The sequence below is a fragment of the Triturus cristatus genome, chromosome 4_2 (genome assembly GCF_964204655.1).
Source record: "Triturus cristatus chromosome 4_2, aTriCri1.1, whole genome shotgun sequence".
NCBI lineage: Eukaryota > Metazoa > Chordata > Amphibia > Caudata > Salamandridae > Triturus > Triturus cristatus.
The window spans coordinates 310,819,453-311,107,810 of NC_140586.1; the positions used below are offsets into that span (position 1 = coordinate 310,819,453).

A 288,358-nucleotide genomic window follows, 5' to 3' on the forward strand; every position below is an offset into this window, starting at 1 on the left:
GATGTCGGTCAGGTGTGGGATGTGGTCCCATGGCAGGGTCGCGCTGAATGAGAGAGTTTATGGCCCGTGTATGAGAGAGCGGGGGCGGCCGGCGCGCGGGGGGATGCTCGCAGCGCCAGGGGAAAGCGCTGGCGATCGAGAATGAGCGGGGAGAGAGTGGGGTGCCTAAAATGGCGGCCGTGCATTCGCTGTGCGTGGCGCTGGGGAGTGGCAAGATGGCGCAGATAATGTTCAGTTTGCAAGCTAAATTTCCACATAAGTGGCCTGTATTAATATGCTATTTAAATTTCATGAGGTACCAGAAGGGATGCACACCAAACCCCTCTTACTTGCCCTGGCATTAGAGCCAATGGTCGCCAGCCTGCTACAATTCCACTCAGTTCTATATTATTTGTGCTCCAAAGTGACAGTAGTGTATGCCCCCACCATGCACAGTCTTGTCATCAATGATGTAATTTCAGATTTTTGCAGTCATGTTAACAGTGATGTCATAGAACATGTCATGAGTGATGTAATATTGAAAGTAAATAGGAGTGCATGATCAGGGCGTGAGTTATAGTTGCTTGGGATAACTATAACAGGTGACATTTAGTGGTTTTGTTTGTTTAAAAGGGTATGTTTTAACTTACATTTTTACTTAACTATAATGTCCCTTTAATCTTTGGTTTTTGAAGTGAATTTCTAAGGTTTTTTTAATGAAAAGTAATATATTATTACCATACCTAACTATAACTTCACTTTAACCTTTGATTTTTACAGTGAATTTTTTTTATCATAAAGTAATATTTTACTACCATATGTAATGCCAATCCAATGCTGTGCATGGGGTTTGGCCATAGGCAGCATAGGGTTGGCGACGTCCAAAGCGTATCAGGCAAGCAACCTCACATCTCACACGGCCGTCTGGCATGAGCAGCCTGCAGTTGGTCTTGCAGGTCCTGGTGGCACTCAGGCAGACTTACTAACTTTGTCAAAGAGTCACAACACCAAAATATAAAAAGTGGGCCTATTGGCTTTATCAGTGGGTGAGCATATCAATATATATAAAGCAGATCTCTCTTCTTTCTCCAAAAATCACCAATATTTTGTAATCAAATGTATATTTCAGTAATTCACACATTGCAATGTTTGATAATAGTGATTGTTATAAAAAATACAAAAGTTTTAATTAAAAAAATAACATCAACATGTCTGTGAGTCTTTCTTTTAACATAGTTTTTATGATTACATTTTGTGGGCTGAAAAATGTTAAAAGAAAGACTCTGATTCATGTTTTTATTAAAATTAATTTAACTTGTCTCTGAGGGGCCGATTACGATGCTAGCCTGGTGGTGATCGGGACCGTCTGCAATACATGCGGCGGTCCCGCACACCGAATTATGATGCGACTGCCACCATGGCGGTCGCATTTTGCACTTTATCATTGCGGCAGTTGCTGCTGCCATCGTAATGAGTCTTTAAACATTTTTCAGCCCACCAGACACAATCATAAAAACAACCACAAGAATGCTTACCACTCCAACTAAAGAGTTAAGGGTGTTTTTTAAAAATAAGGAAAGTCCTCCGGTGGTCATAGATTTAATGATCCAGGAGACACATGGTCTGATTATGAGTCTAGCGGTCTGTGGGGCACAGTGGTGGCAGTCTAATGACCGCCCTATTATGATTTGGGTGGTCGGACTTTCACAGCCTGCCGCCAGGAACCACTGTTATTACAAGTTCCCACCACACCGGCAGTGTCATGGAGGCTCTTATTCCATGAACACCGTGGTGGAGAGGAGACAAAAGGGGCCCTGCAGGTCCCCTTGTGCCTCCTCCGCAGGTGGAGGCACACTGGGGGGCACATGTGCCCCCCATGTGTGCATGTACACCAGTTCTTGCATGGCATGAACTTTTCAGTACATTTCATGCAGGAGCTGTTTTTGACGTTCCTCTTGGGGTGCCCATTTTCAGGGCACTGCCATGGGAAAGGGGAAAAAAAAAGCCCTCCAGTCAGGAGGAAACTCCTAATCTTGCAGGCGGTCTGACCATGGCTTTGGCGGTGGGGTGGCAGAGCAGCAGAGCAGACCCCACGTTGCACTGCCAAAGTCGTAATCAGGCCCTTACTGGGGCTCCTGCATTTCCCTCAGCCCCCTCATAACATTAAAAAAAAGTGTTTGATGGCGTCTCTGCCTCTTCTAGAGACATCAGCTAGCTCTCTAAAAAAGTATAAAGAGACCTTGCAGGGCAATATTGGGTGCTTCTTCAAGGGGCAGTGAATAATAAAGGAGCAGCTCTTGCTGCTCATTTATTATTTACTTTTCTTCTTTAAAAAAAATATTTTTGTAGGTGTCCTGGTGTCCACCCAGGACACCTACAGTTTCAATTTTGTGTGGGGACTGCTAGCAGAGCCCAGGGTCCCGGCCACTCTCCAGCCAGCACCCATAGTGGGTACTGGCAGGAAGTGTTTTCTTAAGTGGGTGCACCAGGGTAAACCTGCAGCACCCACAGCTTGTGAGTGGGGGCTGCCCCAGGCCCCCACAGCCTTAGGAGGCTCCCCAGCTGGCACCCATAGTTGGTACAGGTGGGAGCCTATAGTTTTTTTTATGAGTGGGTGCCCCGGAGCCCACCCAGGTCACCGACCGCCCAACTTTTTTAGGGTATTCAGGGCGACCCCAACAGCTCCAACCTGCTCCAAGGTGTGAGTTTTCCCTTTTTTTACATTTCTTGTGGGTACCCCTATGCCCGCCTGGGTCACCCACACTCCTGGGACTTTTGGGGCTGTGGGTGGAGCCCCAAGACCCCCAGGGCTCCAGTCTGCTCCTCCGCCAGCAGCACACTGGGTGCTGGCGGGAGCTGGCACCTTTCCGTTGCTCCCACCCAGGCAGAAGCAGCATCTTCTTACTGCTCCCACCGGATGGCAGCAAAGTTATTTTCTCAGCCCGGAAGAATGCGGGCAGAGTATGCCCGCATTCTACCGGGCAGGGAACAACAGTGTCCTGGATGTGGGCTTCCTGGGACACTCAATTGTTAGGCACTGGAGAATCGCTTCCTTGGGGCCAATACTGGTGCCACACTATTGCCTCCTCCTCATAAGTAAAACAAAATAATGTGGTTTGACCCCCAGGTCCTGGCCCACCACATTTATTTAAAAAAACACAATAAACAGTTGACATGTTTTTGATCTCGTTCCCTTGGGAGAATTGCAAAAAACATTTACCAAAGGCTGGGGGAGCAAGGTATCCCTATCTTGTATCCTTATATTCTATTATTTAAACTTTTTCAGAACAGGGGACTATTGCATTTAGCCTGACCTCCACCGCTCTTAATCGTGGCCCACCCATCAACCTGAACTGGCACAGCTATAAGGAGAAATTCTTATCACACTATGCACTGTAAATATGTTGTACGAAGGAAGAAAACAACAGAAATACAACATACTGGAAAAAGAAAATACTGTTAGGGAATGCAAGAGTATATAAAATGTGAAGTGTAAGCAGGAACAACATTGCTGTTCCCATGCTCAGAGGGCAGTGTCTGTTTTTAAGTCTTGCCTGCACAGTGTATGCGCTATTGCTGCTTGTCTCTTGTAAACAAAAACAAAAAAACTTAAAAAGGGCTTACTGCCTGCCCAATACTTACCATTGGTTGGGTTCCAGGACACTCCCAATTTCTTGCTTCTGATTGGCCATCACCTCTGGACGTTTTCCAGTTTCACCTTCTTTTCTGCTTTCAGTGGGGCATTGACTAAGTACAGCTTCCTGTCCAGGCCAGTGTACATCCACTGGCAGAGCACTTCCGTAAGTACTTTGGGGTCCATTACGATAGTCTGCCTGCCACCGTAACGGTACATGGGACCGACCGCCAGGGTTGCGGCGGTCCCGCTGTGGCAATTAGGATGCGACCGCCACCCTGTGAGCAGCACCAGCCGCAATGCAATATATGCATGTTGTGCTTTGGCAAGCACAACGTGACAGGCACCGCGTGGTGCCTGCCACCTTGTGTATGCCAAAAAAGGGGGGTTCCATAGGTACCCCCCAGTGCAACCACCCACCCCCCTGGGGGCCTGCAACAGACCCCCAATGCCCATCTCTTCATGCCTTTCCATGGCAGTGTCGCCGCCATGGAAAGGCACGCATCATAATATGGATGGCAGTGCCTGCAAGGCACCGCCACCATATTGTGTCCCTTTTCCGCCAGGTCGGCAATCCGACCGGCGGAAAAGCGGCGGACGGTCTTTCCGTCCGCCGGGGTGCCCTTTGCCATACTAGTATGGCGGGAGGTGAACCGGGGACATTTGGCGGTGGCGATCCGCCCGTCATAGTAATGGACCCCTTTGTTTTCATTTTTCTTGTTGCACTCCATAAAAGTACATGTGTTTGTAATCAATCTCCTCTGGTCTGCATCCCTGCTTTCCCCATCCCACGCCCACTCTCCTCCTACTGTCTCTTGCTCCCTCCAGCGCCCCTGTCGGAGGTTGCCCCATCCCTATTACACCATTCCTGATGCATGGCATACTTTTTCTGGCTCTCTCGGTGCCTGTACTGCCAATAGCTGAAGCATGTGCGCATTGTCTTGAACAGGTCCATCAGCTCCAGTGGCGTCTCGCAGAGGTAATGCTGTGGGCGGTGAGGCAGGGTAGGGGCAGGGCTGGGTGGGGGTAGTGGAGTCCGACATACAACGGCAAAGGGGAACGTAAATAACTAAATAAATATCTGCCATCGTATGTCGGGCTCCAGTACCCCCCCCCCCAGACCCACCCCGGCTGCCCCACGGCATTACCTCTGCGAGCCACCACTGATCAGCTCGTATGTTGGAATGTTGACATTGCACGCCCAGTCCCCGACCCCCAGCCCGACTTGTCTTTTCTCCCGCTAACAATTGGCGTCCCTGTCCAGTTGCCTTCTGATACTCCTCTTCTGCTATCACTAACAAGGAGGCTCATCGGGGACATAGGGCAGGCAGGGAGAGGGGGCTTTAAGAATAGGGGCTCCTTGAAATCCTTTCAGTGCCTAAATAACACCCCTCTGTATTGTCAGTCCCTGTACATTAACCTAAACATGGCTTTTTTTTAGGTTGGGGGAAGGAATAAACCGATGAACGTTTCACATCCATGAAAACAATCAGTGGCGGCTGCCTCGGAACGGGGTTGGTGAGGTTGAAAAAATAAGAAAAGTAAACGTACCTTTCCCGCTGCACGCCTCTCCTCCGTCCTCTTTTCTCAGCACCAGAAACACCCAGGCTCCCGGACTCTCCCAGCCAATCATGAAGCTACTTGAGCCTGTATGGCCGCTCAGGCAGTGCCTGGGAGCCTGGGCATGTTCTCCACCGGGCTGTACAGCACGGGCAGGTGGAGAACATGCTAAGTGTGCATGACTGTTTGGCCGGCCACACAGTGATTTGGACTTAGGGAGTGCAAACCACTCCTCACTCTGCTCTGGCCCGCCCCGATCTGGCTCCGAGTCCCGCATAGAAAAATAAAACGATAGTAATGTCTTTTTATTATCATTTTATTTTGTATTCTTTGCACTGCTCAAACAGCAGTGAGGTGACGTTCCTCCACCTTAGTGGAGTAGCTGCCACTGAAAACAATTTGCAAGTTTTAAACCATAACAAAATTCATTTCATGGTCTTTCTCATCCTCTCCCACAAAACTCGATATTCATAGTCCTCCTACGAACAATGTTGATTTATTTGTTGGGGTTTTTGGTTAATTATTCATCCCCTCTTTTAAGGCTAAGAATGGTATGTAGATTTGCCACATTTGCCACGTAATCCATCGTCTGCGCATATTTTAACAAAACAAAATGTTGTTTCTACCACAAATGGTTCAAAAGTTAGCAAAAACACAGCGACACATGCTGCTGTGCAGTGGAAGACCCTTTGCAAAGTATGACTGGTCACTTTTTTGTAGCTAATTGATATGTTTGGGTGTTAAACTGGTACTAATGAGGGCCAACAAATGCCCAGACTGTGTTAACAAGCTTTAAAATGACAAAACAATTAAGTAATACTATCACCACATTTGCTGCATAATGATGCATAATATGCCTCTTATTGCTGAATAATTTACTCAACCCTGCTGCATAATTTTACCCTCCTTTGCCGCATAATTCCAGTGGTCTTATGTGTCTTTCTGCAGGCAGAATTACGTGCACCATGGGCAGTGTGCATCACCATCCTCCATTGATGTCCCCAAACTGAGAGACAGTCTGAAACAGAGGTGTCCAACTAAGGTCCAAGTAGGCCAAGATCCAGGACATCTTTTGGGGATAGTAAAGATTATGTTAAAACAGCTATGTTTAGGTTTGTTGTATCTATATTAATGTTATGTGGATATCCTTAATGTTTGGCCCTCTTGGGCTTACATTGAACACACCTCGTCCAATACCAACCACTATGTTTTTTTTGGCAAACCACACTCTTAGTGAAAACAGGGATTGACAAAGCCAATAGCCCTTGCATAAGCAAGAGCTATTGGCTTTGTTAATGTTTTGCTTAGCCATGTTCTACAGCAGCGCAGCTGCTGTGCAGCATAGCTTGAAAGTAAAGAGAAAAAGCACATAGGGCCCGATTCACAGAACTAACTTAAGACAAAATCATAAACTTACTACCATTTTGGTATCCACAGAAGGCACTTACTCATTTTGGTATTCACAGAAGGCACTTACTCAGTTTGGTATTCACAGAAGTTAGGAGTCCTAACTTTAGGACTCCTAAATGCCTTCTGTGAATACCGAAAGTCTTAAAACTTGGATTTTTCTCAGTTTAGTAGTAGTAAAGTTAGGACTCCTAACTTTACTACTCCTAAACTGAGAAAAATCCTAACTTTACGACTTTAGGTATTCACAGAAGGCATTTAGCAGGCCTAAAGTTAAGACTCCTAACTTCTGTGAATATCGAAATGAGTAAGTGCCTTCTGTGAATATCAAAATGAGTAAGTGCCTTCTGTGAATACCAAAATGGTAGTAAGTTTAGGATTTTGTCTTAAGTTAGTTCTATGAATCGGGCCCTAAATGCGGACCGCGTCATAGGACTTTTTAGGTCACAGCCTACCAGACAGCGCAGCTGTCTGGTTTTCTAATGACATCTTGGGGACATTCAGAAAGCAAGCCTAGGAATGCATTCCACCATTTGCTTACCATTGGCTTTGTGGTTTGTAACTCACATTTTCTGGCTTTCTATTTGCTTGCTTTATTTGCTTCAGGCTGTCCAGCTTGAGTTCATGCCTCCTGTTGCCCAAACCTTGTTTACTGTATTCTTCCAGGAAATCGCTTTCTGTAAATAATGTTCAGGTCTTTAAATCTTGTACTAATCTTGTCACATTTGCTGTGCATTCAAAGACAGAGGTCAGATGTCAAGTTCTCTCTTCAGAGGGAGCTTGGTGTTTTTTTTATTTTTCTGACTTCAAAGTGAGAGAATGTATATGATAATCCTGCTGAGCATCCATGTTAGAGAAGATGGCGTAGGATCAGTAGGTTTCAGGGGAGGCGGGGGCCTGTGTTACGCCCCTGAATATATCAGAGTTTGTACAAATGAAGTATTTTTTGTTGTAATACTGAAGAGTGGTAGAAACAAATATTAGAATATGATCAAAACACATCAATGCATTGGGTGATGACATTTGCACACTGTAGCATAGTGGCAATATTATGTGGTATGGCTGGGAGGCCTTACCATGTAATATTAACACAGTACCAAAACGTGGGTCTCAGATTCACACTAGTAATCCTTCTCTAAGTCCTACCATAGTGGCAAAGATCAGATAGGCTTACTTAGAGGAACATGTGTTAAGCATGTTACAGAACCAATATGGACGATAAGTAATTGACAAGACTCGAAAGAAATATGACAGCAATTTATAAAAATAGAGCTTATTTTCATAAAAATTTAGACACCAAAATGAAATCAATACAAGTTGTATAACCGAAGTTGTTGATTTTAAAGTGTTCAATAAATTAGTACTTGGCAGAGCTGTCAAACTTCACCATTGTGATCAATGGGGAAACTCTCAGGTGATACTCGGTCACCTGCGGGGTGAGTTCAACGGAACCCACGTAAAGTTAAGGTCTTGCTGGTCAACCGACCAAGCTTCGGCAGTCAGAACAATTTTACCTTGCCCAGGGAGTCCGGGGGCAGCAGTGATTTGGCTGTCTTTAGTGCTGAACGGGAGCTGCAGGAGCTGTTAAAAACAGTACTTCACAAAACGATACTTGCAGTTTGAGTTCAGAGGAGCCCCTTTGGAGGAAAAGCTTGGAGGGGCACTTGGACCAGAAATCATCAGGTAGAACTTTTCTACCTAGCTAGGTGTTCACGTGTGCAGAGGTGTGCCTGGCTATCCGTGGTGCTGAACAGGACTGCAGGTGCTGACTTTACCAGGAAGGCCAACAAAGCTGTCTTTGTGATTCAAGAACTCAACAACTGTGTCACAGGAGTGGAGGGGGTGGAGCAATATAAAAAGTTGGGGCCTCGAGAGAAGCTGTTAGTAGCCAGTCAGACCACCAACAAGCCTTGGTCCTGGCAAATGTCACAACTGGCTCAATCTTCTTCCAGAGGTCGTGGGCACGCTGTAGAGAACTGAGACTCACTGTAGGTCATAACTATGCTTCCCAGAAGGCACCTGGCTGGTTACTTTTGGACTGGTCCACGACGGAGTCCGGTGGTCAGTCCATCTTTGGATTGTGGAAGTGTGGTTTTTGCCTGCCGACTGCAGGGCACTAGATCCTCGAGCCCAAGGGAGTCCTGGTTAAGTATTTAGGTTGCAGAGGGGTTCACCTTTCTTTTGGAACCAATCTCTTGTCCTGGACGAGTTGTAGCCCAGCAGGTGCAGGCAGGGCTGCCACAGGTGTAGTTCTTTATGCATCTTCTTTGTGGAGTCCTGCCTTGTGCTGACACAAGTCTCTTCTTTGTCCTTCTTCTTCAGAGCAAATCTGGAGTTCTGGTGTCAGTGGTGCCCCTTAAATCCTAGTTTTAGTTGGGTTTTAGGGGTGTGAGTGTTAGAAGCCAATGGGCTACAGATCCTGCGGCAAATCTGCCCCTGAGATGACCACATCCGGGTGTGTGTGTCACCAAACTACCCAGAACCCACTATTCCAAGAACTTTTCAAGATGGCACAGGCCATCCTCGGTGTACAGACCAGCTAGCCCACCCTAGGGGTGTGGTTATCCTTTCGGCGATTGTACGCCTCCTGAATACCTAATTTCCTACCTGCTCACAAACATGAGTGCCTGGAGATAACAGGGCCTTTGTCACCACTGGGAGACAAGTCACTTACATATCAGAGGTGGCTTGGCCTTTGCGGTTCACTGCTCTGATGTGTCATTGTAGAAATGGAGGTCTCTCGTTGGCAGTGGTTTGCATCCTGTCCAAGTAGGGACCCACACTCAAGTCAGGGTAAGAGAATTACACAGCTAAGATAACCCCTGCTCACTCTTTGGCACGTGCAAGTCAGGTCTTTCTCAGAGTCAATGTGAAAATAATTTGTACATACACACAGTATTACAGTGAAACAATACAAAAGAACACCACACCAGTTTAGAAAAATAAACACAATATTTATCTGAATAAAACAAAACTAAAACAACATAAATCCAACATATACAAGTAACTATGTGACTTTAAAATGGTTCAAAATAGTTCAGTCTCAGGAAACTATGAATGCATCATGTTTAGCACAAAGTACCGGGAATATGTCAAAATCAAAGACGAGAACAGGTGCAGGGGAGGTGAGGCGCCAGAAAAGCATAGTGATATGTCGGTTCCTTACTTCCAGGGGAGGTGATGTGTCGGTCTCTTACTGCCAGTGGAGGTGTTGCGTCGGTTCCTTACTGCAGCGCTGGGGAGGTGATGCATCGGCTCCTTACTGTCAGGGAAGGTGATGCGTCGGTCTCTTACTGTGAGGGGAGGTGATGCATCACTCTCCAGACACGTGGCTTCAGTTCCTTACTGCTGGGCATGTCGATGAAGAACTTGGCGCCCAGGGATGATGCGTTGAAAATTCAGACACGCTGTGTCGATGCGGCAGAGCAGGCACTGCGTCGATTTCACAGTCACAAAGCAGGTGAGGCACCAATCCTTCCACTGCACAGCAGGCCCTGTATAGGTGTCAGAGTAGAATGACATGGGCTCGTGACTTGGGTTGCGGTGATCTTTCAGCCTTGTGGCAGGCGCTGAGAGCTTAAGTGTGGATTTTCTTCTCAGTATTTACCAAATTCCGCTTCCAAGGGCCCAGGAACTGGATTTGGCACCACTTGGAAAGTCAGGGCTCTCAGCAGAAGAGCTCAAGCACTGGTAGGTGAAGTCTTTGATGGCCATGAGACTTCATGACAGGAGGCAACCATGCACAAGCCCTTGGAGAATCTTGGAAAGCTGGACGTAGAAAGCAAAGTCCAGTTGTTTCACTCCCAGGACAGAAGAAGCACACAGCAGGCCTGGACAACAAAACAATCAGCAGAGTGATAGTCCTTCCTACAACATCCAGCTCTTCCTAGTAGAATGTCCTCTAATGCAGAAGTGTTCTCGAGTTATGGTGTCACAGCTCCAGTACGTATAACAGTTTCTGCCTTTGAAATAGGCAAACTTCAAAGGAAAGTCTTTTTAGTGCACAAGACCCTGCCTTTCCCTGACCTGGCTCCAGACACACTACAGAGGGCTGAGACAGCTTTGTGTGAGGACAGGCACAGCCCTATCCAGGTGCCAATGACAACTCCTCCCACAACTCTAGCTCAGGAAGACCCCTTAGCCTGGTGATGGTGTCATCAGGATATGCAGGGCACACCTTAGCTCCCTTTGTGTGACTGTCTAGAGTGAATGCTCAACAGCCCAACTGTCACCCTCCCACAGACGTGGATTCCACAGGCAGAGGCACAGAATGGTAAAGCAAAAAAATGCCTACTTTCGGAAAGTGGCATTTTCAAACGCAATTTAAAAAACAACTTCACTAAAAGGTGTATTTTTAAATTGTGAGTTCAGGGACTCCAAACTCCATATCTCTATCTCTTCCTAATTGGAGTTTGCACTTGTAAGAAGTTGCAAGGCAGCCCCAAAGATAACCTATGGGAGAGATAGCCCTTGCTATAGTGAAAAACTAAATTAGCAGTATTTCACAATCAGGAAGTGTAAAACACAACAGTACATGTCCTACCTTTTAATTATACTGTACCCTGCCCATAGGGCTACCTGGGTCCTACCTTAGGGGTGCCTTACATGTAGTAAAAAGGAATGGTTTGGGCCTGGCAGGAGGTTGCACTTGCAAGGTCGACATGACAATTTAAAACTGTATACACAGACACTGCATTGACCGGCCTGAGACATGGTTGCAGGGCTACTCATGTGGATGGCACAATCAGTACTGTAGGCCCACTGGTAGCATTTGAAAAACAGGCCCTGGGCACATGTAGTGTAGTTTACTAGGGACTTACCAGTAAATCGAATATACGAAACATGGATAAACCAATCACCAATACAATTTACAACGGGAGCACTTGCACTTTAGCACTGGACAGCAGTGGTAAAGTGCCCAGAGTCCTAAAACCAGTAAAAATGAAATGAAGCACACTATCAGAAACAGGAGGTCAGAAGCAAAAAGACAGGGGGAAAACATGCCAAAGATGCCAGATCTAACAGTCATCCACTAGCCATCCTGGGAGGGCAGAGGTGTGACCTCCTCCCGGCCAGGGCATTTGTCTCAGTCCTCTGGGAGTGATAGCAATACCCAGCAGAAGGGCAGACTTTTATCTTGGCGGCAACCAGTTCAGAAAGCCCACCAAACCACAGGGAGACTATGGTAACTTGGGGCCAACCACTAAGGATGCCACCCGGGTACATGCCAGCTCACCCTCGATGCAAAAATCATGTCGGGGTGAAAAATCATGGCGTTTGATGCCAAACATTACTAAATTCAGTGGCACCTTCGTGGAGCTGGTTATCTCGATTTTGTCCGGTAGCCAGTCTGTGTTAACCTATGGACCTCCGTTTATTTACACTAAACTTTAATGGCAAGGTTACTGTAGAGGTATAGAAGTCTGTACATATATGCCTGCACCATGAATACAATGCACCCTTCCTCCTGGGCTTTAGGAGGTCTACCTTAGGATGAGCTTACATATATTAAGGCAGTTGTGAACCTGTCACACATGATGTGTGCAGGGCCGATCTCGAGCATGGATGCTGCTCATGCAGGCTACGGTAGCAGCCCTGCAGACATTACATTTACTCAGGCCACTTAGCTTGGCACAAACAGTGCTGCAGCCCTGGTAACCCCTTTAACACCCTTGCCCTGGGCACCACTGGTACCATATACTAGGGACTTATAAGGGGGGGGGGCGGGTAAACGATCATGCCAATTGGATGTATCAATTCACATTACCTTTTGAGGGAAAGAGGACTGGCACTGGGGCCTGGGTAGCAGGATCCAGTACACTTTCTGATCAATTACCATAGCATCTTGAGCAAAAAGTGGGGAGGGTGCCCATCCAAAAAGGCCAGTCCACTCTACTCCCCTCCACTTCACATCACTTATCCCACTCCACTCTACCCCAAGCCAATCTAGCCTACTCCCCTCCAATCTATCCCACTCCACTCCAAAGCACTCCACTTTGCTACAATCTACCCCAGTGCTTTCCAAACTTTTCATGTTGGTGACACACTTTTTAGACATGCATCAGTTTGTGACACAGTTATTCAGTTTTACTAACAAACCGGAGGTCAACTTAGCTGCCTATAAGAGATAAGGACAAATACATGCCATAGGAATTGTAAATAACAAAATGTATGGGACGCAACATATCTCACGAAAAGATTACTAATACCTCCCATACAAGCAATTCTTATAGCTTTGGGGCCTTGAATAGTTTGAATTGTCACACCTATAGGCGTGTGATGGTTTGTAGTTGTAAAGGTAGTATCATTGGCAGCTCTGACAAAACAAAAAACATAACAGAACACATGTATTTGTAAAGTGCACTTATCAACCGTGTGTCTCAAGGAGTTGAATAACAGATGTTTAATGTTACCCAACGGTACTCATTTTATCGACCTCAGATGGATGAATGGCTGAGTGTACCAGCCAGGGGTTTGAACCTGTGACCATGAGGTCGAACACAGAGCCCTGCAGTGGATGCACTAGTCCAGTAAGCCACCAGACCCAGCTTAGCAGGTGCAATGGGTGGATCAGGCTGCTTTAGCCTCCTGACGAGGGCCTGGCGCGTTTTTTTTCTTTTTCTTTTTTACAAATTAAGCACTGGAGGAGAGCAGATGGCGCGTTCATAATAACACTGGATGTCTCGAACATGGTTGACTGTGCGCTCTCAGCTGGTGTCTGTTGGTGTGTGCTTGTGTGTTTGTATATCGGAGTATGGGTCTGATTGTGTGTATGCAAACGAGTGTGCCTTCTGATGTGTGTTTTTGTAAATATGAACGTTTTGTATATGCAAGTGAAATTTGTGCTTTTGTGTGTCTGTGTCATTGTGTGATATGTGAACGCATCTCCAATTGTTTGACTTTGTGTTCAGTTGTGAATGCCGGCACGTGTCAGTATGTGTGTGTGTGACTGCGTTTTTGAAAGTTTGTGTGTTTTTTACAAGAACGCAGCAACTAAAACTCAGTTTCAGCATGAATGACAACTGCGAAGAATCCTTTTTCTGGCAACTCCCCCAAAAAATCAGAAAGGTCTGAAGATACACTCAATGGTTTTCTGTTAATACGTTTAAAACTACCCTAAGGAACCTACATGATGTGACTCCACCAGAGCATTTGTGAATGAACTGGGCAAATAATTAAATAATATTCAATTCATTACTGTGGTGCACAATAAAGAGAATCTTGGTCACATTTACAACTGTTGCAAAACTTAGCAGTTGCATCTTTAAATATTTGTAAGATTCACTGCTCTGAACTCTGGATTTTTATATATTCAGCATGAATGCCACTCATGGCCACAGTACTCTGAAAGTTTACTATTAAGGACATCCCTGCAGTAAATGCACAAGAGTTCCTTCCTCGACAGCAGTGGCTTCTCAAAGTGTGAAGCCACCCTTTGTGGTTTTGTCATGGATTGCGATGTCTAAGAGCACCTTCTTCTAAGGAACAACTACAAATGCCTCTTCCTTCACTTTCCCAAAGGTGAAGTTTGCTAGTGGGAATCCATTTGTCCAAACAGGGGAAATATCGTTTTTTGGCACATACTCCCTTACAGTCTGAACTATGGAATGAAATCTAATCGCTTGATGGAAAGCAATCCTCAGACGAGAATGTAGCCACGGACCACCAGGAATGCGCACCCCTAGGGGGGCGCGCCCCACAGTTTGAACACCTCTGCCCTAGAGTCTGTTGGCACTTAAGTAAAATGTTTGTTATGTACTGAAAAGGACGAAAGACTTCGTGAACCTGCCAGGATTCAGACAAGTTATCATGTATATATGGTATGCTCATGTGAAGAGATATTTGACAAGTCCCCTAGGAGTACAGTTTGCAGGCAACTTCGCGAGAGCAGTGTTTTTATCCCCAAACAGTGTGGCTATAAACGCTAACTGGTTATCGAGCCCGCGCCTCTGCGGATTCTACTCGGATTGTAAACTTCATGGCGGTGTTTGCAGGAGAGCCATATTGTACTTCCTGGATTATTCATTTAGCAACATGCTTGAATTCTTTTTCCGAACGAGGTCCTGAGTGACCCCAGGATTTTTTGGTCTTCGGGCTCTGCACGCTCCTATTTCTAATTGGCTAAAATGCCACAAGGATTGGATGTCCAATTGTTAGAACTGATTCTCTTGAGCAGTTTTGTGGATAGTAGTGTGTTTTGCTTTGAACCTAGCAAGATCCGTGTTTTTGTGCTCCAATTTTGTTTGTCCTGACAAATTAATTATGCATAGCAAGAACGCGTGTGGGAACGCATTTGTGTATCTGTGTGCATGTAACAAGAGTGTCTAACAAAATTCCCTGAACTCACCTGTATCCTGTCTTCCGGAAGTCGTTTTCATAGCCAGCATTTCCCTCGCAAACGCATCAGGGTAATGAGCGTCACTGAAATCCTTTTCTAATTCTTCGATCTAGCAGCTCCATCACCGGACATTCATGCCGCAATATTATACTCACCGCCGGGCCCGCAGTAGAACGGCAGTGTGATGCTCATCCTTTCCGCCTTCTGCAGGAACAGGTACTGCGTCACTGACATGAACAGTACCGTCCTGCATGATGAGTAGACAGCGTCTATGCGTCGTCTTGCGACACACCCACACATGGCAGGCGACACAGTAATGTGTCGCGACACAGAGTTTGGAAAGCTCTGATCTACCCCAATCTACTCCACTCTATTCTACCTCACTCCACTCCAATCTACCCCAACCCAATTTACCCACCCCAATCTACCCCATCCCACTCCAATCTACCCCAATCCACTCCACTACAATCCAGTCTACCCCACTCCACTACAGTCTACTCCACTCTACCCCACTCTACCCCACTCTACCCCACTCCACTCCAAACTAACCCACTCCACTCAATCTAACCTAATCAACCCCACCCAACTACAATCTACCCAACTCAACGCCAATCTACCACACTCCACTGAAATCTACCACACTCTGCTCCAATCTGTTCCAGTCTATCCCACCCCAATCCAATCTACCCCACTCCAATGTATCCCAATCAAGTCCACTCCACTCCAACCTACCCAACTCCACTCCAAACTACCCCACTCCACTATACTCCACTCCAATCTAACCCAGTTCAATTTACCCCACTCCATTCCAATTTACCCCTCTTCACTCCAAACTACATTGCAATCTATCCAACTCCTCTCCACTCTAATCTATCACACTCCATTCCAATCTACACCACTCCACCACAATTTGCCCCACTCCAATCCACCACACTTTACTACAGTCTTCCCCACTCTCCAATCCACCCCACTCTAATCTAACCCCAGTCCCCTCTACCACACTCCACTCAGCCCAAATATACCATACTCCACTCCATTCAAATATACCCCACTCCAATCCAATCTACCCCAACCCACCCCACTCTACCCCACTCAAATCTAACCCCTCCTAGTCTACCTCATCTCAATGTACCCAATCAAGTCCACTGCACTTTGATCTTCCCAACTCCACTCGAATCTACCCCACTCCACTATACTCCACTCCTATCTAACACAGTTTAATTTACCCCACTCCATTCCAAGTTACCCCTCTCCACTCCAAACTCCACTGCATTCTATCCAACTCCTCTCCACTCTAATATATCACACTCCATTCCAGTCTACCACAATCTGCCCCACTCCAATCTACCACACTTTACTACAGTCTACCCCACCCCACCACACTCTACCCCACTCAAATCTACCCCTCCCTAGTCTACCCCACCTCAATGTATCCAATTAAGTCCACTGCACTCCAATCTACCCGACTCCCCTTGAATCTACCCCACTACACTATACTCCACTCCTATCTTACACAGTTCAATTTACCCCACTCCATTCCAATTTACCCCTCTCCACTCCAAACTCCACTGCAATCTATCCAACTCCTCTCCACTCTAATATATCACACTCCATTCCAGTCTACCCCACTGCACCACAATCTGCCCCACTCCAATCTACCACACTTTACTACAGTCTACCCCACTCCAATCCACCCACTCCACTCTAATCTACCCCACTCCCCTCTACCACACACCACTCCACCCAAATATATCATACTGCACTCCATTCAAATGTACCCCACTCCAATCCAATCTACCTGACCCACTCCACTCAAATCTACCCCTCCCTGGTCTACCCCACCCCAATCTACCCCACTGAGCCCCAAACCACCCTAACACACTTTAGTCTACATCACCCCACTCCAATCTACCCCACTCCACTCCAATGCACCCAACTCCACTCTAATCTACCACACACCAAACTACCCACTCAATCATCCCTCTTAAATCTACCCCACTCCAATCTCCCCCACTCTAATCTACCTCAATCCATTCCAATTCAGCCTACTCTAATCTACCCAATCTACCCCACTCAACTCCACCCTAATCTACCCCACTCCACTCCAATATCCCCCACTCCACTCTTCCTCAATGCATCTCACTCCACTTCAATCTTGACTCCACTCCAATCTATCCCGCTCCACTCCACCCCACTCCAATCTACCCCACTCTACTCTACCTCAATCTGCCCCACTTCAATCTACCCAGTCTACCCCGCTCCACTTTACCCAATCTACCACACTCCATTCCACTCTACCAAATCTGCCCCACTCCACTTCACTCCAGTCTAGCACATGCCACCTAACACTACCATACTCCAGTCCAATCTAACCCACTCCACCCCAATCCACCCCACTCCATCTCACTTCAATCTACCCTACACCACTCCACCCCAAATGACCCTACTCCAATCTACCCCATACAATCGCCCAACTCCAATCTACCCAAATCTACTGCACTCTAATCTTCCCCACCATAACCCAATCGACCCTATCCCAATCTACCCCACACCACTTTACCCAACTCCACACCAATCTACACTACTCCATTCTACCCCACTCCACTCCACTCTACCCCAACCTACCCCACTCCACACTATCCCACTTCTATCTCACTCGTCGACACCACCCCACTCAACCCCACTTCACTCCAATCTATCCCACTCCACTCTACCCCACACCATCCTAATCTACCCCACGCCACTTTAGTGTACTCCTCTTCGCTCCTATCTACCCCACTCCAATCTACGCCACTCCACTGCAATTCACTCTTCCCCAATCTACCCCACTCCTCTCTAATTTACCCCAATATATCCCACCCCACTCCAATCTACTCCTCTCCACTCCTATCTACTCCACTTCACCCCTATCTACCACACTTCAATCTACCCCACTCCAACCTACCCCAATTTACTTCACTCCAATCGACTCCATTCTACCCCAATCTACCCCACTCCAGTCTACCACACTCAACTCAAATCCACCCCAATCCACCGTCCACTCTTCCCAATCTACCCCACTCCACTCTAATCTATCCCAATATATCCACCTCACTCCAATCTACTCCACTCCAATCCAATCTACCCCACTTCACCCCTATCTACTACACTTCACTCCAATCTACCACAATTCAATCGAACCCACTCTCCGCTCCAACCAACCCCAATATATCCCATTCCACTCTAACCTACTTAGATTACTCTACCCAACTCCAATCTATCCTCTTATCTACCCCAATCTCCTGCACTCCAATCTACCCCACTCCACCCCAATTCAATCTACCCCACTCCAATCTACCACGCTAATCTACCCAACCTCCCCACTCTAATCCACCTCAGTCCAAAATGCATCAATCCACCGCACTCCATTCTACCCTACTCTTACCCACTCCATTCTATAACAATCTACCGCACTCCACTCTATCCCATTCCACTCTATCCCAATCTACCCAACTCATGCCACTAACTTTTTGCCATTCTGAGCAGCAGCCATACAGGTGTCATAATTGCTATAAACACATTGGCAAAGCCAATAGCTCTCAAAAATGCAAGACCTATTGGTTTTGAGAATGCTTGTTTTCTTTATTTTCATCTGCACAGCAGTCTCACAGCAGTCTCTCAGCACATTTGTGTCAGTTATATATTGTTTTTGGAAGGCGCATTTGTGTTAGTTGTGTTTTGAAGGCACATTTGTGTTAGTTATGTATTGTGTTTTGAAGCCGCATTTGTGTTAGTTATGTATTGTGTTTTGAAGGCGCATTTGTGTTAGTTATGTATTGTGTTTTGAAGGCGCATTTTTGTTAGTTATGTAGTGTTTTGAAATATGTTGTGTCATTTGTAATGGTATTTTTAGTTTGAGTCTATTATAATATTGTGTGTTTTTGTAACTTTGTTAAATTTTTCAGTATATGTTTGTATGTTTTCTCTTTTTCCTGTTGATGTTGTCTGTGGAGACATGTACCAAAATGATGGCTTTTTCACTAGTAGTTGGGGGCTCTTTGGTTCCATATGAATTATAAAGAATACTGTACAGGTTGAATTGATTGTATGTGACTTATTATATATATATAATTATTTAAAAATAAGAACAACAAAAAATATATATTTTATCATTTGATAATAAAAGAAATTAACTGTTTCTCTGTGGGACATTCTCAATTATTTATTAATGTATGATGTTGTTTATCTGATAAGTGGATTTGTGTTGTAGTTGCCGTCTCACAGCTGTACAACACGGCTAAAACACATTGACAAAGCCAATACCTATTGACGTTGCCAATGCTGGTTGTTGTCTGCGACTGTCACCGGTTGTGGGGAATTGGGTGTGGGACATTTACAGTTAGGACACTGGTCCCACAAGCCCCTACCACGCTATTATCTGCCAAGTTCCTGAAAATAGGATATCATTGTTGTGATACAGTATAAAATATAACTAACAAAATAATACACATTATTTAAAATTGTGAACCCGTGACAATATCAAAATAAAACAAAATAGAAAGTGAGAAAGAACTCAATAGTTAAACATGAGATTGTCGCATACAATCCGCTTTTTCAGTGTTATTCAATGGAGAAAATTAATTTCTCTTGTTTTTCCTTATTATTCTGTTTCGAAATGTTGGCCTATATGTTGTTGTAACGCCGAAATAAAGATGAGAAAAACGTATACTACGTTTAAAATAGTTTATAAATAAAATATTTGTATTGCGAAGTAAATATTTGCAACTTTCAGCGTTCTTCATTCAATGTGCAAGGCAAACACAGCTTAAAATTTCACTTCTCCTGAGAGAACGTGTGTGTGACTGTCTGAGAAGGTAGTGACACTCTTCCCGCGCATGCGTGTTATAATTAAACCATTTTTTGAAACACGTTTTGAGGCGAGCGGGCGCACTTTGGTTTGTTTTTCGGCGGTGTTTTTCTGTTTTCAGTCTTTCTCTCTGCGAGAAGTCGTGCGGGTGGGCTCAAAGATGGCGACTTTCGTGAGCGAGCTGGAAGCAGCCAAGAAGAGTCTGAGCGAAGCGTTAGGGGAGAACGTGAAACAGTGAGTACGACTATGGTATTCTGTAACTTAGGAGGGTCCTTACCTGGCCCATACCTCTGTGGGGTTGGAGGAGCTCCTGAGGCCCCGCATAGAAGATGCGGCCTACGGTTCACGCGTAAACCTCGGGCTAGATTTGTGAGTTGTGCCCGCCAGCGAAGTAAGGGGTGGTTAGGATGTTACTGGAAAAGGATTCTGCGGAGAATTAGGCAAACTGCCCTCTGTGATCTACGATAGCGATGTCTGAATGTTTGCAAATGTTTCATTTGTTTTATTCCTTTGATGTGTTTATTGATTTATGTAGTCCACATTAACGAGACTTGTAATTTTCAAATACAGTTTATTTAGATGAGGTGTGTGTGTGTGTGAATTAATTATGATTAAGCGTTGGGGTGAGGTTATGGTTGCTGACCTAATCTGCATGTTACGCCACATAATAGATTTAGCCTTGCTGCTACCCGAACTGAGAGTTACATGTAGCTTTATTTGTTTTTATAAAGTATAGATTGCTGTCATTCAAACACATCGACCTGTCAGATCCTTTCTATTTTTAGTCACAGAATGCTCCGTAGTTCATGCATTACTGGCAGGGAGATATCTTGTTAGGGTTTATTTATACATGTGGCATTCAGGTGAGACACAGCTCACCCAGGTCAAACAGAATGACTTTAGAAGCCATCCCAGAGTCATTAGATGATCATCCAACTACATTAGAAGTCGTTTTCACGTCATCAGACATCATCAAGCTTGATATATCTCACTTTGATTTAAATCTGTGACCAATGTCCCAGATGCTGGACTCTGCAAAAGATGTGTTAACCTACTGAACTTTCTCATAAGGACCAGAATCTCTTGACTGCAGGAAACACACACATATATCTGTAGTAGGTGCATTTATCCTTCGGCATTTTTTTCCCTAGGATTCAAATCTGTGACCAGCAGGTAACACATGAGTCTTTGTAGATCAGTCTCTTGACCCATTTAACCAGCATTTCTTAACCTTTTGATTTCTGTTGACCCCTACTGAATGATTACTGGAAGATGGGAACCCCCATCTAAACAGTTTCTAAGATTTGAACCTCAAAACGATTCAGAAAGAGGTGTACTTCAAATTAATACATAAATTATGATATATTTTATTTATTTCACGAAAAATATGCAGAAATCAAAAGTTACATTTTAAGCTGAAGGTTGGACATTTTCATATTTCTTCACATATACAGAACATTAAAAAACTTTCAACATTCAATTTTGCTTTATTATGTGTATATAAGTATCCAATTAAAATTTAAATTTTGATTTCTGCATATTTTTTGTGAAATAAATTAAAATATCTGTTGATATTATTTAATTTTACAAATTGTTGTGAACCCCCTGAGTAGGCATTTACAGACCCCTAGGGGCTCGTGAACCGTAGGCTAGAAGAATTGCACTAAACTATCCCATAAGAACTGTATCAGTTGACCTGCAGATTACACATATAATGGAAACCTGCATTACCGGCCTGTTTTCCCATCATCCCCCTCAATAAACAATCAGGTATATAATTTAAAATTCAATGCTGAAAGCTTTCCTTACACACAGAACAATGCAGGAAGCCACAGTGAAAGATGCAATCACATTAGCCACAGGTGTGCTTCAACTCATCCTCATACTTAAAACCGAGACAACGCACCAGCACTAACCCTTTGACAAAGCAACAATCCAAGAGTACTCTAACCCAGCCTCTCCGTTCCTTCCAATATATCTCACACAATAAATTTATGGACCTGGTCAAAGCAAGCAGGCCTGCCAGCAGCCCTTCTGACCCATGTCCACCACAAACTATCAAGACAATTATTTTAACAACCTCTGCTGCCACTCCAGTAAGAAGAAGAATCAACGATTCCTTAACTACCGGAATATTTCCAGAAGAACTCAAAAAGTCATACATACGCACTTTACTGAAGAAAACAAGCTTTGACCCGCTGAACCCTGACAACAACAGACCCATTACAAATGGACCTTTCCTGGGCAAATTGATAGAAAGAGCAGCGTTCGCCCAGATGTCACAATTCATTGAAGAGAATGACATACTTTCAGACTTCCAAACAGGTTTTCGTCCAGGAAGAGGCACAGACTCTGCCCTCCTTGCCATCTGGGATGACCTGAAGGACACAGTAGACCGCAACGGGGTTGCTGCGCTTCTCCTCTTGGACCTCTCGGCTGCCTTTGACACGGTTGACCATGACACTCTGAAACAAAGACTCTATGAAGCTGGCATAGAGGGGACTGCACTAGACTGGATCGCGCCCTACCTTCGAAACATGACTCATGTCATCCATACCCCACCTTTCTCAACCAAACCATACTCCTCAAAAGCAGGGCTCCCTCAAGGCTCTATCTCACCCATGCTTTTCAACAGCTACATGAAGCCATTACCGGTACTGATCAATCAATTTCACCTCATGTGCTATAACTATGCAGTTGACACACAAATACTCCTTCAACTGGAATGCCCCAAAGACATTGGAAACTCCAATTTTCAGTTGTCTCAGAGCCGTGGATCAGTGGATGACTTGGAGTCACCTCAAATTGAATGCTTCCAAAACGGAAATGCTCACGTGTGGCGATTGGAAACATTATGACCTGCTTGTCGCCTGGCCTGATGAACCGGGATCACCACCTAAAGTATCAAAGGAAGTAAGAAACCTCGGAATGACCATGGACTCTGAGCTATCGATGAATGCCCAAGTGGACAAACTAGCAAGATCAAGCTTTGTCACTATAAAAATGCTGCAACAAATTTTCTTTCATTTGGGATTTCCACACAAGGTCCCAAGCTACCATCTCCATTGTTCTGTCCAAACTCGATTACGCCAATAGCCTCTACCACGGATCACCTTTAACGACCATGAAAAGACTACAACGGATTCTTAATTTAGCTGCCAGACTCCTCTTGCGTATCAAACTGCGAGACCACATCTCACCTGCCTTGAAAGCCCTGCATTGGTTACCGATTGCCAGAAGATCCACGTTCAAGCTGCTTTGTATCACCCACAAAGCAATACATGGAATGGGACCGCCCTTCATTAGGAATAAAATCGCCAAACACATTCAACAAAGGAACTTCCGCTCTAAAATGGCACCTCAAATTCCCAAGATACAAGAAAAAAAACATGGGTGGCACATCGTTCTCTGTTCAAGCTGCCAAACTATGGAACTCTTTACCCCCCAACTTAAGATCCACAGACCGCCACCTTATCTTCAGAAAACTACTCAAGAATTCCCCACATAAGCACCATACGCAAACAGAAATTTACAGCATATCCCTCTGTATATAATCATTTAGTTTTACTATAGATATGTACCTATCTTTGTTTATTGCTTTGTATAAACATGTAGAATAATTATGTTTAAAAAAAAAAAAAGTACAATAACACTTGAAAACCAGAGTTTATCTGGTGCCTCTTTGGTCTACATGTACTTCTTCCATTGTCCATCTATGTACCTTGCATGTACTTGGATCTGTGTGCTTGTTACTTTCCTCCTGAAAAGCATATCCAATGCACTACCCTATTTCTCATCCTGTACCTCTATCAATATCTTTAATCTACATATACCTACCTCCTTTATGCATCTATATACTTTCAATGTCGTTATATTTATCACTTTCTTCTAATTCAGCATATCTAATGCTCTACCCTATCTCTCACCCTATACTTTTCTCAATATATCTTCTAACCCAACTTTTTGACTCCTCTCAAACTTCTTTCTACTACTCTTTCCAATGCACTACCCTATTTCTCACCCTATACATCTATCAATATAGCCTCTACACCCACTCTCATTTATCCCAAACCCCATACCACTACTATGATCCCCAAAATAACCCTTTCTAGACTCTACCCCTCCTTGCAACATGTGACACCTCTTTTACTATACCGATCCCCAAAACAACCCCTTTTTACTCATCCAAAAGCCTCCTCCTACTGCTATGACCTCTAAAAAAATAAAACCTTCACTCTCCTATCCCTCCACGATCCTTTTCTATCAAAATAACAGACTGACATGTTCATTTCTAAAATTTCATATTCCTCTTTACTAATTCACCTCTAATCCTTTATGGGTCATAGAGTAGGGTGCTACTCGCCAAAAAAGCACTTCAACACCTCATCAGAGGTAAGCAAGCATTATATAAATGCAAACCTTTTTCCCTCTTCTATCCCTCCTCTACTTTCCCCTATCCAACTGAATAACACATCCACCACTCGAACTACTTTCATATTTCACTATACTAATTTTCAACAATAATCCTTTATGGGTTCCAGAGTAGCGTGCTACTCGCCAATAAAGTGCTTCAACACCCCATCAGGGAAAACGCTATATAAATGAAAACCTTTTCCCTTTTCTACCCCTCCCCAACGCCTTCTCAATCCAAATAACTGACTAACATATCCCCCACTCAAATTACTTTCATATTTCACTATACTAATTTAACACTAATCCTTATGGGTTCCAGAGTAGCGTGCTACTGCCCCTCCCACCCCCCCAAAAAAGGCGCTTAAACACCCCATCAGGGGTAACAAGCGCTATATAAATACAACCCTTTTTTAGGTCGAGGACCGTCCGGTCTGCCAAAGGCAGAACTCGAAGTCGGAGATTTAATGTTTCTGAGAGTGGCTCTTTAGCCCGCCTCTCTTTTTGCCTCTCCACCATTGGCTGGCTTCCTAAACGGAGGCCAGCCATTGGAGGAGAGAGCCGTCCCTCCAAATAGGCTCCGTCTTTTTCAGATTCGGGGGCGTGTTCCGTGCTGTTCTTTCCACTTTTTAGCCACGCCCTTTTAGAACAGCAGGAACACGCCTCCGAATCCGAAAAAGTTTCGAAGCTTCCATCCGCCATTTTTTCGCTATCCTCTGGCCGTGAGGATCTTCTTGGCTGACCCAACGGGGAGTACGGCGATGCCTGGCGAGGTCCAGCGGAAGGAGCTGAACATCGCAATCCGACCCCGATTGGAAAAAGGAGGCGCAGCCTACGTAGGCATCTGCCTGCGCCACGACCAGAGGAGCCCACCGGACCGCTCCTAGCAGCGGAGAACGTGACTCACTGCCTTGTTTCAACATCTTGTGCGGTGACTCACTGCCTTGTTTCAACATCTTGTGCGGTGAGTGTATCGGGTGCGTATCCTTTGCGGCGCGTTCCCTCACCCCCCTTCCCACCTATCCAGCACGGCGTAGCCTCGGCCAGCACCGCCGGAGCTGCATCACCAGAGCTTGCTTCCATCGGCGGCCCCGTGGGGACAGGGTCCGTGGGTGAGCCGGGGGGGTCGATCGGACGTTTACTGGAGTGCTGGTGGGAGAGGTGAGATTCTCGCGCAGCATGGACCGTGCCTGATTGCCCCCGCCAACGCCGGCCTCCTCCTGTCTTGCTATAGAGACAATGGAGATGATCTTGGGTGGACCTTCAGGGGTAGTGTAGAGAGACCATGAGGCGCAGTTTAATGTGGTATTAAGGGTTAATAAACTCAATTTGGGGTACGTTGTAAGATAACATGAAGGACCAGTGGAGAAAGATGGGTGCCAAATATGTTAATGTGAGCGGGCCCTGCAGAAGAATGAGGCACAGTATCAGTGTGGGTTTTTTTGGGGGGTCCACTGCAGGTTGTGTGGGGTTCAATGAATGCAGTTAGCAGTACCTTCTATTAGAGGATGTAGTTGTGCTGTGTCAGCCAAACTGGGACCTTATCGCAGTGTGAGACAAGCACGCATACTTTCTTTACAATTGAGCATGATAAAAGTGACCACAGGATATATATTAGTGCAGAATCCTGCTGCCCTGGTTAAATTGCTCTGGAAATCGCATCTACGAAATTTCCCGTACAGCCTCTCCCCTGAGTATTTTGGAAGAGTAATCGAGGATGGCTTACAGTCCAGTGCACATCTGATGGACAGGCCTGACTCCCAGATGACTGGAGTCACGTCTGGACAGGTCTGAGTCACTCCTGAACAGGATCTCTTAAGCACATCATGGGTCAGCTGGTCAATCATGGAAGGCATTTTATATGGCTCCTCGCTAGCCCCCACCCCAAGCTCAGTCTCATAGAAACCATCACTTTAAATGTATTTTTTGCAGTTAAAAGTCGATTCTGATACTATTCTCTCGGTCACAGGATCTTCTTTTTTTTATTCCTAAACATTATGGTATTTCTGCCTATGTGCTGGGACCGCGAGCACATTTACACTTCAAATGTACCTTTAAAACTCAGTTTAAGGAGAAAACACGCACACACACACACACACACACACACACACACACACACACACACACACACACACACACACCTCCCCCCCCCCCAAATGCCTTTTATGCGGCAAAATCGCATTTTTGTCGCTTTTTGAAGATTAAAAGATCTTCAGAAAATGCTGTAAGTAGGTGGCGAATACTGTCATAAGCAAGAATTTGACACTGCCGCTTTAAGGTTCCAAAGAGCTCCACTGCTCCTGGAAGCCGAGCAGCGGCAGTTAAGGCAGTTTATTTTTCCACTCTTTCACTACCTCACTCTCTCTATCTCACTACCTCACTCTCTATCTCACTACCTCACTCTCTATCTACCTCACTCTCTCTCTACCTCACTCTCTCTCACTACCTCACTCTCTATTTCAGTACCTCACTCTCTCTCTCTCTCTATCTCACTACCTCACTCTCTCTCTGCTAATGCAATAGGTATCACATATGCAAAAAAAAAAACTAATGCCAATAGAAATGACAATGCCATTTATTTAGGGATACAAAAATGATAAAAAAAATAATGAGCAATACCAATAGCTCTACCTAGAATATTGCCGAGACCATTGCATTGTAAATGCTTGTTCCTCTTCTATCCTTCCGAATCCAAATAACAGACTAACCTATCCACCAATTACTTTCATATTTCACTATACTAATTCAACACTAATCCTTTATGGGTCCGGGAGTAGTGTGCTACTCGCCGAAAAAGCGCTTCGACGCCTCGTCAGGGGTAGTAAGCGCTATATAAATGCAATTACAACTACAATCCTTAGTGGGATAGACCAAAAAAAGAGAGCAACGCTGGGGATCGGGAGTAACACTGAGCATGAGGGCAGTGAAGAAGCACAGGTGAAAGAGTAGCTCACGAGGGAGGGGTCAACAAGGAATGCGGGGCAGGTGGGAACAAGGACACTTACTCTCATGGAGTGGTTAACCAAAAAAAAAAAAAGTTGCCTAAAAATGAGCAGTGGAAGGATACTGGTCAGGCAATTGAAAGGATGATTAAGAGGCTATGCTCGGGGAAAGAGACGAGAAACATTGGAAGGCAAGCCAACAAATAAGAAGGCGGCAAATGAGTATGAGAGTAAAGCCAACAAGTGGTAAGCAATGTGCAGGCTCTAAGCCCATTTAAAAGTTTTGGTAAGCACACAATCAATCAGTTAGATTCTTGTGAATCTCGACTGCTCACCCGTGAGTCTCTCAAGGCGCTGCGGTTCAGTTGAAGAGCCAGGTCTTGAGGTCAGTCCTGAATTGCGGCAGTGATGGTGATTGCCTTATGTGCAGAGGCAGGGAGTTCCAGGTCTTTGAAGCTAGGTGGAAGAAAGATCTTCCTCTAGCCGTGGTTTTGGGGATCTGTGGTACGGTGGCCTGGGCCAGTTGGAAGGAATGGAGACGTCTGGTTGGAGTGTAGAAAGAGAGGCGGTGGTTGAGGTATGCAAGTTCAGCATTGTGCAGGGCTTTGTAGGCATTAATGAGAAGCATGAAGGTGATTCTCTTGTTGACAGGTAGTCAGTGCAGGTCTCTCAGGTGTTTGGTGATGTGGGTGCGGCGTGGGATGTTCAGGATGAGTCTGGCATAGGCATTTTGGACGGTCTGCTGTGTTTTTTGGGAGTTTCTGGGTGGTGCCGGCATAGAATGTGTTGCCGTAGTCGAATCTGCTGCTAAAGAGCCCATGGTTGACCGTTTTCCTGGACTCGGTGGAGATCCACTTGAATGTCTTACTGAGGAGGCTGAGCGTGTGGAAGCAGGACAACGAGACAGGGTTGATTTGGCGGTTCATTGAGAGCGAGGAGTTCAGGATGATGTTGAGGTTTCATTCATGGTCCGTGTGTGTGGGGGTATTCCAAGCGCTGTGGGCCACCAAGAGTCGTTGACTGCCGAGACGTGGGTAGGACCCACGCTCTGGAGGATCTCTAAACGAGTGCTTCCTCTCTCGTTAAACTTGTGAGGACCTTGGACGTCACTGCTAGGGCTATCTGACCCCTCACTTCTAGGTGTTTTCCAGAAGGTATATTCATCTTTACCACGCTTTTTACTTTCCCACTTCCACACATGACTACCACATGAGTCCAGACTAGAGGGGAAGGAACAACTGCTATACGTACCACAACCGCCCCCTCTAGAGTAGATGTGGCTCTCCCGGTCCTGAAGAAATGCCAAGATCCAACTGGATGATTTAGGGCATGAAACATGTCGACCACTTCCTTTCCACACACATCATCCTGAGCTCGAGAGGGTATAATTTCCCCTCTTCAGCCACAACTTCTCAGTCGGTTGTTTTTACTCATAGCATAGGAATCCAGTGAATAAATTTGTACTTTGAGAATCGTATAGCTATTTTTAATTCACACTTTTTTCCCCCACCTCTACTCTTTCACACGCACGCCCCACCACCTTCATTGAGCTTCGCAGAGGCCACCAGAGAAGACCTCTGGCAAAGAACCCACTCCCTGGGCCCGTTGGGCATTGCAGCGCCTGCCCAAGGAGGAGCTGCCCAATGATGAAGCATGACACCCTCTTGGGTGTGTGAGGGCCCTTGCTCCTAATTGGAGCTACTCCACCTTCGGTTATCCTTCGCTCGAAGGAACACCTGTATCCCTTGCCCCTTTTCCCTTCCCTCCCCACCTCCTAGGAACAGCATAGCCTTACTGATTTCCACGAAGAGTCGTTCGGGGTGGAGGGGGAGGTGCCAAGGATGAGGACTTCGGTCTTGTCTGAGTTAAGCTTGAGACAGCTGTCCTTCATCCATGTGGCGGCTGCCTTCATCCCGTCGTGGATGTTGCTCTTGATGGCTGTGGGTTTGTCTGTGAGGTAGAGAATCAGCTGGGTGTCATCAGCATAGGAGACAATGTTAAATCCGTGGCTTCTGACGATGGCTGCAAGCTGGGCCATGTAGATGTTGAAGAGGGTTGTGCTGTCTGGTATGCGAGACCTAAAAGGGTCTCTGCGGCGCCTTGACTCATACGTGGTGACGCGTGTGTCCGCATACTCCATCATTCTGGTGCTGGCCTTTTTAAATGTTTTTTTTTTTCCTGATGCGGTTCTGCATCAAGAACAAGCATTGGCAAAATCAAAAGGTGGACTCCTTCAAAGGCGAGACCTACTGGTTTTACCAAGTCTTGCTTTCTTTAGCTACCAGCTGGCCATTCTTTTTTTCTTTCTTCTTCATACTACACACAGCATGAGTATTTTCCTCTATCTCCAGCAGATCAAGTGTGTGTGTGTGTGTGTGTGTATGGAAGTATTAGTCGCCAAGTGTGTGTGTGTGTGTGTGTGTCTGGAAGTATTAGTCGCCAATATTAACCAATGTAATGGCACTCAGTTTATTGACCTCTGTAAGATGGCAGATGGAATTTTCTTGCTCAGATTCAAATTCAAACTTGTGACCTGCATATTACCACAAATAGTGGTGAGCCATGTTGCTGTCCATATGATAGCTGTTGTTAGTGTTGGCTGTGTAGATGAAATTGCATATGATATCCTATTGCATTACAGTGTACTTCACAGCAAACATTGATGTGAACATGCCATACTGGTCCACATTTATGCAAATCGATTCTCTGCAGAATGACGTGTACCTGTCATGTTGGAAGAAGAAGCACTTGGTGCAAATAGAAGTAGACAGAGCAATTGTGTTCCCCTTTCTAACTTGTAGACTATGGAAGACTACTGGTGGCTACTCTGTCCACCCATATTCCTGTTGCTAAAACCAACCGCCTTGAGACCTAGCTGCTGGTAAATCTGACGATTTTCCACCCACAACCCAGCTGATCCTGTCCTTGTTGCTTTCACTCACCACTTGTGTCCATGTTACTTAATCCTCCTTTTATAAAGTGAAGTAGTGTTTGCGAGGGTTTGTTTGCGTGTTATCACCATCAAGGACTCAACTAGGGGATTATTGCACATTCTTGCAAACTGAAGGTATTGTTGGACTTGGTGTAGCTGCTGTCAGGACCGGGAAACTGTACTGTATGGTAGGAATCTTTGTATGACTCATGGTGGCTCCATCTAGCATGCTCTCTGTGTCTGGTCTAGTAGTGATCAGGTAAAATCATCTGCAACCAGGTAGAAGATACCCATGCTTTAAGCAACTAAAGAAAGCAATGAACGAGTAACTCCTTGAGTGCCTGTATATATATTGGCCTTAAATATAGAATAACGAAACTGCTGGGCTAAAGTTCTTGTGGGATATGAAGTAAAAGACAGGCTGAGATGTTGAGCTGCAGTTGATTCTTTTGGCAAAGGCACTGGTGGTTCCCCTGCCAGATCTGCCTGCAGGTAGACCAGTGGGCATGGTGATCTATAGTTTGTGTGTTCTCCAACCCTTTTGTTTTGGGCATCAATATGAAAGGTTGGTCTTGAGGACACTGTGAAGCAAGGTGTTGCTGTCCAAGTTCGAGGAGGCCTTGTGTTGGACATCATTGCCAAGAGTCTTGGTGAATTCTGCAAACATGACTGGCGCTTGAGGCAAAGATTCTGATATGCTGAAGTTCGTATAGAGCTGTTTGCTTTCAAGGAGACATTGTGAGTCTCCGTGAACAATATTTTCATCATAAGAAGTTTCTGCTGTTATGGAGTTTGATGTGTGGTACTTTCTGTAGTGCAAGATGACATTTTGTTTGAGTGTACTTGCATTGTATCTTACTAATCTCTTGGTCCCACCTAGTTAGATGGCAGTGGTTAGACTGTTTCTCATTTTCAGGTGCAGAAGTGATGCTTTCTTTTTTACATACTACAAAGAAAGCTCTAGAATTGAAACTACCAAAGGTACACATGTTGTGGTGTCGAGTGTGTTAATTTCAAAAGATTCTACATTGTGATGTTGTGATATTATGTGGTGCGTATGCATGGTGAGGCAATTCAGAGCGGGTTGAAGCTTCTGATTGTCTAAATTTACGTGTGCTTGTGAAGAAAGCATGGTATGGGTGGTAGTTCTAAGTGACTGTATGTCATCTGGTTTCTGTATAGCGCAGTTTTTGCCAATGCATTGACTTCTTGGCGCTCTAGGTTCTTGTTGCCTGATTGATATCTGTGTTCCTGGAATTACACAATAGTGTCTCTGTGGAAATGGAGCATTTAAGCTTTCCCTGCCGGTGACAAGTGTGGGTGATCTAGTTTGTGGGGAGGATTTTTTTTTTTTAACTGTAGTAGTGATTCGAAGGAAATTCAGGGGCCTTGCAGTCTTTCATCTTGAGTGAGAATTATGTCATGGCTTACCTTTTCCTGATAATCTGTAGGCCTTTGGTGGAGGGTTGTCTAGTGGCTGGCCTTCCACATAATCCATATCAGCTGTGGAAGTGTTGTCTTGTATGTGGAGGAAATTTGTACCCGTCAAATCTACCTAATTAATTGCGTGTCGTTAGTTTCTATAGTGCAATGTTGTTGACCTGATTGTGTAAGTATTGGCAGCAGGAACATTTTCTGACTAACAGCCATTTTTTTAACACACTCCAACCAGATTAACTTGCTGAGGTGGCAGTGATTTGTGTAATATGCCTGTAATTATTTCGGGCACAGGTGTTCTTTGTATGGCAATACCATTACAACAATGCCACCCCCCTAACCCTGCCTTTAGCAGACCAACTTGCCTTTTGGCACTTCTAGGAAATGCAGCGTTGTAATTGACTAGATGTCTTCTGCCAAGCATCACTATCCAGCCGTAATAGTTCATATGTCCTCAGTAAATCAACTTGTTGTTTTTTTCTTGAGCCACCTTAAGGACAGCCACCAAACTGTTGGCGGGCAGCGCATTAATTAATCTTTCCTCTTTCTGTTGTATGTGCAGGTACTGGGCCAATCTAAAGTTGTGGTTCAAGCAGAAGATCAGCAAGGAGGAATTTGACTTGGAGGCTCGTAGGCTGCTGACTCAAGATAATGGTGAGCAAAGGTTTCCATTCTCAGCCTTAAAATGTTCTTACCATAAGGAAAAATATATATATTTAATACTCTTTCTAAGTGCTCTCGATTTTAGCTGGAAAGGGAGCTGAGGAACATATAGAAAAGTGGATTTACCAGAGTTCATTCAGTTTTGGCGAAGTGGGAAAAAATGGATTCAGACTAAGGGCCAGATGTACGTCAGCCGAATATACTAACCCTATTTTGAGAGTCGCTAATCAATTAGCCACTCGTGAAATAGGGTTAGCGACTCGCTAGTAGGAAGGGGCGAGCCATGGGTATCCCTTCCTGATAGCGAGTCCATAACCTATGTATGAATGTTTTGCAATTGCGGTCGCAAAACACTTGCAGTTTACCATCCTTCTCAGATGGGTGGTAAAGCACTCGCAAACGGGAAGGGGTCCCAGGGGACCCCTTTCCCTTTGGGAATGGATACGCAAATATTTTTTAACAGCAGGCAGTGGTCCCATGGACCACTGCCTGCCCTTAAAAAATGAAACTGAAATGTTTCATTTTTATTGTTTAAATGCATCCCATTTCCCTTTCAGAAAAACTGGCTGCATTAAAAAAAAAAATGCTTTATTGATAAAGCAGTCCCAGACATGGTGGTCTACTGACCCAGGCAGGCCACCATCCCTGGGAGAGCCATCCGTTCCCAATGGGGTCGCAAATTGCGACAGCCTAATTAATATTCATGAGGCATGCAATTTGCGACCCTATTGGGAATCGCAAATAGTGTCTGAGACACTGTTGTACATTGGAGTTTGCGACTCGCAAATTGCGACTCACTATTTATCGCAATTTGCGAGCTGCAAAATCCAATGGGCATACATCTGGCCCTAAATTTCTTAGTCACACAAATCTGAACTGAACCACCGACCGATATCTACTCCCTTTCCCATTGCTACTGGTGGATTTCTTTCCATATTTTAGCCATTCAGTGGTGAAGATGAAGTAAAGTGCCCTTCCTGGCTTGAAGTTGGCAACTTTGTGTGGCGGGCTGAGTTGGCATTCTGTGATCTTCAGTGTGCATATTTTATCAATTAGTTTCAAGTGGCATGGAGCCCAGGGCAGTGATGAAGGCTGTCAAAAAGAACAGGACTTTCCCTGCTGACCACTAAGATAATAAAAACACAGCTTGTGGTGCAAAGCATGGTCACATGAGCCCATGTACGTAATGAAAAACAGACGCCAGTGCACTGCTTTATAGCTGGTACCATTCCATGAAGAATATGCTTATTGTGTGGTGCAAGATTACAGAGACCCAACACGAAGGCAGGCAGAGCATTGTGCCTACGGTTATCCATGCACACTCAAACCCACCTGTAGATCTGCAGGCAAACTGACACTAACACACACACTCGTGTTCATAGGCCAGCTACTCATGTTCATAGACCAGCTGCCTTGCAGTCACGTAGACTCAGGAAGCAAGAGACATACCATGTTGGTTTCTTTCATAGTGTTAATTCTGTTGTAAGGTCATGTCAAAACAATAGTTCTACTAGAAAAGAAAAGCTGACAGTGAATAAAGACGGATCCTTTGAGTTGAATAATCTTACCCAAAAGTGAGTGGGAGTCAGTAGCAGACGTTGCATCTGCTTGGCAAAGAGGAAGCTGGATAGGGAAGGAGGAAGCAAGAGGGAGAACACAGGAAGAAGCATAAACCACCGGGACATGACAGAGAATTAGGAAACGTACTAGAAAATTGCCAAGGCAAGTCATTAAAAAAAATGGCAAGGCAGGCTATATAGAGCTAGTCAGTCACATACATAAACCACCACACAGTGGCTGACACCCTAAGGCAATAAATATATGGAGTACTGCATTTCAGTGCCATAATTTCTTTAATACTTATATATGACATATTTACGCTCGTCAAATCAACTGTCTTCACCAAGTGCATCGTAACCATACCTTGCATTTCCCCTTCACAGATCACTGTCGGTGCATTCCTTAAATGAAGCAAATAAAGACTAAATTTATGAAAATGCCCTTATTTGTTAAATGAAAGCCAAGTACCAAAAAACATGGTATACACTGTACATGAATGAAGCTAGCCGGTGGTGGACCTGGTGGTGGACATGGTGGTGGATGTGGTGCACATGGACGTGGTGGTGGACTTGGACGTGGTGATGGTGAACGTGGTGGAGGAAGTGGTTGTGGTGGACATGGTGGTGGACGTGGTGTTGGCGGTGGACGTGGTGGGGGCGGAGGACATGGTGGTGGTGGAGGACATGGTGGTGGTTGACGTGGTGGTAGTGGAGGACATGGTGGTGGACGTGGTGCTGGACATGGTGGTGCTGGACATGGTGGCTGTGGTGGTGAATGTGGTGGTGGTTGATGTCGTGGTGGTGGACGTGGTGATGGTAGTAGACGTGGTGATGGAGGTGGACGTGGTGGTGGTGGACGTGGTGGTGGACGTGGTTGTGGGCGTGGCGGTGGTGGGTGTAGACGTGGTGGTGGTGGATGTGGTGGACATGGTGGTGGATGTGGTGATGGATGTGGTGGTGGACGTTTTGGTTGACATGGTGGTGGTAGTGGTAGTGGTGGACCTGGTGGTGGACGTGGTGGTGGTGGTGGTGGTGTTGGTGGTGGACATGGTGTTGGTGGTGAACGTGGTGGACGTGGTGGTGGTGGCCGTGGTGGTGGTGGCCGTGGTGGTGGTGGCCGTGGTGGTGGCTGACGTGGTGGTGGTTGACGTGGTGGTGTACATGGACTTGGTGGTGGATGTGGTGGTGGTGGACATGGTGGTGGACATGGTGGTGGATGGGGTGGTGGTGGTGGATATATGGTGGTGGATGTGGTGGTGGTTGTGGATGTGATGGTGGTGGAGGTGATGTTGGTGGTGGACGTGGTGGATGTGGTGGACGTGGTGGTGGTGCACGTGGTGGTGGTGCACGTGGTGGTGGTTGATGTGGTGGTGGTTGACGTGGTGGTGTACATGGACGTGGTGGTGGAGGTGGTGGAGGTGGTGGAGGTGGTGTTGGTGGTGGACGTGATGGTGGACGTGGTGGTGGTGGACGTGGTGGTGGTGGGCGTGGTAGTGGTGGGCGTGGTAGTGGTGGGCGTGGTAGTGGTGGGCATGATAGTGGTGGGTGTGGTGGACGTGGTGGTGGTGGACGTGGTGGTTGTGGATGTGGTGGTGGTGGTGGTGGACGTGGTGGTGGTGGACGTGGTGGTGGTGGATGTGGTGTACATGGTGGTAGATGTGGTGGTGGACGTTTTGGTTGACGTGGTGGTGGTGGACCTGGTGGTAGTGGTGGACCTGGTGGTGTACATGGACGTGGTGGTGGTGGCGGACGTGGTGGTGGTGGACGTGGTGGTGGACGTGGTGGAGGAGGATGTGGTGGACATGGTGGTGGATGTGGTGGTGGACCTTTTGGTTGACGTGGTGGACGTGGTGGTGGTGGTGGTGGTGGACGTGGTGGAGGTGGTGTTGGTGGTGGAGGTGGTGTTGGTGGTGGACATGGTGTTGGTGGTGGACATGGTGTTGGTGGGGGACATGGTGTTGGTGGGGGACATGGTGTTGGTGGGGGACATGGTGTTGGTGGTGGACATGGTGGTGGTGGACATGGTGGTGGTGGACATGGTGGTGGACGGAATGGTGGTGGTGGACGTGGTGGTGGTGGTGGACGTGGTGGTGGTGGTGGACGTGGTGGATGTGGTGGCGGCCGTGGTGGTGGTGGCGGCCGTGGTGGTGGCGGCCGTGGTGGTGGCGGCCGTGGTGGTGGCGGACGTGGTGGTGGCGGACGTGGTGGTGGCGGACATGGTGGTGGCGGACATGGACGTGGTGGTGGACATGGACGTGATGGACATGGTGGTGGACGTGATGGACATGGTGGTGGACGTGATGGACATGGTGGTGGACGTGGTGGTGGTGCTGGACGTGGTGGTGGTGCTGGACATGGTGGTGGTGCTGGACGTGGTGGTGGTGCTGGACATGGTAGTGGTGGACGGAATGGTGGTGGAGGACGTGGTTGTGGATGTGGTGGACGTGGTGGTGGCTGTGGACGTGGTGGTGGCTGTGGACGTGGTGGTGGCGGTGGACGTGGTGGCGGTGGACGTGGTGGCGGTGGACGTGGTGGCGGTGGACGTGGTGGTGGACGTGGTGGTGGACGTGGTGGTGGTGGTGGACGTGGTGGTGGATGTGGTGGTGGTAGTGGATGTGCTGGTGGTGGTGGGCGTGGTGGTAGACAGTGTGGTCGTGGACATGGTGGTGGAGGACGTGATGGTGGTGGGCATGGTGGTGGACAGTGGTCGTGGACATGGTGGTGGACAGTGTGGTGGTGGATGTGGTGGAGGACATGGTGGATGTGGTGGTGGACATGGTGGTAGTGGTGGTGGACATGGTGGTGGACTAGTGGTGGATGTGGTGGTGTACTTGGTGGTGTTGGACGTGGTGGTGGTGGAGGAGGACGTGGTGAATGTCGTGGTGGATGTGGTGGACGTGTTGGTGGGCGTGGTGGTGGAGGTGGTGGGCATGGTGGTGGTGGTAGTGGATGTGGTGGTGGTAGTGGACATGGTGGTGGTGGTGGACGTGGTGGTGGTGCTTGTCACAATAAAAGCAAAACACACTGCTGGCGCTGCATTTGTGTGTTTGCTGGCCTGGGAGTGGTGCGTGCGCGCGCAGTCGGCTCATTTTGGATGCACATGCTTGTGCTTGTGGGCGCGCCCCTGCTCGCTCCCGCAAGGTGGATGCCGCCACAAGCACGAGTATGTGCTTCCATAAAGAGCAGAGCGACGGCTAAAGGTCCTCCTCTCAGCGCATGCGTGCTGCGTAGGCGAGACCTAATACAAACCAGTCACGGAATTGCCTGGTATATTTACTTACAGTACATGATTTTTTACCTACACTACTCAAGATGTTATTATTTATTTTAAGAAATTGCTGTTTATCAGTATTAAAAATAAGCTTGCAGGTTGTGCCGTGCTTCCAAAAAGGTACAATTTTAGGGTATTACTATATTTTACAGCTCTGCTGCTTAAACCAGTTCTATTGAGTTGGTTAACCAATAGACGTCTGTTATTCCGCGCCAAGATGCCCCTTTGCGGGTGACAGTGCGCTTTCCAAATACATGTTATGTTACTATGATGAACTGCCCCCACCTAACACTAAAAACTATAACAAAAAAGCATTAAAACGGGCAGGGAAAAATTGACAGCATTGTATAAACAAAAAAACTAAAACACATTTTTAGTGTTTATTCTGGTTTTTATTAGGGTACTTCAGTTGTTTATAATGTTTTCTAGGTTATATATAAGGTGACAAAAATGGTTATAACACTTTTTTTATTATAACTTTTAAACATGCTGCACAACATTCACAATGCTCTACAATACATATTAAAAACGTTAACAAAGCCAAAAGCACTGTCTAAAGGTGAGACCCGTTGGCTATGCCAATGCTTTTTTTTTTTAATTCTTTTTTATTGAGTTCATAAAAACAAAATCATCAATACAGAACACATTTGTAGTAAGATTAATACGGTACAAGGCACATAGGTGAAAAAACATTTTCCAAATTCATCAGTTCAAAACTTGATTATAAAATGCAAAGTGTAAAACCAAAAAAAACCAGACCGCATCAAACAAGAAATTAAAAAGAGGTAACACCGACATTCGTATTAATGCTGCTCGCCCCATCAAGGACAGGGGTAATAAGTTCCAACGATCTAAGAGACCCCACCTTTTTTAACAATGGTGAGAAATTCAATGAAAACAGATCTTCCAGATTATCCGATATAAATATGCCTAAATTCCTCTTTGGGGATAGATTATATATTTGCCTGAATTCTGGTATTAAAGTGTCTACAGTGCAGTTTACTAGAATAATTTCTGTCTTGTTAACATTAATTTTATAACCCCCTAGATTTTGGAAATCTGAGAATATTTTTAGAATCTTCAATTGACCAGAGGGTTTGGAATCTAAGAAAAGAGCAATATCATCAGCGTATAATTTTATATTAGTCATACCAACTACTGGGACTGTGTCGGTCCGTATATTCCTAATCGCAATCGCCAAAGGTTCAATAAATAGCGCAAATAAAATTGGCGACAAAGGGCATCCTTGGCGCGTGCCTCTAGTGACCAGACATGTCCCAATATTAGAATTGTTAATGATAATCTGTGCCTTAGAATCCATATATAGATGTTTTAAAAGAATGATAAAAGCATCCGGGAAATTGAAACTGTGCAAAATAGCAAAAAGGCAGTCCCATGACACTAGGTCGAAGGCCTTCTCCGCGTCCAAAAACCAGACTTGAGCCTTCACTTTATTAGCTATAAAAAAATCTAGTGCCTCCAATACAAACTCTGTGTTTGAGTGGAGATGCCTGCCTGCAATAAAACCGCACTGATCGTTAGCTACGAGGTATCCCACTATTTTATTCAATCGGTTTGCTAAAAGTTTTGTAAAAATGTTATAATCTGTATTTAGGAGACTTATAGGTCTATATGAATTTATATTCTCCTTGTCCTTTCCTTTTTTTAAAATGCTAACCACCACAGCTGAATGGAAGGAGTCTGGCGCGGAACCTCCTTGGAGTAGGTCGTTCAATAAAAGTAAAAGTTCTTTATATAGGCTTCCTCCAAATTGTTTTTTAAAATTCAATAGGAAAACCATCATCACCGTTTGCCTTACCGTTGGGAAAAGAGCTGATTACGTCATCTAATTCTGACATTGAGAAGTCCTCTGTGAGGCATTTCTTGCCGTCATCGTCTAATTTCGGTATTGCCAGATGCTCTAAGAACTCCCCAATGGAATCAGATGAGGCCCCTTCGGTTGCTTGATAGACTCCCTCATAGTGTTTTAAAAACAACTCACCAATAGAGCCTGTAGTCTTAGCATATGATTTGGTGATGAGATTAATTAATTGATCTATTCTATTGCGAGCCTGCTTTTCTTTGGCTTGCCAGGCCAAAAGCCTGCCTGTGTATTCGCTCTCCTCATAGATCTTCTGGGCATAGAGATTGCTATTAGTTTCACCTAGGATGTAATAAAAGTCCCTCATCCTGCCCTTAGCCACATAGAGTTTTTGCCCTGAGTGCGCTGATTTAATCTTGTAGTGTTCTTGAGTTGCTTCCGTGAGATCAGTTTGAAGTTTTATTTTCTCCTCCTTTCTTGCCTTCTGCTTTGGTATTTCTTTAGATGTTATGAACCCACGGAGTGTAGCATTGAAAGCATCCCAAATCATATTTAATGGGGCAGTACCTCTGTTCTGTGTGAAAAACTGCTCAATAAATTCTTCAATGTCTGTACACCATTTAGGATCAAGGAGGTTGAGATTGTTAAAACACCATCTTCTAGTAGGGCTTATATCTTGTAGTCCCAATTTTACCTCCATGCAGACTGTCACATGATCAGAGAAAGCATTGGACAGATGTAGATAATTATATAACTCTAAATCATGAGAAATTAAAAAAAAATCTAATCTGGATGCAGAGTTATATTTTGCTGAGTGGCATGAATATTCTCGTTTAAGAGGATTAGAGAATCGCCAATGATCCATGATATCAAGATCTAATTTACAAGAGTGAATAGCCAAAGCAGTTTGGGGTTTATTTTGACGGCGATCTTTTTTGGAGGAGTCCAACTGGGGGATCTGAAGAAAATTAAATTCTCCCCCCCCCCATAATATTAACCCAGGGAGCCCTGTTATGGCGTTCTTTAACTGTAAAATTGGCAAAGAGTTATCTAAAATTGGTGCATATATTGTAGCGAGGATTATGTCAATATTATTTAATTTACCATGTGCAATTGCCCATCTACCTCTATGATCTATGGCTGTGCCAGCCAGAGTGAAACCTACATGTTTTCCTATTAATATGCATACTCCTCTCTGTGCCAACCCAGCTGAAGAGGATATCCTATGGCCGGCCCAATTCTTCAGAATTTTATCTGAATCCTCCTGATCTTTATAATGGGTCTCTTGTAAATAGATGATGTCTGGGTTTAAATTCTTTAACCAACATTCAATAGCATTTTTTTTTTCGAACATTGTTAAGACCATTTGTATTAAAAGAAATAAACTTCACCATATTATTAATTCTTAAAGAAGAGGAGGATGGAACATGCGACAAGGCAGCCGAAGTAAATAAATATGGCTAAGGGAATTTTAAATTTCAGCCTGTGGAAATAAGCATTAATCAACATCCAGCAATAAATAATCATTCAAAAATTACCGATAATAAACTCTTTGTGCAAATAGGCAGATAAGGAGTACAGTTGTGTAATGAAAATGGCGAAACCTCACTTTGTGCAAATACGCAACTAAAGAACAGGAATGTCTCTATAAGCAAATAGGCAAATAAGCAAAAATGGTTGTGCAATAGCAACAGAACCTTTAGCAGTGAAGTTATATGAAAACACCGCAGCCTCTCTTTATGCAAAAATGGGTAATACGGTTGTTCAATAATTTTGCAAATAAGCAGCAAAAAACCTCTCTGTGCAAATGAGCAAATAAACAGTGCAGTTATATAATAGCAGCAGAGACCTCTCTTTTGTGCAAAAAAGGCAGAACAGCAATGTGATCACATAGTAGCAGCAAACCCTTTCTTTGTGCAAATAAGCTGACCATAAGAGAACTTATCAGTCCAGATAATAAGGCAAGGCCTTGTCCGTACCAAAACTATGTTGAATTTAGAATTAGAACAGAAGATTCTTCAATAAATGAACTCTCTATTTTTCCCCTGCAACACCCCCCTTCACCTCTCCTCCCACCCCAACCCCCCCCTTAGAGCGGACGGTACCCCCCGTGTCCCACTTCCGTCCTTCTCTTGAATTTCTTCTTTTTGGATGCCATGTCGTTGCATCCTTGTGTGCTTCCTGGCCCTGTCGTGGGCTCGCCCATTAAATAGAAAAAGAATAAGCCGTGAGCTATGGCCCTAGACCTTCAAGGAGTGCCTGAGCTTTGTATAAGTTCGTAAAAATAAAAAACTTCCCTTTGGCCAGTACTTTAAGTTTTGATTGCTGCACAATCGTAGCCTGGGCTCCCTTGCTTTTAAAAGAGTCAATCAGTTTTACAAAGTCCCTGCGTCTATGAGCAGAAGCTGCCGACATATCTGTGTTTTTTTTCGCTGCACCAGATAATCCCCACACAGCAATGGCGACAAAAGCAAAGCGCAGACAGGCCAAGATGGAATTGGTCAGGGAGCTCCCGAAGTCGACGATTAAGATCTCGCCAGTGCCTAATGGAGGGAGGAGAAATAAAAGGAAAACTCAAAAAACTGCTCCGAGGCAAAAGACTGCTGAGTTACACGCTGAGTTACATGCTGGTAAAAACAAATATAACGTTCTGAGAGAGCAAAGTGACGAAGATGAAGATGACGAGGATAATGAAGATGATCCGGTGGAGAGCAATGGGGGCGAAGATGCAGATATTCGGTCCCCGCTTGAACATTCAACAGAATTAAGCTTATTAACTGCCGCTAACGGTGAGAAAGGCGAAGAAGACGCGAGAGGCGAAGTGAATGGGAAGAACAAAGGAACAAAGACGTGCCGGGTAGACAATGTGGTCATGGATCTATCCCCAGCTAAGGAGATTGGAAGTCAGTCAGCCCCTAAGCAATACCCTCTCTTTTCTAAACCCCTTCTAAAACAGGGGCAACTTTCGAGCGCTCCTATACAAGAAGGGGCGAATCAAAGGGGGGGAAGCGATAAGTCAGAGCAAGGAGCTTTTAACGCTTTTAACGCCAGAGGGGTTTCAACCAGCCTCACAACAGCCGAGATAGCAGGAGTAGGAGTAGCGCAGAGGGAGGCGCTAGGTCAGGGAGGCCTTGAAGACTCCGAAGAAGGTTCTGAAGAAGCAACTCCTACAGCACTAACTTCAAAAAATAGAAATTCTTCCCACACTGCACTGCCCCAGATCCCCTCTCCCCCTCCGGCTCAGTTGTTCACAAGTCCTTGCCTTATTCGCATTACGAAAACTCCAAGCCAAGAGCTAAGCCCACAGGCTTCTCAGGCCTCTCAAGAGGATGGACTGTTTCCCCTCCCGAATGCAACAAAAGCAAACTCCATTGAAATTCTGCTCAGGACTATCCTTCAGGAATTAAGGGATTTCAAAAATTCCCAGGCTCAGGAAATTTCTCAGCTGCACAGCAGGCTCACAAAAATGGAAGAACATTTTGGAAATTTTCCCTTAAGAGTCACTGAAGCTGAAACACGGATTTCATCCTTAGAGGACTCCCTATCGGCAATACAGAAAGACCTCTTGGTGGCCAATAGAGAGAGAATTCAGCTAGCGGAAAAAATGCAGGACCTTGAAAATTATAATAGGAGGTCGAATCTACGCTTGGTAGGCATACCAGAGGGTTTGGAAGATAAGGACGCAGTTAAGTGGTCTGAGTCCCTTTTGAAAAAAGCCATACCTGAGCTCCAAGGAGATTTAACGATCACAAGAGCGCACAGAGTCCCTGCGCATAAACCAAACAATCTGAAATATCCGCTTACAATTTTGCTTAATTTCTCTGATTTTAGGGGGAAGGAGAAAATTTTAAGCCCTGCTTATTCTAAGAAATTATTCAATGCTGACGGCGCGAATAATTTTCGGCTATGCCAATGCTTGTTGTATGTTACATGGAGTAATGTGCCATGAGCAATGTAGACAGCATTAACTCAAATTCAAAAAGGGCCTTCTTTCTCAGAGCCTTGTTCTCTTCAATACAGCTGTCCCTGTTTACTTTGTTTAGAATACACCACTTCATTCAAACATTAGAAAATAAATACATTTAAGTAGTTCAGGGATCGCAACCATGATTCTTTTCTATAACCACTGTTCTAGATTATATACATAAAAATGGCTTTTGAGTAGATTGAAATACAGAATCAGCTGTAGTAACGTAGCGTACAGAATAAAAGCTGACAACCCGTCGTCACTCAAAAGCCAGTGTTGATTTTTGAGGATCTCTTTGTTAACCCTATGTCCTTTAGCTACTAAAGTTAATCAGTTCTTTGTACTTCTGATAGATGTGTGTTTATACAAGAGCGTTCTTATTCCTATATGGAAAAAGTGCCATCCCCTTGCATCCTAGGTATAATTTGTCAGTGTTTACTGCAGTGGCAGGATATGAACAGATTTGTACAGCCAGATCACATATTTGGCTGCCTGTAGCTGAAATATCCGAAACAATCGTTTGAACCCTTTGCATACTTTACTGCTCTTCACCCAAATTATGCCTGTTACCAAATCGCACATGTCCTCAATCTACATCTGTTATGCTTTTCCCCCATAGTATCTTTTGTGTCAAACACTTAATGCACTTGCAGATGTGGCCGCACTTGCAGATGTGGCCGCCTCATTTAGTAAGTTTACTGTGAAAAAGAGTGGAAGGTGGTGTTTACTGTCTTGCTCAAGAGTTACGCCTGAAAAAAATAATTTTTTGATTTTCTTGGTTTTCCACAGTTCATTCACACAATGATTTTCTGCTGGCCATCCTCACTCGCTGCCAAATCTTGGTTTCTGCTCCAGGTAAGCTGGTAGTGTGCACTGTGTTGTTTTACACTGACTGAAAATGGTTCTGACTTTTAGCAGTGTGTGCTGCAGAAGCTTCTACAAATTACACCCTATTGTTTCTTAATAGTATAAGAAAGTCCGCTTAGTCCTCAAAAGGCAGAGCATCTATTTATTTATTTTATTATTTATTAAGAAGTTTTATATAGCGCTGGCCAGACCCGAAGGTATCGGAGCGCTTTACAACAGATTTAAAGCAGAAATCACACAAAAAGGCATAGGTAAACATAAATGTTCAGAAGACTCAGTGTGCTGTGCGTCATTGAGGTAGAGAAGTCCTGAGATAACCTCGATGAGTGCACAATGTCTTGGGCTAAACCACATTCCGGGAGGAGAGAACGAGGAGGGGGTTGGGGAGCGGGGAAGAGGTACGTTGTGGTGGAACATTGTCAAGGGGCTGCAGAGTGCAGGAAGAGGTAGGTTGTGGTGGAACATTGTCAAGGGACTGCAGAGTGCATGCTTTTGCATTTCGGTGGCGGTTCTCGGTTCGGGAAGGCACGGTTGAGGTAAAGGTCTTTTGAATTTTATAAAGGAAGGCATAGTCCTGATATCGGCTGGGATGGAGTTCCAGATTTTGGGTGCGTTTTTAGTGAAGGATCGTGCAGCAGTTTTTTGTTTGCGTGTTTTCATAGGGATGAGTAGCAGGCTGTTCCGGTTTTCCTGTGTGCAAGGCTTTGTGCATGAGGCAGGCAGTTCTAAAGCTGGCACACATTTCGACTGGGAGCCATTTTAGATCTCTGAGTGCGGGTGATAAGTGGTCACATTTCTTAACGCTGGTGACCTTCTGGCAGCTGCATTGAGAGTTGTTTTGAGGGAAGCTAGGTGGGATCGAGCTGTACCGGTGAGAACTGCGTTCCCATAGTCAAGTCTTTATAGCACCAGTGATTGGGTGGCTTGTTTGAGGTCCTTGGGCGGGATGAAGGGCTTAATTTTATTGAGAAGCTTCAGATTGAGGAAGGCACTCTTCGCGGAGATCTTAATGTGTTTGGTCATGTTCAGTTTTGGGTCTAGGGTGATTCCTAGAGATTTTACTGAGTTAGCCAGGGTGAGATTACCGTTGAGGGCATCGATTGCTTTTGGCCATTCTACGATTTGATGTTTTTTTTCTTTGTTGGAGATGAGGAGGATTTCAGTTTTGTCTTTGATTGAGTTTAAGGTGGTTTGTTGATAGACAGTGTTGTACTTCTCTAAGAGTGTTGTTGAGTCTTAGAATGTCATTAATGGAGGAGGTTTCCAAGTACATCTGGGTGTCATCTGCATATAGCTGGAAGGGGATGTTGGCTTTTTTGAGTAGGGTGGTGAGGGGTTCCATGTATATGTTGAACAATTGAGGGGAGAGCACTGAGACTTGGGGGACACCTCTGCTGACGGGGTGTAGGTCGGACGTAAAGGTTTTGATTTTTATCCTTTGGGAGCGGTTTTGTAAGAAGGAGGAGACCCATTGTAAGACCACCTCATCCGCACCTACTCTGTCTTGGATAGCCTTGATGAGTAGATTGTGATCAACCGTGTCAAAGGCTGCTGATAGGTCCAGGAGGATGAGTAGGCAGCATTGGTCAGTATCTAGAGACTTGTGGATGTCATCCACAATGTTAGGGATTGCCGTTTTGGTGCTACAGCCTTTTCTGAAGCCCGATTGGTGGGGATCTAGCAGGTTGATGTTGTCCATGTGCTGAGTCAGTTGTAGGAGAACACACTTTTTAAGGATCTTGGATAGGAAGGGGAGATAGAAACAGGTCTGAAGTTGTTCAGATCGTTGGTGTCTAGGCCTGGCTTTTTCAATAGTGGCGTGACTTGGCCGACTTTGAGGCAGTCTGGTATGATGCCGGTTTTCAAGGAGCTGTTTATGATTTCGCACCAGAGTGGGGCAAGGGAGAGTTTCAGCTTTTTGGTCAATTGGGTGGGTACAGGATCGAGGACGTGGGTTGCGGGCTTGGAGGAGGAGATCAGTTTAAGAATCTCAGCTTCAAGTACGGGGTCGTAGGATTTCTAGGCTTTCGTGGGGAGCTTGCGTGTGTGTGTTGGTTTCGATTGTTTGGGTTGGGTTTTTGCAGGAGGGATTGAGGTTGATGTCTAGTGATAGCTCAATCTTGGTGATTTTGTTGTTGAAGAAGTTGGCGAAGTTGTCACACAGGTCTTTGGAGGCCTGGACTGGGCTTGCAGAGGTCCTCTATGTTTGTTGCCTGATGATGTTAAAGAGTTCTTTGGGCCTGTTTTTCGCTTTGTCTAGAGCGGTGCAGAAAAAGGTGGTTTTTGCGTTGTTGATGTGTTTTTTGAATTTCCTTCGAGCTGCTTTAAGTTGCTCGAGAAGGCTTGTAGACTGATTGTTCCTCCATAGACTTTCTGTAGCTCTAAGTTGTCTCCTTTCAGCATTAATGTCCATGTTGAACCAGGATCTGGAAGGAATGTTTCTGGGTTTTTTTAGTTTCAGGGGGGCTAGTTGGTCTAGGATGGCCGTCATAGTTGTGTTGTAGTGAGACGCGAGTTCTGTTGTGGAGAGACCTTCTGGGGAGATGGGCAGGAGCGTGCTTATCTTTTCTTATAGGTTGACCATGTTGATCTGTGTTAGGTTTCTCGTCCATGTGGGGGGGTCTTGGATGGGAGGTTGGTACGTGATCGGTTGCGTGATGTGGAATAGGATTAAGTGGTGGTCTGACCAGTCAACCGGTAAGATGTGGTCTATTGTGATTGTGTCACGTTGGGCGATGATGGCATCCAGGATTGCTCCTTTGTTATGGGTTTCTTCTGAGCAGTGCTGGGTAAGGTTGTTGCTATGTAATAGCTCATTCAGGTTTTGTATTAGTGAGCTGTTTTTTTCGTTCCAGTGTAAGTTGAGGCCGCCCCAGAATTAGGTTGTTGGTGTCTTGGAGTGAGCAGTGAGCAACCAGGTCTGACAGGTGTTCAGTGAATGTGGTGGTGTTGCCTGGGGGATGGTATAGGAGATGGCAGTGTAGTGTCTTGTTGTCGCCTGTGTTAATTTTGGCGGTTAGGCATTCAAAGGTGTTATAGTTGAAGGTATCTATTTCGGTCACGGACATGTTGTTGTGAATGATTGCTAAACCCCCGCCTCTTTGGTCTTTTCGGTCTTTGTTAATGATTGTAAAGCCTGAGGGTACAAGAGTATCCATGATTGGAGGCGAGCAGTCATTTAGCCAAGTCTCGGTGATGAAGGCTATGTCTATGCCATGGGTGAGGATGGATCCTGCTAGCTCTGTGGCATGTTTGGTGGCTGATCTGCAGTTTATGAGCATGCAGATGGTAGGGGGTGTCTCTTTTTTTGGTTTCTTTCTTAGGGGTGCCATGGGGATGTTGGTGAGGGAGGCTGGGGGTCTAGGGGGTTTCAGAGTGGCGTGATCTCTTCTGAATCCGGAGATCACCTGAATCATGGATTGAGGGATGACAGTAGAGGGGGTGTTGTACGAGTAGGCCAGCTCTGCCGCTTCATCCGAGGACATAGCCTCCATAGTTCTTTTGGGTCTCAGTGTATGACTCGAGAGGTGGGATGAGATCCAACTGGGTCGTGCAGCCTTGGGGAGCCTTTGGTGTGTGGGGTTGGTGACGGTGGGAGTACAATGGGAATTTTTGGAGGGTTTGCGAAGTGTAGCGAGGTTGGTTAGAATTTCGTTAAAGCCCTGTATTATAGTAGCTAATTGTCTTTCAAGCAGGGAGAGACGCTGCCCCGTCTCTTTCTGGTTGGGGGTGGGTTCTGGGCGGGCTCCTACCGGGGGGAAGAAGGCCTGACGATGTTGTGTTGCCGTCTAGTAGTTATTTTGTTGTCCGTGAGGGCTTTGAGATCGGGTGTGGGGTGAAGGGGGTCATGTTGTGTCAGCTGCGTTCTTTTGCAAGTGGGTATAGGAAGGCGGTTGGAAGTCTTAGACTGCGTATTGAGGTAAATTGGTGTAATTTGGAGGAGGTTATGAGCGGGGGGCTGTTCGAGGGGACGATCAGACGGGGGAGGGGGAGCCATGTTCTTGGTGCCAGAGGTGCGGGTGGTGTCTCGTGGTGTAAGCAGGAGTTTTTGATAGAGGGCGCAGGAATGGTGTGTGAGTTCAGCTTGGGGGGGGGGGGGGGGGGGTCTGGTTGTCCGGGTAGAAGGGGTGGGTTGGGTGGGGGAGATGTGTGTGAGAGGAGGCAGTCCGAAGTGAGGTGAAGAGGGAGTCAAATGCCTCAAGGTTGTCGTTCGCTTGGATCAGGACTGTGCCGTTGGAGTAGATGGTCACAGAGGTGTTACCGCTCTGCTTCATGCAGTTAGGGATAGAGAATGATAGTTTTCAGCTATGGGGAGTATTGGTAGTTTTGGTAATGTGAAGTTGTGATCTGAGGATGGAATTCCACTTTTCGGGTCTTTCCATGTGAAAAATGAGATCCATTTTTACTTGGCCTTTGGAGGAGCAGTGATATATGTCAGCAAATATTGATTCTGGGTATTGTCTGATCAGTTTATGTTTGAGTTTTTTTTCGCTTTGGGTGAGAGGTTGCGGGGGGGAAACAAATCGAGAAGGTGTTCGGGCCGTGCGGTCTTAAGTAGTTCGGTGTGAGGGGGTTGGCGTAGGTTGGCATGATAGAAGGCATTTTGTCTAAGTTGGAAGTGGAGCTAGTTCCTTTATGGCTAGGTGTGTTACGCTACCACAGGGGTCGGGATGGGTTGTAGTGGTGGACAAGACTGGCAGAGTGGTCAAGCTGCTTCTTTAGGGGTTGGTTGATTGGCTGCCAACATGCTGTCAGGCCCTGGGGGCAGAAAGTGTGTAAGAGCAGTGGGAGCGTTGAAGTAAGGCCTGTGTCACTTCGTTTCTGATATGGGGCGGGTTGTTGCTGTTGTCTTGCCGTTGATTTGGTGTTCAGTAACCCACTAGACTTCTTTTAGGGTGGCCAATGGGTGGTCAGACAGTATGTGTCTGGCAGTGTGTAGATAGGTACAGCAACACAGGGATGTGGCGGGCCAACGTCACTGCCTTTTAGTGACCGGTAAGTCCAGACACGGAGTTGGGTGGTCCAGCCCCTTTTTTGAGAGTTGGTTGGTGACTCGCCGGTGGGGTGTGCCTGGGGTTAAGTAGATAGTAGTAGAGCTGAGGCGGGCTAGCGTCGCATTAAGTGCTTTGCGAGTCAGGGTGCGGAGTTGCGGTGGTCAGGCCCCTTTTAGTGTGGTGGTCGGTACTTGCCAGTGAGGTATACCAGGAGTTAGCCCTGGGCATCCATTTTGGGATCAGTTAATGAGGGCGGAGGGGTGCAACATCTTGGGGTCAGTAGTGAGGCCGGTGGAGAGCAACATAGGTGGGCCTAGATGATTGGGTCAGGATTGTTTTATTACTGGGACCAGCGAGGCAAGGCGAGTTGTAGCGTGCCCCGTCCACTTCTTTAGGGTTGGTCAAACCCTCCCCTGTGCGAATTCCCAGGGGTTATTTCTTGCTGGCCATCATTGGTTTCGGCCCTGAGGATATAAGGTTTGCGAAGGCGGCGGTCATTATGGAGCAGGGGTCCTTGCAGTCTCCATGATGCAAGAGCCTTCTTGGCGGCCATCTTAGGGCCAGGCCCCGTGTGCATTTGATGTGAGGAGGTGGCAGGCTCTGTGATGCAGGGGCCTTCGTCACTTTTTCTTGTTGAGACCGGCAGGTACAGGGTGTATAAGGAGCATTTAGGGTGGAGGGGTCTCACCGGTGCAGTCTGTTCGTCGGTGAAAAGTCCTACTTCCGTGCGGCCATCTAGAGGTCAGGCGTTGCGGAGCCCATCAATAACTCACAAACTGAGTGCCCAGTGGCTATTTGTTTGATTTCCCAGTGGCTATTTGTTTCATGCTTCAGTCCTGGTGCGATCAACATAGCCGCAACTTCCGTGGAGAACGTCGCATAGGCATCTAGGGATGCGACGGGTTACCTATGCCAGTTCAGTGTTGTGGCGGCCATCTTGGGGACAGGTGCTGCGGAGCTCTGCAGTGGCTCGCAATCAGTTTTCCGAAGTTCCCCCAGTGCCAGTTTGATGATCGCTACGGGCTGGGACTGTCGGGACTCTCGTGGGTCCACTGTGGGGTGTTTTTGTGTTGCGTGCAGTCCGCTGACCGTGCCAGGTTTCCTTTACTGCTTCCGCATCTGGGCCACCATTTTGCGGTCAGGCGCTGCGGAGCTCAACAGTAGCTTGTGCTCCGCTTTCTTATGATTCTTTCAGTGCCAGCTTGGTAGAAGTTTCGGTCCGGGTCTGTCGGGACTCTCGCGGGTCCGAAGTAGGGTGTCCTTGGATTGAGTTAGGTCCACTGACCGCCGATCACCTTCGAGGCATCAGTTTCAATCCAGGAGATGTCGGGGCGCAGATCCTCATATCTTCGTTTCCTGATGTTGATGGAAGCTCGATTCAGGCTTGTCCGACTTGGGTTTATTCCGGTGAGTCCTCGTTCTCGTGGGGAGGAGATGTGGGGGGGGAGGGGGGGGGGGGCCAGCATGGATTCTCACTGCAACAGTGATCCCAGAGCCCGGGAGCTCGATTTCAGTGCTCACTCCCTGCAGCAATCTTCGTAAACATTCCATGACAGCAGCCACATCACAGACTTGTATCAGTAGGACTATGTGTCCTTTAAAAGCGGTCAAGCATGTTGTGCTAAAGTGGTTAATTTTCTGATTTACAACTGGGGAACATATTTGAGTGGAACTATCTTCAGTGCTACAATATTTTTAAATGCTTCTTTTTCCCAATTGTTCATACATTAGAACAGCAGCTTTTCATAAAAGGCACAAAAAAGCCTTTCTAATAGTTTATTAGTGACTATAAACTATCTTGCATTCAGAAGCTCCTCGCCTTTTCTCCAATGGCTCTACTTACTCAGATTAGGAGCAAAGGTGACGGCCCAAAATAATAACCACCCTCCCCATTGAACTACCAGATATCCACATTCTCCCTTTAGTTTCTTTCTTGCATGCTATCTATCCATTTTTACTGTCAGCAAGTGCAGACTTTTAAATGGTGAGAAGATAAGAATGTTCCTGATAGACTGAGTTGGAAAATATAACATTTGCCAAATTATCAATTTTAAATCTCGGTTCCCATCCTTGAGGTACAGGTTTGGGTGCGCATCCATTGATATATTCCAAATCTTGGTGTCTGTGAGATTTTGCTCCCGCTTATTACAGTGTCTTATCACTGATATAATTGTTCATGTTGAAACAGATCCTCCCCATCCAATCCTCAACCTCCAAAAGACATTGCCTAAAAAAAAAAAAAAGAGTCAGGTCTCGAAGATTTCTGAGACAATCACACCTGAGCGTCATTGGCTTTAGTAGAAAACTGAGGTCATAGAAAGACCAAAGGCTTGAGATAGTTGTTGGAAAATATTCATGGAGAGGAACCCTTGAGACCAGCACAGCTGAAATGGGAATCATTTAATGCGAAAAGATGAAAACAAAGTCTGAGCTTTTCCAATATGATCCGGGCCAAGCAATGCGCGGCCCAAAACTCTCGCCCACTCCAAGCTCTGATTAAAAAAAAAAAAAAAAAAATGTTTTTCTTGATTTCCCTGTGCATCCGGGTTTTGACATGGTATTTCTTCTGGTAATTTAATCTTTGGGCTTCTCCGAGGGGGATTAGGTCTACTGCTGACGTAGTCCGTGTTATTACCAGGGTCTGTAGTTTCCTCATTCAGCACGTTTCGTTCTCTTTTGTGTTTTGACCTTTTTTTTCCCCTCCCCACTTTTTTTTTTCCTGATGTTGATTTCGCTAGATACTCTTGAATCGTTGGGACCGGAGATCTCCAGAGATACGGCTCCCCTTCGTGCACTTGGGCTTGATTCTCTTGAATTACTTATTTGACTAGAACCGTTAGAGATAGACATCCCTGTTTCGTATAGTTCTGAGTCAGAGTCTTCATCCAAGGGAGAGTGTACTTCTTCGCCCGCTGGAGGATTTTGTAGATTAGGAGAGTTGGAGAAGGGGATCAATTTCTTCATTTCCTGGTTTATTTTTTTTTGGTCCCATTGCTCAATTTTCTGTCTTTGCTTTAATGTTACCACGTCTATCTCTATAGACGTCCTTGTTTCTTCCTGGATTATATTTGAGTCAGCATTCATAGTGGTATCGCTCTGGCAATCCTTATGCAAAGGGCTAAATATATTAGAGATTCTTGGTTGTGAAAGTTCAATTAAGCCAGTGTTTTTTTGCTGTTGCTTTTAGGTTTTTTATCGTTTGGAACTAATGGCTAAAAAAGCGCAGAGATTGCAATTTGACATCTTCCACTGTTTCAACCCCTTTCACCTTCGTGTTGGCAGCCTCTTTCTCGTTTTCTTTCTCCTTCTCTCTCTCCTTTCGTTTGGTCTTTTCTCTTTCTTTTTCCAGTTTTTTTTTCCATATTTTTATCTTTAATTTTACTTTTCTCCTGGACCTCATTTCTTGCCGGGTCATTAACTGAGTCCTTTGCCAGTTCTTTCTCCTTTGCTTTAATTCCTCTGGTTTCAGGACCCCTATGTCTGTTAGTTGTATGTTGAGCTGATGCCAGCTCAATTACTGTGTTCTCAAAATCTTGTCGGTTCGATGAGCACGATGACTCTCCCTGTAAGGGTTCACCTGTTTCGTCCCCTTTTTCCTTGTAAAGAGTGGCATTGTTTGCTATTTGTTCTTTTTCCAGGGTGAGTCCTTCCCCTCCGTCTCTACTAAGTTCACTGCCCTTCAAGTTCTCTCCAGTGTTTTTTTTCCCCCATTTCTGAGGCTTTATGGACTTTATAAACTTTAGAGGGCTTAAGAATCCGTGCCTGATATATTGCAGGCGTCAGTACACCCCACCGATCTCCCCTCTGAAGCTTTCCTTGATTCAATATGCCAGGTAAAGATATAGACACCCACACCAATAGCGAACAGTATTAATCGCTGTTCCAATCCCCGATAATGACAATGAAGCATATGGGACGGGCAAAACTGATGGAGAGTCCCGAGTGCCAGCTCCAGCTCTGGTCTCAACTGTGCAGAGCAGTCGAAAGAAATACTGCCTCTCCTTCGTTTTTTAATTGTGTCTGCTGCTGCCACTACGCCTAGGTGTAGGAAGGTGGATATCGGACTATGGTTACCCCCAACTTTTTGCCTAGTGTCTAGCTGGTTTTTCGACTTAGTTGGCCTGAGATCCTGCCATTCAGGGTCTCAGGCTGTCTGCTCTCTCTTTAAAATGGACTCCATGTACCCTAGGTACATTCCCAATTGGTAAGGATCACCTTATTGGACCCTGTACAGTGTACCCTAGGTACCCAGGGCATAGGTGTACCCTAGGCCTCCCAGGGGCTGCAGCATGTATTATGCCACCCCTGGTCTGGCCTTCCAATCAGACACAACTGGCTGATCACTCAGCTGGGGCAAGGTTGTGTAATCACTCCTTGCTTAAGTGTAGTATTCCTATACGTAACTTACATATAGACACATGTGTACCTATCAGCCACTCCTATGGCAGGCCTTAACAATCCTGGAGGCAGAGTGCTTGGTAACATGTGAGATGGTGCTCTAGCATGAGCTGAGCCTGTCTGCAGCTTTCGGAACCATGTCCTTATAGCTGTTCTATGATATAGCCTACCATATACTCTTAAAGTGCCTTATAATCTTAAACGGTTATGGTAACTATGGTTTGGCTTTATCAAAACATGTCGTGTAAGGTGTCTAACACTTTGGAATAATACCCCCATACCATTTCTGGTGATGAGGATATTATTCCTCCCTTCTAGAGGGAGAGACATGTTAAAATCCTACTTTGCTGTTTAACTCTAACCAAAGCCTCAGCATCACAAAATGGATGCTGCCGCCACAGACACAAGTCTGACCTCCTGCTGCTGGGAGTGATCCCGGCAAGGGAGGCTTGGACAATAGGTTTCCTGCTTGGGGAGGTGCTAGCACCTCCCCAGACAGACTTTAGTGTATTGGGGCAGGGAGGGATGAATAGAATGAGACATGCCTGGGGCACACAAGGTGTCCCGTGCATAGTCCAGTTCAAACCGGTGCTGGGGCTCTCCAGCCCCAGTCCTGGCGCGAAACTGGACAAAGGGAAGGGGGTGTAACCACCCCCCTCCCAGGTCCCACCCATAAGGCGTGACCTAGCAGGTAACCCAGCCCCCCAGATTTGGATAAGAGTGGTAGCTGGGCCCCAGGAGATTAGATTATCCTGAACCTGCAACTTGAACAGAAACTCTGGACCTTCGACATTCGACGAAAGAAGAAGACTGAAGAATCTCCCTTGTGGCCAAGGAGTGGCTACCCTGTGCAAACAGGCACCATCAAGAGACTACCCTTTGCTTTGCTAAAGTTCTACGAGGGACTGACTGCAGAGCCTGACCAGAGCCTTGACTTCCAGACTTCTCTGACCCTGATCCACATCCACAGCCGAGCTGAGATCCGTGGAGGCGATGAGAGACGTGGGACCGGCTACCTGGGAAAAGTGGCGAGTATCTTCCAGCGCAGCTTCTGAGGCACCCTCGAAGTTGTGCACCAGGGTTTGAGAAGCCCCAACCCCAAGCACCATCTGCACCGAAGATCAGCCCCCCACACTCCACGAGTCCTGCGTGGGGCCCTTCTGCATTTTCCTGCTTGCCGCGCCTGTCCGGTTGCTTGCCCGTTGGCTAGTGGCCTTTGTGACGACGCATCCAGAAATCTTCACTGCTGGTTTGGCTCCTCCAGACTGGCTCCCGCTTCCTTGCAAAAGAGAAGCACCCCAGACCTTCCTGGTCTGCACCAGAAGCAAGTCCTCCGTTCTTCGTGGGTTCCGCTTGCCAAGGCTTGGTGAGTCCTAGTCCAACTTCGCCACCGACAGCAAGAGCCTTCGTGGGACAGCTCGCCTCCTGGTCCTGGTCGTCCTCGACGTTCCCTGGTCCTCGTGGCTGCAGCGACAAGCTTCACCTTCACCTGCAATCTTCACGACATCGCCTGGTTCCTTCCTGGTTCCACGTGGTCACTGGCTAGTGACCTTGACTCTGTCCCTTCTGCTTGCAGGTCTCCTCTCTTCTTGATCCCAGCCTTGGGATCCACCGGACAATCTTCACTGACTGCCTGTCAGCAATTTTCCTTCAGGCATCCATAGAAGTCCACGACGAAACCCGACGCAAGTTCACACCTATGCACCCGCAGCCTGTGGGCTAGGTAACTTGGGTACTTTGGTGCTCACAAGGGTATTGACTATCCTAGGGTCTAGTTTCCGAGTCTTGACTTTCTAGCTATACCAGAAGTGTCCTTAAACTGTTAATTTCTAACTGCTAGTAATTCTATTGACTTTTACGCATTACGTGTGAGTGTTTCCACTCTGCACCTGAATCCCGTGGGCCTCCCACTTCCTAACTGTTGCTAGTATAGTGTAGCCCCAGCGATTCCCTAGGCCTAGGCCTATCCTATTTCCGTGACAGTGGTCCTTATACCACTTACTTAGTATATGGTTTGCGTGGCCCCTAGGGCCTAACTGTATTACTTACCTGTGTGACTTAATGTATGCTTAAATAAGACTGTGTTGTACTTACCTCTAATCTCATAAAGAGTGCTGAGGGTTTGACTAGAATAAATACACTTTATTTTATATATATATCTGTTGTGGTGTCCTTTCATTCGGTATTCAAGGGATTATATATGGTATCACAGCTGGCTTCACATGCCATTCAGAGTTTAGCCTAAGACTGCTCTTGTCCATGCTACCACTAGGATAGCTGGTCTATAAGGTTGACTTTACAACCAATCACCATAAGGGTTGTTTGGACTGATATAAGGTGTACACTAGAACTAGTGACATCATACATCAGGCCAACTTCTCACATTGGTGAGCAGCGGTTGGGATCTGAGCTTGCTGTTGTAATACCATTGTAATCTTGAGATACTAAATTGAAAGATCACACAGATATTGTTTAGGTACATATAACATAGATTATAATACTTAAGTCCTACTGGACTTAGTGGTTGTAGGTTGAAGGGAGTAACACACCCTGACTACAACTACTAGAGAGGTTTAGTAGATACAACTAGTGTAGGTAGGTGCACACACCACACCCTCACTAGAATCATGTCCCTGAATGGAGATCACACTGATACTCCCTCAGGAGAGGAGAATCCTGGACAGATTCCCTCTAGATATGATGCATTCACTTTCCAGGAGATGAGACAACTGTGTACCTCCAGGAGAATAAAACAGGGTTCCAACCCTACCCTTAGACAGCTAGTGGAGCTTCTGGAGGCCTATGATGCTGAAAGAGCTGCCAAGTATGGTGCCATAGCTGTAGATAAGGGTCTACCCACCACAGATGAGTCAGATGGGACTTCAGATGAAGAGGTAGACAGCCAGGGCCAAGTAGGAAGACTTAGCCAGGCTAACCTAAGCTTACATGGGAGTTTGCATGGGGTCCCCCCATACAGACCCCCAAGTGGGCTTAGCCAGAGAAGCAGGAGAGACCGATCCCCTTCAAGGGAATCCATCCACTCCCATGTCTCTAGCATCTCTAATGCTTCCTCTCATAGGGGAATGACTTCCCCTGAGAGAAAGGAGCATGAAGCCAGAATGAGGGAAGCTAATCTGAGGATTCAGAGGGAAGAACTTGCCCTTGCCAAGGAGAAGCTTGCTCTGGCTAGAGAGCAAAAATTGTGTGGGTCAGAACCCACTGGTGGCAGCAACATTCCTAGAGATAGGGATAGGTCTTATGACCATAGAAACCTAAGCAAGATAGTCCCCCCATATCCGAATGGGGATGACATCCACAAGTGGATGACTGCTTTGGAGAGGGCCTGCAAAGTACAGCAGGTACCCCAGAGTCAGTGGGCAGCTATCTTGTGGCTCTCCTTCTCTGAGAAAGGTAGAGACAAGCTCCTCACAGTTAGTGATGAGGATGCTAACAATTACAAAGTCCTGAAGAGTGCTCTGATAGATGGGGTTGGCTTAACCACTGAGCAATATAGGTTGTTGTTCAGAGACACCCAGAAGACACAGACACAGGACTGGTCTGATTTTTGTGGATTGTGCCACTAAGGCTTTGGAAGGTTGGTTAACTGGCAGCAAGGTGCAGGACTATACAGGATTGTACAACTTGATTATGAGGGAGCAGATCCTTAGTAATTGTCAGAACCAGCTTCTCCATCAACACCTGGTAGACTCAGATTTGACCTCTCCCCAAGAATTGGGAAAGAGGGCAGATAAATGGGTCAGGACCAGGATTAGGCCTAAAAATCAGGGTGGTGACCAAAAGAAAGATACCACCAAGCCTCAAGAGAAGGGTGGGGATAAAACAAAAGAGAAATCTTCCTCAGGGCCCCAAAATTCCACACAGGGTGGTGGGTCCCAAGCTCCCTCCTCTACCACAGTTAAAAAGCCTTACTGCCATGAGTGTAAAACTCCTGGGCATTGGAAAACTGACAGCAGTTGCCCAAAGGCTAAAAACAAAACTGTTCCTACTACTCCTGTCACACCACCTATTACTGTCAGCAGTAATCCCCCAGGTGGTGGGAGTGCCCCCAAATATTTGGTTGGGTTTTCTTGGGGAACACAGGGGGACTCTGGCTTAGCCAATTCCCCTACAGCAGCTACTCTTGTCTGTGATGGTGGCATGGGGTTTGCCAACTTCACTGCCTGTCCCAACACTTTGGGTAGGTACAGACAGGAGCCCTACATCAATGGTAGAAAAGCTGAGGCCTACAGAGACACTGGAGCTAGCATCACTATGGTGGCCCATAGGCTAGTTCCCTCTGAGCAGCTTTTGCCTGGTTTCTCATACCAGGTAACTAACATTGATGGCAAACAGAACAGTCATCCCATGGCAGAGGTATGTCTCAGCTGGGGAGGTGTCACTGGCCCTAAAAGGGTGGCAGTGTCTCCAACCTTGCCTGTGGACTGCTTACTGGGGAATGACTTAGAACTCTCAGCTTGGGCTGGAGTTGAACAAGACACCCATTCTAAAATGGTAGGCCTTTCACAAAAGGGTAGTGGGGTTGTGCCAGCCACAACCCCTGTCCAAGTAGATTTCCTCCCTGAAAAGGTTGGAAGGGCAGTGGTAGCCACAGCCCAGGCAAAGACAGACTTCCCTGTAGGGATTGGCAGAGCTGTGACAGTCACAGCTCAAACCCAAACTGAGTGCCTCCCTGAAAAGGTTGGCAAGGCTGTAATGGTCTCAGCCCATACTCAGACTGACATAGGTGTAGTGAAGCCTGAAACTATGGATCACTCCACACAAACAGAGAGTAGTGGGGAGGAAGAAAAGTCTCCCTCTCCCTAGACATTAGGAAAAGGTCAGCCTCCTCAGGGATCTGACCTCACCCCTTGTGAAGGAACTGCCCCAGAGGTAGCCAGGCCTGGCCTGGCAGAGCCTCTGATGTCAGTGGCCCCTTCCAAGGTGGGACCCAGTCTGGTGCAGGTAGCCTGCCTCTCTCTTCCCTGCCTCAGTCAGCCCAGGGCTGCAGAGGTCAGGGAGGCCAGTGGACCCCAAGAGGGCCCCTGTCCACAAGAACCCCCCCCATCAAAAGAATGAGGATTGCCTGGCTAGTAGCCCTAGCCAGGTGATGGGTAAAAACATTCCTGAGGGATCCCCTTTACAGGCAGTTAGGGACCTCCCCCAGAGGGATTCTGTTGGGCACAGGCAAACGTGGGACCTTAGGGCCCCAAACCTGACCTGCCCCTCCAGTAAGCCCACAAAAGGGACCCAGCCTCCAGCTTTAGGTAGCCAGAGGCTGACCCTGAGAGCACAGTGCAACTCAGTGAAAGAAAGAAAGGCATCCATGGTGGAGGATGATTGGAGGAAGCTGAGGCCTCACTTTGAGGACACTCACTTCAGTACTCCATCTCAACACCAGCCTTTTACTTTGCAAAGACACCCCAAAGGCAGAGATTCCCTATGGTGAAGACCCTATGATACCTTTAGGATGAGGGATTGCTTAGTGGACCATGAGACAGGGGGTAACCATGCCAGTGCTGGTTCTTCCTTATATGGCCACTTAGGCATTAGAGGCTTACCTTGTCAAGGCCAGCCTTATCTCCTTTCGTTTGGGGGGGGGGGGGGGGTTGTGTAGGAATGTGGATATCTGACTATGGTTACCCCCAACTTTTTGCCTAGTGTCTAGCTGGTTTTTCGACTTAGTTGGCCTGAGATCCTGCCATTCAGGGTCTCCGGCTGTCTGCTCTCTCTTTAAAATGGACTCCATGTACCCTAGGTACATTCCCAATTGGTAAGGATCACCTTATTGGACCCTGTACAGTGTACCCTAGGTACCCAGGGCATAGGTGTACCCTAGGCCTCCCAGGGGCTGCAGCATGTATTATGCCACCCCTGGTCTGGCCTTCCAATCAGACACAACTGGCTGATCACTCAGCTGGGGCAAGGTCGTGTAATCACTCCTTGCTTAGGTGTAGTATTCCTATACCTAACTTACATATAGACACATGTGTACCTATCAGCCACTCCTATGGCAGGCCTTAACAATCCTGGAGGCAGAGTGCTTGGTAACATGTGAGATGGTGCTCTAGCATGAGCTGAGCCTGTCTGCAGCTTTCGGAACCATGTCCTTATAGCTGTTCTATGATATAGCCTACCATATACTCTTAAAGTGCCTTATAATCTTAAACGGTTATGGTAACTATGGTTTGGCTTTATCAAAACATGTCGTGTAAGGTGTCTAACACTTTGGAATAATACCCCCATACCATTTCTGGTGATGAGGATATTATTCCTCCCTTCTAGAGGGAGAGACATGTTAAAATCCTACTTTGCTGTTTAACTCTAACCAAAGCCTCAGCATCACAAAATGGATGCTGCTGCCACAGACACAAGTCTGACCTCCTGCTGCTGGGAGTGATCCCGGCAAGGGAGGCTTGGACAATAGGTTTCCTGCTTGGGGAGGTGCTAGCACCTCCCCAGACAGACTTTAGTGTATTGGGGCAGGGAGGGATGAATAGAATGAGACATGCCTGGGGCACACAAGGTGTCCCGTGCATAGTCCAGTTCAAACTGGTGCTGGGGCTCTCCAGCCCCAGTCCTGGCACGAAACTGGACAAAGGGAAGGGGGTGTAACCACCCCCCTCCCAGTTCCCACCCATAAGGCGTGACCTAGCAGGTAACCCAGCCCCCCAGATTTGGATAAGAGTGGTAGCTGGGCCCCAGGAGATTAGATTATCCTGAACCTGCAACTTGAACAGAAACTCTGGACCTTCGACATTCGACGAAAGAAGAAGACTGAAGAATCTCCCTTGTGGCCAAGGAGTGGCTACCCTGTGCAAACAGGCACCATCAAGAGACTACCCTTTACTTTGCTAAAGTTCTACGAGGGACCGACTGCAGAGCCTGACCAGAGCCTTGACTTCCAGACTTCTCCGACCCTGATCCACATCCACAGCCGAGCTGAGATCCGTGGAGGCGACGAGAGACGTGGGACCAGCTACCTGGGAAAAGTGGCGAGTATCTTCCAGCGCAGCTTTTGAGGCACCCTCGAAGTTGTGCTCCGGGGATTGAGAAGCCCCAACCCCAAGCACCATCTGCACCGAAGATCAGCCCCCCACACTCCACGAGTCCTGCGTGGGGCCCTTCTGCATTTTCCTGCTTGCCGCGCCTGTCCGGTTGCTTGCCCGTTGGCTAGTGGCCTTTGTGACGACGCATCCAGAAATCTTCACTGCTGGTTTGGCTCCTCCAGACTGGCTCCCGCTTCCTTGCAAAAGAGAAGCACCCCAGACCTTCCTGGTCTGCACCAGAAGCAAGTCCTCCGTTCTTCGTGGGTTCCGCTTGCCAAGGCTTGGTGAGTCCTAGTCCAACTTCGACGCCGCCGACAGCAAGAGCCTTCGTGGGACAGATCGCCTCCTGGTCCTGGTCGTCCTCGACGTTCCCTGGTCCTCGAGGCTGCAGCGACAAGCTTCACCTTCACCTGCAATCTTCACGACATCGCCTGGTTCCTTCCTGGTTCCACGTGGTCACTGGCTAGTGGCCTTGACTCTGTCCCTTCTGCTTGCAGGTCTCCTCTCTTCTTGATCCCAGCCTTGGGATCCACCGCACACTCTTCACTGACTGCCTGTCAGCAACTTTCCTTCAGGCATCCATAGAAGTCCACGACGAAACCCGACGCAAGTTCACACCTATGCACCCGCAGCCTGTGGGCTAGGTAACTTGGGTACTTCGGTGCTCACAAGGGTATTGACTATCCTAGGGTCTAGTTTCCGAGTCTCGACTTTCTAGCTATACAAGAAGTGTCCTTAAACTGTTAATTTCTAACTGCTAGTAATTCTATTGACTTTTACGCATTACGCGTGAGTGTTTCCACTCTGCACCTGAATCCCGTGGGCCTCCCACTTCCTAACTGTTGCTAGTATAGTGTAGCCCCAGCGATTCCCTAGGCCTAGGCCTATCCTATTTCCGTGACAGTGGTCCTTATACCACTTACTTAGTATATGGTTTGCGTGGCCCCTAGGGCCTAACTGTATTACTTACCTGTGTGACTTAATGTATGCTTAAATAAGACTGTGTTGTACTTACCTCTAATCTCATAAAGAGTGCTGAGGGTTTGACTAGAATAAATACACTTTATTTTATATATATATCTGTTGTGGTGTCCTTTCATTTGGTATTCAAGGGATTATATATGGTATCACAGCTGGCTTCACATGCCATTCAGAGTTTAGCCTAAGACTGCTCTTGTCCATGCTACCACTAGGATAGCTGGTCTATAAGGTTGACTTTACAACCAATCACCATAAGGGTTGTTTGGACTGATATAAGGTGTACACTAGAACTAGTGACATCATACATCAGGCCAACTTCTCACACTAGGCATCATCTGCATTTAACTTTTCCTTTCCAGTTCCCTTTTCTTCTTTTTTTTTTGCCCCTGATCACCCAGCTGAAAAAGAAAAAATCACCGAACCCTCGTTGTTCCAGGTGCTTTCCTCAATAAAAGAGTTCCACGAGGATGTGAAAAAAGAGAGCCATAAGAACCGCATGGCCATTGAAAAATTACAAGGTGCGGTGAAGAAAGTGGGCAGTATCTGCTCCGAGATTTCAGAAAGAATGGCCAGCGTAGAAACTCGTACTGAGAACCTTGAAACCGATGTTGCGACGCTTCAAAAAAAAGAAACAGAACAAGCTGGAATAATAAGGGATCTCATGGCCAAAGTGGAGGATCATGAAAACAGATCCAGAAGAAATAATTTAAGGTTTCTTGGAATCCCGGAGAATTTTGAGGGAAGTGATGCCCGGGGTGCAATGATCAACATACTCAAAACATCATTTCCGGAACTGGATGCTTGGGACATGGAAAGGGAAGTCCAGCGGGCCCATCGTTTTCCCCTAATACCATCAAAAAACTTTAACAAGAAAAATCAATATCCAAGGGCAATGTTGGTCTGTTTTGGGAACTTTTTCTCCTCCGTGAAAAAATGTATGATCTAGCTAGACCCACCACCCAAAGAGAGCACAAGGGTTTTAAATTTTTCGCCAGGCCAGATTTCGATCATGCCACTGTGGACCGAAGATGGAAAATGTGGCAGCTAATTGAACCATTTGAAAAAACCGGAGCAAGCTCACTAATCAAGAACTCTCAAACTGTCAAACTGCCCCGGGTACTATCTGACCACAACCCTCTATCTGAAAGAAACACGTTAGTTAGATTCCTCACCTTAGATTCCTCACCTTAGAATATCCTCAGGCGTCAGACTGGATCCGGAAGATTTTTCGTCAGCAATACCCCTTGTGCGTCGCTAGGCGTCGTCTGCGGCTCCGCGTCCGTCGTCGGCGTCATGCGCCGGAATGACGTCGTCGGAGTACTTAGACGCCGCCCTCGCGCGCTGACGTCAGTTCTTCTTTTTTCCGGGCCAGTAAGCGCAGATCCGGGAGAGCTACCCCTTTAGTCAATTTTTGACTAACTTTTTTGATCCTTTTTGATCTTGTCTCGACTCCGGTGCCGGTAGGATGCCTGGTTTTAAAGCCTGTGGTGACTGTAGCCGCTTGATGTCGGTTACGGACCATCACCGCCGGTGCCTTTACTGCTTGGGCCTCAACCACGACGCGGAGTCGTGCTCGGACTGCAAGGCCCTGACCTCGAAGGCTAGACGGGAGCGGTCCCGTAAGCTTCTCGAGATTCGCCACTCGGCTCCGCGCGCCTCTCGATCCCGGTCCATGAGGAGGTCCAAGGATCGGTCGCGGAGCCGCAGCCGACGTCACCATCGGTCGTCGGGATCCAAGTCTTCGGGTAAGTCGAAGCATTCCAAGAAGTCCAAGAGGCGACACCGCTCTTCGGACTCCCCTCGCCGGTCGCGCGACTTGGCCGAGGGTCAGGGTGGTTCCACCCCCGCGGCTCCGGCGGAGCCGCAGGCGCCGCGCACGTCCCCATACCCTCTGGTCCCTGGGACTGACGCGACGCCGGCGGAAGTCAGTGCCTTCCTCTCGGCCATGAGGAACCTGGCTCCGCCGTCGACGCCCGCTGGCGCGCCTTCGGGCCCCGTGGACCCGACTGGGCTGCCTTGCCTGCCGGTGGCTCCGACGCCGTTGACGGCTCCGGCCTCGACGCCGCAAGCGCCCGAGGGACCCGTTCCCGAGTCCCCGCCGACGCCGGTCGACCTCGTCGCGCCTCCTCCGCCGGCGTCGACACCGGTACCACCCCTGACGCCGACGTCGACACCGCTCGACGTCGAGCCCCAGTTCAGCCCCACTCCGGGCCCGGCGCCGGTACGGCGTCGATGGACGCCGCGTTCGGCGCCGCTAGAGACACATTATGTCTATCGCCCGGCTCCATTCCTTCCTCCTGTATACCAGGAATCGGATGATGGGGACAACTGGAAGGAATCAGAGGATCCTATGGCCGTTCAGGCTCAAATGTCACAGGACTGGGCAGATGAACTGGGGGAGGCCAGTGGCCTGGATACCTCTCCAGACACTGGATTTGTCTCTCCTCCGACTGTGGCTTCGGAGGAGGGCGCTGCTTTCTCTGTGGTGCTGCGCAAGGCGGCCGCAGCCCTTGGGCTCGAGCTGCCTGCCGTGGCTGTGAGGACTAACGTCCTTACTGAGGTGCTTCAGTCTGCGGCAAGCTCCACTGAGCCTCTGCTGCAATTCAATGAGGCCCTCATTGACGTTCTGCAGGGCACCTGGTCCAAGCCCTCCACGGTTCCTCCTGTGGACAGGAACGTCGCCAGGCGCCACCACCCTGCTCCGGGCGACCCCAGTTTTCTGTCCCAACACCCTACCCCTGAGAGCCTGGTTATCCAGGCCTCTACCTCCCAATCCTCCTTCCCGACCGCCCCGCCGGACCGGGATTCCAAGAGACTAGAACAGTTTGGCAAGAAGCTGTTCTCCTCCCTTAGTTTGGGCCTGCGGTCTTTGAACACCGCCTGTCTCTTGGACCGTTATTCCCACTCTCTGTGGGATGCGGTGGAGGACGTGCTGCCCCTGTGTCCGGAGGAGGTCCGGACACGACTTACCCAGGCTCTGGCCGATGGGAGGGATGCAGCGCGACATGCTATCCGATGTGGGCTTGACACTACGGACCCGCTGGGTAGGGCCATTTCTACCACAGTGGCGCTTCGACGTCACGCCTGGCTGCGGTCCACGTCATTTTCGGGCGATGTCCAGAGCACTCTCATGGACATGCCCTTTGATGGCACTCGCCTCTTTGGCGAGAAAGCGGACAGTGTGCTGAATCGCTTTAAGGACTCCCGGGCTACGGCCAAGTCCTTGGGCCTCTCGGCCCCGCGGTCGCAAACTTCCGCCTCTTTCGTGGCCAAGGAAGGGGTGCCTCCTCACGTGTGCCTAGCCACCAGCCGCAGAACCAACCTGCGCGCGGACGTGGTTTCCGCCGAGGCGGTTCTGGAGGACGACGAGGTCAGCCCACATCCACCCCGGCAGCATCCGCCTCAAAGCCTTCCTAGTCCGAGCTTTCAGGCCCATTCCACGCCAGTGGGCGGCAGAGTTCGCCATCACCTGCTCCACTGGCGGTCCATCACATCGGACAGGTGGGTGCTGCAAATCGTCTGAAGGGGCTACTCCCTCCCCTTCGAGACGACCCCTCCAGCCATGCCACCGCAGCACCACCGTATCTCGGGGGATCATTTGAATCTTCTCCACGAGGAAGTTTCGGCCCTCTTGGCCAAGGGGGCTGTTGAGAGCGTTCCGAGTCCAGAAGTAGGTCGTGGTTGTTATTCCCACTACTTTCTGGTTCCCAAGAAGGGCAAAGGGGGCCTACGCCCTATCTTGGACCTCCGGAACGTCAATGCCTTCCTCCGGAAGGAAAGGTTCAAGATGTTAACTTTGGCTCAGGTTCTAGCTGCCCTAGACCCCGGAGACTGGATGGTAGCGTTGGACTTGCAGGACGCATATTTCCACATCCCCGTCCTGCCGGCCCACCGGCGTTACCTGCGGTTCACGTGGGCCTACCGTGCTCCCCTTCGGCCTCACCAGTGCCCCTCGGGTGTTCACGAAAGTGATGGCGGTGGTCGCAGGTTATCTGCGCAGATCAGGGGTTCCAGTCTTCCCCTATCTCGACGACTGGTTGTTGAAGGCGGGCTCGCCCCAGACAGTCGTCTCCCACCTCCAGACTACGGCGGATCTCCTGCATTTGCTGGGATTTTCCATCAACGTGCCGAAGTCACACCTGAGTCCCTCTCAGAAGCTCCTCTTCATCGGAGCGGTTCTCGATTCGGCGCAGTTCCGGGTCCATCCACCGGAACAGCGGGTCCGGGATATACAGGCCCTGATTCCCATCTTTCGGCCTCTATCCTGGGTTTCGGTCAGGCTAGTGTTGCGGCTTCTGGGGCTGATGGCCTCCTGCATCCTACTAGTGCATCACGCCAGGCGGCGCATGCGGGCTCTGCAGTGGGACCTGAAGTTTCAGTGGGCCCAGCATCACGGCAACCTGTCCGACCATGTCTTGATCTCGGAGGACACTGCACAGCAGTTGCAGTGGTGGCTCACGGACCGCGATTGGGTCAAGGGCAAGAGCCTCTCCCTTCCCCAACCGGAGCATGTCGTAGTGACGGATGCGTCCCTCCTGGGATGGGGTGGCCATATGGGAGAGGTGGAGATCAGAGGCCTCTGGTCTCCGGCGGAGTCTCGTCTCCACATCAACCTGTTGGAGTTGAGAGCGATCCGACTTGCACTGAAAGCCTTCCTTCCCTCTGTCAGGGGAAGTGTCGTGCAGGTGTTCACGGACAACACCACCGCCATGTGGTATTGCAACAAACAGGGCGGGGTGGGGTCGTGGACCCTTTGTCAGGAGGCTCTGCGCCTCTGGACGTGGCTGGAACACCAGGGCGTCACCCTAGTGGTTCAACATCTGGCGGGCTCTCTGAACGCCAGAGCGGACGAACTCAGCCGCCTGTGCATGATGGATCACGAATGGCGTCTGAACTCCGAAGTGGCGCAAGGTCTCTTTCAGCAATGGGGAGAGCCTTGGTTAGATCTATTCGCCACCGAAGAGAACGCGCAATGTCAGCAGTTCTGCGCGTTGGAATTTCCAAGGCGGCACTCGCTCGGCGACGCTTTTCGTCACGAGTGGAGTTGCGGTCTGTTGTACGCCTTTCCGCCTATACCACTTCTGCCCAAAGTGCTGAAGAAGATCAGGCACGACCGGGCCCAAGTCATCTTGGTGGCTCCGGATTGGGCACGAAGTTACTGGTATCCCGAGCTACTCAGTATGTTGACCGATCCTCCGATACGTCTGCCCCTTCGGGAGGATCTTCTGTCGCAGCAGCAGGGGACGGTCCTCCACCCGAACCTGTCCAGCCTCCACCTCCATGCGTGGAGATTGAGCGGCGGCAGTTGATGCCATTTGACTTGCCTCCTGAAGTCTGTGATATCATTCTGGCAGCCAGGCGTCCCTCCACAAAGACGGTATACGCCTGCCGGTGGAACAAATTTGTGGCATGGTGCACAGCAAAGGCTGTGGATCCCCTTTCCGCCCCTCTTTCTGAGGTTCTACTGTTTCTTCTTTCTTTGGCCCGGCAGGGCTCTGCCCTGGGCACCCTGAAAGGTTACCTTGCTGCCATCTCTGCCTTCTTGCGGCTTCCTGATCAGCCTTCTCTTTTCAAGTCCCCTGTAGTTACACGCTTTCTAAAAGGCATTACTCACACGTTCCCTCCTGTCCCTTTTGTAATGCCTCAGTGGGACTTGAATCTTGTTCTCACATTTCTAATGTGCGCTTCCTTTGAGCCTCTTCATAATTGTCCTCTTCGTCTGCTGACGCTTAAGACTGCTTTTCTGGTAGCCATCACCTCGGCTAGATGGGTGAGTGAGCTCCAGGCTTTATCTTCAAAGCCTCCTTTTCTCTCTGTTCATCCGGACAAGGTTGTCCTTCGGCCTCGTCCCTCCTTTCTTCCGAAAGTGGTGACTCCTTTTCATCTTGGGCAGTCTGTCACCTTGCCCACCTTCTTTCCGCCTCCGCATCCTTCCAAAGAGGAAGAGAGGCTTCACCGTCTGGACCCAAAACGTGCGCTCTCCTTTTATTTGGACCGCACAAAGCAGTTCCGAGTGGACGACCAACTTTTCGTTGGATACGTGGGTGCTAAGAAGGGGAAAGCTGTGCACAAACGGACCATCTCTCGGTGGGTCGTTTTGTGCATCAAAATTTGTTATTCCTTGGCAAAAAAAGGACCCTCCTGTTGGGCTGCTCGCCCATTCTACTCGGGCCACAGCGGCTACTACTGCTTTGGGACGGGGTGTCCCTTTGCAGGACATCTGTCAGGCGGCGACGTGGGCTTCGCTACACACGTTTGCCAGACATTATTGCCTTGACAGCCAAGTCCGGAGGGATGGCTTCTTTGGCCGTTCTGTCCTCCAGGACTTTCTGGTGTGATCTTGGTTCGCAGACCCACCACCGGGGATGGTATTGCTTGGGTATCTATTCTAAGGTGAGGAATCTAACTAACGTGTTTCTTTCAGATGAACAAGTTACTTACCTTCGGTAACGATGTATCTGCAAGAAACATTAGTTAGTTAGATTCCTCACCGACCCACCCATCCTCCCCGTTCTGCGAACTGACATCTAGGGTTAAGGTTATCCTTTTCAGGCCCCTAGATTTTATTTTTGGCACCAGTGTCGGTCTTTGCATGGCTCTGCGTTCCTGGCGCGGAAAGCTATGTACAAGAACTGACGTCAGCGCGCGAGGGCGGCGTCTAAGTACTCCGACGTCATTCCGGCGCACGACGCCGACGACGGACGCGGAGCCGCAGACGACGCCTAGCGACGCGCAAGGGGTATTGCTGACGAAAAATCTTCCGGATCCAGTCTGACGCCTGGGGATATTCTAAGGTGAGGAATCTAAGGTGAGGAATCTAACTAACTAATGTTTCTTACAGATACATCGTTACCGAAGGTAAGTAACTTGTTCTTTTTGCACATTGACTATTAGCTTAGCTAAATCAGAGCCTACTTTGTGGTCATTTGAAAAAGCATTACTGAATGACCCTCAGTATCGTATCCATATGAAAGATTGGATACCCAAGTTTTTAGCAGAAAACATTAATAGCACATCAATAGAGGTTGTTTGGGATACGTTGAAAGCAGGGGTCCGGGGTGAAACTATCTCATATTCATTCAGAGTAAACAGACGAGAGAAAGAGGAGCTACGGAGGCTACAGGATGAACTTATGTTAGCAGAAGTAGGACTGATTAGCGCTACTAGCAATATAGACATATCTGGGGATATTTCTAGTACTTTAGCTCAAGTAGCAGTCGCCAAGGCAGCAATTACTAATATATTTTCAGATAAGGCAATTCGGAAAGCCACGGCTCGAAAAGAATTAATTTATGAAGTTAATGAGCAAGTGGGACATCAATTGGCAATGCGATTACGACAACAGGCCAATGTTAATCTAATAAGGGAGATTTTAGATCCAGTAGAAGGCCAGCTAAAAGACTCAGAACAGATTAAACAAGCATTTTGGCGGTTCTATAAAGAACTATATATGGATAATGGTAATGGAGACATCATAGAAATAGAGAGATACCTAGAGAATTGTAAAACCGTAAAGCTTGAGGTAAATACACAGCTGGCCCTAGAGGAAACTCCAAACATGGAAGAGGTTTTGATTGCAGTCAAGAGTCTTCCTAAAGGAAAGGCAACAGGACTAGACTGTATTCCATCAGAATTCTATAGCATATTTATAGAAGAAATTAAACATATATTTAGGGACTTAATTATACACATCTTCTCTGGAGGAGAACCTCCAGGCTCTTGGTCCAAAGCCAAAATTGTTATCTTTGCCAAAAAGGGGAAACCCCCAGAACAGCTAGGATCATACCGTCCAATAACCCTTATAAATGCTGATTCAAAAATATATTCCAAAATCTTGGCAAATCGAATAGCACCTATAATACATAAAGTCATCGTTAAAAGTCAGCATGGTTTTGTTCCTGGAAGGTCAACGATAAATCCGATGCAAAGGGGTAATTACACTATTTGACGGAACAGAAACTACCGGAGACCCTATGGCTCTGATACTTCTGGATGCAGAGAAGGCTTTTGATAGGGTCTCCTGGCAGTTTCTCTGGAAAGCCATGGCGGCGGTGGGATTTCGAACTAAATTCATACAGGCGTTACAAAAAATGTATAATGATCCTAGGGTTGTTGTATCTGTTAATGGAAGTTTAACCAAGGAAATTGCAGTCTCCAGGGGAACTCGACATGGATGTCCTTGTTCGCCATTGCTTTTCGCAATATATATTGACTCCTTCATTCGTTACTTGGAGAAAAATAATCTTATAACCCCCATTATATCACAGGGATATGCAACAAAAACATTAGCATATGCTGACGATATTGCTATAGTTACTGCCGACCCCGGAGTAGCAATGCTGACCATCGAGGCCGAAGCCAAGAAATTCGGGTTGGTCTCCAGCTATGCATTAAATCAAGGAAAGACACAAATTGTTCTAAATCAAAAAATCTCTTTGGACGATCCTAGGGTGGTGAAGGGAGCGACATATCTGGGTGTTACAATTTCTTCCAAATTAGAGGAAATTGTGGACTTAAATCTTAAGCCACTACTAAATACGATACAAAAAGATCTACGACGGTTAGACAATCTCCACCTTTCTATTATTGGAAGAGCTAATGCAATTAAAATGGTGTACTTTCCTAAGATATTGTATATATTCAGGGCAGTTTGCGTAGAAATTTCTAATCAGTGGTTTACAGTAATGGAACGTACTTTTTCTAGATTTGTATGGTCATATGCTCAACCCCGGCGGGCATATAAATATCTTACCCTTCCTAAGGACAGAGGAGGGCTTGCACTCCCCAACTTAAGGAGATACTATTGGTCATGTGTATTACTATACAGCAAGGAATTATTACAAAGTCCAAATAATACAGAGGAACACACCGCTTCAATCTTTCAGCTATTGGTGGGGAATTCCTGCTATGGCTATTTTTGGAAATACATACATGACAGTTACCATAAAAAGGTCAAATTTAAGACTCTTTACAGTTGTTTTAAGGTATGGAAGGCTGTAAAAAAAGTATTAGGAATTGGACATTTTTCATACTACACCCCAGTATTAAATAACCCAATACTTCCAGCAACTATATTTAAAGATAACTGCGTTAATAAATGGTCTAACTTGGGAATAACACAACTAGGGGATTTTTACATTAACCAGGGTATTAAATCTTTCGAAGTTTTGAAGGGAGAATTTGGCTTAGACTGGCGGGACTTTTTTAAATATCTTCAGATTAGGGCCTTCCTAACTCACAAATCTGGACTTAAAACATTATGGGAAGAATCTACTGTAGTAGAGACAGTTACACATTCTAGGAAACACTCGATTGGTGGAGTTTATGAGTTATTGTTGGACAAGCTCCCTGACGATCTAGATAAAATGGCAATAAGGTGGCAAAGTAAACTCGATATATCTAAAGAAGGATTTTTGGTCTCTTACCAGTTAGCACAAACGCTTCTTATCTCCACTAAACTTCTGGCACAATTTTATAAAACCTGGTTTTTTTTTCTATTATACACCTAACAAGATAGCAAAATGGGGAACTGGTATTGGGACTTGCTGTCCGAGATGCAATCTATTTACAGCAAACTCCATCCATATCTTTGCCTCTTGCCCAGTGTTAATACCTCTGGTACAAGATATAGAGAGGTTCTTAACCGCTGTTCTTCATAGAAAGGTTGTCTTGTCACCAGAGGTAATGGTACTTGGGGTGGAAAACTCAGATAAATCTGAAAACGGCTATGATTTTATTTTTGTTGCTATGGCCGTCTGGCGTCTATGTCTAGCCTCGGCTTGGCTAGACCCGTTACCACCCACTTTTCAACAGTGGCTAGCTAGGCTTTTAGCGGTGTACGACATCGAGGTAGCTATATATAAGCGGAAAGGCAAAATGCGACGTGAAAGGGGCATGAACATCTGGACTCCTCTCACATCTTGGCGAGAGCAACACATTTGATTTATTTTCAATGCTACAATGTATTTGTTATTGTCTGGATTGGGGGTTTTTCTTTTCCTGTGAAGTATTGAATATATTTTGCAAAATTTCCTTTAATGCTTATTTAAGTTTGACATACATAAAGTTCATGATATTAATGTACAGAATGTTTATCTGTCCGGGGGGGGGGGAATAAATGTTAAAAACCAATAAAAAATATTTTTTTTAAAAAATATTAAAAATGTTGTATTCCATGGTACTGAAAGCTGCCTAGAAGAATCACTGCAGTTGCACCCCGTTCCCATCAGATATTGAATTGATTTTGTCGAGTACAGCCATTACTATGGTTTCATAACAGGCCTATAGAGGGTCTGAGAAACCAGAGGCTTTATTAAAGTTTTGTATCTTGGTCCTTGCCTTGGTCTCCCTTCCTAGCGAGAGACAGTGGTGAAATACACCTGTAATGATCTTGGTCTTATGGATGTGTAGCGGTATCTTAACTGCTGCCTGTTTTCATGCGCTGGCAGCAAAGCATGGGGAGAAGGAAGTGTTTGCAATACTGTTAGCTGAGTGGTGGTGTCCTTCTCTCCTCCTGTTCAAGGCCAATGGGAGATGCATCTCTCTGGGCATGATAGAGAAAATACCCTTGAAGGTGGGTGGCAAAGGAATCTCTGCCAGTGAGGGTTGGTGATGCCTCCTGCATGTATAATCTCTTCCTGGTTCAAAATCTTTGAGAATCTTGGTATTCTCAACTTTGCTCTTATTTAGATGTTTATAGGCTATTTGAATACCTTAGCTTCCTCTCTATTCTCCTTACGCAATGAGCTGACTTTGAGAACACATTAAACCGTCAGGCTGTCTTTAGAGATGTGTCTGCTTGCATAAAAAATGCCTGAAATGGCTACTCCCTGGAGAAAGACACTCCTCCATGGAGCATTGGCAACATGATAACTTGGGCACTGGCTCGTCTTTCTGCTTCTGCCACTGAGGGGGCTCCTAGTTCTGATCTTTTTTTTATCCCGCTTAAGTTAAGCATGTCTGCTTGCCAAGCCGCCACCTGGTCCATCTTTCCACCACCATTAGTCAACAGCTCAGCTGAAAAGTCCTGAGAATGCCTATGCATTCAGATGGAGAGCCAAGCTCTGTCTCAGTTTCCGCTAAACCAGTTATTTAATGGGACAAAGACCATCATGGACACAGCAGTTTATGGCAGAGGGAATCTGCAGGCTTGAGCTCAATGTCTGACTAGTGTATGCAGCGTCATCCTCCAAGATTCAATCCTCCAGCCCAAAACACTTTGGGACTGTTTCATTGTCAGACGGCCCTGAGTCCGTCCAACATCGATTTGGTACTGGGACCGACGACCTCCTGTCGCACTGCTATACAATGGGAGCATGCATTCCGACCGGAATGCATGCTCTCATTGTAAAGAGAAGTGGTGCAGTTCATCCCTGGTGCAGGGATCAACAGGAGGCGGTGCACCCATGGAGGCCCCCAAAGTCGACTTCCGACAGAATTCTAGAAGGCTAGCACAAAAAGGCTGTCGGAATCCAACATTGTAATCCCTCGGGCGGAAAGAGGCGCTTTGGGATTACTGGATGCTTTCCGAATGACAGATGGGTTATCCGAGCCAGTCAGAAGCACTTCGGAAATCCAGTTTGGGTTCCTTTCCGACCAACTCCATCCAAATGGGTCGGTCGGAAATGAATCCGAACAGCTGATTACGGTGCCGTAGGAACGTCTCCGACCAGGGGCATCATAATCGGCCCCTTAGTGTCAGTGATGATCACTGTTTGAATGTTTCCATATTAACTCCAGTGACTATACTATCCCAGGCTGGTCCAGTGGGTCGAATGTATTAAGAAAACTGCAGGGGGCAATTGGAAAGTGACTAAAGATATAATTCTGGCTATCCAGTTCCACTGTTCAGGAAGTGCTGGGACAAGAACCCTGCATGGTGTACAATCTTGATCAGATAATCAAGGGGAGATGAGAAGCATTTTTTTTTTTTTTTTAAGAGTTCCATCACCCATTCTCTTTCAAGATCCGTAAATAACGCTGGGGGTGCGGTCAGTGCTTTAAATGGGGAAAAAATAGAGTGCAGGTACTCATTAAAATGTGCTAGAGGTGTAGTGAGGGGGCGGGGCTAACGGCAAGACATGGTGATACTTAACGACTTCTATATTAGTTGCAGCACATACCAAAACACATGAGCAATGTGTTTGTATAAACAAAGCACGTTAACTCATTACACAGAATGAAAGAGAAATGCGATATGTTAACTTTTTTTGTTGTTGCAATAGTTGCACCTTCTTAATGCCATTCTGTTAATTGCTATTGTTTAGCACAATACTATATATTTTGGAGCACGTGAGTAGGAAGAAACTGAAAATACCCCCACTTCGAACCAAAGCTCTTATGGCACCATCATCATGACCCTCCCCAGAAGATATCTCTTGTCTCTTCCATAGGATCCATCCATTCATCCTTTCATCCTACCATTTACCTGCTGATGTCCACCATTTAACCTTTACATTCTGTCGTCTATTCAGTCTGTCATCCATCATTCAGTTTTTAGGTCTCGGCTAGCGTTGCTGTGCACATGTGCAGCTCGCTCGCCGTGATTTAATGAGTTTGAGGAATTTCAGTACAGGCTTTAAGCCCCGCCCCGCCCCGCCTCTCTTTTCCATTGGCTGGCGTCACCGTTTATGCTAAACGGTCGCCAGCCATTGGAAAATAACACTTTATGTCGTGTACTTAAGGCTTTTTTGGCCGGCCCACTTGGATGGGCTTGCCTATTTTCCGTGCGTCGCAAAAAGTTTCTTATCTTTATGGGGCCATGTGTTTCGAACACATGGCCCCATAAAGACAAGCTCCGGCGCGATCCTCTTTCGTTTCTTTCGATTTTGGGACGCGCTTGTTATATAACGTTTTAAGGAAGGTGACTATCAGGGAAAGGTCACAACACCTTTAAAATGAGGACGAGTTGCCAGACAAGTTTTTTGTTTCCCATCCAGCCTGAGATTGTTAGCTTTCCTATCGAGAAGCTTCTATACAAAAAAAGTGGGTGAGAAATTGGACCACAGTATTAATGATGCTTGCGAGGACCCGGCGGGAAAATGCACTCAGAAGCATACAAACAAACAAGCCACGTGCTCTCGCACTCTGCCGAAAAGCAAAACAAAAACCAAATGCATCCAGCCACGCCTTCCCCTCTTAGGCCCTGCCCGCCCTCGCAGGAGCCAGAAGCAGCACGCTACTGAATTCTCGTGCCCAAATCACCTTCGGGAAAGAAAGAAGCAGGCTAGTGCGCGGGGTGGAAAAGAGATGATCCGGTTTGTCTTACACAAAGCCTGTCATCTCATCTCGGCATTTCATTGGTTTGTCTTTGTTGGGTGGGCGCGTACGGCCACTCCTTCTCCTTTACTCCCTGGCTTAGTGTCTGTCAATCTCTGTCGCGCCTGGTTGTGATTGGTTAACTGAAGGACTGTTGTGGCGTGTACTTCCGACGTGTAGACATTTGCACCGATAGTCTTCCTGTGTGTGTGTGGGAATCAGCAAGAGGCTGCAGGGCCTCTTGGCTCATGCTCCCTTGCAGTGGTGCTAGGGAGGCAATAAACCTAGCAGGGAGCAGACCCAGTACCCAGACGCGAGCTTCCCCTCCACTCCAAGGCAGGCCCCTCCCGGAAAAGCCCACTCGCTCATAGTGAGCATCCACAGGTAGGGACAGCCCAATACAGAGGATCCCGGAATGGCTCTTTCCAGTTGACCCCCTTCTCCCAAATAGAGATCTCCAGCCCAGGAAAGGGGGTGGCTGGGGTCCCGGAAGAAGGGTGTCTAGCTGGATAAAGTCTACAGGTGGAAAGCACCCACCTAGGTAAACTGAAAGCTGTCTATGGAAAATAAGTTTTCCCAGATAGAACTCCCCATTTAGCAAGCCAGTCCCGTGACACCCCTCTATATTAAGCCTGGGCAAAGCACTACGCTACGCTCGTGTAGTTTACGAAGTTTGCGCTACTTCACACTACGCGAATTGCATGTAGCACAGTGCAAACGCGCGTAGCGTAGTGCAGCGGTCATTTTTTGCTTGCGGTCCTCGACGTCAAGTTGGCAACCGCGAGCAAGCAAAATGACATCCCGGCGAGACTTTTGCCTTGTTCGCGATCAGCAACATCAAGTTGCCGATCGCAAGCGCGGAAAATAAACCCCCGGCGAGCTTCTCAGCGCGGGGAGGTCAGGTTTCTCATTGCGAGTGGTCGCGTATGCTCGCGATGAGAAACTACCAGTCCGTGTTGAGAAAGCTGCCGCTCGAATAGAAATCTACTCGAGCGGCAGAAAACGACCGCTTGCACTGTGCAAGATGCAGTTTGCACTGATTGCACAGTGCTGGATGCTTATCCGCACTGTGCAATCAGTGCGAACAGCATCTTGCACAGTGCACTACACAGTTTGCGAAGCTACGCGTAGCTAGTGTAGTGCACTTCGCGTAGCGCTACTTCGCAAACTACGCCCAGGGTTACTCTATATATATATATATATATATATATATATATATATATATACACAGAGTGCGCTCTAACAGCAGGACGCACACGAAAATCCAGAACCTGTAAACGGTGGGCGCCCGCCTCAGTTCCTTACAGAACAAGCTCCTTCGCATCCGCCATCTTCCCGGAGAGCTGGAAACATGCCGAGCTGAGCGCCCTCCTCAAGAAACCCACCGCGGACCCCACGGACCTGAAGAACTTCCGCCCCATCTCGCTTCTCCCCTTTCCAGCCAAAGTCATCGGGAAGATCGTCAACAGACAACTCTCCGCCTTCCTCGAGACCAACGGATCCCTCGACCCCCTCACAGTCCGGCTTCCGAGCATACCACAGCACCGAGACCGCCCTCATCGCAGCCACAGACGACATCCGGTCCCTGCTCGACAACAGGGAAACGGCTGCCCTCATCCTCCTGGACCTCTCAGCAGCCTTCGACACCGTCTGCCACCGCACCCTGACACGGCGCCTCAGGAACACCGGAATCCAAGGAGCGGCACTGGAGTGGATCATCTCGTTCCTCGCCGGAAGAACCCAGAGAGTCCGCCTCCCCCCGTTCCGCGGCCACCGAAGTCATCTGCGGCGTCTCGCAAGGATCCTCACTCAGCCCCACCCTCTTCAACATCTACATGAGCCCCCTCGTAGTCATCGCCCGCCAACACAACCTCAACATCATCTCCTACGCCGATGACACCCAGCTGATCCTCTCCCTCACCAACGACCCCGCCACCGCCAAAGCCAACCTCCAGGAAGGAATGAAGGACGTCGCGGAATGGATGAGGATCAGCCGTCTGAAACTGAACTCTGACAAGACGGAAGTCCTCATCCTCGGACCATCCCCTTCCGCCTGGGACGACTCCTGGTGGCCCCCTGCCCTGGGCAGCACACCCAAACCAACGGACCACGCACAAAACCTAGGCGTCATCCTGCACTCCTCTCTCACGATGACCAAGCAAGTAAACGCAGTATCATCATCCTGCTTCAACACCCTGCGCATGCTCCGAAAGATCTTCCGATGGATCCCCACCGAAACCAGGAAGACGGTCACCCAGGCCCTCGTCACCAGCCGTCTGGACTACAGGAACACCCTCTACGCTGGAACCACAGCCAAACTCCAAAAAAGACTCCAGCGCATCCAGAACGCCTCAGCACGACTCATCCTGGACATCCCGCGCCGCAGCCACATCTCTGCCCACCTGAAAGACCTACATTGGCTCCCCGTCAACACGAGGATCACGTTCAGACTGCTCACCCACGCACACAAGGCTCTCCACGACTTGGGACCGAAGTACCTCAACAGCTGCCTCAAGTTCTACACACCCACTCGCCAGCTCCGATCCGCCAGCCCCGCCCTCGCCTCCGTCCCAAGAATTCGGAAATCTACCGTCGGAGGAAGATCCTTCTCCTACCTGGCAGCCAAGACATGGAACTCCCTCCCCACTCACCTACGGCTGACCCAGGATCACCTCTCCTTCAGGAAACAACTCAAGACCTGGATGTTCGAGCAGTAGCCCCCCCCAGCCCCCCCCCCCCCCCATCAGCGCCTTGAGACCCTTACGGGTGTGTAGCGCGCATGAACAAATGACTGTGATTGATTGATTGATAGTGGGACCCCCAGAAGCCCTGATAATGTCTCTCACTACTACTTTGGTGATCATCTCTGATTAACCAGCTTTAATACAACCTGTAATTGAACCAGGCAAACTTCTGAGAAGTTAGAGGCAAACGTCACATTCCCAAGACAGGATACCCTCCTCCTGTCTAGCAGCCTCTAAACGAGGAAGCCTTTAAAGTTTAAAATATGTTTACAACAGCCCTCTTCGCTCAATTTGCACGGGCGCAGACCTCACAGGAACAAAGATCGCTCCAGAGGAAAGAGTCATGTGTGTGTAATCTCCAGAGTGTTTAATTTCTAATAATTCCCCCTTCTAGCAAACCACCACCACACCTATTAACCAGCGAGTACCATACACATTTACTAAAATACCCAGTAACCCACTCTTCCTTCCGGAAGGGGAATCCCCTCAAATAGACAGAATTTCCAGAAAGGGAGGTCATCAGAACAAACAACATCTGGCACGTGTCTGCTACCTGTGACACCCCAGCTAGGATCCCCTGGGTGGAAAGCCTTCAGGACAGAAACCGTCTTGTGCATACCTGCCGCTCCCATGGAGCAGAAGCCAAAGACTGGGAAACTGGTGCTGTCCACCAGCTTGAATGCTAAAGATGAATTAGAGGAGGTTAAGTAATATTTTTGTTGTCATTGTTCTGTGGTTGTTATTATTCCAGGTGGGGAACTCTAGTGTGCAATGCGTTGTTCTGAGCTTCAACTCCTTGCAGCCAGATTGTGTTCTAAAGGATTTCACTTCAGGTTCCACAGAATGCACCCGAAAAGTACGTCAGATCCTTTTGCTGAGAAGAAAGGATTAGTAAACTCTTGTTTGTTGCTTGATTTAGCATCTGTTGAGGCTTTACTGTGTACAAAGAACCTCAAGTGCAAGCACTACTTTATAGTCCTAAGTTCATTACATCTTGCCACGTGTATGTATTGTCCTGCCTCAGTATGGAAACAAAGCGAAATCCTTTAACGCACAAATCCCTATGATGTCATTAACATCCATGGTATGTGTTAAAACATGGTTTCTCAAACCAGTTTTCAGAGACCACAGTGGTGGAGGGCAGGACATGGCTGAACTAAGAGTTTACTTGTGGGCTGAGATAGAATCGGTTGTAGGTCTTGTGCTTACTAGCCATTTGGAGAACAAAATGAAGTTGCAAGTTGGGTAATTTAATGAACCTAGTCTTGTAGGTGAAATGCCACCTTGAAATAAGGTTGTGTCTGCCATTAAACATTTGTATAGCTATTTTTCCTGATCAGTGAAACCTGAGTTTGCTACACAAACTTACAAAATTGACATAGCATTTCTCTTTAGCTAACTTGGTACTTGCATAAAAGACTTTGACCTTTTGTAGTACTGATAGTCACTTGTTCCTTAATTTGGATGGAGGATATGTAGCCTCTTGGCTTGGTTACCTACTTTGAACCTGGGTAGAATGTCACCTTTAGTACTTGACTGACAATTATGTGATTGTTAGCAAAGCACTTAATCTTCTTGTATCCAAAATGTGAATATGTGAAATGCGTTCCTGAATATGAGTAATGTAAATTTCTAATTCAAAGATATCTGACCATTTGTACATGCTGCTGTATTTTGCACCCCCTAATAGTTTACAGTACTTCCTTGCTTACCCGGGCCCTCACAACTTATTATGTACAGTGATCCTAGCTAGAAGATATACTGTTCAACTAAAAAGAAAGTGAATAATGTGTATCTTTAGTTCCTTGGACTCTGTAAGGAATTTGCATTTATGTGGATTCTGAATTGAGAACCTAGATATATCTATATACTGTTCTTATATTGCGAGATTTGCTGCACAATCCTGCCAGTGTGCCCTTTTCACTGGTCTAGAATGAAGCGAGTACTTTAGATATCTTTCCCAGTTTTGAACTTCTCGCATTTGAGGTTATTTTTGACAGACATGATATGGGATAGTCAGCACCTAGGTCAGGGTTAATGACTAATTTCTCCCAGGCCTCCCGGTAGGATTACATTATGTTTCACCTAAGCCTTGTTGGTAGGTTGGATTAAGTTTCATGCTGTATCCTTTTTTTGTGAGGTGTGCTGGCATCTTGGCTATTCATCTTTTAATTTCTCGCTCCCACGGCCCGCTCTTGTGGAGGTGCCAACAGTAACTTATGCACGGTCTAGAGGATGGGACGTCATGCGTTTGTATTTTTCATTTGCTGTTGGTTCCAACATTCATGATGAACATTGAAACTGTACCTGACAGCTTTGACTCTGATTAGTGAAAAAGCTGAAAGTTTGCTCCTCAATTAATAGACAATAGATCAATGCAGAAATTAAATGAAACAGTCGCTGTATACGCCTTATTTGCAAATTTTCTACATGATTCATTGTAGATTTAAAGTTTCCTAGTGCAATTGGCATTTATTTGAGTGTCATATTTGCGCGTCAGTAGTCATGATGTCAGCTTTTGAGTTGGTACGGAGTTAACACTGTCGAGAGGTTGGCTCAGGTTGCCTCCCATGAAAGCTTGGAGCAGTATGCAAGGTAGGTTAAGGTCCTATTAACTATTGTCTCTAATTGAAGAACTGGCATAAACTGTGTTCCAGGGATTTTCTGAAATATCTACAGCTCTGTCGTCAGTAACTGCATTTGAAATACCCTACTATCCACAGATAATGTCTTCTCCCATTTAGAACGTGCGTGAGAAGCAAGTGGCGTAATACTTAAGGAGTGTGGACTGCTATTAGAACTATATTATGAGCATTTGTTGTTCATATACTTGGGATTTTACAAAGTGCTCCTCTGTTACGTTGAAGAAGCCCCTCTCACAGAAAAGCCATTGCAGGGACTTAGATACTTGTGTTTTTTTAGGTTGGGTCAAACATCAATCTGTTAACCATCCTTTGCACCATCTGAAGTTTGTTGATCAGACAATCCATGAGATTAGTCTTTTGCAGTAATGACTTTGGATAAAACAGCTACAGAAATTTCCTGTTTCTTGTTTGGAAAACAGGTGATTAACTCTGACATTCTGTTAGAGAAAAGTTATTTCACTCCTCTGTCAAAGTTTGTGTACATTTCGGGCGGAAGAGGAGGAGTTACCGATAGTTGCTGTGGTCGTGGCCGCGGTTGAGGTTGCCGCCGCTGCCCTTTGTGCTTTTACGCCTTCTCCCAGGGTTTCTGCCCGCCCGCTATCACCCGTTATCACAAGCTACCGCTACCGTGTGCGGGAGATCGGGAGCGGGTGTGGCGCGGCAGTTTGAACGGAGCGGTGGACGGACCCTTGCCGGCAGGAGAGCGGGTCTGTGGCGCGGTTGGTAGTTCCAGCGAATCAGTGGTCGGTTCCTTACCTCACCAGAAGGAGCAAGGGTCACAGGATTGCAGGCGCTGTGGCCGGCTCTTGCTTTTCTCTCACGAGTCTCACGCAGGAGCAGCCAGCCTGAGGAAAGTGGAGAGTGTGTAGAGAGCCAGCCCTCACAGGGTTTGATCTTGGGCTTGGGGAGGAGGAGCTTCGCTTCGTTTCGCTTCGGACCGTTTGGTGCTTGGATCAAGAAACGCCAACGCTGTCAGCGCCGATCAGGAGCGCTCGGGTGAGACCTGCGGTAGCTACTGACTGCCACAACGGTCCTGTTTGAGTGGGGTTACTCCAGAGTGACATTGGAGTAAGGGGGAGAGATCAAGATTGAGATTGACCCCCAGATCATTGCGGGACTGCGAGGATCGGCGTGCAGTGCTCTGCGGCGCTGTACTCAATCTGCCGTACCTGATCCTCTTCCCGCCTCTATCTTCCTGGTGATTAAAACCTCAGGCGGACGGTGTTTACTGCTTACTGTTTATTTGGTCTATTTGGTGCTCCTCGAGTGGGGATTACTGCAGAGTGACATTGGAGTAAGGGTAAGAGACTGACGGATTTGCGGGACTGCGAGGACCAGCGTGTAGTGCGGCGCTCAATCTACCGCAGCTGGTCCTCTTCCCGCTCCTATCTCCTCCTCTTAACCTCTACCTGATCCGGGACACGCCCAAGGCCGGGCTGGGCCATCTTATTTGATTTTAAAGATTTGATGTATTGACTTCAAGTTTTAATATTGCACGGTGTTAATATATTATTGTTATTCCTCTAATAATAATTGTTTATTGACAACTGTTGACCTGTTATTATGTCTTTACGTTCAGGGAAAAATAGATTGGTCACTTTGAATACAAACGCTGGTCTAGTTACGGGCACACTGGATCAGTTTTTCACAAGGACTACCAGAATTCTAGAGAAGGAAATAGCTCTTACAGAAAAGCGCCTGTCGATTGATATCTTGACAGGCAAGCGGTCCTCTCTGGGTGCAATCGGGTCTGCTGTAACACCGGCTTCTTGTAATAACCCGGCCCCTCTGGTAGCCACTAGCCCAATCCCCTGCTCATCAGAGGAGGGGCCAGGTGGTTTAGGTACCGGCTCTATGTTGTGTTTAAATTCACTTAGTTCTCTTTCCAGTGGCTTAAGCCGCAGAACCTCCAGACCAACGTCTTCTACTCCCGGCCCCCGGTTAGAACAAGAACAAGATCAGGCAACGGGGGGGGGGGGGGGGGGGGGGGGGATAAATAAGAATTGTATTGTAACTTCTAAATTTGGGAAAAAGAAGAGAGTGGGAGGTCATAGGAAGGGTGGAGGCATGAAACTGACAAAAACCCAAAACCCTAGTGATTCCCCACGGGTTGTAGCCCAGTCCCCTATCCCAAATGGTGTTCTAACTAACACTGTTTTACCTCTGAACCAACAGAATCCCAATGACGATCTTCTTGTCAAAATGGATGCACTAGTAAGGTCATTAATATTGCCCCTGATCAATCGAACGAAACTAATCAAAGAAAAATTAGATCAGTTAGAGTTAATGGCTAAAGGGAATACGTCAAAATTTGACGTACTGATTAAAAGTATAGAAAGTAAGGATGTTAGTGCCCCTCCCACTGTACCCTCAGGAAATGCTAGGACTGCTAAAGCCGCTCACTCTGTGACAAATGTAACTGCTGTAGTCCAGAATACTCAACCAGCCACAGGGGAAAAAGGTGTAGCAACTGGAAAAACTCAACACACTGAGGTAGCCATGGTGGCTCCCTCTAAACAGGCTCTTAACCCAAAGCAAGTGGTTAGACAGTCTCTGATTGATGCACCCGAGGGCAGAGAAGTGCCAAGAAAGACGCTCCCATGTGTAAATCTTCCCCCGGAATCTATGCCTTTCACTATTATTTTAACAGGGGTACCAGAACTTAGTCCAGAATCCCACGAATCAGATAGGGAATTTAAGAATAAAGTCATTTTCTGGCTTACTAAGAATAGGAGATTACCCCTGGGTTCTAATACAGAAATTTTAGGTGTGAGGAGAATGGCTTGGTTAGGCCATAGTACTAAGGATCTCGAGGGAGATTGTATAATTGTTAACCTTAGAGATCCTTGGGCTGTAGACTATATACGTAGGGAACCAAGGTTTGGCCGATTAGGTGATATCCAGTCAATAGGCCTACATTATTTCTACCCCTATGTGAATCCTGGCCTGCCACATTTGTCACAGAATTCTGGTAGGGGCAGACCTTTTGGTAACAACAGATTGGATTGGGTACCCCAGTATTTACCGATAAGAAATAGGTTTGACCTACTCATGGGATTGGAGGGGGTGGATTGACCCCGGAACGATTGCATCTCTAATCGCGGGGTTAAAGACACGGCTAGGGATACGGCTGTTAGCCCCAGGAGGATAAACTCAGATGAAGCAGTTGGTCCTTGGGTAGAGACGGTTAGCAATATAACCCCATCTTGTAATCCGTTGATTGTCCCCATAATGGTCTACAAAGGAGGGAGAGGAGAGGTAGAACAAATAGCAAAGGCACACTTAGCCGTAGAAAATACTTATATGGCAGTAAACCAGATTGGGAGAGACAACACCAGACAGTCAAAATTGGCACCTCCTGATGTAGTAATTAATCCCGTAGGAATAACTCAGGGTGAGAGTGATGTGAACCAGCGGAAAGTAACAATATTCTTTTTTTTTTTTTTTTTTTTTTTTTTTTTTTTTTTTGAAACCGTTTATTGCATCCATAAAAAGGTTACAGGTATGGGCCTACAACCGCACGGCCGGCCGCTAAAGCATCACAAATATAGTACATACAGACAGTAAAGGTCTCTCAGCGGTGTACAGTAGAAACACAGGAGTAATCAACGGTGCAGGCCTCACGGCGTCCTGCCACAGAGTACGGTTTCATTTTAAGGACTAACAACATCAACAAAAAACCACAACCGCAAGGCAACCCGAGATTCAAGATGACAACACTTGCTCCATAGTGGGGGATCCAGACTGGCAGGAAAGATCTGAAGAGGGGGATGGGAGGAGATCAAGGACTGGGGGGCCGCGTGCCCGCGGCCGAGCAAGAGGGTCCAGCTAGGGAGACGGAGCAGGCGAGGCAGCCGGCAGCTGTGGTGGCTCACAAATGCCCCCACGGTAGGCGTTCCAGGGGCCCCAGATTTTCACCCACGCCCCAGGCTTACCCCTCGCCACATACACCACCCTTTCACGGAACATACACCAATCCATGTGCTCTTTCCAGGCCGACACCGCAGGGGGCCTCTGGGATCCCCACAATTGAGCAATATCACGTTTCGCTATCATGTATCCCAGAGTCACCCACCGCGTCTGCGGAACCGAGTAGTCATTCGGTTCCCATACATTCAACAAGCACCTCCTCGCTTCGGGCAGCAGCGCTACACGCGTGACCACACGCAGGACCTCATGCACATCACGCCAGAATCGCTCCACCTTCGGGCACTCCCACAGTATATGCATAAAAGTCGCCAACGCACCACAGCCACGCTTACACAGTCCGTCCACGGCAAAACCCATACGTAGAAGCCTCGGCCCCGTCACGTAGACCCGGTGAAGAATCTTGAGCTGGACGAAACGAAGGCGAGCCGGGATGGCCACCTCTTTCGGAGAGGCCACCGCGGACATCCAATCCTCGTCGTCCAGCTCCAGCCCGTCGGCCACCCAAGCCTCGCGTAGACTAGTTAACAGGCACGATCTATCATTAATCAGCTTCTTGTATATGAGGGAGATCGTGCTGTCCGGGACATGGCCATCTAGCACTCTGTCCTCCAGGGGGGAAGACTCCGGAATGGATGCAACATCCGGGAAGACGGAGCCCAGCGCATGGCGTACCTGCAGGTACCGAAAGTACTCACTGCCCTGCAGCTGGAACTCCGCCTGCAGCGTCTCAAAAGTTTTGAATCCCCCCCTCGTCCAGAGATCCCCCACTGTGCTGATTCCGATCGTGTCCCACTTCTCGAAGCCCTTCGATGTCCACAGGGAGCCCAGTCTCTCAGAGGCATACAGTGGAGACGCCCGGGTCAAACGGTCCTTCCACCCCATAGCTGCATTAGCCGCGTGCCAAACCCGCACCATTACACGCGTCGGTCCCGTCAGACGGGAGTCAGGCGCGCCAGAGTACAGCGCTCGATTGTAATCGCCACCGGGCAGGAGCATCTTGTCCATCTCGAATGCCGGGTTCAGGGCGGGCCCGTAAAGGCCATGATTAATTGCAGCTAGCTGGGAGGCCCAGTAATACCGTTTAATGTCCGGGAGGGCGACCCCTCCATCGTACCACGGGAGCGTCAGTTTAGCCAGAGCAATACGCGGCCTCCCGTCCCAGAACAGGCGCCGCTGAAGGCCCTCCACCTCACGAAAGTAGCGTGCCGGGACCATATCCATAGTGTTCTGGAGGGCGTAGAGGAAGCGCGGCAAGGACATCATTTTAAACAAGGCCGCTCGACCGAGCGGCGAGAGCGGGAGACGCCGCCAGCGCACCACATCCGCCTTCAAACGCTGGAGAGGGGGCAGCAGATTCCGCTCATAGCGGGCCTCCGGGTCAAGAGTGATATATATACCCAAGTACCGGAAACCCTGGGAGGCAATCTGGATCGGGCAGTCCCGCGGCAGGACCGGAGCCTCCCCGGAAAGCACGTAGACGCAGGATTTCGCCCAGTTAATGACTAGGCCTGAGTTGCGACCGAAGGAGCGCAAAACATCAACTAGGACGATCAGGGACTTGCGCGGGGAGGCGAGATACAAAAGGATATCGTCCGCGTAGAGGGACACGCGGTCCTCGTGCTCGGGGGTCCAGCGGAGACCACGGATGGAAGGGTGCCACCGCAGCCACTCCGCCAGGGGCTCCAGGGCCAGGGCGAACAGAAGAGGCGACAGGGGACAACCCTGTCGCGTGCCCCGCCCCAGCGCGAACGGGGTCGACACACGCCCGTTCACCACCACCTGCGCCATCGGGCCCGAATATAGTAATTTGACCCAGCTAATGAAACCCGGGCCGAACCCAAACTTCGCGAGCATCGCCCAGAGATATGGCCATTCGAGCGTATCAAACGCCATGGTGGCGTCCAAGGACGCCAAGATGGCTGGCTCCCGCACAAATGGGACACGCGCAAGCACGCCGTGCAAGCGCCGTAGATTAAGAGCCGTGTTGCGGTGTGGGATAAAGCCCGATTGGTCTTGATGGACCAAATCGCCCACCACGCCAACCAACCGGTTAGCCAACACCTTGGCGAGGATTTTGGGCTCCGCGTTCAAAAGCGAAATCGGCCGATAGGATGTGACCCGTTCACGGGGCTTCCCCTCCTTGTGGATTACCACAATTGTGGCCAGACGCTGGTCCGGCGGGAGGGAGCCCTGCGAGTGGGCCGCGAGGAACATCGCACGCAGGTGGGGTGCCAGCACATCCGGGCGTAACTTATATAGCTCAATGGGAATGCCATTGGGGCCCATGGCCTTGCCGGATGAAATCGAGCGAATAGCCGAGGCAATTTCGTCCGAGGTGGGAGGGACGTCCAGCGAATCTCTGTCTTCCGCCGTAAGGGAGGGGAGTGCAATATCCCGAAGCAGGGCACGGGAGTCCGCCTCCGAACAGGGAGAAGCAGGGGAGTAGACTCCGCGGAAATAATCCGCGAAAGAGGAGACAATGGCTTCCGGCTCCGTGGCACACGCACCATCCACACTCTCAATCAAAGGCACCACTCGGCTCGCTCTCTCTCTCTCTTATCCAACCACGCAATCAATTTACCGGCCTTATCACCCACATCATACAAGCGCCCCTGCTGCTCTCTACCAAGGCCCCTGGCCGCCTCCGTGACAAGGGCCCGGTAGGCCGCCTGCTTTAACTGCAGAACATGTAACTTGGCGTCTGTTACCCCGTTCCCCAGGTCACCCTCCAATTCCGCAATCTCGGCCTCCACCCGGGTCACCTCCTCCCGCTCACGCCGCCGGGCACTGGCAATAAAGGAGAGGGCCTCCCCTCTAAGAACCACTTTGAAAGCCTCCCATAGGGAGATGGCAGATGGGACCGACCCCACATTCTCCTCAAAATAGCGCTGCAAGGATGTGATCAAGTCGGCACGAATGGTGGGGTCGCGCAGATACCAGGCGTTAATCGGGGCCACCCTGCCATCCCCCCTCGGGAAGACATCGAAATGCAACAACAATGGGGAGTGGTCTGAAATACCCCGTGCCAGATGGCGCACCTCTCCCACCCTCCCCGCATGGGCCGCTGGGACAAGGATGTAATCAAGCCGCGAAAGACTACCATGGGCCCCCGAGTGGAAGGTGTATTGTTGCAATACGGGATGCTTTAGGCGCCAACAGTCCACCAGGCCCAGTGTGTCTAAAAGGCCAGGCAGCCACGCCTGTGCCTGGGGGAGGTCCCTAGGGGGATGGCGATCCATAGATCCAGAAACAACCGCATTAAAGTCCCCTCCAACCACCAATAGGCCACTCGGAAGTTCCAGAAGGAGGCGCCCCAGGTCCGCAAATGTAGTGGCCTGTAGCCCAGGCGGGACGTACACCGACACAAAACTGAACACTCTACCCTCCATACGTCCCGCCAGAGCAGTGTAACGTCCCCGCTCATCGTGGTGCACCTCATCAATCTCCAACGGGAGCGAGTTCCTAACCATAATACCCACCCCCCGCGAGCCTGAGGTGAAGCCAGAGTGGGCCGCCAAACGATATCCCCTCCGATTCATTGCATGAAAGGTGTTACCTATAAGGTGCGTCTCTTGCAGAAAGACAACATCTGGGGAAATACGTTTTAAATACTGCAGGACCACACCACGCTTAATCCTATCCCCCAGGCCGTTAACATTCCATGACAACACAGTCAAGTCCCTACCCCCCATCATACGTCGAAACAATCGGTCGTCCCCCACCGAGCAGTCTAAAGACAACAAAACAGTTGCAGGATTGCCTTGCGGTACGAACAAACAACACACCCCCCCCACCCCCCGGTCCCAACAAAACTCCCCCCTCCCTGCACCCCTGCATGAGCCCAGACAGCCCCCCCAAAGTGCAGTGTGCCTGTCGCCCCATAGCTAAATACTAACTAGTCCCCCAGAGGAGGAGGGAAGCCCCCAGCAGACCCCACATGACCTCCATGGGAGGGGAACCTACAGAAGCAGTATGTGGTGAAGGAACAATGTCCCGAGTAAGGCAATACAGTCACCCCTCAATTCTGATCCAGCGGGCCCTCCTCGCCAGCTGCGTTCCCCCCACCCCCCCGGCCCCGATCCCCAGGCAAGGTGTCCAACCAGTCCCCAGCCGCCTCGGGCCGGTCGAAGAAGTGCGTGCGACCATCCACCTCCACCCGCAGCTTAGCCGGGAAGAGCATTGAGTACTTAAGATTTAGGTCCCTTAAACGACGTTTGATGCCAATAAAGCTCTGCCGCTGCTTCTGGACCGCCGGGGTAAAGTCTGGGTAGAAGTTTACGTCCATGTTGTCCAACCTGACCGGTCCCTGTTGCCTGGAGGTCTGGAGGATGGCATCTCGGTCCCGAAAATTAAAGATTCGGGCAATAAGGGGCCGCGGCGGGGCACCGGTCTTAGGGCGGCCCCCGGGGACCCGGTGGGCACGTTCCACCGCAAAAAACTTACTCAGCCCCCGGGGCTGGAGATGGGTCAGGATCAAGTCTTCCACGAAGAGATCCGCCGCCTCCGCCTCACGTCCCTCCGGCACACCAATAATGCGGATATTATTCCTCCGGGCGCGACCCTCGGAATCCTCCAGTCGCCGGTCCATCAGGGCGCTCGCCTGGCCAAGCCGGCGCACCTCCTTCTGGAGGGCCACCACGTCAGTCGTGAGGCTCGTTGTGGTGTGGGTCAGGGAATCGACTCGGTCGTTCGTCTTTGACAAGTCCGCCCTCACCAGGCCCACATCCACCAGGACCGAGTCAATTTTTTGCGACAAGGTATCAAAACGCTGGTCCACTGAGGCCTTCAGTTCAGCGATGGCGCCCATGACGTCCCGGAGGGTTAGATCCACTGGATGGGCAGGTGTCTCCGTCGGTCCCACCGGGGATGACCGCGTTGTCTCCGGAGAACCCTTTTGGAGCGTGTAGCGGTCCATACTATTGGCCTGGTGCGCCGTGCCACGGCGGGTCGTCTTCACCTTCGCCCGGTCGCCATCTTGTTTGGTGGCCATGCTGGCCCTTCCACCGTCGTGCCAAGATCTCCAAACGGGCCGTCACACCAGATCACGGGTGTCAAGGGGGCGACCACAGAGCCGCGGGTCGACCCACCGCCGGTGGGCCAGCTGGGCACCTGGACAAGGCCACACCACCGCACCCCGCTCCGCAGCCCGACCTCGCCAAAGAGCAAGGAGGGCGCAAAGGCGAAAGTGAAAGTGCGGGGTGCGCGAGTCGCCCAGCCCCGCTCGCCGCTGTTATTCACCTTGTCCCCGGATCGCGCCACTACTCCAATCCGGGGGGCCGGCGAGGAGAAGGCCGCAACCTTCAGTCGATGTTCCCACCGGTGTTCGGGGTCCGATTCGAGCCCAAAAAACGGGTAGTGCCTCAGCTCGGGTTCCCCGACACAGTCCCCTTAACAAGGACAGGATATTTCCAGGATTTATTCAGGAGGTCGCGGAGGTCCTCGGGAGCCTCGCACCTACGCGGCCATCTTGGTTGCGCGCTAGGCTCCTCCTCCAGTAACAATATTCTTGGGGAAAGAAGATATTCTGGCCGAGGGATGCCCTTTCCGCCTGATCTCATGGAATATAGCTGGGCTTTCTCGGAGGCTGGAGGACCCGGTGTGGTTAAAATTCATCGAATCCTTTGATATAATTTGCCTTCAAGAAACTTGGAGCAGAGTGGACCATAGCTTGGACGGATATCAAATGTTCAATGTTCACGCTGAGCCCTCACATTCTGGAAGAGCTAAGGGTGGCCTCATGACAGCTATTTCGGTGAAGTATAATACGATAAAAACGGTTTTATTGGTGGAATCTCCCTGGTACCAAATGCTTATGATTAAGGATTTATTTCCAGTACCCTTGCTTTTAATAAATTGGTATTACAATATATTTGATGCCCATGCTACATCGGTTATTGAAAAATTACCGAATTAGATTGTTAAAGTGACCAATAGCGTATTTCCCCTTTTTATTATGTGGATAGGTGATTTTAACTGTGCTTTGTGCGAGTTTAGCGGGGCTAGAGTCTGTGGCTTGGTAGATTTAAGTGATCAGCCTTTGGCACATTTTAAGCACTCCAAACAAGGGGATGCTTTGAATACTATCATCACGATTAATGAACTTTGTAACCTGGACATGCCTAGTTTTTCTAGACCATCAGGTATACCCACCTTCCAAGGTACAGGGGGCCAAATGAGTGTAATTGATTTTGCTATGGTCTCTAGCAGGTATACCCACCTTGTTAATGATTTTCAGATTAAAGTGAATCCCTGCTAATGACCATAACCCCTTAATCTTAAGTCTGAACACTGTCCTTGAGAGAGTTCAGACCCTGGAACAGCCAATAAAATACAGCCAGAATCAAGGGGTCTCCTTAAAATGGGATAAGGTAGACGCAAGGCAATTGGAGGTGGAGATTTTTAAGACAAATAAGGCAGGGATAGATGCTTGCTTAACCCCTACCACTGAGCCAGATGTAATAATTAAGAACGTTGATGCTCTTCTAGGCAATGTGACATCCCACCTCATAAAAACCGTGGGGGGGGGGAAAGAAATTGGATACAAATGGTTTGATGCTGAATGTTCCGCAGCTCAATCAAGATTAACGAAGGCATTACATCAAGTACCACGGGATAGGGAGCTTGTTAGAAATTCTAGGAAAATGTACAGAGATGTCTTTAATAGGCAAAAATCAGATTTAAGGACAAAGGCATGGGAAGACTTAAGTAAAGCGTCAGAACTAAGGGATAGCAGGCTATTCTGGGAGGTTATAAACCCCCCATTTTTACAGAGTGAAGAAAAGGGCAATATGCTAGTGCATATACCGGGGGATACCTGGGAGGCACATTATGGAAGAATTTTTAATCCGAATGAGGTGACGTCTACTCCGAATGAGGGGGTCGGCGATTTCCATTTGGAGTCAGCCCAAACGCTTAGCCTATCACTTACTCTCTCAGAGGTAGAGGCTGCTTTAAGGAAGGGCACCATATTAAAGGCCCCAGTGCCCGATGCAGTCCCTTTAGACCTTTTTAAACACAATGTTGAGGTGTGGGCACCACTTTTATTAAATGTATTTAGAGCTATTGTGGTAGGGCGTATTCCAACTTCCTGGCAAGAGGCGGTAGTGGTACCGATCTTTAAAAAGGGTGACATGGGTGATCCCTGCTGCTACAGACAGATATCATTAATAGATGCGTCTTGTAAGTTGATGGGAAGAGTGATACTGGCACGCCTGGAAACATGGGCTGTGTCATCAGGTATTATCGTGGACTCCCAGTATGGGTTTAGGAGAGGCAAAGGAACCACAGAGCAATGTCTCAAATTTGGCTTTAATTATGGGTAAGTACATGAGGGCCAGGCGTAGTTGTATTCACCTGGCCTTTATGGACTTATCCAGTGCCTTTGACACTGTGTGCAGAGGAAAGCTGTGGCAAATGATGGAGACCATGGGGCTTGAAGAACCTTTGGTCATCCTGCTTCGTAGGCTCCATGCTGCCACAACAGTGAGGATTCGTTTTGGACCAGGTGGTGAGAAGACCAAATCCATCCCATCCACTGAAGGTGTACGCCAGGGATGTATTCTGGCTCCTTTTTTATTCTTGGTGTACACCAATGGTCTGGAAAGTTTTCTGTTGGACAGCGGTGCAGATTTCCTCAGGTAAATGGCAAACAGGTACCGATGTTATCTTATGCAGATGACACGGTGCTAATGACCCTCACTGCCAACAGTATACAAATTTGTCTGAATGCCTTTGATACTTTCATGGAAGGATTAGATCTTAGGGTCAACTTCACAAAGTCTTTTGCCATGACCTGTGGTCCCAAAGGGGTAAAATCTCGCAGGTTTATGGTGAAAGACTCAATTATTGCGAAAGTGGACAATTTTAATTATCTGGGGAATTTATTCAATAAAACGCTGAGTTGGGACTTTTTAATATCAGCTCGCGCCCAAAAGGCTACACAATCTATAGAGGCCCTGTTTCGTTTTTCTAGTAAAGTGGGTCAAAAGCCGATTGCAGAATTAAAAACTTTATATAAAGCAAAATGCCTCCCTGTTGCCACATATGGTGCAGGAGTGTGGGGGATACAAAATTGTGACAAAATCCAAGTTATGGAAAATAAATTTATAAAGCGCCTTTTATCTGTCCCATCTGGTACTTCAAATAGTTTCTGCCATACTGAGGTGGGTATTGATTTTGTGAGTGATATTATTCATGTCTCTCCTCTGCTGCTATGGAGCAAGGTTTGGCGGTCTGAAGAATTGAAACTCACAAAGGAAATTTTACAAGACTGCCTTAAGCTTGATTATTCTATGGAGATCCCATGGCTGTTATATGTAAGGGAACCCCTTTATAAGATTGGGTTGGGACATATATTCCAAAATCCCGAAATGGTTGGCAAGGAGTCTAAGTTAATGATTAAAAACGCTTATTGTACCAGGTTAGGCATGTTAAGAAACAGTGAGCATGCACTATATAATTGGGGTAAGCTGCAGCAGCAGTTTTACCTATCGGATATCATGCATACCCAATGGCGTTTTTACATGACAAGGTTCTGTCTCAGCTCTTTGCACTTTCTTTTTGCTTTCCCAAAACAAGGGGGGGGGTGAGACAACCGCCTTGCCCTTGTAACGATAAGGCTTTACAAAGCACAGTGCACCTCATCCTTTTTTGTGCTTTGTATAAAGATCCAAGAAACCGGTTTATTAAGCCTGTTTTGTTAACCCTTGGATCTTGTTATTATAAAGAGGGTTATGAGTATCTACTGTCCTTGTCATCTTCAGCTATATGTAGCGTTGTGCTTAGTTTTATTAGACTGGCACTCAATATTAGAAATCGATATTGAACAGTATTATTATTGGAAACCTATTGTAATAGACTATTATGTGGATTTGTATGTATTTTAATGGAATGCACAAGCACTTTACAATATGTTTATATATGTGACCCCTTTAGTCTAAATGTATTGCAATTTTATGTAATCTTTTTAAATCTTTGTACACTTTTATGATTCTACTTATGAATCGAAATAAAGTTTATTGAATCTCTTGGATATATGAAAAGTTGGGATGGGGATGTCCCCTGCATGGTAAATCGGCATATACCCCTGGACTGAGTGCCGGGCTGTTTGTGAGACAGGTATCCCTACTTTTCAATTTGGCCCTGGCATCACATTAATCAAGTGTGCGCACTGGGGCCTAATCCTGTCCTTGGTGATGTGATGTGAGGTTCAGAACCTGTTACGTGACCTACTGCTGCGTTTTTGAAGCATGTCCTTGTTATGGGGTAGAACTACAGTCTGTGACATGGATGAATCACATGAAGCAGTTCTGGAAGTATACTGAGTTTTTGTGAATCAGGAGTGTGACCAGACCTTTTTGTTCCTGTCGGAGAGAAAAGTCTTCTGACCTCTCTCTTGTAAAGTTCTGTTATGTGAATACCGGTACCTTCTACAGAAATTGTGTTTGTGTGATATGTTGTGAGTGTTTAACACATGTATGGAGGTAGGACTCTGTATGTGCTATTAGTCTGAGAACCGGGACCAGTGGGATTCTTTTTTTATATCCCCTGATTCAGCATGGCACAAGAGTGATGGTGATGCAGCTTCACCAGACAGTGGAAGTACTGACTTCATTCCTGTGGTTGGATGGTGGAGACAAGGCTGCCTTTAGAAATACAATGAGGACCTTGTCGGCAAAGGGCTGCTGATTGGTTCTTCCTGAGCACTGACATTTGGTGAGTGTAGGTTCGAGGGGTGTGACTTCAGTTTCTACTGTTCAAGATGAGGAATTTCTAGGCAGGGCCTACACTTTTTACTGCTTTGGAAAGCAGAAGGTCTGCCAAGCACCTAGATCCCTGCCTGCTCAGATGGGTAACAAGAGTGCCTCGGTTTGCAGAAGGACAGACTATCTAGGAGGAGTAGCCAGCTGTTTTCCCAGAATGCAGAACACCCAGAAGTTGTTGAATGCTCTTTTAAGGGAAACTGGAGCTGGCCCTTGTTGTGAGGATTCTCCCAGTCTCCCATCACAGCCCCCATAGTTGGCTACATACTGAAATAAAGCACAGGAAGTAACCATGTGCTGTCTGGTACTCCTGCAACTCCTGAAGGTCTGGTGCTGTTGGCGCTAGATTCCCAAGAGAATCCATTAGAGGAGTAGCTACTGTTGCCATCTAAGCAGAAGTCTGATCCTAACCCAAAGGCGCACCTGCCATACAAACACCCTTAGCAGTACCAGCCTGAAGGCGGAACTGCCCACAACGAGCACCCGTCGGATCCAGCCCGAAGGCTACATCTGCCAGGATGGGCACTCGCAGAGCAGGCCTGCCATGCTGCTTTTCGCTGCAGTCCAAATCCTGAGTGAAGCTGCTGCTGAAAGTGCCGTCCAGGAGAATGTCTGTTAGCTTCGTATAACTGCAGCAACTCGAGAAGGTAAATGAGAGCCACACTCGAAAGACTGAGCTACTGCAGACTATGTTATGTTGCAGGAACATTGACTGTTGCATAAGCAATCCCATTTTGGGTGCAAACTGTTGAACTGAACTACAACATTCTCTGCACGAGTAAAGACCGAATGAACTTCCCCTGTGCCTAAACTATGCCTATGCTTATCGTTTGGTATAGTCTCATAGACACCAGAGTTGCTTCTAGAACAGAAAGGCGGTGCCATAGTGGTGTAGTGTAAATGTTTACCTAGGGATCTGCTTGGAATCCCAACTCTGAAGGTGAGCCACATGGTTTTGTGTAGTGTTATCTTTTGCAGTGTTAAAGTATTTTCGTTTTACTAAGCTAAGCACTGAGATGGACAATATTTTATTGGATCATTTGTCTCTATGTAGAGTTCTGCGCTCTTGTCCACCCCACACAACCTCCCTGAGAGCCTTTGACTGCAAGCCCTCCCTACCCTGTGAGACCAGTGCAGAAAAGAATGTATGTAGCCCAGTTTGCCAAGCCATAGGTACACCGACCACGGATATCAGTGGCGAGGTTCCTCTTCCACCAGGTTTGAGGCCCAGTAGCCCCGGTCTGCCCTGGGGCCCTTTCTAACGGGGTCAGACATCAAAGAAGTGGTTGCAAATACCCACTCCCAATCTCATTATCTAAATCACTAAGGAAATGCATCTTGAGGACATCAACAAGGAGTTTCAAATGAAGGTGGTGTTTGCCAGTAACATTGACCTGGAGATGGGGATAAATACTAAATAACAAAAAAAGCTTGGCTAACCACTAGCAGTGAATTGAAAAAAATACAGTCTCTGATTCACAGGATATTTAGTTTTGGGCTGGAAGCCACTCGTCCAGAGGTATTTTTCCAGGTCTTCCACCAGTCTTTACCTTTCTAACAGGATGTGACTGTTTACGGCAGAGTCAGAAAAGCATTTCAGCTTCAGCATAGCTGATCATTGATATCAGTTCCGTTATAGTTGTGAGAATCCTGGCTTTGAATCTGTCCAGTCTCAATTGAGAACATTCGGGAGTACCTGATTGCTCCCTTGTTATGATCATAATGACCTTCATTAGGAACTCTGAGAGCAAATCAGTTGAAGACATGCTTGTTACAGGTATTGGTGGGTTGCTGAAAAGAGGGACGATTGGGGCCTACTTTAATAAAACACCTCATGTAGAGCTCTTGTCAATTTCCCCTTAACACTAAGGCTACAATTGGAGTGATCTTTTGCACGATAGCCTGTACAAGGGCGTATGAGGAAGCCCCATAGGCGTAGCAGCTCTTGTCCATTAGTACTTTAAAATATCCTGAATAGTGACACTAAGAAAAGTAGTTTACACAGGTAGAGACATCTTGCAGTGGCCCACAAATGGATGTTTTCTCTGTATGAAAATGTCATCCATTTCAGCCAGTATTTTTTTAATAGCGCATAACGTCCTGTATGGGTGAGAGTGAATGAGTACTTGCATAATGACAGAGGTCTCAGCCAAACAGTTTAAAGCATTGAGGATGTTAAAAAATTATCGTATGACATTACTGGGTACCACTTTGTAGGCTTTGCAAATAATAGAACAGATTTGGTGTCCTTGAATGCTTCTGTTTGTCTCAACTTTTGAAGTCATTGGTTCTGTATTTTACACTTGCTGCTGAAATCTTTGTGTACACTCATGTGACAGTTTTTAGGTCTCGGCCTGATGAAAGCAGCGCATGAGCTGTTCTCGTCATACGAGGGCTTCTTGGAATCGATACAATTCCAGAAGTCGTGTCGTGGCACCACCTCCATTTTTGATTCGTGAGCGTCGTTTTGCATCATAGATTAGGCAAAACACAGTGTAATGATTGCACCGGAGGCAATCATTACACTGAGGGTTGCCACCCTGACCTCTTTTGGCCCCGCCCACCGGGATTTGATCTTTTACTTGCGGCAGGAGACAAGTGTCTCTCAATTAGCCGCTAAGCACTTTTTTTCGTATTATGCGTTTCCCTTCAACAATGGCTGACGCGCTTTTAATTTCTCTCCTTATACCCCCCCCCCCCCCTCTATCGTCCTTCCCACCGCTACCCGCCCCCTTTTCAGTGCTGGTTTACTTTATTTCGGAGCGCGGCGCCCGATTTAGGGTCACCGCGCTCCGTTTATGTATTTAAACTTTTTTTTCGAGTGCTTGCTCTAACCTCCGAGCGTAGATTAGTCGCCTGCTTCTTGGATCACGTTTGCAATAGTGGGCTTTCCCAACAGAATACCGGCAACCATTTGCTGCCCCATTAAGCTCCTGAACTGCGCCTCAGGTTCACCCCCCTCTAACTTACCGCACAGATAAATGCAACTGCACGCTGTGCATGGTTTGTGTTTAAAGTCATGCACGCGCATTGCATGTAAACATGCAAATCGCATTAGCAATGCCTGCAATTACCTTATGGTGTGGTTTCTATCTAGCGCCGTGCAACTGCTCGCTAGTCTCTCCGCTTCCTCGCGCTCGATGGTGAGGCTCCCCACCATCTCCTGATGGAGCAGACCTGCACGGCCGCTCATCCCGTCTTCCGCATGGCCTCCCCCAGGACTGTGACCACCGTGGCCCTGTCCGTAGCTCTCGGGCTCTTCTTCATCTTCATCGGGACCATAAAGCTGACCCCGCGGCTCAGCAAGGATGCATTCGGGGAGACGGTGAGTGCCGCGGCACGTGGGAGCGGTCTGTGGTGTTATATGTTGTGTTGGACTCGAGCATGTGCTCGAGCCATCCTAAATGTTGTCTATTCTAGAGTTATGTATACGCTGAGTTTGTAGAATGCCTGCTGCATTCAAGTTACGGAGCTCCAGCTGACGGTTGTGTCTGCATTGCGGTGCTGTCTTGGGGGTTTAAGTATACAAATAAATCTGAGAAGAATCCTCCTTGTGTACAATTATTCTTCACAACATTATAGTGCCTTTTGTCTCCTCCTTGGCCACTCGATGCTGCCAGGGTGCCTTGGCACGGCCTGGGAAAGGGCAAATGAGCTGGGTGAATGTCTTCCAGTCTGGTACATTTCAGTGAGCCTTTCCAGTGGCTCAGGTGCTTCTGACACCCGTGGTTATTTTTTAAAGACACATCAAAGCGAAAATTTAGACTTGGTGTTTGCTCACTAGAAACTTGATGAACACATATCTGCACATTAGCAAAAAGCCGTTAATGTATCCGGTTATTCACCGGCCGGTGCAGCAATACCGGTCCTAACACACCGACATCCAAAAGCAAGACCCTTGTATGATGGTGGGCGGTGGTGCCATGGGGTGGGGAAGGGGTGGTTGGGCGGTGCAGTGGTCATATGGCGACCCACAGTAAGTGGCTGTCCACTGAGCTCTCTATCCTCCAAACGGATGTCCAGCATGACGCCTCTTAGTGTAAGTCTTCCAGCCGGCCGGCGGCCCCTTTACAGGGCTGTAGAAACTTCAGGAAATGGCTTCTGGCTATCGACACGGAAGGCAGCAGCGTGCCACTTGGAAATGCTTTTCCAACCCATAGGTCATATGTGCCAGCGTTTGGAAATATCAGTGAGTTAACTGAAAGAGAAATATTGTGACAATTCCAGTTTAAAATTACTTTTAAGCAATGTATATTTTTAATAGGGCTTTGGGAAAACATTGAGAAATGCCACCACTTTGAATTAAAAAAAAAAAAGAAGCTGCTCGATCATAGACAGAGGTAGCATTAATGCCGGTTGGAAGCAGAGGCACGCGTACTAAAATCATGGAAAACAATAGAGCTAGTTTCGAGCACTTCTCTTCAGGCTTCCCCTCCCCAACATCTGCTTATAGTGCATGTATGTGTGCCCCTCCCCCACGCATACTTTTTTAAGCCAGTGCTTAACTTATCCCATTAATAATAAATCGAGGGGAGGAAGGCGTAAAGGGACAGATTTCTACAGAAAGGGAAAATAACATTGGAATGGGAATTACACACTGAGCACATTAGCCGAAATGGGTCCTCAACTGGTCACTCAGGGTTCTTTTTAAATAACAGACAGAGGTAATGTGCTGAAGGGGCTCTCCACCCCCTCGACCCCCCCCCACCAAAGGGGCTACAGGGGCCCCTGTTGCCGTTACGACAGCCGTTTTTAGTGCTCTCTACACCCATTTATTTTTATTTATAAAGTTATATATAGCGCTAGCTAGACCCGGGGGTATCGGAGCGCTTTACATACACAAAGGAAAAGAAAAAGTTGCACTACATCACAGGACATGAGGATGCATAAAATATATAAGGAAAGACATTACACTTAAGTATACATTGAAGGAGTGAAAAACGCAGGTGGTTGAAACAGTCATCCTTGATAACCTCCTCTGTGAATCCGTGAACTTTCCTCGGATTGTTGGGTAATTGTTATAAATGTGTTTTCAATAAACCCCATGTGTGGGTTGTGAACAATGAACATTTCTTCACTGTATTGTTTATTGAGAAACAAAACGTCACCCTTTAAAGTCGTCTGCTTTTTAAGCTACTAGGGTTATAATGCAGATATGTTTTCAAGCAAGCAAATATTAAGTGTCATGCAATATGCTTGAAAACATTTATAGTAAGGGTGTTGGCCTTAACATACAACTGGCTAGTCATGATTATGGTCACAAGGAATCTAAACTGGGCACAAGGGGATAAAACAAATTTGTACTCTGCGTTTGGACGTTTATTTCATAGCAGGACCAATGATTGGTAGACATTGCATTTTGTGTGCCCTAAAGAAAAGTGAATCTCTCAATTCCAAAAAGTTCTCAACCAAATAGTGCTTTTAGTGAATGACTGTTATGCAGCTGAGTCTGGGTGGATGTCTGGAATATTACTTTATTAGTTAGATTATATCATATTTTCAGCATTTGTTTACTCACTTGTGCCAGTGATGTGCCCTCATATCAGTGTGAGCATTTGGGACAGTGTTTATTGATCTGACTGGAGTCACTGTTATAGTGTATCATTGTGTCTGTTGTTACTCCAAAACTTAATGCGTTTATGCATTTGGTCCTACGGGCATGAGGATGAACCATGTGTCTAATGTGTCTTTATGAATCTACAAGTATTATTTCTGTGAGTAGTGGGGTTGTGCAGTTGGGGGCATAGTGCCGCCACCTATGTGGCTTTAGTTCTGCATTTGGGTGGAACAGATATTATGAGTTTAAAAATTGTTCCCTATTGTAGGCACTGGCGGGCTGTTTTAAAGAATGTTGAAATGCATTTTATTATTGTGATTAATGAACTTGCCTCTATAATGCTCTGTCTGGAGCAATTGGATATAGGAGAATAAGAAGTTGCTGCTTCTGATGTTTTGTTAGGGTATTGATCTGTACCTTTTGTGTAGGTTTTAATGCTGTGATTTGAGGATTTCCCCACTTATTGAGTGTTGTTTGAGTGGCACTTTTTGCTTTCTAAGCGGTTTTAGTTGCTGTGTTGATTGAGAGAATGAAGTTGATGAAACTAGTGCCAAATCTACTGCCACATTTATAATTACTGCCACACAGTCCATTGCAGTAATGTGCGATAATATAATGCATGGCTAAACACTTATAAGGCCCAAAGGCGAGACCGAATGCATTGCAAATGCAATAGGTCTCGCCTTTGATTAAGTTAAAGCCATTTGCTTTGCTAATGGTATTGTATAGCAAAGCAAATGGCTTTAACTTAATAAAAGGTGAGACCGATTGCATTTTCAATGCTTGTTCACCATTCCGTCTATCCACCCTTCATATCCAACCCTATCCATCCTTCAATCTCCAAACCTATCCATTCATCCTTTCGCTCATCCATCTCTTTATCCACCCTTTCGCTCATCCATCAATCCTTTCGCTCATCTATCAACCCTTTCACTCCTTTATTCCATCCACCATTTCACTCAATCCCTCCTTTTACTCATCCATCTTCCACCCACCCATCCTCTCTCCCTTTCATTCATCCATCCAATCTTTCACTTATCCACCCATCATCCGCCCTTTTATCCAATCATCCACCCTCTTTCACCCATCCATCCATCCTTTTATTCATCCATCCATCTATTCATCTATACATCCAACCTTGCTCACTCACTCACTCACCCACCCACCCACCAACCCTCCCTTTTACATTATTTATGAATCTTTGTCGCCAAGCAGACATGGACACACTAAGTGCCACCCATTTTCTTTAAAATACCTCCTGAGAGTGTCTTGATTCTCTCTTTCTCTCACTTTTTTTTAATATACAAAAAACAGGCATACAAATGCAGACAAACATAAGCAGACACACAAAAGACTCGGGTATGATAAAAGCCATGTTCTACTCTTCTCCTACCATGGCTTTTTTAATTGCCATCAGGTCCGGACTGACTATAGCCTGATTGCCACTGCCAGGGGACTGCCATGATTTTTTTGCACAAATGCACAGGATAGTGTGATTGACAGCACAGGGCCTGAACGGACCCTGCTCTGTCAAACACATCTTGATGGTAAGCTCCCCGACATTATTCAAATGAGCCCTCCTGAACAGCTCAGCTGGGGCTCAGATCAGGGCTATAGAAGCGGCACCTTGGCTGCCAGAGACACGTTCCACTCGTGCTCACCAGCACAGCCAATGAGCCCACCTTTTCATGAATACGGGTACTCTCCTCAGCAGTAGAGAAGTGCCGGTACTCAGAGTGATAAATCTAGGAAGTGCCGGTACTCTGTACCGGTGAATACAGGCCCATTTAAAGCACTGGGTGCAGTTCGTTGGGTGAAGGGAGGAAATGACCCTAGCAGGTTGATCTACTAGTGCGGTCCGGGGTATCCCAGGAAGGGGGACCCGAGTGATCAGACACCCGGTGGGGTGTCATGCTTCATCAGGATGCTCCTCGCCTTACCATCACCTGTATGTGGACCTCATTTTACTTATTTGCAGTGCTTTAAATGGGGCGGAACTGTCTGGTACTGAGTACCCCGACTTTTTTTATTTTGATTGTGAGAGTACGGGCACTTTTCCAGAGAAATGTAATACTTTTAATTGGAGAGTACCAGCACTTCTCAGAAACAAGCAGGTACTCTGTTACAGAGTACCTGCACTTCTATGTTTTAATTTAAAGCACTGCTTATTTGTGAACAAAAGTCTGGTTAACTTTATCCTTGCATGACGCCTGCCGTAACAACCTGTCTTGCAAAAATACATTTATCTGCCCTCACAAAGGACAGTTACCATTTTTCTCAATTCTGATTGACTCAAATTTGCTAGATATGTAAACCGTCCTGTAAAGACACCAAGTGCTCGTGTGTGCACGGAACAAAGCAATGACGTAACGGAAAAAGATGAAGCAGAGGCGCCCCTGCAGAATAAGGTGAGGGGTCCCAGAGACTCTCATATCTCATAAATATAAATATGCCTTGGGTGAAATAGGGGACCATCGAAAGGGTCTCCCCATCTTCCATGCTGCAAGGCCCTGTGTTAAGCCCATTAAACAAAGGCGACGTCATTGTCCTGTAAAAGCTTCAGTACCGTTTTTCGGCTCCGTCGATGGTTAGCCATTCTTCTGGCCTGCTACTGCCTGGTTTGTGTAGTGAGATTCTAAATATGTCCACTAATATCTTATCTGCAGGCACAGATTTAATCCCTTGCTTCGAATTTCTGACTACCCAGCTGCCGAAATAACGAAAGCAGGTAACATTGTGCAGCATGAAGATGCCTGAAAACATATTTTTAAAGTTGGCCCTGCCAGGCAGAGACCGTTTTTACGAAAATGTTCTCGACACAGTTTTGCTTAAAGGGGATAGTGAATATCGCGCAATGCTGCTTGACCTGCACCTGCCACATCAGTTCTTCTTTTCCTACCTCTGTAACTGAATGTATGTGTTGAGATGTCATAACGATGTGCTCGTTCCGAAACCTGAGTGTAGTGTCGATGGAGTAGCTGTATTTCGCTTTCAAAAGCACTAGATGTCTCTTAAGATTCACTAAATGTTGCTGAGATTCTACAAGAGAAATGCGTGTTTGTGTAATCCCTTATTAGCGCACCAGGTCTGCTGTTGGTAACAAAGGGGTTACAGCTGCCCAGTTTAGCCAGGGGCACTCTGTTCATCAACTTCGGAAGAATGAGAAACTGAACTGGCCTTGTGGGATGCAAACTCGTGACAGGTGGGCGAGTGAAATAAGATAGAATAATTGGAAGTAGCCGAGGTGTAGCATAGGATGAATACTTTATTGATCAGATGATAAGTCTCAAGGGGGGCCCCGCCAGGAGCAGCCCACTTGCTGCTCAGCCCGTCCTCAACTGATTCTCCCACTCAGGTATTCCAACACTGCATTCTAACCATGCACCAACATTCCACTCTGGCTGAGCAGCAAGACCTACAATACTAGTCCACTACATCACCTTCCCCCTTTTAACAGAAACAAAATATTTTTGTAAGTACAGTACAATATGAATCAACATAGGGGTAAAATTGCTAGCAATACATCTAAATGAAAAAGACATGCAATAATTCATAAAAGAAAATACATTGCATTAATTAGGAGCAAAAAGACATAGCATGCCTCAACCCCATTAACGGAGCAAAGAAAAATATAATAGCAAATGGTAGAAAAAAGGTAGGAAAAATCAAGCATTCCATAAGAATATAAGAAAAGATTTTGAAGAAAAAAAAATATATTAAGAAAGGTGAAAGCAGCACCCTGTTGAACTATAAAATAAGTCCAACGTGACAGAAAAGGGTGTGGAATCACGAACCAGAACCCAGAGTAGAAGTGAAAACCACACACTGCCACAAAATTAAATAAGCCATAGATTCTACACACAGTGGATGAATAAATCCAGTAAGGTAAAGAAATAAGAAGTAGAAACACAGCAGGTGATATCTGCACGTACAAGTGAGTCTCACGAAGCCAGTAGGCTTACAAAATGCATACCTGAAAGTGACCTATCCACGCAAAAATGGATATCACCGTTTACATGAATAAATGGCAACCCCTAAACATGCGAAGAAAGCACTCTAAGCGATACACAATAATGCCAAACAACAAAAAAAATAAATAGGTGAGAAATCCATGAACCGGTGGAAAACCACATAGCCGAAGGCTATTACAGTGTGTACCATCATAAATGAAAATTATATCCAAGCAGTTCAATAAAATAACGTACAGAAATAATTTATGTGACATTTCCAGGTACAAGTGAAATGACACGGGCAATGTATGCGTACCATGAAAATCTTGTTACTGGCTGAATTTAGCAGGCTAGCTGTACTAAACTAATGAAAATTCCCATCCTGAAACTTGTAACAGATTAATTAGCTATGAAAAAGTGCATACTTCAATAATGAAAATTATTTCTGTGCGGATGAGTAAAATTCTATACCGTAATAACGTATGTGACGTATCCACGTACAAGTGAAACGACACGGGCAATGTATGCGTACCATGAAATTCTGTTACTGGCTGTAGTAGGCTATATATATAAACCTAAACTAATGAACATTCCCATCTGGAACTTGTAACAGATAAATCAGCTAAAAGGAAAAAAAAAAAAAATTGCACATTGTGAACCAACAAACTTTGTTGGTAATGCATACCTCAAATAATGAAACATTTTGTTACGGACTGCAGGTTATTCACTCGTATACCTAAACTAATAAAAATTTCCCTTCAGGAAACATGTAACCCATCAATATCTATACGAAACCCTTGACCATAAAGACTGCTATGCCAACGAAATGGAACATATTGCAGTAATTTTAAAATAAATAACTTCTATTCTTTTTTTTTTTTTAAATAAAATAAATAAATATGTCACACGAATGAATGAATGGTTGAATAAACTTTTTAGATGTGCCTGAGAGCTAACGATTATAACAACCCAAATACAAGAAAGAATAAAATTTTTCCTTAGAGATTAGCCGATGACCAGTACATCAAGGTAATGCTGAATATTAATTCATTACAGCAGTACGAATTAGGCGTTCTTCTGAAGGGATGAAACGTTGCTTCAGATGAAAATAGTTGCTTGTAGAAAATAAGCGAGATTTGCCATATCCTGAAATCCTGGGTATCCTATGTGATTTGTGAAATCACTTCACTTCCATGCTGTGACACAACTAGATCTTGGCATCAAAAAGGCGTAACTCACCAGAGCATTTGAACAAGCAGGACTTGGAACAAGCATTTACAATGCAATGGTCTCGGCATTGTTAAAGTTAGAGCTATTGGCATTGCTCATGACATTTTTGTTTGTTTTTGTTTTTAAAACATATAAAGAAACAGCATTGTTATTTACAATGTCAATAGCTTAATCACTCTCAAATGCGAGACCTATTGCATTTGCACCCACACACAGAGCCACCCACACACACAGAGCCACCCACACACACACAGCCACTCACACAGAAATATAGAGCCACCCAAAGAGCCACCTACACACACACACACACACACAGTTATTAAAAGGTGTTTCTGATGGCGTGACAATCGTCTGCTCTAAATACACAATAAAAATACACTTAAAATAGGTATCATCCACCCAAAATAGTTAGACAAAAATATGTACTTAAAACAGCATCAAAATATTTAACTGTTCAAAACGTTAACGTTAAATGTACTACAATGCAGGAAAATGGAATAGGGTCCGACTCTATAAGTATCATATTCCACGCAAAAATCCATTTTTAATATAAAAATTGCAAACACATGAAGGATAAATAATATATTTCCAAATGTTAACAGTGTAGCCTGGCGCATGAGTGACATGCAGAACGAGAACCGCCCTGCCTGCTCAGATGGGTAACAAGAGTGCCTCGGTTTGCAGAAGGACAGACTATCTAGGAGGAGTAGCCAGCTGTTTTCCCAGAATGCAGAACACCCAGAAGTTGTTGAATGCTCTTTTAAGGGAAACTGGAGCTGGCCCTTGTTGTGAGGATTCTCCCAGTCTCCCATCACAGCCCCCATAGTTGGCTACATACTGAAATAAAGCACAGGAAGTAACCATGTGCTGTCTGGTACTCCTGCAACTCCTGAAGGTCTGGTGCTGTTGGCGCTAGATTCCCAAGAGAATCCATTAGAGGAGTAGCTACTGTTGCCATCTAAGCAGAAGTCTGATCCTAACCCAAAGGCGCACCTGCCATACAAACACCCTTAGCAGTACCAGCCTGAAGGCGGAACTGCCCACAACGAGCACCCGTCGGATCCAGCCCGAAGGCTACATCTGCCAGGATGGGCACTCGCAGAGCAGGCCTGCCATGCTGCTTTTTGCTGCAGTCCAAATCCTGAGTGAAGCTGCTGCTGAAAGTGCCGTCCAGGAGAATGTCTGTTAGCTTCGTATAACTGCAGCAACTCGAGAAGGTAAATGAGAGCCACACTCGAAAGACTGAGCTACTGCAGACTATGTTATGTTGCAGGAACATTGACTGTTGCATAAGCAATCCCATTTTGGGTGCAAACTGTTGAACTGAACTACAACATTCTCTGCACGAGTAAAGACCGAATGAACTTCCCCTGTGCCTAAACTATGCCTATGCTTATCGTTTGGTATAGTCTCATAGACACCAGAGTTGCTTCTAGAACAGAAAGGCGGTGCCATAGTGGTGTAGTGTAAATGTTTACCTAGGGATCTGCTTGGAATCCCAACTCTGAAGGTGAGCCACATGGTTTTGTGTAGTGTTATCTTTTGCAGTGTTAAAGTATTTTCGTTTTACTAAGCTAAGCACTGAGATGGACAATATTTTATTGGATCATTTGTCTCTATGTAGAGTTCTGCGCTCTTGTCCACCCCACACAACCTCCCTGAGAGCCTTTGACTGCAAGCCCTCCCTACCCTGTGAGACCAGTGCAGAAAAGAATGTATGTAGCCCAGTTTGCCAAGCCATAGGTACACCGACCACGGATATCAGTGGCGAGGTTCCTCTTCCACCAGGTTTGAGGCCCAGTAGCCCCGGTCTGCCCTGGGGCCCTTTCTAACGGGGTCAGACATCAAAGAAGTGGTTGCAAATACCCACTCCCAATCTCATTATCTAAATCACTAAGGAAATGCATCTTGAGGACATCAACAAGGAGTTTCAAATGAAGGTGGTGTTTGCCAGTAACATTGACCTGGAGATGGGGATAAATACTAAATAACAAAAAAAGCTTGGCTAACCACTAGCAGTGAATTGAAAAAAATACAGTCTCTGATTCACAGGATATTTAGTTTTGGGCTGGAAGCCACTCGTCCAGAGGTATTTTTCCAGGTCTTCCACCAGTCTTTACCTTTCTAACAGGATGTGACTGTTTACGGCAGAGTCAGAAAAGCATTTCAGCTTCAGCATAGCTGATCATTGATATCAGTTCCGTTATAGTTGTGAGAATCCTGGCTTTGAATCTGTCCAGTCTCAATTGAGAACATTCGGGAGTACCTGATTGCTCCCTTGTTATGATCATAATGACCTTCATTAGGAACTCTGAGAGCAAATCAGTTGAAGACATGCTTGTTACAGGTATTGGTGGGTTGCTGAAAAGAGGGACGATTGGGGCCTACTTTAATAAAACACCTCATGTAGAGCTCTTGTCAATTTCCCCTTAACACTAAGGCTACAATTGGAGTGATCTTTTGCACGATAGCCTGTACAAGGGCGTATGAGGAAGCCCCATAGGCGTAGCAGCTCTTGTCCATTAGTACTTTAAAATATCCTGAATAGTGACACTAAGAAAAGTAGTTTACACAGGTAGAGACATCTTGCAGTGGCCCACAAATGGATGTTTTCTCTGTATGAAAATGTCATCCATTTCAGCCAGTATTTTTTTAATAGCGCATAACGTCCTGTATGGGTGAGAGTGAATGAGTACTTGCATAATGACAGAGGTCTCAGCCAAACAGTTTAAAGCATTGAGGATGTTAAAAAATTATCGTATGACATTACTGGGTACCACTTTGTAGGCTTTGCAAATAATAGAACAGATTTGGTGTCCTTGAATGCTTCTGTTTGTCTCAACTTTTGAAGTCATTGGTTCTGTATTTTACACTTGCTGCTGAAATCTTTGTGTACACTCATGTGACAGTTTTTAGGTCTCGGCCTGATGAAAGCAGCGCATGAGCTGTTCTCGTCATACGAGGGCTTCTTGGAATCGATACAATTCCAGAAGTCGTGTCGTGGCACCACCTCCATTTTTGATTCGTGAGCGTCGTTTTGCATCATAGATTAGGCAAAACACAGTGTAATGATTGCACCGGAGGCAATCATTACACTGAGGGTTGCCACCCTGACCTCTTTTGGCCCCGCCCACCGGGATTTGATCTTTTACTTGCGGCAGGAGACAAGTGTCTCTCAATTAGCCGCTAAGCACTTTTTTTCGTATTATGCGTTTCCCTTCAACAATGGCTGACGCGCTTTTAATTTCTCTCCTTATACCCCCCCCCCCCCTCTATCGTCCTTCCCACCGCTACCCGCCCCCTTTTCAGTGCTGGTTTACTTTATTTCGGAGCGCGGCGCCCGATTTAGGGTCACCGCGCTCCGTTTATGTATTTAAACTTTTTTTTCGAGTGCTTGCTCTAACCTCCGAGCGTAGATTAGTCGCCTGCTTCTTGGATCACGTTTGCAATAGTGGGCTTTCCCAACAGAATACCGGCAACCATTTGCTGCCCCATTAAGCTCCTGAACTGCGCCTCAGGTTCACCCCCCTCTAACTTACCGCACAGATAAATGCAACTGCACGCTGTGCATGGTTTGTGTTTAAAGTCATGCACGCGCATTGCATGTAAACATGCAAATCGCATTAGCAATGCCTGCAATTACCTTATGGTGTGGTTTCTATCTAGCGCCGTGCAACTGCTCGCTAGTCTCTCCGCTTCCTCGCGCTCGATGGTGAGGCTCCCCACCATCTCCTGATGGAGCAGACCTGCACGGCCGCTCATCCCGTCTTCCGCATGGCCTCCCCCAGGACTGTGACCACCGTGGCCCTGTCCGTAGCTCTCGGGCTCTTCTTCATCTTCATCGGGACCATAAAGCTGACCCCGCGGCTCAGCAAGGATGCATTCGGGGAGACGGTGAGTGCCGCGGCACGTGGGAGCGGTCTGTGGTGTTATATGTTGTGTTGGACTCGAGCATGTGCTCGAGCCATCCTAAATGTTGTCTATTCTAGAGTTATGTATACGCTGAGTTTGTAGAATGCCTGCTGCATTCAAGTTACGGAGCTCCAGCTGACGGTTGTGTCTGCATTGCGGTGCTGTCTTGGGGGTTTAAGTATACAAATAAATCTGAGAAGAATCCTCCTTGTGTACAATTATTCTTCACAACATTATAGTGCCTTTTGTCTCCTCCTTGGCCACTCGATGCTGCCCGGGTGCCTTGGCACGGCCTGGGAAAGGGCAAATGAGCTGGGTGAATGTCTTCCAGTCTGGTACATTTCAGTGAGCCTTTCCAGTGGCTCAGGTGCTTCTGACACCCGTGGTTATTTTTTAAAGACACATCAAAGCGAAAATTTAGACTTGGTGTTTGCTCACTAGAAACTTGATGAACACATATCTGCACATTAGCAAAAAGCCGTTAATGTATCCGGTTATTCACCGGCCGGTGCAGCAATACCGGTCCTAACACACCGACATCCAAAAGCAAGACCCTTGTATGATGGTGGGCGGTGGTGCCATGGGGTGGGGAAGGGGTGGTTGGGCGGTGCAGTGGTCATATGGCGACCCACAGTAAGTGGCTGTCCACTGAGCTCTCTATCCTCCAAACGGATGTCCAGCATGACGCCTCTTAGTGTAAGTCTTCCAGCCGGCCGGCGGCCCCTTTACAGGGCTGTAGAAACTTCAGGAAATGGCTTCTGGCTATCGACACGGAAGGCAGCAGCGTGCCACTTGGAAATGCTTTTCCAACCCATAGGTCATATGTGCCAGCGTTTGGAAATATCAGTGAGTTAACTGAAAGAGAAATATTGTGACAATTCCAGTTTAAAATTACTTTTAAGCAATGTATATTTTTAATAGGGCTTTGGGAAAACATTGAGAAATGCCACCACTTTGAATTAAAAAAAAAAAAAGAAGCTGCTCGATCATAGACAGAGGTAGCATTAATGCCGGTTGGAAGCAGAGGCACGCGTACTAAAATCATGGAAAACAATAGAGCTAGTTTCGAGCACTTCTCTTCAGGCTTCCCCTCCCCAACATCTGCTTATAGTGCATGTATGTGTGCCCCTCCCCCACGCATACTTTTTTAAGCCAGTGCTTAACTTATCCCATTAATAATAAATCGAGGGGAGGAAGGCGTAAAGGGACAGATTTCTACAGAAAGGGAAAATAACATTGGAATGGGAATTACACACTGAGCACATTAGCCGAAATGGGTCCTCAACTGGTCACTCAGGGTTCTTTTTAAATAACAGACAGAGGTAATGTGCTGAAGGGGCTCTCCACCCCCTCGACCCCCCCCCAACCAAAGGGGCTACAGGGGCCCCTGTTGCCGTTACGACAGCCGTTTTTAGTGCTCTCTACCCCCATTTATTTTTATTTATAAAGTTATATATAGCGCTAGCTAGACCCGGGGGTATCGGAGCGCTTTACATACACAAAGGAAAAGAAAAAGTTGCACTACATCACAGGACATGAGGATGCATAAAATATATAAGGAAAGACATTACACTTAAGTATACATTGAAGGAGTGAAAAACGCAGGTGGTTGAAACAGTCATCCTTGATAACCTCCTCTGTGAATCCGTGAACTTTCCTCGGATTGTTGGGTAATTGTTATAAATGTGTTTTCAATAAACCCCATGTGTGGGTTGTGAACAATGAACATTTCTTCACTGTATTGTTTATTGAGAAACAAAACGTCACCCTTTAAAGTCGTCTGCTTTTTAAGCTACTAGGGTTATAATGCAGATATGTTTTCAAGCAAGCAAATATTAAGTGTCATGCAATATGCTTGAAAACATTTATAGTAAGGGTGTTGGCCTTAACATACAACTGGCTAGTCATGATTATGGTCACAAGGAATCTAAACTGGGCACAAGGGGATAAAACAAATTTGTACTCTGCGTTTGGACGTTTATTTCATAGCAGGACCAATGATTGGTAGACATTGCATTTTGTGTGCCCTAAAGAAAAGTGAATCTCTCAATTCCAAAAAGTTCTCAACCAAATAGTGCTTTTAGTGAATGACTGTTATGCAGCTGAGTCTGGGTGGATGTCTGGAATATTACTTTATTAGTTAGATTATATCATATTTTCAGCATTTGTTTACTCACTTGTGCCAGTGATGTGCCCTCATATCAGTGTGAGCATTTGGGACAGTGTTTATTGATCTGACTGGAGTCACTGTTATAGTGTATCATTGTGTCTGTTGTTACTCCAAAACTTAATGCGTTTATGCATTTGGTCCTACGGGCATGAGGATGAACCATGTGTCTAATGTGTCTTTATGAATCTACAAGTATTATTTCTGTGAGTAGTGGGGTTGTGCAGTTGGGGGCATAGTGCCGCCACCTATGTGGCTTTAGTTCTGCATTTGGGTGGAACAGATATTATGAGTTTAAAAATTGTTCCCTATTGTAGGCACTGGCGGGCTGTTTTAAAGAATGTTGAAATGCATTTTATTATTGTGATTAATGAACTTGCCTCTATAATGCTCTGTCTGGAGCAATTGGATATAGGAGAATAAGAAGTTGCTGCTTCTGATGTTTTGTTAGGGTATTGATCTGTACCTTTTGTGTAGGTTTTAATGCTGTGATTTGAGGATTTCCCCACTTATTGAGTGTTGTTTGAGTGGCACTTTTTGCTTTCTAAGCGGTTTTAGTTGCTGTGTTGATTGAGAGAATGAAGTTGATGAAACTAGTGCCAAATCTACTGCCACATTTATAATTACTGCCACACAGTCCATTGCAGTAATGTGCGATAATATAATGCATGGCTAAACACTTATAAGGCCCAAAGGCGAGACCGAATGCATTGCAAATGCAATAGGTCTCGCCTTTGATTAAGTTAAAGCCATTTGCTTTGCTAATGGTATTGTATAGCAAAGCAAATGGCTTTAACTTAATAAAAGGTGAGACCGATTGCATTTTCAATGCTTGTTCACCATTCCGTCTATCCACCCTTCATATCCAACCCTATCCATCCTTCAATCTCCAAACCTATCCATTCATCCTTTCGCTCATCCATCTCTTTATCCACCCTTTCGCTCATCCATCAATCCTTTCGCTCATCTATCAACCCTTTCACTCCTTTATTCCATCCACCATTTCACTCAATCCCTCCTTTTACTCATCCATCTTCCACCCACCCATCCTCTCTCCCTTTCATTCATCCATCCAATCTTTCACTTATCCACCCATCATCCGCCCTTTTATCCAATCATCCACCCTCTTTCACCCATCCATCCATCCTTTTATTCATCCATCCATCTATTCATCTATACATCCAACCTTGCTCACTCACTCACTCACCCACCCACCCACCAACCCTCCCTTTTACATTATTTATGAATCTTTGTCGCCAAGCAGACATGGACACACTAAGTGCCACCCATTTTCTTTAAAATACCTCCTGAGAGTGTCTTGATTCTCTCTTTCTCTCACTTTTTTTTAATATACAAAAAACAGGCATACAAATGCAGACAAACATAAGCAGACACACAAAAGACTCGGGTATGATAAAAGCCATGTTATACTCTTCTCCTACCATGGCTTTTTTAATTGCCATCAGGTCCGGACTGACTATAGCCTGATTGCCACTGCCAGGGGACTGCCATGATTTTTTTGCACAAATGCACAGGATAGTGTGATTGACAGCACAGGGCCTGAACGGACCCTGCTCTGTCAAACACATCTTGATGGTAAGCTCCCCGACATTATTCAAATGAGCCCTCCTGAACAGCTCAGCTGGGGCTCAGATCAGGGCTATAGAAGCGGCACCTTGGCTGCCAGAGACACGTTCCACTCGTGCTCACCAGCACAGCCAATGAGCCCACCTTTTCATGAATACGGGTACTCTCCTCAGCAGTAGAGAAGTGCCGGTACTCAGAGTGATAAATCTAGGAAGTGCCGGTACTCTGTACCGGTGAATACAGGCCCATTTAAAGCACTGGGTGCAGTTCGTTGGGTGAAGGGAGGAAATGACCCTAGCAGGTTGATCTACTAGTGCGGTCCGGGGTATCCCAGGAAGGGGGACCCGAGTGATCAGACACCCGGTGGGGTGTCATGCTTCATCAGGATGCTCCTCGCCTTACCATCACCTGTATGTGGACCTCATTTTACTTATTTGCAGTGCTTTAAATGGGGCGGAACTGTCTGGTACTGAGTACCCCGACTTTTTTTATTTTGATTGTGAGAGTACGGGCACTTTTCCAGAGAAATGTAATACTTTTAATTGGAGAGTACCAGCACTTCTCAGAAACAAGCAGGTACTCTGTTACAGAGTACCTGCACTTCTATGTTTTAATTTAAAGCACTGCTTATTTGTGAACAAAAGTCTGGTTAACTTTATCCTTGCATGACGCCTGCCGTAACAACCTGTCTTGCAAAAATACATTTATCTGCCCTCACAAAGGACAGTTACCATTTTTCTCAATTCTGATTGACTCAAATTTGCTAGATATGTAAACCGTCCTGTAAAGACACCAAGTGCTCGTGTGTGCACGGAACAAAGCAATGACGTAACGGAAAAAGATGAAGCAGAGGCGCCCCTGCAGAATAAGGTGAGGGGTCCCAGAGACTCTCATATCTCATAAATATAAATATGCCTTGGGTGAAATAGGGGACCATCGAAAGGGTCTCCCCATCTTCCATGCTGCAAGGCCCTGTGTTAAGCCCATTAAACAAAGGCGACGTCATTGTCCTGTAAAAGCTTCAGTACCGTTTTTCGGCTCCGTCGATGGTTAGCCATTCTTCTGGCCTGCTACTGCCTGGTTTGTGTAGTGAGATTCTAAATATGTCCACTAATATCTTATCTGCAGGCACAGATTTAATCCCTTGCTTCGAATTTCTGACTACCCAGCTGCCGAAATAACGAAAGCAGGTAACATTGTGCAGCATGAAGATGCCTGAAAACATATTTTTAAAGTTGGCCCTGCCAGGCAGAGACCGTTTTTACGAAAATGTTCTCGACACAGTTTTGCTTAAAGGGGATAGTGAATATCGCGCAATGCTGCTTGACCTGCACCTGCCACATCAGTTCTTCTTTTCCTACCTCTGTAACTGAATGTATGTGTTGAGATGTCATAACGATGTGCTCGTTCCGAAACCTGAGTGTAGTGTCGATGGAGTAGCTGTATTTCGCTTTCAAAAGCACTAGATGTCTCTTAAGATTCACTAAATGTTGCTGAGATTCTACAAGAGAAATGCGTGTTTGTGTAATCCCTTATTAGCGCACCAGGTCTGCTGTTGGTAACAAAGGGGTTACAGCTGCCCAGTTTAGCCAGGGGCACTCTGTTCATCAACTTCGGAAGAATGAGAAACTGAACTGGCCTTGTGGGATGCAAACTCGTGACAGGTGGGCGAGTGAAATAAGATAGAATAATTGGAAGTAGCCGAGGTGTAGCATAGGATGAATACTTTATTGATCAGATGATAAGTCTCAAGGGGGGCCCCGCCAGGAGCAGCCCACTTGCTGCTCAGCCCGTCCTCAACTGATTCTCCCACTCAGGTATTCCAACACTGCATTCTAACCATGCACCAACATTCCACTCTGGCTGAGCAGCAAGACCTACAATACTAGTCCACTACATCACCTTCCCCCTTTTAACAGAAACAAAATATTTTTGTAAGTACAGTACAATATGAATCAACATAGGGGTAAAATTGCTAGCAATACATCTAAATGAAAAAGACATGCAATAATTCATAAAAGAAAATACATTGCATTAATTAGGAGCAAAAAGACATAGCATGCCTCAACCCCATTAACGGAGCAAAGAAAAATATAATAGCAAATGGTAGAAAAAAGGTAGGAAAAATCAAGCATTCCATAAGAATATAAGAAAAGATTTTGAAGAAAAAAAAATATATTAAGAAAGGTGAAAGCAGCACCCTGTTGAACTATAAAATAAGTCCAACGTGACAGAAAAGGGTGTGGAATCACGAACCAGAACCCAGAGTAGAAGTGAAAACCACACACTGCCACAAAATTAAATAAGCCATAGATTCTACACACAGTGGATGAATAAATCCAGTAAGGTAAAGAAATAAGAAGTAGAAACACAGCAGGTGATATCTGCACGTACAAGTGAGTCTCACGAAGCCAGTAGGCTTACAAAATGCATACCTGAAAGTGACCTATCCACGCAAAAATGGATATCACCGTTTACATGAATAAATGGCAACCCCTAAACATGCGAAGAAAGCACTCTAAGCGATACACAATAATGCCAAACAACAAAAAAAATAAATAGGTGAGAAATCCATGAACCGGTGGAAAACCACATAGCCGAAGGCTATTACAGTGTGTACCATCATAAATGAAAATTATATCCAAGCAGTTCAATAAAATAACGTACAGAAATAATTTATGTGACATTTCCAGGTACAAGTGAAATGACACGGGCAATGTATGCGTACCATGAAAATCTTGTTACTGGCTGAATTTAGCAGGCTAGCTGTACTAAACTAATGAAAATTCCCATCCTGAAACTTGTAACAGATTAATTAGCTATGAAAAAGTGCATACTTCAATAATGAAAATTATTTCTGTGCGGATGAGTAAAATTCTATACCGTAATAACGTATGTGACGTATCCACGTACAAGTGAAACGACACGGGCAATGTATGCGTACCATGAAATTCTGTTACTGGCTGTAGTAGGCTATATATATAAACCTAAACTAATGAACATTCCCATCTGGAACTTGTAACAGATAAATCAGCTAAAAGGAAAAAAAAAAAAATTGCACATTGTGAACCAACAAACTTTGTTGGTAATGCATACCTCAAATAATGAAACATTTTGTTACGGACTGCAGGTTATTCACTCGTATACCTAAACTAATAAAAATTTCCCTTCAGGAAACATGTAACCCATCAATATCTATACGAAACCCTTGACCATAAAGACTGCTATGCCAACGAAATGGAACATATTGCAGTAATTTTAAAATAAATAACTTCTATTCTTTTTTTTTTTTTAAATAAAATAAATAAATATGTCACACGAATGAATGAATGGTTGAATAAACTTTTTAGATGTGCCTGAGAGCTAACGATTATAACAACCCAAATACAAGAAAGAATAAAATTTTTCCTTAGAGATTAGCCGATGACCAGTACATCAAGGTAATGCTGAATATTAATTCATTACAGCAGTACGAATTAGGCGTTCTTCTGAAGGGATGAAACGTTGCTTCAGATGAAAATAGTTGCTTGTAGAAAATAAGCGAGATTTGCCATATCCTGAAATCCTGGGTATCCTATGTGATTTGTGAAATCACTTCACTTCCATGCTGTGACACAACTAGATCTTGGCATCAAAAAGGCGTAACTCACCAGAGCATTTGAACAAGCAGGACTTGGAACAAGCATTTACAATGCAATGGTCTCGGCATTGTTAAAGTTAGAGCTATTGGCATTGCTCATGACATTTTTGTTTGTTTTTGTTTTTAAAACATATAAAGAAACAGCATTGTTATTTACAATGTCAATAGCTTAATCACTCTCAAATGCGAGACCTATTGCATTTGCACCCACACACAGAGCCACCCACACACACAGAGCCACCCACACACACACAGCCACTCACACAGAAATATAGAGCCACCCAAAGAGCCACCTACACACACACACACACACACAGTTATTAAAAGGTGTTTCTGATGGCGTGACAATCGTCTGCTCTAAATACACAATAAAAATACACTTAAAATAGGTATCATCCACCCAAAATAGTTAGACAAAAATATGTACTTAAAACAGCATCAAAATATTTAACTGTTCAAAACGTTAACGTTAAATGTACTACAATGCAGGAAAATGGAATAGGGTCCGACTCTATAAGTATCATATTCCACGCAAAAATCCATTTTTAATATAAAAATTGCAAACACATGAAGGATAAATAATATATTTCCAAATGTTAACAGTGTAGCCTGGCGCATGAGTGACATGCAGAACGAGAACCGCCCTGCTCAGCCTAAAAGCCAGGCGAGGAGCAGATAGCTGCAAAGTACCCCTACGGTGCCATCCAATTGGTGACATACAAGTGGAGTAAACCTAAAGATACCACACGACTTGCACCCACAGTCTGATGTCTGTCCCCACAACAAGCCTGAGCTCCCCTACCTGGGCAGCAGTGCAGGCAAATAGGGCAGTCGGGCAGCTGTCAGTCGTTGCTCAGTTCCCTCTCATTGACCGACTTCCCCCGGGGCACCCCAGTGGACAGCTGGACCGAGACGGGCTGTCATCCCGCGGCTTGGATCCCCCACCCGTGATTGACTCACCATGGGTCCTCCACCAGCCAGACCAGGCCCGCTCCACGCTGCGTGGCGCCCGCCCACTGGCAGAGACCGGGGACGGCTCGGTGAGTGTTTTGTACACCGCAGGGGCACGTGCGGACCCCATGGCCAATCAGCGCCTCTGGAGCCTGTGCAGCACGCTGGGATTGGTGAAGGTGCCAACGATGATCCAATCCCATGTATTTATTTTTTTTTGCTGCATAAGATAAGAAGCAGCAACTAAGGCTTGTGTATGATCGTCGCCCGTTTTGCGCCAACAGCAAACAAGTTGATGCACAACTTTGCATTCCTTACACTTTGCTGGGCAAAACGCCTGTTCAACGTCTGACACTCTTTGTTAGGCACCCCGAGCCGTTTACTCGGACACTCCTAATCCTGATGGGGGAGGGAAGTCCTGTGGTGATTACTAGCCGTACGCAAAGATGAACGCATGGCCTGGACAGTCAAGGTTGTAGCGCCAGGCCAGAAAATCTATTGTGCCCAAACAATCCCGCCTACTGTGTTATTCGTTCCCAAAGCAAATGCGGGGGGGCGGGGGGGGGGGGGAGTGTATACCCTGTTCAGACGTACTGTACCTAGCGTCACCTTCGCTGAAGAGCACCCGGGGGGAGGGGAGCACAATGAACGCCATGCTTACATTACAGGCGAAGTCAGGGCACGGCGGGTGAGTCGTCCCGAGAGCGCATGACCAGGACTACCCTTCGCTCCAGAGTAAGTCCGCCCGTGTCCCGAATTGGCCAGTGAGCGTGGCACCGATGCCTTGTGTCCCCGTTTTTTTTTTTTTTTTTTTTGCATGTGTATAGACCCGAAAGGATGGAGCACTTTCATGAGCCCAGTTATTACATAGCATCTATAGTATAGGCACGGGAGAGTAGGAGATTTGCCCAGAATCACGTGAACGTGACCCCCGAGGCTCGAACCCTGGTCCAACACCAAAGTCGGCAGCGCGAACTCGTCCCCAAGTATGGAGCGCTAAGTGAGCACTGTTATACATTATACATTCAGGCACATGAGGCGTAAGTGATTTTCCCTGAATCACCGTATGTGAACGCGACCCCGAGGCTTGGACTCTGTAGGGGGGGTCACTATAGTACCAGCCCGAAAAGTCGGTAGCGCGAACTCAAATCGCAGAAACTCAATATTCTGTTCGTGGTAAAAGGGTGAGGCCCTCCCCGCAAGCCCGGTGACTGCCGCGGGTCGCTGTGCCGACCCCTCCTAAGCGGAAACTACCCGGGCCGCTCCGGAGCAACGGTCACTAGTCTGGGGGGGAAGGGGAGGCCTAGCGATGCCGACGCATCCCTGCTACCCCGATCGTTGCGAGGGAAGTTATGGGGGGGGATGTCAGGCGGAGCCCCAGCGCATCTCGTGGGGCCCCCCACGTGTGCGCGACCAGGTGCCAACTCCAGTCACCCTTTGTGGGCAGAATAAGCCCACTCCATACTACTGCAAGGGCCAGGGCTCGCCCCGGAGTGCACATAGCCTGCGTTGCATCGGAGGACCAAACAGCACCTCTGCCCGCGTCCCCCTGCTGCCCCTTGCACAAGCCAGCATATTAGTGTGGGGAAGGGGAGCGATGCGAGCACGCAGCTCCCCTCCCCCGTTTGCTCAACAGTGGACATCCCACGCCTGCACAGGGACCTGAATTGGCGGGAGGAGAAACCCTGGTCTTCTGAGCAAATCAAGCCTGTGCTCCATGGCAGGCACGGCCAAGTGGAGCAAGGAATCTATTCCCCGTCCCGTGTGTGAGCGTCGCCCAACCCCCAAAACCCCACCGTTCCGCAGGCAGCGGTAGAATGGTGATACCAACGGCGGCCACCCCCGGACAATGGTCCTCGTGACAGGCTGGGGGTGGGGGGGTTGGAACTAATCTTGTTAAGGCTGCTTTGTTAGGGGTTGCGCCGATCGCTGCCCTCCTCCAACCCAACAGTCTGGACCAGGGCTGGACTGGGAACCAAATCCGGCCCTGGCAAAGTGCTCGGCAGCCCTATGCTGAGGGTTGAAAAGCATGCTAGAGGTGCGGGAAGCGTGGTGTGATCAGTGCCAAGTGAAGATGTCGGTGGGGTGAAGAAGATAAGAACAGTCTTACCACTCGATAGGGACATCTTCAGCAAGATCAGCACCAGAGGTGAGCAGGGTTGCCCGAGAGCAGGGGGAGAGGACGAGCACACCACTGCCTTTCTCCGAAGCGAAGCAGAAATGCCTCGGAGAAACGCAGCGGCGGTTTCGAATTCGGGGGCGTGTTTTCCTTTTCTCTCCTCTTGCCATTGGCTGGAGGAGATAATTAGAAAAGTTGCAAAAAACACGCCCCCGAATCCGAAAAGGACGGGGCCTGTTCGGAGAGACAAACCTCTTCTCCAATGGCTGGCCAGCATTCAAGAGGCCAGCCAATGGAGAAGAGGGGAGAAGAGGGGCGGGTTCAAGCCCCTCTTCTCCAAGTCATTAAATCTCGCGAGCGAGACTGCGCAAGCGCAGCCTTCGCTAGCCGAGACCTAAACACTAAAGTACAATGTCCTAGTGCTTCACTGGAAAAAAACCCCAAAAAGTTTATTGTCCCCCAAAACGGAAAACAATTGTGGTTGGCAACAGCAGCGCTACTGAGTGAACACTGGAAGAAAGCATAGCTGAAATGCAGTGCTCCGGTGGAAATACAAAATGGCGGCACGCTTCTTGACGCAGCCCCGGGTGGCTCACGGCGTGTCAGAGCATACAGACCTCCAGGAGCAGCTCCGAACATCATGAAGGAAGAAACGCCCCGCGAGGAGACGCAGGTGAGCTCGAGCGCACGGAGCATAGCTTGTGCTAAATTTAAACTGAGCCGGCGGTTTAACAGCCTTAGGGTGCTCCACAGCGATTAGTTAAAATAAAACAGCTGACTAAAGTACTCACGAACAACGCTGCCAAAACCACTTCAAAAAGTGCCCAAACTGCATACACTGACGAACTGCTCACCCGGGAAGCAAACTAAATTAGGCAGACTCACTCCTCGAATCAATCAAACAGAATTTGTACTAGGAGTACGGGGATACATTTTCAGGCGAATTAAAGTTCTTTGTACTTCCAGTAGGTGGCAGCGTCCATCTGTTCACTCCTGCACTTGACAAATAAATTACAAAACCCTCCGACCTGTCAAAACGTAGAGATCGTTTTCAAGCTTGCCAGTTCTCTCTACCAGTTGAACTCGCTTAAAGCTCCGGTCTTCGATATCTGTTGAATTCTCCCCAGATAGCAGACGTACCGATCCTGGTTTGACAGGAGAGTGACTGATAACCCAGGAACTGGCAAACTGGCAATGTGCAGGTGAGGGAAAGTAGCAGGAAGAGTCTCGAGTCCTGACAGATTTCAGCGGGCGACCGATGTTGATCTCTGGTGGGGCCCCCTGGGGTCAGGCTTTTCAGAATGTAGATTTCCGTTTCAAGGTAGGTGCTTTACCTTAGGTAATTTCAGTTTTCTGTTTCCGTCTGTTAAGGCAGCACAGGCAGGTTCTTCCGGATCGTCGCCAAATGAAATAAGATGGAATAATTGGAAGTAGCCGAGGTGTGGCATAGGATGAATACTTTATTGATCAGATGATAAGTCTCAAGGGGGGCCCCACCAGGAGCAGCCCACTTGCTGCTCAGCCCGTCCTCAACTGATTCTCCCACTCAGGCATTCCAACACTGCATTCTAACCATGCACCAACATTCCACTCTGGCTGAGCAGCAAGACCTACAATACTAGTCCACTACAGCGAGCCAGGGAATTCAAGGGGGGAGGGCTGATCCAGGGGATTGGCTTGGCTGTATGAGCAGTCTGCAAAAAATCTTTGAGAATCTTGAATTTTTTGAAACACAACACATAGAAGCCACACAACATAAGACAGTGGTTACACAGTACATAACAGACCGCACCTGTGTAACATTTACCTGCTAAATAACATAGTCGCTACATAACAACATGGATGTCCGAAGCAGCAGCAACTACATGTTTATTAACATAGCAAACACCTAATACATAAGACAGCAGATGCAAATACCACAACGTGTTCAGCAACGACACAAAACATAAACAGCAGTCACACATGACATTTCAGACAGGGATTGCACCTGCCAGATAACATTTATGGAGAGCAGGTACATAACATAGAAATCAGCTACATAACATGTACGTACAGCAGCAGTTTTGCGTTACAAAGGATGCCGTAGCATAGCCAGCAGCTAAATAATAGACAGCAGCAGAAGCAGCTGCATATTATATAATATAGCATGACATAGCAACCACAGCATAACATGACATGGAGTGCATGGAGGAGGGTAAAGAAGCACGAGGGCCGCACTCTGGTACTCTTTGATGCTAGATGACTCTCCTCCTTCTCGATAACGATGATTGGGCAGAGGTGGAGAGTTCAGTGCAGCTTTAACTCCTCTTCCTCACCACTGCCCAGCCCTCCCTCCCATTCCAGGTGGGCCATCTGGAGGGTAATCAACTGCAAAAATCCAGCAGCTTTGAATATCCTGGTGATGTTGGAGGAACAAGAAGAAGGGCTTGCATGTTGCACCCTCTTTTACTGTCTTGCTAGGGCAAGTGCCAAAAGCCAGCAATCCTGCTGCTTTTGAGTTCTTGTTAACATTGCCGTGTTAAGGCCTATCGCTGATAATGGGTACACTGGTAAAGAAGCTAATTAAGATGCAAATTATTTAGAACAACAGCTATATGTACAATGATTTACGTAAAATTAAGAAATGCAATGACATGCATTTTAAACATGCAAACTGCACTGGTCAGATACCTGCCTAGAATTATTCGTCATAACTGCAGAATGTTTGGGATTAACAAATGTTTTACATTTTTCTAAGGAATATCTGATTGTGTTAACTGAACTTCCTATTTACACCATATTTCACATAATTCTTGAATAGAATAGTTGCACATTTTAAAACAGTAATTCTTGTTCATGGTAATAAAAGCATTACTAAACAGTATTTTTGTCTAGTTGATGTTTCTCTTCGTTAGCATTAGATGATTAAATTGTGTTTGATGCTTATGGGAACAGTGGTCTATGAATTAAGATGCTACATTGGTAAGATGTCTATACCAACCGTTGTGATAAAACTTTGCAAGCTGCATGTGTTTTTTTGTGGGAAAGGAAGAGCTGAACTCGCTCTCAGGGGAATGCTGTTACCTGATTTCATCTGAGGAGGGCAGATCTGGCCTACATTTTGCAACATTATTTTTGTGTTTTTATGTTAGTGTGTGTTCTTAGTTAGGGGCCTGGCTTTTGGCTGTTAGCTATTGTCGATTTTATCATGCTCGCTTTTCCACACAGCTATTCCCAGAAACCCATTTTTCTTTGTCCCTTTTTAGGTCTCGCCTTGCGTAAGACTGCGCAGACATGCGCAGTCTCGCTGGCGAGATTTAATGTTTTAGGGTAGATTTCTCTAGTGGGCTTTAAGCCCCGCCCCTCCTTTCCATTGGCTGGCGTCACCGTTTATGCTAAACGGTGGCCAGCCATTGGAAAGGAGCGTCTCGTGACGTACACTTTTTCTCTTTTAGAGCCGTCCCAGTTGGACTGGCTGCCCCGACTTACTGCTGGCGTAAAAGGTTTTTTATCTTTATGGGGCCCAACACATGGCCCCATAAAGATAAGAAACCAGTCATGCGAGGCAGTCTAACTGGGACGCTCTAAAAGAGAGTTGTTGTTGGCGTTGCAGCGTGCGCCTGCAGTGTCAGGGACCCAGGCTCACTCCTCCCGGTCAGGCGCTGCTGCAGTTGAACGCAGGGCCTTATTTGGAGGGTGCTAACTGAGGATAAGTGTCCCGGCCGACATGCATGGAATCAGTACAGCCGCCATTCATTTGCTCGGCGAGATGCGAGCCGCCATGTTAAGGTCAGCAAGGTTCGGTGTGGAGCTAATGGGCAGTGCGTTCTCGCCCGTGCGACCGCTTAGTCAAATCCCCCGAGGTCCTGCCGATGCCCATTCCCTCCAGGTTGGCTCGTTCTCGCTCCTACCTTCCCGGTCTCATGGGAGTCCTCCACACGGGTGCCTCTTCCGTGGAGTTCGCGTCCCCTGCTGCGCCCCTCTATTGTTTCGTACTGCCCGGCACGGCTTGGCTCAGTCCCAGCAATACGCTTCAGGGTGTTTATGAGGGCGCCGAGGAGCCGGTGACCTGGTTGCTTCTTCCGTGAGGGATAGCCTGTGTTTAGGAGCTGTTACGGTTCGTAGTCCCGGCGGCCGCCATTTTGTGGAGTTATTTGAGCTCCAAAAAGGCTCACATCAGCGGAATTCCGTAGTCATAGAGCCCTCGTGCAGTCACCAGCAGTTCCGGAGCAGGTGTTGAGCTTCTGGGAAAATGTTGGCGAGGTCAGTAAGCAGCTAACCACTCAAGTTGCCAGCGTGGATCGGGCGCCCCAAACTCACCAGCTCCTCTTCCTGGGGGTTACTGATCAAGGTAGTCACATTCTTAACAAGCATTGAAAATGCAATAGATCTCGCATTTTATTGAGTTAAAGCCATTTGCTGTGCTATATAATACCATTAGCAAAGCAAATGGCTTTAACTTAATAAAAGTCGAGGCCTATTGCATTTTCAATGCTTATTGACCGCTATGGCTACTGCTGCTGTTCTTCCTTTGGCTTATTACTGATGCTCGATTTTACAGATTACTACTGCAATTGTATGCTGTTGGCTCGAATCATTGAGATTCGGCTGTGTTTCACAAACTACTCTTAATAAAAAGCTCGACTGATTAAATTGTGAGCTTTATTCTCTCTTTATCTTCCACTTTTCCATTGAATTCAAACTTGTCATGAGTTCTATTAATGCTGAATTCAGTGCTGTTCTTTAGACTAGGGTATTTTTCCTTTATGGAACGCGCTTGATGCATTATTTTATGATTTGTTCTAACAATGTTTTATGAGATATGTAAAACGTCAGTTTAATTGACTAGTCTGAATCAAATGAATCTTACTATCTCTTAATGAGAAATAAACTTTTAAAACTAATTTAAACTGTCATCATTGCCTGAACTTAGAACTGGTATTGTGACTGAACTTATGATGATGAAATAGCTACTGGTTCAAAACACGGTGTCAAAGATCCATCACTTGAGGCAAGTGGTACTTGAAAGTCAGCGCAGGAACGGGGCTTTTCCCCTGAATTTGATGGTAAGAAAAAGGTTATACCATAATATTTAAATTTTGCCCCAACTCCGTGCTATAACTGGCGTGGCCTGACAGGATGGGGGCGGAGGGGGTAAATGAAAATTGAGTGCCCTGCCAATTCCTCTGACATAGCAGGACAACTGTCCTTGCTGGAGCTCACTTAGCAGGTAATCCAAATGTAAATTTCCCGCAGCATGGACGCTAGCTTCTGGTCTGTATGGCTACAAGTCCCCCTTGTTGCAACAGAGATTTTGCAGCATCACCTCTGTCATAGAAAGGAGCTTCATATGCTTGCTTTTGTACTTTCTAATGTTGCGAGGGGTTAACAGTGAGCCACCCTTACAATAAGAAACTTAAAGGGACTTAAAAATCCCTTTTATAGGATCACAATTTACAAACCATAAAATATCAGGGTTTTTCATAATCAAGCTGAGTATGTGGCATGCAAATGTGTTTTAGGTATTGTTTCCCGGGCAGAAACAGGACATCCCACAGGGGTCTCTCCTTGACTCCTCTATATTTAACCATCCATTTTGGTCGATTTCTCTTACTACTCAAGTTTAGAGAAGTTGTAAGTGTGGCGTTTGGTAGTACCTCCAAAGATTTGGCAAGGCTGGGCCGCCTTTTGATCTCTGCCCCCCTCAGGAAGGCTCTAGTTACCCTAGCTTTTTTGCTGCCTCACACATATGATTCCATTATTTTCTGTACACTGAAAATCTGATCCTTCAGATTGTAACTTGGTAGTGCTTGAAACTAATATAAGAGCCCCCGGCAAGATATGCATTTTAGGAGTGGCTGTTTTGACCAACTAAGGCACTGTTAGCAGGGGTGTGGAATTGTTTAAACATTCTACTTGTCCACAGGGAAAAATGTTGAAATCTACCCGTCCTGTAAATATATCCACATGCCAAACCATGCCTTAATTCAATTAGATGGACTAAGACAGAGAATATCTGTACCATGATTAGAGAACCAAGACTCACATGTAAGTACTAATGTTCAGTGAAGGTTGATGCAACAATTGTAATTGTATGCAAATATGTTGCGTTCACTAGATGTACAGCAGATGTTTAGCAGTGTAACTGCACTGCACACACCTGTTAGTAGTTAAGTTGTGACAGATTGTCATATGTACTGAAATGCTTTCTAAAGACAGAGTGCTAACTGTGAATTGTAATACTCTGTATGTGTCTAGTAATGCGTCTTTTGCAATCATTCTCCACCTCAAGACCAACTGATAGTGGTCCAGCTGCACAAATTCTCACATTTCTTGTTCTGGCAAATATGTTCATGGGTGACAACACCTGCATTTCTCAAGAGGACACTTTTACCGGGACTTAACAGAGTTGCTGTTGTTTATGGGGAAGCATCTGCCTTCTCATCAGGGATGATATATCTTTAAATAGACAGCTGCACTACTTCTGAGCAGAAGGTCATATTTGGATTGAAAAGTTCCAGTACTTCTTAGCATGACAGCTATAATTTGAAGGAGATAATGCATGCATTTGTTTGTAGCTTCAGTTAAGTGACAAGTTTTTGAATGTGCTCCCCAGGACAGGGAATGAATTCAAACTTGTCATGAGTTCTATTAATGCTGAATTCAGTGCTGTTCTTTAGACTAGGGTATTTTTCAGTTAAGTGACAAGTTTTTGAATGTGCTCCCCAGGACAGGGAATGAGTGATGGAGTTATATGGTGTACCCCAGCACCAGTGCATGCTTTTCTCATTTGAGTAACATACATAAACAGCACATGCATTAGCAGTACAACATTTTCTCTAACACAGAACAGGTAGAGTAATTGCAGCAATACATGCTGACCTGAGATACTGAAGATATGCACCACAGCTAGATATGCAGCTTCGATGCACTCATGAGAGATCACAGGCACATGTGTGAGCACACAAACACACCCCGCACCCCTTAAGCCTCCACATACAGAACATATATAATAAAGGCAAGGCCCTCATGGAAAGGGAGCCTCTTACTGATAGGGAAAAGTAAACGTGGAGGCACAGCAGATACGGGAGAGAAACAGGGTTTGGATGGAGGTCTAGAGAGGGTTACAGTAGTCCCTCCACACACCCTGCCTGGACCACACATAAAAGGTTCCACTGAACTCATTAATAGAAGAGCTCAAAACAGTCTCCAGGCTTCTCGGCCAAATGAAACGTTTAGATGCTTCAGTTATACGAATCTGTAAATCAGATATTGGCTGAAGAGCTGAACATATAATTACTTTTCTTTTCCACTATACCCTGCTGGATAGGTCTGATACGTCTGCAGAGAGGGACACATCAACATGTCTGTCCTGCACCCTTCGCTTCATTCATGAGAGATTACATTATAAAGTTCTTCAAGTAAGAAAATCCCGGAGCAGCCCACACCTTTTATTACTAACAGAGGGAAAGGCAGTCCGACCCAGATGCAGCAGTGTTCCTTCATCTTGTGCACACCTATACAAAGGACGTAGACTGCTTGCTGTAATAATGTTTGCAACCAGGGCCAGGAGCCAAAGAAAATGAAGAGTCTGGACCAGAGGCCTGTATTAGCCTCAATAAATAACAAGCATTTGCAATGCAATAGGTCTCGCATTTAGACGAGTTTAAGCTATTGGCATTGTCTTTTATTTGTTTTAAAAACAAAAATAAAAGGCATTGTTATTTGTAATGTCAATAGCTCAAACTCGCTTAATTGCAAGACCTATTGCATTGCAAATGCTTGTTTTAGAGGCTATTGTGTTTTGTTCAGATCACTCACTGCATGGAGGGAATCCAAAAGTAATGTATTTTTTTATGTGGAAAAATCCCAACTTCTAAAGGATCCCACAGAATGAAAGGAGCCTAGATTTTGGAAAACAGAGTTATTTCCTTCAGAACATACAGTGTGTCATGGGAGTAGCAGAAACCGGAGCTGCTGAATTCTTGTTTTAAACCACATAACTGCAACCTTCCCTTCTCCATGTAATCATATTTCGGAAAAAATACGAAATGTAAACTTTATCGCGATTGTGTTTGAGAGGATCCTGGAAAATATTCTATATGGCAGCGTAAATGGTGGACCGTTGGTCACATATGCTAATTGGAATTGTTTGCATTCTCATCGTTATCCGGCACCGCTATGTTTATCAGGTTCTTTATTCATAAAAATGCATTTCGAAATGCCGGCGTTTGGCTACGCACACAGTTTGTCTCTGTCATACACAGGCCTTTGTGCCCCCACAGCCATGTATCAGAATACTGGGTCATGGCAAGCCCCCGTTACTTGAATGCTACACGCTGTGGCGCAGGGGTGAGTGGGTAATGGTGTGATTTTTAATCCAGACGCGCCGACATAAAGCTATCTACAGACCAGACTCCGTGCTCGTCGTTCAGCGGCAACCTCATGTTGAGGAGAAGGGCACTGGCTGCGTTTTCCATATTTTTTAGTTTGACCCCTCCTGGAGCCAATGATGGCCCTGTGGACCGCCACCCACCAGGCCGGCTCCTGCATTTCCCAGGGTGCCCACTCCCGGGACACTGCTGTTTGCTCCCTCACGCATACTGGAGGTACCTGGTGGGCTAGTTGGCCCCCAGGGGACCGCAGTATTGAAGAGGAATTAATTCCCCAACTTAAAACGCGCCACAGGGCGTGTTTGCACACGTCACCTCAGGCCCCGCCCCCTTCCTTTACCATTGTACAAATATTCCTCTAAAATCAGCCGAACTACGAATTCCGATGTACTCACCTGTTATCAGGAGAGAACCCAGGGCTGCATCTTCTAGCCCAGCACTGACCCTGAAAAGTAATTCTAAGCATACTTACCAGTAACTTGTATTTCCTTCCATAGGAATCCATTGTGTGGTTTTCACCAGAAAATTTTCAAAGTGTCCATTTTTGAAACGTAGAAATATTCCTCAAAAATCAGCCGAACTACGAATTCCGATTCACTCACCTGTTATCAGGAGAGAACCCAGGGCTGCATCTTTTAGCCCAGCACTGACCCGGAAGTGTAATTCTAAGCGTACTTACCAGTAACTTGTATTTCCTTCCATAGGAATCCATTGTGTGGTTTTCACCAGAAAAGTTTCTAAGTGTCTATTTTCACAAACTAAAAATATTCCTAAAAAATCGTCTGTATGACTTAAACACATTCTTTCAACTGTTTACAGGAGGTTGGCCAGTGCTGGATCCAGGATCCACCACTGAGTAAGAAAAAGTAATTATAACACTACTTACCTGCTAAGTGAATTTTCTGCCATAGGATAACATTGGTGATTCTATGTGAAAAAATTTCTAAGTGTCAACTTTTAAAATACAATAATATTCCTTAAAAATAACTACTGTAACCAAAGCGCTTTTACTCAACTGTTTACAGGAGATGTCCTGACATAGTTAGGAATATGCATTTAAAAAACCTTAGAAATTCACTGAAAAAACCATAGGTTTCAGGGGCGTTATATTTAGCTGGACATTTCCCTCGTACAAAACCCTAGAAATTCCCCCGTTATAGTTAGTTCAGCTAACTAAAACTCGCGCCCCCACAATGCACTGCTGATGACGTCACATATTACATCACTCATGACATGGTCAGTGACATCACTGATGGCATCTGAAATGACATCACTGATAACATCACTGATGACGTCATCCAGTGAGTGTGTGTTTCTGTAAATTTTAAATATGTTTAATATATATATATATAGGGAAAACCTATGGAAGAATGAGTGGGCGTATAAGTGTGTGAATGGATGATTTAGTAGGTGCGTGACTGACTCTATAAGTGAGTCATTAAACGTATCTTACTCCAGACTAGTGACTAAACTGTGTGAATGTCTGTATCTGTCTGTCTGTCTGTTGGTGTATAAGCGGCTGCATGGTTTTGTGAATAGCTATATGAGAGTTTCTATGGGTTATTGATTGGTTGTCTGAGTATCTGTTTGGGTGCCTGAGTGTTTGTGTGGGTGGGGTGTGTGTGACTCTGTGCATACATGTGTGAGTGGGTGAGTCTATGGGTGCATGGTTTTAAGAGTACATCTGTGATGGAGTGTATGGTTGGGTGAGTGTATGTATGGGTGTGTTAGTGATTGAATGTATATCTCAGTGGTACATGTGTGAGTAACTACATATGTGAAAGGCAGTATATATGTGTGTAAGAGTATATAAGTGGGTATATGTGAGAGTGTGTGATTGTTAGAGTGGCTGTATGGATGAGTGTGTGCTTGTATCAGTGAGCGTAAGAATGTGGTACTATTTTTATGATTAAGTGAACTTGTGTGTGTATAACTGCATAGGTGAGTAAATGGGAGTGTGATTAATTATTTGCATGACTGACTAGGTGTGAGAGTACCTCTATGGATGATTGGTGGTGTGTGAGTGTCTATGTAGGTGTATAAATGCATATGATAGTCCTGTACTGAGTGACTGTAAGTATGAGTGACTGTACAGGTGAGTGAGTGGATGTGTGTGTAGATCTAAGAGTCAATGAGTGGGTATGGAGTTATTGGTATTGGAGTATCTATGGTTTTAAGAATGGACGTCTGAAATTTTGATTGAGTATAAGGGTGTGAGAAGATGCACTAATTTATCACATGGATGACGTCATCAGTGAGGTCATCAGTGATGTAATTTCAGATGTCATCAGTGATGTCACTGACCATGTCATGAGTGATGTAATATGTGACGTCCTCAGCAGTGCATTGCGGGGGCGCGAGTTATAGTTAGCTGAACTAACTATAACGGGGGAATTTCTAGGGTTTTGTACGAGGGAAATGTCCAGCTAACTATAATGTTTAAGTTCCATTTTTTTAAGGGTAGGTAATGGAGCATGGGACCACTGCGTGCTCTTAAAAAAATATTTGTTTCATAATTCACAAAGGGGTTCCCCTTTGTGAATGGTTACCACCACCTTTGAGGTTCCTGTTAAAAATGAATGTTTTGCAAATGTAATTCAGCTGTAAAACATTCACTACAATTCGGTATTTGGAAGGGACGCCGTAAACACAATCGTTCCAAATACGGATTCGCTAATTACAAATTGTGATCCTATAACATGTTACCGACACGCAATTGCAATTATAAAATATGTGACAGGAAGGTATTATATAATTCCACAAAAATGTCAGAGATGCCTCTGAAGGGCCTAGGTGTGAGCTGTAAGAGACAATACGTGTTTGAGCTTTCTGTTTTAGCTGTGCTCATAGAATCTGCTATCTAATCCATGTACACGTTGTGCTCTCTCTCAGGCTTTCACACCCTACCACTATAAACCGTTTATTGAGTCAGCTCCAGGCTCACATCTCCCTAGCAATACCCGTCACCTACTTCTGCTTCCTTCAGTTAATAGGAACCATTGCAGAGCTCCGCAAATGCATGGAAAATGGAAGTGCATTAGAAACCAGATTTCAAGTGCTTATGGATGTGTGCCACCACACCGGAAGCTCCGATATGTATTTTTTTTTATTATTAAGTAGTGCAGAACCAAGAGGGCCTTGCGAGCAGTGCCTGGCTGCAGTGCTAAGAAATCACAACTGCACTGCACTGCTATTCTTTATACCTCCCAGTGTTTGATCCACTGGTGTAACAGAACTGTAGCCCCTGAGAACTGTTTTTTTTTCCGAGTGACAAGTGGGCTCCAGTAACTCCCGAGAGACAGCAAAGGAGCTCAGGAAATGTGACTTGAACCGTTAGGAGGAGCACAGAGGGAGGCAGTGGCTTACTGCAGAAAGCTAAACAAACCCCTTCAGCCTCCTCCCCAGCTTTTTAAAATATTTTTTTATTGATAATCGGGAACATGCCATAATCCATAAATACATAATTGGCACAATGCAAACCACTACCTACTATTCATTTGCCAGCTACAAAATCTTAATTCATAATTCAAAATGGATGTGTCCATATAAAAAAGCATACTCCCTCATTCCTCCATTACGTCCTCTCTAGAAGAATCCCAGATTTCCTTGGCTTTCTTCAGTGCGCCCACCCTTTGGGCCTATAATTCCCTTAATTTCCTAACCCGATCCATTTTCAGTATTCAAATTTCATATATTGGTGGAACTGAAGATATCCACCTTTGCAAAATTAATGATTTAGCTAGTAGTTACTCAATAAAAATGAACTGTTGTTGTCGTAGCTTTAAAGAGCAAAGATCTCAAATAATGCCCCATGCAAATATGGTTCAATTTATAATTGTTTGCCTAAAAAAGCCATAATATTGCTCCAGAAGTTGAATAATTTGAGACAAAAAAAATTACATGCGCCCAGTCCTCTTTAAATACCCACATCTAAAACAACTGGTGAACGAGGATGGATGCATCTGGTGCAAACAATGTGGGGTATAATATTAAATCCCGTTTTGAATAAAAGGTCATACTTTTGAAATTTGGTCCATGCACCACCTTATGGGCCATAAGATTGTATCTACCCCAACTAGCTTGATCCATCTTCCCATCAATATGCTGTGAAATAGAGGCAAAAGCTGCAAGAGCATGACTCATGGAGATACATATATAGCATTTGATACCTGCTGCCTATCCCCATCAATTTGTCTGCAAAATGATCTTTAAAACATCATCATTTTGTTCTCTCCACTTGAAAAATTCTTCTTGGCTTACCCAGTTGCTGAAGTCTGTTCTTTCATTTGGAAGGAGAGCTTTGCTATTGTAGTTCTGGGTCAGGCTTTAGGGTCCGCACTTCCCCTCCCTACTCTGTGCTCTCTTGATGTCTGTTGGGAAGTCACTTTCTTTCTGCAGAAAGTCTATGAACAGATTTTGCAGATTCCCTTTCAGATTTTCTCCTTCTTTCCCCTTCTTTTAGGTTTTTGGCTTTCAGGTTGTCCCTGTAAGACCTCTTTTTATGTTTTTAGTATATTGTTTCACCTGAAACTTTAGGGAGATAATTGATGTAGTGCCTACTTGGCCCACAGCTCACGAGCATTGTAGTGTTTTGCTCTGCCTAGTCCAGTCTCATTTTCATGTCTTGCCTGTTATATCTCCTCTGTGTCTGATCTGCGTTCCAAGCATAGTCTAGTGAGGCTCTCCGATAGGGATTTATCAAAGTCTTTTTCTTGTCTGTTAATCAGGTCTGTAGATCTTCGTTGGATAGTGGGGTATGCTTTTGCCACCATTTCTATACCGTTAGTAGCTCCCACGTCTGTCTTCCCTGGCTTCTCTTGCTCCCCAGACCTTGCTACAAAGATATTTAGTTTGCACTGTTTTCTGAGTTGCACTTGATTCAGCATGATGGAGCCACTGGTAATTACTTGGGCCACATCCCAAATCATCTGTATTCTGCACACCATGCCACCTCAGTTTGGACCCAGCTATATGTAAATCAGTCATGACCCTGTGCCAGTGGGAACATTCCAGCCCAAACTGCCACGTAGGGTCCTCCGTAAACCAGAACACAAGCAACCCAGAGCCGGTTTCACCCTGGTTATGTGCTCATGAGTCGAGTATAGCTTGGTTCTATTGACACCGTGTGCACAGGACCCACATCTGGGCGACATAATAAAGTATGCAAAAAGTGATGGATGAAACGCTTGAATTAATCTCAGCCGCATCTCAATCCATCTTTATTTTGCACTCCATGCCAGCTCACTTTGAACTCAGCTATATGCAAATCAGTCCTGACCCTTCTCCATGGGAGCAGTGAAGCTCGAAATGCCAGGCTAGGTCCTTCCTGAACTGGAACACAAAAAACCCAGGACTGTTTTTTTGTCTTTGTTATGGGCTCATTAGCCGGGTATAGCTGACCCGGAGTTCCCACGAGGAACTGATTTGCATGTGACTGGTCCAAACTGAGGTGGTATGGCCGGCAAACAAACAATGGATTGGGATGCGGCCCAAGCGATTGCCAGTGGCTGAGATTAATTTAAGCATTTCATCGATCACCTTGTTGTTTTTGCACTCCCCTGTATCTGGCACTGTGGCGATCCATCAGCTTCACACGGTAGACTTTATCGATTTGTCACACTTCACCCACACTAATATGTTAGATGGTGAGTGTACATCCTTAAACCACTTCTCTGTGGTCTACTCAGCCAAGTAGATGTATCTGGTAAGTCTTTAATGTAGACCCGAAAATTTGCAATCAGCTGGTTCTCTTGCTCAGTAATTGAATTCCCCCATCAGTGGTTTGCCCCTTCACATTCGACATTTGATCTCTCTGAGGTGTTAGGGTTTGGGGCCATCTTATTCCTGATCTTTTCTCCCTTTTCTATTTCTCTACTGATGTTAGCTTTCTGCAAAGTCACAAAATGCCTAAGAGGGGGGACAGGGAGTTAGAGGAAAAATAGGTCCAGTACCTGTGCTCCCAAGGCTTTCGTGATAACCACCAACAGGTAACTGTTCCTAATAGAAGGAAAAGCGGACCAATTTGGTACCGTAAGGAAACTAGTGAGTGGGGAGCACTCACAGTGGGGGTTGGATTGTGATGGAGATCGGGCAATTCCTCCTTTTGGAAAGAGTGCCCTCACACACACATGTGGGTGTCATTCTTCATCATCTGGCGTTGCTCCTCGTGGGGGTGACGCTGCAGTCCTCCACGGGCCCCGCGAGAGGACTCTTTGTCAGAGTTCTTTTCAGAGTAACGCCGCAGTTCTGAATGCGGGTGTGTGTGGGGGGAAGAGTGAGTGAGTTCAGTTGGTCAATAACGTTATTTCGGCCGTTGCAGCCGTAAAAGTATCACATGCATACAATACAGTACAGACATAGTAAACAATCAATTTAAAAAAAACAGTCCGTAATAACGTGGATTTTCCTTCTTGGAGTCCAGACTTCCTAAAGCTCCGGGGAGAGAAAGGGTCCACAAAAGTGCATGTGCATTCAATATAATTAATCATTAACCCCCATACAAAAGCAGGAGCCTAGAGTTAGTAAAGTCTGTCTGACCCCCAATCGACAAATAAGGACCTTGAAAGTGCCAGTGCCTAAAACGCAAATGAATCCGAAGATTGATTACAAAGATCCAAAAGCTGGTTCGGTTCAAACTATCTAATACAATAATAAGAGCGATTAAAAGAATTATAATCAAGACCAGGAAGTGTAGCAGCAAAAGTCTATGCTGTAAGAGTTAACGGCATGACCCGTCATTCAGTACAATTCCATGTGTGGTACAAAACTAAATTAATAAATAGCTACTTATATAAACTCATTTAAGAAATATTAAATTACAAAAGGGTTACGTCAGTTGCATGGTCAATGCCTGTCTTCTACTAACCCACATTTTACCTAGAAATTTTGCAACTGCACATGCTGGAGTCAGATTTTAAGATACGTAACGCATTGCTGTGACAGCGGGTACCTAACTATTTGCAGCAGCCGCAGTCGGTAGTAGGAGTAACTGCAGGGCGGTGACGTGGGGAGGGGGAGGGGCAGGGTGGGGGGTAGGAACTATGGATTACGGAGGTTTACAGGTAAGTTAACATATAAATTAATAAAACTAATTTTGTTACGTGCACTGCATCCCCAAATGCGATGCAGTGCAGGCAACGAAATTCGTTTTTATTAATTTATATGTTAACTTACCAGTAAACCTCCATAATCCATAGTTTACTACCCGCCACCCTGCCCCTCCCCCTCCTCACGTCACCGCCCTGCAGTTGCTCCTACTACCGACCGCGGCTGATTTGCACATAGGAGCTATCCACCTGGATCTCAAATGGTGGTACCTAGGGCATGCAAAAAGTATGTGACTGATGGACTCGGCTGCAAGAGAGCAACCGGGGCAGATCACAGATGCAGAAGAGTGCTGGGACCAGGAGGCAACAAAAGTGTTAAGAGGGCGGGAACCAAATCTGAATTGCATGAACAGTTTCCTATCCTGGGCGTTTGTGATAACCTCCAGATATTGCTCAAATGTTCCTTCCAGTTTGAACTCCATAAAATCAAGGGTCAATCAGCCCCCAGTTGGATGAGAGATAAGGGACTGTACCACCCAGACCCAGTAGTGTTTCTTAAGTTGGGCTTTGGTTGGAAGCGATTCTGGGGTATCGATATCCCATATGCCTTCCTTCCCTAGAGTGGACAACAGTAGTTTTACCCTAATTATCGAACCAATTTTCTTGTGACGATCTTAACGCATAGACTTCGTCCAAAGCAGCAGCATATGGACTTAGCTCTGGGGTTGTCTTTAGACGTAGCCAGAAGAGCAAAGGGCGTAACTGAGCTTTTTACACAATCGTAAATCTACCCAAATCAAATCTCAGCGGTTGCAGGGGGGGTACTCTGTGGGAGGGAACAAAGTGATCTCAGGAATTTATTTTCGGTCACTAAGAATGCATCCAGTTTTTCAAAACCCCAGAGTTCCACCCCATAAAAAGCTGCTCCCACAGCTTTGTTATTGTAAATACAAATGGGGGCAGCTATTGACTTTCTCACTGAGATCTTATGCTCCTTGATCGTAGCCCCCGAGATACGTCTTAGCTGTAGGTTCTGCTGCTTGACATGAAATCTCGAGGAGATGTCATCAGAGAGAGTGATACCCAGATAATCAAAGTTACTCACTCTCTCTAGTGGTCTCCCCTCCAGAAAAAGCTTCCCCTTAAAGGATCGATGAGGGTTGATCATCAGCAGCTTAGTCTTTACAGTATTTATCTCAAGCCCTCTTAATGCACAAAAGGACTCGAAGCGTTTTAGTAGGTTTGAAGGCCACTCAGGGTCTTGGAAACTATCAAAGTGTCGTCTGCAAAGATTAAGGTTGTCACTTTAACCCCCTCCCTCCCCCCCGGTTGGCGCATCGGCTGGGCTCTCAGCAAGAAACTGGACAACACTGATAACGAAGAGTGAGAAGAGAGTAGGGGCCATTACACACCCTTGATGATCCCCTCTATTTACCCTAATCGGATATGACAATTGACCTTGATTACCCCAACGTACCCTTGCATAGTTGTTCTCGTGCAAGCAAATGGTCAGTGATAGAATTTCAGGTGGGATACCCATTTCCTTCAAGACACACCAAAGTTTGTGTCTAGGAATAAGGTCGAAAGCAGACTGTAAATCAATGAAAGCTACATATAGGCTTCCCTTAGAGAGTGTCACTGACTTCCATGTTAGTAATAGGTGGGGTTTCTTCAGTGCCGTGATAAAGGTGAAGAAAAATGAGTAAAAAATAGGAATCGGAGACGGCGGCACTCTGTATTCCTATGACAAGGTTATTCGACGTCCGTGCGCCTAAGGTTACGTCCACTAGGCGTTCATACATCCAACCCCACCAATAGTAAGGGATGGCCTCAACGGCGTGTCAGGGCAGTATGAAGAAGACAACCATGCCTCTCAAATGTAGCCTTTTACCTGCCCTTCCGCTGCTCGAATGCCAGCACCTGAATATAGGTATCATAGGAATACAGAGTGTCGCCAACTCTGATTCCTATTTTTTACTAGTTTTTCCACAAGAAACGCCACAGGATCCACTAGGACCCAATTAAGGCGCGAAACATGGCGACCTAATGTACTCACCACCTTTTTCACTTTCACCCACTGACAAGAGAATAGTAGGAAAATACTTACTCCTCTGATATAGTTTCCCAAGAGGCCTTCCTTGTCTACTGTTTTTAATCTTACCATTCGAACCCTGGAATAAAGGTTTCTTGGGGTACCGTACCGAGATGGTAATTTTAACTCACTCACTCTTTTTCCTCCTCCCCACACACCCGCACTTAAACCTGTGGCGTTACTCCAAAAAGAACTCTGACAAAGAGCCTTCTCGCGGGGCCCGTGGGGGAACTGCAGCGCCACCCCCATGAGGAGCAACACCCAATGATGAAGCATGAGACCCGCATTGGGTGTGTGAGGACACTCTTTTCAAAAGGAAGAATTCCCCTATCTCCTTCACAATCCAACCTTCACTGCGAGTGCTCCCCACTCACTAGTTTCCTTAAGATACCAAATTGGTCCGCTTTTCCTTCTATTAGGAACAGTTACCCCTTAGTGATTACCAGCTTTGTGCAAAGACCTCCAATTATCTGGGACTTCTACCACCAGTTTAATTATCCGTGTCCACTTTCCTCAGGGCTCCGCTGCCATGTAGTGGACCTTGTGGTACTCCAAATATGATGTTGCTCTCTGTGACTGATTGGTCCAGTACCTACGCGCTGCCAGGTATCAGAAGCATGGGGAGGCACCTGGAATAGGTTCACTATCCAACATCTCTCTTTTTTAGAAGGTGTATGTAATTTGCTTCACCGAGCAGCGTTCCAGAGCTGCTGCTCTGCCAACTTGGCTCTGCCTCGCCCCTCCTGGGCTGTTTGTACCTAAAATAGCAGGGCAAATCATCCACCCACGACCAATGAAATTGACTGCTCTTCGTAGCTTTGAGTTGAAGCCAAGTAATTTTCTTCCAACAATAAATGCTGTCATACCACTTTGTCAGTCTGGTTAGTTTGTTTCAGAGGTTCATGCCATCTGCATAGGTGTGATATACCAAATGAATCTACCAATATAGCTTTAGCAGTAGCGCCATGTACACATTAAGCGCCACTGTTATAAAGGAGGCTGCAGAAGAGTAAACAACCCGACCTGACCTCTTGTATTGAAGATCGAAGAAAGCAAACTCCTGACTCGAGGTAGGATCAAGGCATGGGCCTATTGGCCACTCAGGAGACTGGGGTGATCAGCTGTATTGAATCTAATAATGAATGAAAATGAACAAGGGCCCCCTGCTACTAGGTGTGAGTTTGTCTAGGCAGGGATTAAATAAAATTGCAAAAACCTAGGACAATTCCAATATATTGAAAACATGACTAATTTATAAATAAGTGGGAAGGCACAAAACACCATATTATAAACCAATACAAAAATAAGTTTTATTAACGAAATGCAATAAATATTGATGTTAAAACAATCCCCATGCGTACTACACTCATATCAACATTCACTCTAACATCATGCTGTACAATCAAGAAAGAATTTACATGAACATAGACAGTGACAAAAACAGGAAAATATCTTATGTTTTCTCAGTTAACCTAAACATTTGATCTATCTACATGACAATTGATATAATCATTAATGGCTAGCCGCCTAGTTCTTTTTAGTAGGAATAATTGGCTGAAGAACACATTTGTTTCGGCAACAATCAGTGGCTATGAACCAAATTGTATCTACGCGCATTTCAGCACAGGAGTGCCTGCATCAGGAAAGCCAATCATTACAAGTTCATGATACCCGAATGAACGGGAGTCTCTGGGACGGGATAAGAAACTATGTAAAGAATTCATCTGGAGCACAATGTGTATAATGAAGAAATTATCTAAAATAGTTGAAAATCAGTTGCCCAGAAATTACATGTGCCACCCTAATGCCATACATCGGTACCGGTAAGCTAAATCTGTGATAGTACCTAACATTATTGTTAATCATTTGTTTGAAAATTATGTTGGGCAATTTTATTGCCATTCATCAGTATCAAAAGGCTAATTCTCTGAGTGTATTGGATAGTATATGCTTTTACTGGAAGTGGATTCTGGGTTTATGAAAATTACGATGAAAGATTTAGGAAGGTCTACTTGATGAACCGAACATTAACGAATCAGCAGCAGAACGCCATCTAAGTCCAAAGCGGAAACAAAGGAAGTTGAACAATAAAAAAAAAAAAAAAAAAATCCAATAATAGACTTGTCTAATAAGTCCAGAAAATCCACTCCATCGTGATCGTCCGTATTCATCAAATAATTCTAAACGGTCTAAAGCGGTTTCAGTGCCATATCGGAGTTTAAAGCATACTCGAATTTGGGTAAAACAGGCGCTCCACTCAAGAAATGCTTCTGGCTAGCGACTCAAATTCTGCTACATAACTTTGAAAATTATACCATGGTTTGTAATTTTTCTGTTTGTTGATGACCTACATCACGAGATTGGTGCAGTGTTTCCTTAATAGTAGCAGCGCTAAGCCTTTTTTGTGTTCCTTTATCAAATGCATCTTGAATAGAGTTATTAATAATACTGAAAAACACTGCTGTTTGTTCTTTGTTAGCCTTTCAGGGTCAGGGTCCATTCTGAAGTTCTTATGTTTGCAACTGGAGAAAAACGTGGAAACTTAGGTTGTCCCCTCTTTGTTTGCAACTGAAGAAACACTTGGAAATTTAAGTTGGCACCTCTTCGTTCATAAACAGAAATGAATTGAAAGCTACTTTTGGGTCTATGTGGAAAGTAGCAGAAACAAAGTATGCTCTTTGGCCTGGATATAGACTCCAACTCCGAGCCTACAGCTGTGGATCTCAATTTCAGCAGAGCAGCCTCCTTAGGGGTGTCAAAAATTCCCTGCTAGTTTAGCACACGAGAGGGTCATTAAAAAGTGATTAAGGCTGCTGGATAGGCAAAAGGTTGGAAGCAACTTCTTCCTAGACCACATGTAATAATGTTTTGGCCCATTGTTTGCTAGGCCCCAAAAATAGATTATTTCCCCACGGAGGCTGACGTTTTTTGTTTTCCTCTTTTATACAGTGCTTCAACTACTTTGCTTCAGTTTTTCTCACGATATGCGTATGTTTTTTAAAAGAGGTACGGAACGGTCATAGTGCAATGTAGGATTGGATTATAAATCCTAAATTGATTTGTCGGAACAAAGAAGTCAAACAGATTTGGTATATCACAATTACAGGGTACTGCTATGTACATGCATGCCTGATTATGCATATTATTAATAAATGGGGGAAGGGATGGAAGCAGTCATGAATAAACAGTTAATTGGTTGATAATGTTTGGTAAATGGCTCAGCTTGGGCAAGCAAAGTCTGAAAATCCATTCTCAGGTTATTTAGAAATGAATGGTGGAATGGTCCAACCATTATACTGTAAATATACTGTAATTAATTGTTCCCATGGGTGCACTCGATAGCAGTGGTAAAAAGACAATTTATCATTCAGGCTTAAATGTGAGTAACTAAGTTGTAAAATAAGAGAAACCTCAAACTGACCATACCCTTAGGAAATCGTTATTTAGTGCTTTGGTGGACCCTAAAGAACGTAATCCCACAGAATTTGGGTCCGAAACAAACTGTGACTACTGCGAGATTGACACAGGAATTCTTTGTATTGTCCTGAAGGCTGACAGATTTCTCACCGTCTGAGGCGTTCAGTTAGGACCTCAGTTATGACGCACCCCCTGAACTTACAAGGAAGGCATCTCCTTCAGTGGTTCGGGTAAAAAGGCCCATGCCTCTGAACTATAACAGAACACCCCCACTCGCCCAAATCACCTAAATCATGCTAGAAGATGTAGTATCCACCCTCAATTTTGACAGAACGACTTAGGGCAGTATATTTTAGGTACCCACTGGCCTGCCAGTCCAGAGTTCTGCTTTTTAATATCGGCAAGCAACTCGTAGCAGAATCCCTGAGCTCACAGATTGACAAATGCACTGGTTGAAAAACACGGTACGTGACAGACACAGTTGATCACGGAAGACAGTCTTGCAAAGACTGTCCATGCAGAGTGTCCTACTTCCAATCCTTGATTGCATTGTGCACCCGCTCCCTCCAATACTCGATTGAAGGTTAAGTTGTGAAAGTGACTTCGCTTTTGTGGACAAAGTAAACTAATATAGCCCAGACTCTGGTCATGCAATAGTTCTTGAGTTGTATACAAAATCTCAAGGAAAAACAGTATGTGATGTTGTGAAAGGGTCTCGGGTCCTCTGCCACAGAAGTCGCAATTTTTAGGTCTCGCCTTGCTATCGCGTAAGCGATTGCAAAGCGAGACTATAGAATACGGGTTTCAAAAGTGCTCCCAAAAAGCGGATTGCATGGCTAGCACGCGCACAATCACGCGCATCGTGCCGCCATGCAATCCGCCTTTTGGGAGCACTTCAAAGGGTCCGCTCCCCCGCCCCCAAGCGCGCGCGCGCGCGGCTCCGCCGGGCTTGTTTTTCTTTTTTTTTTAAACTTCAAGCGCGAGGCGCGTGTGCGGCCAATGCTTGTTGGATTTGTCAACCTGCCGTGTTTTGACATCGTCTTGTCTTCTCCTCGTTGTCTCTACTGAAGGCTGTCCCCCTAAGTGTCCACCTACTTCACAGGAAAGGTAACAGACTTCTTCTAAATTTTTACTTCCATACAATATATTCCTACCTAAACATATCTACAAACATCACTGCATTACAAGCTGCACACACAATACACGTCATGCAAAGGCCCACAACATTGAAATCTCTCGTCATCCTTTGCAGCAGCCTAGACTCCTTACAAAAGATTTGTTTATCCCAACTTTGAAGCCACATGCCTTTATAAAATGCCTGGCGTGCACACAGGACTACACTGCCAGGCACAGCGCTGCCGACTGCCTGCCTTCCTGTCCACGCACTGTTACCCTGTGCTGCAGCCATAGGACAGTGGCTACATTCCCTGCATCTGCTCCACAACACGTTGTTCCTGCCATGGGGGTTCCCACAGCCGGGTGCAGTTAATAAGTACAGGGACCCAAAGGCATGTGGCATCGCAGAACGGACGTGGTACAGGTAATCTTAATGTGTTTTACTTTTATATAGCGCAAACTTTACCCGAAGATATCAAAGCGCTTTAAATCAGGACCAATTGCATTACAGTTAGACACAAGCATAGCATGAAAGAGAGTAGGCATGCACAGTGGGGCAGAGGGGGGAGCGTCGGCGTTTATAAAGTATGTAAACCACGGTGCATGTTTGGTGAATTACATAACACTGCGCAGCCTAAAGGTGGGATGCCGGGAAGGGCTTGTACTAGGTTCCCTGGTTCTATAGTGCACCACTTGAAGTGCAGGAGTGTAATGCAGTTAAATCCCTCCACAGAGGCTTGACAAGGTCCTCGGGAATTTATTTATAAAGGGCTGTCTTTTCTGGTCTTCACAGCTGCCCTGGCCGTGGACTGACTCTGGTTTTTGTTTGTCCTATCTCACACGCAATGTGACACTTTGAAACAGGATGTGAAAACCAGACCCGTGGCAGCTGTGTTGATAAGCTGTTGACGATAAGCTTATCCCGCTCGAGCATCGGCTTGTTCACTCTTGTAACAAATACCATACAGAGGGAGACGTGTACAGTTACACTCAGTGTTTCACTCTTGTAACAAATACCATACAGAGGGAGATGTGTACAGTTACACTCAGTGTTTCACTCTTGTAACGCAAATACCATAGAGAGGGAGACGTTTACAGTTACACTCAGTGTGTGGTTCCCAGTTTCCCTTTAAATCGTTTGTTTATTGTCTCCTGCTCAAGGACACTTCTAAAGCACCGGTCAATTAGTCACTGTTTTCTTATTCCCATTTTTATTATGCACTCTTTCAACGTGATAATATTATTGAACTTTAAAAAACATTTTTCATTTGGAAAAGAAACAGAGTAAATAAAGAAGCCAATAGAATAGTCTAATGCTTAACGCTAACAAACGAAAGGAGCAGCTGCACCGGGACATATAAACCTCCAGCCCGTCCCTCGCTGAAACCCTCAGAGGAATCAAGTTCGCCCACACCGTAAAATGCATTATCACGTTTTAAAACAACAGCAATCTGCAGAAAAGTACACTTGAGCCAGTTGTAGTGTGCCAGCCAGTGCTTAATTTGTGCCAGTTACGTTTCCGGTGCTCAGCACCCGCACTTAATTGTGATAATAGCTGTCTGCTACATGGCAGCACTGTTTGAGTGATTCAGAGACGAGCACAACAACAATTCTTTATTAATTGAAAAGACATTATAAATGACTAATACCTTGCGTCCCAGCTGTTCTTGTAGCTTTGGGGCATGGAAGAGTCTGATTTGTCACACTTGTAGGAGTGTGATTGCTAGAAGTTGTGGTGTTACTCTTATTGGCAGCACTGGCAGGGGCAACGGGTAGTGTGCGAGCTATGATAGTCTCATTAAGAGAGCCCTGGCACATATTGTTTTACAAATTAAGCACTGGTGCAAGTGGTAGCTTGATGCAAAGCACGGCATTCTATTTACTATCCAGCTATTTTGCATTGGAAAGATGCACATTTCACTGCGTAAAAAATGGAAGGCCCTGGTTTGTGTCAAGGGGCAAACAGTGGTAAAGTTTGACTCCAGGCCCGACTACGAAAATAGCCAGACCAGGCTCTACATTCAAATAGCAAGTGCAAAATGTGTTAATTTCTCCCAAAAATGACACACTGTATGTGTGCTACAGTGCATAGCACACATCCAATGTGTGGCAACCTTTTGAGTTTGTCTACGCATATACATTTGTGGTGGAAATGTGTGCCCCAAGTACAATCCTATGCTAGAAGCTTACACTCCCCCTGTGCACCCTGGTGTGAAGCTACCTGTCTCACAGGGCAGCCCTGTTTGTGTGACAGCGCAGGGGATGCACTGTATTTTTCTCCTTGCACAAATCAGCACAATAAATTCATTTGGATGCGGCACTGTGTGAAAAAAAGAAAATCTGGGCCTTGTTTACTAGGAGCACGAAAGTAAAAGAGTGTAGTTTCGGTTACAGTGCCAACATGTATGTAAAACTCTCTCCTCACTTTTTACTATGACATATATGCACTGACTGGCTGCATAACAATTACACTTGCCACATCTCTTACTACCCCTCTCTCTTCTTTCTTTCTCTCTCCATCTCACTCTCTCTTTCTCTCTGTTATTTTTGTCCGCTTTTCCTTTTCTTACTCATCCTCTTTTTTTTGTCTTCTGTTTTCTCCCTTGTCACTCTTCCTTGGCCCTCTCTCTTTCATTTTCGTCTCCACAGCGTTACTCATCTCTCTGTCTTTCTGTCTTTCTGTGGCGCATGCACTGTTTTTATCTTTCCTTGTCCCTAAAGCAAAGACAAAACCATTGCTCAGTTTAACAAGCATTTGCAATGCAATAGGTCTCGCATTTACGCGAGTTTAAGCTATTGGCATTGTAAATAATAATCCCTTTTATTTATTTGTTTTAAAAACCAAAACATAAATAAAAGGCATTGTCATTTACAATGCCAATAGCTCAAACTCAAGTAAATGCGAGACCTATTGCATTGCAAATGCTTGCTTTTCCTTAGTTGCATTGGTTCCAGTCTATTGCAACACCAGGATGGTAGCCAAAGCTTCCTCCAGGCTAGAAAATGGCTCTACGTTTCAACAGCGCTCCTCTTTTCACTTAAATGAAATGCTTAGAGATCCATGTTGATGCTTGCAACAGCCCCTTGTTTGCAATGTGACATTAATCCTGTATCGGGTGAGAGGGAGGGACACCTGTGCCAAGTGAATTTATACCCAAGCTTTTAATCACAAGATGTGTGTTTTTCTGTATGTAAGTGGTTTGGATTGAGGTTTCCTGATTGTGACTGACTGTAGAATTCCCGATTTCAAGTACACAGCTATGTCAGTGATTGTTATTTAGGAATGGTTGTGCTCCTGCTGATTTGCTTCAAAATACCAGTTGTCTTTTCCGTCAAATGCCAAAAGCGAAATGCACTGTCTAGTCTGCTGTCTATGGCATCCAGCTCCCCCTGCTCTCTGTTCAATGCACTGCCGGCTTCTAACACGCTTGAGAGATTGCAGTCTCTTCATTGTGATGCAGCTGTTACGATGGAAGCCAGATACTAGATTTGACATAACATTCCCAAATTGGATTGGAAGTTAGGCATAACAAGGTGTGCGCTACATGTACAGTTTTGGTTCTGTGAAGTCATGCCAGGGACAGAGAACATGTGGCTTGATAGTGTACTACAGCTCGGTTCGGCTCCAACAGGGTTGCTAATCTGCCTGCTGCTATTACTTGCAAAAACAACAGTTGATGGACAGAATGCAAAACAATGTCATACATTCACCCCAGTACAGAGATATGGGCCTAAATCCATCGTTTTTTTGCTCACCATGCCATTCCAGTTTGAACCCAGCCAAATGCAAATCAGTCTTGATCCTGTGCCTCATGGGAACAGTCCAGCCCGAACTGCCAAGCCAGGTCCTCCCTGTACTGGAACCAAGTATCCTAGGACCAGTTTCGGGGTTTCACCCCTCTTCAGCTAGGATAGCTTGATTCCAGTGGCATGGAGAGCACGGGACTCACGTCTGAGCATACCCGTCCCACTCGGGGTGACAAATGCAAAAACAAGCATTGGCATAGCCAATAGGTCTCGCCTTTGGGACCTTATAAGTGTTTAGCGAGAGCTATTGCCTTTGCCAGTGTGTTTAAGCTACGTGTAGCGTAGTGCGTCTGCTGTACAGTACATTAAAAAAGTTATATAAGTGTTATAAGAAATTTTGTTACCTTATATATAATTAGGATGATATTATGTATAATTGAACAACTGTATTAAAAAAGAAATAACATAAGGAATGCTGCAACGCATGTCTAATTTCTATATTTAACCTGGAAAGTCCATCTGCTTTTAACTGGTAGAGTCTCCGGATGAAAACCAGATTCCGATCTTGTAATGCTGATGGGTCCAGTAGTGTGGATATTGCCCTTGCTCGTGGTTTGCCTTGAAATGGGCTTGCGGTTTTAAAAGGCAGCCTATGCATCGTCTGTTGAAGAGCCGGAAGTGCTCTGTTTGGATGGGGTTTGCAGAGGCTGTGCCTTGCACGGTTGGTATCAGCTGTTAATCTCACTCCCAGATAATCAAAAGTAGATGCTGTGTTCGAGCATCCATCATCTACATTGCAGGCTGACCTCTGCCTTGCGCGGTCTCGAGAGCCATAACTCATGTGTTGCCATAAATGTGTGGAACGCATTGAAATGAAGCTGAAAGCTGTTGCTGCTCACAAGATGTGCTCACCTGGGACCTGTAACGACATCCCCGCATCTATCAGGCCTGCCCCTGCCCCCGGCAATTTACACTAGAGCTGTAGCCACACAGCTTTAAAGAACAGTGCGTCACGACGATGTATCAGGCCGACCACTCGATCACTCTTTTCAGCGCCCTGCAGCCTTTGGGCTGAAGTAGCGCTGTGCTGAGACCAGACACACATACATGCACGTCACGTCCGCAGAACAGCCTCATGTGTCTGAATATGGAAAAAATACGCTCCCGGCGAGAGTAGGTGAGGCGCAACATCATCTCGGCACAATTGAATTAATTTTGCAGAGTGCTTATACTGTCATGTGGTGGCTTCAATGCACTGTTAGAGAATGATCTGGTAGGAGTTCAGAACTTGGAAGGGTGGGGGGATTGAACTGATGGACCCTGCGTGCGCCACTGCTCGAAAAAGCACGAGCACGAAAGTGAAAGCTAAATACAAACGGGTGGCTGGAGACGCAATATGTGGTGGGGGAGGGGGAGAAGCGGGAGTTTTGTGTGCGCCTGCGTCATCGTGATCGCTCTGAAAGCGAAAGTGATCACGATCGCGATGACGCACGAGTTTTCAAAATGCTGCTGGCGGCCGGCTGCGCGCGTGCACGATCGCGTGAATGCAAGCGTTAGGCCAGCCAGCAGCACTTTGAAATTCCCACATACAAAATGTCTCTTCGAGCCAGCGCATGCGCTGGGCTCAGCGAGACATAACAACAGTAGATGGACAGAATGCAGAACAATGGCTGGGTCCAAACTGGGGTGGCGTAGTGGGCAAAAGAACGATGGATTTAACCCAGATCTTTTGACTGGGGGAGAATGTTTGCATTGTCAGCATTCCGTCCATCATTTGTTTGCTCTAACGCCTTTCGCCCTAAGTGGGATGGGTATGCCCAGACGTGGGTGCCTTGCTCACTGCGCCACTGGATTCAAGCTAACCTGGCTGAAGAAGGGTGACATACCCTGAAACCGGTCCCAGGATGCTTGTTTCTAGTCCAGGGAGGACCTGGCCTGGCAGTTCGGTGTGGACTGTTCCCATGGGGCACAGGGTCAAGACTGATTTGCATATGGCTGGGTCCAAACTGGGGTGGTGTAGTGGGCAAAAGAACGATGGATTTAACCCAGATCTTTTGACAGGGGGAGAATGTTTGCATTGTCAGCATTCCGTCCATCATTTGTTGGCTGTAACACTTTTCGCCCTAAGTGGGATGGGTATGCCCAGACGTGGGTCCCTTTCTCACTGCGCCACTGGATTCAAGCTAACCTGGCTGAAGAAGGGTGACATACCCTGAAACCGGTCCCAGGATGCTTGTTTCCAGTCCAGGGAGGACCTGGCCTGGCAGTTCGGTCTGGACTGTTCCCATGGGGCACAGGGTCAAGACTGATTTACATATGGCTGGGTCCAAACTGGGGTGGCGTAGTGGGCAAAAGAACGATGGATTTAACCCAGATCTTTTGACTGAGGGAGAATGTTTGCATTGTCAGCATTCCGTCCATCATTTGTTTGCTGTAACACTTTTCGCCCTAAGTGGGATGGGTATGCCCAGACGTGGGTCCCTTGCTCACTGCGCCACTGGATTCAAGCTAACCTGGCTGAAGGTGGGTGACATACCCTGAAACCGGTCCCAGGATGCTTGTTTCCAGTCCAGGGAGGACCTGGCCTGGCAGTTCGGTCTGGACTGTTCCCATTGGGCACAGGGTCAAGACTGATTTGCATATGGCAGGGTCCAAACTGGAGTGGCGTAGTGGGCAAAAGAACGATGGATTTAACCCAGATCTTTTGACTGGGGGAGAATGTTTGCATTGTCAGCATTCCGTCCATCATTTGTTTGCTGTAACACTGGTGCTATTACTTGGCACCTAAAGAAGCGTTTGGGATAGCTGCTCAAGGTCTCAAGGAAGCAAGAACCGCAAAGTCACCATCAATGGGTGGGAATGGGGATGGAAGGGGTGCTGGGTGTCAGGCTGGATCTCCAACAAAACTGGTTATGAAAACTAGCTAGAATTTTTAAAGACTAGCCAAAAATATTGATTCTAAATGTTACATGAATTTATAAGTACGATTGACAGGTATCAGGATAATATTGTGCAGTGGTAATAATGTCTTGAATACCAGAAACCAATATACAGCCTTTCTGAATAGGACAAGGGAATATAATCCAGAGTTCAGTTTCTTGCAAGAAACTCAATTTAAAAACACAAAAAATTAAGTTTGGGCTCCAGATTAGATCTCTCCCACAAAACCCACATAATTATCATCTGCTAAAATGGCTCATCATGGGTAGCCATCTTTTTTTCACCGATCTCTTGAATAGAAAAGGCTACATGCAGAGTATGTTAGAGGAGGAAGTTCAGTGGGTTTTACTTGGTCTTTCTATTTTATTACATTCCTAATAATATTGAGAGGCATTTTTAATTTTCTACAAGCTGTGAATTTATATGTACAATGATAGGAATATGTGAAGCTATTTTGAGGAAATGCCTTCACCTTGTAGCTAAAGTGCTCCTTTGTAAAGTCATTTGAGTGTTAAGTACACGTGCAGCTATATTTCCAAATCTAAAAAAGGAAATATTTTGGGAAAAAAAGGTGCTAGCTGCCTTTTCTCAAACTTGATTTGTTGTATTTTTTTATTTAAGTGATAGAGACGATACTCTCGAAGAGCTAGGACCCGATCAGTTTGGAGAGACTAGAATCCTGCCCAGAAGCAACATTCAAAGGGATTCTTGGGGAAATTTCAAGAAGCATGCAGTCATGTGCCACGGGCGTCCATGCCATCACCCTGTCATCATTTAGCTCCCAGGCATGCACTGAGCTTGGGCGGCCATGTATGCAGCCACTAAAGACAAAATTAGCACTGGCTGACGCCTACGCTGAAACCATTCTCATGCATTTCCTCAAAACATTTTCCTGTTGTTGCTTTCTTATGTTTCAAAGACTCTGCTAGCTCTGACAATCCGGGGGTGATGCGCGCCTACACACAGAGTGGTCCTTTGTGTAAAGCAGTGGGAAGATGAAACGAAACGGTTTAGATGAGCTAGAAGCAGTTCTTAACCTGTGGACCCCCACTGAATCATTACTGAAGTCCTGGGACCCCCACTGAGTCATCATTGAAAAGTGGGGACCCCACAGTCTAGGACATTTCTATGGTTTGAACTTCAAAAAAATACCCAAAAATACAAAAACAAGTAGTCACAAAACATATGCTCAAATATTGAAATATTTTGTTTCCTTCACTATCAAATGTAGAAAAAGTTTTCACTTTTTCAGTTTTGCTTCTTCATTTGTATTTACTTTATTATTTGCAAATGTATTCATTTTAATAATAATCAATTTTGTAACACAGTCGTGGACCCCTTGAGTTTGCCTCGCGGACTCCCAGGCGTACTCTGAACACAGCTTAAGAACCACTGAGCTAAAGGCTTACCAGATATATTTTCTTTGTGTTAAGTAATGATTGTACAGTGCATAATGGCCATGGATGTTATCTTTTGTATCCAATAAAGTTATTACATTGATGTGAGTTTGGCCAACAAAGTGCATCTACCTACTCGGATTTTAAGACACAACAAAATTGCATATAATGTCGTAAATTTCTTACATTTGTTACGGATGTGTTTTGAAGTGGAATAAGTTAGGTCCTAAATACGATGTCGGGCAGAAATCCTCCGACCAGCTGTCGGAGGCTTTCCGCCTCACTTCGTCGGTTTCACTAAGACCGCTGTTATATGATGACTGTAGTCTTAGTGAAACCTGAAGAAAAAGTCTGCTGCACTTCCAACGGGTCCCGTCGCAGCGTCGGAAACATAAATAATCCCGTAATCACTGCAGAGCCAGCCTCTGCCCTCGGGATTATGATGTCCGTTTCCAACATTCCTTCCATGTCGGCCTTCCCAACATGGAAAGGCTGTCCGAAAGTGGCATTGGGGCGCCCCTAGCAGGGCTCTCTTCCCCCTGTCCCTCTGCTATGGGGCCTGTTAACATGCGATGCCGGCCACATTGAAAGGATGTTTAAAAAGATACATTTTTCAATGGCAGCTTGTGCTGTGGGTCTTTTCCACCCACCGCACAAGCTGCCATTGGAAAATGATTGTTTCCGACCAACCATAGGGCGTCGCATCCAAATTGTGCTGGCGGAATCGCCAACCTATGATCAGGTGGTTCCAATCCATGCATCTGCCTGACATTGTAATTAGGACCTTAGGCTGAGCTCCACGGGCAGACTTTCCTGAAAGGTTTCCTGAAAGGTGGGTCGGCAGACACAGACCCAAGAGTGTGAAACGTGAATAGTGGCTGAATTAATCTTTCAGAAAGGCCCTTTGCCTTGAAATAAACCTGTATGTTTTCCTGAATTAACCGCTTGGGCATCTGGGAGCCAGTAGATTTCATTAGATATGGATTGTTTCGCTGATTGAATATATTTATATTAAACAGAAATTCCAAGGTATAGTCCGTTGTATTTGTGCTGCAGAGAAGAAAATAAAACCCTCATCAAAGAAGCTGGAATTAGGAAAGGGAGAAACAAGAGAACACGTTCCCAGGACTTTTAGAAGGAAAGACATGATCTGAACTCCAGTCAAAGCAATAATGGGGATTTTATTGTTAACAAAAACCCACGCTTTTGTCATAATCTCTAGATCAGCGTCTCCCAAAGTATGGGTCGTGTGCCGCTTTTTGGCGGGTCATGGATGTCCGGGCACTAAATAAAGATTCTTTAAATTCTGTGTTTATCTTGTCACATTTACCCTTGCTTCAAAGACACGTCAATGTCTTCTGATGAATTGCTAGTTATTTAGTTTACATGGAAATTGTTGTCTATATGTCTTTCTCTGACTGCAAAATGAGAGGAGCTTTTAAATTGAATTATGTAGCAATCTTACTGGAGTACAGGGAGTGTGAAAGTAAAGTATGCATTATGTTATTTTGTAACACACCAAAGTGTGAATATCTTTAAATTAACTGATTGCATTCAGAAATTCGGAAAGCAAAAAATATAACATGTAATTTTGAAGTTTGCTGGAAACAGATTTAATAGGATCAAAACAAATCAAGACAATTTACTCGTCGATGCACAAATGATAAATATTTGCAGAAATCGAATTTCCACTCGTTGTACTGTTTGTGTCTTATATAGTTTTGCCAGTAAAACTATGTTTGTGCAATATATATGAATGACTGCAGTGGTTAACAGAAAAACAGTCCGCACCTCTGTTGTTTGTTTGCACACGTATATATAAATCTGTAATCTGGCGTGCTCAATGTCAACACTGTGCCATCCACAGTGTCCCTCAGTCAGGGAGAAAAAACTTACCCCATGCACATCAATTCTAGTAATACGGAAAACAGAGCACGGCACCACAAAAGTAACAACTGACCATCAAAAGTCAGTAATGTATTTCATTCCAAAGGTACATCATGAATTAAATCAGTCCATATGGCAAGAACAAGCAGAATTGTAAATTAGTTTTCAGAAATGTTGGCACGTCGATAGTAGTACAGAAACAGCCCAAGCGGTCAATGTGTCAACATTTCTGAAAACTAATTTACAATTCTGCTTGCTCTTGCCATATGGACTGATTTAATTCATGATGTACCTTTGGAATTAAATGCAATACTTACTTTTGATTGCCAGTTGCTACTTTTGTGGTGCTGTGCTATGTTTGTCCATTTTAGTGGCCACTTAAATGGAAAATGTGGACTCTGTAAGTGACAATGCACTACCACATGGTGCTTTAGTTAATTTCAAAAACATCCTCTGCCTCATGTCCATTAAAGGTAGATGGTCTTCAAACGTTTGTCATTCTAAAAATTGGTTAGTGGGTCTAAAAAGTTTGTGAATCACTGCTTTAGGTAGTTTATTAGGTCTCGTCTAGCGTTGCAGCGCATTCGCTTTGCGAGGCATGCAGTATATACTATAGTGTGGAAGCGTTGTGGAAGCTCCGCACACTCTCCGGCCCATCTTCTTCATTGGCTTAGGTTCTAAATGCTGCCTCCCGATTGGTTTTAAGCTTGTTAGTCCCTCCACATAACAGCCATGTCAGTCATTTGTGTCCTTCCACGGCTACTGGCCCCTTCACAGCACAGACTACTTTCTTCCTGTGCCCCCCTCCCGCAGTCTGATGCCTTGTCGCCGCCCCTCGTGCCTCGTCGCCCGCATGCATTGCTATTTGCAATGCAATAGGTGTTGTGTAAATGCGAGTCCTATTGCATTGCCATTGCTTGTTGGTATTACTCTAATCTGTTTCACGCAGTGCTTTAGGGTCACGACATTATATAACCTACCCTGTAGATGAGATAATATCCGCGGCTCAGCAATTAGACGAAAGAAAATGTATGCTCTCCACCTTTCCCTTATTTGCCGTGCCAACAGAGCCCACAAGAGGGCAGCAGAGCTCCAAACAAAATTACTTTGCAGCTATTTATTTTCGAGACAATCAAACTGCCCATCTCAGAACCATCATTTCAATGTACGCTGCAGAATATGAACTTTCTCTATTTCCATACATGTGGGCTAAGTAAAATTCAGCAATCCAACACACTTAAGAACTGATTTCAGACATTTTCAATAGTGTACCCCAGGGAGTATTGTCCTCTTGTTCCGATCACGATATTGCTTCAAGAGGAAAGGTTTATCCATTAAGTTAAAAAGAGCGGCTTAAGTGTTTTTTACACTGGAAAATAAACATCCGGGATTTAATTAAAAGTAATCTGAGATTTAAGTACTCGAACATTCCTTGCTGAGTACAAACGTGTCCCATACCTCTCCTGGCCCGACCAGTCTCTTGTATGTGACAATCTCTTGGGGCTCCCAGACATTTCCCAGGTCACAGCACGGGCAAGAAGCTGTACTCTGCAGCAGGAAGAGAGGCTCTGCTGCAGGGTGAACGGTGCGCAGATTGTTCTATAACCCATGGCATAGCAAATATGCAGTAAGTATGTTTTGAAAACTACTTAAAAGGTTTCTCTTTGCTACAGAGTACATGCAGTTCTCTTAGTTTATTGACTCGTTCAAGTAAGTGAATTGTGTAGCTGTGGTGCGCCAGACCCCTGGACTGCTCACTTCACTGTTGTTACATTTTGAAATAATCCAGCCTGCTGTGACCGCTGTGTATATCTCCCAGCCTCTCCTGAGGCTTGCCCAGCACCATGTTGTCATGACACTGCTAACTGCGCCAGCCGAAGTCCGCGAGTCAGCTGACTCTAATTAATGTACGCTATAGGCCCCGAGGCAGCTGGGCTCTGTGTTAAGGCCTCTCACACCCTGTTAGGTGGTTCTGCAGTATAAACGCAAGTCCTTGCTCCTTTTAGTGTTAATTCTTAGCGGAGCCATGTGACCTGCTTTCTAGCTGTCCGCTTTTTTAGGTCTCGTGACGTAAGCAGCGCATGCGCTGCTCTCGGCATCAAGAGCGTCTTGGAATCAATTCAGATTCCGTAGCTCTCGGAGGCGGAGTTGAAGCCCCGCCCATCATTCTCATTGGCTGGTGTCATCCTGCATGCAAAACGCAGGCTTGTGATTGAAAAGGAGACTTCTTAGTCCCTCCTTGTTGCTGCCTTGTCTCCTTTTGGCCCCACCCACCGGGATTGGATCTCACACTCGCGGCGTCACACACTAGCCTTAATTAGCTGGGACGCACTATGTTTTCTACACAATGCTGCCAGCTTGTTGGTGAAGGGCAGTTAAACCGATCATCCCGAGTAAGGCATGCTTTCTCTTACTTGTTTATTATGATGTTTCACTGTCATGCAGTGTCAACTCGGCGCATTCAGCGGGGGCTCCTTGAAGGGGCGGGGCACAAAGCGTGTACACACTGGCCGGCTATTCAAGGCCTCCAGCTGGAAGGGGTCGGAGCGGCTGAAAGGAGGAGCCGAACAATGGGCACCGCCGAGGCACACAAAGCTAACAATTTCCCAAATACCGTTGATTGCCTCCCCCACAATAGGCCGAAAGCCGCCGCTCTTTCTTCCCTGCACTCCAACAAACACTGCGCACAAAACCATGCGGCTCTGCCTTTTGTTCGGCGCACAAAAACCCCTCGACTGTCTAAATGCTCCGTGCGTGAAGATGCTAATCACTGGCCTGGAATGAGAGGGTTGCTAGGTGTACCCTGTGTTCAGTGAAGGCCTCAAACTGCCCCCTGCCCAAACCCTCCCCCTACCCCCCCCCCCCCCAACCACAGTCTTTTATGTATGAAGGACACACATGGGAGAGGAGGCAGTGAAATGAGCCAGCAGAAAGTGGGAGTGGAGAAAGTGAGTGTTTAGGAGAAGAAATAAAGGTAAAGAACGGAAGGCAGGAGAAAAGAAGTATGGCTAGAAAGAGGGACAAAGGGCGAGAGTGGGGGTGACAAAGGAAGAAACTAAGAAAATTGGGGAGTGGAAGTTGGAAGATGGAGGCAAAGGGAGAAAGGAGGGAGAATAAGAAGGAACAAAATGGGAGGGCAGGGAAGAGAAAGTGCAGGGCTATGAAAGAGAGAAGGTGGCCACTGGCACGGGAGGGAACCATATGGTCTTATAAACCATTGTGCCTTAGTCTTGTAAAATGGTTTCAGACTTGAAAGTCGAACGCTGCTTTTTGTTTTCTCGAATGTAACCAGCCTTACTCTGTAGCTGGATAAGACATGGGTGTCCAACGTCGGTTCAAGAAGGCCGGGTCTGATTTTTTTTTTTTTTAGATCCAGGCTCAATATAAATCATTTAGACGGCTCTTGGTTGTGCTGAATATCTGACAGCCGTCGACCCCCTCCCTCCACCACCCGGTTTAAATTGGTTGCCAGTCTAGATTAGAACTGTAAGTTGCCCTCCGTCCAAACCTAGTGCTCATTAATATCATTACCCTGTCCCTGTAGCTCTGATCGAGCTGTTGCCTTACGCCCCTGACCCTCTAGTCAGCCTGCCATTTTGTTTCTGACATTCGTTCTCTTTTCTTCTGGCTCTCCGCCGCTGCCCCCTTACCTCTCTGTCTGATCTTCACCCTCTTTGCCTCTGGATCCACTGGTCCTATTAGCACGTGCCCCCCTTGTGCTGCCTCTCGCCCCTTTCCAATTGATGACTTGCAAAAAGTTGCTACTTGAATCGGCCCTGACAGAAGAATGTCTAACAACGGACCCCTTATGCTCAGCAGAGAAAACAAGGGGCATCTTTACTGTTAAAATAAAATGACAACTGAGACCGACAGATGCCAGGAGGCACCAATAAGTGCTTCCAGTCTCGGCAGGCGCTGTCACCATAGCAGCCAAGTGGATCTCCAGAAACGCACGTGACAGTCAATGGATCCAGTACCAGGTATTTGTAGTTAGCCACTTGTGATTCCCATCTGAGCTGTCCCGTTCCCCGTGCAACCTCACCGCCCTTCCTCTCCTCTGCCTAGATTATGGGCCCAGGCCTCACTGCTGCCCCCAGTGCCTCCTCGACACCCTTCATACTTCATCTCTGCCCTTGTTGGATTTCTGTACCGTGTGCATACCCAGTGCCCCTGGCGGCCCCTGTGTCCTCTCTGAACTCCTGTGCCTCCCTGCTGCCCTTCATGCCTCATACCTGAGCCCCGTGCATCCCTCACTCCCCTGCCTCCCTGCTGCCCTTCATGCCTCATACCTGAACCCTGTGCATCCCTCACCCCTGTTCCTCCCTGTCCATGATGTCGCCTTCTTATACCTCGTGCATCCTTCACCCCTGTGCCTCCCTGCTGCCCTTGATGGCTCCTTGCTGTACCCCATGCATCCTTCACTTCCATGCCTCCCTGCTACCCTTCATACCTCCTTGTAGTACCTCGTAGATCCTTCACCCCTGTGCCTCCCTGCTGCCCTTCTTCATTCCTGTACCCCCTGCATCCCCGTACTCTTAATACTTCCTTGCTGCTCTTGAAGCCTCCTTACATCCTTTCATCCTGTGCGCCTCTTCAGCCCTTGATGAGTCCTTCCTTGTACCCCGTACACCCTTGTGCCTCCCTGCTGCCATTGATGCCTCTTTCCTGTACCCTCTACTACCCTTGATGCTTCTTTCCTGCTCCTCGTGCATCCTTCATCTCCATGCATCCCTGCGGCCCTTGATGCCTCCTTCCTGCATCCTTTCACCCAGTTTCTCTCTGCTGCCCTTGGTACCTCATTCCTGTACGCAGTGCACTTGTTCACCCCTCTGCCTCCCTGCTGCCCTTAATGCTTCTTACTGTACCCCCTGCTTGCTTTCACCCTTGTGCTTCCCTGCTGCCCTTGATGCTTCCTTCCTCTACCCTGTGCATCTTTTCACTCTTGTGCCTCCTGCTGCACTTGATGCCTCCTTCCTGTACCAAGTGCGTCCTTTCTGGCCTGTCCCTCCCTGCTGCCCTTGGCGCCTCCTTCCTGTCCCCCTTTCATCATTTCACCCTGTCCCTCATGCACTTGATGTCGCTTTCCTGTACCCCCTGCATCCTGACACCTGTATGCCTCCTTGCAGCGTTGGTGCCCCTTTCCTGTACCCCCTGCATCCCTTCACCATGTGCCACCCTTGTGCCCTTGGAGCCTCCTTCCTGCACCCTGTGCTTCTTCCACCCATGTGCCTCCCTGCTGCCCTTGGTACCTCCTTCCTGTACCCCCTGCATCCTGACACCCATGTGCCTCTTTTCTGCTGTTGGTGCTTCATGCCTGTACCCCCTGCATCCTGACGCCCCTGTGCCTCTCTTCTGCCCTTGGTGCCTTCTTCCTGTACCCACTGCACCCTGACACCCCTGTGCCTCTCTTCTGCCCTCAGTGCCTCCTTCCTGTACCCTCTGCATCCTGACACCCATATGCCTCTTTTCTGCCCTTGGTGCTTCATACCTGTACCCCTGCAGCCTGACGCACCTGTGCCTCTCTTCTGCCCTTGTTGCCTTCTTCCTGTACCCCCTGCATCCTGGCACCCCTGTGCTTCTCATCTGCCCTTGGTACCTCCATGTGCCTCTCTTCTGCCCTTGATGCCTTCTCCTTGTACCCCCTGCATCCTGACACCCCTGTACCTGCCTGCTGCCATTGGGGCCTCCTTCCTGCACCATGTGCATCCTTTTACCTTGTGACCCCCTGGTGCCATTGGGGCCTTCTTCCCACAACCCATGCATCCTTCACCCCTGTGCCTCCCTGCTGCCCTTGGTGCCTCCTTCCTGTACCCTCTGCATCCTGACACCCCATGCCTCCCTTCTGCCCTTGGTGCCCCATGCCTGCACACCCTGCATCCTGACACCCCTGTGCCTCTCTTCTGCCCTTGGTGCCTTCTTCCAGCCAAGGCCCTCCATCAGACCAGTGCCAGACAAACATGAAAAGCCAGCAACACATGGCATCCCCAGGCGGTCTCAAATCCAGGTAGAAACCAAGCCCGACCCTGCTTAATATTGGAGATCAGACAAGAGCAGGTGCCACCAGGGTGGAATGGCGCAATGCAGGAAAGACCACACTGGCCAGCCAGGAACTCCAGGGGCACCACCAACACCGGCCCGAGTCACCTCACAGCATCAGTAACACGTCCTCCTGATCAGCCCAGCCACAGGAAGATGCGCCGGGAGGACCGGTGCCCCAGCCACAAAGGGTTGTTTGCCAACAAACGCGGCTCCCGGCAAGCCAGGAGACTGTGCAGCAGGATGTAGAGGACAGCCCAACTGCATCCAGAGAACACTGCAGCAAGCAGCAGCAGGTTCCAGCACCCACGTCTCATTCTGTCAGCAGACAGAAACAAGCATTACAAATGCAATCTGTCTCGCCTTTCATTAAGTTAAAGCCATTTGCTTTGCTATACAATACCATTAGCAAAGCAAATGGCTTTAACTTAATCAAAGGTGAGACCTATTGCATTTTCAATGCTGGTTTTATTTTTTCCTAGTGGTGACATCGGAGGCTAATATTAGTAGTTACTTCACAAGTATTACTTTCCTGCTTACAGCATTCTCTTATGACTAAGGTGGCCCCTGCAGTGACAGCTTTACCGACTTAGTTCACCCCACTCCAAGTGAAAAACCTTTTCCCATCACATTAATTTTTTGCATGGCCTCGTCTTGGACCTCAAACACCACCTGGTAAAAGTGATTTGTTTTATTCTCCTTATTTTACCATGCTTCTTTTCTTTTCTTTGTGTCTAATTGGCATTGCTTCTGCCTTTTTATTCTTATTAGTCAATACATTTATGCTAACCAAAATTCACAAGTTTATTATATGATTAGCATTATACAAGAGAAGCAATAAAATAGCAATAGAATAAAAGACATATTCTCCTTATTTTACCATGCTTCTTTTCTTTTCTTTTTGTCTAATTGGCATTGCTTCTGCCTTTTTATTCTTATTAGTCAATACATTATGCTAACCAAAATTCACAAGCTTATTATATGATTAGCATTATACAAGAGAAGCAATAAAATAGCAATAGAATAAAAGACATACTTCCTATCACTTTTATGAAATATTTAAGTAAACAAGACTCGGTGTCAAGAACAGAAGTATGGGCATGGTCTTCAGTGCTATGTCATGTGAAGTGATGCTCGCCCTCTTTCATATCTGCCAAGGTTTCAGATTGCTATGTATGATATTTTGATAATTTCGTTGTAATTATGACTCAGCCACCTCATGAATTTGCAGCAGTTTTAAGATCTTAGAGTTTCTTGTTGCTCAAATGGGTCAGATTTCTGATATTTATTTTTCCCTCATCTTTTATTGGTTGATTTTGCTGGCGAGAAAAGTGTCACTCATAGTGGTTCTAATCGCACTCCTAATTACACAGAAATTATGAAAATGTCACACATAGCAATCTAAAACCTTGGCAGCTATGCTCTCGGGTAATTTTTGCGTTTCCTGCCTCGTGCTTCAGCTGCGCGGTGTTTCTCCCACCGGGACACCAGAGCAGTAAACCCAGAGCCCTGCAGCGCACAAGGAACTTCACTTCCATTACAGTCCATTAAAGGCGCAAGTTGGTCAGAGCACAAGCCCAAAGCACTTCCACATGCGGGGTGTGGGAGCCTGCGAGTGGAATGTGAATAGGAAAGCACTGCGCCACAGTGGGAGGAGTGCTGTGTGCATCGTCGAAGAAAAAGTATTTTTCAGATGTGTCAGTGCTTATTTTGTCAAATAATGAGTACCGGTGCCCAAAGCTCTGCTCGAAAGCTCTATTAAATAAATGTCGGTGAGCCCAAATACCAGGGCTCTCTAGAATTGAAACCACCTCAGGCCTCTTTAATCCAGTACCTGACACCCTTGGCTCGTTTATTCATTCTTGCTGGTTCCTGCTGTCTCTCATCCTCCTTCTTTCCCCTTTTTGTGTTTAGGTCTAGCATTCAAGACCTCTTGTATATACTTTAGTATATACTTATTATATACTTATATGTGTATGTACTATGTGGGCTCTGGAGATCAGTCCTAGGATTTGTCTGTTTCCGCTTAAGGACTTTTTTTTTTGTTCAACTGCCTCTATTTGTCTTGATAGAAAACGACCAGCAGAGGTCAGTAAAATACCAGAATCACATTAGCATGCTCTAGATTCCAGTCCATAGAAATTGTCTTCCACGAGCACCCGTAGACAAAAATGTCTTTTTCAAATCTTGTATTTTCAGTGATCTGACCACCGAAGGCCCTGATTTTATATTTAAAACAGAGCTTTGGACTATACCATTTACCGCTGAAAGGCAATATTTCTCTCCATGTGTTCCCATACCCGGTGTGTCACGCGGTTTGGTGCTTACTCTCCCTCCATTTTAAAGAACAGTAGCTGTTCAGCACCCAGCCTAATGTGCTGCATAGCTAAATACATATAGGTTCCCAAAGGTGAGACCGATTGCATTGCAAATGCTTGTTTCCTATGGTTTCATGATGGCAATTGTTTTGTTTTGGTTCAGGTTTGAAGGGTCTCCCAAAAATATGAACTCCGTTATTTTACCAACATGTTACTGAATACAGACAAAACAACCTGCTCTTGAGATCAGTTTTCTCTCGGTATCATGCTGACCTTGCTGTTTATGAAAAAATACCTAATGCTCTCAATTTCCAGTTGTATCCCAGGGTGCCACTGGAGAGGAAATTCAGTAGTGGCTTCTATAGGCTATCAAAATAAAGATGGTTACCTTCAAGACTGCAGGACAACCTTTCAAAACAAGAATGTATCATAGTCTTTGGAACCACTTATTTGTAGACCGTGGATCCTTCTGTTTTTCATTGAAATGCAATTGTCAGTTTTGCCACTCACAAACATTGCAAAATCTGGTACCAGTCAGGTCTCAATAGACCCTTGGATGGTCTCAAGCATAGAAGTAGAACACCTGGGTCAAAGGGCATGGGATATCAGAGTAGTTCATGCACAGTCTTAGCCACCCCTTTACAAATCTGGTTCAGCCTGGGCAACTCCACCAAACATGTACTGTGTTACTTATAGCACCACATTCTGTCCAGCAGTAAAGACTAGCAATTGAATAAATATGGTCGGTTTTATTGTGTGTTTAATGCCAGTCCAAAAAGATTTGATACTGGTTTTCGTAATTACTAATTTAGATTGCACTTCTATACACATCTCTCCTCGAGATTTCTAATTTTTGAGCAGGTTTTTTTATTTAGATACATCTCCCAGCTAATCATGCATACCCAGGAGACTACTGGGATGACAGTCATGATCAGCATATTTAATGTGAACATATCCCAGTCAGAGACTTTTAGTCTCGATTTTCAAACCTGGTCTTGTCGCCTACTGCTTTGTCTTTCATTTGAGGGTCTAGCACCCAGTGTTACATTTGTGCATAATGTTACCTCTCCGTTTCTTCCATGTGGTATTCTGATTACACTGCAAAAAACTATTTGATGATACCCCTGAAAGATGTTTGAAATTTCTCTGCAGCCCCATATCTCCATTTATAGAATGGACGGGGTTGTAGTGCCAGGATGAAGCCCATATTAAAATGGATCTGTGTATAGAGGGAAGGAAAATAAATAAGACCCATTTTCTCTGTCACCTGGTCTCCTCCCTGCCAAGTTGTGCCAGCCAACTCACTCAAATATACATTCAGGGACATCTCAACAAAACCCATTGCGGTCTTTCTGCAATATCACCATCTAGAAAGACCCAGATATTGTATGTTTTCAATTTAAATCAATTAATCAAATGTGTTTTATGGATGTTTCATCCGAACTAAACATCAGCTTAAAACAATCAATATATCAACACATATATAGTTTGGTTAAAACTGGATAAAACAATGTTAGCTGGAATGCCTAACTCAGTCCTCTAAATTCTTGATTTTAATTTCTCATTAAAGTTTCTATACACTGTCGGACCCCCAGTTGCCGAAATACATCATTTGGGTGTGACCCTTAACTGGGCAGCTATAGTGTGAAAAGGCTGTCCAGGCACATGTGAAAGTCTGGCAAAGCATTCTTTGCTTTGGTTGTTGGAGAAGGTGTATCGGAACTCTTGGTTTGGCACTGCTGTGTACAAAACTTGAGACTAATTTCTGTAATTGTGTAAAAAGATCATTGTTAACCACATTTGGAAGTGCTTAAAAGAGGTAAACTGACCTGGATAGGATAGTCAACTTAACCGTGTTAATATGGCCTACCCATTTACAGTTTATCAACCATCTTCAAAATATTAAAAGTAGTTCACCTCCATACATACTCTTTTCAGCTTGCTAACCAGACAAGATAACTAGAACTCCCAACTCTACCATGCACTATGTTGTGACAAATGATGGGGTTTGAGATGTTATAAGTGTTGTTTGAACATTATGATTTCACGTGCTAGAAGTGATGTAGCTTGCAAGGGTATAACGACTGCCAGAAAAATATGTGAATTATAGTTAATGCAGTGTGGCGAGTGAGGTGACAAGGCTGTGTTCTAAATTTAAGTTATAATTATAATTTACAATTTTTAATGTTCGTATATTTTACGTTGGATTTGTATAGAAAGAATAAATAAAGTATTTCTAATAATAAATTATTATTAATCTGTTATTTTCATTGTATGTCAATGATTTTTATTTTTTAATAAAAATGTATTTTAGATCGTTTTGTGGAGTGTCATTCATTTGAGCGTATTTAAGTGGTGTGTTGTGTCGTAGAATATAGAAAAGTGTTGACTAGAGTGTTGTACAGTGGAGTGTACGAGCATTGAGTGAAGTATATAGTGCTGGACAGAGGAGTGTACAGGGATAGAGTAGAGCGTCATAGAGCGCTATAAAGTAGAATAGACTTTTATAGAGTGGTGTTATATAGAGTGCAGGAGCGTATCATACATTGGAGCGACGTAGAGTTGAATGGCGTTCACTGGAGTGGCATAGAGTGGATTACTGTACAGCAGAGTAGCATACAGTGGACTTGTGCACAAGTAGAAGAGTGGAGTGGCATAGAGTTTACTGGTGTAAATGGAGTGGTGTACAGTGGAATGGCGTAAAGTGGAGTAGGGTATAGTGGATTGGTGTTTGAGTGTAGGGATGTAGCGTAGAATCGAGTAAACTGTTAATAGGAGTGGCGTCTCATGCAGTAGAGTGGAATGCTATGTCGTACAGTGTTGCAAACTGTTGTAGAGTGTTGTACAATAGAGTTTCCAGGCAAAGAGTTGAGTACACATTTTGACAGTGGAGTGTACAATTATTGAGTGGAGTAGAGCCTAGTACAGTGGCATAGAGTATTGTAGATTGGAGTTAAGTAGAATGCAGGAGAGTACACTGGAGTAGCATAGAATGGAGTGGCTTACAGTGGTATAGCGTACACTGATGTGTCGTGGAGTGGCATGCAGTGGAATAGCGTACAAAGCTGTAGTGTAGACTGGAGTAGGTTAGAGTGCAGTAGCATACAGTGTGTACAGTGGAGTGGCATAAAATTGAATAGCATACAATGGAATAGCATAGAAGTGGGAGGCATACAGTGAAATGGGAAAGAGTGGAACACCATTCCGTAGAGTGACGAAAATTGAAGTTGCATACAGTATAATAATGTAGAGTGATGTTGGTAGACTGGAGTGGCGTAGACTGGAGTGAGGTAGAGTGGATTAGCATAGAGTGGAGTGGTGTCCAAGGGACTAGCATAGAATGGAGTGCCCCAGAGAGGAGTAGCGTATATATTGGAGTGGCATAGAGTGGAATAGCATGGAGTGGCATAGAATGGAATAGTATATAGTAGAGTAGTGTACAGTGGCATACAGAGGAGTGGTGTAGACTGGAGTAGCGTACAGTGGAGTGGGGTAGAGTGGAATAGCATACAGTGGTGTGGCGTCAAAAGGTAACACCATAAAATGGAGTGGCATAGAGTGAAGTGGTATACACTGAAATAGCGTAGAGTAAAGAAGCATACAGTGGAATAGCATATAGTGGAGTGGCGTAGACTACAGTGGCTTGCATTGGAGTGGGGTAGAGTGTACAGGCTTACAATGGAGTGATATCCAACGCAATAGCGTAGAATGGAATGGAGTGGCTTGGAGTGGCATAAACTGAAGTAGTGTATAGTGGGTTAGCATGCACTGTAGTGGCATACAGAGGAATAGCCTAGCATACAGGGGAGTGCAGTACAATGGAGTGGCATATAGTGGAAGGACATTGAACGGAATAGCATAGTGGAGTGGCGTAGAGGTGAATTGCATACAGTGTAATAGCGTAGAGTGGAGTTGTGTACAGTGTAATAGCGTAGAGTGGAATGTTGTACAGTGGAGTGGCATACAGTGGAGTGGTGTCCAATGGAGTAGTTTCCAATGGAATGGGATAGAATGGAGTGGTATACACTGGAGTAGCATAGGATGGAGTAGCGTACAGTGTAGTAGCATACAGTAGTCTTCTAGAATGGATTGACATACAGTGGAATAGCAAACAGTGGACTGGCGTAGAGTGGAATTGCAGATAGTGGAGTAGCGTACAGTGGAGTGGGGGTAGAGTGTAATATACAGTGGACTGGCTTAGATTGGAGTAGCACCCAATGAAATACCTTTGAATGAAAAGGCATAGAGTTGAGCTCTGCACACTAGAGTGGCGTGGAGTAGCGGATAGTGGAGTGGCAGACGGAATCTTGTATAGTTGAGTGGCGTACAGTGGAATTTCATATAGTGGAGTAGTGTACAGTAGAGTGTCGTACGGTGGAGTGGTTCATACTGGAGTTGCGTACAGTGGGGTAGAGTGTAATAGGATACAGTTGAGTGGCATCCAATAGAAAAGCATAGAGAGGAGTGGTGTAGAGTAAAGTGTCATACACTGGAATAGCATACAGTGGAGTGGCGTACAGTGGAATTGCATATAGTAGAGTGGTAAAGACTAAAGTGGCTTACACTGGAGTGGGGTATAGTGTAAAGGCATACAGTGGAGTGGTGTCCAGCGGAATAGCATAGAATGGAGTGATGAACAGTGCAGTGGCGTACAGTGGGATAGGCTAGCATACAGAGGAGTATAGTAGAATGGAGTAGCATTCAGTGGAAGGATGTAGAGTGGAATAGCATATAGTGGAGTGGCGTAGAGGTGAGTTGCATAAAGTGTAATGGCGTAGAGTGGAGTGTTGTACAGTGGAGTGGTGTAGAGTATAGTAACGTATGGTGGAGTAGCACAAAGTGGAGTGGCGTTCAGTAGAGTGTTTTCCAATGGAGTGGGGTCCAATGGAATGGCATAGAATGGTATACACTGGAGCGGCATATAGAGTGTAGTAGCATACAGTGAAATAGCATTAAGTGGAGTCTTCTAGATTGGATTGCCATAGCTTGGAATAGCTTACAGTGAAGTGGCGTAGAGGGGGAATAGCATATAGTGAAGAGGCGTACAGTGGAGACTGGAGTGGGGTAGAGTGCAATAGCATACAGTTGAGTGGCTTAGATTAGAGTAGCGTCCAATGGAATAGCGTGGAATAAAGTGGCATAGAGTGGAGTTACATACACTGGAGTGGCATAGAGTGGAGTTCCGTACACTGGAGTGGCCTTGAGTGGAGTAGCGTATAGCGGAGTGGCATACAGTGGAATAGTGTACAGTGGAGTGTACTGTGGAATAGCATATAGTGGAGTAGCATCCTGTGGAGTATGTATAGTGGTGGTGTGTACAGTGCAAGAACGTAAAGTTTAATGGTGCAGACACCAGTGGCAGAGTGCAATGATGTACACTGGAGTGGCATAGCTTTCAGCCCTTCACAGTAGTAGTTGAGCAAGAGGTCATTTGTTCATTGATGTATAGCTGCCATCGCTCCACTAGAGACCTAACCCCTCACCCCCAGAGTGTCCCTTCAGCTATGCGTAACAGGGTTGGCATCCGAGCCTTGCTTGTAGCCAAGCACTGTGCCCCCTCCTCCATGACCACCTACCACCTTGGCCTATTGCACATCTTTCAGTCCTTCACAGCAATGGTTGATCAAGGGGTCTTTTGTTAATTCATGTTTAGCTGCCAGCGCTCCACGGGAGATCTATACCCTCCCTCCCCTCCCCACTCCAATCCTTTATGTGAATACACGTAAAGAAATAAGGACATGTCTCAAAAGTGCTTCGCTTTTGAAATATCAAATTTCTTAAGAAAGCAAACCAGCACAATTCTAAGATTCCAACCATCAATTTAGGTTGTTTTATTACTCCTCTTTCATAAAGCCTGTAGCATGCTGCCAGAAATCATTGGTTGATCGCATTACTCAATTTAACAATGTTAATCTAATATAATCAGTGATGTCATCAATGAGGCCATTCCTCTCCCCACACTCCCTTGCTTTCTTTTTTCTCCTTTGGCTGATATTGTTGTGGACAATGTTTTCTCATATCCTCATTATGTGCTACAAAGAGATTACTGCTTCACTCATATTTAAGGATTTAACGGAAGAGGTCACTAAATTATTGGGCATAGGAAGGCAAACTGATGCTCGTACTGTGGTATTATTTTCTAGCTATTTTCTCTCTCACACACACACACACTTTCTCACACACATGCACTTTCTCACATGCGCACACACACTTTCTCACATGCACACATACTTTCGCACACACACATTCTCACATGCGCGCGCACACACTTTCTCACATGCGCACACACACTTTCTCTCATGCGCGCACACACTTTCTCACATGCATGCACACACAATCTTTCTCACACGCACACACATGCACTTTCTCACACGCGCACACACACTTTCTCACATGCACACACTTTCGCACACACACATTCTCACATGCGCGCACACACTTTCTCACATGCACACACACACACTTTCTCACATGCACACTCCTCAGAAGAATCTGAGCAAATGCTTTCAAGATGAAATTTATTTTAGATTAGAACATATTAGCAGAGATAATCCATAACCTTGTTCCTTTCGACTTGGAAAAAGCTGTGCATGTGGGTATTCATATGATCTTGCAACAAAATCACTAAGTGAAAAAAGGATATACTTGTCACTCTTTGTAGAAAAGATTGGAAATAGATGCATGCAAACGTCATTTTTTGGGTTCCAAAATAATCATAAATATCAATTGATTTCCATCCAACCGTAGGGACTGTAGTTAGACACTACTGTTTCAGAGCACATCTTCCTTCTCTTGTGAAATACTCATACCTCTTGTCATCACAATAAAACGCAGAATGTGAAAGCCTCATGGCAAGGTTTGTAACCCTGTCATTTCGGGTGAGTGCATATGTTGAGCAGTTATGAGTTTGGGAAGTGTTTTTTAAGGAGTTTGTTAGGATGCATAAATTTGCAACATGGACTGTAAATCGGGTACCCTTCTCTTTTTGGTTTTTACATGCATCATTGCATCATTTATGCAAAAAGTGTGTATTCTAAACTTACTTTATTATCTTTTTCTCAACTTCCTTCTGCTATTGGCTAGCTTTGCTTTAGAATCTTTTGTCCGGAGTATTTGTCTCACAATTTTGTAATGACTGTTGTAGTGTGCCTTGTGCTTCCATTGGAATGTGCAAGCGGCTATTCTATATCTGAAATCAGTCAGGGAGAGTGAACTGGGAGCAATAGCTTAAGTGGATTAAGTCACAAGTGCAGGTGTGGCATGGGAGGTTTTCATAGAATATTCCACTACCTATATTCACCTTGACATAAATGTTTCCTTATTCTCATCTTGCAGAAGGTACGGGGACTGTGAATTCGACCACCAAGCCTGGAAAGCCTAAAGGGAAGAAGAAGTTCTCATCAGTCAGGCAGAAATTTGACGTAAGTCTTGTGGAAGTATTTGGAATGCGAGATCGGTAAAAGGGGATAATTTCAGTATTATTTGTGGAACTATAGGCATTTAGAGTTTCACTTAGTTAACGCTGGCAATCTTTTGCACTTCTAAATCGCAATATTGAGTATAATTCCCTAAAAATAACTAAAGTTGTTTGTCGGTTAAGATTTGCTAATGTACTAAATTTTGGCATTATCATAAAAAAATAGAAATTCATGAAATGAGTACGCCTAAGGTATGAAGTTATTAATGGCCTCTATGTGTGGGCTCCTTTCTATTTAGCCTCATTTTTTTTAATGAAAAAATAGCAAAATCAGCCTCTAAAAAATTAAATAATAACTTGGGAAATTCATCAGTTAATGTGCTGCTTTACTTCATTTTCCAGCACCACCGTACTACATCAACCTTCACTCTCACCCCCGTCATTACTTGAGAAAGCCCTAAATAAGATGTCTCAGAGAATCTTTAATTATGTTTATAAGTGATTAAAAAGATATATGATAACATGCCTTACAACTTGGAATGACACTAGAGAGCATTGGTGTATCTTAGCTGTGTGAGTTTATGATGGTTGGTGTGTCGGTTGTTGTGAGCGTGGGTGTCTGTGTGTATGAATTTAGGTGTGTTGGCGTATGATGGTACCTGTTTCCGGGTGTCTGCATAAGACCATGGCTGTGTGATTGTGTGATAGGTGTGTGGACGAATGTGTAGGCAGATAATGGTGGGTGTCATAAATGATGTTTGTTTAATAGCCCTATGATGGTGATTGTTGTAAGAAATTACGTTATTAGTTGAGGGGGGTAAGTTCCCAACTCAAAAAAAAATAACATTTGTTGTCAGGGTGAACCACTAAAGTTACTAAATAAACCTGAGTCAACCCCCGTGTAGCTATGACACAGAGCAGACAATCTTAACTTGAAGACAAGTCTTTTGGCATCTTGTTTCCCTTCATTTCAAGTGTGCCCCCAGTGTTATATGTGAAAACCCAGAGACAGAAGTCTGGTGGGACAAAGCAAGGACTCTGCCCAGGTGTCAGCTAACATTTGCCTGTGACAGGGGAGGTCTCTTTGCGGTTAATCCAGTTCCTAGGCCCAGCCACACTGGTCATCCTTTTAAGGGAACAACAAATCCCTACACCCAGGCATTTGTTCAGTGAGTTTTCACACCTCTTCAATTGCTAATTACTGGCTGACAGAAGTAGGAGAGCAAATGCAAATTTAGCCACCAGGAACTTCAGGCAGGGAAAAAAATAACTTTTCTTAAAGTTGCTTTTCTCACTATTTATTAAACATCTGACTTCACAATTGAATTGGATTTCCAATAACTATTAAAAAATAGCTGTTTCATTATTTTTCGAGCTAGTCCCATTCCCATATACAATATTCAGATTTTTAATCCGCCCTCTAGTTTTATACATAAGACAACTTTGCCTGCCACTGTGAAAAATATCTTTTGTGTGCTAGCCACTGTAAGGACATGTTAACATTACATTTCTACTTGTGCTTCTTTTAAATGCCCTACATCCTACCTTGTGGGTGGCAAGTCCTACATAAGGGTGACTGATTAGTATATATGGTTTACATCTGTTTTATTAATGTTTAAAATACCAAACTAAACAAACAGATCAATGTCATTACAGCCTCTCTTCCACTGAGGCAGCCATGCAAATATATATGCCAAGAAACACAATGATAGACACAAACCCATCCCCTCTCCCTCAAACACCCCCGTCCAAACCATAGTACTCAATATATGGTAACATTGTCTGGGTTGGTCCTCCATCTGCGACCTAAGCAGCCTCTCCTGCCATGCGCGTGCTGTCCCCCCAGGCTCCTCTGTTTCTTCACTTCGGCAGTTTTGCAAAGAAGGATTATTTTTCAGTCCCTTGAATTAGACGATATAGCTTGACCTCCTCTCTCATTTTTTGGGGGAAGGTTACATTTAATTACCTCCACCCTTGGGCAAGAACGATGGGTTGTCCCACTATCTACAGACTTAGGCTAGTGGGACGACGAAGTGAAGGGTGTTTCCCAATTACACCGGGACCAATGCCTTCAATTGAACTATGATGATGCCCCATGGGTGAAAAACCAAATCTTTTTGTAATTACCGCTGATCCGAGTACCATTGGCTGTTACCCGGTGGAGCTGTGCTATGCAGCTATAGAGGAGTCTGGCTAGGGTTCACCCCCTCGGCCGTCACCTACCCAGCTGGACATCGGACATTGTTCTTAACGGTGCTTCACGGTCTTGTCTATCTTTCACTTTCACTGCTTGTTTCCCCTCAAGTCCCTTCCACCCCGGTCTGCCTGACGCTATCTGCATTCCTTTTCCTCCTGTTACCTTTCCCCTCTCTACCTTCCATTCCACATAAGACGTTTTGTCTTTGCAATGTAACGTGAAAATAACTTGTTATCATGTAATAGCATGTATTTCGTCTGTCTGTTCTCACCGCGGAGTCCGAACAACCTTGGCCGATGCCCGGTGGAGCTGTCCTATGCAGCTATGTAGGAATTTGGCCCTGGTTCACCCCCTTGGCCGTCACCTACCCTGCCGGACATCTGACATTGTTTTCCTCGCCTCCCCGTTATGTTTCCTTCCCTCTATCTTTCTCTTATGTCTATAGTTGGAATCTGTAACTGAAGTAATTATGTAATCTTTAACTTGCTGATCCTCATGTAAAGCGCTCTGATACCTACAGGTCTAGCCAGCGCTATATAAAACTTTGCAAAAAAAAATAAGCAGGGAGGATGACATTTTGCCCGGTTATCCCTACCAGGCCAAGGAGAAAAAGGCCTTCTTTTAAAATCTCTTCTCAGCCTGTCGAACAGGCTGGGAAGAGAGATACGTAATTTGGCGGGCTAGCCTGCCCTCATATGAATGGCTCCATGGGGCTACTAGTCTGGCTGCCTTTTGTATTCCCCCCCCCCCCCCCCCCCTTTTTACATTTTTCTTTTTTTATAGTTTTCGCCCATTTATTTGAGAGAATTGGGAGGCAAATCGCCTGCGAGTATCCGGTGTATATGTATATTTGGATCATGCACCTTTGTAATTAGCAACACAAAGACAGCGACTGACTTATAGAGAAGCCAACTCATCTTTATTTTGTTGGTTGTGAAACACATACAGCCACACATGCAAAACGTCAGTTCATATACCTTCCCCTTCCACCATCTCATTAGTTGGTGTACTCTCGTGACCAAATAGTCCTGTCCTTTGTTTTTTGTGTTGCCTAATAAATATACTGTCATTGAGAATCATGAGACACCTTTCCTTTCCCTTGCTTTGCTGATCATAGCGTTTCTCTCAGTGCTGGTCATTTTTCAGTATAAGATTCACATTTATTGATTAATAGCGCGTGGTTAGTGCAGTATACTTGAGGCTTAGCCCACAAGAGGTGATAGTGAAAAAGCAGAACTTGTAGATTGCATATCTTGGTTGATCCCTCTGAAACATTTATGTAAAGACGTGTCACTCACTAAGAAAGCCTTCTTGCATGTGATCTGATGCAGTTGCCCTGCAAGATGCCTTTAATCTGCTTAAATATTTTTCTTAAATCCCTTACTCTGTGGGTTTGTACTACATAGTATTACATTCCAGTCATCGGAATCCAAAGATAATCTAATGCAAAAGAAGCACATGTTTTATATCCATACTTCCCTTCCTCCCTTTTATGGGCCTTAATAAAATGTTTGCTTTGATATTTTAACTTCAGTAGAAATATTATTTACCCCAGTGATAAAAAGAAGAGTAAGTCATTGAAGTAATGTGTTTGAGCTTGCCCATTTGTTGCTATATTAATGCATTTAAATGTAATGGAGATTCTGACCATTGGCAGCTATTGGGATTTTTCTCCTCTTATGCTTGTTATGCATTTTGCTTTCTAAAGCACCGGTTCCAGCCTCAGAATCCCCTTTTGAGCGCTCAGCAGTTTGTGGTGAAGGACCCACAGGAGGACGATGACTTGAAGCTCTGCTCTCACACCATGATGCTGCCAACACGGGGACAGCTGGAAGGACGTATGATTGTTACCGCCTACGAGAATGGCCTGGACAATGTGACTGAGGAGTCAGTGAGCGTTGTCATCTATGCTCTGGAGGTGAGCGAGTAATGCCTGCCATGTAGAAGTGAAGAGGGCAGCCCACAGAGTTTTCCCTGGTTATCAGGATCCTTATTTTCCTCCACTGTACTCGCAGTCTGCATCTTTTTTGCGTATTACACTATTGTTGTGTGACTGACCGACTATGAGCGAAGAAAATATTTTTCTTTGGAAAGCACTGTGAATTCCTGCACAACATTTTGGCACTTCTTGAGTAATCCTTCTCCAACTCAAAAACTTGATCCTGCATGCTGTCCGTCCCTTAGGACCGAGTTCAGAGACCTTTTAGATCTCTACTGTGCTGAGGGAATATACATTTTCTTAGGAAGCATCTACCTTGCTTCAGCAAATAAACAGCTCTTCCTCCTTTTGTTGTACGGGGGTTTAGCTAACAACTGGAGACCTTGACGAAAAAGATCTGCTTTTCAAATGATCGAACACACAAAATGTGAACAGTTCCCTTCAGCCCTTCCTCTTCCTATTTAGAAAGTATAGGATAAAAGTAAACCGACTAAGAAAACTAACTGATTCTGGTTTGGGGCCCTGTTGTAACCATATAAAATATGATGGTCTCTCTTTTTGTGATGTTCTTTATGTTAACTTTTTGAGCACATAAGTACAAGCCCTAGACTGTTTTGAAGATATGATTGGACATTGAGTAAAATTGTTTCTAGTGCAGCATTCCAGTTGTAAATCGTCTACCTCATAGAATAAGAACGGACTGCTCCCAATGCTACATTTGAAGAAAAGCTGTACAAAATCACCTTGCAATACACAGTAAATGCAATACTATGTGTAGCCCTGGGACACTAGTAATTGGCAGCACTCTTCATGGATTCTTCCCACTCACCATTTATTGTCTCTAAACTCACAGAAAAGCTTTAGAAAAGCTCTAACTCTTGGAAAGAAAGACATATAATAGTAAAGTCATGTAGAAGATGTGGTTGAGTGGTTAACTGCTCTCCTTGGAACTTAATCTGGTGTGACTGAGTTTTAAATTTACACTCATGTGTAAGTGATTCTTACATGTGATGTTTACCCACTGTCTGATTCATATTCCCTACATGGGTGTTGATTGTTTCAGAAACACTTGAAAGACATTCTCACCTCAGTAATCTCCAGGAGGAGAGCATATCGCCTAAGAGACAGCCATTTCAAGTATGCCTTCGGCAGCAATGTCAACCCACAACCCTACTTGAAAAACAGTATCCTTGTCTACAACAACTTCATTGAGAGGTAAAGTAAATGTAATTCTCAGATTGGTATGTCTTTAAATATAAGACTAAATATTGAAAGGAGGTTTTCATGGTGGACAGGTGGTTGTGCCAAGTGTACGCGTGAAAGGAATCAATGGCTCAGTAGAATAGCGGCACTTAAAAACATGGCAAATTTTCTTATCTGTTTCTAGTCACTGGATAGAGGCACATTGTGTAGACCAAAGGTACTTAGATATAGGACTAGTGTATGATAAGATGCTAACTGGAGTCGTCACATTCCTTTAGTCTCAGAATGATGGTATACGATTTTATATAGTGTTGACTTTGTAGAATTAAAATTCTTCAGTGCTTAGCACTTATGCTGGGGTGAGGATAGGAATACTTTTGACCATTCTAAAGGTTTCCTTAAGATTGTCTGATGAGGTGTTTCAAATGATAATTTTTTGCCAAATATTTTCCTTAGCATTTTCGTTGAAATCATGCATGGAACCAACGATTGGCTTTGCTACTAAATTCAGTAGCCTCTCCCTTTCACCCACATACCATGAAAAGCATTAGTTCTTACTATTTGTATTCTTATTAATCTGCCTGCACCTTCTGCCTATTATTAGAAATGTAGATATGCCACTGCGTTTTGCTAGAAGACAGCAGTACTAGTAGACTAATAAAAGTCCAATAGCATCCGTTATCCGAAATAACCTAGAAGAAGATGGAGCAATTGGAGCTGAACTGGGCAGATCCTATCCCTTAAAGTAATTGCTGTGTTCTGCACTAATATAGCCTGCACCCTGTTAAATTCATAACAGAATCGTGCATTTACTAAGATATTCCATTCTTTGATTATCGTTTCTGGATTGTTGGGTATATTGGCTCCACCCCAGAATGTTGAAATAAGCTTTTGGTGCCAGCTTTGCATAGGTGTAACCTTTTAAATGCACTGCACTGCTTGGTGCTGTCACAGATAAATCAGTCTCACTCGGTTTGGGTTTTGGATGTAGTACTGTAAATCTCTGCCCAGCTCCAGTATGTTTTACCAGTCATCAACCCTTCTGGAGCTGCTTTATCCCAGCTATCTTATCTGTGTTCCTGCCTAGAGTTATGCGCATAAAGAAACAACCAAAATGTAAGCCTGTCCTTTGAGTAAGCTCATGTTTCAGTCCTATTAGCAAGATTCGACCTTCTGAACAGATGAGCTTAAGAAATTGTCTCTCTCCACCTTCAGAAAATGAGTTGAAGATTAGTTTGATCAATGGTTAAAATAGTGAATATGCCGTCCTTGTCTTGTGTGTTGCTTCATTATAAATGTGTAATTTTGCTTTTAATTCTATTACCGTGATAGCTCCACAATAGCATCATAGCTGATTGCCAGGCACAGTTCAACAGGAATTGTTTTTGTTTTTGTATCCAGTAGAAGCCGTTGTATTGAAGAATCATTCACTGTTATTACTATGAAACCTTCAGCTTCGTGAACTCTCAAAGAAACATTTAAACAAATGTTTCTGTTGTTTCAACATTGCATGCAGCTGAGAATGCTAAAAGTACAAGTGTTACTAGCGGCATAGGGCAAGATCTGACATAATTGTGCAGACACTACGAGGTTATGTGTACCGCAGAAGCAGGATCCTAAATTAGCAGTTTATACTACTTGCAGCATTGCTCCACTAGTAAGTGGTGAAGGTCCATGTCTCTCCATTGATGGGCTCTCTTGCTCTTATGGCGACGAGACTGATCTGGGCTTCACCGCAATGATGTATTTGTCTCAGCCTGGTGTTTCTATTGGCTAGCAATGCTGATGTTCTCCTGTCTACTTCTGGTCTTCTAGTAAAACTCTTAGCAGGAGCCACTCTGGTCCCGCAGGATCCCAGTCTGACTCCATAAGAGGAGATAGTACTATATTTGGTTATCTCTTGGTAACTGGACTATTTTACCTCCAACACGTCACTGTCCTATGGAGGCCATCATTGGTTTGTTTCAGCCCCATAGCTTGTAACTCAGGATCAACTGTCTGCTCTACAGCAACAACATCCCCTACATCATGAGGCAGATGAAAACAAATTCAGCACCTCTTACCTTCGAACAACTTTAAGTGAGACCTTTGAGCCATTTTCACACCTCAGATCAACTTTAGAAATGTAACTTTAGCTGGTGTACGTGCTTCTTTCTCCACCTGTCTGCCCAGTGTGCAATTGGATCCAGAAAGGTTCCCCACATTATTCTTCTGAAACCTATTTGTATTATTTATCTTGTTGTCTATGTTTGACCCTCCTATTTCTCCTCCTCTGAAATCTTCACACCCATTGGGAATTAAATGGTCAAAGTTAATAGGTCTTACCTATTACCTATGACCTATTAGCTATGGCAATTTTGTTTTGCCATGTTGCATAACATCCGGAATGCTGTGCAACGCTGCAAAGTTTAACAAAAAAAAGCCTATGACGCAGCCGCCCGCATCGTTTTGTAGGCGCGCACACCTCGCATGCTTGCACTTACAAAATGACAGGCGTTTTATTTTCTTTTGTTACAAATCAGAGTTGGATTGGTAAATAAAAAGAAAATAAAAACGTTCAGACAGAGCAGAGGGAGAAACTTACACAAGGTAAATGGCTCAAAAACACATGCTCTCTAGTGGTGTGCTTTACACAAAAGTAAAAATTAGTGCTTCAAAAGCAAGTCATGGAAGCAGTGATGCCAGTCAGTCAAAGAGATTGTAAAGAGGAAATGCTCCATAGGAGGTACAAACACAAGATTAAAAAACTTGGACAGGAATAAGAAGCAAGCAGATTAGAGTGACTCAGAATGGCAGGCTCCAAGTCTCTCTGTTCTTGGTAAGCGAAAATATGCCCTGCATATCTAGTTGGTTTGATCTAATGACCCACTTTTTGTAATTACTTTGCATTCCTGTTCCTGGCCCCATTTTTTGGCAAAGACCCATCCATTGAACCTCCTAGGGAAGCTCCTTTGAGATACTATCTTACACATTGACATTTGTTATGGAGCCGAGAGGTGAGCATGCTTAGATTGCGACAAAACTGTGCCAAATGTATATGAAACCAGATGGAAGTTGGGGCAAAGGTTACCGAAGTTATAACATTAGATAAATGGGTATTATTTTTCATGCCGAAAGCAGTGTTAGTCTTAATGGTAGAGTTTGTATTAGTGATCTTTTATTGTAAGGCTGCATCTTAGCTGAACCTGTAGGTTTCCTGCTGAGGGTCAAAAATGGATGCGGTTTTCCACCATTAATGGGCATGGCAGTTATCGCAAGATATTCAAGTAGTTCCACATGTTTTCGTTTTCAAAGTCTGTTATCGCAACTTTTCCTTAGGCAAAGGTGCTTTGGCATTTAATCCCCTATTATGAGTGCCTTGATAAACTTTTGATATGTGCTTCAGCTTTGGATCGCTTCCATATCTAAACGATGAGGGCTGCACCATCACATTTTTCACTTGATATATTTTGGCTAGTAAAACATGCAGAAATTTACTGGGGGAACGTTCTCCATACAATTTCCCATTTTGCTTGAGGAGACAGAATAAAAAGTATTTACTGGACCTGTTATTACCCTTACCCTGCAGTATTTACCGGTCCGGTGAATGTCTCTATCCCTCAAACCTACACTTCAAATTGGGGTTTTAGTGCGAGAGAATGCTTGAGAGAGTTCATTGCGGTAATCTAAATTCAATGAAGGTACTTGTCAACCAATCCCAAAGCCTGCTTCTTCTGCAAAACTATGCTTTCGGTGTAAGGTTTGCTAACATTTAGACATTCCTTTGACTTCTTAAAGACACGTCTAAGTCGTCCGCATCAACAACCGAAAGTATGCTCTTTCACTCCGTCTTCCCTTTTTAGCATTGTCATTGTGGTTTGATGTCGAAATATCAACCGAAACAGAATTACAAATGCAAAACAATTTGCAAAACCACAAGAATGATTGCTTGAGGCAAGACTTTGAGGATTCCAAAATTAATATCAGAATGTCAAACAAACAAACTCACGAGTTAGAAATGAATTGTTGCTTTGTTTTGTCTTATTTTTCCAACATAAAGAGTTCTCTGAATGGGTGATGCAACATATTGGACAGTTTCACTTGCTGCCAAAACAGTTTTGCTTCGGGTTGCGTTGGTTGTAAAATTTGTTAGTATCATTTTAAATTGAAAATCTATGCTTTGTAAGCTTTCATTGATTGTACTTTGTATTCTAACTAAACCGCTCAATTCAAAGTTAAGTCTGTTTTTCCGCTTCCTAGAAATGGAAAATGTCCTAGCTTTAATCACATGGTAGCCCAGTGGCTAAAACCCATGAGTTGCGTTTCTTAACCTGTGGTCTGGAGACTCCTGGGGGCCCGCAAATCCTACTCAGGGGGGTCCGTGACTGCTTAGAAAAATATGTAATACTAACAGATTAATAAAGTATATATAAAAATGCACCATTGACAATTTGAAAACGTTCTTTAAATGTGAAGGAATTTGAAATAGGAGGCTAAAAATTAAAGTTGAGATCCTCAGATTAATTTGTGGGACAGTGCAAGTGTATCAAACAGAATATAGTATGACTGATGGGTTGCCTTATTTGAATTGGGAAGGCTCCAGCCTTCTCATTAAAATAGTAACTTTTTAGGTCTTGGCTCTAGATGGTATGCAAAGGGCTATACATATATATAGAGAGAGAGAGAGAGAGAGAGACATGCAGTAACTACTGTTGTGAGCCCATTGCCGTTCTCCCCTTTTGTTAAAGAAATACATACGTCATGCCTCTTCTGGTGTTTAGCCCTACTTGAGAGTACTGCGCAACTTTTTGAACCATATGCAGCGGCCATTGTAGGCCATTGTTTCGGGACTGCTTTGTTTGTTTGAGCATTAACACAAGCGCTGGTCTTTACAGTTGCTCCGTTTATGTGAATCCAGCTCCCCCCAATACGTAAGGCTCCACTGCCCTTCTCCCCCACTGCCTCTGTCTCGCTTTAATGACGGTGAGTCGTGCCCAGTCTTCTCCTATCCTGTGCCTCTGTCTGGCTCCTGTTCTGTCTGGATTAAAGGAAGCACACCTCTGGTAAGGCCACGCAAGCAGTTGATCTGTCAGAATGGTGCTCACAAGTACCTTACTCATTTTTATTTATTTTATCTGTCTTGAAAGGATAAAAGGCGGTGTCAGCTCGGCGAAGGCATGAATCTGGCTACATGGTATCTGCAGAGCACTCTCACAAGTACACGTTCCTCTCCGTACAACTTGCTGTGCACACAAACAAACCTGCAGTAACTTTGCGGTGCATTTCTTGACATTAATGGCGCTTTCTTCTTTTTAGGTCTCGCTGGGACAGGGAAAGCTGTTTCTTTGAGACATTTTGTAAGTGGGTTTTCAAAAGTGCTACCCACATAGTTTTGCTGGCCTAGAGCTTGAGTGCACGATGGCGTGCACGTGCACAGCTGCTCCACTGCTCCTTGCTTTCCCCCCTCCCTTCTCACCCAGCCCTTTGATGCTCTGCTTGCATCTCCCTTCTCCTCCTCTTTTTTTTTTTTTTGTCACTTGTATTCAGGCTCCTCGCATTCCCCCCTCCCTTCTCGCCCAGCCCTTCTTGTTCACGCTGTAGCTTGCGCCTGTAACTGGAGACTTTCATGACATTTTTCTGTCAGTCAGCTAGCTCCAGTCTGCCTCTCAGCAGAGCCATGTGGACGGACGGAGAGGGAGGGTTGTGATGCAGGCTGACTCGGAGCAGAGGGCACTGCTGTCTGTGCCTTTCCTGCTCCTCACAGCTGCCTGGGCCCAGGACTGGATATGGTCTCCCAGAGATTGGCTGGTTCTTTATTTTATGTTTAATGGCAGGCGCGGTGCCCTTTCAGGAGCACCACGATGGTTTGATTTCATTCTCCTGTCTCCAACACCCCCCACCCCACTCTTTCTGCTCTCCTCCTCCCTCCCTTTCAATTAATCACGGTGCTTGCTTGCTTCGCAGCAGAGCCAAGCGGACAGAGAGGAAGGGTTGTGCTGAGTCACTCGCTTCCGTTTCATTGTCACGGGTAAAATAGTTTTTATTAGCGCTGCAAAACCAGAACGCGCTTTGAAAGATTGGAATATTACAGGCTTCAAACCAGATTTGCTGTCCGTCCTTCCTCACGGTGTGATGTGCAAACCCCGTGAAAGCCATCACATGGCAGCTGCCACGGATCACATCCACTGTAAAACTACATTTATTGAGATAAAATCAACGCTAGAACATCGTGTCGCGTTTCAATGTCACAGACACATATCATTTGTTATACACGTATTCTTTCAACAGGTTCCCTTATTTCTGTTAATAGATATAGCTGACATGTAACCTGTGTGATTCACTTTCATACGTATTATATGACAGATTAGGCACCTGGTGAAGGGGGGGGTGGTGCTGCTGAAACAATGTTGATCCATGTGTCGAGGAGTACTGTTCCTAGAGCATGCTTATAAATAACCCTCGATTAAACAAACAGGAGCTAAAATGTCAGGAGCATAAGTTATACACGTGGCTAGTGTTTTGTAATCACTTTTCTTTTAGCTCGTATTCACTGCAGTCTGGGCAATATATCCTTTCCCTTAGTAAACGTAGCAGTTCTGTGGAAAAACGTGTACTCTAAACTGGTTTTAGCATCCATGACACTTGCCTGAAACGTACATTTTCCTGGAACGAGAAGTAGCCGCTGCCTCTTTAAAAAATCTGTAGGGTTCTATGCGTCGAGAAGACCGGGTGGCATTTCAGTAAAAAATGCACATGATCTGTCCCACTGCTCAGTTGTTTGTTCTCCAGTTAACATACCACCTTTCTTAATTCAGATTCAAGATGTGCGAGGCCACACCAACTTATTAAATATTCATTCCAAGATCGTCTGTCCTAGTTTTTTATAGAGGGCCGGTAAATTGGATTACATTTAGAAGTACAGAGAGCCCTTTATCGTTTAACATTCTAGTGTTTTTAAGAATGACATTTTATGTAAAGAGGCAACTGATCATGCATGTTTTATGCAAAATCTGGATGATTTGCAGGTAGAGGTATATAAGTGAGCAAAGCGTTTTCTCTAGTTGGTTTCTTTAGTCACTTTCATATGTTTGGGCTATAGCGGTACATTAAAGGTGAAGTCTGTGCAGCCTTGGTGTCACAGACTTTAATACTGCCATGATCACATTGGCCATCTTACCAACGCTGTTTGTGCCATAGGGCAGTTAAAAGGAGCATAAATCATCTAGCATATTAGTGCTGTCTGTGGAGGATTTTAAGGATCTTGTGAAAGATATGCCATGTTGTACATGTACGTAATTCTTATATTCGTCCTTTTAGGAGTCAAATCCTTTGTATAAGTCTTATGTTTTTTTCGCCCATCTGGAAACTAAAACTCTGCTACATTTCATGGCTTAGTTACTGGACTGAAAATAGAATGCGATGAGCAAAAAACATTTAAATGTTAAACAAGCATTGGCATAGCCAGTAGGTCTCGCCTTTGGGACCTTATAAGTGTTAAGTTATCCAGCAAAATATCCTTGGTGCAACAACATCAAGTGTTGCATGGCTAAACACTTATAAGGTCCCAAAAGCGAGACCTATTGGCTATGCCAATGCTTGTTTTTGTAGTCTTCCCTTGCTTCCAAGTGTAGACCTTGTACGCATTTGTTTTACAGCTCCAATGCTACTTCACAAAAATGGCCAGTCCTTGACTTCATGGCTCTTCTTCTTAAATCACGCTACGTTATGGCCATGGAAGCTTTTCATTTGAAACATGTCTTTATATTTTTCAATATCAGTAACAGTTTTTGTGCAAGGGGAATCCTAAACAATTGTACAGTACTACACATTGCACTCAAGACGTGCCTATTTTTTAATGCGTTCACATTTTAAAAATAACGTGCTTTTCTTTAAAGAATTATGAAAAATGCATAACAAACTGAAGAAGCCGATGAAGTCCTTGCTATGCGGAAAATTAAAGTGGTTTACACATTTCCTGTACACAGCTGAACCAATTTTATCTTGGTCGAAAAAATTGCTTTTTTTCTGCCAACGTTTGTTGAATTTGCAAACGAGGCAGATCATCTGTGTTTCAGATGCGGCCAGACAACAAGGATTCCTTCAATAATGGGTTAGGATGCAGCCTTACGGTTAACGCGTCCGACCTCGAAGCTGGGGAAACGCGTTCGATTCTCGGCAACGACGCTCAGCATCCTGTGATTCTGTGCAAATGACTTGATATTCCCGTGCCTAACAAAAATGAATGTGTCCCAACTGTAACGAAACTAGTGCTCATGTAAACCATATGTCTCGGGTCTAGTTCGCGCTATATACAACTAAACTACAAGAAAAAGAAAACCAATGTAACTCTGCTCCACTATTCAGGCAATTCTAGTGATTGGCCAGCAGGTGCTGCCATAGCACTATGTTCTTCCTTTAATCTTGGCAGCCGAGCATTCGCTGGTGAGATGTATTTGACTGTATTGTCAGTTGCTCTCTGTGATCGTAACATATCCAAGGAGCGCTTCGTATAATAGAAACATAAGACAACAGTAGCATTCAAATTAAATGTAGACGTTTATAGCCCAACATGACGGGCAGAGAAACTTTAAAACATATTTTAAAACATGTTCTGCTAAATGTCCGCCGCGGTAGTTTATTGTTAGGGTGTGTCATTGGTCGGGGTAGTTTGGAAGCAAAAATCGCCTTCTCAAGCAGACCACACCGTGGGCGGCAGTACATGTTGTATTTGGAGTTCAGCAATTCAAGGTTCTCTGTCATGGCCATCTTCAAATTCATTAAGATGAGATTCTTTCTCCCTACTTGCTGATTCCCAAAACACATTTTAAATTGAGAGGATATCGTTATTTTTGCAAATCATTTCATAACAAACGGATTCTAACAATATGCATGTCTGAAAACATTTTCTATATTTTTGGGGTATTCAATCCAATTAGAATTACAATTTTACCTTAGGAAATAACATTGGCGGCAAAGAGCGCTTTAATCTCCTTTTCTAAAAGTAAACGTTAGCAAGTACTAGTGCAGAGGAATCCACGTTCACAGATTGCATCAGGCAGGTTAGTTAATTACTCTGGTCTTTGCTGCAAAGATCCATGTCTTCTGTTCCATTGTAGCTTTATTTTTCAGAAAACGTTTTGAAAGGGTTCATCTAATTAAAAACTTGATGTCGAAAGAAGACCTCTTTTACATGTTAATGAATCATTTTGACAAGTTTGAAACGTTCTTAGATTATCTCGGGGGAGTGTCTCGACTCAGATGTTCCATAGCTATTACGCCAGGTTCTGACAAATCACAGCTAGTCTGACGTTGAGCATATGTAACGTTCTTTCTACAGGTGATTTGTGGTTTTGAAACGGGGTTATTCTGTTGTCTGGTTCATGTGAAACAGGCCCTGTGCATCAGTCAAAATGGGTGTCGCATTGCCAATACCTTTAATTTACTACCCCTGCTCAGTGAGATATTTGCATCAGAAAAGAAACCTATTCAGTAATGTGCTTTTTGGGAGCACTCTGCACTTGTTCAGCAGGAGGTAGCATTAATGAGTACTGCACGGAGGCTTTGTGCTGGTGGCTGCCTAAAACCTGTTGCATTCACACGATTGAGACTTTATGAAACACATCCAGGGCTGCTATACTAAATAGTGGGGGCTTTTTCCTGACCTTCAGATAGGCTGACAAGGCCACCAAGTGGATACTCACTGATGGATAGATACCTCGAGTGTCACATGGAGTGAAGAATATCCTAACGCAAGGCTGCAAAAGGCTGTGTAACTAGCGCAGAAAATGTTTAGGTAGCCTCGCACTAAACAGGAGAAGCTAACTGTGCTTGTTTACCCTGCACTGTGAGACATAAAAGTGCCTGGATTCCTTAAAGTGGCAGGGTCAAAATTCACCTATCGGTACAATTACTAGCTTTTCTTTTCTGTTCCTTGATCAATGGTTACATTCTAATTCTGCTTGTATTAAATTTAAAAAAAAAAAAAAAGATATTTTTTAGATGGGCTTGTTTTCATAATGTACTTATTTTGCAAATTAGTGTTTACTTTCTAAAATTCCTTCCTGGAAATTTGCAAATAGGTGAAGATAATCTGATAGGGTTGCTGGTCTCATGTTTGGGGGCGTGGTAGGTACAGTAACAAACCAGCAGGTCACATTTCCCTTATTATCAAGCAGTTATGACAAGACAAACAAGAAGGCAAATGTCCCTCATACAGAGAAGGTGCAGCACAGGCAGCTACGCTGCAAGTGTAGGCTGAGCATCTTTGTGAGGAAGCAGCAGTACAAGCTTCTGCAGCATGAACAGAATCGGTGCAACTTACCTTTCACAGACGACTGTCCTAGCACAGACAGAAGCAGTGCAAGCATAGCTCTTACACAGGTCACTTCATACACAAACGCACACAAACTCTGACATTCACTACGGTTGCAGTGTTGGCGTAAATGCGAGATGCTCACATAGTGCAAGATTCTCATAGTCCGCAAAGGCTCAGGTATTATCAGTGCCAACATTAGTTTCACACGGAATAGGTGGCAGTAGGGCAAGCCCTCCTTTGCAGAAATAGCTAGTGCAGCACAGCTAGCAGCAGTGAAATATTACCACATGCATATATATGCCCTCAGACGTACATGATACACAGCACATGCAGCGTCCATAGCCGGCCTCATGTACACAAAGGAACAGCACAGGTAACTATGACCAGGGATTGATAGCCTGTCATTTCAACTTTATTGCTGGTCAAGTGAACTCTACATGCAAGTCAACGTCATTTTAATGCTCTGTAAAAGAGAGAAAAAGTGGTATTAGTAGTGTAAATATTGTGACTTGACATACGTTTACAAGTGAAATTAGTGTGTTTTATTTTTTTGTCTTTAGGAAGTCGCAGAGTTTATTTTTTGCAGCGTGAATCTTTCTGGATTCACTGTGCTGTGCATTATTCCGCGATCTGGTGGTTGGGTCCGGATTCGTAGTCTTTCTTTTTTTTTTTTGTAGCCCAGGTGGGCGTCGACGTCCCACCATTTGGTGCACCTCTCGTGACGTCGTCGTGCTTCCTGCGGAAGTCCCACCTTTGGGGCGCCATCTTCAGATTCTTTTTTCCGCCTTTGGGTCTGGATCGTCATCGAGAAGCTCCAGAGTTTTAGACGAAGGAAGAAGGAAAATACGCTAGTTTCATCGAAGAAGAACCTTTAGAAGACTACAGAGAGAAAGGTATTGCAGCCGAGACGACGAAGAAGGAGGGGATCCTCGAATTCTTCGACGCACAGAGGAAAATGCGCGCTCAGAGGCTCTGAGCGCAATGGACAAGACACCATTTAAGTTCTGCCCTAACTGCCACCACAAGTTCGCGCAGAAGGACCAACACCCGGTCTGCAACCTTTGCCTGCCGTTCGACCACGAGAGCAAGGACTGCAACGCCTGTTCCGCCTTCGCGCCGAAGACTCTCCGGGTGAGAGAACGTCAGAGGAGAGCCAACTTCAGCATGGAAGGCAAGGGTAAGGCCCCGTCGCTGTACGATCTGGGCCTATCAACCGACGATGAAGACCACATCGCCGAGGGACCTGATGTCTTCACGGTCGCAGAGACCGATAAGAAAACGCCTGACGAGGTAAGAGACACGTCGAGTACAAAACCACCGAAAGGGCCCCGAAAATCGGATGGTGACTCTCGAAAAAATGAGTCAAAGTCCTCGAAGGAAACACCGGCGCCGAAGATTTCGACGTCCGCCAGTGGTTCAAAGGACAAAAGGCCGAGCGGATCCTTCGAGAAGGACTCCCAGGTGCTGAAGACCGCCGAGAGGCAGAGTTCGTTGAAACAGACCCACGAGGTGGGACGTTCGGCGACGAAAGACAAGACCGCGTCGACGCAAGCTCCTTCGAAGAGACCTGCGGTCGACGCCGAGCACATCTCAAGCATGGAGAAGAATAAGAGAAGGCTCGAGGCGGAGATGGAGAGCATCCTTCAGAGGAAGAAGGAGTTCGACGAACGAATGCAGATCGAGGAAGAAGGGGATTTCGACGCCGAAGAGCAGTCGAGAAGTCCTGAAGAGGAGGAGGAAGGCACCTACTATGAGGGAGAAGGTGATGATGAGGAACAGCAGTCGCTCTACGGCTCGGCGCCGTCGACGAGTCAGGAGCTGGAATGGCAGGACATCGACACCGAAAACCCCGACGAGCCCGTGGACTCGTATCCTTCGAGGCCTTCGCCGCCTGACGACATCGGGGCGTACAACTTGGTCGTCAAGAGTGCTGCAGTAGCCTTTGGTGTGAAATTGGACGAGGAGAAGCCGAAAGCAGACTTTCTACTCTAAACTCTGCTCCCCATCCAGACGAGGAGCCAGTTCCTCCCCATGCTCCAAAGCGTGATGAACCAAGGGAAGGAGGCGTTTAAGGACCCGGGAACATGCCGGTCCATCACACCCAGAACGGAAAAGAAGTACAAGCACTCCTCGCAGGATCCTCCTTACATCAAGGGATCGGTCACGGCAGATTCCATCATTGCTTCCACGGCCAGGAAAAGAGCCAATGTGCCGGCGACCTCGGGGCCACCTCCTGATAAGGAGAGCAGAATGATGGACCTCACTGGAAGGAAGGTAGAAAGAAACGCCGCAATGCACTGGCGCATGGAAAACCCAAACGCGCTACTGAACAGGCACCAGTACCAGCACTGGGATGAGATGGGGGAACTAGTCAAGCATCTCCCAGAAGAGTACCGTCAAAGAGCTTCCCATCTAGTGGAGGAGGGGAAGAATATCGCCAACTCATGCATCAAGACTGCATTGGACGGGGCGGAAACTTCGAGCAGACTGATTGCCATAGGAAAGGAGGCAGGCTTGGCTCAGAATTTCTGGATTCAAGCAGGAAGTCCAGAATAACATACTGAACACCCCTTTCAACGGTGAAACGCTGTTCGGGGAAACGGTGGACGAGAAGCTCACCCAGCTGAAAAAGGAAAATGAGACCGCAAGATCCATGGTAGCCCTGCAATTCAGAGGAATGCGAAGAGGCACCCCAAATCGGAGACCCTACGGAAGGGGAGGAAGCCAGCAGGGTACGTCGCACCAGACATTCCAGCACGGGCAGCAGGGTGACAGTCACAGCCAGCAGGGACAGCAGAAGCAGAACTGGCAGTACCAGCCTCGAGGCCAGTCCTTTCGAGGGAGAGGAAACGGACGTGGCCAAAGGAGGAGAGGGGGAGACCAACCCTCATCTAAGTGACTACACACACAAAAGGACGCTCACCCACAGCATACCCCGAAGGGTGAAGCGCAATGTAAGAACACCAAAGGGGTTACACAAAACAAGCGCCTACGAGCAGGCAACACCGGTAGGCGGAAGACTGGGCCTCTACCTTCAACAATGGCAAGAAATAACCTCAGACAAATGGGTTCTCAACGTCATACAGCACGGATACTGCATAGAGTTAGAGAAAAGGCCTCCAAACAAGAAACCAAAGAGAAGACAGCGCTCGGGTCAGGAGCTCGCTCAACTCAGGGAGGAGACACTTCAACTACTGGAAAAGCAGGCCATAGAACTACTGCCACGCAGAGAAAGGAGGTGTACTCAAACTACTTCCTTGTACCAAAGGTGGACGAATCCCTAAGACCCATCCTGGACCTAAGGTTCCTAAACAAATTCATAAAGACGCAAAAATTCAAAATGACATCACTACAAGAAGTGCTACCCCAAATACGAGGCGGAGACTTCATGTCCACCGTGGACCTCAAGGACGCCTACCTGCACATCCCAATGAACAGGCGACACAAAAACCTGCTAAGGTTCAGCATCAACCAGGATCATTATCAGTTTACAACCCTGGCATTCGGCCTAAAGTCAGCCCCAAGGGTCTTCACAAAATGCCTTGCAGCAGTAGCAGCGTACCTACGAAGGGAAGGGATTCATGTGTACCCTTACCTAGACGACTGGCTAGTCAAAGCAAAACTCGCGAAAAGTGCGAGGAGCACGCAGAACGGGTGACAAGAACACTAACAAACCTGGGGGTTCTCGATACACTGGGGGAAGTCATCGATAGAACCAGAGCAGGGGAAGATCTTCCTTGGGGCGACGATCAACACCATAGACGGAACAGTGATGGCCAGCGACAGAAGAATAATAGCCCTGCTGAACGAGATTCGTCTCTACCAGAAGGGGCGAGTTCTGACAGTGAGAACAGTGAGCAAGATCATGGGGATGATGGCGTCATGCATCCACCTAGTCCCCAATGTATCCACCTAGTCCCCAATGTACGGCTTCACATGAGACCATTCCAAGAATGGCTGCAACAGCAATGGTCACAAGCAAACGGAAATTGGGAGGATCTAGTGGTTGTTACGCACGCAGTGCAAGAGGAGATAACATGGTGGAACAGGGAGAACTTAACTATAGGAAAGACCTTGAAACCACCAAACTCAACTGTGACCATTACCACGGACGCATCACAAATAGGATGGGGAGCACACATGAACAAACTCAGGGTGAGGGGTCTGTGGACTCCGGCAGATGCGGTCAGACACATCAATTACCTGGAATTGAAGACTGTCCTGCTAGCCCTGAAGGCTTTCCAGAAACAGCTATACAACCAGAAAGTGTTGCTACAGACGGACAATACCACTACCATGTTCTATATCAACAAGCAGGGAGGGACACAATCGTTCCCCCCCTTTCCACTCTGGCACAGGAGATTTGGAGATGGGCCATCCCACTCAAGATAGACCTGCTGGCCATACACCTACCAGGGAAGGACAATGTGTAGGCAGACTGGCTCAGCAGACAGACATCGGCATCCCACGAGTGGGAGCTCAATGGACAGGAAACACAGAGGCTATTCCAAAGGTGGGGAACACCGACAATAGACCTGTTTGCAACACGCCTGAATGCAAAATGCCAAAACTTTGCATCCAGACAACCAGAACAGCAATCGCAAGGGAATGCCCTATGGATAAGTTGGTCAAAGACATTTGCCTACGCTTTTCCACCGATACCGCTGTTACACAGGGTGCTCGACAAGTGCAGGACCAGCAACATGACACTGATCCTAGTGGCACCACAGTGGGCAAGGCAAACTTGGTTCTCTCAAATAGTGGAAATGGCACAAGGCACTCCTCACAAATTCACAAGAAGAAAAGACCAGCTCTCCGTGCAGAACGGAGAGGTCCTGCACCCAGAACCAGAGAGCCTCAGCCTGGCGGCATGGCTCCTGAAGACTTAGAGTTTGCGCACCTGAACCTACCTCAAAGCACTATGCAAGTGCTGCGGGAGGCAAGGAGACCTACAACACGAAAATGCTATGGGGAGAAATGGAAAAGGTTCATAATATGGTGCAGCAGAAATAAACTACTGAATAAAATGACAACAGAGTCAACGGTGCTTAGATATCTCACACACCTACTAAAAAGTAATCTATGCTCATCCTCCCTAAAGGTACACCTGGCGGCAATCGTAGCTTACACACGAGGGGAGAGAGGAGGAAGTCTCTTTACGTCACAGGTAGTAAAGAGATTCCTGGAAGGGGCGAAAAGAATTGCGCCTCCAAAGAGGATGCCGCCGCCGGCATGGAACCTCAACGTGGTCCTAACCGAGCTTATGAAGGAGCCGTTTGAACCCATCCACAAGGCCACGCTGCAAATGCTGACAATGAAAACAGCCTTCCTGGTAGCGATAACCTCGCTGCGCAGAGTGAGCGAGCTGCAAGCACTGACACTGCAAGAGCCCTACATCCAGATACACAAGGACAGGGTGGTTCTAAGAACGGACCCACACTTCATGCCTAAGGTGGTGTCGACATTCCATATGAACCAGACAATTCAGATACCGAGTTTCTTTCAAAACCCCACGACAAGCGCAGAAAGGGCACTGCACACTCAGGACGCTAGAAGGGCAGTGATGCACTACATTGAGAGGACCAAGCAGCTCTTTGTCTCCTTTGCAACTAGTTTTCTGGGTAGACCCGTGACAAAAGCCACCATTGCACAATGGATTGCACTGACAATACAATTCTGCCACAAACAAGCAGGGCAGGAGCTATCGGAGGGGCCACGAGCCCACTCCACAAGGAAGAAGGGAGCAACTATTGCCTTTCTGGCAAATACGCCCATTCAGGACATATGTCTGGCGGCAACATGGGCTTCAGTGCACACGTTCACTAAGCACTATTGCGTGGACGTTCAGATGAACAAGGAAGCACAAGTAGGACAGAAGGTGCTTCCACACATATTCAACAGCCAACACTCATCTACCACCCAGCTGCCGCAAAGATAACAAACCGCTACAAAGTCTATGCACAGCATAGTGAATCCAGAAAGATTCACGCTGCAAAACGAATAGTTTCTTACCTGTCGGTGTAGTTTTGCAGCTTGAAGATCTTTCTGGATTCACTAGCGAACCCACCCACCTCCGCCAGGAAGATGAGGATGGAGGAAGAGGTGGAAGAACATGGAAGAACAGAATAATTGGAATACTAAAAGAAATTGGAAAAGGAAAATTAAGAGAACGCCTAGGGTCAAAAAAAAAAAAGAGAAGGGGAAAAAAGAACCCGAAGATGGCGCCCCAAAGGTGGGACTTCCGCAGGAAGCACGACGATGTCACGAGAGGTGCACCAAATGGTGGGACGTCGACGCCCACCTGGGCTACAAAAAACAAAAAAAAACAAAAGAAAGACTACGAATCCGGACCCAACCACCAGATCGCGGAATAATGCACAGCATAGTGAATCCAGAAAGATCTTCAAGCTGCAAAACTACACCGACAGGTAAGAAACTATTCGTTTTTATTTAACCTTTTATTGAAAAATAGACATGTAGACAGTCGACGCACAGCAATATTCAGGTTATCAGCAATACTCATCACGATAAGTCAGCAAAGGCTCAGTGTCCCAATGCAATATGGATGCCCTCGGGGGTTCAGTACTATCAAACTTCAACAGCAGCATCAGCTCGACTCCTCGGTTCCCCACATATATCCCCCCGGAATGTATTCCACGGCCCCCATACATGACACTACTTCTTGGGGCATCCCCATAGACCTAAATGGGTAACTCTGTCACCATACACCAGTCCATATCCCTGGCCCAATCTGTAATTCAAGGTGGGTTCGGAGCCCTCCACAGTCGTGCAAAATTCCACTTGGTCACCATAAAACCCAGAGTAATCCAAATTCTCTCCTTGGCAGTGAGGTCAGTGGGGTCCCATATGTTCAACAAGATCAATTTGAGGTTTCATTGTATCTGCTGTCCCAATACCTCCTCCATCATAAGTACCACTCCCTCCCAATATTTCTGAATTGTCGCACATTCCCAAAGTGTATGAATAAAGGTGCCCTCTTGCCCACATTGTCGTGCACAGCCACTATCTTGAGCATAGCCCATATGGACCAATGAGGGTCCTGACAAATCCGTCCTATTGAGGATTTTTAGTTCAACCAATCAGAGTCTGGAGGAGATGACCACCTCACGGGGAGAAGCTACCACAGCCTGCCACTCCTCATCCTCCAACCCAGCTACGTCGTGGTCCCATTTACCTCTCAGGCGTGTCAGGGGATCAGTCATGTTGTTGATGAGATTTTTATAAATGAGAGATATAGCTTTTTCAGGCAGGTCGCCATCTAGAATCCTGTCCTCCAGAGGACTGCGAGCAAGGCGTGTCTAATTTGGAGATACCGGAACTGTTCAGATTTGTCCATTTAGTAATCTTGCTGTAGTCGAGAAACAGGTATGACATCACACGATTTCCAAAGGTCCCCAATCCTGGAGATCCCAATGACATCCCATTTGTCGAATCCCAAGGAGCGCGACAGCCGACCCAACCGGTCACAACGCCAGAGCGGCGTGGCTTGAGTGAGCTTGCCCTCCCAACCCCGGCTTCTGGTAGCGTCCTTCCACACTTGCACAGCGTGTCCAGTCGTGCCAGACAGGGCGGGTTTCAGAGATTTAGAGTACAATGCACCCTCAAAACTACCCCCCGGGAGGAGCCAACGGTCGATTCAAAAAGCCGGGTCATCTTGCCGTCTATAACTGCATTGGTTAATGGCCACGAGCTGCGAAGCCCAATAATATCTTTTCATGTCTTGGAGCCCAATGCCCCATCAAACCACCCCAATGTAAGTTTATGTGTAGCGATGCGGGGGGGGGCTTACCCTCCGATAACAGATCCCGCACGGTGCTCTCAAGTTCCCTGAAATACGACGCCGCGACCGGCAGAGGTGTATTCTGCAGTGCACACAAAAGTCAGGGAGGGACATCATCTTAAATAGGGCCGCACGTCCCAGGAGAGTTATGGGGAGCGATTTCCAGTGCTGGACATCCGATTTAAGACGTTCCAGTGGTGGCCGAAGGTTGGTGTCCTAGAATCACGATAGGTCTTTGGATACCCAGATTCACAGATACTTAAATTCCTCCACGGCCTCCGTCAGCCGGCAACCCCGGGGAAGCCGAGGCCGCTGCCCACTAAGAACATTGAGCACCGATTTGGACCAATTGATCATATAGCCAGCGAACCTGCCAAAGATTTGTAATATGTCAATTACCACATTAAAGGACGCTGCCGGGGAGGCCAGATAAAGCAGAATGTCATCTGCGTACAGTGATATGCGGTCCTCCCACCCATATGTCCATTTGAAGCCCCTAATGGCGGGGTCCTGATGGATCCATGCTGCCAGAGGTTCCAAGGCTAAGGCAAAGAGAAGCGGTGACAAGGGGCAGCCTTGCCTGGTGCCCCTGCCAAGAGAAAAGACAGGGGATTTCCGGTTATTAACAACCTCCTGTGCCAATGGTTGACTATATAGAAGGTGCACCCATTTGATAAATTCCCGGCTAAATCCTAGTTTACGAAGCACAGCAAACATGTACGGCCATTCAATAGTGTCGAAAGCCGAAGTAGCATCCAGGAACACCACCATGGCATCCTCTCTGATCGTATCCGCCCTGCAAAGTACTCCGTGTAGTCGACGGAGGTTAAGGGATGTGTTTCTCGCCGGCATAAACACGGACTGGTCAGGATGTATCACGTGGGTAAGAACTTGTAACAAACAAGTGGCAAGGACTTTCGCAAGGATCTTGGCTTCGCAATTAAGCAACAAAATGGGCCTATATGAAGAACACAGATCAGCGGGCTTACCCGCTTTGTGGATGACAATGATGTTAGCCAGTCTATGATCCTCAGGATGGATCCCTATTTCTTTACTTTCACGATACATGTCTTTGAGAAAAGGGGCAGTCATATTCGCCGTTAACTTCAATAATTCTATGGGGATCCCATTGGGGCCCGAAGCTTTCCCTCCGCGCAGATCATGAATGGCCTTCTCTACTTCAATTACTGTGATGTTTCGATCCAGGTCGGAGCTGTCCTCCGCAGTAAGAACCGGCATCCGAATATCACATAGGAGAGAAGAAACCTCCTCCTCTGAATAGGTCGTGCAGGAGTTATACAAGGAGTGATAGTATCTACCGAATGAATCTTCAATATCTTGCGGAGCAGCCCCAGCTCTGCGGTCTAGCCAAGCCAGCAGCTTGCCTGCTTTATCGCCTACGTCATAGATCCTACTAAGTGTAGCCCTATTTTGCCTTAGCCACATCAGTGGCTAGGTCCGAGAACTCTTTGGTCTTTATACGGAGCCTCTGACGCACTTCCTCCGAGTCCTGCAATACGACTGTACGTCTAGATCTAGGATCTCGCCCTCTAAACGTACCATGTCAGCGGTCTTCTCTTTGCGCTGCCCAGCAATTTGTCCCAACACAACCCCCCGAATAACTTGTAGGCTTCCCAAAGTGAAGCGGATGAGCTGACCGATCCCAAGTTTTCCTGAAAATATCGCTCAGATTCACTCAGAACCTTCTCCCTGACTGAGGGGGTAGTGAGATACCATGAGTTAATCGGTGCCACTCTGCCGATCGTAGGTTCCCCAACTTCCAGCCGGCACTGAACAGGAGAGTGATACAATATCCCCCTGGCAAAGTGTTGTATATCTTTGACCGAGTGGAGGTGGTGGGTGAGTGTGAGCACATAGTCTATACGTGGCATGCTGCGATGGGGACCTGAAAGATGAGTGTAATGGAGCTCCCCGGGGTGCAGGCATCTCCAAACATCCACAAGACCCATAGCACCCAGGAAACTGGATTAGTTTGCGAGAGAGCAGCAATCTTTCTGTGGCCAGCAATCCAGGGTGTCGGAGACGATGGAGTTAAAATCGCCCCCGATCAACAATCTCCCATCCAGCAGGCCCAGGAGAAGATCTCCGAGGTCAATAAAGGCCTGTGTATGTAGGCCTGGTGGAATGTACACTGAGACCAAATTAAGGGGGGCCCCCTCCCAAATCCCAGACAAAGCCACAAATCTACCCAATGGATCCGTACGGACCACGTCGACAGTCAAGGGGAAGGATTTACGAACTAAGATGCCCACCCCCTGGGAACCAGAACCAAAAGCGGATTGAGCTGCCATCTGGAAACCCCACCGTGACAGGGCCTTACAACCATTGCCCAACAAGTGTGTCTCCTGCAGGAGAAAGACATCTGGCAGTGCCTTTTCAGAAATTGGAGAACCACCCCTCTCTTGATTTTGTCCCCTAGCCCATTTAAGTTCCAGGAGAGCAAGTTGAGTTTCTGTCTAGTCATACTGCCCATTACTCAGTTGGAAAGATGTGTGGTAACCCTGCGAGAAGCATGTCAAGTGGCGGATGAGGAGAGGCTCCAATACATCCCTTAGCACTGCCATCATTGAGAGCATCATGAACACCGAACCTGCTGCTGCATGCATCTGCGACCAATCAAATATATCATGCCTAAATAGGAACAATACCAAAACATAAATACCAATACAATCCCTCCCACCCACCCCACAAACCTAGAAAACATACCCTTACCCCCATCCCTGCCTCCCTGTTCGGCGGTGACAACCTCCCGCCCCCCAAACTAGCAGAGTGCATATCGCCCACCCTCCTAGAGACTTACGGGTTCATGTAGCCTAACTGAGCACCCGTCCCTGAAAAGTTTTCCCAAACGATATTCATAATAACCTAACATGGATATACTAAGAGCAACAGCGAGGACCTAAAATACACCTGAAAACGCACACATATATGACAAAAGAGCAAGCAACTTAAAGAGACCAGTTCGACTAAGTTATCAATAAAAGTCTGACTCAATACGAAGGAAGACTGGTGCCTTTGGAGGAGTCAACACTATACTCACAGCCCTCAGCCTATGAAGAATCCTTCCACCCCCAAAAGGGAAAACATACAGTCCAATTATCCAAAGCCACCCGCCGCTTCAGTCAAGTCTCGTGTGGGCGAGCCGCTGCCAGAGATCCGGGTGTCTGCATCCATCCCCACACCCTGGGTATGATTGTAGCGGCGGCCAGCCGTACGCCAACCATCCAGCCAGTCCCAGGCCTCCGCCCAAGGTGGTAAAGAACCAAGATTTCCCCTCCGACTCCACCCTCAGTTTGGCCGGAAACATCATGGCATATTTCAGTTCTTTATCACAAAGCTCCTTTTTTACTTCAGAGCACTGCGTCGCTGTACCTTGAGGGTGAAGTCCGGGAAAAAGGTGATGCGGCTGTTCTGATATTCCACTGGAGCGGCCGATCGGGCACACTGCAGGATAACATCCCTGTCACAGAAATTGAAGATCCTGGCAAGAAGTGGTCGCGGGGAGCTGCAGGTCTCGGCCGGCCCCCTGGCATGTGGTGCTCTCATTCCACAGAAAAAAAATTGGATAGCCCCTTCGGCTTGAGGTAAGTAGTAATCAGTTCTTCCACGAATAGATCCGCTGACGGCCCTTCTGCTCGCTCCGGTACCCCAATTATTCATACATTATTGCACTGGAGCGCCCCTCATAGTCATCCAACTGCGCTTCTAGTTTCGCGGCATGCGTCTGCATTTCTTCCATCTTCCTCTGTAGTGCGGACGTGTCCTCAACCAGAGAGGTCGCCTTGATTTCGACATCTTTCAATCGTGAATTCATCGAGCACATATCTTCGTGGATAAGAGACACTTCGGTGGATACCGTGTCAATGCGCGATTCCAATGAGGTGCGAACGCTGGTGATGGCTTCAAGGATATCTTGCAGCGTCAACTCCTTCTGTTCCCCCCCCCCCCCCCCAGGCTCGGACTTGTCCGATGTGGTCGATCCTCCTTTGGGGCTCGCTCCGGGGCCCCCCTCCCATGCATATTTCGTCAATTTGGCCTGGAGGGCTGTGTTCGAGCTGTGACCCCTGCCATGATGTAGACAGGTCCCGCCGGTAGGGTTATAGGATTGGGCCCTATGGGAGCCAGGTGGCGACGTGCTGATCTCTTGTGTTTGGGCCTGGTAGGACGAGGTTGCACTGAAGCGCTGCAAGACCAGTGCTAGCGTCAAGGTGTGGCCCCTCACCGGCAGAAATATAGGGGCGGTATACTCCAGGCCACCGCCAGCATATCCAGATCACCCAGGGCAGCGGGGTCCGCCCCACCCCAGCAGTGCTGCATTGGAATTCGTCTCGGGCGCAATATGGCCGCCTGGCGCATCAATCACCACCCCCAGGTATCAGCAGGCCAAGTTCAATCTGCAGAGTAGGCTGCAGCCCACAGGCCCAGCTATGTGGTCTCTCCCGGGGCCCCTCAAAGCAAGCACAGTGTCACGAGAAGTCTAGGGCAGTGGTGCAAAGCGGGCGCCGCGGTTCAAAGAAAGCAGTGTAGGGCAAATTTCGGGCCTCCCCCTTCGGGCGCGGCACTACGCCCACAACCGGCCATCTCACTCGATTCTGGGCCCCGGCTCGCTGCCGAGTCTCCTCACCTGCAGCCCAGATCAACGTGGTGAATGTAGGGCGAGTCTGTGTTTCAGCGGCCCGAAGGGCACGCACCACTGTTCAAGCGGCAAAATCCCCCTGATGATGGGCCGGGCCTCAGGCACCGGCCGCGATGCAGGGAGGCCACGATGCGAGCAGGTGACTCCGGCATCAGACGTCAGCGGTCCGATCGTCGGAACGGCCGGTCAAATTCGTCTGAAATTGGGCTCCCCTGTTCCCTGGGGATTGCGCTGTGCTCCGGCGTGTATTTATGCAGTAGTGCGGATATTAGAACAGCGGATGATGGCAGGAACGGCGTGCTCGGACGGAGCTGCCTCAAGAAGCGGCCATCACACTCTGCGGTTGGCCACGCCCCCCATTTAGTGAAAATTGTTATTCTCACTCCAATCTGTATTTCCTCTCGGTGTAGGCAGGTTTTATATCAATTTATGTAGAATGTAGAAAACCAACTGCGTATAAAAGAGTTGTTTATTATAAGGAAAAAGTACACAAGTGGAAGCATTTTCATACATTTCAGCAAATACTGCAAATATGACTTGTACATCTTTAATGTTAGTAAACAAAGGAAGTGGCTGTAGGGTGATAGTGCATAGAAACATCCTATGAAGAGGCCACATGTAGGACTTTTATGGCCCTTAAAATACAGTGGACGAATAAAAGTAGTCCGAGGGTTAATTTCAGCAGAAATATAACTGCAGAAAACTGGATCTAAACAAAGGCTTCTTAATAATTGGCTGTGAATATACAGAAAGGTGAAAAACACCTTCTGTCTTGAAGGGAACCAAGGTAAGCTTTACAGTTGTTTGGTTGTGTACAATGTTTCCATTTCTATCAAGTGCTATGTTTTGCACAGTAAGATCAGCCACTGTGGCTATCTGCAAGAAGAAAAGTGGCTGTTTTTCTGCAAGTAAAAATTCAAGTTTTTAAAAAAATTCATAATGGCTGGGGTTCGCTCATGTTTTGTGCTTTGATCTATTATAACTTGGTTTATTTTGAAATGGGTATTATTGGTTGTGAGAGTAACCTATTTCTTTATGTTCAGTCCCGCTACTGGCATATCTCCTCCGGCTGGACCAAATCCATCTTCCAACCTGCACCCAGATGAAGCTGAACAGCAGGCTGCCCTCCTCCTGGCCTGCTCCGGAGATATTCTACCAGCCAGTCTGCCTCCAGTGAATATGTATGACCTTTTGGAAGCATTGCAGGTGAGTGTAGCGACTGTGCATTCACCTCCTGTCCAAGATAAAGGGCCTCATTACGATGTGGGTCAAACGAGCATCTGACCGACATCGTAGCAGGATTTGTGCCCATGGACAAGTAGTCGGAGGTCCCACCCGCCAAATTATAGTCCGACCGCCGTGTAGACAGTCGGAATTGTAACGTTTTGCATTGCGGCTCGTGCTGCAGCCCAAAAAAGGCCGTTGCACAAGCCTCAATGGAAAAAGGAATGTTGACAAACATCCATTCCCGTGTGCCAGGCACCAGGTGTTGCCTGGCACACAGGCATGGATGTGTGGGGGGGTACCACAGATGCCCCACTGGGGCCCATAGCAGTGGCCCACGGGGGATGGGGACCGTGCTTGGTGCCCCCAAAGTCCCATTCCGCCTGCCTTTTCATGGCGCTCCGACCGTCATGGAAAGGCAGTCGGAATGGGCCATTGTAATCCCTATGACAGCGTCCCTGCAGGCACCGCCCCTATTTTAGGGATTACAAACTGTCTGACTGGCTCCTTGAGTCCGTCGGAAGAGTCGGTCGGTCCCTCAGACCAATGCTGTCCAACCGCATAATAGTGCGACCATCGGACCGCTGCACCTAATGTTGGACGAACCGCCACTGGCGGCCTGTCGGTGGCGGTCTGACCGACATCATAATCTGGCCCTAAGTGTTGCACTTGCTAGAATGATGTTTACACGCCATTAGTCTAATTAGGTTTCATGTTATTATTATTTTATGTGTATATTGTATGTGCTGCTTCATATTGATGCCTGCGTCTATGTGAGCCAACTGATGTTGGCAGAGAGGTGTCGAGTTGATTTTAAGTAGAGAAGAACCTATAGCTCCAGTTGAAATGCTGGATTACCTAAATGTTCTTGTAGAGGTTTGCTACTTATTGCCGGCCCAACCGCTACCTGTATTTCAAATTGTAATGCTCTAACCAAGATGGGTTCGCTCTGGGTCATTCTCTATTGAAATACGTTTATCAAATTTGCCTAGGTTTAAATGGGTCCCTACACTTTTTCAGACGCACAATATTTTGTTCCCGTGTTTAAAGGTTTTGCCTTTTTCAGATTTTCCATTGCACTTTTTCCACCTGTTACGTTTTTTGTGGCTACTCTGACTATGCAGAGCGCTTATCCTTCTGAAATGTCACTTCCATTTCTGGATGTTTAAAGTATTTCGCAAAATCAGAACAACTAAAATAACCTATGTTAGTAAAATATTTACAAAACATAAAATGAAATGACTGTACTGGGACTAACACATCTTAAAACGTTTAAGATGGGTTAGTTCCTCTGGAAATTAGATGTTCCAAAGTGTAATTTGTTTACACCTGAACAGGAAAAAAATAATCATGCTATGTAAATAAGATGGACACTGAAGGAAGAATTGCAATCCTATAATGACATCACTTTAACTCTCACTGTGACCGAAATACAATTATTTGATTAAAGTGAAAAAAAGAGTTCTCAACAAAACTTCTAGATGAAAAAAAAATCTTCTTTTGCCTTATTTAAAGTCTTGGACTGTAAATGTAACACCTAGACCCTAAGCAAAAATGTTACTTCTCCGTTAGACTTAATAGACATTCTCCCACATTTCTGATATTTTGGACCTTAATATGAAAAGGAGTGATATTTTCAAAGAAAGTATTTTGAGACCTTCTAAAGTTTCTTTTGGTAGAGAGGGTGAGAGCTGAAAATCATTTCAGCCTGTTTCTATACAAAATTGTGTGAAGCTCATAGCAAGTATGGAGCCAGTGGGATCCCTGCCCATGCAAAATCGTACTTAAGGCTAAGCAAGTGATTAGCTATTCTTTCCTTACGATTGACATTTCTTTGTACAGAAGTTGCATCAGTTGAACTAAATATAAACAATGAAACTTATTTCTTTTGAAAAGAAAAAAAACATAATTAGATGTACCGAACTGAGCAACACTTCTTCTCGCTTTCCTTGCTACCATACCCCTCTAAACCTCTTGAGTGGACTGTGGCTAAATTGCTACTAGAATGTATGAAATAACATTTTCTTGGCCTTTGTTTCAAGGCAAGTCACCTCTGTGCTGGCTGAACATTTGGATGGTGGTTGATGATGCTGTATTTCAGCCATGATTTTACTATATCTGTCAGTTGCTTTTGACACAGTTGATCCTTCAAACATGAGCGACTGGGAGGTTTTCCTAAGGCTAACTCTTTATTTATTTGGATTTGATCCTTCCTAATTGATAGATCTCGAGCTGTAAAACTAGCACACTCAAGTCTGTTCCCTGGGTTGTACTTCGGGCTTCATCATTCTCCACCATATTGGTCAACTTATATTTGACACCCGTGGCTCATCTTCAGAGTAAAATGGGTTTTTTCCCTTCTTCATATATGCAGACCGGTATTGTTAGACACATGGGGCAGGGGCAGGCTTTTTTCCTGCCAGACTTTCCTTTAGCTTTGAAACAAAGATGATTGCAAACAGCCTTAAGTTGAACCCATCCAATGCGAAGATTCGTCTCACCAACTATACTCCAAATACATGTGTTGTAAGCTTGTGGCCCAGTTCTGTCAGTGCTTGACCTATTCCAGCTGATGCAGTCTGAAATGTAAGGATAATCAGTGACATTAGAGAGACCGATTTATGGTTCAATTCTATTTGTATTGATTCTATAAAAGAGACCATAGAACAGCAACACTCATCTACATCCAAAGGCAGGTGAGGGCAACAAAGGGGGAGGGAGTTTGGGGGAATTGAGGCCAACAAGCCTACTAGTCAAGGGGAGGTGGGGGGAGAGAGAGGGTCTGATTTTCGGAGTCCTTGCCAGCCTGGGATGTATGTAGTCTCACGATGGGATGCAAATGGTGGTACATCTTGTGGATTAAGTATGCTGAGGCATGCCTGACAGGAAAGTTCTCGAAAGTCCTGTGATAAGAAGCATATGCATGTGCCCCAGCTTTTGTCAGATTGTGGTAATGTCTTTTATATAGAGGCCATCATCTTTTCCATGCCAAGTAGGTTCCATAGTTTGAGGAGCCAGTAGGCATGAGTCAGCATGGCGTCTGTGCCCCATTTGGATAAGACCGCCTATTCGGCAGTGCCTAGTTTTAAAGCGATTGTTTGCCAATTGTGGAGTGGAGGGGCTAGGTCAATACGTCGCGGAGCCCTAGAAGGACAGAACCCAGGAGGTTGGGGATATCTGCTGCATGCATCTCATTAATATCAGAGAGTACAGTCTGCCAGTACCGATTTAGATTGGTGCAGCACCACGGTAGGTAGGTTAGGATGCCTGATTGACTACAGTGACGCCAGCAGTCCTCTTTAGTATTATGATTCCACTTGGCCAGCCTAGCTGGTGTATAGTACCAGTAGTGGATTAGGGAAAGTATCATTTTCTTTCCGACTGAGCTTAAGGCAGATGGGCGGGTTCTTTAGAGAATGCTGGTCCATTCTCTGTGAGTAAGAGAGCGCTCTAACTCGCATCCTCACCACCTCTGCGCTGGGTACTTGTTAAGTTTGGAGGATTTGTTCAAGAACTTATAAATGTCTTGAGAGCAGGCCTTTATCCTGAGTGGGATTGAGGATCCATTTCTCAAAGGTAGTAAGGATTGGCATGCATTGGAACATATTGGCAGATGGTTGATCCAGTGGTTAATTGCGATGTTGTGCTAGTATTCGCCTGCAGCATTGCTGTATTTGTCTTGAATTTGTGTGAAGTCCATGAAGTCTATGTGATAGAAAGGTCCGCAATTTGTTTGCAATTGCCTTCATGCCATGGGGGAATGTCGAATCTTCTGCAGCGGGAGGAAAGTCGGGATTGCCTATGATGTAAGTGAATGGGGAGATGTGTGGAAAAACTGAAACCTGTCCCAGGTTGCTACTGTCGCCCATGTAGCCAGAGAGATATAAACCTACCGGTAGTCAGTGTTGTGTAGGGAGTCATTGAATTTTCCATATGTATATTCCTACAATGGCTTTGTGTTCCTATCCTTTTTGAGGAGCTGGATTTCGTGCAGGAGGCAAACGTCGCATTGTGAATTGCGGAGCATGTTCAGAAGTGTAATCTTCTTCACTGGAGCATTAAGGCCTCGAACATTCAGGCTCAAAATCTTAATCTTAGCGTAGTAGGGATGGCTATGGTGTGGGGCGAGAAAGGAGCAATCCACAGAGGTCCTGGCAAATGCCTTGGTGATCTGGCTTTCCCAGGTGTGCACCAGCCAGGAGTCTGGTCGACAGGTGGTGGAATGTTGATGAACTGGGGTGTAACAGGCAAACCAACCACTCTCACCATGGGAGACATAGAAACGATCGGTTTGGTCTGTGATGGTGGGCGATGACAGAAGTTGAATGTGTGGTGACTGGTTTGGGCTCTGCCCTCCTGTTGCTAGGGTAAATAAGATAATGTGGTAGCTTGGGCCTGGTTTTAAAGACTGTCTCCCCCAAAGGGAATATAATTGCTGTCCAAGGTGCAGACATCTGGTGTCTGATGGGTAGGTGTTAAACCTGCTGCTCAGGGTGTCTGTCTGTGGAGTGGAAGGTTGATGTGAGAGCTGGTTATGGAATGTTGGATGAGAGAGAGTGTCAGTTGGAGGAAGGGCTGAGCAGCAGGGAGGCTGCTCCTGGTGGGGCTCTCTTAACCTACTTCTTTACAACAGTAGGGCTCCGAGGTGCTATGAGGAGTCACGGTTGCTTGAGGGTTCACGATTTTAGAGTCAAAGTAGATCAGAGCGTGCACAACCGTTTTCATCCCCTGAGGGTTTATGCGCATTGTTCTTGGCTGAATAATGCCTGCTTTTGCTGCTGTGGAGGTGTGTGGTGTTTTGGGCCGGGCGCCTTCTTCCTGAATGCCAGGACTGATCTCTCTTCTTCCATTGTGCGGACCAGATGCGTTTTGTTATTCCTTACAAAGATCAGTTGGTCAGTAGGAAGGGTTGCCCCCACTTGTATCTAACTTCCTTCGCACAGGAATGTAGTGGCATCCATGAGGTAGTGACAGAGTTGCAGCTTTATGGGCGGCAGGTCCTGATGGAGCCATCATTTTGTCCCTTCAAACATGATCAAGCTTTGGTCTCTTACCACCTCCATGATGGCCTCCTTCTGCCGAGAGTGGTGGACGCATGTTCGGATATCCTGCGGCATGGCCAGCGCTGTTGCAGGTCTGCCTGCTCTGTGTATTCGATCGAGAATTCTGTCATTCTCCGCTAGGTCCGGGAGGAGATGGCGGAAAATGCGGGTGACGTATCCTTTGAGGTTGCCAGACTCTGCCAGTAAAGGGATGCCTTAAGTTCTGATGTTGGAGCGACGCAATCATTTTTTCAAGGTCCTTTAAGTGAAGTTGCAGGTCCATATTTGAATCTTGCAGTTTGCAAGGTCGCACCTGTGGGTGTCTGGCTTCTTATCTCTAGCATCATTGGCTTGTTCCAGGTTTTCTGCTTTCTGAACGATGTTCACCATAACCCATTTAATTTCTTTATCGTCCATGGTGATCAGTTCCTTTAGGGCCAATATGTTGTTCTTAAGGGAGGAAAGGCGCAGGCGACCAGGGTGTCAACCCAGTGTGCTTCACTGTTTCGGAGTGAGGCTCATGGGATGGATGTAGTGAGGGTGTGGTGTCAGGATCCAGTCGTTTAGCGGGCTTTCTGTTGAGCATATCCTTTACTGTGTTCTTGGATGTGTGTGCTGTCATGTTGCTGATAGCCGATCACGCCTTAGTGGACTATGGCAGCCTTGCAGTTCAGTGTAGCCCATATCAGTGTGCAGAGTGGAGGGTAGCACAATAGTAGGACCAGCAATCTGACCCAGGAAACCCCTCTGGGCCTCACTCAATTGGTCACCCCTGGAAGTATGATCCTCTTTAAGTGGGAGGAGGGTGGCTGTTTCTGTCTCAGGGTCAGCGTATCCAGAGATTGGTGGGGGGAAAAAGGTAATTGCCCAGTGATCCGCGACACAAATGCCTATAGAATGCCCGTCCCTGGGATTTGCAGGGCCACTGCAACTAACCTGGTGCATAATGGTAGCCAGCTTTGTTAAGGAGCGATGCAGGAGCCGGAATCCACCACCGCCGCAGGCCCAAGGAGTCTGCCGCCACCCGTCTCCCCCTGCCATAATGGAGGCCTGGTCAGAGTCTCTGATTTTGGACTACTGCAGGCCCTCCGCAGTGGCCCCAGTCGTGGAATCCCTCTTGATGCAGTGTCTGTGCCTCCTCCCACTGGTGCCTCTCGAGGTGGGTTCATCGGATGACAGGGCTGTAGGAGAGTAGGATCTGCTTCTTACAGTTACCCCAACTTTTTGCTGATGTTTCACAGTTTTTCGACTTTAGTCTGGCTTGGACCCTGCTATCCAGGGCCCCAGCCTAGCTGCTTCCTCTCTGAAATGATTGCATGTACTTTAGGTACACTCCAGATTGGGTTCTGGGGTACCCTTATGAGTCCCTAGTATAGGGTATACTATGTACCCAGGGCATAGGTACCCCAGAGGCATACTAGGGGCTGCAGCATGTATTGTGCCATCCCTGGGAAGCCCTTTAAAATTACACAACAGGTCTGCTACAGCAGCCTGTGTAAGGTGGTGTATGCACCCCTTACTGAGATATAGGTTCCCTATATTTCTCCATAGCACTGCACATATAAACCTATCAGTCACCCCTGTGGCAGGCCTTATCAATCCTGAAGGCAGGGTGCTGGGTTTTATGTGAGAGGGTGCCCATACATGAGCAGAGCCCCTCTGCAGCCTTCGGAACCTTTATTCCTGGGTTGTTTGTGATGCAGCCAGACCATATACTCTTAAGTGCATTATAACCTCGCGGTAAATGCTAACTGTGGAATGGCTGTATGGAAACCTGTCGTGTTTGGTGTCAAACACCTTGGAATCATACCTATGTATGATTCCACCCTACTAGAGGGAGAAATATGACAGCACCGGTTTCCCCGGTACCAGCTTTGCAAGCCCTGGCATCACAAAATTGATGCTGCCAGCCATAGACACGAGTCTGCCCTCCTGCTGCTGGATGAAACTCCGGCAGGGGAGGCCTGGACAATAGGTTTCCTGTCACAGGGAGGTGTGACCACCTCCCAGACAGGCTTTCGTTTATTGGGGCTGGGTGGGTGCACTCCAAGAATGCTTTGAAGTCTGTACTGGGGGCACCTTTGGTGTCCCTGTGCATAGTCCAGCTCAAACCGGTTGCAGGGTCTACCAGCCCCTACTCTGGCACGAAACGGACAAAGGATATGGGTGTAGCCACCCCTCTGTCTTGAACCTCCCATAGGTGAGTCCCCAGAGTTTGTCCCACCCCTTCCCTGGGTATAAAGTATGAACCCCTGACTACAGGACTTTACATTTACTTGGACGAAACTCTGATACAGAATCCCAGAACGTCTACTATATACACGACGTTGGATGACCGAAGAATCTCCCTTTGAGTAAAGGAGTTACTCCCCTGCAAGGCAGGCACCAAAGACGCATCTGTCCGGTTGGCAACTACGCAGCTCCTGAAAGACTCTGAAGTTTTTGCAACGCAGGAGGTGGATTTCCAAGCTTCCCCGAGGCCGATTTGTGCTCTCAGCAAACCTGAGATCCAAAGCCCTCGTGAGGACCGTGCAACCCGAACCCCTGGACACCATGACTATTTGCCGCATCATATGCTTTTTGGCGATCCCTGAGGTTGTGCTTTGGGCTACTTGTAGTCCAGACACCGAGCAGTGATTCCACCGAAGATAACTGGCCTACACTCCTCAAGTGACCCGTGGGCTGGTATTGAGTGATTCCTCTTGAGGTCCCTTCGCGATCCCTTGTCCGTCGACTTGTGGGTCCCTGAGAAGGGTACTTTAACTTTCAGTGGGCTTTCCTGGTTGCTCCAGACGTGCCCTGACTCTCCATCGCTTGGGGAGTCCACAGGACCTTGCTGGTCCACACCAAAGCCTTTTTTACTCTCACTGCGTGGGTTGCCGTTGCCAAGGCTTGTTGGTCTCCAGTCCGGACACCGACCCCCCAGCACTCGACATCTTTCGTGGGAGAGCTCACCTGCGGACTGTGGTCGTCGTCGATGCCTCCTGGTCCCCGTGGCAGTGCAATCAAGCTTCACCTCTTCGCACCTGAAACACCCAACATCAGTGGGCATTCGTCTATCGTACCCCTGGTCACTGGCAAGTGACCCGGACTCTGTCCCCTCTGTTTTCAGGTTCTTCACATCTCCGATCCAGGCTTGGATCACACTGGACACTTCTCCTTTCCACGGCAGCAGCACTTTGCAGCACATCGCCATTGAAAACGACGACGATTCCCGACACCATTTGACACCTATGCACCCGGCTTCCCTGGGTGAGGTAACACGAGTACTCCGGTGCTCCCGTGGGTGCTGGCCCTAGAACCTTCCAAGTCTGAAAGGGTTTGCTCAAAGTCCTCTCCTAAGTGTCCTTAAACTCTAAAACTCCAACCGCAACTTTCCCATAGAATTGTTCGGGCTCGCGACTGTGTTCTCACACTGCACACGTCCCACGTGGGTCCCTTGTGTCACTACCTTGGGTGGTTCCTTGGGGTCCCAGCGATTCTACGTGCTCTAGGCACTGTATCTAGTCAAGTCGTGGTTCTTGTACCACTTTCTTAATTTATGGTTTGGTCTCCCCCTGGGGCCCATTTAATATTGTGCTATTTACTGTCGTTTTATAACTGTATTATTGTGTGCCTTGCTCTCTAATCTCATAAAGAGGTTAGTAGAGAGTGTTTAGAAATAAAAACATATATTTTATATATATATAACTTGTGTGGTTCTCCTTTCATTTGGTCATTTAGGAGGTTATAATCTGGTAAACCAACCTGCTTTACATTCCTTCGAGACTTGGCCTGAAGGCTGCTCTCCATAGCTAACACTAAGATAGCTTTCAACAAAGGTTTTCTTTAACCTACTCATCAATAAGGGTTGTTTGGACTGGTGCAAGGTGCCCACTAGAACTAGTGGACAGCATATACCAGGCCAACTTCTCACATTGGTGGCAGCAGTGGGATTCAAGCTTGCTATTGCTTTACCAGATAATCTTATTGAGTGACTAACTGAAAACCACTAAAGGTACATATAAATCAAGTTTAGAATACAGTAAGTTCTACTGTACTTAGAGTTGTGTGTCACGGGATTAGCACACCCTTTATACAACTCAAGAGAGTTTAGTAGTTCCCACTAGGTTAGGTAGGTGCAACACCTCACAACACTATTATGTCTTCAAGAGCAGAAACCAGTGGCTCCTTGCTGCATAGGTATGACCACCTCTCATTTCAGGAATTGAGAAATATGTGTGCATCCAGAAAATTGAAGACAGGGAAAAACCTTAGGACTGAACGCCTCATAGAGGCTTTGCTTTTAGATGACCTCAGAAAGACCCCAGGGTCTGATGAGGCAGGCAAGTTGGGTGTGGCAGCAGAAGATGACATGCCTGGAAATGAAAACATCCAGGACCAGGAGCCTGAAGCTGACCAGGAGGATCAAGATGATTCTAACCTGAACAATCCAATCTTTCCATAAGGTGAGGATTAGGGAGAAGGCATTAGTGGCCCTCTCTTTACCCCACCTGGAAGGGTTTACAGTCTACCAAGAATATCTAGATCTCCTTCTCTAGAGTCTAATCATTCTGGTACATCTGTAGGGACCTCTGTTTCAAATAGGACCACTACCTCTCATAAAAGGGAGTCCTCTTATTACAGGAAGTGCAAACTGCTTGACTTTGAGAGAGCAAAGCTCAGAATCAAGAAAGAGCAGCTGGCCCTAGCCAGGATATCCCTGGAGCTCCAGAGAGCTTCAAATAGATTGGGGCTAGAGTCCCAAGGTGGCAGCAACTGTGTCCCTTGAGGTAGAGAACATACTCATGACCATAGGAACCTGAACAAGATAGTCCCTCCCTACCAGAGTGGGTATGACATCCACAAATGGATAATTGCACTTGAGAGGGCCTGTAAAGTACAGAGAATCCCTCAGGAGCAGTGGGCAGCAATCTTGTGGCTCTCCTTTTCAGACAAAGGTAGAGACAAGCTCCTCACTGTTGGAGAAGAGGATGCTGATAATTACAAAATCTTGAAGAGTCCACTGATTGATGGGTTTGGCCTAACCACTGAGCAATACAGGTTAAAGTTCAGAGATACCCAAAAGGCACAGACTCAAGACTGGGTTGACTTTGTAGATTGTGCTACTAAGGCTCTGGAGGGCTGGTTACTTGGCAGTAAGGTGTGTGATTTTAAAGGATTGTACAACTTAATTATGAGGGAGCAGATCCTTAGTAATTGTCAAAATCACCTATTGCATCAGTACCTGGTGGACTCTGATCTGACCTCTCCCCAAGAATTGGGCCAGAAGGCAGACAAATGGGTCAGAACCAGAGTGAGGCAGAAGGTTCAGAACCAAGGTGGTGACTCCAAGAAGCAGGATTCCAAAAACTCTGATTAGGGTGGGGAAAAGGGTAAAGACCAGAAGTCTTCTCAAGGGCCCCACAAATCTGCATCTGGTGGGGAGTCCCAATCTAACAAAGGAAAAGGCCAAAAAAAACAATGGTGTTAAATCTGTAAACAGAAAACCCATTGGACAAGTGATTGTACCAAGTCCAAGGACTCCACTCCAGCCACCATTGCCCCAAAGGCAACTCTTCCCCCTAGTTCAGCTCAAAGTGGTGGTACTCAGAATAAGGGTGTAGTAGGGTTAACCCTGGGTTCTGAGGTGGACTCTGGCCTAGTCAGAGTTCCAACTCAAGCTGTACTGATCTGTGATAGAGGCATGGACATGTCCTTATTTGTCAGTCCCATTAATCTGGGCAAATATAGACAGCAGCCTTTAACCAATGGAAAAGAGGCCTTGGCATTCAGGGACACCGGAGTAAGTGTCACAATGGTGACAAAAGATCTTGTGGCTCCTGAGCAAATCATACTTGCTGAGATGTACCAAGTGACCAATGCTAGCAATGTCAGGACAGACCATTCCTTGGCAGTTGTTAATTTCTCCTGGGGAGGGGTAACTGGCCCTAAGAAGGTTGTGGTAAGTGCAGACCTCCCTGTTGAATGCTTGTTTGGCAATGATTTAGAAACTTCAGCTTGGGCTGAAGTGGAGCTTAGGACCCATTCAGAAATGTTGGGAATCCCTGCACATGTGTTTGCTATGACCAGATCACAGGCAAAGATGTCTAAAGCTGAACAGGCCCTGGATCCTGGAAGAATGGACCAGGAACCTTCCAAGGAAAGGAGCAGTAGGGGTAAGGCAGTGTCTTCCCCCGACTCAGAAAGAAGATCAGTCTCTTGAGGGAGATGATCTTAGTCCTGAAGAAGGAACTGTCCCAGATGAGCTTATACCTGATCAGGTTGAGTTCTTGGGGACAGGGTGCCCTTCCAGGGCAGATATGAGCCAGGAGTAGCTGAGCTGCCCTTCTCTTGAACCCCTCAGACAGCAGGCTGCTGCTGAGGCTGCCGGGAATGCTAGTGGAACCCATAGGATCTATTGGGATGATGGACTCCTATACTCAGAGTATAGGAGTCCAAGCCTTGGAGCCACCAGGAGGTTGATTATACCTCTGAAGTTTAGGGGCTTCCTATTAACACTAGCCCATGATATTCCCTTAGCAGGTCACCTGGGCCAAAACAAGACCTGGGACAGAATTGTCCCTCACTTTCATTGGCCCCACATGTCTGAAGACACCAAGGAGTTTTGTCGCTCCTGTGTCACCTGTCAAGCCAGTGGGAAGGCAGGTGGAACCACAAAGGCCCCCCTGATACCACTACCTGTGGTGGGGGTTCCCTTTGAGAGGGTTGGGATTGATATAGTTGGTCCCATGGATCCTCAGACATCATCTGGGCACAGATTTATCCTGGTGGTGGTGTACCATGCCACTAGGTACCCAGAAGCAATTCCCCTTAGGACCACCACAGCACCTGTGGTGGCAAGGACCCTCCTGGGAATATTTTCCAGATTGGGTTTCCCTAAGGAGGTGGTATCAGACAGGGGTGCAAACTTCATGTCTAGTTACCTGACTGCTATGTGGAAGGAGTGTGGAGTGAATTACAAATTCACCACCCCTTATCACCCACAATGCAATGGGTTAGTTGAAAGGTTCAACAAAACCCTCAAGGGCATGATCAAAGGTCTCCCAGAAAAGCTTAGGAGCAGATGGGACATACTTTTGCCCTGCCTTCTCTTTGCCAACGGAGAGGTTCCTCAGAAGGGGGTTGGTTACAGCCCATTTGAACTTCTGTTTGGACATCCAGTTAGGGGTCCATTGTGTCTAGTGAAGGAGGGACGGGAGTTACCTCTCAAACCCCCTAAACAGGATATTGTGGACTATGTACTTGGTTTCCGCTCCAGAATGGCGGAATACATGAAGAAGGCAACTAAAAACCTTGAGGCTAGCCAGGAATTACAAAAGGCCTGGCATGACCAAAAGGCTGTGCTGACTGTTTACCAGCCAGGGCAGAAAGTATGGATGTTGAAGCCTGTGGCCCCAGCAGGCCTCCAGGACAAGTGGAGTGACCCCCATACCATAATTGAACAGAAGGGAGAGGTCACCTACCTGGTGCACCTAGGAACTCCCAGGAGCCCCCATAGGGTGCTCCATGTCAACAGGCTCAAACCATATGTTGACAGGGCAGACATGGGCTTGCTCATGGCTACTGATGAGGGACAGCAGGAAGAGAGTGATCCACTCCATGTCCTGCTCTCACAGAACCCTGATGATGGATCAGTAGATGGTGTAGCCTAGTCAGGCAGCCTCACTGTCCAGCAACAAACTGATTGCAGTTTAGACATATGTTTGCACTGACTCCAAGTCAGACTACCTGGTGCACTCATGAAGTGGACACTGGGGACAGTCTGCCTGTTAAAAATATGATTTACAGGCAATCTGACCATGCCAGGGACTGTATCAGGACTGAAGTCCAGAAGATGTTGGAATTGGGAGTTATTGAACCCTCAGATAGCCCTTGGGCTAGTCCAGTAGTCTTAGTGCCTAAACCTCACACCAAAGATGGCAAGAGAGAGATGAGGTTTTGTGTAGACTACAGGGGTCTCAATGCAGTCACTAGGACTGATGCCCATCCAATCCCTTGGGCAGATGAGCTTATAGATACTTTGGCCTCAGCCAAGTTTCTGAGCACATTTGACTTGACAGCTGGCTACTGGCAGATCAGACTAGCTGATGATGCAAAGCCAAAGACCGCATTTTCTACCCCTAGTGGGCATTACCAATTTGTGGTGATGCCCTTTGGTTTGAAAAATGCACCTGACACTTTTCAAAGGTTGGTGAACAAAGTCCTTACAAGCCTGGAAGCCTATAGTGCAGCATATCTAGATGATATTGCTGTCTTTAGCTCCACCTGGGAGGATCACCTGGTCCACCTGAGAAATGTTTTGGAGGCCCTGCAGAAAGCAGGCATAACTATCAAGGCCACCAAGTGCCAGATAGGGCAGAGTCAGGTTGTGTACCTGGGCCACCTTGTGGGTGGAGGCCAGGTTCAACCATTGCAGAGCAAAATCCAGACCATAATGGACTGGGTTGCTCCAACTACCCAAACTCAGGTCGGAGCTTTCTTGGGCCTGACTGTGTACTACAGAAGATTTGTCAAAGGTTATGGATCCATACTGACCCATTTGAATGACTTAACTTCTAAGAAAATGTCCAAGAAAGTTCAGTGGACAGTCAGCCGTCAAAAGGCATTTGATGACCTGAAGTAGGCCATGTGCACTGATCCCATTCTGCAAAGTCCTAACTACTCCAAAGAATTCATTGTCCAAACAGATGCATCAGAGTTGGGGGTAGGGGCAGTGTTATCACAATTGAATGACAAGGGTCAGGATCAGCCAGTAGCTTTTATTAGCAGAAGGCTGACCCCCAGAGAGAAACTTTGGTCAGCTATTGAGAGAGAGGCCTTTGCTGTGGTTTGGGCTGTGAAGAAGTTGAGGCCATACTTGTTTGGCACTCACTTCATTGTTCAGACAGACCATAAGCCCCTCTTATGGCTAAAACAGATGAAGGTGAAAACCCCAAACTTTTGAGGTGGTCCATGTCCCTACAGGGGATGGACTATACAGTGGAACATAGACCTGGGTGTAACCATGCAAATGCAGATGGACTCTCCAGATATTTCCACTTAGAACATGAAGACTCAACTGGTTACGGTTAGTTTAATGTCCTTGCGTTGGGGGGGTTGTGTGTAGGAGAGTAGGGTCTGCTTCTTATAGTTACCCCCACTTTTTGCTGATGTTTCACTGTTTTTCGACTTTAGTCTGGCTGGGACCCTGCTATCCAGGGCACCAGCTTAGCTGCTTCCTCTCTAAAAGGATTGCATGTACTTTAGGTACACTCCAAATTGGATTCTGGGGTACCCTTATGAGTCCCTAGTATATGGTATACTATGTACCCAGGGCATAGGTACCCCAGAGGCCTTCCAGGGGCTGCAGCATGTATTGTGCCACCCCTGGGAAGCCCTTTAAAATGACACTACCGTGGGTGGTTCCTTGGGGTTCTACGTGCTCTAGGCACTGTGTCTAGTCAAGTTGTGGTCCTTATACCACTTTCTTGATATATGGTTTGGTCTCCCCCGGGGCCCATTGTATCTTGTGCCATATACTGTTGTTTTATAACTGTATTATCGTGTGCCTTGCTCTCTAATCTCATAAAGAGGTTAGTAGATAGTGTTTAGAAATAAATGCATATATTATATATAAAAAAAGGGGGGTCCCAAAACGCGTTTTCCCCATGCATTTTCCCATAGGACCTTTAGTCCAAGCTACAGCCCGAAAGGCTGAACAGAATTACTTGAAATTAGGCAGAGAGGTAGACCTCAGGTCAGGGATGTGCCTTTTGCAGGTCTGGTGTAAATCTGTTCAGTATTTCCTGAGAAAATAGCATTTAAAAGCATATATATATCTATAAGCGCGCACCGTGCGCGTACGGTAAAACTTACCGTTTGTGCACGCTGCCGTGCGCGAGCGCGATTCTGATTGGTTGTTAGATCTTAGTAAACATTCGAATCGGTCGAAACCAGGAAGTGTCGGCCGCCATTTTGTCTCTCGCAGTCTGAGGGGGTGAAAAACAAAGGTGGAGAACGTGAAAAGGGGGCAGGGTGGACAGTTCCTGACCCCCTAGCCTTAGTCAGGGGGTCCCAGAAGGACCCCCAAGGGCCAAAATTTCCCACAGCGCGCGCACGGTGCGCGAAGCGCACCACGCGCGTACGGTACGCGCACGGTGAAAAACCTTAAAGAAAAAGAATAAAATAAAATAAATTACATAACTTAGCATTTAAAAAACCGTACAAATTCACTGAAAAAACATAGGTTTCACATACGTTATAGTTAGGAATTAGCATTTAAAAAACCTTACAAATTCACTTAAAAACCATAGGTTTCACACATGTTATAGTTAGCTGGACATTTCACTGAAAAACCATTGAAATTCCCCCGTTATAGTTAGTGCAGGCAACTATAACTCACGCGACCGCAATCCTCTGCTGATGACGTCAGATATTACATCACTGATGACATATGTGTCTTTCTGAAAAAAAAATATTTGCAATATATGTATAGCTAAAAATTAATGGAAGAAGACATGGGTAAATAAGTGTCTAAATATAGTGATGTAATATCTGACGTCATCAGCAGAGGATTGCGGTCGCGTGAGTTATAGTTGCCTGCACTAACTATAACGGGGGAATTTCAATGGTTTTTCACAAGTGAAATGTCCAGCTAACTATAACATGTGTGAAACCTATGGTTTTTTAAGTGAATATATATATATATATATATCTTGTGTGTTGCTCCTTTCAATTGGTCATTCAGGAGGTTATAATCTGGTAAATTAAGCTGCTTTACATTCCTTCGAGACTTGGCCTGGCTGCTCTCCATAACTACCACTAGGATAGCTTTCAATAAAGGTTGTCTTTAACTTAATCGTCAATAAGGGTTGTTTGGACTGGTACAAGGTGCCCACTAGAACTAGTGGACAGCATATACCAGGCCAACTTCTCACAAGGGCCCTGGTGTGAGCCGCGGTGTCAGCCCGTGTCGCTTCCCCCCCGCCCGGGAATGCATTTGTTCACTCCGTTTTGGATGTTTGCAATTCAGTTTACTTAGGTTTTCCAGGCAGATCCTTAACTAAAGTACATCATTTTCAGGATGCAGCAGTGTAAATTATTTTTAGGTTTCAGAATGTTGATTCTGTAGCCATAAATGACCATTGACTAAGCCAGTGTTCCAGCTCATAAATAAAAGTGCCTCGGTGCATCTATCGGTGCCGCCCATCCATTCAATCACTCATCATTCAAGAACTCTGTCACTCATCCTTGCCTTAATGTACCTGTTCAGCTTTTTATTGGCTCATTATTCCATTTCTCCACTTGCCCATCCACAGTATCTCACACAGAAACACACCAATCGATGTAGAGGTCTTTTTATTTATAAGATAGACATATTAGCTTTGCTGCTTGTGAATGAGGTATGAGAGTGTTGCAAGTAGTGTAAGCTGAGGAGTGGGTAAGTGCTTCGGGCAGGGTGAATGCTAGTCTGAAAGGTTGTGAGAGCGCCGTCAGTCTATGACTGCTAGCCTTGCTGGCCTTTTTGGCATGCCAGTGGTGGTGCCTTGGAGAGGGGAGGCACTGCAACCTGTGCTAGATATTTTTGCTTCTTTACAGGAAAAGCCACACTGCATTCACAGATAATGTCCCCTTTCAAGCCCCACTCATAAGCATATTGTCATGCGAAAGCACTAGCCAGTAGATACCCTATCGGCTACTGATGAGTGACGTAATATGCAAGGTCATAAGCAGTGCATTGCGGGGACATAAGTTATAGTTATAGTTAGCTCAGGTAACTATAACTGCTGAATTTCTATGGTTTTGAACATGTGAAATCTGAGCATAACTATAATGTCCCTGCAACCTTTGGGCTTTTTCAGTGAATTTCTATTTTTTTTAAATTCCATTTCCTAACTATAACATCCCTATAACCTTTGTATTTTTTCAGTGAATTTCTAAGGTTTTTAAAATTTTGATTTCCAAACTATTTCTCTGTAATCCTTGTGTTTTTTTGTGAACTTGAAGGTTTTATAAAATTCTGTTTTCTAACTATAACGTTCCTGTAACCTTTGTATTTTCTCGTGAATTTTAAATGGTTTTTCAAAAGTATCATGTCCCTGTAATGTTTTTTTTTTTTAGTTAATTTCTAGGTTTTATTTTTAGTACTAAGTATACAAGTTTATTTTGCTTTTCTTTTAACTGCATTGGTTTTTAAAAGTTAAAAACGACATATATACTTAATGTATAATATATAATGTTTTTGTAACTGGAATTATACAATTTTTATATATATTTTTTAATACATTTTTGGTTCTGCTGTACCTCCGCTGGTCTGAAAACATATACGATACCACAAGTACTCTGTTTTTTAATTCCAATCACGTGATAGTAATGGATCTGCGAAGTCTGATCCGCAGATTCAGGGACATTTTCAAAGATTATTTCATACATGTACCTCCCTTTATTTTCATTAATGATCATGTGTGATCATATTTACAAGTGAATATATGGCCCCTTATATCTGCTTTCCCAAAAAGTTACTAATTTTACAAGTTTTGCGAACCCGCAAATATACGGTCTATGTTCACGAATTTGTCCGATGACACAACCAAATCTTGCCTTGTGATTGGGTACATTCGGACCCCACCCATGTAAAACCACACTCAAAAACTGTTATTTCTGCAGTAAACTTTACAAAAAGAGGATTGAGAACCAGTGTTGCTCTACTTTCTTAGAATGGCTGAAGCTTCACCTTCTGTCCAGGATGAACATCAAGAACTTGTTGAGGATGAGGAGGAAGGTACACCATCTCCAAGAAAACAAAGTGATGTCTGAAAGTATTTTACAATACCCTCCGGGGAAAAGAAGGTTAGAGCTAAACATGTGTGGTGCAGTATTTGTGGGAAGCAGTTATCCTGGGACACTGCCGAGAAGTACTCACATGGGACAAGTTCCACTTGGAAGCATTTAAAAACAATTCATGAAAGAGTGTGCAAGTTGGATGATGCTGGAGAAAGCAGGTGTAGCAGGACAGTCAACCTCTATAACACCCTGGGAGAACCATCTTCAGCTGCTGTCATTACAATACCAGCTGCTTGTGAAGAATTGAGTGACATGGTTACTCACTGTGTGAAATGTCACATGCTTGTTGATGTGAAAATGTCTTCTGTGGGTACAATCTTGGATACAGTGAAGAAGGATTGCTGTTTTCTTTTTTTGCTTCCAGTTGCCACTAAACACTGAAGCCAAATGCTTCTTTGCATTTCCTCACCTTACCATTTCAGTACCTTGCTTACTTTTTGTTGAAAGAAAACAAAAAAATATTAAATCTGTTCAAAATAACTTGTACAAAAAAAAGTACTTTTTAGAACCACCATCTAGTCAAACAAAGAACTAACTCTGTGTTTTTATTGTGTCACCGACTGTATTGGTGTGAGACTGGATGTGTCAGTGACTGTATTGGTGTGTGCCTGGGTTTGTCAGTGGTTGTATCGGTGTGTGCATGATGTCCCTGTAACCTTTGGTTTTTTCAGTGCATTTTGAAGTTTTTTTTAATGTTCTTTCCTAAATAAAATGCCCCGGTAACTTTGTTTTTCTTTACAGATTTTCAAAGAATTTGTAAATTTGATTTCCTGTCTCTAACCTGTAACCTTTGGGAGTGGGTGTGTGAGTGGCTGTATGGATCTGTGAGTAGGTGTGTGAGTGCCTGTGTGTGTGTGTGCGCGTCTGTGGAAATGTGAGTGGGTGTGTGGGTCTGTGAGTGCCTGTGTGGGTTTTTAAGTGGATGAGTTATAGTTTTGTGAGTGGGTCTGTGACTGCCTGCATAGGTGTGTGAGTGGGTGTGAAAGTGCCTGTAAGTGGGTGTGTAAGTGGATGCATGGGTTTTTAAGTGGGGACATGAATGCCTGCATAGGTTTGTGACTGGATGTGTGAGTACCGGCGTGGGTCTCTGAGTGCCTGTGTGAGTCTCTGAGTGGATTTATTAGTGACTACATGGATGCGTGAGTGGACTATGAGTGCTTGTGTGTCTCTCTCAATAGATTTGTGTCTGCATGTGTGGGTCTATCGGTGGGTGTGTGAGTGAGTATGAGTAGGTCTGCGAGTGGGTGTGTCTCTGTGTATGGTCTGTTAGTGCATGCATCCCTTTATGAGTGGATGTGTGAGTGCCTGTGTGGCCCTGTAAGTGGATGTATGGGTCCGTGACTGGGTGAGTACCTGCATAGGTCTGTGAGTGGGCCCGAGTACCTGTTTGGGTGTGTGAGTTGGCCTGTCAGAGCCGACATAGATTTCTGAGTGGGCCTCTGAGTGCCTGTGTGGTTCTGTCAGTTGGTATCGGCGTGCATGTGTGGATCTGTGAGTGAATGTGTGAGTGACTGGGAGTGCCTACAAGGGTATGTGAGAGGCTCTCTGAGTGCCTGTATGGGTCTGTAAATGGGTGTGTGAGTACCTGCATGTGTCTGTGAATGAGTCTGTGTGTGCCTGTGTTGGTCTGGGAATGGGTCTGTAAGTGGCTGAGTGGGTGTGAGACTGCCTTTGTGGGTCTGTCCGTGGATGTGAGACTGCCTGTGTAGGTTTGTGATTGCCTATGTGAGTGGCTCTGTGAGTGTCTGTGTGGGCCTGTGAGTGGGTGTGTCTGGGTGGTCTGTGAGTGGGTGTGTAAGTGCCTGTGTGGGTCTGAGTGGGTGTGTGAATGCCTACATGGTTAAGTGAGTGGGTCTGTAAGTGGTTGTATCAATTCCTGCATAGGTCTGGGAGTGTGTCCGTGAGTGGGTGTGTGACTGCCTGTATTAGTGGATGTGTGAGTGACTGTGGATTTGTGTGTGGATTTTTGAGGGGGTGTGAGGTCCTGTGTGGGTCTGCCACTAGGTGTGTGTGTGTGTGTCTGGGGGTCGGTGAGTGGGTATGTGAGTCTGAGTGGGTGTGTGAATACCTACATGGGTCTGTGAGTGGGTGTGTTGGTGCCAGTGTAGGTCTGGGAGTTTGTGTGGGTCTGTGAATGGGTGTGTGAGTGTATGGGTGAGTATGTCAATGTCTGTGTGAGTGCCTCTGCGGATCTTTGAGTGGGTGTGAGTGTCTTTGTGGGTCTGTGAGTCGGTGTGTGAGTTACTGTATGGATCTGTCACTGGGTGTGAGAGGGTTTAAGTGGGTGTGTGAATGCCTGTGTAGGTCTGTGAGAGGGCGCATGACTGACTGGGCGTGTCTGTAAATGGTTTCGGGGGTACTTGTTTGGGTGTATGAGTAGGTCTGAGAGTATTTTTTCCCCAAGTGAGTAAAGATTTGCAGATCCGTCACAGATTTTAATGGGGCCTGTGTTGAGCCTCGTGACAACTCTGCAGATTCCTGATGTATGGAGCAAAAACTATATAACTCATTTTTGTACTCAACATAGGTTCCTCTCACGCTCGTCTAACATACCCATGCTGACCCCTTTAATCATTTTGCAGGTATGTTTTTAAACACTGGGACTGGTGCCGTGTGGCTTCGCAGATCCTCCACGGGGGATCCGCGGAGGGTCTACGACCCTAGATATACAAATTTGTTTATCCTTTAATAACTTCACAACTACTGAATGGATTTACTCCAAATCACGAAAGGGCTCTTTCTATGCCAACAGCTACCTCTCTGCCAAATTTGGTGTAATTCTGTCAAGTAGTTCGGACAGTAGTATTTTTCAAAATCCCTATGAGAAATTGCATTGGAATCGCAACTTTTTTGATAACCCTCCCCCCTTTTTTCTTGGCTCTCGCTTGACGAATAACCCCGAAAGTTTCCATGCAGACCAGAGTAGACATACCCTGCCACTCTTTTGGGAAATGTTTGTGAAGATTATTCAAGTGGCGCCAAAGTTGGGGTGGGGGCATGGCCAAGCTGCCGACCAATATGGCCGTGTAGCTCTGGAGCTCCGCCGAACTCCCTGAGGTACTGGCAGTTTGGGTGGCATCAGTCGTGGTAAATGTAGCAGCGGAGCGGTGTTCCGGGCCCTAACATGTGGGAGGGGTGAGGGCGTTGAGAAACTAACCTGCGGGCACAGGAAGCCGCCGCAAGCGCTGGTGTCAACCCCTGGCCTGAGAAGGCGGGAGAATGTGTGGTTCCATAGTCGGCTGTTAAGGCCTGCCATTCAGCACCTTCATGCGCCGACGGCCACGTTGGGAGCGAGTGAGCATGGGCGAGCTTGCTGCAAGACCCTGAGAACCAGAGCGGATGTTTCACCCTGGGAAGAAATGCGGGAGCGCAGCATTGAGCCTGATGCTTCACAGAGGTAAGGCAGACGAGCAACCTCCCCGGAGGCCCCATGGTGACAGGGTCCACGGGTGAGCCTGGAGACCGGCCGTGCTGGTGCGGCTTGACTCAGCGCTCCCACTCCCCACAATTCCTCTCTCCTACCCGGCGCCATGCAGGCAGGAGATACCATCCGCGTATTACCTCCATTTTCATATAGGGTTGCCCATGGTGGGCGCGAAGAGGCTAAATAGATATTGGGCCCCGGCTGGGTCTCTCATCAGACTCCCCTGCCCAGCGCAACGCACAGCGCGGTGAAGCGGAGAAGTAGCCGTCCCCTCAAGGGGGGGGGGGGGATGGGGGGTGTAGTACCCTCATAATTGCCAGCCATAAGTAGAGATCACACGCAGCAGTCATTTGTGGTGCACCCACCCATGAGAGGGCAGTCCTCCTGGCCATCCGGAGTCCACGTTCCAGAACACCTGCTAGACGACGGCACGGAGGGTGCCACCTGCACAACATAAGCCCACAAACGGACTGTCGATCCAGCGTGGCTGGCCCTGCGTTGTCTGCAGCTCCAGGGCCTGCGTGTAGCTGTGCAGGACATCGGACATGGCCCACGGAGACCCCAAGCAACGTAAGCTGACTTTTGATAAGGCAGGCAGAGGGGTAGAAGCACCAGGCCCGGAAATGGCAGAAGGTGGAGGTGTACTCGCAGCCCCTGCAGTCATCAACAATGTAACAAAGGAATGTCTCTAGAGATCTTTTATCTAATAAAGTTTTTTAAATTTTATTCAGATTTTTAAGTATTGAACTATTGTCCTGAAGAAGGTGACGATCCACCTTAGCACCGAAACGCAGCGTCGACAGTTCCTCATGTATTCATTGTACACATTGTTTTCTTTAAAAAAAAATATGATGAATATATGATTTTAATGTTTTTTAACTTTGTAAGTATTAATTGTATAAAACATGTTTTTTAAATAAAATGCTAATTGATAGTACATTCCTTTGAATTTATGTTTATTTGGAAATGTATGATTCTGTGTATGATTTTGTAAATTTAGCAACCTGGTAAAATGCGTCTTACTATATTTTAGTGTATGGCCTTGTTTAATCAAACTAATCAATCTACTTAGAGGATTTAATCTAATTGTACAAGTACCATTACACAGGTCCATCCTTCGCATTCCCCAGCAGTAGCGACCACTGAGGATAGGATCCACCCCTTTGCTAACATCACTATGATGTCCTGGAATATTCAAGGGCTGAACAACACACGTAAAAGTAAGCAAGTAGTACATTATTTACAGCGGCATCAGGTGGACATTGCCTTTCTTCAAGAAACGCACCTATCCCCCAACACACCTCCTAATTTTGCCGCAAACTGGGGCCCCTCACATGTACTTTGCGGACTATAGCGCTACTAGTACATAAACGGGTCCCGTTTAGGGCAGTGGCGGTACATGTTGACACAGCAGGGCGATACTCATTAGTCAATTGTTGCCTAATAGGATTCTCTGTTCTACTGGTAAATGTACATGCCCCTAACATTGACGACTTGGATAACTACCTGGAGCTCCTGTTGCAAATAGATCGCATGGAAGTGGACCATGTATGCATGGTGTTGATCTCAATATTCTACTTGATCCTCTACTAGACTACACAGCCACAACACCTGATGCGATACTAGGGCTAGGTGTGCATTGACTGATCTTAGGGACATATATCGTCTGTCTGACGCCTGGCGACATCATTACCCTGCACAGGCAGCGTACACCCACTATTCTGCCCCACAGAACACGTGGACCCGACTGGACAATTGGCTTCTTGCACCCAATATGCTCCCATGGCTTCATTCGATAAAGCACCTACTGCACACATTGTCTGATCACGCCCCAGTACTGCTGCAGTTGCGAATTCCACGGGCAGGGGGGTTGGAGAGACAATGGCTATTTACAATCATCGCCCTCCGGGATGCGCTGTTTAATGCAGAGCTTCTCAAGGCAGTCACAGAGTATTTTTAAGTCAACGTGGGCACGGTCAAAACTAAAGCCACGTTGTGGGAAGCCTTTAAGGCATACATCAAGGGGATATGCATCTCAAAAAGTGCAGGAATCCTTAGAGACCTACGTTGTACACTGTTGCAGCTGAAGGAACAGCTGTTAGCATTAAATCAAGATCATGCGATGCTGCAGCACCCATCTAGCTTACAACGTCGGGCTACACTAATGAATGAATTTCATGAAGCGGCAGAGAGCGAATCACATCACCTGAGGAAATATGCGGTCGTGAGGCGATACGGGGAGGGTGAAAGACCAGGCCACACACTGGCAAGGCTACTGCAGCAAAACCGAGGTCAGACATATATCTTGGTCCTTCAAAGCCCCAACGGTACACACATATCGGACACCGTGGGCATACAGAGAGTGGTTCTAGACTACTATACAGACTTGTACACGTTCAGAGTGCTTGAAGACTCTAAGGATAATAACAACTATCTGAATGAAATAGCCTTGGTATGGCTAGACACAGCCCACCGAGACTTTTTGACAGAACCATTTAGCAAAGAAGTCGTCACCCAAGCAATAGAGGCGATGGACGGCACAAAAGCGCCTTGATGGGTTTACAGGCAGTTTTTAGGTCTCACCTACGCAGCGCGCATGCGCTGCGTAGGAGACCTTTAGCTGCCGTTCAGCTCTTTTTCGAGGCATATACTCATGCTTGTGGCGGTATCCACCTTGCAGGAGCGTGCCACAAGCACGAGTATGTACTCCGAAAAAGAGCAGACTGTGCACGCACACACGTACGCACCACTCCCGGGCTAGCAAACACATGCGCCCGCCTCTTTCCTCGCCCACTCACTCGCTCCGCCCTCTCCGTCTCCTTTTTGCCTCTCCATTAACGCACCAGTCCCATCCCCCAATCCCTGTCTCCACGTTCTCTCTCCTCTCAAGTAAATTTTTCTTTCTCTTCCCATAGTTTCACTTCCCCTCTCCATTTCTGACCCCATCACCTCTCGGGCCCTCTCTAAATCTGCCCTCCGAAGCTCTCACTCTTTCTATCCACCCTCTTCCTCTCTGTCTCTCCCCACACGCCTCTCTCTCCTGCCTTCCTGCCGTTATGTTTCTCACCCGACTCTTCTGTCTTCCTTATTTCCATATTCACCTCACTCTGTGTGCCGCGCTCTCTCCCGCCTTCTTCTCCTGCCTTCATCTGTCTCCCGCTCTCTCTCCATCCCTCTCTCTCTTCCGTCTTCATTTGCTTTTCTCTCTCGCTTTCTTTCTCTCTACCTCTATTTATTTATTTCTCTTTCTCCAGCTCTCTCCTGCGTCTTCATCTCCGTGTCTTTTTCCTGCTTCCATGACCATAATTTGGTTTATTTATTTTTATTTAGACTTTATTGCAACAAACCCTAAGAGTAAAAAGGTAGTAAACACTCCCTGCAAAACTCGGGACAGATAAGTCTTTGCCCAATGCTGAGTTTTGGAGAAGTTAGGTAAGCCAATGCTTGTTCTATTGATGACTTAAATCTGGGTTGAGAGAGTTTTTTGTTAGGAGCACGATCTGAGTTATCAATATGTATTCGCTGGGTGATATAATTTTGTTCTGAAGCTATATTGAGAACTGACATTTGGTGCAGTCTCAACTGGAAGTCATTGTGGTTGCTTACATTCTATTCAAATGTGTCCCTTTCGTGAGTATTCAAGTGAATACAGGACTCCTCGTTTATGCTCTGTGCAGCTGATGATACTTTTTTTTTTAATAAGACTATTGGTGCAGTCCAGCTTGGTTTCACTGCAGTCGCATATAAATAGCGATTTACAAATGAAGTAGTTGTTGCTTACATAACCTCTCCAAAACTCAGCATTGGGCAAAGACTTATCTGTCCTGAGTTTTTACTCCGTCTCCTTTTTGCCTCTCCATTAATGCGCCAGTCCCATCCCCCAATCCCTGTCTCCACGTTCTCTCTCCTCTCAAGCAAATCTTTCTTTCTCTTCCCATAGTTTCACTTCCCCTCCCCATTTCTGACCCAATCACCTCTCGGGCCCTCTCTCTAAATCTGCCCTCCGAAACTCTCACTCTTTCTGTCCACCCTCTTCCTCTCTCTCTCTCTCTCCCCACACGCCTTTCGCTCCTTCCTTCCTGCCGTCTGTTTCTCACCCCGACCCTTCTGTCTTCCTTCTTTCCATATTCACCTCACTCTGTGTACCGCGCTCTCTCCCGCCTTCTTCTCCTGCCATCATCTCTCTTCCGCTCTCTCTCTCCATCCCTCTCTCTCTTCCGTCTTCATGTCCTTTTCTCTCTCGCTTTCTTCGCTCTACCTCTATTTATTTATTTCTCTTTCTCCAGCTCTCTCCTCCGTCTTCATCTCCGTGTCTTTTTCCCGCTTCCATGACCGTAATTTGTTTTATTTATTTTTATTTAGACTTTATTGCAACAAACCCTAAACTTGTCTACAATAATATATACACTTTAAGAGAAGCGCCAAATAAACGGGAACCTGCAGTAAAATGCTCTCATGGAGCCTTAATAAACAATGTCACATCAGACTGAGAAAAACTGGCTGTTCCCTGCCGGGCTTTCCATCGCCCCCCCTCCCCCCCCCCCCCCCAGCCTTGGCATGTGATAAACAATGTCCCATCAGACTGAGAAAAAAACTGCCTCTTACCTACTAGGCTTTCCATCGCGTCCCCCCCTCAGCCTCGGCGTCGTTGGTGGTATTCAGACAATACATACTGGGGCAGTAAGACCGCTGATCCACTCACATCTCTCCGCTTTTAAAGTGCCTCGTCTTAAACTGGCAGCCAAGATAGCTCAGTGGGCTGCGCGCCCCATCCAGATATGCACTTCTAACCTGCAGGTGAACTTTACATCAAAGTATGGCTGACTCTGCAGGTCATGCTTCCAACATCGACACAATGTACAGTTTTATGAACACAACCCTTTCAAAATAGGCATTAAAAATCAATACACACTGAAAGAATGCATTCATTAAATGCATATTTCCATTTTAAGGGAAAAGAGTAAAAAAAAAATTAACCCCATACAAGCTTTCACAAGCACTTTAAGAATGCAAAACTCTTATGACTGCGCCACAGCCTTGTTATTAAAGCTAGTTTAAAAAAAAATAATCTTACCCTTCAAGCATTATTCTAAAATCTTTGTGTGGCAATTTCTTTAAAAAATATATAGTTTATAGAAAAGGCTTTAATTTAATAAAATACAATTTTGATTTCTGAACATAGCCAAATACAAGACTGTGAAACATGAAACAAGCATTGGCATAGCCAATAGGTCTCGCTTTTGGGACCTTATAAGTGTTTAGTTATCCAGCAAGATATACTTGGTGCAACAACATCAACTGTTGCATGGCGAAACACTTATAAGGTCCCAAAGGCGAGACCTATTTGCTATGCCAATGCTTGTTATAAAACCTACAAGCAACTGCTCTAATCTGGGATGATACAAAAAAAAGCTTTCTGAACAATCTACTCCTTGTGCCAGTTTTGTCTGTTTAAATAGAGCTTCCAGCATACTTGATACCCTCTTACAACCCCTTTTTTCAAGCAACAGCCTTTTAGTAATCTGCAGACCTTCAAAGCAGAGACAGGTGTTATTTATTTATTTTCTTTACTCCGTTATTAATTTCAAAATGAAAACCATGTCCCAGTTCGAGGTGACATAGTAATCTGCAAACGTGAAATGTAAAATATAGGTTTTAAAAATACAACCACAAGTCTGTATAATAACGCCAAAAGAAAGGCACTGGTCTTTAGTTGACTCAAAATGTTATTTTTGCAGTGCAACTATGAGCTGTAGAATGACGCCTCCAACCATCCAGGGATGATTTTGACTTCTTCTGACCCTTTAGGGACGTGTGCATTACCCTAGGAATTCAAAGAGCACACACTGGTACCAACAACATTCAGAACAAGCATTGACAAACCCAATAATTCTTACCTATGAGAGAGATATTGGGTTTCTCAATGTTACTTTTTTTAGGTCTCTGCTAGACAGTGCATGCGCTGTCTCCAAGAGGCATGTTGTGTATACTTTGTGGACTCCAGCCCGCCCATGGGCTTCCCATTTGCTGGCTCCATCAGCGCTCTCCTATTCTTTATCACCATTTGTCCATGGGATATATGGGTCATGCCTCTTCCTTGGTTTAGCCCTTCCCAAGAGCATGGACCAATTACTACTATCCATCTACAGCTCCCAATTTAGGAACTGTCATAGGAACTACTTTTTTCTTTCTTGAAGATCAGTTCACACAAGCGCTCGTGTTTTCACTCACCCAGAGCTGTGTTTCTGTAAGCAGGCCTGTACATCTTGTTCTTATCTCATAACATCTGCTGTGCATTCAGAGACCGAGATCAACTGTCACTCTTTTTTTCCGACGGCACCTCTTTACTTTTCTTTCTCTGACTTCAAAGTGAGAGGATCTGCCGGGCGAACGTTTTCTGCTTATCATGTGCCGTCTGAGACCGCTTTTATATTTGTACAGTCTTATCCTGTTATCTTCCCATACAATTTACATTTTATAATTTTTATGATATACTGGTGTGTGGCTGCATGTTTCCAGTTTGGTTTGTCCAGAATGCTATTGTTTTTGATTTTGTTTTCTTGTCTTGCTTGACAATTGCAGGTTTTCTGAGTGAACACTTTACAAATTTGCGGAATAGTTCACAACGTCATTTAGATTATAAAATTGCATTAGTGGGAGGTCGAGCACAAATGGTACTTAAATGTTCTTGGTTAATCTTGGTTTTAGTCTGCAATTCTGTTCATTTGCTTACTGTGACTAACCACTGCCTCCTTCATTTAAATTGACATAATTTTCTCTTTCTCTTAAAAAGAGTATCCCTTTGGACAGACTTAAACAAAAAAACAGGCGTTCCTTCACAAAGACAAAGCGGGACCCAGAACTTTGGGCAAAAGGGGAATGTGATTGCTGGGAATTATTGCAGGGGGAAATGTGGGCGTGCCATCTGACCACTAGAAGATGCTTTGTAGTCCCTCTACCCCTGCACCCCAGAAGAGAACATAAAGAAGAATGCCAGGCAAACAGTTTGTGAGTTCTGCGTGTGTGTGTGTGCGTGTGTGTGCGTGCGTGCGTGCGTGCGTGCATGCATGCACCAGGCTCAGAGCGTGCTATGAAAACACTACGGACTGGAACGTCCGATACAAAAGTTACATATATCTCCCACACAACAAACACTTACAGAGTCTAAGTAGTATGAGGATTTAAAAAAAGAAAAGCAATCTTTAATGTAAGACAAAATATCTAAAGGACCAAACATTTTTGCCTTCTGAGTGATTGTAATTGTGAGAAAATGATTTTCACTTCTTTCAAATCAGTTGGTGGTGTTTGTGGAGGAGATTGGACAAACTACATGAAATATGGCAGCCAGAGAATTTTCTGACACAATAATATTTATATTTTCTATTTGCCAATGTTTGTTCCACCCCATTTATTAAATAACTGTATCAGCTGTTTCAAAATGGATATTTCCTACGTAGTCAACATTTTCCCTTATTTTTAGGAGGTTCCTAATGTGTTTAGGTACGGTAATACGGGTTCGAATTTCCTTTTTTTGTTAACATTTGGTTGCTGAGTGTGAAATAATGTTGCAGTTTGGTTACACATATTGCTCGATTGTTAAACGTAACACAAATAGGCATTTTTCAGCTAACCTGTAGGTGCATGGCCTTAACTTATTCTCAGTATGTACAGATTAACATATACAAAGCCAATATAGCTCTTGCGTCGCTGAGACCAGTTGGCTGTGCCAATACGCATTGTAATTTTGCCATGTTGTACTGCATCGCAGCTGCACGGCTGATAGTAAAAAACAAAACACTATGATTCTGTTAACGTTGTCGTCCATAGTTTTACTTTTTTAATGTTTCAACCATGCTTCATAGCAGCCGTGCTACTGCACACCATCACTATGTATTGGCTTTGCCAGTGCTTGTTTGTCTCAGTTACTGTCTGTATACATTTCGGACACGGCGGTATACTTGTGTATGTTTTGGCTTATTCGATTCCTCTGCTGCCACACCATAACCTTTGCCCAGTATATAGTCCCAGCCAGGAGCCACCCCCACAGTCCCAGAAGTATACCCCAAGCCTGTTTCTTGTCTTACCAACTTTGCCATTGTTTCATGTTACACGTTCATATTCCATCGTGCGTAAATGTTTCATTTTGTTTCTGCGTCCTCATGATTTCAATAGGTGTTATTTTGTCACTTACAACAGAAACCCATTTTGCAACAAAAACTAGTTTGAAGGCGCTTACTTTTCAGCCATTAATTCCAATCTCACTATTGCCAAATTTACATTAAACTTGAAAGTTAGCCTTTTCTTTTAGGCATTATCTCTAAATGCTTCTGTTTGCCGTGTGTGTCCATTAAGATTTACTATGATAGCTCGCTTTGTAGCACTCCTGTTATACGCTTTATGTGCAGTGCACAAAAACAACCCCTTGTAGAGACTTCTGATGCAGCTCTCCCAAGAAATCAGTTTTTTGTGCCAACCAATGGTATTTCTCATCTTTGGCACAAATGCTATATTTAAGTCTTCATCTTAATCAAAAGTCTTCTGAACATTCCTGCCTGTCTTCACAGTATAATACTTCACATCTGCAGGTTTAGTTAACAAGACCTCCTTGAAGCCATCTTTCATTGTAGCTTTCCTCATCATTTCGTCTACTTCAGTGGTTTCATGCTCCTTGACCCCTCACCAGTTCAACTGATGGAATGGATAACAAACACTTGTAGTATGTTCTACCGTTTTGTTTTTTGGAGGGGGGTGTTTTTATGTGACTGTTTTGGTGCCCTTCTGTACTAGTTGAGGCATTTTCATTGTGTTACCACCACTCTAGCTTGGAAGATGCATTTCCAAAGATCACTGTTTTAGAATGGTCTTTAGAAATTCACCACTCGCAATGGTACCTTACTGCTCCTGAAACATTTGTTTAGCTGAACCTTGACATTTTTATTAGTTGTTTTGAGAGGTAAGGACTTATCAGTTCTCACTAACCTGCTGTGGCACTGCATCATTTGTGAATAACGTGAAGAATATGAAAGAAATTACAGGTCAATTTAATTTAAGAGAACCGTCAGCGAAACCACTTGTAAGGTGGGAAGCTCCTATCTGAATATCTGGGAAGCTATTTCAGCTTGTAACCCTTGTTTTTTTCTATTTTCCTTCCCACCTTAGGTAAATCGTGAGGTTATTCCTTCACACACAGTTTACGCCCTGAACATTGAGAGGATGCTTGCCAAGCTGTGGCACCCAGGCCATGGAGAGTTACAGCAGGATGAGGTTCACCGCCAGCGCCTGGCTTTGAAAGATGGGCTCCTATTGTGCTGAGTGGCTGAGATCGGCCCCACAACACTGCAGACTATGTCACACTATACAACAAATAACCAACTCTAAGAGTGTGGCTGATAAATCTGAACATTTCCAGACCAATGCGTAAAGCGTTCAATAGCCTTTTTTCCTATGGAAACTTGACCTATATATTTGGTTCTTCAAGCTAGAAAGCAAGAACATTGTTTTCCTCCAACGTCTTGTATTTAATCTGGTGGACCAAACAATGGAGGGGGAGTTGGCAGCATTTCGTTAGCCATGTGAAGAAATGCAAAGCCTTCCCAAAAGTCAGAGGTAACTGATTGTGTCATTTTCTTCAAAATAAAATTCTTTGTCACAATAGACTTCAAATCTGATTTCCTTAATGAAATGCATCACTCTGTACCATAAAATGATCACTATCCTTTGATGAACATCTTTTCACTTCAGCTTGCTACAGAGACGCTTCAACCAGTACAGGGCCTTATTCTACGTGCTCCTATTTTTGCTTATTCTTTGGGTGGGAATGAATATTATTTTTTGTTATCAATATTATTTGGAGAGTGGGAATGAGTCACCAAAGTATTTAAATTTGTGCGAGTCTCCACTATGGCTCACAAACTTTGTACCAGAAAATTGTTTAAGGGTTACTGCTATTTTTAACACCTGGACTGATTCATCCCTTTGGCTGCCCCAGGGGGAGTGGGTACCATACCCTTTAGGAAGAACGTGAAAGTTATGTCAGCAGACAACACTGCACAAGGCTATGCCACCCGACAAAAGCGATCCCTGGTGTGTAGTCTTTATGGCCCTTCGGAAAGCCTTGTGTGTGTTATTCATGGTTTATACTACACATCAGAGCACTGACCTACTAATGCAGACTTATATTAATTCACAAAGTTATAGCTATGTTATCCACCTTAACTGGCTTTTACAATTGTTGGCCCTGCTCATGCTAAAAATGCTCCATAAACCTTAAATGATTAAACAAAAAGATAAATTAAGACATGCAGATCATGTACTAGTCTGTCCTCCTACACAAGCTCTCTGTCCCTAATAACAGGATAAGCGAGCAATAGCAACATGAACATGCAAAGTTGTACTCTAGCAGAGAGAGTTCTCCAAAACAAGAGCTCCCGCAACACATGTCAGCATGGAAGTTATGGCAAATCACAGTCCTGCAGTGGGAGCCGCCTTCAGCAGGTAGGTGAGAAGGCACCCACCAGGAGAGAGGGTGAGCATAGTCCATCAGCAAGACTTTGAGAGCGCTTCTCTTATGCATTATGGGATCTTCATAAATGTTCCTAAATGCTGAATGCTTCCACTTGTGTACAAAATCTTGGTACAATGTAGCAAAAATACACTTTTCCAGTTATAAGTAAATACTTGGATAAAGGCAATGTTTTCTTTCTATGTTTAATTAAACAAGTTCTGTAAAATGAAGAAAAAAAACTAGAAAATCAAAAAATGGATTTAAAAATGTTCAGACAGTATTGCTGCTTAAACCCTTTTTAATTCCTCTATTAAAAAGAGAAAATCGAAATAAATTGCCATCTCACAGAGATACAACTGTACAAAGTCCGCTCAGCAACTTCACAGTGGCCAAACTGAGAAGTGAGCCAGTTAGTCCCTCAGTCCACTTTTCTCCTTTATGAAAGATTTGTGAACAAAACTGAGTGCCCTTTATTTGTTCATGCTAGGTATTTTTATTACATTTTTTCATTTAACGTTTTATATCTCTTACCATTGTACCAAGTATTATTTTGACAAATAGTCCTTGTATTTCACACAGTTTTTCACTCATAGTTTCTGCCTTTTTCAAGACTATGTTTTCGGACAGCAATATATGGTGGTGCTACCCAGAATAAAGCTGGAAAGGGGTTTCCTCTGTATGGAGTTGAGGATATCTGTACATTTGAACTGACATGGTGAAGAGAGACAATTCCTTTGCCTCTGAAAAGTACACTCGGGTTGCAAGGTGGCAGGTGTGAGTCACTATGACTACTTGACTCATGTAATCCGTCAAAGACTTTGGAAGGCACAGGTAGAGAAGAACTCACAATCTCTAACAGGTAGGTAGTACTCCGGTTTAACTGACAGCGAGGGAGCATTGCTGTGGAAGGGCTATTCTAAGTCGGCTTGGGAAAGGCTATGAGCGCATTCTATGGCAGTATATTGCACTGATCTTTGGTGGTCGAACCGTGATGAGTATAACTGTCTCAGACAATGCTTTTTAAGGTCCTTACTAAATTTAAGAAGTATACCATCGACAGTTGCCCTTAGAGCAAGGTTGAACATTATAGGAAGTCACCAGTCCTGGTTGAAACGTATAACATCTCTGGTTGAATGCAAGAGTATCCCTTTACAGAATTGGCTGCGTACGAAGCAATGAAGCATTGTATGTGTGAATGGGAAGGTGGTTGGCATGATAAGGGATCTCTTGTTTTTAAACAGCTGTGGGCAGCACCAGAAGACCTAAGCAATAAGGTATTGTATTTTCCTAAAGGAAGGAGCAAGGGGTGGGAGCCTCGAGTGAGCCTTGCCTGCCGATGGATTGACTCCCGCCAAACGAGAGATAGGCTTTGAGAAATATTAGGAAGGGCTGTGCTACCTAAAATTTTGCTTAGGAAGGTTCTCAGTTGCTGCTGTATTGGACAATTTGGTAGCCAACCAGAGTGAGTACCATGTATGCCCCGGTCGACGGAGAATCGGCGAAAGTGATACTTATCCTTTCTCTGTCCTTTATATAGTAGGCTAGATAGAGCATGGTTGTGGCCTTCCAATAATTTGCACAAGTGGGACAGTCATGCTTCTTAGTAACTCAAGGGAGCCAACTGTGATACAGCACTGAAGTAGGCATGTCCCCAGAGGTTACATGTGAATAAGGTAAAGGTTGTGAGGGATTATCCAGGTCTTGAAATGTATTTTCTTCCTTTGTTTTCATTTTTTATGATTAGTGGTGTCTGCCTATTTTAATTTTTGATTAGTGGTGTCTGCCTATTTTAATTTTTGTGCTGCACTACCTGTTCATATTAGTGCTTGATTTTGTCGTTTATGTATTTTAATAGTTTTTTAAGTAATCAATACAGATAATGTTGTTGATTATTCAATCTTCATCGACTGGTCGTAATATTCTTATTCGAGTAACATTTATTTTGATGTATAATTCTTTGCAGATTTCTAACCTTTAGAATATTCTGAAATGCAAGATAGATTCCAGTGAAGTTTTCCAGCAATCCTCCAGTGTGGGGGTGACTGGTGCTCTGTGGCTACCGAGTGACTCCATACTGCTCAGGAAGTGAGAGAACAGAGCCTCATATAAGACCAACCTTGCGCACAGGCAGCTGATTCTTTCTGCACTCTTGTATGTGGATCCAGAGCTCCGCTCCCAACTTTGTTGTCTCAGATGACTAAAATCTTTCAACAAGAGTGTGCTAGGGACAATGTAACATCCAAAAATGAAATGATTGGTACTGTTCTGAGACTGCAGGAAGCATATGGTGGTCACAGACCCGCATAACATGTTTTTGGTGCTTGTACTCTGGTCACAAGTTGTGCAATAGGTGTGCCCAGATGGCATTCTGGGAACAGAAGGCAAAGCTCTATGTTGCCGAACATAAAAAGACGTTGCTGCCAAAGCACAAATCCCATTCCAAGTCACGTGGCCGATTGCCATCTAGAGTTGAGTCCGGATGTGTAGAACTTGTGTTTCTTCGAAGAAGTCTTTTGAGTCGCGAGCTAAAGTGACTCCTCCTCTTGGTGATAATGTGCATGGGCATCAGCTCTATTGTTAAATTGTTTTCTTGCTGCCGTCTGTTTCGGACGATTTCGGACTTCTTTCGGTTCGTAATTCACCCTTACCGGTATTATCGAGCACGTTCCCATCTTTGCTTTTCGGAATCTGGAAAACTATTGCAAGTCGAATACATGCGCTCCAACCACGGCCTTCAGGGCCTCGCGCTTCCGGACCTCTCTTTCTATCCGGCTTCACCTTAGAATGCTCTGCTAATGGAACGGACGCCATTCCATTTCAGCCCACGGACTGACCTACGTCAGGTCTGCAACCTGTGCTTGTCTCCCGATCACAGGGAAGAAGACTGCAAGGTCTACTGATCGTTTCGGTGCAAGAAAACTTTCTGGAAATGAAAGGTACATCACCGGGAGATGCAACGTCAAGAGGTCGAGAAATACCCAACTTCTTTGGTCAACATGATGTTGAGGAGGAGGCAGTCCACAAGGGTTCTGCGGCCGTGGAGCAGGCTTTTTCCATAGAAGACTCCAAATCCGACTTACAGATCGACCTCCAGATGCAGGACCTTCCATCGGATCAGGGTGGTATGAGTACTGCCTTCCCCATCCTGCCACCAAAAAAGTCTTTGGTTCTAACCAAACATAAAGCTTCCGGGCCACCACTGCCAGCAGGCCATGGTCAGCACTAAACATCTGCTATGAATGCTCCACCTTTGGGCTCAGCACCCACAGCATGGCCTAAGCCATCGACTTCCGCACCAAGCCATCTTCGGCTCCGACCACTTCGGCTCCGAAACTGAAGCCCATCTTGGCATTGAAAAATTCAAGACAGGCATCTGAATCAGCTCCCGGTACTCTGGTAGAACCAATCCTGCAGACAATGCAGTACTCGCTCAATCCACACCAGAAATGTATACAGCCTCAAACTAGCTGCATCTTAGCCAAGACTGTGGTGGCGGCACCTCCTCCTGCAAAGTGCCAACTTCCCTTTGGAGAAGCAATAGTCTGCCAGTACCTGTTAAAAAGAGAAAAACGGACAAGGCTACAAGTCCTTGCTCCCTTCTCAACCTGCTTCTCCACCCTTCATTCCCCCACCTCCACCCTCTCCACCTCATGCTCCGGGTAATCACCTAGATATCATTCTGCAAGGGTCCCCACATTCCCTTACAGGTGGGCGGGTGTCGGATGATTCTTACGATGCACCACAGCCCACGGATCCCTTGCCAGATTATGACATTGATCCCCAGGGGGACCCTACCAAACCATTGCCTCCTGATGACACCACTTCATATCAGGAACTCATCGGCAGGGCCGCAACATACCAGCAGGTTCTGCTCCATAAAGAGCCTATATAGGAAGATTTCCTCTTTGAAACCCTATTGAGTATTCATAGTGCTACCCAATATCTCCTTATGATAAAAGGCATGATGCACCACACTTATGACATCTTTAAAGACCCTGTGCTAGCACGCATTGTCACTCCCAGGGTCAACAGGAAATACAAAGCCGCATCCTCAGACCCTATTTACATCTGAGGGCAACTTCCACCTGATTCATTAGTTGTCTCTAATGCACGTAAGAGGGCTAAGTCACAAATCAAAGCTGACACTCTACCTTCTGATCACGAGTCAAAGCTAATTGATGCCTCAGGGAAACGAGTAGCTGCGCAGTCTGCCAATTACTGGCGGATCACAAATACAAAAGGCCTCTTAGCCAGGTATGATCACGCCTACTGGGACAAAATGGAGGAAGTCCTCTAGTACCTCCCAGAATAACAGAAAAAGAGGACAAGAACTCGTACAGGAGGGTAAACCCATTTCCAGTAACTCTTTAAGGTGTGCCCTGAGCTCGGCAGATACAGCTGCCATGGGTATTAATACCAGTGTGTTGTTACTCAGACATGCTTGGCTGCATATATTTGGCTTCGAATCAGAAGTCCAGCAAACACTTATGAACGTCCCCTTTGACAAGGAACACCTGTTTGGTACACAAATTGACCAAGCATTGGAAAAGATGAAGAAAGACACTGAGGTTGCTAAGTCCATGGGTGCACTACAAACACCCACTTCCGGTGGCTCCTTTCGCCACTCTTTATATAGGGCAGTCTCAAAAGCAGCATCTTCTGATGCCCTATCTTCATCATACCGTGCACAAAGTCACACCTCCCCTTCATGAGGCTATTACAGGGGCATGTATAAGGGTAACGACTCCAACGGTGATTGTAGAGGTGCTTCTTCATGTGGTGCTACACCCACCACCAAGCAGTGACTCCCTTCTCGTTGCCCCCGTCCATTTCACACGTGTTGGGTCGATTACAACAGTTTCTCCCCACCTGGCGAACCATAACATCAGATTAGTGGGTGCTAGACATTATCCAACGTGGTTATTGTCTACAGCTTATCACCACACCTCCAAACATTCCACCTCACACACCCAAACTCTGGAACATTAAACACTGCTTAAACATAAAGTTCGAGTTCTCTTGCTATAAGGAGCCACATAGCTCTGCCCTCTTCAACATCAAGGTTCAGGAGTATACTCCCAGTTCTTCTTCTCCCCAAAAAAGATGGCTCGCTACTGCCCATTTTGGGTATCGGGCCTTTAAATCATTACATCCTCTTGGCGTATTTCCATATTGTCACCCTCCAAGATGTGATCCCCTTCTTTAGCAAGGCAACTGTATGTCCGCAGTAGACTTAAAGGACACCTACTTTCCCATCCCAATCCATCCAGCACAGCGCAAATAACTCTGGTGTGCCATAGCTGACAAACATCATCAGTTCAAAGTCCTCCCATTCGGGGTGACTACTGCACTCCTGGTGTTCACCAAATGCTTAGCAGTGGTTGTAGCACATCTACGCGGACAAAACATACATGTCATCCTGTATCTGGACAAGTGGCTTTTCAAAGCCAGTACCCTTCCTCTGTGTCAACAACGCACTCAGGTCACTATAGATCTGCTCCATCAACTGAGATTTACCATCAGTGTACAAAAATCCCATCTTCAATCTTTACAAATTCAGCCTTTCTGGGGGCTATTCTCAACACACACAGTTAGGATTAGCCTATCCCAATGCAGCAAGTATTCAAACTTTCCAGACACTGCTACCACAATTTCAAGCCGATCAACACCTGACAGAACAGTTATGTGTCTGCTGGGTATGATGGCCTCATGCATCACCATAATGCCACATGCACAATTAGACATGCATCCGCTGCAAGAATGTCTAGCATGACAGTGATCTTAGCCACAGGGTCAGTTAGAGGATTTAGTGTTGACAGAAAGCCACACTCATCACTCTGCAGTGGTGGAACACACAAAACCTGTTAAGAGGGTGGCCATTCCAATACCCTGTTCCCCAAATCATTCTCACAGCGGACGCATCCCTCACAGGATGGAGTGCTCACCTACAGTATATCACAGTTCAGGGTCTCTGGGACACCAAACGCCAGGGTCTCCACATCAGCTACCTCAAGCTTCAAGCTGTTAACCTAGCAACGAAAGCATTCCTACCTCACCTAATAGGCAAGGTGGTCTTAGTCCGGACTGACAGTATGACAGCCATGAACTGTGTACAAAAGCAGGGGGGGATACACTCTACAGTTATCACGCCTATCTCAGACCTTTTGGTGGTGGCCTATACATCACAACACCCACCTGTTAGCGGAACACTTCCAGGAAGTAGACAATGACTTTGCCGACCTCAGGTGGATGCGGCAACAAGTCTACGAGTGGGAACTGCTCCCCCAAGTCCTCCTCCCCTTCTTTCTCAAGTGGGGCTTTCCACAAATAAACCTGTTCGCAACCTCAGACAATTCAAAATGCCCACACCCGCTATCCAAGGTCAATGCTGTATGGATAAACTGGTCAGGTATATTTGCTACACTTTTCCGCCTCTCCCTCCACTTCCGTTTCTAGTTTGGAAGCTCAAGCAAACATCTCTCACCCTCCTTCTGGTAGCTCCCACTTGGGCTCGTTGACCCTGGTTCACCACACTACTCGAACTCTCCGTAGTTCCCCACAAGAAGCTTCACTTCAACCCGGACCTTCTCACTCTGAACCATGGAGAAATCAGGCATCCAAGTCCAAGGGAACTCAACCTTGCGATTTGGCTCCTGCGGTCATAGAATTCGGTTTATTCAGTCTCCCACCTGAATGTATGACCATTCTCAAAGAACTTCTTTGCCGTACAAATCGAGCATGCTAAGCAGCTAAATTGAAAAGGTTTGTCGTTTACTGCCGTAAAAAAGCACATTGATCCATTTAATGCAACTGTGCAAAACATTGTTTGCTACTTTCTCCATTTACAACTCTCTGGCCTTGCCTTCAGTTTAATATGCTTACATCTAGCTGCAGTGGCTGCTTATCTCCAAAACAGGCAATACTTATCTTTGTGTGAGGTGCCAGCTATCTAGGCTTTTTACTGAATGCCTTAAAAAAGAAATTCCAGATGCACCCACATGGAATCTCAATATTGTTTTCACCAGACTTATGGGTCCACCATTTGAAGCATTACATAATTGTTGCCTCCAATTTCCATATTGGAAGGTCGTTTTTTGATTGCCATTATAATTCATATTTTGTAATAATCAGTATTTGTAAAGCGCAAATATATAACCCCTTAAGGTCGGGAAGATTAAGCTATTGCCCAGAGTCGAATGATGCTGAGCTGATCAGCAGCCGCGCCGGGGATTGAACTGTGAGCTCCGCGCTCCGGAGTCAGCCACTCCGGCCACTGATGTGGGAGACAAAATATATCTATATCCATATATATTCATATGTATGCACTATAACAATATTATGCTTAGGTATGTCACACTGCAACAAGTTGCCTGGAGTTCCAAAGGGCTTCCAAATCTGACCTTGTCTGGACAAGCTAATTCAGCTATACAGAATCACCTTAGAGGTCACTTTGCTTGTTCTGACTCCATGTTAGTTTGCTTATCTGGTTGTGCATTCTGCTCATAGTGGGTCTGAAGTATAATTGGCACAGTGTCGAGCCTACTGTCCATATTTAGTTGTTTATAATTGGCAAGGTGCAGATCTTGCATATCCCTGTTAGCCATATTTGGCACAGTGTCTAATTCTAGTTCCGCTGACATTGCATTACTAAATGTATATAGAAACCAGTCACTCAGGGAAGAATCAGTCTGAGAGCACTAGTTGGTGACCCTACTTCTTCCTTGCTGATCAGCAAGCATGCATGGGTATCAATAAATACATTTCAGGGGGGAGGAGCCAAGATGGCGACCGGGACGGCAGCGTAGGCTCCCGGCTCCGTGAACCTCCGCATCCCGCACAGATATCCTGCATGAGATCCTTAGCCTGCGCTATATGCCCGTGTTGGTGAATGAGAGCGGCAACCGATCGTGTGACTCCGAAGTTTCTGGCGGCGGTATCGCCGGAGAAATGTCCATTTGAAGTTTGCGGCCTGTGCAACCCTGGAACCGGGACCTCGAGTGGATAACATGGCCGGGCGCCAGTTCAACAACAGCGGCCTTTGGTGACTGGGTGGAGTCGGACTAACCGGAGCGGTGCGAATATCGGCCACATTTCGCAGTGGTCGTTTCTACCACTAAGCGTGGCGGAACGAGTGCATGCCCGAGGCGGCTGATCCAAGATTCCCCGGTGATTGCCTCAGCCTTCGCCGGTGAGCTGCCCGGCCGCCGCCCGTAACTCGCCCTGATTCTTGCGGCCTGCTCCCGGATTTTCGCGGGCGCAGGTCCATGGTGGGGATGACTGTTGCCCGTGACCACACACCGGATATATTTTTTGCCTGCCCCCGAAACCCTGATTCCAGTGACATGGAACCTCAGGCGCTTGTCCCTGAGTCCTGGTCCCAATCTGGGTTGGACCTACCCGGCGGCCATCTTGACAGGACGAAGTCTACCATCCTGTACACTGGGTCGCAGCACGATTGGAAGTGTGCGACTATGAGGAGCGTAGCGGAGCGAGCGCCGAGAGCTGTGCTGGGGTATGGTGATCTTCTCGAGGCTCTCGGTGCCCTTCATTCCACCTTGGTTCACGGCGCCTGGGTATTGGGGAGTAAGCTTGATGGGGTGGCATCAGCGTCGGAACAGTTGCTGCCTGCCTGTCCCTAGGTACACGGGGACTTCCTACACTGCACACAGGAAGACAGTGTCGTGGCCGCCCCTGTGGATAGTGACCAGCTGGAAACTCCGGACAGTATGCTAACGTGTGATCGGCTGGCTGTGGGTCTGGTCTGTTCCGGAGGTCTTGGACCTGAGTGGGGGGTGGTGGCCTTGTCCCGTACGCGGCCTCCGGCGACCCAGGCAATATTCAAGCAACGGTCGCCTGCTCTGGCTGATTTCGCCTTCTTGGACCTTGTGTGCAGTGCAGATCCTGGGGCAGCACTGGGAAAGACGACTCTCCATACTGCTGACTGTGTTGGTATTCAGAGACTTCCACCCTACCTGTGTGTGTCGCTTCCTGTTCTTTTTTGGACGCTTCTCTTCTTTGTAACATTGGACATGGCACTGGGTCGATGGGTATGCTTGGGTAGATTCGCAAAGAGTGGCCAAGGATAAGGCTGATCCTTCAGAGGTGGTCATCTAATAGGCGGGCGGGCTCAGGGGTTGCGTGCTCTCACGGCATAACTGTCAGTGTAATAGGCGCATAATGCTCCCCATTCTTCTTTGACATGGTCGATTCTGTGTTGTTTATTGTTAGCTTTGGGGGGAAACATGTTGTGCGGGAGGGAGAAGCCGGGGGCATGTTTTGAAGGCCCTCCTCCAGTTTATTAATATTCTCTCTACCCCCCCGTCTGGTGGGGTTTCTTTTCTTACTCGTTTTTCTCTGTTTCTTCTATATTTCGGGTCTGGTTCCGGGGCGACAGGCACACTGCTGGGGGGGGGGGGCCGTACTCATCTGCAGAGGTGCAGGGTGGGGGGTTGGGGGAGGGGATCCTTTAGTCTTTAACCCTTTTTTTCCATGGCCTCCTTTTTCTTCTCTTATTCTTCTTTGTCTTTCTTTTCTGGGATCAGCATGGTAGAACTCCTTCGTTGTTAATCGCTGCGTTTTCATGTGTGCCACAATTTCCGTGGTGTTTTCTGGGTTTTAGGCCAGGGGACTGCAGGCGCAAATGGCCGTGATATTCCTCCACATCCTGAACTTCCTGTTTCAGCGCCATTGACTAGATAAATTGCTGTTTATTGTTGACGTTTATTATTCTGCCTGCCATTTCTTGCTGCTGGGAAACTGTTTGGCACCTGATCCTTCCATCTTCCCTTATTATAAAATGAAAACCTTTTGTATCCTGGTCTCCTACTTGGGCTGTTCAGTGGCCGAGAGTATACTAGCATGGAGATTCTGCTCCCCGAGGTGCTGCCTGTGATAAATATTGATTTCTGTTAATCTGACTGCTTAGCGGCCGGCCCCGGGGGTTGTAGGCCCATACTTGTTATTGGTTGAAATGTCAATAAAGGTTTTTCAAAAAAATAAATAAATAAATAAATACATTTCATTCTGTTTCTGAGCAAACTGCTGAGTTTCTTTCATTTGTTCCTGGGAGGCTTCAAATTATTTCCCTAACAACCGCGCCACCCCTCTCACCTTGCCATTACTTCACTTGTAGTGTTCGTGAGCTGCAGGCACTAATCTTAGAAGAACCTTTCTTCTGACTGCACAATGCTAGGGTGGTCCTTAGCATCAACCCAAAATTCCTTACAAAGGTTATTTCCCCGTTACACTTTAACCAATCAGTCTGGTTACCTGTTTTCTTTCCTGAATCAGAATCACTTGCAGACAGAACCTAAGATTTCGTTAAAACCAAACGTCTTTTTTGTTGCTTTTCCGCCTCCCTTACAAAGTACAGCTCATTTCCAATTCATCCATTTTAGATGGATAATTAAATGCATTCAGGCATGCTATGTCAAAGCTAAAAGGAATTTACCTACACCCTCTAGATTACACTCTACTTGTAAAATATGGGTGTTTATGGCTTTCCAGCTAGATGGTCTACTCCACACACTTTCACTAAGCATTATTGTATGGATGTTCTAGCACGCTAACATGCTAATATGGGTCATGCAGTACTACGTACACTTTTCCAAACAACTGCATCACCCACAAGTTAGTCGCCGCTTTTGGGGGGCACTATTTTACATTCTATGCAAAGCATGTGTATCTACAGCCACACATGCCTCGAATGGATTATGTTACCCTGTAAGCATCAGTTCTTTGCATGTGCTGCTGAAGATTCATATGCGCCGCTCTCCTCCCCAGACACCTGTGGCCGTTGAAGTTCCTTTTACTTTTTCATATGCATGCACATCTCTTTACTGATACTTACCCTCCATTCTCACCTGCCTGTGGGAAAACAATTTAACAATGGAGTCCATGCGCACTATCACCAAAAGGAGGAGTCACTTTACTTTGTGACTCAAAACACTTCTTCAAAGGAAAACAACTTGAACACATCCTGACCCAACACTAGATGTCAGGAGTATGCAAAGCATGTGAGTCTACTGCACTACATGCCAAGAACAGATGTTTACAGGGTAAGTTATATAATAATTTGTGGTCGAAGACTTCCACTAAGTCCCAAGTCAAAGCCATGGTATTACCACAAAAAACCCAAGCAGAATTCAATCCACTCTTGCCACTCAAAGTCTGTCTAAATGGCCCTGGCATCAAGCTAAAGATCTCACTCCTTCACGGTCACCTGAATTTGACACTGTCCTGCAATGTATCCCAGCACACCCTGAATTCCACGAGCTGCTGTCATCCCCACAGCAGATGGCATCTTTCAAATCTTCAGTGTGCTTTCAGCTCCCTCTGGCATGCCTTGTTTTGCACCAAGAAGTCATAGGGGCCCACAGGTGGATTTCCACCAATAGGGCAGCCCTCTCTGGACCTTTTACTGTGGCCATACTGCACCAATTTAGACTTACACTCTCTCATTAAGGTCCACGCTGCTCCTATCCATGGAGCGCCAATGTCAACTCTGCCGGCACTGGTCCAAGATTGACTTTCAATGCAAGTCTTCGATCCCAAACAGTGGCCTAGCTGTTCCGGACCAACAAAGGAAAGTGTCTCTTTTACATTGGTGGCATGAAGGGCAGCTGAAACAAAGGTGAATTTGCTAACTGAAATTCTTTAATCAAGACAATTTTCATTTGAGCCACTATTGCTATTTAGTGATGCTCTACCTGATACTCTAATGATGACATTTACTAAGCCTTGCTCTAACCTCTGTTAACCTGTGCGATAGAGAACGGCCCCTTGTGGTCCAGATTTCCTGACATAATATCCTACGCTGGAAAGCCAGGTCGGCCAACCATCAACAAGTAAGGTAAATTCGAATTCTTTTCCAAACAATCCTATGGACTAATAGTAAAAAAAAAATCTAACTTTTAGAGAGAAAATATTATTTTTGGCTAGTTTGCCCATAGATCCCTCAATGCAGGATGACTTTTGAGTAGGGTACATCCATGCTTTGCGGGAAGTTGCTGGCCATCCTAGAAATCCCTAGGACCTCTTTGACCCAAATATTGCAAGGTGGCAAGGACACAGCCAAGTATGTTTTTGTGTGCTGGCGTGGATGCTACAGACAGCAAAGGCCGAGCTATTGATACCAGCGTAATGATCAACCAGTTTTTTGGGAGATGTGCAAGTATCCCTCATGGGTATGCCTTTCTTTTGGGCCCAGGTTGTTTGGAGAAAGTAATGAGTTAAGCACATTAATGCCATAGCACAATCTTCAGAGTGAGCTCCAGCTAAGCGGTTCTCCCAGGAGTACAGAAAATTAGGGAGCTACTCTAGGGGTTACCTTAAAGGCTCCTCCAGCCCTCCCAATCTGCATAGTAGCCAACCCAGTCCTTTGGGGGAGGAGGACATGGCAGCCGGGGCAGTTTGCAACACATATGTAGGAGTAATTCAATTCCTCTTCCCCTTTTCCGCAGCTACCAAGCCAGTTTAATTCCCCCACTCAGCATATACCTAACCAATAGAAGGCAGGATACATAATTTCCTCATCTGCAGGAGATCTAACACATCGGGCAGGTGGGTCTTGCAGCTTATTCAAAAGGGCTATGCCCTGCCTTTCATTTCCTTTCCTCTCCAACTTTCTCACACACTAGAATGACTTTTAGAGGAAAGGGAGTCTGAGATATTTCAAGATCCGTCCTGGGTCTCGGTGAAGATGACTCTGAGACTTCGTGGTCTTCTGTCCTTGTGCATCCTCATTCTGAACGCCAGGTGGCATATGAGATCCCTGCAGTGTACCCTTGGATTCCAGCGGGCCCAGCACCAATGCAACCTCCCCAATGCCATTCAGACTTTGCAGGTGATGGTCAGGATTGAGATGTTGGATGACAACCCCCAGCCTGACCTGCATCACACAACTCTCTTTTCCCACCCGGCTGTGACCAATGCATCAGTGCTGGATTGAGGGCATTCTGAGAGAGATGGAGAGGGGGGCCTCTGATCTCCAGAGGAGAGCTCACTCAACACTAGTCTTCTGGCTCTTTAGGTGATCCGTTTGCCCCTGAAAGCATTCCTGCCATTATCTTCAAGCCTAATGCTCATAGAGCCAGATACAATGGTTTCAACAAAATCATTTGACTAAGGGCACTATGACAAGGCTTCCATTGTGTTAGTGAGAGTGTGGTCTGTGAGGATGTATGAACATGTGTGTGTATGAATGGGATATATGTTCATGGGTGACTGAGAGCCTGTGTCACAAGTACTTGTGGCACATGCCATACCTTTCGCCAAATGTGGCAGTGTTATATGTATATCATACATACAACCATATTTTTTTTTTTTAATGGGAGGAATTTAAAGTGCAGAAACATATTCTGCAAATATGTTCCTTGTATTTTCCTGCACTTAAAATTTCTCCCATCTAATCAAATGGCTGTATTTTTAGTTATAAATATGGCGCTGTGTCTACCAGCCACTCTGAATCAGATGCCTGCTGTTTGTAAATGTGGCACTTTGAAATGGGAGAAAATTAAAATGAAGAAGTAACTTGATCATTAAGTTAACTTCATTTTTAATTTTAACTCATTTAATAGCATACAAAAATTACATTTTTTTCTCATACTCCAGTACTGAGTGCTTCAGGTCTTCACCTCTGTGCCCAACCCTGGGTCGTAACGCCGAATCAAGCATTGCTCATTATAAGGCCCTGCTATATGCACCCTGGTTATATATAAAACAAACAGCATTCCCTCAATTTTAACCTCTTCAGCGCGGCGCGGATTTCCGCGCCACGCTGAAGATTCCGTGCGCGGGCGGGGCCATGACGGAACGGTTCCGTCATGCGCACAGCGAAACCGACGTGCATGACGGAACCGTTCCGTCATGCGCGTCGAAGGGGTTAAAGGAAAACCAAACCTATTTATTGACCCAAGGCCTATTTAAAAATTAAGTCAAGTCTGTGAGCTGCTCTGAAGCAATTTGCGAGCTACTGGTAACTCACGACCAACTGGTTGAAGGCACCTGTTCTAACTGCAGATCCATCAATGCCTCGCCATTCTCTGGAGTGGATTCCTTATTAAAATTTTTTTTTAGCAATCGGCTTACTGTCATCAAGAATTTGTGTAAACGCTCTATGTTTGAGAGCATGGAAGGAGAAAAATTGAAAAAACTAACGTCAGTGCGCAGGGCTAGTGCTCTGCTGTGACACTTCGGGGTGGAGCGGAGTGGGCAGGATCATTGCTGGAAAAATTCTCCAGATCCCGCCTGATGCCTATGAATATATTAGGTGAGTTTTCTGGTAGATAAAGTATCCGTCAGAAATTGCGTTTTTTAAATTTTATTTATTTATATAGTGCCTGAATCACCCCCGAAGGGGTATCTCTGCGCTTATGGACATACGAGAAAGTGCTGGTACTATGTGAGGCGTCTAGAACAGAAATGTTTTCAGGGACTTTCTAAAGTGAAGATGGTCTGAGCACTGCCTCAATGTTATAGGGAGCGAATTCCAGGGACAAGATATGAAAAGGCCTTTTCCCCCAGTCCTAGACTTATTAATCCGGGAAACTTTGAGAAGGGATTTAGAGCTGTATCGAAGGTCTCCATGGGGAGTATATTGGCTAAGTTTCTCCGCAAGATATGTTGGACCATTGCCAAACACCGCCTTGTGGACGATGCAGCAAACCTTGAATTTTATTTGTTTGCGCACTGGAAGGCAGTGGAGCTGCTGCAACAGCGGACTCGAAGATGATCTGTAGGAGGCATTCATTGCCAACCGTGCCGCTGTATTTTGAACTACCTGTAAGCGGTCTAACGAGGCCTCGTTAGCCGAAATCAATAAAGCATTACAGTAGTCCAAACGACTCAGGATTAACGTCTGAATTAGAGTCCTCCGTGTATGGTCTGGAAGAATAAGGAAATACTCGTCTCAGCAGACTCAGTACATGAAAGCATGAGCTCACCATATGGGTCACCTGCTCCTTCATGTTCAGACTCTGCTCAATGGGAACCCCTAGGTTTTTTCCTAATGCCTTAGAGGCGGGGGAGACACCCAGCTCACCTGGCCACCACTCTGGTGTCCACAACAATGCGGCCTCTCCGAAGAGCATAATCTCTGTCTTCACAGCATTTAATTGGAGGAAGATGTGGCACATCCACTGAGATTACAGAAAATAAGTAACTTGTTCTTTTGGTCTCTTTAATGAGTCACATTGGGTATGGCTAGATCAGAAGCTGCCTACTTCTCCACGGGTGCTCTAAAAAGTGTAAATGTTACTCCTTCAGTTTCTCTGGCTCCAAAGAACCACACAGGTTTTCAAATAAATACAAACCTGATGGTAAAACACGTAAGTTGTTAAAAGGTTGCAAACAGGATTCGAAGTTCAGATGGGTGCCTAGTTTGAAACCAGTCAAAGCATGCAAATAAGATTAAGTCAATTATCTAAAGTAATGGTTTTTGTACCAATGTTGCATTTTGTTTGTATTCTTAAGTGGTTAAAATACCTGTTGGACAGTTTTTCTTAGGTGTTTTAAGAAGTAACTGTTGGAATCACACCAAAGCAGACAAGCCTGAAGCAGTTATGACTGCGTCTGCAGGTAGTGCTTTTTGTATCTTCAATCAATCATGCTCTGGACGTGTGTTATCCTAGCGGCAGTCCCAGTGCACGTGGGAAGTTTGTAGCTCATGGCGGCACAATGGGTGCAGCCTTCTATAGAAGGATGTGTTGTGGCTTGTTCCGCTACACTGCCAGTTTCATGTGGACTGGGCATGTATCCTCCGCTCCTTGCCCCAGGCAGAAACCATTGACAGGACTGCTTTTGGGTAGGAGCTATGTTGGAAGCCGGCAAGGGGAAGGTACAGAACACGTACTAGTCGGATACTTCTCAACTGCCTAATCTAGTGGAGTCAAAGTGTAAAACCTAAGGTAACAGAATATTACTTTACAAAAACATTTAGGGTCTTATTCCTTGTCTGAAGATCCTCAAACAACCACGGAATCCATTAGACATAAGGCATCGTACTTTTTCAAGTATTGACTCTTCAAGACATACTCTATTTATGAACGTTAAGTCATACTGGCATCTGACTCTGTTCATCCCTTTTTTTCAAAATACTTTTTTCATTTCTTGACCATAGGGAGCTCCATATCATTATGTGACTGTTTGTTTTGGACCTATCGCCCACAAGCAGGGTCCCATTCTCTCCATTAGAGAGTGTTGTCTGGTAAATATACACTCCTACTTGGTCAGGCAAGAGGTATATAAAGTACAACACCAACTTGGTGGGGCTATGTTTCTGGTGACGCTGCACTGAGTGGTACTTGACTCACATGTTTCAAAAAATACTTTGAAAGCACTCTTGGCGTACCTTGGCTTTATTCTTCTTTTTCTACACTTATTATTATTATACTGTGATTAATCTCTTTTGACATTTTGACTTCCAGTTAACTTCTGACACAAAGCATCTACATTCTTAGTTTTATCACTTCTATGATTTATTTGGGACAATATATATTTTTATATTTACAGGTATTACGCAAGAGGTTTCTGTGGCTCCTTCCTGAAGAAGGCACATTTTTGGTGCCGAAACGCGCATAGAGAATCATACCCATGTTATAGCCACCGATTGTTTTTCAATTGTATCAGCTTTCTTCGACCATATCAGACCAACATTTCTTGATTTTCATACAAGCCAAGTGCTGTATTAGCGTATTAGAGCCATTGTTGTTTTGTCTTTGTGCATGTTTCAGTGCTTGTACCTGTTTTTATTGTGTAGAGTGATTTCAGAGTGAATGTAGACACGACTGGTGAGTGAATGTGAATCATATATGTATCAGTCCTTATTTGAATAAAAGTATTTTTGTATGAGTTAAGTATATGGTGTTGTTGTCCCTCAATGTTTTTGTAAAGTGATATTCTGTTGTTATAGAATATTTAAGTTTCCCCAGGTTTTGCACTTAGTTCCTTTCCTGCCTAGAGGAACTTCCACCCCTTTGCAGGGGGCCCTTTATTTACATTTAATCTAGTGGCTTCTCCTGGTTACTTCCTAGCATGTCTTTTGTAAGTCTATTATAATTTCTTATCGATTCTATTCCTCACTCCTAGTACTTTGTTTTTTTTTTCATTTCGAAGCCCCCCTTCTGATGCAAGACATGGCCTTTTGGATAATCCTCTCGATTTGTTGCCTGAATTACTACTTGCACATTTCCGATGACTGCCATGTGCAGTTGTGGTATGTTTCTTGGTGCGAGATTATAGATATCTCTTTTTAAAGATTTCGATGTATCCCCTGTTGCAAATCCTTTTGATCCTTCCTTTTGATACAAGTCTGTGACGTTTTCTTGGTGCAAGATTTTATACCCATCATCTTCCATAATTTGTACCTGTTTTTTCCCCCTACCTCTTGGTTCAAGACTGTTGTTCCTTCTTTTTCCTTGGTCACCATATTGCTTGTGCCATTGTCCCTTTCTACAGTGATGTTGAGTGCATCCCCAGTTTTATCTTGGTGCAAGAAAAACTCTTGGACGGGTAGGGATTCAAACCAAGTATTTGAAACACATTCTCATTTGTTGTTCCTTGTCATTTCAGGGACACCTCCAGGATGTGCCTACGCACATACCACCAAAGTTAGTCATCACTGCTTTCAGAATTGGCACCAGTATACAATTTTGATGCGATCACGCCTGCAACCATTGGTTTCTCGATTTACCTGCTTGTATATATCTGTGCTTTGGTGCGCCAGGTGCTATAAATTGTTGTTTGAACGGGTTGAACACTACTGTCTCCCAGGAAAATAGTCCAAACTAAGGCTGCAACACAATAGAGATTTAACTAGTGGCACTGACCTACCTTGTAAGCTTTACTTGCTCAAGTTTCAAAGTTTTTTTCTACTGTTAAGTTCTCCAATAAATCGGCCTCTTGTGTCCTGAGGTACATACATTAGGTATGTCCTGAACTGCATCAGATTCAGTTACGAAGAGAGCCTTTAGCCTTTGATAGTGCTTGCACGGGGGCAGAGGCCTAGAAATGGTATCTGGCTGAAGAATGACTAGCTGCGACTAAATGCTATTTCAGGCGAACCTTTACACTATTTTCTTCATGCAGATGCATGTGGAGGGATATATATTCATTAGAGAGATCGAATTACATCTATTCTGGAAAGGATCACATCTTCCCTACAATAAACATCAAAAGCTCTTTTTTTTGTTGTTGCTGTTCTTCGGTTCTCTGTTAAGTGATCCTCTAATGCTAGATGAGCCACACCTCTAATATATTTTCTAGTGTAATACATTGTCCATAACATCTAGGATAGTTTAAGGTATTTGACGTCAGAGGAAGATACAAAGGTCAAAGTAAAGGGGATTGCCTGTCAAGGATAGTTGGGGAGGGGGAATATTAGATCAACCAAAACAGTAGATCCCCAAATGGCCAGCAATAAGAACATGACATTTTTTTACAAACTGGCACCCAGACCAGCTGTCAGAAACCTGTTCCGAAGGCCGGAACAAACACGATTTACTGGGCCCAACAGTGGGGTTTGGCGGCCTGATCTATGAATTCTGACCAACTGGGCCTAGTACCCCTTCAGAACTTGACTCTCCATGGTAGAGCGGATTGTTGAGCCAAAAACTTGCTTTTATGAAAAGATGAGTATTTATATACGACCACAAATTAAAATACGACATTCACAAACAATACGCACAGTCCTCTGCGGTCAAGGCTCTAGTTAGCAGTAGGAGTTATCCCCTATTCATTATAGGCGACATTCAGGTTAAGCCCCACTGTGAAAAAGTACCCTCTTTCTTGCATGGTATGCCCCCACTATTTGCTGAATTGCTGATGTACTTTGACTGAGTGTCCCCTGGGCTCCTGCCAATCAGGTACCCAGTGCTTGTGTTCCTTCCGTAAACCTGCATTGATGCCTAAACCCAATTGGCATCTCTGGCCACATGTCAGCCCCTGGTAAATGTTACCACAGGTACCCAGTGCACTGTGACCAGAGAAGGCCTATAAGGGCTGCAGCACTTATTGTGCCACCCTTAGAGGTCCTGTACCCTGAAACTCACACACTGCCTTTGCAGGCTGCGTGTCTTGGTGCAGAACAAAACAAAAAATCGACATGGCACACCATGCCCGCAAACCACTGCCCTGGCATACGTCAGTCACCCCTCTAGCTGGGTGCCCTATGCCAGTGGTGAGTGTACAGGTGCTTGAACCCTGTACCCCTACAGTGCCCAAGTCCATTACTGGGCCCTGTAAGTGCAGTGTTTCCATTAAGAGTATATGGTGCTGGGATTTTGTCATTGCGAACTCCGCAGCACCATAATGGCTACACTAAAGACTGGGAAGTTTGGTATCAAACTTCTCAGCACATTAAACCCACACTGATGCCAGTGTGGGATTTAATGTAAAATGCACGACAGAGGGCATCTTAGAGATGCCCCCTGAAATTCGACCAACTTATAGTGACCTGACTGAGTGGCTACGTAGGCTTCCACCACGAGACATTTTTCTGGACCCCTGGGTTGAGAGCCTGCTGCTCTCGGGGGGCCTGAAACAATGCACATCCTTTGACGAGGTGCCAACGCTCCTCCCCCAGGATGGGCAGGGTTCACGAAGGAGAAGCTTCAAAGGCATGCCGCCTTTGTGAGCCTTTCCAGACCATTTGCTGCTTTCAGCAACTGGTCCCCACTGGTTCTACCCCCCACTTTGGGCGGAAGAACCGGTGGGAAAAACAAGTGAGGAAGGGAAGTGTGCCCACCTCTGCCAAGTCCACCCCTCAGGTGGGGGAGGCGAGGTGAAGCATAACCTCGAGTCCCCGCCATCTTGGTGATGGGGGACCCAGCCAACCAGGGACAGGCTTCTGCCCCCCTCCCACAGGAGAGTGGCAGAATAGGAGGTGTACCCGCTCCAGGGAATGGACCCATTGGTCCCTGCCCTTTACCTACTTGTAACGCCCCTAAATTTAGTATTTAGGGGGCACCCTGAACCTTGCTTCCTCAGATTAGAGACCACAAGAAAAGAAGATGAGAAGAAAGACCGAAGAGCTGTGCAGAGCTAACAAGAGGACGACACCCACTGACTTGGCCCCAGCCCTACAGGCCTGTCTCCCCTCGAACCTGCTTTTGCGAAATCCCGGCGTGTCCTGCAGCAAGCAACCTCACAAACCCCGGAGGACCTGTCTGCCTTCACTTCCAGGACTCTAGCTCCCGAGAACACCGGACGTGTTTAAACCGCAGCTTCTGGTGCCAGCCAGAGACAGCGAATCCAGCACACTCTGCACACCCTGGCCCGAGCTCGAGTGAACCAACACCACGAGGAGGACCCCACGGCGATCCTGACCCGAGATCCGGCAACCCCTGACCTCAAGCCTCCTGACGACCCCTCAGCCTCAATCCAGAGGACCCCCCCTCCCGCGACCAGAGCGGGCAAGAAAATCTGACGTATCAAGGCACCCCTGCACCCGACGCCCCACGGCCTTGTGTGCCCAAACCAACAGTGCCTAACCAACCCACAACATTCCAACTTATCCCTCGAAGTGGTGGTCGCACCCAGAAGATCCTCGTCCCCGAGCCTGCAGTGGTTCTTTGCCCCGGAGGTTCTCCATTTGGAAACAACAGGGCACCCGACCTCAAAACAGCCCTCTGCACCCGGCCGCCCTAGTGCCGCTGAGGGTGCACCATTAGTGCTACTTTGGTCCCCCTCCTATCCTCCATAGGATAACATTGGGCCTCAACACTGCACCCGGCCGCCCTAGTGCCACTGAGGGTGCAATCACAGTGCATCACTGACCCTGGGGGACCCTTGAGTCTAACCCCAGAGCCTTAACTCCCACAGTTGTTTACTTACCTGCAAACCGATAACCTGTTTTTCTTCCATAGAATAACATTGACAATTTTCTTCGAAAAACAACTAAGTGTGGAGTTTTGAAAACTTGAAATATACCTTAAAAATCGAAATAATTACCAAAACGCATTTTTTCAACTGTTTTCAGGAAATGTCCCAGTGCTGAATCTAGGCATCCAGCACTGAGTTAGAAAACGTATCGTACAAGTTACTTACCTGCAATTTACTGTCGAAGTCCATTCATTACAATGTACTGCTCCAAAAAGTTTCCAAGTGTGGAGTTTTGAAACCTGAAAATATTCTTTAAAAGTCACACAAATAACAAAAACGTATTTTCTCAACTGTTTTCAGGAAATGTCCCAGTACTGAATCTAGGTATCCAGCACTGAGTTAAAAAAGTAACGAAAAAGTAACTTACCTGCAATTTATTGAAAAAGTCCATTCATTTTAATGTACTATACTTGCTATGTGTGGCAATCTGCTACATTATCTGTAAACCAAAACCAGTATAATTTCTACTGCATTTTTTAGCTGTATTACAAACAAAGTATCATATTACTGCAAAGTATTTATATGCTTACATGTGCCAGGCTTGCTTGGTTCTAGAAAAATAAAACAACAGTATAAATTATTCTACAACAACAATTGACCTAGAGTTCAGTTCTTGTGTGTGGATTCATTTGCTGACTGAGTGTGTACATCAAATGCTTAACAGTGTCTGATACTGCCTTACTGCTCGACCAAGCTACCACTTTAGAGAGTAAGGTTTTATCTAACTTTACCTCTGACTACCTTTGGGGACTCTTGGACTCTATACATACTGTACCTCACTTTGGTGCAGTATATAGAGAGCCAGTTTCTTACACCCACTAGTATCCGAGTCTCAGGAATCCCACTCAGACTCTCAATTAAAGTTAGAAGTGTTCAGTGCAGCTGCGTTATCTGATACGCAAGTTCCCCCAGGGCCGTGTAGCCCAAAATAAGTCTTATCCATGCCAGCACAATTCAAGCGACCAGAGCCTCTTAGCGCACCTTCTTCCCAGGCACTGAAGCTGTAGTGGCTGCCTCTAGTAAGTCTTTTACACGCGGCCTGGGAGGGCTATGGTCAATGTCTTTGAGTTCTTCACATGCTGTCCTGCAGCGGCTAGAGGTCCTTGATGCTCCTTGATAAGTTCCCCGGGTTCCTTCTCATGGGTAGGGAGGGTGGCGTGCAGCGATCCTGGTGCTGGTCCTCAGTCACAGCTTGGGCCTGCTCGGGTCCACACAGCAGCTTCTTTCCTCTGCCAACGGTCTCGACCAGAACACACTTCTTGCTTTGTCCAAGTACCCCCAGCGGCATACACGGGTCACTGTTCCTCCTCTGCGTATAAGCTGCAGCCCAATTGGCACAGCAGCAAACTTCACGGCAGCCTCACCTGACATACGGGGACAGCAACTTAGTAACACATTCAGGCTTTGGATAGGGATTAACACATGTGGAAATTGCCTGTCTGCTGCAAAAATGGTCTAAGGAACTTGAAGCACTTACGATAACATCAAGAGAAGTGAGAAACCTAGGAGCAACCATTTATTCAGACCTGTTCTTGACACTGCATGCTAACGTCCCTAAGAGTGCCTTCTACAAAATGAAACACTACATTGCATCTTCCCATGTCTTGCATGACTAAATTAATTGCAAGCCACCTTCACACTCTTTATCTCCAAGCTTAATTACCCCAACAGCCTATATGCACAATAAAACTCATCCAAAACGCAACCACAAGGCTTCCACTCTGGTTTCACCCAAAAGAATGCATGAATCCAGCCCTGCAATTGCTCCACTGTATACCTATAGCTAGAAGGGCTATGTTCAAGGCACTCTGCACTGTCCACAGAGCCTCCCAATGAAAAGGACCTCTGTACCCACAAGTTAAATTCAAGAAATACAAAACTATCATACCACATTACCATAAGAAATCCATAGGAGGCACTGCTTTCTCATTACAAGCCACCAAGATTTGGAACTCTCTACTAGCTGATATTAGAAGCTCTCAGGACCATATGCACTTCTAAAGACAATTGAAAACGTGGCTTCTTCATACATAACTGTGCCACCGGCATCCCGGCAACAAGACCCAATAAACAGTTACACCCTCGAGAGCAATCCTCTGCATACTAACCAAGAATTGCAAACAACTCAACCAGCAAACTGCTTTTATTATGTAGGTAAGCAAAAAAATAAAAAAGGGCTGACCTATGGTTTGGCGTGACATTATATAGTTATGTAATTCCACGTATAATGGCACACAATAATACTAAAGCCATAATACTCAGCAACAATTTGCAACTTATACATATTAACTTCCCATAAGACAGATCTGCTTGCGAATCTTAAGATCAGATGCCAGACCCTTATTTGCATGTTCTTTTGCCAAATTTCTAGGGCACATGTGAAGCATTACAAGGAAAATTCAATTGTCCTAATGTATTAATCTTATTTTATAATTGATTACTGTATATTTATGGGTTTTATCTTCCAGCTGATAGTTCTATACGCCTTTCTTTTTTTCCTATCATAGCTGGGTTTATAGATTTGTTCTTATTGTCTTCCACTGATGAATTCAAATAACGGAGACGAGTTTGACTATCCAATCTGAATACTGCATATGTTTTATCTATTTATCCTTTTTATCCTTGTTGCTCGATCACTGATGATGTGCAAAGGTTTAGGGCAAGGATGCCGAAATAAAGTTGGTAATGGCTGAGGGTTGTCCATCACCAGCACTGTCCAGCCAAACATCACCAAGTGAACAGCCATGGATTAACTAAAGAGATCTGTCACACATTACTGGACAAATTTGGAGGGCTTTAATAAAATCCATTCACTGCAACTCCCAAATGTCTACACAAGCTGACTACTTGCATACATCTCACATAAACACGCAGATATGGGATATTAATAATAAAAAGTCCATCCCAACAGATCTCTCTACTTCTCTAACCCTCCAACCACACCAGCTCAGATCCACAACTGTACACACAAAAAATCTCAGATTGGACTACCCCGTACAGTAACTGGATAAGCACAGTGTATCATATGAAATACCATACTGGGACCTGCAGAGCTCTTCAACACCACCAGCATGCTGAAAACCATAAAACTGTGTGTCTGTCTCTTACATGTCATCATTCAACATACTGCTATGCCCAGCGTCCCATAACACAATACCTGCACCTTTGTGGTTGTCGCACACAAGTTGCAAAACTTCCCACATAGGACCAAAACAAAAGCAACATCCTTCCAACTACACATCCTACATGGTGTAGCGCTTCAGTGCCCCGCATATGGGGATTGCCAACCTTTCCCAGCACACAGACAACAACCCGAGCAGTGCAGCATCCATCTCCTCACACCTCACTACAAGGATCCCTTTGCCAAGATCCCTCCACTGGTCCTCTCTCCCACTTAATGCTCCCCTCTCCCTCACAGGGCACACTGGTCTTGGCGAGCAGGGCAGGCGCTGGTGCTCCAGGCTCCAAGGACAGGTTGTCCTGGATTCCTCTAGTTGATTTCCCCTCACCCAGCTGGGAAATTACCAAGCCTTGGCCTTCAGTCCTGTTTACAGGCAGAAAATTTGCAGAGCTTCTCCTCCCTGCACAGTCCGACTGGCTGCTTGATAGTTGACAAATTTTGGGGTCTCAAGCTCCTCTATTATTAGTCCATTTCCAGACACCAAATGTGATTTAGAGTCTGAGTCCTTGGAGTTTATGGTCGGTGGCTACTTCCTTTTGAAGAGCCCTCTCCTCTGTTCTCCCTTCCTCCAGGAAGCAGTCTATCGCAGCAGGAGCGACTCAAATATGTTAGCCGCAGAACACAAGCAATGGGAGTGACTAGAGCTTCACACCTGATGGCAGCCACAGTGATATGTGTGTCAAAAGGTTACCCCAGGGCCTCAGCCCTACTCTTTATAATACTCTTATCAGCCCTGTCTCCTTCCTGAGATGTGCCCAGACCTCTTCCCAGTGACCCCTCACTGAATCAGCCTATGCTTCCACCACTGCACCGGTGCTGCTTAACTCCTGGCAAAGTTAGTAGACTTTCACCACAATCAGAGTAACATTTTGGGTTCCCCCTACGGTCCAAAGAGACCGCAAACCACGAGACCGGCATATTGCATGGCGCACACACATGGTGCGTGTTCACCCATGACAACAAAAATCAGCATTGGGAATCCAGACTTCATTAAATTGCGGCACTCACAGCCGAGGTGCACGCCCAACGCCATGCAAATGACTTTTCTTTCCCAGCACCAGCGTTATTTATTTCTAATCTTTTTACCTTCTTTGGATCTACAATCTAAGAAAACATTTAATAAAACCTTATCCCCCATCGCTCAGGTGACACACACAAAGCGTTAAATGTGGTACTATGATATTGACTGACTAGCGCTAAACAGACATACAATGTTAAAAATGGTGATCACTTGGGATAGGTTGTACCCACTGAGGGTACTTTTAACCACAATTACTGTGCCTAGTTCTATATTCAGTGATCATTTTGCATTACTTCAATTATAAAGCCTCTTTACACCCATAGGTCCTGGACTATACTTACAAACTAAAATAATGTTAATCACATGACCGTATGCATAGGATGATTGTCTAATTTAGCAGACTATTAATATAGGTAAAGTAACTGTGTCGACGTTATGCTTGCTACTACATTTGGCATTTGCTTACAAACTATGATGAAAGCTCAAAGACATTATTCAGACTTGCAAGACAATGAGTCACTTTAAGATTGAAATTCAATAGATAACAAATGTTCTAAAAGTTTGTACTCCCATACTTGAATTGATTAAAGCAGTGCCTGTGCTGGTTTAGCTGTTTGTTCGTGACAGGCTAGGCCCGCAAGTGCAGTATGGCGAGATCCAAATGTTTCCATGAAATTGATGTCATGTGGACAGCAGTGCTAATCAGGCGTAGGCTCAGCCAGCTGTCAGGATCACCTACCAACCCCAAACATTTTTGGAAACTAGGCACCCACAGGAGTTCAGGGTGCTGTGACTAACATGGATCCCATCACACTTCTGTAACCAGAATGTCAGGCAAACATCAAACATCCTCACATTTTTGAGAGGGTAAAATTTCAGAATTTTCTCTGTGTTAGGCTTATCACATAAATATGGTAGAAACTAGGTGTTCAAGCATGTTTAGCTGTACATACACATGCTGTGCATACTCATGCCATCAAGTGTTGGCCTCAGATGTGTGGACGTTTTTTTTGTTGTTGAAGATTTCTTTTTGAGTCACAAAGCAATGTGACTCCACCTCACGCTTGCAGTGCACGTGGTCATCGGCTCCTTTATTAGATTGATTTTTTTGCCCACCATCTGATTTGAACATGTACTCCCATACTCTGGATTGATGCAGTTTCTGTGATCTTTCAGTCCTCTCGTTCCATCTGTATTTTGTTTGATCACGTTTTATCCCAAGCATTCAGCTGCTGACAAGAAGGCTTTCTCGCCTGAAGACCTTGAGACCTTGAGACCTCTGACCTTGAGAGCGAAGACCTCCCACCAGCTCAACAGGTCATGAGTACAGCTCCCCCGTCCCCCCACCTTGACACAGCCCAGAACTTCCACCCCACAAGGGGCTTTCAGCCTTTCCGGACCTGCAGAGACAGGCTTCTGGCCCCCACTGCATTCAGGCCATGGTCGCCACCGATTGTCAATTTCATACCCATCTTCGGTGCGGAAAACAATTCTAAAGAAGACATCCTCGGCACCGACTGCTCCTGGCTCGGTGCCAATCCGACCGTCTGATCCCAAACAGCTGGCCTCAACCTACAGGTCGGTGCCATTACTGAAATATTTTGTTCAGACTGGAAGACTAGCCGATGAACCAGTCAAGCCGGTCCTCTAGAAGTTGCAGGAGCCACCACTTGGGGGGGTTGCTGCTTTACAGTCTATTCATAGCATGCGTATCTACAGCCACACATGCCTCGAAGGGAAAATGTTTATTGCCATGTAAGAATTTTTTCGAGGCATGTAGTGCTGTAGAGTCACATGCCCCCGCCCTCCTCCCCAGACACCTCTGGCTGTTGGAGATACCATTACTTTCTACTTCTCATGCATGGTCATTTTTTATCTCTCTCTTTCCTTTGTCACTCTGCTCCAGTCTCATCCTCACCCGTTGTGCAGAAAACAATCCAGATATAGAGTCGATGACCATGCCTCGTGACTCGAGAAGAATTCTTTGAAGAAAAACTAGATGGCAGGAGTATGCACAGCATGTGAATCTACAGCACTACATACCACAAACAGATGAATACAGGGTAAGAAACATTTTCCTTTGTTGCCCAAAATTTTGATGTCTGCAAGGCATTCAGTGTAAGACAACCTGCTGGAATACACACAAGCCACACCACCTTGGATTTCCCTGATTCTCTAGGTTTCAGAAAAGTTCAAGGATGGTTGGGTACCCTTGGTATTCAATGACCGAAAGCCTCAATACTGCAGCAATTCTCTATGACAAGTGAGAGAAAAAATGTATTTCTTTGGGCTTAGTTTTGACATATGGGCTGCGTCCCCTTAACAACAGAAATACTGTCTGGCGCCGAGGGGTGGGGCCCGATGTCAAGACAGATCAACACCCAACCCCATTCCTTTTCTTACTTTTTTCCCTGGTAATTTTATGTTCTTTCTGCACACTTAGGTGGCCAGATTGGGGTGTTTAGAAGTGCATACTTTCAAAAAAAAAAAAAGGATTTTAAGACCTAAAACTTGCCCTTAATAATCCAGATATGTCTCGTCAAGAAATTAGCAAAATTTGTTGATCGTGTTTTCCTTCATTGGAAAAACTAAAGGTGAACGGGTATAGGAATGGTCAGATATGCTTTATGATTTTAAGAAAATATTTTGATACTTATCGCCAGGAGAAATAGAGGAGCTACACTCAAATGCAAAGGTGTTGATTGCATGTCTTTCTTCCACCACCCTATAATTCCTGTCTCTTTATCTCTCTCTTGTGGGCTCTTTTGCATCCTTGCTGTCGCTTTTTCTTTTTTGTTTTCCTATCTTTCTCTTCTGCCAGTTTCTGCTTATTTATCTCTCGTGCTCTGGATCAATGTCTGGGTATGAATAATAAGTCTTGGTCTCCAGCAATGAATGATGATGCCCACCACCTGCAAACACCAGCACAAATTAAATAATATATGTACATCTGTAGGCTTACCCAGCATTTTTTCCACTTCTGTGTAGCTCCTAATTTTAGCCAGTCACTGAAACCATAATTATCCTATTTGATTTCTATTTCTTTTAGTATTTCAATATTTATTTTATCATAACTGCTCCTTTCCACGTTTATTTTCCAACTAGTCCTTTAACCTGCGCACAATAAACGGGACCTTCTTTTTTACTCCACTCAGATACGTTTGCCCATTGGCATGTCTTATGGCAGTTGTCTATTACTCAATACAGAACTACAATAGGGTACACATTTGATCTGTTTGTGTGGTCCATTAATTTGCATGTGGTTGAGATTTTGCATTTGAGTTCATCTACAAACCACCTGGTGATTCCAAATCTGAATGGAAAACGCATGTTGTGAGCCTCTCATTCAGATTACATTTGGGGCATTCTTTGTGATGTAATATTGTTTGAACGACTATGTGATCTTCATGCCAAAATGGAAACGACCACTGCCTTGTTGCAAAGAACCAGTGATGTGTTCATTAAGTGAAAAGGGTGTGCACTTGGACGAGGTCTGCGACGGAACAGGATGATACATTTGTCCTTGTTGGTGACCGGAAGAGGGTAACAAACATGGGCGTCATTTAGGGGTTGCAGCTGCGACCCCTGGCTTTCCCTTTGCTTACCCTGGCACTGCTTTTTGCGAACCCTGGCCTCAGAGGTGGCAAAATCAGTGCCTGGAACACAGAGGAAGCTCTTCCTCATGGACGCTGGTTGGAGCTCCACTTGCCTGGTTCCTGTCAATTTTATTATTATACAAATAGTAAATAAAATTATTCACTATTAGTTTAATACAAATGGAATAAAATAGCTGGAATATAACCCTATCTGGAAGCTAAAGTAAATATAAAATGCTGTTACATGTATGTTGTATTTATGCTTGTGGGTGAGAGGCTGTTTTTGTGCGCTAGAGTGTGTGAATGTGTTAGCATGTGTGTGTGAGTCAAAGTAAAGGTCAAATGGCGTACAATGTCACTTCCACTACCACTGGAATTTTGGTGAATTGAGGTCCATGGTAACAAACAGCAAGAAGATGCTCCAAATTCACAATCTAGGGTCTTCCACTGCTACTAACATTGATACTTATAACAAAGTAGAAGGAAACAAGAAAAATATGGAATGTAATGCTAATTTCTGCCACAAATGTGAGGAGGTATTGCATCTTCTCGAGAATTCATGATAAAAGAGCAGCTATGAGGGCCCAAAAAGGTGCAAGTCTTGTAAATGTTGATACAGTATGTGTTTTATTCTGGAAGCTTGGCTCCTGAATTCCTATTGGTTAACAAAATCAACCTGATGCCGAAAGAATTATACGTGTTGAGGGGCGTCTTGTTTCTACGAGAGAATTTCTACACACATTTGTGGAAAGAGAGCTATATGTGCAAACAAACTGAAAGACCTGCCAACTCAAGGAAAAGAGATATAGACTATTGACTATTTAAGGTTCAACTGGTGGCCTTTGCAGACTTCCACCAGGGGGTTTATTAGAGGGTTCCTGAGAATATTGTTGCCGGTATTGCATGTTTTAAGTGCGATCAGTTGCGTCTAGTGACATTTGAAAGTGGTGGGGCGTAAAAGTTGGGCATGACTTATGTGGCGAGCAAGCTTATTGGAGAAACTTGGGGTCCAGGTTGGGTCCTCTTCCCAAGAAAAAAGGATTGGTAAATGGTGCATCTGAAAGCAAATGAATGCAGTGAGAAAGCAAGGTTTATAAAGCAGTAGAAACGTATAGTCTTGAAATATCAAACAAATAAAAAATTGCCCAATATTTTATTGCATGAATATCTTCAACCGTTCTTCTAATGTGCAAATTGGCAGCGCCACAACTTCAGCCCTTTAAAGTGTGTGTTTGCCCAGTGCCCTGCACTGCATGCAACATCAACTTTGGAAGAAAATGCCCAAGCCTGGCTTCAGGAAGCACCCACAACTGCTGGCTGCAATCAGTCATATAGAAATATGTGCAGAAAGGTCTTTTAGTGGGATGGAAAAAGTGGGTGGGGGATCCCTAAAAGGCAACATTTTTCTATTAACTGTCTGAAAGTCTTTTCTTCTTTTCAGAGTCACCTGAGTAGAAAAGGGCATTAAAATTGCCATGGACATCAAGCATTAATTACCTTGAACAAGAGTGATTCTGGCTGTGGCGGTGTTTAAAGCCAACCAACTTAAACGTATGCCACAGTTTACTGGAGGAAAAGATTAATGGAACGCAATTAGGTTCCAGGTTGGTGACAAGCAAGCATTCAGAAAGAGAAGCTTCTGCAGGAAGACCACATGCCTACACAAGGGCAAGCAGGCACTGTCAGCTCTAAATGCAATGACAGCAAAAACAATTCAGACAGACAGAAAGAAAAAATACACTTTGTATTTTAATAGTGATGACTACGAGGGCATTAATGAGGGATTAAGAGGCCGCCTTACAAGTGCAAATTTGGAATGAGTCAAATTTGTTGTCTGTCTTTCAAATGTTGGCTCGCCTTTTTTCAGTACTTGCTTGTTATCTGCTGTGCGAAATTATCCCACGTCTTTTTGCACCACCCTTAAATGAAATGGGAAGGATTGTCTGTGCGTACCTGGTGTGGCAGGTAAATACATGCAAATGATCTGACAACAATACCAGCTCCTTATGCTGAGTAAGGAATCTTCGAATTTAAGCATTATAGTAAAACAGGGCCACTGTCGTGGGAAGCAATGAAGGTGAATTCCTCGGCTTTGCAAGTAATTATGAGCACCGTAAAAAAAATGGAGGAATCCAGCAGAGAAGCAATTTACAAGTTGGACTTAGAACATACTTCCCCTGCGCGTGGCAGGCTCCTACCTCTGGCCACACCCTACAGCTTGCACAGAATCGCTGCTTCATGTAGTGTGTTGGTGCAGAGCCCAGCCCCCCGTTTGCGACCCCTCACGGGGGGTGGTGAACCCAGAGGAGGAAGTCGTTTGCTCTGATCCCCCAGGGAACACGAGCCAGCGAGGAGGCGCTGTATCTACAACTCACAGTGAGTCAAACCACAGGCCTCCCAGAAGCAGGCACGCTCAAAGGCTGCATGATGACAAAGATCTATTCTTTTTGATAGGCAATATAAGGGTTTTATCAGCTCATTGTTCTGGAGTGTGTCCTTCTGTCCTTCTAATAGAAACTTATTAAGAAAGTTTGAACTATGTATAATATGATTTCGTATTACTACAAACATATATTTTTAACGCACTTGTTTTATCTTAACCTCTAAGCGCCTGATGTACCAAACACCCATGGCAAAATGTGGTTGCAACTTTTTTCGAATGGAAAATAATTTTGTGAACTGGCCTATGTAATCATGGATTTGTTCACAAAATTGCAAATCGCACTGGGTTACAATCTGACCTACCTCATCGGTATTGATGAGGTAGACTGCAAATTGCAGCTCACTTTGATTGGATGGTGTCACAGGGGTTGATGATTGCCTGCTGGGTTATTTTAGCCCCGGCCAATGCAATTGCAGCAGGGGCCCCTATTCCTGATTCATGGAAAGGTGCTATAGTTCTACGCGTATTCAAAAAAGGCGACCGTTCCTTACCATCTAATTATAGGTCTATAAGCCTGATAGATTACATACAGAAAGTGTTTGGTCGGTGCCTACATAACAAGATACAATATTGGATAGAAAATAATAATATTCTAAGCCCTTTTAAAGCTGGCTTCAGCACCAAGGTTTCAACTATTGACCATGTTTTTTGATTTATGTTAACATACTGGAGACCTGTATTGATCCGAGGTGGCAGCTTGTATGTCACCTTTGTCGACCTAAAATCGCTCTTTGATATGATATCTAGACCGAAACTGTGGAGTATTTTGGCTGATTTACACATGCCCCCCAGGATGTTATCTCTTTTAATACGCTTACCCGAAGGCAACTATGCACTTATAAGATGGGGAGGTGATCAAACTCAGTTGACAGAAAGGGGTCCAGTCTGCAAAGTTGTTCGACAGGGATGTGTGCTGGCACCCACCCTGTTTTCGCTTTTTATTAACGACATAGCTTCCATCTTGGCTGAATTGGAAGCAGACGCCCCATCGTTGGCAGGTTTTAAAGCTCCAATTCTTTTATTTGTCGATGACACCTTGTTGATTTCCAAGATCCCGTCAGGCCTCCAAAAACGTTTGGATCATTTTAGCAAATTTTGTGAGGATCGAGCCTTGGAAATTAACACTTCAGAGACTTAGGTGATGTCCTTCAGGCAGCATAAATCTTTTAAGAGCAAACTAATTCTGGGTGGCATTTCTCTTGAACAAGTCTATTCTTTTACATACCCAGGTGTTACTCTTTGCCGAGGGCATGTCATGGCAACCACACATTAGCAAGGCCACAACTAGGCAATACAATACTTAAGGAGTTTTTGACATCCTATTTTAAACCTGTTACTCCTTCATTTAAAATTTATGATGCCAAGGGTCTGGGCTCACCCTTGTACGGGGCTGAGCTGTGGGGATTTGCCAAACACGATGATATCTCGAAATACGAGAACAAGTTTCTTAGGAACCTGAATTTCCACCCATCTAGTACCACATTAATTCATTGTTTAGTGACCTAGGTGTTACAAGGACCACATATAAAATCAGCTACGGCCATTGTTGTATTTGAGACACTTGTGGACCACTCCCGAGCTAGCACAATATATTGACAGCCTGACGGATGTAATGAAGGCTGACCAATTCGCCGCAATTCCATGGCTTTCAAATATGAAGTCAGCCTTGCATTCATTAGGCTTTCATGATTTGTGGAATCAATGCAATACCTCTGTTTTTCCATGCAGAGATGAGTTCAAAATGAAATACCAGTCGCGTGTAGATGACTAGGACGTTCAGAAGTCAGCTACTGCTAAACTGGCAAGCGACCACATGGACATCAAGATACGGTGGGGGCAGGAATTATTCTGGGATGTACTAACAGTCTCACTGCATAGGATACCTTATTTCCAGATTCGTATAGGCACCCTGCCCCTTTGGTCATTCACTGCAGGTTGGAAGGGTGAAAGAGGTAGCTCATACCCTTCGTGTGACCATCAGATGGAAAGTGTTTCACACGTCATGTTTGCTTGTCCAGGTTATTCATGCCCCCTGCAAAAATGGATGGCATCGATATGTAGGTCACTCGGCACACAGAACCACCAAGATGCCCTCTGTATACTCAGATTAGACTCTTCCATACCACTGGTCATCTCTGTTGCAAAATGTTTGGGTGAAATGTGGGCCCTACGTAAGAAAGCCCTAGGTTGACCACCTACCTAATGATCCAACTCACAGTTTGTCTTATAGGTGCCCTACCTAGGTTATCTTTTGCAACACCCCATTTTTTTGTATATGTCCTATTTATATTTATCTACTCATAACTGAATATATATATATACCCCACATGTTTTTAGGAACATTGATCATCCCAACTCAGGCATTAGTAACTTTTCAATGCTTTTCGACCAAAATTTGGTTGTAAAACATTGATCCAGACCATAACAAATTGCTGCTTAGGAAGGATGCCCTAAACACACCTGTCTGAGTAGTGATTCATTATGGCTTTCTAAACGCATTTTGCGATTTGGTAACATGTTACTGAATTGCAAGATGTGTTAAGTACATTTAAAAAACCATTTAGTGGTCACAAATGTCGAGCCCTAAATGTATTTGCACATTATGCTGCAGCATATCATATACTGTGCCTAACCCAATTTGAAAATAATTACTTGCATATTTACAGTGCTTTCATTTGCAAGCTGGGACCTCATAGCACTATACGTAGACATCACAATTCCCTGGTGTCACAGCCAGAATTTGGTTGTCTTACACACATAGACATCATCAGTGATCACATTGACTAATGAAGCTTTCATAACATAAAGGAGTGCATTTTGCATTGGTTACTTTAACTTGCATTTATTTTTCATTATTAAGGTGTGTTTGTGGGTTATACTTATTTATGTGAAGGTGAAAGGCAAATAAAATAATTGTGCAATATTTTGTTCCTTTTAACCAGATATCACAGTTTCCATACTTGGTTTATGCACTTCAGCCCCTGGATGCCCTAAACATACTTTGTATGAGGCTGTCATTGAAGCCCCAAGTCACTTAACATGTCAAGAGGGATGTAATATGTGTAGTCATAAGCAGTGCAATTATGGGCACAAGTTATGGTTAGCTCAATGACCTAATACTGGTGAATATTAGTGTTTTTTTGTTTTAAATGTTAGCTTTTGTGTTATTTCAACACTTAACAATAACATCGCTTTAACCTTTGTTTTTTTTAATGAGTATATACACAAACGCACACAAGCACCATGACAGTGAAAATAAATGTAGTTCAATAACATATTATTTAGGCCAACTGTACTAATTAATGAACATTCTCACACTTATTACTGCAAATGTCCTATTCAAGGTTATTACCAGAGTATAATAACACTGTTTACTGCCTTACAGATTGCTACAGGCATGGGTCTCTTAAAAAATTATTTTACTTTACTGCATTAATTAACCCCTTGAATCTTAGTTTTGGTAGCATTTCTTAAAACAAATGCACATGAAAAAATACCATGACATAAACCATAATACACTATGTGTTCCCCTTGTTGAGGAAGGGGCATCATAAACCACTCATGACCTACTTGTCGAGGATTCGCCTCTCGCGGGTCATGGTCCCTCTCTACACTCAGCGATGGTAATAAACACCATATTACACTCTGCAAGTGGACAGGTCAAAGTGACATTTCAAATGATAAATCTCCAGCTAGGTCTTACATCTCAGCCCACTCCTAATTTCACAACATTTACTGGTGCCAAAGCAGATACATTAGTTCTACTTTCAATATAGCACACAGAAATTCCATGAAATAGCAACATTCAATTTTCCTTTATGAGAAAGTGTGTGCGTTTTTGTTTGGTAAACTGTTTAGCTAGCTGTTAACCATAGCTCCTTAAAGTGAGTTGGCAGGTTATACATATCCGGCATTCATACCAGTGGTATAGCAAAGGTGCCATGTGTCCTAATGCAAGCAAGGCAAAGGGCCCACTGTGCCATAATGCCGCAATAAAAACAGCTAAGATTGAGGTTAAGGTGTCCTTCACACTCCTGGTTCCACTGCAACTGCTGCACTGTTGAGAGCTACGTACCTAATGTGTACTCGTAACAGAAAATATTAGGCTTTGTGAATTACTATTAAAAAACACGTGATTTTGGTGTGGCGTTACTGAAGCCATTGAAATAGTTTTTAAATGTCCCCTCAAACTGTGATTTTTCCAAATATCTCTGTTCAAGGGCAAGTTTCAAACAGTTGAAATGACTCATAGCAGATTTAAAACCTTGGCAATACCGCAACCCATAATTACCAGTACCCCTGGTATCAATAATACTAAGGGGCATATTATCAAGGACGGCGTTAAAAATTATCACCGGTTTAATGGCAGAAAACTGCCGCTAAAGCGTCGATAATGGGCTTGATAATATGCCCTTGAGAATTCCAATAGAAGTCCATGTTCTGGTGTCAACATGGACTTCTATTGGAATTCTCCAGGGCATATTATCAAGCCCATTATCACCGCTTTAGCAGCAGTTTTCTGCCGCTAAACCGGCGATAATTTTAACGCCATCCTTGATAATATGCTCCTCAGTGTGGCATTACTGCCCTGCATTTAAATGGTGCCTTGATGTGGCAGCTATAATATATTACAAAAAATAGTATGAAAAAGCATCTCTAGATTTTCCTAAATGCTAAAAATAATTCAAATGGCAGAAATGCACTCCGGAATTGCTGATAACATCATTCAAGTTGTCTAAAACACTCCCTGAGTCCACATTTTCTTCTTTATCCTTTACAGGACTGTGTCTGGGATTTGTTGCATACTACAAAAACTTGTAATTGTGGGTAACATATTACTTAAAGTTTGCATTGGCGTATAAAAAAGAGATGTTTGCATTATAGAAAAAATGGACGAATCTGGTTCACATGCTGAAATGCTGAAAAGTTGCAGTGGAAATCTGTTTTTGTTCTGTGGTGTGTTCACCTGCTGTGTGTGATATATGATATTTATCACCATTGCTGAGTGTAGGCAGGGGCCATGACCCATGAGAGATGAAGCCTCAATGAGTAAGTCGTGAGCGGGTCATGATGCCTTTCCTCAACAAGGGGAATATTTGAACAAGTTACTTACCTTCAGTAACCTTTTTTCTGGTAGAGACTCTATCTAACCGCAGATTTCTCAGACTCCATGTAACCACAGATTCCTCGCCTTTTGAATATTCCTCAGCCATCAGACTGGATCCGGAAACCTTTTCAGCAGTGCCTCTACTCGCCAGTAGGTGGAGCCATGTGGCTGTGCACTGATGCTGTTTCACTCAGGAAATGACATGCAAGTCCATATAGGTGCCACTCTTGTGCACTTACATCATTTGCTTTCAAGATTTTCCGTGGCCCACCCTCCCCAGGTGCAGAGCCCCAACAACAAATTGACTTTGGCCAGTGTGCAGATTCCTAGAACTGAGATCTTATTAATAGGTTGAGCCCATTTCACCGAATAGGGAGGTTGAGAGAGTTGGTGAGGAATCTGAAGTTAGATAGAGCCTCTACCAGAATGAGTGTTACCGAAGGTAAGTAACTTGTTCTTCTGATAGAGATTTCTATCCGCAGATTCCACACCATTTGAATAGGTACCAGATCAGTCCCCATTAGGATCGGGCCTGTGAATCATCTTAAACCAAAAAGTTGCTTAGGACAGAGCTGGCGAAATGCCCCTCTCGACAGTAGTGCCTTGTGAACCTATCGAGCGACACTCATGTAGCCACCTGGCAGATGTTCATGTCAGGAACTCTGTGTGCCAAGGCAGTGGTTGAAGCTTTGGCCTTGCTGAAATGAGTGCTCAGCCCTACTGAAGGCTGCTATTGGGCCAATGTGTAGCATATCTTGATGCAGAGTACAATCCAAAAGGAGAAAGTCCTTTTTGTACAGCCTTTACTTTTTTCACCCCAGTGAACCCCAGAAAGAGCTGATCATCAATCCAGTGTTCTATGGTACGACTGACATAAAAACTCACTGCTCTTATGGGGTCCAAGTAATGGAGTCATGTATTTGTGGGGGCCATATTACATGAAGATTGCATTAGCGCATAAAACATTGATGTTTACATCATAGAAAAAAAGGACAAATTAGGTTTGGATGCTGAAAAGTTGTACTGGAAATCTATTTTCATTCTTTGGTGAGTCCACCTGCAAAGTGTAATATTCTATTTATTACCATTGTTGAATATGTGAAAGGGGTCATGACCCACAAGAGCTGAAGCTTCGAAGAATGGGTCTAGAGTGAATCATGAGGTCCCTTCCTCAACACGGAGAATACATAAACAAATTACTTACCTTCAGTATTGCTCTTTCTGGTAGATACTATCTAACTTTAGATTCCTCACCTTTTGAATATTCCCCTGCTGTCAGACTGGATCTGGAATATTTTCAGCAGTACCTCTGTGCACTGGTATGTGGCACTGTGCAGCTCTGCACTGACGCCATTCCGCTCCAAAAAGGACTTGCAGGGCCCGTATAGGCACTCCTCCCACACGGTCAGGTCAGCTCTTTTCTTTCCATGTCACCAGGCACCTCATCTTTTTGAGTCACTTTACCTCCAAAAATTTCTGTGTGCAAGTGAAATGTCAAGTCTGAATACAACAAGCTTTAAGCCATGTAAGGACTGTTGCAAGCAAATGTCTGTGACAGATCCTCATCTGGTGTGCCTGTGGTAGGTGTATAGCCATTACTCCAAGGCCTGCAATGACTGTGCATCATTGAATCTGAAGGCCATTCGAGACTGTAAGGTAAGAGGCACACAAGTCACCCCATCCTGGATTCCCCTTAGTGTCTAGTTTACAAAAATATACAGGTTTCCCTAGGTGCCGGCTGCTCCAGGACCCAAAATCCACAGGTAGACAAATTCTGAAAAATAAGTGCCTAGTGTGCTTTCTGCTGCCCTGGGGAGGGGGGAATCGGGGACTAGAAAGACTGGCTATTTTTTGGGGGGTGGGTCATTGGGATGCCCATTCTGGGACCCACGAGCACCGAAACAATGAAACTGAAACTACGTTTCAGTTTAATTTCCTATGCAATGACGTCAGCACGCCATGAGTGCTATTGTCATTGCATTGGAAATGCAAAAACAGCCTTGGGAGGTTGGAGAAACTCTTCCCCACTTCCCGAGGCCAAGAAAAAAAAGGAAACGCCTCTGTTGTCTGCAGAAGAGGGAATTAGTGCCCCTGTAGTCATGACGGAATGGTTCACAGCACTTCCGCCATGAGCATCGAAAGGGTTAAATATCCATCAAACTAATTTACTCACGATTTTCTGTGCTTCTGTATTAATATGTGTATCTAAAAAAAAATTCAGACATTATGCACTGAAGGGAGAAGAGAGGCAGACAAATGAAATTAAGGAGCCGGGAGCTTATAATGTAAGGGTGGACAGTAAAACTCTGTGGAGTGGGAAAACTCTGAGAACTCGGAGTTTACCGCCCATCTCTATTTCTCTCTCCCCCAGGCCTGCCACTGAGAAGAGGGCATCTTACGCAATGGTGCTGCATAAGGCAGTCGAAGTTCTTGACCTCCAGCTTCCCCCTTAGAGGTCAAAACCAATGTCTTGATGGAAGTGCTCCAGCTGGGGCAAGCATCCATTGAGTCCCTTCAATGAGACACTTACAGATACCCTCTTAGAGGCCTTGGCCAAACCTTGGTCTGGCCCCCGGGTCAGTCACCAAATTGCGAGATGCCACAGCTCTGCCCTGGGTGAACCTGCATTTTGTTTCTCAGATCCCGCCCCCTGAAGGTTTTGTGGTGCAGGCATCTACAAGTCAGATGAACCAAAATATCTTTCTGACTACTATCCCTGATAAGGAGTCCAAATGAGTAGAAATCTTTGGGAAGAGGGCATTTTCTTCCACCAGCTTGACCTCACGTTCATGAATGCCAGTTGCCTACTGGGTTGCTATTCCAATACTATTTGGGATTCGATGGTTCAAGTCCTCCCAGCTGTCCTGAAGACATATGGCCTGTCCTGACCCAGGCCATACAGTACAGTCATGATGAGGCAAGTTCTCAATTCACTGTGGCTTGGACATAATCTATTCGGTTGGCACCAGCGTTGCCATTCGCCAACACGCCTGGCTCCAGTCAACCAGTTTTTCAGGTGATATCTAATCATTCCTTATAGACATGCACTTTGACAGGACTTGCCTATTTGGGGACATGGCAAATTCTGCTCTGGGGTGCTTCAAGGAGAGCAGGGCTACAGCATTATGGCTTCGACAGTGGTACCCTATACAATCAACTAATCCAGCATCAGCGAGGTGCCCAGCAGTTTCACAGCTGAAGTCGCTGTGCCCATCTCTGCCACGGTCAAAGTTATCACGTCACATAGTCCACTGCCCCCTCGCAGCACAACCTGCCAAACCCCTTTAGCGTGTTCTCAGCGGATCACAGCCATCTGGTTGGAGGCATGATCCGACTATTCTTGCCAGGTTGACAGATCATAGCAGTGGACAGATGTGTCCTGTAGATAGCCTGAAATGTGTACAATTTACCCTTCATTACCACTCCACCGCACCTTCCACCATTCCCAGAGTGACTGCCGGAGGACCATCTGTCCTTATGGCAGGCAGTGTAAGCCCTTCTGGCCAAAGGAGCTATTGATAGGGTGCCTCCATCAGAAGTAGGCCATAGTTGTTATTCCTGGTACTTTCTAGTGCCAAAGAGGAACAGAGGCCTTCATCCTATTTTAGACCTGTGCCCTGACGCCTTTCTGTCCCAGGTAGCCCTAGGCGTAGGATTATGCTATGCTCGCATAGTTTGTGTAGTTTGCGCAACTCCGCACTACGCGAATTGCATGTAGCACAGTGCAAAAATGAGTAGAGTAGCGTAGCGGGCATTTTTTGCTTGCTCGCGGCCCTCAACGTCAAGTTAGCGACCACAAGCTAGCAAAATATCATCCCGGCAAGACTTTTTCCTTGTTCCCGATCAGCAACATCAAGTTGCCGATTGCAAAAGTGGAAAATAAACCTCCTGGCGAGATTCTCAACGCGGGGAGGTCAGGTTTCTCATTGCGAGTGGTCGCGTATGCTCGCGATGAGAAACTACCAGTCCGCGTTGCCGCTCGAGTACAAATCTACTCGAGCGGCAGAAAACGACCGCTTGCACTGTGCAAGATGCCGTTTGCAATGATTGCACAGTGCGGACAAGCATCCGGAACTGTGCAATCAGTGCGAACAGCATTTTGCACAGTGCACTACGCAGTTCGCGTAGCTACGCGTAGCTTGTGAAGTGCACTTCGCGTAGCTATGTGTAGCATTACTACGCGAACTACACCCAGGGTTAGTCCCAGGTCTTGGCTGCCCTCAACCCTGGCATAGATGCCAAGTTTTTCATGTTCACGTGTGATGTACTGCTCCACTCCAGACTTTTTCCTATGAATTCTGGGACTTGTAGCCCTGTTTTATAATGAAATAAACAAGACTACAAGTCCCAGGATTCACAGAAAAAATATGGACTGGTGCAGCACATCGCACATGGACCAGGTAAACTTGGCAGTGCTTCTCTGGAGACTGGATGGTGACATTAGATTGCAGGATGCCTATTTCCATATACTCATCCTGCAGGCCCATCTGCGCTACTTGTGGTTCGTAGTGTAACAGGACCAATTTCAGTTCACCGTGCTTGCCTTTGTTCTCACCAGCACACCTTGGGTGTTCCCAAAAATGATGGTGGTGGTAGCAGCACACATTTAGAGGTTGGGAGTCCCAGTCTTCCCCTATCACAACAACTCGCTATTGAAGGCAGCCTCTGCCCAGGCAGTCGCCACCCACTTCCAGACTATGGTAAACCTTCTATCATCTTTACGGTTCAATATCAATGTGCCAAAGTCCCACTTGACTGAATCTCAAATGCTTCTCTCCTTCTGAGCATTTCTGGCCATAGTTTAATGTCATGCTTTTCCCCTGGAAAGGAGAGGCCAGGACATTCAGGACGTGATCCAGATCTTTCCACCTCTGTCCTGGATTTCATTGAGGTCAACTCTAAGGCCGCAGGGACTGATGGCCTCCTACATCCTGCTGTTCAAGCATGCCAAGTGGCATATGCAGACTCTGCAGTGGGATCTGAAGTCTCAGTGGGCCCAACATCAATAGGCCTTCTCCGAACTTGTTCAGATTTCAGAGAAGAATGAAAAATATCTGCAGTGGGGATTGGTTGACTGTGGGTGGGTCAGCGGCAGACCCCTCTCCCTACCCCACCCAGAGTTGACAGGGCTGACCGATTAATCCCTCCTGGGTGGTAGTGGCATCTTCACCTCTGGGAGAGGTGAAGATCAGAGGCTGTGGTCTACGGCAGAGGCCCGACTCCATTTCAGCCTCCTGGATCTGTGGGCCATCCCCTTGGTGTTGAAAGCGTTCCTTCTGTCCATCAAAGGGAGACTGGTGCAGGTGCTTCCAGACAGCACCACAGCCATGTGGTACAGTAACAGGCCTGGTGGGTGGGGTCCTGGCTCCTGTGCCATGGAGGCACCACCCCTCTGGAAATGGCTGGGCCATCAAGGGATTTTCCTGGTGGTAAACCATCTGACATGATCTTTGAATGCCAGGATGGACGAGCTCAGCTGACAACGCCTGGCAGATCACACGTGGCAGTAACACCCAGAGGTGGAGCAAGGTCTCTTCTGCGAATGTGGAGAAAGTTGGCTAAGTCTAGTCGTCACCGCCGAGAACGTGCAAGCTCTGCAGTTCTAAGAGTGAGTTGGAGATTCCAAGATGTTGCTATATGGCTGTTACGGTCATTGTCGACATTGCTAAGTTAGCATGAGCTTTGCTGCCATGACACTGCTTTTGTGCACGTTACTACATGCTCTTTATTTTTCAAGACTCTGTTTATGCCTTTCACATGAGAACTGTCTGCTTTTCACGTTCTTTGCTAAGTTCCTGGAGTTTAGTCTGAACACAATGTGCAAGGTCGATAAACAATGCCCCTTGTTATTCTGTTCTGGTCAGTCCCTAGCACCTAGACAAAACATGCTAAACACAGCTGCAATGCTGGAGACTCGTGCTTTGATATCGCGGGGATGCATGTTGTTTTAACACACTCTTGGAGAGAGCCCCTTCCATGGAGAAAAGCTATGCTGTTCCTATGATGTAAACCTTCCATCTAGGCTTTAAGGTATGGAGTCTGCTGACAAAGCCCAGAGATCTTATTTTAATAAACTTCTTCCAGTCAAGGGGAGGGTGGTTAGGCCTTATAGTCCTTTTCCCACTGTCTTTATATAATGACATCCCCCTTCGTACTCTATGGAATTGTAACAATGCTAATGGTTCTGAGTTTATGCTGCTGGTAGTGGCTCGTATACTGCATTATACAGCACAATAGTTAAAATAAATATTTTAAACTATTACAGTGACTCTGCCAATTCTTATTGTGGACAAGTACGAGTGAGCGAGCGAAAGGGTATGTCTTGCTACCGCGATTTAAGCGAGATCGCGAGTGTTGTGTTCTGGGTTGTCTAATCATTTGTAGCTTCGTTATTTTGGAGAAGGAATGAGACATGTCTTGCTACCGCGATTCCTAAGAGAGTCGGGAGTGTTATGTTCTTGGTTGTCTAATCATTTGTAGCTTCTTGATTTTGGAGGAGAACAAATGAGACACTATAGCTAGTCAGTTTTGGGATTTTGGGCACTAAGGTGTTAGGTTGGTACACCCTTATACACCAAGGTCCTGTTTTCCTGCGCATAGGTCTGTGTAGATGCAGAATCCCCGCAACAATGTTTCTTGCTAAGAGACGCATTCCGCCTCAAGTGGAACTTGGGATTCTTGTATGCCATCCCGCTGTATCCTCTTCTGCCCAATCTCTGAAAAAGATCTGGACCTACAGGGTCCAAGCCCCTAGTGACTGCAGATTGGGCATGTAGAGTATGGTATCTCCTGGACTTGAGAATCTGTCCTCCAAACATAATGCCCCTCTGGGAGGACCTGCTAGTGAAGCAACGTGGCACGGTTCTGCACATGGGCCTTTGCAATATCCATCTTCATGTATGGAAATTGAGAGTCGACAGCTGAACACCTTCAACCTTCCCCTGCAGGTGGTGGATGTCATCTTGGCAGCCAGGTGTCCCTTGCCAATAACTGTATGAGCCTGTCTTTGGGACAAATTTGTGGTTTGGTGCAGCCTACAGTTGCTTGAACACCCTACAGGCCAAGATAGCTGACGTTCTATTCTTGATTTTGTCTCTCAACCACTTAGGCTTTTCTTTGGGCACAGTTGATTTCTCTTTTGTCTGTTTTGCAGTTGCCAAACTAGCCCTCATTGTTTAAATCACTGGTTGTGATGAGTTTTTTTAAGTGTCTCCAACATGTGTTTCCTCCCTCTCCTTTCATCATGCCACAGAGGGGCCTTAACTTGGTCCTCATGTGTTTGATGTGTGGTCCCTTTGAGCTGCTTTACAGCTGTCCTGTGTGGCTTCTTACCCTCAGGTCAGTGTTTCAAGTCACCATAACATCACTGCAGCAAGTGAACGAGCTGCAGACTCTCTGTGTCAATCTGCCATATACCACCACCTTCCAGACAATCTGGTTTTGACGATATAAGCATTCTTCTTGTCTAAAGTTGTGATGCTGTTGCACGTCAACCAAACCATCACCCCACAAGCGTTCTGCTCCACTTTACCCCCCTAAGGAGGTGAAGAGACTCGATTGCTTGAACCCCGAATGAATGATTAGCTTTTACATCAATCATACCAAAGAACACCAGTTGGGCGGTTAGCTCTTTGTGGAGTTCACTGGGGGAAAAAAAAAGCAAGGCTGTGCGGAAGAGGACCATGACCATCTCCCGCTGAATCATACTCTGCATCAAGATCTGCTACGCATTGGCCAGTTTCCAGAAAGACTGTGAGCTCATTTTACAAGGGCCAAAGCTGCTACCACTATGTTGGCATGCTGAGTTCTTGTTCTGGATATCTGCCAGGTGCCCATACGTGGGACCCATGCACACTGTGTCACTGCAAACAAGCCACACCTGGCTGATCAGCCCTAACTATGGGGAAACCAGTCGTGGGTTGCTTGTGTTCTGCTTTAGGGTGGACCTGGCTAGACTGTTCCAATTGGAGCAGGGTCACGGATGATTTGCATATGGTTGGGTCCAAACTGAGGTGGCATGGAGCACAAAATAACGATGGACTGGAATGCGACCCTGGGTAATTACCAGTGGCTGAAATTAATTCAAGCATTCAATTCATCACTTTTTGTATACTTCAGCGTGTTGCTCTAAGGTGGATGGGTATGCCCAGACATGGGCCTCATGCACACTGTGTCAGTGAAACCAAGCTATACCTGGCTGATGAGCCCTAACTAAAATTAATCCTGTCCTGAGTTGCTTGTGTGCCGGTTCAGGGAGTACCTTGCCTCACAGTTCAGGTTGGACTGCTCCAATTGGAGCAGGGTAAAGAATGATCTGCATGTGGCTGATTCCAAACAGAGATGGCATGGTGTGCAAAGTAACAATGGACTGGGATGTGGCTCCGAGTAATTGCCAGTGGCTGAGATTAATTCAAGCTTTTCATCCATCACTTTTTGTATGCCTTAGTGTGTCATCCTAAGTAGGATGGGAATATCCAGATATGGGTCCAGTGCACACTGTGTCACTGGAACCAAACTATACTTGGCTGATGAGCCCTAGCTAGGGCAAATCAGTGCTGGGTTGCTTGCGTTCTAGTTCGGGGAGGATCTGGCTTTGCAGTTTCAGCTGAATTGTTCCAATTAGAGCAGGGTCAAGACTGATTTGCATATGGGTTGGTCCAAACTGAGTTGGCACGGTGTGCAAATTAACGATGAACTGAGATGCAGCCCTGAGTAATTGCCAGTGGCTGAGATAAATTCAATTTTTCCATCCATCTCTTTTTTGTATGCATCGGAAGCTACATGGGTGTCATTCCACACATTCACAAATCACTAATGTCTGGACAGCCATGTTCGCTGAGAGGGGCATTTTGTCTGCTCAGTCCTGCAGGACTTTTTGGGTTGATCCAATTCACAGACCCACCTCCTAATAGGTACTGCTCTGGTTTCTATTCAAAAGGCGAGCAATCTGCAGTTAAAAGTATTTATCAGAAGAACAAGCTACTTAACATCAGTACCGCTCTTTCAAATAGAGACACTATCTAACTGCAGAATCCTCTCCAAGCCTCCTGTCCTCCCCATTCTGTGAATTGAGCTCTACCCATTAATAGGATCCTGCGTCTTGGAATCTGCACACTGGTCAAAGCCAATTTGCAGTTGGCCTCTGCCTCTAGGGGCGTGGGCAGCCTTGAAAGCATTTGACGTCAGCGTGTGGGATGTGACACCTGAATGGGCCCCGCATGTCATTTCCAGAGCAGAATGGCATTGGTGTGGAGCTGTATGGTGCCGCCTACTGGTGTGTAGAGATACTGATAAAAAACGTTTCCAGATCTAGTCTGACGGCTGAGGAATAATAAAAAAGGTGAGGAATCTGGAGTTAGAGACTCTACCAGAAAGAGTGTTACCGAAGGTAAGTAACTCGGTCATGTATTCCCGTTGGTGAGGAAGTGGCATCATGACCCCATCATGACCCACTTGTCAAGGCTTCACCTCTCGTAGGTCATGGCCCCTCCCTACACTCAACAATGGTACTAAATAGAATTGCAAATTCTGCAGGTGGGCTCACTAAAGAACAAAAATAGATTTCCATTACAACTTTATAGCATGTGAACCTGATCCACCATTCTTTTCTGTGAAGCAAACATCTCTGTTTTATGCTGCAACACAAGCTTTATGCAATATAACCCCATAAATATTTTTTGTAATACGTAACAAAGCCCACCTAGGGTCCTTTTTTTTAAAGTATGTTGAAGAAAAGATGGACTCAGGGAGTGTTTTATACCACTCGAATTAGTTATTTTATGTTATGTTATCTTCAATTCCGTGGCACATTTCAGATATTCTATTGATTTGCAATGCTTCTGGAAATCAAAAATGGTTTTCCACCCTATTTTTGTAATAATAATATGGCTGTCATAGCGAGTCATCCTTTATTTGCACATCATTAATGCCGCACTTAGTATAGCTGAAACCAACAGATATTTGTAATAAGGGTTTGTGGCATTAACAGCTTTATAAATCCCTATGGGCCATTTCAACTGTTTGAAAGTTGGCCTTGGACAGAGATATTTGGAAAAATTGCAGTTTGAGGGGACCTAATTTGAATTTTAAATGGCTGTAGTAAACTAACAGCAAAATGACTTGTGTTTTTTAATAACTGTTTTCTGTTAAGGGTACAAATCAGGGACACACCTATCAATAATGCAGCAGATGCAGTGGCGCAAGGATCCAAGGGAATGAAGGACCCATTACCCTTGATTATAGCTGTTTATATTACCGCACCATGGGATGGGTGGGGTGGGGGGATATTTGCCTTGCTTGTATTACGACATATTACACATTTGCTATACCACTGGTGCAAATGAAGAATATTTATAAGTTGGCAACTTGCTTTAATGAACTTCGGCTAACAGCCAACTAAACAGTATAACAAAAATTCACAATTTCTTAACAAGGAAAATTGAATGTTGCTATTTTCACGTACTTTCTGTGTCTTATAATCAAAGAAAAACACATGTATCTGCTTTGATAGGAATAAATGTTGTGAAATAAAATTTAGTTGTGGGATGATATGTTGTACCACCTAGCTGGAGATTAATAATGTAAAATGTTTTTTTCTTTTTGCTAAGCTCCAGATAGTTTACTTGGCTATCGTTTTGCAGGCAAAAATTAGCCCTGGGAATACAATTCAATAAAAGAAAAATCCCATACAAATTGGAACACCTGTCGTGCATAATGAGGTGATATTTAACGCCTAGAAGCAACTGAGTTTGTTGTTATCAATATAGATACACACTCAACTCATTCTTTTGGTTGACATTCAAGAATGAGAGAAAGAGAGAGAGCACCACAGAATATTTTTTCTGTGACTTTATGAGCACATCAAGTCATTGTCACCTTAGCTGTGTCCAGGTCTTGAGATCTTTCTTGAATTTAAGATGAGTTGAAGATAGTGTTTGGCTGGCAGTGAGCTCCATAGTTTTGCTTCAAGAACTGAGAATGCTTAGCTGCCTTTGATTACTTCCCTGCTAAGCTTTATTTTCCATCTAGAAGGCTAAGCACTTTTTAGGTTGAGCATCACTGTGCATGCGCGGCCGCAAGACCTGCTGTGATCACTCTTATGAGTGTATACCCGCCTGCTGCTAGCAATTGGCTCTGTCCTCCGTTGCTTTTTTTTCCCGAGCTCCCGATTTGTTGGCGCTCCGATACATAATTTCCGGTTTTACACGCAAGGAGCACCGGTAAATGACAGTTTCCATACACACATAAATGTTGTGTGTTGTTTGGGAACTACTTGTTTTATTTTATTTGCAGCTGCCACGCCTTCTCTTTTAAAAACACCCTTTCCCCCGCTTTACGTACCGCGCATGCCTCATTATATGCCTGTTTATTTACTTCGCTTTACGGACTGTGCATGCCGTATTATATGCCTTTTTATTTACTTTTGTTACAAAAGCTAGGTGCCGCCATTGTCACAAAGGTAAACAAATAGGGGGGAAAGGCGTGCTGACGCCATTTTGTATCCTATTTGTAATGCAAATACTTGTTTTTTATGGCACACAATACCATTTAGGAAATCGCGGTTAGGTGCTTAGCCACAAGTTCCTGAGTCCCTTAATTGAAGGTAGCAGCCGCGTATGGGTGGGTGAGAAGACGTTATAGAAAGCTTGTGCGCCTCATTTGTCACACACTACACCAAATGGTAGCACAGTACCTCACTACTGGGAGCAAGGATAGCCAGCCTCCTTCCCCCCTCTTAGCCAGCATATATTCAGGAAGGTTGCAGAGGAAGAAGCGCGCCCTCCTCATCATCATGAAATCCTTCCACAGCCGCCGACTGTTCCCCTGCAAACTCTTCAGAGTTCTCTGTGACCTGGCCTTCTCAGTGACGCTGCACTTCAACCTGGTGGCGCAGGTTCTCTTTGTGCGTGTGTGTGCATCTGTGCTGATTACCAACTACGTTTCCTTTAATTAAATGTATAGGATCCTGCCGTCAATATTTTACATACTGTGCCTTTGCTCATATCCCTTAACAGCAGCTACAGTTCGTGTTTTGTATAACATACATACAGCACTTCATGCTCTAATCAAGGAGCATGCTATGTTCCACACCACACACCCCCCTTGGCTCTCACACGCCTGAGTGAAAGCTTTGTCCATTTATTTACAGATGATACGCTTATGCAGACAGTGCTATTTAACTGCTCCTGGGAGTTGAAAAGATCCTTTCTTTCCTTCCACTAACTTGTCTGTGAGGCTGCTTGCTCAAGTCAGGGTTACTTCCGCTGCGCCTGGTTCTCCGAGTCAGAAAGCAGTGTCTCTCACCGACCACCACTCTTTTCCCTTCCTATCCTTCTGCTGTGCGCCTTTAAATGTTACATTGCCATTATGTGCACTTCACTAATACACTAAGAATGCAATGCAGTCATTTTTTTTAAATAATAGAATGGTCACAATAAGATGCAAAACTCCTGAACCATGTTACTCTTAGGCGATGCCTGATTCCAATTATTTAGAAAACTGCTGCAAGCTCAAATCCATGCAGTCTTCCATATCTTGCGAAACACTTTTAAAGCATGTCTTAACAAACTCTAAACTCCCCCCAATTTCTAAACAAGTGCCCTTTCTAGGTCTCGCTGAGTCAGCGCTCATGCGCTGCTCGGAGAGACATTTTGTATGTGAGATTTCAAAGTACTGCTGGCTTGTCTAGCGCTTGCGTGCACGTGAGCGTGCACCCGCCATGCGCAGCCGCCATGTATCTTTCCTCCGCGCAATCACTTTCACTTCTTCACTTTCGTGTGCCCGCACACAACTCCCAAGTCGCGGCCGCACGTCTTGTTTGTTACTTTCACTTCTTCACTTTCGCGTGCGCGCACACAACTCCCGGTCGCGTTCGCACGTCTTGCTTGTCTCTACTTCTGACTCTGTCTCTGTCTTTCGATGATCCCGAACAGGAGTGACCAAAATCTGCCTTAAATTCTTCAGATGTCACTGTAAAAGCTACCTCAGTAGCACCAGCACCAGCCATGTGACATGTAAACATTTAAGAAATATGGAATTGCGCACACACTGCAGCGCTTTTGCCATAAACGGTTTACAAACGTAAGCCCTCCTTATTTGAAGAATTACATGTTTATCAAGTCGTGATAGGTACTATAGAATAACCACTGATGGTTTGGCTCACATTAGTGCAGTAGGTGCAGTGGCACCTGGGCCCCCGTGCATGACGACCCACTGCACACCAAATAAGTTGCACTAACTAACCAAAAAAGATGAAAGGGTGGCTCATTTTCATTATTTGCTCCGGGTCAAATGTCACACTTCCGGGGGCACAAAATAACTTTCCTTTTATAAAAAAAAAATACGTTTGAGCAATGTTTTCAAACCAAGGTTTATAGTGGCACGTGTCTTCTTTAAAAATGCAGAGGCTTTTTATTGGTCTAACAGAAATAAATAAAGTGTCCAGGCCGTGCCGCTGAATGAGTGTTCGAAGTCCCACAAACGCCTTCTTGGGTTTCTGAGCAGTGCTTCTGCAGTGGCGCAATATGTTTACGTCCGTCGGCCATGATGTGTTCCCTCAGGAATTCAGAGGGTAGTGCCCAGTGATTTCGAGTTTAGAAGGCTGTAAATAGGCGTGAGTAATAAACTTCGATGGCGACTCCATGCACGTGATGTACTTTGACATTATGTTTTTGTCACCTTCCTGATAAAGTCAAGGTTCCCTAACGTAGGCACGTTTGGAAAATGTTGTTCATACTTTCTCCACAGACGCAAAGGACATAATTGAGAACACGACGGGTTAGACTAGTCATCGTCCAGAGAAAACAGTCAAGGATGGAATGCGAGAGACCTGAAAAAATGCAGTTGTCATTTTCAAAGTAATAGAGATCTAAAAAAAATCTGTTATTGAAGATCAGCCATACTTGCCTAAGAAATCAACTATCTCAAAGGGGAAAAACCAAACCAAGCGCCAGGACTTCGCAGATTGGAAACAAGCATTGTCAAAGTCTCCCCTTTGAGACCTATTGGTTTTTACAGTGCTGGATAGCATCCCTGATGCTGTGCAACATGGCTAAAAAAAGAAATGGGGCTCTGATGCAATGGACGCGCCAGTTTGTACGTCTGTATATCACTCATGCACACTACAAAATGTCACAAAGCTTTTTTTTAACTCGCTCCGCCTCTCCACAATCATTGCTGCGCGATGTCATTTTTTTTTAATCCTCTCCCCTACACCCTCCCTTCTCCGACTCCCTCCCTCAATAGGACATCGCAGCGCTCATGATGACGGCCGCATACTACCACTTGTAAAGGCGATAATGCAATAATAAATTGATACTTCCAATCCACTCGGTATTTTAGAAGTCATAACGGCGAGCATCAATTAGGTCTTTTTGTTGAGTTCATTAGGTGGATTTTTCTGACGAATGTGTGCAAATAAAAACAAAATACTTAACTGGTGAAAGTCAGTATCGTGTTTTTGGCGGACGTTATTGAAACCTTTCTTATCACACCAGTGATAGCTAATTTTTTATTTTGGTTATGGTTAAAGATCATTCAAACGCTAAAGTGTTGAAATGAACAAACCTGTTAATTGAAACAAATGCAATAACTTGGCCCTCGGCACTGACACACTTTTCATGTCCTTACGACTTTAATATGAGCACCTCCTCTCCACCGGACCTGCAATTAATGTCCCCCTCGCGCCCCCGTCCCGTCACACCCTGGACTCTTCTCGTAGGGCCTCCGAATAACCAACGCTCGCAAAAATCTGAAACACTTTCCCTACAGTCTGTGCAACTCTACTGATAAAAGAGGGAGCTGGAGGGAGGCGGAAATACCTTAAACCACACTTTACCATCCCAAACTAGATACATACCTTGGTTCGCTTTAGATCAGCGGTGTTTTTTTGTTTCTGTTGCAGAGATTTATGCGGAACATGATGCTGCTTCATTGTGACTGCCCTGCTGAAGAAACGTGTCAAGGAGTGCATGTAAGCTGGATAACGTGTGTAAACACAATAACATGCGGGCGGGTTTGTGAATGATCTGTGTGAATGAATCTCAGATCAGAGACAGCCAGCCTTTGCCAGCATCTGTGAAGGTATACTGTGCTGCGCGCGCACCCTGTGACGCACCGACGCAGACACCTCCTATATACTTGAACTGATTACCATCTCGAACAAACATTTATATTACAAAAATACATACATAGACCTTGAGCTTTGTGTTGGAAGGGCTGGAAAACAGAGTTGGTTTAAAGGCTCCACCAGTGCTTCATTTCATGTTCTTCCTTCTCTTCCCTCTCTCGGGTACTGCTTCCCTTCACTCCTCTCTGTCCATCTTTTGATCGGTCTTTCTTTTCGCTCGACTGTCTCTTGAGCTGCCTGCTCCCCCGTTCAGCCCCTCCACTCTCTTGCCACCCCATGTCACCTTTTCAGTTCCTTTCCCCCTTGTTGTTTCTTTTCCCCATCCCTCGTTCTCTTGAATTACTCCGCCTCTTCCACTGTTTGCTGCCTCGCCCCCTCCCTCCTCCACAGTCACATCATGTTTCTTCACACACTTCACGTCCTACACTGTGTCTCATGTGACGTCATGCACCCACACACAGCAACAAGAGGACATGTTACACAGACTTCTCACATCGACCAAACGCAGTGCAGGAAGGACGCTTACACCACCCACTAGCCCCAGGCAATGCACTCACTTACCACCATGCTGGGCACCCTGCAAGCCAGACATCCCAGATACCCCATATGCACATCTGGAGTCCCCAGGCCACACCCAGAAAAACAAGCATGGGCACAGCCAATAGGTCTCTCCTTTGGGACCTTATAAGTATTTAGTTATGCAGCACAATATCTTTACTGCAACAACATTAACTGTTGCATGGCTAAACACTTATAAGGTCCCAAAGGCGAGACCTATTGGCTATGCCAATGCTTGTTGTATGAGCAGCAAAGAAGGTAGCCCGCCTGTTGACCGATTTATTTTGATTTTTTTAAAAACCCACCAGCTTCCTTTCCGCCCTTATTACAAATGACCTGATAATTGACATGGTGCCGGTTATGCAAGTTATCGGCTCTGTTAGAAGTACATATTTAGTGGGAACGCGTCATGACCACTGCATGCTGTCCAGCATATTTCACCCATGTATTTCACCTTCGGTAAGCAGGCAAGTTTGTGTGTCTGGGGGTTTAGATTGGTGAGTGGGGGAACGCAAAAATGAGTCAATGGGTGGATGGATGTGTGTTTGCATTGATGGATGAATGAATTAGTGGCTGAGAACATGGTTAATTAATGAATTAATGAATGAGTGGTGTGCTGTGACAAGACTGTCCGCTTTCATTTCTAATGCCCTGCAGCTGCAACAGCAAATAGTAGATGGAACGAAAACGGGAAATCCTTAAGGTGAAGGTCGAGATTTCACTTGCTTTTGAATCAAAAGCCAACCATGCAGTTTGTAATGGCTTCCTGATGCAGAAGCCATCTTTAAATCCCACTTCATGCCCACACCTGAAGACATCTTGGAGGATCGAATGTGCTTTTCGAACTACATTTCTCATGCATAAAATAATTTTTTTAACATCTTATGGGTAGTTCCTATCACTTGCACCTGCACACTTTTCGTACATTCTGTGGGAAACATTTGCAAGTACTGCCTCAGGACGCCTGATCACAGCATGTCATGTGTTAACACTGCCTCCGCTGAAACGGACTTAAAACAAATGCTCCAACAATGTTGTGATGCTGGTCTCGAGTATTTAATTTTGTGGTATAGATACTAATAGTTTGAGGTGTGTGTGTCTGTGTGTCTGTGTGTGTGTGCGTGTGTGTGTGTGTGTGATATATATGTGTGTTTGTGTGTAAGCTCTAGACACGTGCTGTGTATTGACACTGTGTAAAGTGTGCTTTTGTGTGTGTGTGTGAGTGCATACTGCGTGGTGCATGGTTATGTGTCTGTGCGTGAGGTGTCTGTGTGTATACTGTGTGGTATGTAGTTAAGTGAACGTCATTTGTTGTAAACGCTGCTTTTTTGTCAGGGTTAACCAGAATGATTTGACAAAAGCGAACCATGTGAAATATGATGGGTTTTTTAAAGTTGAACAGCACAGTGAAATTAATTAAAAAAAATACTCCTGCATCCACTCTGCAGGCAAACTAGACAAGATTTTGAAATACAATAGGTCTCACATTTATGAGAGTTTGTTAATTACATTTTAAATGACAATGCCTTTTATTTAGGTATTGTTTTTAAAACAGAGAAATCAAAGGCATTGTCGTTTACAATGCCAATAGCTTAAACTCTTGCAAATGCGAGACCTATTGCATTGCAAATGCTTGTTTTATATTTGTGACTGGTTTCGCCTAAGCTTTCATAGCTTTTTTCTCGCTCAAAGATAGCCACGCTAAATTTGCATTCTTTTGACTCACTTGTTGGTGGTTGTAAAAGTATTTGGGGTTTGTTATTTATCCTGGAAAGGCCTTAAACATGATAAAATGCAATTTTTTGGGAAAAGGGGAGAAAAGTGTCATGCAAGAAAGTGTGTTTATTTTTTCTTTAAAATCGCGTCAACAAAGGTTTGCTGTTCTAGGATCATCCTTTTCGGAGCTTTCAGAAGTAGGCCGAGTAGAAATAACAAAATATATCTACAATTTTTGGAGTTTTTTAAGTGATGGTCAATAATTCTTATACTTTTGTTTTCTGCTTACTTGCAAAAGATGAGGAAAACAGATGCAAAACCCACAGACGACCTCAGAAAGGTAAACATTGTGAAAGCTAGACAACATTCTGAATCAAGCAAACAGTTGTTTGGGCTGATTGCTCAAGGTTTCCAACAGAACATTAATTAGTGAAATAAAAAAACAATGATGAAAGTGTGCAAAAAAATAAAGAAATTGTTAGCAGGTTTTGATCTACAACTTTGTGCACTGAAGGTCGATTTGTGAAAGTAAAATATCCACCAAAGTCTTCCAGTAACAGGTATATACGCTGTTCAGAGGTTGTCTAAAAACCCAGAAACTATGGAGCCAAAACTGAGCCTTGGGATGCCATGAGTTTTAATTCTGCAGTGACCATGCATAACTTGATGATTTAAATTATAATGAATAACATTGGGTATGAAGGACAACTATGCATTTTTTAAATGTACACAATAAATTGATTTCAAGCAAGGGGGGTTGTTGGACCTGGCCCTCTCAGCAGTGTCGCCCCCAAACATTTTGCCCTTGTCCTCCACATTCTACTGAATTCGGTTTTGCTGGCCTTTGTACTCTGTGCACTTTGCCACTGCTAGCCAGTTATAAAGTGCATGTGCTCTCTCCTCTTTAAGTCCCTAGTAAAGGGCCTGTAAATTGAATCCCACTAGTGGACCTGCAGCACTGAATTATGCCACCCACTTAGTAAGCCCTTTAAACATGTCTCAGTCCTACCTTTGTGTGTAGTTTTAAACTGCCATTTCGACCTGGCACAATAAACCCTTTGCCAGACCCAAACTTTCCGTTTTAATATATATAAGTCACCCCTAGGATAGGCAGTGTATTTAAAAAGTAGGACATGTAATTTTAAGTTTTACATGTCATGTCCTCGTAGTAAAAAACTCTTAAATTTGTTTTAACATTGGAGTTACCTTATTACACTATAATCTCCAAATGGGAACAGGTAACCAGTTCATGTTTGCTATCTTTGGAACTGTAATGAAAAATCATCTCTTATAGTAAAGTTGTATTGTAAATTACAATTTTGAAAATACCACTTTTAGAAAGTTGCAATTTTCCTGCCTTAGTCATTTAGTGCCTGTAGCCTGTCTCTGAGTAACATGACTGTGTGTAGCTTGCATTTGGGCTTTGTGTCTTCCTCCTAGACAGCCACGCACAATAGAGAGCTTAGGTGAACCTGGATAGCCAATCACTGGCAGGATGGGAGGACGAGGTTGAGCACAGCGCTACTTACCATTGAATAGTCTGGATCTTCCTCCACACAAAGGGCTGCATACCCCCTGTAGTTAGTCTGAAGCCGGACACAGGGAAGGTAGGATGCCAGTGGACTTCAAACAGAAAGCTCTAGAAGCATCACCCACTTCAAAGGCAAAAATGGGTATAGATATTAGACTTCAGACACTAACTCTTCAGTACACTTCTGGACCTGTGTGTACTCTGCCAGGATGAAGGACTGTTGTGCTGCTGATAGGACTGCCACTCTGCTGGACTGCTGCTCTGCTGGATTACTGCCTTGCTATGCTGCCATGTTGCCTGCTTCCCTCTTGCCTGTGTGAGAAGGACTGGACTTGCATCTGTTGGCCTCTAGGATCCCAAAGGGACTCCAAGGGCTAGTTGGCTGACCTCCTGACTAAAGCCTCCACGGCAGAAGGCACCGGCAACCTTGAACCAAGCACCTTCACTCTGTCATCCTTGAGCCCTACCTTGCCAAGTAGTGCCACCCCCGTCCTGGACCTTTGGAAGTGGGCCTGAAGGTGCTCTGTCAGCCTATCTGTGGATTCAGCAGAACGAACACATCTGCTCTGCTCCGTGGTGCAACCCCGAGCCTAGCTGACAAATGGCCTCTGCTGCAAGGGTTCTCCCAATGCAAGGACTCCACATCGACCTCTCAGCCTGCATCGGAACTGTGCGAAGCTTATCCAACACAGGCCAGAGCATTGCAAATCTTTCATAGCCGCAGCCTTGATGATGACTCGGGCTCTCGCATCGCAGCCTCAAAGCTAGCCGGAACTGACGCATCACCTCGACTGCACGATGCATCCTCAATGCCGGACTTCGCATCGCAAGCCCTCGTTGATGGGATCCTTGACAACGATGGAGAACCTCGCATTGCAGCTCCACACCACTTCAGAGCCGACCTATCCTCAGCGGGGACCTCACAACAATGCGCAACCAGGACTTGAGTTACTTTCGTTCAGCGGGCCTAACTGGGTCCCTGTGGCCAGTCCGCACTCCTTTGCGGTCAGCTGTAACTTGTAAGTTTGGCCTGGTGCAGCGTGACCAGATATCTACAGTTTGAGCTTTGTGCTTTTTGACTCTATTTTTTGCTGAAATCTTAAAACCTGCATATCTCCAGTTCTACTGATTGGATTTTTGTCATTTTGGTTTTGTTTTATTTATAAAAAAATTACTTGATATTGGTGTGGGAGCCTATTGTGGTGTGTTTTCACTGTGTTACTGTTTGAAGTGTTTCACAAATACTTTACACATTGCCTCTGAGTTAAGCCTGACCACTGTGTGCCAAGCTACCCAAGGGTTGAGCACAGGATAATTTAAGGTTTGCTTGTGACTTCACCCTCACAAGGATTGGGGTTTCTGCTTGAGTAGGGTTTCACCCCCCTCAACCAGTACCCTAATTTCTTAGAGGGGTTATTTGTAAGTCTCCATATTTTGCAGTACTCCTTATGCATTTGGCATTTTGCTCAACACCTGCATCTTCTGGTCTGCTCCGAGGTCTCTGGGCTGAGAGTCATCTAAAAGCATGTTATGGGAGCTGTTTGTGGTGTGAACCAGGAATGACAGTGGCAGGCTCATGAACTATGGTGCCTATTTATTTATCCATGCAATAACTCATCCGGCATTCATCTAGCCTTTCACTATTTCTCATATTTACCTGCTTACAAAATTACCAATCAATGAAGATGCACATTCATATGAAGAAAAGAGACCCGCTTGTTTTGCTAAAGTTTGTTTTATGTACAAATTGCAAATGTTTCGAGCAACAGTTTCAACTTCTTCCTTCTTAAAGAGATGTGAACTTGGTTCCCTCATGCTAAAACTATTTCAATTATGTTTGTGTCTAGTGTATTCCTCTGTATATTTACATTTTCCCATTATTTTTTCATCATATATTTTTTTCTTCCAATTGACAGTTGCCCAATTCCCACAATATTGAGCCAGTGTACAGGAGTCAAGGATGCAGCGATGTATTCTCTCCGGCCAACTCCCAATAGAAGTAGTGATGCTCAAGGCCAGAAAATGTACCCGAGGAGAAGCTGGGACATGAAGTAACAGATCTTAGATGGACAGCTGAACCGCTACCCTTCGATGCAGTAAAAGAGTATCCCTTGGTACTGAGAAATACGAGCCTAAGATCGTTGCTCAGCAGTCACATTTCCACTTGACCAACATGCACACTTTCTTGGAAAGAATTGTTTCTATATACACAGATGGGTTTCTGCAGCAATTCTGAGTGGTATTCGAAATTGTTACATCTCCAAAACATATTTAAATTAATTTGTAATCCTTAATTTGTTGTATTGAAAAAATATATTCTAAACTTTGTATCCTCTTCATCTAGGAGTCTATACAGAAACAATATGCCACTAGTAATACATATATTATTTCATACATCAACAAATGACAGCCCTGAACAGGCAATCCCATTGTGAAATGCATGTCAGTGTCAAGGACTGGCGTGAACGGTGACAAGTGTCTCCTTAACAGATTCACAGGTAGGCAGAAGAAGCCACAAGGACTAAAAGCCTCTTTGGCAATGTTAGTAGTTCCTGAAGATAGTGGAGTTGATGAACAATTCACCAACACCACCCTGAATCAAGGTTAAGAAAGTCCATTATAAGGTCTTCCAAAACTAGGAATCCAAAATAGAATCGAGCTGCAGAAAAATTGATCCAAAATTGGGACAAAAAAGGCATTACAGTCGATGAATACGACAAAAAATAAGGATATAAATATGTTGTGAGTCACCCAGCTCAGAGCAAAGCCTCATATACTGTACAAGAAGGAAATGGCATCACAGATTAATGAGATGGTATTGGGTAGAAAAGACCCCCGCATGGCGATGGATGGGCACCCCTGCGCTGAGTGCCCCAGCTGCAAGGATATTGGCCATAGGCAAATACGGATCATGTCTGTGCGCCATGACTTAGGCCTGTCTCATGGTAATACGGTCTTGTTAGGCTGGAAGGGGCACCCTAAAAGCTCTCCTCAAAGTGGTAAAGGGCTACAGCCCTTGTCAGAAGTTAATTGACAGAAGCACAGTGGTGGCAACATACCTGTTTTGTGTTTTATGTTAATCAGTAGTGTAAACAGGCCTTGTTACCTGTGTCACAGGTATGGTGCCTACTGGTTCACTCATGTAAAGTTTTGTGGTAGTTTACTTAACTCACCCTTGGCCTACATGATGTCTGCATGTAGCACCGTGCAGTGTATGATTTTTAAGTGTGTGTGCTGGGATGCATGTGTGCTTATGGATGGTACATGACATAAAGTCCTGTGGGTTCCATTTTGGAAGTCCAGGGCCTGGAAAGGATAGTTGGAGGTAAGGACTGCAACCCCCAAAAGAGCAGATATGGAGTGCCGACAATCCTGGTGGTTGGGGTGAGAACACACACACATTGGAGGAAGAGGAGCAGAGCTTCTCTATGCACATCAAAGAAGGAAGAGTTACTGGGCAGTGGGCTCACTGTCAGCCAACATGGTGGATCTGCAAAGGTTGGCACTGTAGGACAAGGGAATCAAAATAGAAGAGAAGGTTTAGGCCGTTGAACCTTGGTGAGGCATATTTCAGAGGAGGCTGACATCCAAGTGTGATCCCCATTTATTCCCTGACCAGTGTGGAGGGTAAATCACAACTGCAGGGGCTCCTGCTGTGGCAGACTGTTCCTGTGACAAAGAACAGCGGAGAGGGCCCTTCAAAGAACCAGACACTAAATCGCATCCATGTCTTGATATGACACGTGAGTCCCACAAGTTGTTCAAAAGTTCTGAGCAATAGTGTGAAAAGAAGATAACAAAGACTTCTAGCTGATGTACTAGGGACCAAGGCCTGCTAGTTTCCTTGGTGGATGAGGCGCTATCACCCAAGAAGCCAAGAGCACTTGCAATGAGATTGGAGCGGCAGTCTTCTGCCTGCATGTCAAGAACAGAAAATCAGCCATGAGGGACTTGTCCTACAAGACCATTGCCACAGTAACACTTAACAACAGCTGAGGGAGATGCGGAGAAGACATCCGACCCAGTGCGGGCCATCTGGAGACTGTGGCGGAACTGATGCATCAACGGGAAAATAAGAGATTGTGGTCCTCCAGCAGCGAGAGGCTAGAGCCCGCAAAGGCATACGCTGTCCTCCTACACTCGCCGGCTACCAGTGGGTTGGGTAAGACTGTTCTGAACAGCCAGGCCTCCTGGGTACTTACTCAAACTAAGTGTGTAGCTCTGCTGAGTTGACTCTAAATGTCAAACTTACATTTTGTCACATGGTTACTAGCGTCGCCACATTTGAAAGTCACTTCCATTATTAAATTAAGAATAACCAGCCACACTAGAAGGGAAAGAGGGACTTAGGTATACCGCCCAGGAAACAATAGTGCCCCGGCATTAAGGAACTGTAGATATTATTCAGTGTGTGGTTTTAATGCTTTGTGTTTTTTTTTTATTAAACACTGGTTTTATCACAAAAGCCTGTATTTGACCAGACAGTTACCTATTGTGGTTACTATGAGTATTTTGAGTCTTGAGTCTGTGTACGCCTTACAACTATCTCCCCCAAACAGCCTTGGACTGCTCAACCCGTGCTACCATGAGTCAAGTGCTGAAAGGGTATTGCTTGGCAAAGTTGCTCAGGATCCTGTCCTGCTCACAACATCAGGAGTAAAATGCCACAGCCCCTACGGTTTGGCCCAATAACCCCTACTTGCGCCATCGCCCTCTGAAGAGTTTCTGACAGATGGTTAACAACATCTAGATTTGGGAACTTCAGACCACTAACAGTGGGAAAGTGACCACCTTCGGTAGGAGATGATTTAAGGCTAGCCACGCTTACTTCTTGGTGAATGGTATCTTCCAGCCAGGAGAAGGATCCCCATCTGTCCTGTCGTTTATACCCCTGCACTTCACACACCGACTTCTCAGGCTGACATGCGGACAAGACTCTAGAGCTATGTATGCGCCAATACTGATTGAGCAGTGCAGGAAGAGACTTTTTAAGGCATGGACAAAGTGGGACTTTTCAGGGGACTCCCTGATGAAGCCAGCTCTGTTTTGCAGTGTTTCTTGCCATGATGACCTTAAATAATTCTTAAACAGATTGTTTTAAATACCATTTTCCTTTCATTTATTTTTAATGTGTACGTGGGGGATGTATAGAAGTATATTGCAGACAATTTGCAGAGAAATGTTTTTTTCCCAACAGCATGCAACATCCATAAAAGTTTCTTTTCCATCAAAGCCGGACCTCACATACGAGAAATGGAGGGGGTTGCACAGATTATTTGGAGTAACATTAGTGAGCTGCTGCTGTATTATAACATTGAAAACACACTTCACCATCTTCGAATATTAGATGTAAGCATTTTTTGAATTTAGACCAATGTGCCGGTGCACTTTCAGGGGCCTGGCCAAAGGGGGCGTGAAAGAGCTGAAATTGGATCATGAATCCAAAGCTGTTCCGAGCAGGGTCCCCAACTTACATTTGGCCCAGGGCCCCCGAAACCCTTAAGATGTCCCTGAGTGGGGTAGGAGACTGGCTGCACGCTGGGCTCGAGGGCCAAAGATGCCTTCTACTCCATGAATGCGGGATCAGGCAGACATGCCACTGCCTCTGGTTAGTTCCTTTGCTAGAGATAACAGCCAACCAGAGCTTGGTACCCATTAGGATTTTTTAAGTGATGACGTAGGTCAGAAATCACTGTGATTTAACAATTTGAAACGTAACATTGCAAAGGAACAAAGAAAAGAAACAATAAATCGAGATAGTTTTTAGTGCCTGCACCTGTCTGTAAATGTTTAACAAGATTCA

The 288,358-nt window shown here is 45.6% G+C and overlaps 1 protein-coding gene across 1 annotated transcript; it reads left to right on the top strand.

The window, feature by feature from the left end:
• The first annotated feature begins 19,836 nt into the window (after positions 1-19,836).
• TADA1 (transcriptional adaptor 1) lies at positions 19,837-226,550 on the top strand. The gene is made up of 8 exons (XM_085601639.1): positions 19,837-19,998; positions 32,048-32,139; positions 43,557-43,622; positions 166,207-166,292; positions 170,194-170,403; positions 171,488-171,639; positions 195,423-195,585; positions 226,054-226,550. Exons 1-8 carry the CDS (start codon positions 19,925-19,927, stop codon positions 226,204-226,206), a joined length of 996 nt encoding a protein of 331 aa, XP_085457765.1. The 5' UTR covers positions 19,837-19,924; the 3' UTR covers positions 226,207-226,550.
• The last annotated feature ends 61,808 nt before the right edge of the window (positions 226,551-288,358 follow it).

Bases quoted from the DNA above. Each gene is read 5' to 3' on its own strand.
- TADA1 (XM_085601639.1), top strand. From the start codon at position 19,925: ATGGCGACTTTCGTGAGCGAGCTGGAAGCAGCCAAGAAGAGTCTGAGC. The intron at 43,623-166,206 runs GTAAGCTGGTAG...CTCATCTTGCAG, and splicing joins AATCTTGGTTTCTGCTCCAG to AAGGTACGGGGACTGTGAAT. The intron at 166,293-170,193 runs GTAAGTCTTGTG...TGCTTTCTAAAG, and splicing joins CAGTCAGGCAGAAATTTGAC to CACCGGTTCCAGCCTCAGAA.